The sequence below is a fragment of the Eleutherodactylus coqui genome, chromosome 4 (genome assembly GCF_035609145.1).
Source record: "Eleutherodactylus coqui strain aEleCoq1 chromosome 4, aEleCoq1.hap1, whole genome shotgun sequence".
Taxonomy (NCBI): domain Eukaryota; kingdom Metazoa; phylum Chordata; class Amphibia; order Anura; family Eleutherodactylidae; genus Eleutherodactylus; species Eleutherodactylus coqui.
In genome coordinates, this window is record NC_089840.1 from 232,772,050 (window position 1) to 233,035,293 (window position 263,244).

The window sequence follows — 263,244 nt, forward strand, 5'->3', positions numbered from 1 at the left end:
AATAAATCACAGAGCAGCTTTCCTTTTACCTCAGCACTAAGAAGATCAAATACTGTTGCCTATAGCAACCAATCACAGTGCAGCTTTCATTTTACCTCAGCAGAATAACAAATGAAAGTTGAGCTATGATTGGTTGTTATTGGCAACAAAAAATGCCAAATTTTACTCAAAGTGGACCAGAACCGGGGATTTGTATAGAATACAAATAAACAGATTTGGGGTTTTAGATATAAGATGCCAAGCAAGCGAGGGACCTGTTTGGGCAGAAGGACAACAGCCACACTTAAAGTAGCAGCCGCTCGAGTAGCTGCAGCACCGAAGCAAACTAACGCCTGACTCAAGAATCAACGCACTTGACAAGCCACCGCTCAACTAGCTGAGATGCCAGAACAAACTCACAGCCGACTCGAGAATCAACGCAAGGGTCATTGAATTTCTCTATTTTAAGTTAATACATTAACATAGCATTAATAAGCATAGGTGTCCTTCCACGTATTCATGCGTACATTCTGGTGTCATCTTTTGCTACTTACCATGTCACGTTTTGTATTGCACGTGCTCTGTATCGGGTACCCGGGCTAGTCCTTTATATACTTTAAAACTCTCTGGTTTGGATTCCATCACAATATTATTTAGACTCCATACGATATTTAGCAGTTTATTGTGGAATAAGAAATCTGCTAGAATTACATTGGAGACCTTTCAAAGCGATAAACGGTCTGGAGGGTTGGCAATTCCAAATGCTTGGATATATTTTCTGGCATCTCAATTGCAACAGTTGAAGGAGTGAGGAGAAAGAAATGGGGTGGGGTTGAATGGCAGATTTGTTTCTAAAATGACAGGTTGTAGGCCGGCTATAATGGCATCCGAGAGAGGGATGAAAGGAGATAAAAGGGGTTATATATAACAATTATTTTAATAATTAAATCATGGAATAAATCAAAGCAGATTTTACAATTAATAAGATTTACTAGATACGCCCTCTTTGGCAGGATTCTAAATTGACAGACTTTTTGTAAGTTGTAAGGATTTTCATCATGGGAGTAGAGAGAAGTATTCTTTTTGAAGCAGTTATATTCTGGTTTTTTTTAAATATTCTTGAACATTTTGTCGCAAAGATAAGAAGGGAAGGGGATCTATCAAAAAAGAGTCTGCTTGACTAAGTTTGAGGAAGATGATCTGTTATATATAATGGATAGTTCATATCAAGTGGTGGTTGCACTGAGGTATCATAGAAAAGTTGATGGGATTTTGAGAGAGTGAGGGAGAGAGGTGAGAAGGTGGAGAATAGATAGGTTTTTCATTTCTTTGCGTATGTGACTATATAATATAATTTCTTTTGGCGGGTGATTAGGATTTACTTAAATATGCTTATGATTGACAGTGTTGATTGGGGTAATGATATGTTCTGTGTGTATTATACATATATAAATGTCATGAAATTAAGGGGCAATTTATTTAAAAATATGATTTCAATAAAATGATCTGATTAATAAAAAAAAAAACCTTTGTGGGCTTTTCTTATTCAAAGGTGAAGAGAGTATACACAGAATGGTGTGATCAAGGAAAAACACCCAGTAAAAAGGGATCTTGTGGCCATATACAAAAGGGGTCAGAGAAAGGGTGTTAAAAATCGTTCTGATGAACAGGTGATGTATAGTCAAGCATATTTCTTAAGTCTGTTGCATCTAGTTCCTCCGTAAACTAGAGAGCAGCACACATGGAACACCAAAAGCAAGGGAATTGCGAACTGGACTCACGGGCAGACATAACACAAGGACTGACAAATGACCCAAAACAGTCACCTGGCATACCTACACATGCACATAGATGGAGTAGATTAGTCACAAGGTATTGGTTTGTGTTTTGGCCAAAACACCTAAACCCCCGAGCCCAGAACAAGGGTCCTCGTTGTCTTGTGGGTCCATACTTTAACGAGACAACTAACCTAAGGAAACCTGCCTGCAAGCAGGGCGATCATCCCAATAGGGACAGCCCCACTCTGGAACCTAGGGACCTACCTCACTGTAGATGGTAAACGTTCTAAGCAGCACAGGACGTAGTTCACACCCCACCAACTCACCAGGGATTGCATACCACACAGAACACCATTTACACTGAACAGGACTGTTCACTTCCCATTTCCGGTCACCTGCACAGACACTCAAAACATTTCACTATACACATCTAGACAAGAACATCCTTTAATGCAAACACTAGGGTATTAGGAAACCAGCCTCCTCTAGCCAGAGGGGCTGGTATATATGTGCAGCAGACCGGTGGTGATTGGCTGGCTGAAAAAAATCACACCCAGCCAGCTCAAACATCCCACACCTGTGAATGTGTGCTCCTGGAAACCCATAGAACTACAGGTTCCAGCAGCATAACCTGACACATATTGCAGCCAAATACAATGCTGGTTCTCTGGCTAACATGTACAAATGCAAAACTTGCCATTCCTTAGCACAGATGGGTTATAACAGCAGATGACCAGTTCAACTGTTATTGCTAAGAGAACCATAAAAAGCAAGGCTTCAGTGAGGAAGCGAGCACAAAATTTGCATCACTGCACAGCGGGAACACAAGCAGCATGAATCAATGAACCCTTCCCGTCCAGTGTCACCAGTCAAGGTTGGTGGAGGTGCAGTAACGGCGTGGGGAATGTTTTCTTTGCATCCTGAATCCTCTGATACCTGTGGATGGATGCCATAATTAATTTCTGCAGTTCTGAAGGCTGCAGCTAATTGCTGTCTGAAGGGAGCCGGTGATTGGCTTGTGGTCACATGGCCCTTTTCGGGGGAAGTCATTGACGGCTCCCTCAAATTGGTAGTGAAGACCAACGTGGACTGGATGAGCTGGTAGTGACGAGGGAGCGCAGAAGTGTATAGTACGGTATGTGATTTTGCTGCTGTAAGCTGAACAAGATTTTGTGTAACACTGTGTCCCTAGATAACCCCTTTAATAACTGCACGGCCATTTAGTCTAGATGCATGTAGTTTCAGTCAAAAATCCTAAGGATACATTCACATGGAATGAAAAGATTCCATGTGAATCCCACCTCCAAAATTAACATCAAAATCTGTGTCTTTTGATGTTTTTTTTTCACGCCGATTCACTTGTGGAATTTGCCCTGTCAACGGTCAAACTACGCATGCAGAATTTTAATGTGGAAAATCTAATTTCCCTGCATTTCCGCATCAAGAAATGACATGTATGTTCACACAACGGAATTCGCTGCTGAATTTCTACGGTGAATCCCACCTAAAAAACCACCTCAAAATCTGTGGCTTTTTAACATGGTTTTTAGTGCAGATCCGCATGGGGAATGTGTCTTGTCAACAGGCAGAATTTTGACTGGAAAATCATGTTTCCACATCAAAAAGTGACGCGCGGAAACAATTCTGTATGTGGATTTTGCTCATTGACAGTGCAAATTCTGCATGTGGATCCATGCCAAAACCTAGGACAAAAAGACATGGACTTTGACTTGGATTTTAGAGGTGGAATTCACGAAAAAGTTTTCCATGGTGAAACCCACTGTGTGAACATATCCTTAGAATAATAGGGCGTGAGTATTAGAAGGGGATTTCACTGAGGGAATTCTTACTACTGAAACATGATCATCTTTTCTGTAAGATAACTATAAGACACCAAGGAGGCCTCTGCCAGGCAGCAGTTCTTGTACTACTGGCTTCATAGTTTTTTGACATCTAATCTCCTCGTCTCTCAGACCCATCAGCTCCTCGGGGCAAGCTAAGTATTTTGTATACTTTTATGGCCTTATTTTATTGTTTTACACTCTTTTTATACTGCGATAAGTCTTTCACTTATCTAAGAAATGCCTAAGCTGGAAGCATTGATCTGTTCATTAGGATACTTAACTCTCCATGCTGCATTAAGGGATTCCATTGCATAACAGCTCTCATTTGCAGGTGGACAAAGTCATTAGGATTCACTGTATCATATATGGGACACTCAATTGATTTGAAATGATTATGCAATCATGAAACTATGGCATACTTTATAATAATGGTGCGTGTAAATGCATAAATAATGCAATTCAAAAATATATGCTAAATTAGCTAGTAATATTACATACAACTGCCTGATACATTCAGTGTTGCAAACAGAGGTTATCTGCAGCTCCAGTGAGCGCCACATAGTTTTTGGCCCTGGCTAATAACCTCTGGACTGTACTGGACTCGATGATGGACTGTACTTGCCTATGTAAGGGTGTTTTCACACCTGCATTGGGGATTCCACTTTCCTGCTCTGTTCGAGGAACAGGAAAGGGGAATCTCTGTGGCCAAACAGCTCTGTCTCAGGATAGAGCCGAACGGACACCATTGACTATAATGAGGTCTTTTCTATTTCTACTTGGCTGCTCACCCAGTATTTTCAGTCAAATCTGCAGCAGAAACTTCGACCTGATCAGAGCTTCCAACTAGAGATGAGCGAGTATACTCGCTAAGGCACATTACTCGAGCGAGTAGTGCCTTAGCCGAGTATCTCCCCGCTCATCTCTAAAGATTCAGGGGCCGGCGCGGGTGACAGGTGAGTTGCGGCGGGAAGCGGGTGGAGGGGGGGTGAGAGAGATCTCCCCTCCGTTCCTCCCCGCTCTCCCTCGCCGCTCCCCGCCCCCCGCCGGCCCCCGAATCTTTAGAGGTGAGCAGGGAGATACTCGACTAAGGCACTACTCGCTCGAGTAATGTGCCTTAGCGAGTATACTTGTTCATCTCTACTTCCAACGCAGATGTGAAACTGCCCTAATCTGCCGATAAACCGCTGGAGACTCACCAGTAACTGAACATGTTTTCTGCTTGTAGCATTTACTACAACATAGACCACATGCACACAGGTGTATTACAACTCTGTATAAGTTCTTAGTTGCAATGTGTCGTAATGTGGCTGTAAGGGACTCATCCTGTGTAGAGTTGCCATACAGATGTAATTAGAGAGATGCACCAAAATCATAATATGTACTGAAACTTGTGCCAAAATTTGGTGCAATGAACTGAGCATGCTCACAGAACACTAGTTGGTTGATGTTCTGGTATGAAAAAAGGGACGATTCTAACTGTGTGGTGCAAAAAGAAAGGTTGAGGAAGCTGGAAACGGTACTGCCTGGGACAGCGAGGAGCAGTCACTCCACGGGCCTGAATGTGTGGGGTGCAGCAGCTGCAACAAAAGCAGAATGGAAAGAGAGGAGCAGAAAGTAGCATTCTCAATCCCAAACAATGCTGTGGTTGAGATCAGGTACATAGATTCTGCAACTCTTACACATCAAATTGTAAGTGAGGACAGCCTCAGCAGAGACTCTAGATGTGCACACTGATGGGGATAGGTAATAATTACCCAGCAGGCCTGTTATAATGGTCACTGATTTCATTTGGAGAGAGACTGAACTGTAAGAGACAGTTGGTGTTGCTCAAGCTCTTAATAGTCGTTTGCGCCTGTGAGGAACATGGAAAACTTCTTATTTCAGAACTGAAATATTTCACAAAGGGGAAATAGAAAATGACTTTAGAGATAGAAAAAAATGCAAACCCCAAAGCGAAACTGTGTATTATGTTCTTTAATGTATAATTTTGTTAGACTGTATCAGTATCAGCAGCATCTTATTGTTATTGCTCAGGAGGTGTTATTATTAGAGATGAGCGAACGTACTCGGATAAGCACTACTCGTCCGAGTAATGTGCTTTATCCGAGTACCTCCCCGCTCGTCCTGAAAGATTCGGGGAGCGCCGCGGAGCGGGGAGCTGCAGGGGAGAGCGGGGAGGAACGGAAGGGAGATCTCTCTCTCCTTCTCTCCCGCCCGCTCTCCCCTGCTCCCCGCCGCAACTCACCTGTCAGCAGCGGCGCTCCCCGAATCTTTCAGGACGAGCGGGGAGGTACTCGGATAAAGCACATTACTCGGACGAGTAGTGCTTTACCGAGTACGTTCGCTCATCTCTAGTTATTATGTTACAGTTGATATTATATTTGCCTAGATTATCAAGGTAAAAATTTAATTGTTCACTCATTATTATTCCATTGTTTACTTGTATTTTGTGTGTTCTTAACTAAACCATTGTATGCTTTTGTTACTCCACCTACTGCATCGTATCCTAAGCCTTGTGCCACCATACCTTGACCTATTTCATATGGAGTCATACAGGGGTATAGGTAATCAGAGAGTAAAAATTCCTGGCATGTTCCATAGGATGCTGCAGGATAAAATAGATCTCCTCAAGAAAAAAGACAACTTCTATAATACAGTGCTGAAGAGAAGCACGATAGAACGGTATACAAAGTGTCAATGGCTCCATACCGCAACACCACAGCGATGGTACACAGGCTCTCTGCATACGGATATGTCTTGTGCATGATGCCTTAACTTGAAAGAATGTCAGTATTGATATTTTTCTTTAAACAACCTTGCTATAAAACATCAAGGAAAGACTTTACCTTGTGACAGTCATTTTCACTTTCCTTGCTCGATATCACCCTTATAATCATCTCTATTCGTAAGTGCTAAATCATCTGAAACCAGAATTTATAAGGACAATTACAAAGAGATGCCAAAGTTTATTAAACTAATGCATGCTTCAATACACCTAGTAACTGTCTGCTATCTTTAATAAGAAAATTAGGACAATCTGTCCGGGATAAATGTGAGTCTGCATTAACCGTTTGCTATATATTTGGGGTATACATTCAGTCATCACTTTATCACTTGTCCTGCAATTTAGTACAAATGTAGCCTGTCAAACCAATGTATGCAAACAAGCAGGTAGGTGAAAGTGTTTGGTTAACGTTCAGATTAAACATCAGGATTGGTAAGAAACGTAATCTTATTTGCTTTTAAGGGGTTGTCCAGTTGTAAGCTATTGATTGTCCATTCAAAGTATAGTCTATTAATAAATCAATGGGGGTCTGCCACCCAGGACCCCCACCGATCAGCTGTTTGTCAGGTTGGTACACTAGTGCACTGAGCTAATTTCTACAGAAAGCTCTGTTCCCACTGTAGTGGCCAGGTTTGGCATTATAGACAAAGTTCTGATTGAAGTGAATGAGAGAGAGAGTTGCAATGCCAAGCTTGACCACTGCAGAGAGAATAGAGCTGTCTGATTCCTGCAGATATTAGCTCTGTGCATGATCACATCAGCCCAATGCATAGCTGATTGGAAGGGGTTCCAGGCAGCAGACCCCTACCGATCTCTACTGATGGCCTGTCTCAAGGATAGACTATCTGCTTAGTATAACCTCTCTCCATATGCCTAATTGAACATAAGGATATAACAGAGGTAAAACTTTGGATACCCCTCTACTAAGCAAAGCAGAGAGATGCTGGAAAGTGTAGTACCTCAAAGTCGGGGTCCCATAGAATTACAATCTACTATCTCATGTAAATTGTGTATATATATCTGTAAATATGGAAAATGTGGGTAATCATGTGTTTATGACTGTAAATGGTTAATAATGGGTTAAAGTCTGGTGTTCCTACCACCTAAAACTGCATGACTATGTATAGAACACCCTAACCTGCTCGCACACTTGTCAGTCAACCCTAGCTAAGCCTGGGATTGGTTAGTTAGCTTCCTCATGGCTCAGGATTGATAGACAGGAAAGGTTTAAAAGGTAAAGAGGAGGCGAGGTTAGCCTGTCTATGCCAGACCTGGAGAGAGTCTAGTTCAGAGGAACCTGATATAGAGACCAGAGAAGAAGAATGCAGCCATTTACTATAGCCAGTGCAGTGGGGAGAAGAATATCAAGTGTGAGTACTAACAAACAAAGGTTATAGAGAGAAAGAGAGAGAACAAAGGAGAAAGGAAAATAAATGAAGGTTATTCTGGAGAATTGAGAAGAGAGAAAGAGAGGAATAGCAGCAGCCAGCAGTTACCCTTTCCAGTGACAGACCACTAACTGAGTCTATAGTGAATGATGCACGTGGAGTCTGTAATACTGACAACATAATGAAAGTGTATGATCTACCTCAAGTGAATATAATGCAAGTGATGTAACTACTGGAAACCAATTCAAGTACCCTCTCTCCCTGAAATAAAGAGTTACATTTTTTTCCTCTAAAGTCTGCTTCTTGAAGTGCTTCCCACCACCTACAACAACTGCACTGAGATGCAACACTACACTATAGGACTGTCAGGACTACTACCCCCATTTTTGTTTAGTTCTGCCCTTTTTTATATTTATTATTTTTGTCCTGAATGCGTTCCTACTAGAGATGAGCGAGCACCAAAATGCTCGGGTGCTCGTTACTCGAGTCGAACTTTCCGCGATGCTCGAGGGTTCGTTTTGAGTAACGAACCCCATTGAAGTCAATGGACGACTGGAGCATTTTTGTATATCGCCGATGCTCGCTAAGGTTTTCATTTGTGAAAATCTGGGAAATTCAAGAAAGTGATGGGAACGACACAGAAATGGATAGGGCAGGCGAGGGGCTACATGTTGGGCTGCATCTCAAGTTCCCAGGTCCCACTATTAAGCCACAATAGCGGCAAGAGTGGGCCCCCCCCCAACAATTTTAACTTCTGAAAAACACTCATTAGCAAGGCATACCTTAGCTAAGCACCACACTACCTCCAACAAAGCACAATCACTGCCTGCATAACACTCCGCTGCCACTTCTCCTGGGATACATGCTGCCCAACCACCCCGCATGACTCAGTGTCCACAGCGCACACCAAAGTGTCCCTGTGCAGCCTTCAACTGCTTTCATGCCACACGCTGGCCTCATATTTTTATAAATAGTTACAGGCAGGTACAACTCCGCAATGGGAATTCCGTGTGCACCCACAGCATGGGTGGCTCCCTGGAACCCACCGGCGGTACATAAATAATTCCCATTGCATTGGCCAGCACAGCTGAGGTAAAGTCACATTAAATGCAGGTGGGCTTCGGCCCACACTGCATGCCCCAGTCAGACCGGGGTTCTTTATAATTAGACACATGCAGTTACAACTCCGTGTGGACCGACAACATAGGTGGGTCCCAGGAAGCCACCAGCGGTACATAAATAATTACCATTGCATTGCCCAGAACAGCTGGGGTAACGTGAGATGAAATACAGCTGGGCTTCGGCCCACACTGCATGCCACAGTCTGCCCGGGGTTTTTAATACATAGACACTGGCAGGTACAAATCACTAATGTGAAGTCCCTGTGGACCCACAGCATGGGTGGCTCCCTGGAACTCACCAGAGGTACATAAACAAATCCCATTGCAGTGCCCTGCTCAGCAGAGCTAACGTCACATACAATACAAGTGGGTTTCGGCCCACAGTGCATGCCCCAGTCAGACTGGTAATATGTACCTTAACAGTAACCGCGTTGGAGGGAAATGGCCTTGCCACCATCATGTCTTTGGGAATCCTCCGTTTCCACACCACAGTGACATAGCATTAGCAGCGGTATAGTCAGAGCCCAGAATTAGTAACATTTCAGCGGTAGCATTAGGGACAGGCCCCAGTAACATATCACTAGCAGCAGTATAGGGGGAGCACAGTCTTAGTTCCATTTCAGTAGTAGTAGCAGTCAAGACAGGCCACAGTAACATTCCCGTTGCAGCAGTTTAGGGAGATAACAGTCTCTTTCACATTTCAGTAGTTGCAGTATAGACAAGGCCCCAGTTACATTTATGTAGCAAAAGTGTAGGCCAACCCCACACACCTTGCTGTACCATGAGTGCAGGCAAAGCTCATAAAAATTTGTAGGATTACACTGTAGGCGAGGGCCCAAAAAAATTGGTGTACCAACAGTACTAATGTACCTCAGAAAAATTGCCCATGCCCAACCAAGAGGGCAGGTGAAACCCATTAATCGCTTTGGTTAATGTGGCTTAATTGGTAACTAGGCCTGGAGGCAGCCCAGTTAAAATAAAAATTGGTTGAGGTGAAAGTTTCAACGCTTTAATGAGCATTGAAATGTATAAAAATTGTTTACAAAAATTATATGACTGAGCCTTGTGGGCCTAAGAAAAATTGCCCGTTCGGCGTGATTATGTGAGGTTTCAGGAGGAGGGGCAGGAGGAAGAGGAGGAATATTATACACAGATTGATGAAGCAAAAAGGTCCCTGTTTTTGATGGTGATAGAGAACGATGCTTCCATCCGCGGGTGCAGCCTACGTATTGCTTAGGTATCGCTGCTGTCCGCTGGTGAAGAAGAGAAGTCTGGGGAAATCCAGGCTTTGTTCATCTTAATGAGTGTAAGCCTGTCGGCACTGTCGGTTGACAGGTGGGTACGCTTATCCGTGATGATTCCCCCAGCCACACTAAACACACTCTCTGACAAGACGCTAGCTGCAGGACAAGCAAGCACCTCCCGGAGATACAGCACGAGTTCAGGCTACGTGTCCAGCTTTGACACCCAGTAGTTGTAGGGGGCAGAGGCGTCACGGAGGATGGTCGTGCGATCGGCTACGTACTCCCTCACCATCCTTTTACAGTGCTCCCGCCGACTCAGCCTTGACTGGGGAGCGGTGACACAGTCTTGCTGGGGAGCCATAAAGCTGTGAAAGGCCTTGGAGAGTGTTCCCCTGCCTGCGCTGTACATGCTGCCTGATCTCCGCGCCTCCCCTGCTACCTGGTCCACGCAACTGCGCCTTCTGCCACTAGCGCTGTCAGATGGGAATTTTACCATCAGTTTGTCCACCAGGGTCCTGTGGTATAGCATCACTCTCGAACCCCTTTCCTCTTCGGGTATGAGAGTGGAAAGGTTCTCCTTATACCGTGGGTCGAGCAGTGTGTACACCCAGTAATCTGTAGTGGCCAGAATGCGTGTAACGCGAGGGTCACGAGAAAGGCATCCTAACATGAAGTCAGCCATGTGTGCCAGGGTACCTGTACGCAACACATGGCTGTCCTCACTAGGAAGATCACTTTCAGGATCCTCCTCCTCCTCAGGCCATACACGCTGAAAAGATGACAGGCAAGCAGCATGGGTAACCTCAGCAGTGGGCCAAGCTGTCTCTTTCCCCTCCTCCTCATGCTCCTCCCCCTCCTCCTCCTCCTCAACGCGCTGAGATATAGACAGGAGGGTGCTCTGACTATCCAGCGACATACTGTCTTCCCCCGCCTCCGTTTCCGAGCGCAAAGCATCTGCCTTTATGCTTTGCAGGGAACTTCTCAAGAGGCATAGCAGAGGAATGGTGACGCTAATGATTGCAGCATCGCCGCTCACCATCTGGGTAGACTCCTCAAAGTTTCCAAGGACCTGGCAGATGTCTGCCAACCAGGCCCACTCTTCTGTAAAGAATTGAGGAGGCTGACTCCCACTACGCCGCCCATGTTGGAGTTGGTATTCCACTATAGCTCTACGCTGCTCATAGAGCCTGGCCAACATGTGGAGCGTAGAGTTCCACCGTGTGGGCACGTCGCACAGCAGTTGGTGCACTGGCAGCTTAAACCGATGTTGCAGGGTCCGCAGGGTGGCAGCGTCCGTGTTGGACTTGCGGAAATGTGCACTGAGCCGGCGCACCTTTCCGAGCAGGTCTGACAAGCGTGGGTAGCTTTTCAGAAACCGCTGAGCCACCAAATTAAAGACGTGGGCCAGGCATGGCACGTGCGTGAGGCTGCCGAGCTGCAGAGCCGCCACCAGGTTACGGCCGTTGTCACACACGACCATGCCCGGTTGGAGGCTCAGCGGCGAAAGCCAGCGGTCGGTCTGCTCTGTCAGACCCTGCAGCAGTTCATGGGCCGTGTGCCTCTTCTCTCCTAAGCTGAGTAGTTTCAGCACGGCCTGCTGGCGCTTGCCCACCGCTGTGCTGCCAGGCTGCGCGACACCGACTGCTGGCGACGTGCTGCTGCTGACACATCTTGATTGCGAGACAGAGGTTGCGTAGGAGGAGGAGGAGGAGGAGGAGGGTGGTTTAGTGGAGGAAGCATACACCGCCGCAGATACCAGCACCGAGCTGGGGCCCGCAATTCTGGGGGTGGGTAGGACGTGAGCGGTCCCAGGCTCTGACTCAGTCCCAGCCTCCACTAAATTCACCCAATGTGCTGTCAGGGAGATATAGTGGCCCTGCCCGCCTGTGCTTGTCCATGTGTCCGTTGTTAAGTGGACCTTGGCAGTAACCGCGTTGGTGAGGGCGCGTACAATGTTGCAGGAGACGTGGTCGTGCAGGGCTGGGACGGCACATTGGGAAAAGTAGTGGCGACTGGGAACCGAGTAGCGTGGGGCCGCCGCCGCCATCATGTTTTTGAAAGCCTCCGTTTCCACAAGCCTATACGGCAGCATCTCCAGGCTGATCAATTTGGCTATCTGCACGTTTAACGCTTGAGCGTGCGGGTGCGTGGCGGCGTACTTGCGCTTGCGCTCAAACAGTTATGCTAGCGACGGCTGGACGCTGCGCTGAGTGACATTGCTGGATGGGGCCGAGGACAGCGGAGGTGAGCGTGTGGGTGCAGGCCGGGAGACGGTCGTGCCTGTGTCCTGAGAGGGGGTTGGATCTCAGTGGCAGGTTGGGGCACAGGGGGAGAGTCAGTGGTGCAAACCGGAGGCGGTGAACGGCCTTCGTCCCACCTTGTGGGGTGCTTGGCCATAATATGCCTGCTCATGCTGGTGGTGGTGGCTCCCCGGCTGATCTTGGCGCGACAAACCTTGCACACCACAGTTTGTCGGTTGTCTGCACTCTCAGTGAAAAACTGCCTCGCCTTTGAGCACTTCGGCCTCTGCATGGTGGCATGGCGCGAGGGGGCGCTTTGGGAAACAGTTGGTGGATTATTCGGTCTGGCCCTGCCTCTACCCCTGGCCACCGCACTGCCACTTCCAACCTGCCCTGCTGCTGCACTTGCCTCCCCCTCTGAAGACCTGTCCTCAGTAGGCTTAGCAAACCAGTTGGGGTCAGTCACCTCATCGTCCAGCTGCTCTTCCTCCGAATCCTCTGTGCGCTCCTCCCTCGGACTTACTGCCCTTACTACTACTTCACTGATAGACAACTGTGTCTCATCGTCATCGTCCTCCTCACCCACTGAAAGCTCTTGAGACAGTTGCCGGAAGTCCCCAGCCTCATCCCCCGGACCCCGGGAACTTTCCAAAGGTTGGGCATCGGTCGCGACAAACTCCTCCGGTGGGAGAGGAACCATTGCTGCCCAATTTGGGCAGGGGCCCAAGAACAGTTCCTGGGAGTCTGCCTGCTCCTCAGAATGTGTCATTTTCATGGAGTGAGGAGGCTGGGAGGAAGGAGGAGCAGCAGACAGAGGATTCAGAGTTGCAGCTGTGGACGGCGTAGAAGACTGGGTGGTCGATAGATTGCTCGATGCACTTTCTGCCATCCACGACAGGACCTGCTCACACCGCTCAGTTTCTAATGAAGGTCTACCGCATGGACCCATTAATTGTGAGATGAATCTGGGGACCCCAGAAACTTGCCTCTCTCCTAATCCCGCAGCAGTCGGCTGCGATACACCTGGACCAGGAGCTCGGCCTGTGCCCACACCCTCACTTGGGCCTCCGCGTCCTCGCCCGCGTCCACGTCCTCTAGGCCTACCCCTACCCCTCAGCATGGTGTATTACGAGTAGAGCAGAAACAGAACGCTGTAATGAAATGTGCCGCTTATTGGCCTGTGGTTGGAGGCTGACTTCGCTTACGGAACGCACAGCGGAGCCAGGAAACAATTATGCGCAAGCCTGTAGTGAGACCTAGGTGCGTATGACTGAGCTGCTGCAATTCCCAGCGCAGAACCAGTGAAGTGGACAAAGCCCAGTGGTAGGCCTTCAGTATTTTGCCTCAATTTTTTTAAATGGTGAGGTGAAAAACCAGAGACACCGCATGCAGCGGATATAATGTGTACTGTTTCCCTGTGGCGGGATGACGACAATGATGTTACGGAACGCACAGCGGAGCCAGGAAACAATTATGCGCAAGCCTGCTGTAACGCTTAGCTGGGTATTAATTAGTGACTACTACCCCCAGCAGACACGCAGTAAACTGAAGACGGTCACAGGCAGCCCAAATATAGTATGTTTTTGAAAAAGCCCACTGCCTATATAGCCAGTATACCTCTTTCCCTGTACCACTGACCCTGCCTCACCAGTACTGCCCCTATACTCTGTAAAATGACTGCAGACTGAGGACGCTATGGTCTGCATGCCCGATATACAAAAAAAAAAAAAAAAAGTGCAACACTGCTAAAAGCAGCCTCAACAGTACTGCACACGGTCAGATGTGGCCCTAAGAAGGACCGTTGGGGTTCTTGAAAACGAATATAACACCTAACACTCTCCCTATAGCAGCTACAGCAAGACAGCACTTTCCCTGATCTCTGTCAGAATGCATCTGTGGCGAGCCGCGGGCGGGGCAGATTTAAATACTCGGGTGTCATCTGATCTCCCCAGCCACTCACTGCAGGGGGGTGGGATAGGGCTGGAATGTCACAGGAGGAAGTTGTAATGCCTTCCCTGTGCTTCTATTGGCCAGAAAAGCACACACATTTCTCAGCGTGGTGCTCATCTCGAGTAACGAGCATCTCGAACACCCTAATACTCGAACGAGCATCAAGCTCGGACGAGTACGCTCGCTAATCTTTAGTTCCTACCCATATACGGACTAGCGTCACGACAAATCAACATCCCACCCTACCCGACTCCATGGGTAGCAGGCTATAACACTGCCTACAATTTATTTTATTTTAGCTGTCTTTACCACTCTTGCATGTGGTCTACTGACATGGATCACTCGTCCCTGTGTGCAAGGGGAACAGCAGAGCCACCAATGACAACCATCTTATTCCCCCCTGCTTTACCCTTACTGTTGATCTGCGCTCGGTCTGGCTCACTGCAAAAGAAGAGTTCATCTTCTGGAGGACCTGGTTCTTCCTGTGCATTACATGGGTGGCTCATTGACTGGCATTACCAGATAAACAGGGTGGAGTCTCAGCAACAGAACCCTCATTTTTAAAATTGTCATTAATTGGACTGTCACGCCGAACGGGGTTGTGCAAACCAGAAACCCCCTTAAATGTTGGTGTCAGATGGTTAGCTTGAGTGTTTCTGGGATTGCTGATCTCTTGGTATGACTAGATATGACAGTTGGTTTCTTTCTGGTGTCCAGAGTGATTGCCCATAGAAGTGTTGATCAACAATATAACACGTCAATCTGTGGTCACTCAAAAGTACTTAAAACTGGACTGGGTTAGCTGTCTGCTCATTTTCCGGTTTGTCGGCAGCACAATTTCCTGTTTACATGGTAAGATGTGCTGCCAACAAACAAGGATTTTTATGCCAGCATAGAAGATCTGATCAACCGACAACCGTGTGTGCGTGATCTCAAGTCATGTATTACAAAGGCCAATGTTCGGGAACAAACTTCTCACAAACATTCATTAAGTAGATCATTGGTATACCAGCAGTTGTAGTTCACCACTTCTATAGTTATGATGCAGGCAAGAGAGAGTCAGGGTGGTATGCAGAAGGCCAGCCAGGTCACCAGAAGCGGGAGGGGAAGTGGTTTAAAAGCAGTCACATGATCAGGCAGGAAAGTTGTGTAAAATGCAAGCTTATTGTGGACTGGGTGCCGAGTATTGGGGCAAATATATAACCTGGCCCATTATTGCAGGTTTCTGTGTGCTTGTATTGAGCAGCTTCCATGTACAATGGGGTGGAAGGGCTAAAAAAACATTTTTGAGATTCTTGAAAAACCCAAGTTGCGGGGCACAGAAATGGCGAATGAATCAAATTAATTTGATTAATCGCCGAGCCCTAGTTCAATCTAATTCGGCTTAAACTTTTTGATGAAATTTGGTGAACCAGCCAAACCGAACTTTTGTCAAACTTGCTCAACTCTACTTACAGGGAACTAACTAAACATGTTCTCTATATGATATTCTGACCCTGTAAATGCTTCTACAGGTAATTGTAACAGAAGGGGGGCTTTGCGGTTTCCTTCTTTTCGGTTTTCCTTCTGCTACCTCTAAATATTTTCCACTCAAAAATGCTCATTAAACAAGAAGGCTTTCTTCTGAAGATAAAACCATGGTGGAAGTGGGTTTTCTTATACATACAGACATAATTTGCATGATTCATCCTCCATATACTAACACAATGGATTTCAAATGAAGCCATTAATATGTTATTGAACTGTACACTTCCAGCATTAATTCAAGGGCTTTAGCAAAAATATTGTGTTAACCATTTAGGAAATCCAGCTATTTTTCATAGTTTTTTAACATACTGTAGTTCCTGAATTTTTACAGGATCGAAAGTGATTAGAAAATTGACATATAAGGAATTCATGATTCCCTGTGGCCTGTTACCTCATCGTTTCATGACAAATTAAGGCAATAAAAGTTCTGGAGTTGATTCTACGTGTAGAATCTGCATTTGGTAACTGTTCATGGGAACTCTCAATATGTCCTTGAAAGAGGTGTCTGTGCAAGTGAGAAAGGGACCCTGGGGTGATGAAAGGGCCACAGAAAGGTCTTTAACTATGTGGCCTGCAATCGTCAGAGGCACTGGTTCACAGGACTGGACCAACCCGAACAGGTGGGCATGGGGAGCAGCATGGGAGCCAAAGTCCAGTCCTTTTCTGCTGGCTTCTCAGCAAACTGAGACAGCCCGACCTAGGTACTAGTCTCCAGATCATATCAAAGATAGTAGGCTTGGTCACAGGGCTGACACCAGGTCGGAAGTAGCCTTCTAAAGAGTACACATTGAGCATAGGCACACATGGTTGATGCTTCAAATGAACAGTTTTATTAACTGGTAACACACAATAATAGGCGTCCAAAAGCACAGCATGCAGATGTTCAAAGGTGGAAGCGGCAGGCATTGGGACCCTCATGGAGCACAACTTTGGCTATAGATTCGACCTCTGAAAGGGTATTTCCCATCAGAAACTGTCCAGATTTCCTACAGTTGTGTCCAGGATATCAGACCATCAAATACATGGGGTTTACAAGGCTACACCACACCCTCTTACAAGTGAAGGAGGCCATCATTGGGCAGAAAAAAACCAGAAATCTATGGAAGAGATAGCAGAAATTTTAGGAGCAGCCAAATTAATAATTTGGTACATCCTTAAAAAGAAAAAAGCCCCGGCAAGCTCAGTAACTTTAAAAGGCATGGAAAAGAACAAAAGACAACTCCAGTGGATGACTGTAGAATTTTCTCCTTGGTAATTAAACATCACTCCACAACATCTAGTCGAGTCAAGAACACTCTCAAAGAGGTAGACATATTGTCCAAGTCTACAATCAAGAGATGCCTTCATGCATATAAATACAGATGCTTTATCTCAAGATGCAGATGACCAATAATGATCAAGAACAGAAAGGCGCATTAAAACTTTGCTAGAAAACATTTTTAAAAGCTACCCACTTCTGGAAGAAGATTATTTGGACAGATAAAACAAAGAAGACCTTGTACCAGAATGACAGGAAGAGAACAGTATGACAAAAGGTTAGGGGCTCATGATCCAAAGCAAGCCACATTGATGGTGGGACTGCGGATAGATGGAGCAGAATGAATTCTGAAGTGTATAGAGCAAAACTTACTGCTCAGTTTCAATCAAATACTGCAAAAATGATAAGATAGTACTTCACAGCATAGATGGATAATGACTAGAGATGAGCGAGCATACTCGCTAAGGACAATTACTCGATCGAGCATTGTTCTTAGCGAGTATCTCCCCGCTTGGAAGAAAAGGTTCGGCTGCCGGTGCGGGTGAGTTGCGGCAGTGAGCAGGGGGGAGCGGGAGGGAGAGAGAGATCTCCCCTCCGTTCCTCCCCGCCACCCGCCGCCGGCAGCCGGATCTTTTCTTCCGAGCGGGCAGGTACTTGCTAAGTGCAATGCTCGATCGAGTAATTGCCCTTAGCAAGTATGCTCGCTCATCTCTAACAATGACCCAATATATACCACAAAAGCAACCCAAGAGCTTCTTAAGGTGATGAAATAATCGTCAATGGTTGGACCCAATTGAGTGAAAATATTTATAGCACCGTACAGTTAAATAAGTTTCCAGACACAGAATACTTTACGTTATAGCTACTGAGAAGCCATGGAAACCAGCGGGAAGCCAATGACTTATCTTAGAAGCTACTGTAAAGAATATAATAAGAAATTGTATAATAGAATCATTTTAATAACTTATGGGCCATACTTTGTTGCTAGACCTGTCGCCCTGCAGTCTACCAAAGGACAGGACAATACAGACATAAAAAGGTCTTTATTTCTCTGTCAAATCAAAAGGGCAAACACAACAGATTTGAAGTTCTCTAGAGACCATAATGTCATCAGTTCATATCTTCAACAGGAGAAATTCTAAGGCCCTTTTTGATCACTTGTCATATATGATGAGGATCTCTAACTGTGCCCTACTATCCTGGGAGTGAATGGAAAAATAATCTGAGCAGTGAGCAATTTGGACCCAAAGGATTCCTGTAATGTCTACAATCAAAAATCGTTATAGCTGCCAGTACAATGAGGCTTCAACAACATTGCATTAAAATGACTGTGTAAATTATTGCAGTGTTAATTACTTACCATTTGCAGTTTCTCAATACCCCCTGTTGTCCCCTTGACACATATCCCTGTATTTGTCGTGTATACAATCCTATCAAAGGTAATTGCACACCTAAGCAAGGATCAAAAGTAGTATTTATTTACGGGTTAACCCTTTCCAATCCAATTTGTATCCTGGTTTTCCTAGGGGGCTTACTCTTTCTGCCGTTATACAACGGCGCTATTTGCTGGCTAAAGGCAGTACTGCATGAGGTGACACGTTGGATAGGCTCCGACAGCAGAGAGGCTGGCAATATACAGTAAGAGAACCCTAATGGACATCTTCCAACATCGGAGCTGTACAGCCTTAATTCATAATGTCTTCAGAGGTCAGACAGTGGATTGGAAAGAGTTAATACTTAGTGGAGCTCCTTGGGCCCTAATGACATTGGATACTCTTCATGGCAAACTTTCTACTTATGTCTGATACATGTCAGCTGCACATTGTTGTCTAGAATGAAAAAGTATACCTCCGTGTTGATGGTTCTTGCCACTGCAACCACCAAACCAGTCAGCACCATGTCATGTGAAACATCTCTAGACCATAACACGCCCATGCATCCGCTACACTCAAGTATGTTCATCAGATGGAATAGCGTGATTCATCAGTCCATAGAACGTTCCATTGTTTAGCTGTCCAATTAGGACGATCCTCGCACCATGGTAAATAGGCCAATGCATCTTCTTTGAGAAAATTTGCCAGACATTTGCAGAAATACCAGCTAAACTGTACCAGACGTAAGTATGAAGTATCCAATGTCATTAGCTCACTGTTGCCCTCATCCACTCTCGCTCGATTATTACAACTCGTTGCTGATCGGCCTCCCCTGCATCAGACTCTACCCTCTCCAATCCATCCTGAATGCGGCAGCCAGGCTCATCTTCCTGTCCAGCCGCTACTCGAATGCCTCTGTCCTGTGCCGGTCACTGCACTGGCTGCCTGTTAAATACAGAATTCAATTTAAACTCGCTACCTTCATCCACAAAGCCCTCCACAGCGCAGCACCCCCCTATTTTGCCTCCCTCATCTCAATCCATCAACCAGCCCGGGCTCTCCGCTCTGCTAACGAAACTAGACTGCGTGCCCCTCTAATTCGAACTTCTCATTCCCGCCTCCAAGACCTCTCCAGAGCAGTAACAGTCCTCTGGAACGCACTACTAAAGGCTACCCGAGCAATCCAGGACTCGCAGAACTTCAGGGGTGCTCTAAAAACGCACCTCTTCAGGGAGGCATACCGCATTCCCTAAACAAACCCCTCTGTACTCCGCCTGATAACATGCTCTATACCCTAGTGACTGCAATCCCTGCTAGCCATCATAAACTACCCCTGCAGTCATACCGATTCTGCCGTCACACGGCTAAATGTCTGACCATTGTCTATGTGTATAGCATCCCTTACTCTCCACCTCACCATACCGTGCACATCTCCAGCCCCTTTACCTTCTGTATCACCCCATTACTTGTAGTCTGTAAGCTCGTTGGAGCAGGACCCGCACCCCTATTGTTTCCATCAACTGATTACTATGTAACCGTGGTTCTGTAATGTTTGTATTTTTTGTCTTTCTGTATTCCCCCTGTCTATGTAAGCGCTGCGGAATATATTGGCGCTATACAAATAAAGTTTATTATTAGAGATGAGCGAACGTGCTCGGCCCCGCCCCTTTTTCGCCCGAATACCGCGATTTTCGAGTACTTCCGTACTCGGGCGAAAAAATTCGTGGGGCGCCGTGGCGGCGCGGGGGGTTGCAGCGGGGAGTGGGGGGGAGAGGGAGAGAGAGAGGGCTCCCCCCTGTTCCCCGCTGCTACCCCCCGCACCGCCGCGCCTCTCCCCGCCCCCCGGCTCCCCCCAAATCTTTACGCGCGAGTACTGAAGTACTCGAAAATGGCGGTACTCGGGTGCGTAAGTACTCATTACGAGTACGTTCGCTCATCTCTATTTATTATTATTAGGGTCAATGCAGGTTCCATTAAATATTAACATACACTCATTGACAAAAAAAATAATTTTCCAAGAAGAAGTTTTTGGAATCAGATGACACTTTGCATGTGTTAAAGTAATGATAATATATGTAAGATCCTCTTACCTTCAAAGAGCCTTTTTATACATCAAGGTGGAAAGCACTTTTACGTCCTCTCATTGCAAGACCCAGTGTCTAATTGTAATGGGGTCCATGAGCTGGGCATTTGAGTATGTTTAGGTGCTCGTGTGACTATTTCTTCACACAACTGGACTTTTGAGTGAATATTCATTTGCCTGAGTAAAGCCCCCCACCTCTCAAGGGACTTTCCGATGGCCATCTTTGATTTTTAAAGAATTGTAGCTGCACCATGGGGGAATCAGAAGATGCAGCCAGAGTTGCCAGCATAGTCTGCATGCTGCTTGGCACAGAGTGCCCCAGGATTACAATAGTGAACAAAAGAAAGACCGGCTGAGAAGTGGCGGAGGCCATCGCCGAATTGTGTCCCCTTCCTGAGGCTGGATAGAGAGCATCAACCAGAGAGGTTGGACTTTGTTTTCTTGGGGCTGTCAGAGACTTGTTGCACTTGACACCTGGAGTCTGTAAAAGAGTATTAGAGACCGGTGAGCACTGCTGTGCAGTATCGGTAGGATGGCAGCTGTTGTCCTTTGGCAAAAACTAGAGGGGCATCTACATGGAACCGCTACCAGGAGAATCGAATGCGGTGGAGCATGGAGACAGCAGAGTGGGCCCTCCCAATAGTGAACTTTAAGTGGAGCCCCCCAACATACTAGTATGCACATTACAAAGACATTATAGACTGTAACTACTGGCTAATGCAACGCTGACACAGCGGGCTAATGCAACATCTATGTCCTGTTGTTCAGTTGTACTGTTTGTGTAGTTATGTCGAAACTGGGATGGGGTGCTAGATATGGGTAACCTGTAAGTGTGACATGAATAATGACTCACTTTACAATGGCGCTATGTGCCTGCAATGATGATGATGACAATGTTGTAAACTGAGTAACGCTCTATATAATGTACTGATGCTTGCACATATGGTGCTGTAGGCTTCAAGAGCGATGTGGACCTGAAAAGAATATTGACGCTGAGGAGCAACAGCAAATTTGAAGTGCCTCACTATCCTGATAGAATGCCAATGTGATTCATGACAATTTTCAAGTTAATGAAATGTTTGAAGTGTAATTACCCTCCCATAGAGTAACAAAAGTGACGAAATACCACATTTCTTTTGTTAGTAAAGTTCAGGTTTTTCTATAAAGTGTGCCTCCTTCTCTGCCATACATAACACCATCACCTGCTTCATAATCATACTGCAAGTGTAATCATTTGCATATCTGTCCGAGATATAACTGCATGCTGAGTTTTGCAGTAATCTGACAAGGTACATTATTTTTCTGTTAATGACTATATATAAGAAAATACTACTTTTGATTGTTGCTCAGGTATACAGTTACTTTTCACAGCATAGTGCAGTTATGTTAAACATTATATTGGGCTTTGAAGCCATCTATTTGTAGTGATGAGAAGAAGCCTGACTCCAAATTAGCTTGAAAAATCCCCTTAGGAGTTCTTGTTCGGTGCAGCTCCAAGGATCCAAAGTTTGATTTGACGAACATCATAAAGTTTAAACTTTTTTTGCTACTGCAATGGAATACATTTTTATATTCAGACAGAACGTTCATCTCAGCACCACAATCTTGGGTAATTAAACCTTACACTAGGTGCATATCAAATACCATGTTATAGGAAGTCTTCAAAACTAATTAATGAGATGCTATTTTTCTCCACAGTATGTCATAAGCAAATATAATTCCGTAATCTTATTAATACATGCACCTCACAGCAGAAATCACGTTGGAAAAAGATGTTGTGTTCAATGGAACCAACCAGACTTTCCAATCATCCACATGTCCTTCGGTGTTACTAAACTCGCTTTACAACATAGCATAAAATTTACATTGCCAATTTGCACTAAAATAGCACATAAAAGTCCAACAAGTCAGTTATTTGTTGCTCAGTGAGGCTGAAGGAAATACATCAGTGTGTGCAGCTTGGGTATCTCGGCAGTCCCATTGAAAGTGAATGGAGCACTAGCGACCAGCGCTTCATTCAGTCTCTTCCTACTGCATTCTTAGGGTCTCACCGATCAGCAAGTTATCCCCTATCCTGTGGTACAATATAATAGTACAATAGATACCAGTTTTATACATACACTGTGCAAACTGTATAAGTAATTACAGTTCCCTAACATCCAATGACTCACAAGTGATGCCCTTTCTAACTGAAGTAATTTACTTTCCCATTTCTTCTCCATCCAGCCCAAATCACCATAAGAACCTCTTCCAGCTGTGACTCATCTCTGCAAAATTTAATATACAGACATTTCTGGCTCTTTGCTTGTCCAGGACTCTACACAGCCACAACCTACCCAAACTCCCTATGTGTTGTGCCCCAGACATTAAAATATTACCCCTGGTTCTCTACACAGTAATACTTTTGTTGTACTCCCTACACAACCCACATAGTAGTAACATCCCCCCTCCCATTGCATGTTGAGTAACATGCTCGTCTGTCGAAGCCCTGATGATGGTGTTCAACTAATACGTTGTGAGTAGTAGGCCAATTTGCACAACACAAGTGAAAACACTAACACTGGGCGCACAAGCAATAGGTTTACCAGTCATGCCCTAGATTTTCTCCCAGCTTGCACAAAATCTGAACCATATTTCATGGAGGACCAGTCACCTGCACATATGGAAAATGGAGCCTATTACTTAAATAGGGTTTAGCTTCAGCAACAGATATATTTTTTCATTTCACAGAATGGACTCCTACCCTGCATATACTGTAGTTCCGCTTTAGTACTTTCAATTATATTTTATTTCACGGCTTTGCTCTATCTCTATGAGACCTTGCTTATTCTGTAAGGTTGGGTTATTACACATAACCTGACTGCCCATTTACCATCATTTTTTTATTACCATCAGCAGGTTAAAACATTATTATTTTAGCTTTATATGTTGTGCCTCACAGTTAACCATAACTACTTACTATATCAGCATGCTTGAAGGCCAGAAGCTTCATGTCTCGATCTAGAATTAGATGTGCTATTGCGAAAAAAACATACAGAAACACACATAGAAAACATGTAGTAGTGGATGGTATGATAATTCACTTTATACCCCAAAGTACATAATATCAGTAGGTTCTCTACCAATATTTTGTAGAATTGGGTACAAAAGTTGAAAACTGAACAGGGTCTTAAAGTCAACACATTTAAGGTTAGTTGAACTGAAAAAAATTGTACCATTAACTTTTTCTAAGGCTTCCTACACAAGAGCAAGCGCAATATCGTGCGATATCATGCGATGGTCCCCCATCACTTCTGTACAGTTGCTTTCAGCTGCACCGGAGGATTGGCAAATGTTCCCCATTGTTTTCAGTTGGAAACCTTGCATCGCACTTGCGTTTTCTGTGATGTGTTTTCCAGACCCATTAAAAACAATGGGCGATACGTTCCGAGGGAAAAAAAACAGGAAAAGAGAAGTTCACACAAAATTATTTGCTATGTAAGCCTGTTGCGGCGCTATAGGGATCTCCATGTGCTGTCATGCAATGTTCAGTTGGGTGCCATAAGTATAGAGCTATTCTCTGCAGATTTTCAGTTTCATCATATCCTACTGTATGTATACTAGCCATCTGCTCTGTTAGTTGCCTACAATATATTAGCCTGCGAAGATCAACATCTAAATATAAGAGAATTCCTCTTAGCTGTGAGGAGTATCAAGTCTGTATATGAGGGGGTGTTGATAAGTATTGAGCCTTACCCGGAAAAAAATTGAGCTAGGAAGCTGAAGCTGCCACAGTATTCTACATATTCCCTCCGGGATGTCAATGCACTTGCAACATCTCTCCTACAGCTTTTTAAGTCCCTGCAAATAGAATTCTTCCCACTATTGGTCAAACCACTCATTTGAAGCATTAGTTGCCTCCAAAACAATCCCAAACCATTGTCCCTTTAGATTGGAGAACAGATGGTAGTCAGATAGAGCCTGGTCAGGCAAATAGGGTGGATGGGGCATCAGTTAAAAGCCTAAGGAGGTCATTTTTGCAATACTGGCACCTGCAGTGTGTGATGGGACATTGTCATACAACAGGATGACACCTTTGGAGAGCTTTCCTCTATGTTTTTCCTTAATATTTTGCTCAGATTTGTCAATACTGATCAGTAATATGTTGCATTGATGGTTGAACCCTTTGGAAGGTAGTCTACGAGCAGAACTCCCTTCTTATCCCACCAAAAATAGATGCCATTTGCTTCTGCGCTGACCTTTGCACATGGAACTTCTTTGGCCTGGGAGAACCACTGTGCCTCCATTCCTTAGACTGTTCCTTTGTATCTGGTTCATAACAGTAGATCCATGTCTCATCACTAGTCACTGGTTTGTCCAGGAAATCTGACTCATTTCTTGCAAAATGCTCCAAAACAGCCACCAATTTCTCCACACGTCTCCTCTTCTTTTCGGTTGTCAAAGGTTTTGGGATCTACTTGGCTGTAAGCTTTCTCATTCCCAAGTCGTTGTGGATAATGGCACCAACTCTCTCACGTGATATCCCCAGATATGCAGCAATACTCCATGATCATGTTATGGATGGCTTTGACATTTGCAGGCAAGGAGACGGAGACAGGCCTTCCACCGGGTTTCTCACTTTCAACACAGAAATAGCCAGTTTTAAAACTTACAACCCAACGTCTAACTGTTGCATATGAAGAGCCACTGTCACCCAAAGTTTGTGACATTACATCATGGATCTGCTTTGCATCTTTATCTTGAAGAAACAGGAGCTTGATTATGGTTCTATGCTCTTCCACACTTAACGTCTTCGGAGATGCTGTCATGTTCGTTTTGGACCAGAAAAAAAAAAAGTTTAAATCATAGGTAGTTGATTTTTGTATCACTGAATATAGACAAATAGACAAGTACACCCTGCAATTTACAGCTTCCTAGCTCAATTTTCTCTGGGTAAGGCTCAATACTTATCAGTACCCCCTCATAGTTAAACCTCTGGTTGTGACCAAACGAGTTCTCATTCACTAAGATCTTGAAAACGTTGAGGAACTAAACCACAAAGTATATTAGAAAGTTGCATAACTTTTCATTATGTGGTGATCAACCCTTTAATGACCGCCTATATGCCTTTTGAAGGTGGCAGTTAAGGAGCTTTATTCTAATGCATACAGCTTTTTATGCTTCGGCATCAGAAGCCTGGCATGGGTCTCCTATACCAGGGAAAGCGGGTGCCCGGCTGTCGGACAACAGCCTGGGACTTACTCTACCAGTGGAGACTGAAGAAACCACTTTATCCCTGCTACTTAACCCTTTGCATGCTAAGGTCACCCATCAGACCTCCATGATGTGATCACGGGATCACAATGGGCTGCTATGACACCCGGAGGCTTGAAGATGCCCCCCAGGTCTGCCAGATGCAGTGGCCTATGAGGCTATATAATATACTGCTATACTGAAAAATGACGATCCATAAAGTGACCAAAAGTTAGCCTCGATTGAACAGATCATCATTAGAGATGAGCGAGCATCAAAATGCTCGGGTGCTCGTTACTCGAGTCGAACTTCCCGCGATGCTCGAGGGTTCGTTTCAAGTAACGAACCCCATTGAAGTCAATGGGCGGTCCGAGCTTTTTTGTATGGGACCTATGCTCCGCTAAGGTTTTCATTTGTGAAAATCTGGGAAATTCAAGAAAGTGATGGGAACGACACAGAAATGGATAGGGCAGGCAAGGGCCAACATGCTGGGCTGCATCTCAGGTTCCCAGGTCCCACTATTAAGCCACAATAGCGGCAACTGTGCCCCCCCCCCAACAACAATTTTTACTTCTGAAAAACCCTCATTAGCAAGGCATACCTTAGCTAAGCACCACACTACCTCCAACAAAGCACAATCACTGCCTGCATGACACTCCGCTGCCACTTCTCCTGGGTAACATGCTGCCCAACCGCCCATTTCAGTAATAGTAGCAGTCAAGACAGGCCCCGGTAACAATTCCGAAGCAGCAGTATAAGGGGAGCACAGTATTAGTTCCATTTTAGTAGTAGTAGCAGTCGCGACAGGCCCCAGTAACATATAACTAGCAGCAGTATCGGGGGAGCACAGTATTAGTTCCATTTGAGTAGTAGTAGCAGTCTGGACAGGCCCCAGTAACATATCACTAGCAGCAGTATAGGGGGAGCACCGTATAGGGGGATCATGTAACGGACACAGCAGAGCCAGGAAATAATTATGCGCAAGCCTGTAGTGAGACCTAGGTGCGTATGACTGAGCTACTGGAATTCACAGGGCAGAACCAGTCAAGTGGCCAAAGGCCAGTGGTAGACCTTAAAGGGGTTGTCCCGCGCCGAAACGTTTTTTTTTTTTTTTCAACCCCCCCCCTTCCCGTTCGGCGCGAGACAACCCCGATGCAGGGGTTAAAAAAGAACACCGGAGAGTGCTTACCTGAATCCCCGCGCTCCGGTGACTTCTTATTTACCTGCTGAAGATGGCAGCCGGGATCTTCACCCTCGGTGGACCGCAGGGCTTCTGTGCGGTCCATTGCCGATTCCAGCCTCCTGATTGGCTGGAATCGGCACGTGACGGGGCGGAGCTACACGGAGCTACACGGAGCCCCATTCAGAAAAGAAGAAGACCCGGACTGCGCAAGCGCGGCTAATTTGGCCATTAGATGGCGAAAATATGTCGGCTCCATGGAAACGAGGACGCTAGCAACGGAGCAGGTAAGTGAAAAACTTCTTATAACTTCTGTATGGCTCATAATTAATGCACAATGTACATTACAAAGTGCATTAATATGGCCATACAGAAGTGTATAGACCCACTTGCTGCCGCGGGACAACCCCTTTAAGTATTTTGCTTCAATTTTTTAAAATGGTGAGGTGAAAAACCAGACAGACACCGTATGCAACGTATATATGTATACTCTTTCCCTCTGGTGGGATGACGGCGATCATATAATGGACATAGTAGAACCAGGAAACAATTATGCGCAAGCCTGCTGTAACGCTTAGCTGGGTAATAATGAGCGACTACTACCCCCAGCAGACACGCAGTAAACTGTACACGGTCACAGGCTTGGCTGGGTAATAATGAGCGACTACTACCCCCAGCAGACACACAGTAAACTGAAGACAGTCACAGGCAGCCCAAATATAGTATTTTTTTCCAATTTTTGGGAAAAGCCCACTGCCTATATAGCCTGTATATGGATTTCCCTGTTGGAGGATGACTGTGGTTATTGAAAGCACAGTGCAGCCAGAAAAAATTATGTGCAAGGCTGCAGTAACACCTATCTGGGTAATAGAGAGCAACTACTACCCCCAGCAGACACGCAGTAAACTGAACACGGTCACAGGCAGCCTAAAGATTTTTTTTTCCAATTTTTTTGAAAAAGCCCACTGCCTATATAGCCAGTATATCTCTTTCCCTGTACCACTGTCCCTGCCTCACCAGTACTGCCCCTATACTCAGTAAAATGACTGCAGACTGAGGACGCTATGGTCTGCACGCCCGATATACAAAAAAAAAAAATGTGCACAACTGCTAAAAGCAGCCTCAACGGTACTGCACACAGTCAGATGTGGCCCTAAGAAGGACTGTTGGGGTTCTTGAAGACGAAGATAACACCCAACACTCTCCCTATAGCAGCTACAGCAGGACGGCACTTTCCCTAATGTCTCTCAGCGTGCATCTGTGGCGAGCCGTGGCCGGCCCCAGTTTATATACTCGGGTGGCACCTGATCTCCCCAGCCACTCACTGCAGGGGGGTGGGATAGGGCTGGAACTTCACAGGAGGAAGTTGTAATGCCTTCCCTGTGTTTCTATTGGCCAGAAAACGGCGCAAACTTTTCTGGGAAGAAAATGGAAGTGACTCGAACACCGCGTGGTGCTCGTCTCGAGTAACGAGCATCTCGAGTACCCTAATACTCGAACGAGCATCAAGCTCGGACGAGTACGCTCGCTCATCTCTAATCATCATCATACTGAAGTGTATTGGAAGAATAATGCAAAATGGTGAAATTGAAGTCCCCTAGTGGAACAAAGTTAAAAAGTTGAAAAGAAAATAGTAAAAATAAAAGTCAAAACCCTACCTTTTCCCCCTTAAGTATGTAAAAAAAACACACACACAAAAAATACCCATAAATTTGGTACCGCCATGTTCATAATGACCAAGGTTAGAAAGTAGATTTAACCCACACAGTGCAAGACGTGGAAAAAAATACAAACATGGAGAAAACAACTAATTTTGCCCATTTGCCTTACAAAAAAATGGAATAAAAAGCGATCGACAAGTCTTATGGAACAAAAAATGGTACCATTAAACAGTACAGCTCATCACACAAAAAAATATCTCACATTGAGGGCTTATTTACACGAGCGTATATCGGCCAGCGTTTTCATGGTCGGCCGATATACGCTTCCATCTGAGCAGTCCACCCCCCTTCCCTCCACCTCACCGACTTTCTGTCTCTCTCCTCCCCTCCGACTGTTTGCAATGGGAGTGGGCGGGGTGGGGGCAGAGCTAAGCTCCAGCTCCTTCCCGCCCCTTGTCCGCAGCCAGCAATGGGAGTGGGCAGGACAGAGAGGAGCTTAGCTCTGCCCCCTCCCATTGCAAACGACGGAGTGGAGGAGAGAGGCAGAGAGCCAGTAAGGGGGAGGGAAGGGGGGAACTGCTCAGATGGAAGTGTATATCGGCCCACTATGAAAATGCTGGCCGATATACGCTCGTGAAAATAAACCATGATGAAAAAAGAAAAATGTTACGGGTCTATGAATGCGATGATAGAAAAAAACAACACTTTTTTTAACAAGTGTGAAAAAGAAAAAAAATCTATATAAATTTGGTATAGATGTAATCGTACTGACCCGCAGAATCAACTGAACATATTATTCGTACCAGACAGAGTTTCAGATTTGTTTATCTCCCCCTCTAAAAGAAATGGAATAAAAAATTGATTAAAATGTTATATGTTCCCAGAAACTGGATAAATGAAGACTAGAGGTCATCACAAAAAAAACAAGCTCTCATAGGGCTCTGTTGACATTTGTATGGTTCTTGGAATGCGGCAACACAGAAGCACATCTTAAAAAACAGTGTTTTTAGTGTACGGAAAAGAGAAAAAGCATAATTTTAGTATCAATGGAATCGTGCTGACCCCGAGAATAATGTTACCATATTATTTATTCTGCATGCCAAATGCCATAAAATGAAATCCAAAGACAATGGCAACAATTTTATTTTCTAAGACCTCATGTCCACGGGGAAAATCAGACCCCCGCGGATTCTCCATGCAGAATCCCGCAGCGGGTCCCTCCTTTCCCGCGGACATGAGGCTAAAAAGAAGATTAAACTTACCTGTCCGGACGCTGCGGATCTTCCCTCCGTCGCGGCCGGATCTTCTTTCTTTGGCCCGGCGGATGTGCTCAGCACGCCGGCAGCGTGCCACGCGCATGCGCCGGGCACTCCATTTTTTTTTTAAACTCCTGCTCACCCGTGCTACCGCGCCGGAGAGCAGAAATTCAGGTACGGGTGTGCCGCGGATCCAGACGGCTTCCATAGGTTTCAATAGAAGTCTGCGGGAGCCGTCTCCGCAAGAGACCCGCACTAAAAATGGAGCATGCCGCGGGTGTTTTCCCGCAGACGCAATCTTAATTTTATTTTACCAGTGGACATGAGGCCTTAGTCCCCCTAGAAAAAGATTAATAAGAGTAATATAACACCTTATATGTGCCCCATAATAATGTAATTAAAAAATACAACTTGTCCCCCTAAAAACAAGTTCTCATATGGCTATGTCAATGGAAAAATTAAAAAGGTACGTCTCTTGGAATGCAACTATGAGAAAAAAATGAAAAATTAGTTGGTCATTCGGCCATAAAATGGGCCATCCCTAAGGTTCCCACAAGTTGATAACTCCCGTCCGGTTGGGGTATGTGGCAGGCTGTCCAACTGTCCAGAAATTTCTGGATAGTCTGTGAAAATAGGGCACTTTTTTCCAGCGTCCGTGAAAAAAATAGATGAGTCTGTGATTTTTAAGGATGGCGGTACTTGAGCAGGTTGTTATGACTGTAATTACCATTAATTTACGGCTTACAGTAGATGCTGGGAATGAGAACATATCAATATCTGACCTATAAACGGGGGGGACTGAATGTTCCGCTGGAGTGCTGGGACACTCATTCATTAATGTGTCCATTATACACTTGTGTGAAACCTGCCTTATCCTGAAATGCTGCAGCTTTTCCGTAAAAAAATATACTTTAACCCCTTAAGGCATGGCCTATTTTGCCATAAGGATGCAACGATTTTCATCTCCTCTTTTCAAAAGCCATAACTTTTTTAAAATTTTTCTATTGACGCGGCCATATTGGGTCTGTTTATTGCATGGCAAACTGTAGTGTACAGCGTTAATCAAGCAGCATAAATTAGATGATATATTTTTTCTGTGGGCTGGTACGATTACGACGATACCAAAATTATTAACAATTTGTTTAGGTTTTTCCACTTTTGCAGAATAAAAAGCTTTTTAATTAGTTTTTCTTTATTTACATCATTGCATTCCAAGTCCCATAACTTTTGAATTTTTTTTTATAGTTGGAACTCTATGAGAGCTTGCTTTTTGCGTGATGAGATGTATTTTTCATTGGTACCATTTTGGGAGTACATAGGGCTTTTTGACCACTTTTATTGCATTTTTCTTTGAGGCAAAATGAATAAAATAAGCATTTTGCCTCAGTTTTTTTAGAGTTCTTTTTGCCATGCAGGATAAATAGTGCGTTCAATCTATTGTACAGGTTGTTACGGATACAATGATGCCAAATATGTGTTTTGGTTTTTTATCTATACAAATGGGAAAGTCTGCAAAAAAGGGATTTCTTTTTGTTTTGTTGCACGGGAGGCCGGCTATCACTGCAGGATCGGCATGGGCTAACTTCTGAACCTGAGCTATTCATAGGGTGTAAGTTTATGTCCTTTCATGTTACCTACCATGAGCCCAGGATGTACATTTAAGTCCAATGAGAAGAGTCATCGGGGTGGCTCATCACCAGCTTCTATCCACATGGATATTTGCAGGTCCTTCACTATGCACAAAAAGCAAGAGAATTATAAATCTAGCTGAAGCTGGTGGGAGAAGCCCCATAACTCTTCTCCTAGTTCCTAGAGGCTTTTTAACCCTTTAAGGACTGGCCTATTTTGGCTATGAGGACTCAACGATTTTTGGTAGATTTTCATCTCCACTTTTCAAAAGCCATTACATTTTTTATTTTTTCGTCGACATGGCCGTATAAGGGCTTGTTTTTTTGTACATTTGTATATCGCAGCATTTTTTTCTCTGCAGGGGTCTATGGGACTTGTAATGTTAAAATCGCGATCGCGCAAAATCGCGATTTCGCGGTAAATTGCGATTTTGCGCAATCGCGATTTTAACATTACAAGTCCCATAGACCCCTGCATAGAAAAAAATGCTGCGAATTTCGCAGGGAAAAAAATCGCCAGTGGGTGGGCGCCCTTAGGCTTTATTCACACGATCGCATATCAGCTGCCGTTTTCACAGCCAGCCAATATACGCTACCATCTGATGCATTGGATTCCAATTCCCGGTCATTCTTATGACGCTTGTATAAAGAGTCTAACTTTAACTTGAAGGAATTGCTGCCATCCAATAGGTGGCACTGTGGAGGTATTATTCCATCTCCCTTATTTGCATATTACCCAGAGAAGCAAAAATGGCCTTTTGAGTCTCCTCACTCACCGTCTAGGTGCTCTCCCTAAGGAAAAAAGATAGTGTTTCTGATGCGCATTCTAGGCCTTTCACTGGCAAAGCCAGACTCCTGCTGACACTGATGAAGGGCTGATACTCTAAAACAGGTGTATGTACATGGAGTCTGGCTTTGGCTACAATTCCTGGTCATTGTTACAAGGCTTGCATAAAGAGTCTAACTTTGACTTGCAGATATTGCTGCCTTCCAATACTTGGCACTGTGGAAGTATTATTCCATCTCCTTTGCATCAGTTCACACGGGCATATTTCCGCGGTGTAAAAGCACCTGGCCGGCCAAGATGGCACATCCCAGACGGCCGCTTTTATACCGACCAGGAAAGATACCTTGGCCGCTGCATAGACTCTTATGGGAGCCAATGACAGCTGCCAGAGAACAGAGGTGGGAGGGAGTTTAGCAGCGTGACTGCTAAACTCCCTCCCCTCTCTTTCCTCCTCTCCACCCCTTGCCGGCTGTTTGCAATTAGAGGGGCGGAGCTACTTGCTAAGATTCGGGCCATCCCGCCCCCTCCCATTGCTGACTTAGCACACTAGATCCTGGCCCGTCCCGCCTCCTCCCCTTGCCGAGAGCTGGTGAAGAGGAGGGATGGGGGAGACAGTTTAGCAGAGCTAAACTATCTGCCCCCGCTCGATGGCATTGCAGGCTCGGTGTATATGTCCCGGACCGTCTGAACGGGTGTACAAACATTAGATTTGTGTGCCTGTTCAAGCGTTTTTACGTTGTTGGTGGGCAGGTGGAAAAAAACCGCTGACGCTCGTGTGAATAAGCCCTTAATCATATAGCATAAATGACATGAAACTTTTTTTCTGCGGGTTGGTACAATTATGATGATACCAAAAATATTATAATTCTTTTTGATTTTTCTGCGTTTGCACAATAAAACCCCTTTTTTAAAATAAATTATTATTATTTTTACATCACTGCATTTACAGTCCCATAACTTTTTTTTCCATGGTTGGAGCTCAGGAGCTCTGTGAAGGCTTGGCTTTTGTGTAACAAGCTGTGCTTTTTATTTGTACCATTTTGGACTACATACAGTTTTTTGGGACCCAAAACAAACAAAATAAGCATTTTGCCTCCGTTTTTTTGGGAGGAGGGTTATGGTTCTTGCTGTGCAGCATAAATAGTGTGTTTGAATTAATTGTACAGGTGTCAGGGTAATAAAATTCTAAGTACAGCACCAATCGGGCCCACCCCACTTGCCCCGTTGCCGGCGGTAAGAAGAGACACCACACAGGGAGGTCTGGTATAATTCCTCACACGGGGCATGGCTCTCAGCTGTTCTTTATTACAGATTACATGAGATCTTATACCCTTTGTCCCCTCACCATCAGGGGGTGATGGGCTTATAACCATATATGGGCAGTCCGGATTTCTGGCCTAAGACAGTGAAAATTATGTACATTTGAACATCTTGATATCTTGTTTCTGGGAAAACGGCCAAGTACACGCGGCCTTGTGTCTGGTTCCGTATCTTCTCTGAATTTCTAGAACATCTCTTGCAAAGCCTTGGAATATCTGATGTAAGGCGACATATAAGTTTTTTCTCATTTGGAATTGAATAAAACTTGCATATAGGTATAAAAGTATAAAGAAGCATATGGCAATATATATATATATCCTCACAAACCCCCCTAAAAAACTTAATATGGAGATCAAGCATCAGACCTTGCACTCTTCCTCGGTCGTCTCTCCCTTGCGTCAGGGTTTCTCCACTGCCCGTAAGTCCCTACTTCTAAAAGGGAGGGATCCCTACCTCACCTCAGAAGGAGGCCATGGATTCCCTGGGCTTATTTCCGGGCATCCATACCCTCTATCTGTACGAGTTAACACCCCGCAGGGTGTGCCCTCGCCGGAACCTAAGGTCTTCTGCATTTTCCCTAGGCAAATGGGAAGTCCACTGACAGTCCATCTTATGAGACTGAGGCAGGCGCAGTACTAGTCCATCTCTCCATTCTTCTGGTAACGTATCTGGTTGGCATTATCGGAACTGGCTCTTCATCTTTTTCAAACAAGGGAAACGTTGGTCACATTGAAGGGATAATACACAAACAGGAAATTACATACCCCACCTCTTTCTGCTAAAATCATATCCAGGGCCACTCTATTTTGGAACGACATGGATGCAGTGGGCCCTAACTGGTCAGCTAACCCTTGTAAAGCATCCCTGGTGTAGTTTACAAACCTCTGCTGATTGTAATAGATATAAATCATCCAATCTACATTATTAACAGTGACAATAGCAAATAAGGACTCAAAACCTGCTTTAACCTGATCACCAGAATTGAATTAATCTGGCACCCCCCTTGGCACTCCTATTACATCTATGTGTACATGTGGATCAAAGTTACCACCTGGAGTCTCAACTTCTCTCTTAGCACGATGCAGTGTTGGATTCTTACCCTCAGTGTAGTCTTCATACTGCACATTTGATTGTATTAATTTGTTCTGAAACAGGGGGCTAGTGTACAGTAGTCAAAGGTGTGTGTTAGAGGAATTGTACCACATTATAGCATGTAAAGGATATGCAGGATCATTAGTTTTTTTCAGTGCGAAGTGTGGATCCAAGTGGGCTTTCCTTCGAGCTTGACTGCAGTTGGGGTGGTGAACAACATCTGGTAGGGACATTCAAACAGGGTTTCTCGCTCAAACTTTTCCACATAGACCCTGTCACCTGGTTTCAGATTGTGACACTCATCTGTAGGACCTGGGAGAAAAGCAGAGACTACAGAATACATTATTGACAATTCCTTGGAGAGACCTATGACAACATTAACAAGAAAATCATTCCCCAAACTCTGATACTGTGGCATGTACCCTCCGGAGAAAAAGAAAAACTAATGGAAAACACTCAATTCAAAATTTGACTATTTTCTTCATTGCCTTTTCTATCTACTTTCCCACTACTGCGTGGACGGTAGGGTGTGTGAAAAGCCTGGAATATACCCAAAGCAGACATGATGTGTTGCATTATTTCACCTGTGAAGTGTGTACCTTTGTTTGACTCAATCACTTCCGGTACCCCATATCTGCAGATTACCTCATTCATGAGCTTCTGTGTGGTTACCTGCTTATTTACTTTGGTAACAGAGTAGGTCTCCAACCTGAAAAGAAATCAACAACAAGCACATATTCATGCTTCCCAACAAGTGGGAGCTGAGTGTAGCCAATTTGCAATCCCTGAAATGGGTAGAGTGGTCTAGGCAAGTGTGATGTGGCAAATTTACTTCTGCCCTGTTACTTTACGGCAAAGATCATGCAAAATTGGACAAATGATGCAGCAGCTACAGAAAACCAAGGAGCCACCTGTCCTCATTCAAGCACCGACATCATTGCTGCTATAAGAGGTGCGTCTTTTCGTGCGTCAGCTGGGCCATCATGGGGCACAGGGACTATGGTAGGCAAGTGCTGTTGACTGTTCACCATACGCCGTCCCTTTTTAGTCCATTTTTCCTTTTTCTTCCTTGCTGGCTTGTAACTGTAAAGTCATTAGCATATCAAAGTCCAAGTTCAAATCAAAGTCCAAGTTCAAATCAAAGTCCAAGTTCGAATCAAAGTCCAAGTGTAGTCAAAGTCCAAAGTTATTATCAAATTCTTCTTTTCTTCTTTCTTCCACGGCTTGAGGGCCGCTGCCTTTGCTGTGTGGCCTGTGATGGCGTTGCCTCTTGCTTCTCCGGTGTAGGAATTGGTGTGAGCTTTCCACCTTGTCAGGTAGAAGTAGGGTCTCCATGAGACTGCACCACTGCATCATTCTTAATTGGCTGTCCTGCTGAGGTAAAAAACTGTCTGGCCTTCCATGTTGGGCCTTAATCATGAGCTATGCCAAATGCATACCGGGAGTCAGTGTAAATGTTTGCCGTCTTACCTTCCTCCACTCTACACGCCTCAGCGAGGGCCTTTAGATCCGCTTCTTGTACTGCGACATGCGGAGACATTCTGCTTTTAGGACATCTTGTTGTGTAACCACTGTATATCCAGTGTGGAGTCGTCAATCACCCTGGGTACCATCTATAAAAAACAACTCAAAATATGCATTATTAACAAGGGCTTTCAGTAACTTTTTAAAACTTAAATTTTCTTGTTGCATCAATGCTAGACAATCAGGCTGGTATTCTATTTCAAATAGATCAGAATCTTGTTGCAAAAAATTAAAAAATTAAAAAATGGCTTGCAAAAAATTTAAAAATGGCTGACTTGCAATACCTAGATCACCTATGCCTTCTCCCCCCCCCTTTGAAACAGGGTACTCAATTGGAACAATAGTACCCGGTTTAAGGTAGTACAACATTGTAAAAAGATTTGATGGATGCAGATAAGGCCTGTAAGATGTTAGCATGTATAACAGAAACATGAGTTACACCGGGGCAGAATAATCTACAAAACATCTACTAATATTGGAAATGTGAGATCCCTTTAAGTGAATTCATTATTAGTCTGATCCTGCCTGCAATATCTTATCAAAATTTGAGACAGGAGAAAAAAAACAAAACAAAACAAAAACTTTTACTAGCTGCTCAAGCTCCTCACCCCCTCCCTTGTGGAGAAGAGGGATGAAACATTACGTACTATTACATCATCTAGCTCCACCCCTTCGATATTGGCTCCGTGCGTCCGTCTTCTCAACTCATTTCAGCTTAACAGTCCAAGCATCCACATCTCAACCAAGCAAAGTCCCATGCATGGGGAGGACTTTTATCCCTATTCATTACCTGCATCACACACTCACCAGAGCCCGAACACGGGTCACTAACTCTCATCCATCCATACTCTCAAGTCTGCTCCGTCATCCCCCTTGGAGGTGTATCAGTACACACAGATGCACGGACAAAAAAAGTTTGGCAAACATACATACATCAGTTGAAAAACATTGAGGTGAGTGCTATGATCTTATAAAGTACATGATTCTATTGAGATGAGATTGTGAATGAGCGCTATCTTTGACAAATTATGTGAAAAAGTTTGCTGAGTGACTGAAATATTCTATATTTCTTATCTACTGAAGCTATTATATGCTGTATTAAACACTGAAGTGTTTTAGAATCTCTGGGTATTTTTTCAGCCCCCCTTGTGACCCTGAGCTCAGAGTGAATCTGAAAGCCCCCACCTTTTTCAAAACAAACTGTTATCTCTCCGCGAATATGAAACACAGACTGCACAGCCCTGCATTTGAACTCATAATTAACACATATGCTGGGACCTTGCAACATTCATTTTCAACCCCTGTATAAGTAAGAATATATGTTTTAGAAATTGCTATATTTCCTGCCTACTAAGACAGTATAATTAATTAAATTCATTTCAAGCCTCCATTCCATTTACGCAAGCAGAGATATTATCCAGGGTTGTTATTGCATTCTTTCTCTCGCTTCGTTATCTCTTGACCTTGAAGACTAAACACAAGCTCGCAGCTACATGTCAACAAAACTCTTCTCCCCTAAAAGCAAGCTCAGTTAACTATTTGCACATACAGTATATACATATATACACATATATATCCACCTAGTATGGATTATACATATTATCTATTATCTATCTTGTATTATACACATTTTCCTCTTTCCTTCTACCAACAAATCACATGCATTGTAACTTTCTTATCGACTTGCTTGATCCCCTTATTTCTCTCCCTACCTAGCTGTCAATATAACCTTTAATAGACACTCTCCTGACGCCCTCTTGATCACTTACTGTACTTTTCAACATTTCACTTACGGACACTTTCTTAAACAAATAATGTGTACATACAACTTTCTCTGACTGTCTCTCTCTCTCTCCTCCTCCTCCAGCACTGTCTAGCAAAACCTGATCTTCCAAGGCACCTCTGGGTCCTAAACACCTCCCTCCCAGACACCATTTTGTAATCTGCCGTGCGGGTCGGTGTCACACATTTTCATTAGAGTTTTGTTACATTTTACAGATTCATCCACACGGCGGCAGCCCTTGAGGGGCTCTATCTTCTTTAATAAGGTCTTACGCATATTACAACAACAACAATAATAATAACACGCTCCATAGAATGCATCCCTCTTAATTATCAAATTGTCAGCCCCTTATATACCGGCAAGACAACCGAGGGTCCCTTCTCCTTATGGAACCAGCCCCATAAAATGCATCTCTCTGAAATCAAATCGTTAGCCCCATATATAAGGCAAAACGACCGAGAGTCTCTTCTCTTATGAAGCCTGTCTCACAAAATGCATCCCTCTCTGCTAAACCATTAACAACTAACTAAACTAAACCGAGGGTCCCTTCTCTTGTGAGACTAAATAAAAAGTAAGAGGAAAAAAAAATTCTGCAGATACAACAATCTCCACTATCGCTAAAACGCTACGGACTTCAACAACAAATAGACTACAGACTAGTTTCTGGGTGACCGATTGGTGCGCATATCACGGTCAGTGGTCCATGACGGCAAACCCGGAGCCCACACGAGTTACCGTGTAGAACTCTTAACCCAACCCGTCCGGTCACAAACCACAGATAGTCAGTCCCGCTGCAAGACTCACAGTGTAAAACACAACATAAATATATGCTGGCCTTACCTGGAGTTCTTGTGAGTTGATCAGGCTCGGTTTGCAGCAGGACGGCTTCTCAGTGGCGTGGATCCGGGTGGAATGCGTTGTAGGTTCTGGCTTTGTCGCCCCAGTTGGTTGCGCCATTTGTCAGGGTAATAAAATTCTAAGTACAGCACCAATCGGGCCCACCCCACTTGCCCCGTTGCCGGCGGTAAGAAGAGACACCACACAGGGAGGTCTGGTATAATTCCTCACACGGGGCATGGCTCTCAGCTGTTCTTTATTACAGATTACATGAGATCTTATACCCTTTGTCCCCTCACCATCAGGGGGTGATGGGCTTATAACCATATATGGGCAGTCTGGATTTCTGGCCTAAGACAGTGAAAATTATGTACATTTGAACATCTTGATATCTTGTTTCTGGGAAAACGGCCAAGTACACGCGGCCTTGTGTCTGGTTCCGTATCTTCTCTGAATTTCTAGAACATCTCTTGCAAAGCCTTGGAATATCTGATGTAAGGCGACATATAAGTTTTTTCTCATTTGGAATTGAACAAAACTTGCATATAGGTATAAAAGTATAAAGAAACATATGGCAATATATATATATATATATCCTCACACAGGTCATTACAGATATGATGATACAAAATGTGTTTTGTTATTTTTTTACTTCGCTTTTTATACAAGTAGAGAAAAATGCGCAAGAAAGTTTTTTTTTTTGTTTCTTTTTACATTTTTTTATTACACTATTACACTATTTTTTATATCCCTGTAGTGGACTTGAACCATAAGGCTAATTTCACAACGGCTACAAAATTATACAAGAAGCCGCAGTGGAGCCTCGGGCAGTGCTTCTAAGGTGATGTATACTTTCTTTTTTTCTGCAGCTAGGGCTTATTTTCGGGGAAGAACTTATATTTCAAGCCCCCCATCCTCTGCCCTGAAAATTTTTGCATGTGGTGCTACAAAGTTGCGCAACTTTGTTGCAACTTTGTAGTGCTACAAAATCGCGGTATCACCGCGAGAAACCGCAGTGATATCGCACGGACCAGCGATGCGATATCGCTGTGATTTTCACGTGGCGATGCCATGTCGCCCATGTGAACGAGGCCTTATTGCTCACAACAGTGATCATAAGCAATGGCAAGCCAGCACGGTAGTATCTGGTGTCCTGTTGCCATAGCAACTCATCTGCTGTCCGTGATTGCATCGTGGGGGTCCGATGAAGTCACAGAAGGAGTGCACATCCTCTCTAAACTCTTTACATGCTGTGATCTACACAGATCGCGTCATGCAGGGGGTTAACAGCGGGGATCGCTGTCCTTATGTACCCCTGCTGTTGTAGCTGGAGGCCAATTATGGGTAAGATCTGGTTGCTGCTGAGTGATGCCGTGGGCTCAGCTTCTAATCCCACGCCATCCACATGACGTGAGTTTACGTCCTGTTGCATTAAGTACCCTGCAGCCTGGACATAACCTTACATCCTGTGGCATTAAAGGGTTCAAGTATGTTTTTTTTTTCTCTGAAATACCACTGTGTTTGAGAATAAAATATACATCCCTGTAATGTAAGTGGATATCTTGACTTCAGTATGAACCTAGAGACAGGTTCCCTTCAAGCAGTAACTGCGGGATATAACTACAGTATGCCATATAAATATCATATATCATTAAACTTTAAATACACCTTCACCTCAGACAAATATTTGAAGAGAACCTGTCGTGATCCCTGATTAGTGGGGCTAGATACATGCCTCTACTGCCATGTCCACGCTGACTCCAACACTGGCTTTCTTTTTCTCTGCTCCACTGCCCACCATTCACGCCTGCACATGATCGTGTTATATACGAAGCCTGGCACTAGTATTCAATCATGTAGGAGGTCTACACTGTCCAGTGTTGGTTGACATTATGATTGACTGACACATAGCAGTGGAAACCATCTACTTGACAGAATACTATTGCATACTAGTCTTCGTATGTAACAGGAACCGATATGATCAACTTGGATGGTTGAAGAAGTGTCATGTACTGCATTCTCCCAGTATGTGATGTGGGTTTAACTGCAAATGGTTAATCTATCTCACTCAATTTTGTGGCTAGCTTCCACTGAGGTTGTAAACTAAGCACAGATCACACCCTAACACAATCCATACACCCCCAGATTTTTGCTGCCACCGCTCCTGGAAAGCAGGACCAGTATTCCCCATAACACACTTGCACACTACTTTCCAATAGTCAAAGGGTTAACACCATTGCAGGCTTATAAATTCAAAGCAACTGAGGACTGGCCTTATTAAAGTTTTATGTTTTAATACAAAAATACAGTGCTTAAAAAAAATTAAAAGAAGACAGAATAAAATGACATAAAAAATAATGCAAAATAGTTATAAAAATGAAATGGAGAAATACAGAGACCTACAACTTACAGGGTATTTTAAAGTATTTGCTTCCTGAAAGTGGATAGACAAAATGGGGCACATTAAAGCAGCAGAGCTGCCCTCTCCAAGTATGAGCCTGTCTCATTGTTCAGTGTCTGTTTTTCATATTTTCCATCCTGAACTCCAGGTTTATACCCACCCCTGGGTCTATTAAACAAATCCCTGGCCTAGGATTAGGCAGCCAGGTAGTAAGGAGCAAACCCAGTAAATATCTAACAGTCCATCATCTTGCACTTCCTCCTCCCGGCTGGTGATGCAGGTTGCTTGACTTGGAATATCTAGGGCAATCTGGAATAACAAAAGGGATATTGCTCTCCTAGGATAAGAGAAAGATTCCCTACCAAGTTCCTTCCTGCAATGAAAGACTTGTGCAGTTAAAAGAGCAAACCAAATTCACTGTCCTTACACCAAATGCATACACATAACAGATATGTTATATTTTCAACATAAATAAAAAATAAAAATGGTGTTGGAGTCAGTGAAGACAGGACTGTAAAGGTATGCAGCTGATCCTGCTGATGAAAGGATGTGACTTGACCCTGATCCATTTCTTAGTATCTACCCTATGTCATGTTCCCGTTTGATTATATCTTTAACATCTACGTTGTAAGGGGGAAGCACTGCTCTGCTCCCCCTTCCCGTGACAAGCGACTGGTGACCAGGCCATGGATCTGCCCCTCCAGCTTAAAGGGGTTGTCCCGCGCCGAAATCCAATTTTTTTTTTTCAATAGACCCCTGCATTATGCCCTGTTAAAAAGAATGCATTTGTTAGTTTTAAAAAAACAAAAACATTTCGCTTACCTGCATCCCCGTTCTGCAGCTTTGAAGATTTCTTCTTTTCTTCTTTTAAAGATGGCGCCGCTGGTCTTCTCCCACGGTGCACCGCGGGTCTTCTCCCATGGTGCACTGTGGATTTTCTTCTCCTTTCTTGCATTCCACTGCCGATACAGCCACCTCATTGGCTGATTGGTACCACGTGACGGAGGCGGAGCTACGATGACGACGCGCAGACCAGCTCTCCGGCGCGAGCGCGCCGGATCGGCCCCATTCACCAGGCAGAAGACCGGACAGCGCAAGCGCGTCTAAAGAAGCCAGAAGACACAGAAATTAGTCAGCGCCATGGAGACGGGGACGCCAGCAACGGAGTGGGTAAGTGAATAACTTCTGTATGGCTTATATTTAATGCACGATGTACATTACAAAGTGCATTAATATGGCCATACAGAAGTGTATAACCCCACTTGCTGCCGCGGGACAACCCCTTTAAGACTAAAGGGCAAAAGGGGGAGAGCTACAAGGAGACACATGCAGTTCTGTTTCCCAGCCCCAGAAAGTGCACCTGGTGGCATCAGTGAGGAGGCGCCACCCCCTCAGACGATGAAAGCAGTGACATGGATAATATGTCACCACCCTAAATCTGTCATGATGATAGGGACTGATGAGAGAAAACCCAGTCCTGATTCCAGAGAGCACGGGAACTTTCTGGGGGCTATATAAAGTAATTTTTCCTCTGTGTCACGAAAGAAAAAGGTGCAGAGACTTGTGCATTAGATGCTGCTGGAGGAGAGCCAGCAGGTAGGTATCTGTGGAGCAAGTAAAGGTATCGTGGGTCATGGAAGCCTGCAGCTGAGCTGTGTCTGAAGAGAGAACTAGTGATCTAAGGTCAAAAGCACCAGGATGAGTGAAGGAGCCTTTCCAGGGGGACCAAAGGCTGCAGAGATGCTATATACCCAGGCGTAACATTTGGCAAGAAGAAGAAAGAGAGAGGGACGGCCCAGAGACAATAAGCTACAAGAGGTTGTTTGAACAACTATCAAGATTTCCAAAAATTATGAGGAAAACTCCTGGTTTTGGATTAGCCAGAACTGATTGAAACCAATACCACCACTTAACTTGTGTAAGTGTGGCTGGCCTCATTAAAAGCTGAACAATGTGCACACCACTATTGACTTTTTAGTGACTAAGCAGGCTTGCTAGCAACATAGCAAGACAGACCCTATTTGTTAGGACACTAGTAATTGCAAGGCTTAAAAACTTAGCAGAGAACGGTGCTTGTGACTCCAGCCTGGAACTATTGATTAATAGTAATGGAATGTTTTTAGCCCATGAAAACAAGAGTCGGCTATTAGTGCAAAAGAGGGCATTACATTTTAATGAGTATTACTAGACAAACATCCAGGCATTGGCAACTTCTGCCAGCAATAGCAAGATAAAAACAAATACAAGAAGGTAACCGTAATGATTATGCTTTAACAATCATCTGAACCTACACTAATTCTAATCCTAACAAGGTATCTGTGTATGCCTAGTGTTATTATCAGATAGTTCTGATGAATATACAGTATCCTGGATTTGCTGTACTATAAATACTGCTTTTAAGTATTTATTGTAAAGACATACAGCAGTTAGCAATACAATCTCAGTGTAGTCATCCAAGGCATCTTCACAGCAAAAAGGGAGGCAGTGCCTGAGTGCATAGGAGGCTCTTCTGAAGTCATTCTTCACTTGAGGAGATCCTGTGCAGTTGCAGGAGGGGATTCCTAGCATGTGTGTGTCTAGAACAACCTGTATAGTAATAGTCTCACACACAGCCCTGATAGGTGGCTGCAGATAGCAAGTCTGTAGCAGTCTCTGGATCACACTGCAGCTCTGTCTCATCACAAGTAGGACTTCTCATTGCTGACCTCCTTCTCACTATCGTGACAGCAGCACAACTCTCTTTGGAGTGATCTCCCCAGATATCCCAGCTGTCTCTTCCTGAACCCTGATCCGACCTGGAGGCATCCGAATAACTGTGCAGGTTCCTTGCTTGCAGCTCTGCAGTCACATATATCCTGGACCCTTCACTTATTAGCAGTTTGTGCATTTTCCTGGGTGAGCTTTCTGCCTGTGCCCGGTGGAGGGTTCTGGTGCCAGTGCCTCTGATGCCGGTGGATGATGAGGGCACTATTAGAAGAGCTGGGGATCCGGGCATTGCTGTTCGGTGTCTTTGTGTAAGTACTGGGCTCAAGACCTTTCTTCTATTTGCAATGTTTAGTAAATACTAGTGTTGTATATCAACAATTAAACAAGTTGAATGCATCTCCCGCTATGACTATACATGTAGTTATTACATGTGCAATAAACATGTTCCATCTTTGCAGCAGTTGTTTCACATCCTGAAAAATGTAACAATTTCTTAGAAACAATTATCAATTCCGTATGTGCTGATCAGAGCATAATAGTTTTAGATTAACTCCTTGCTGGATGGGAACATATCATTTTACAGATTTATCACCCTTGTAAAAATCCACAGTCAGTATACAGCATTTTATATGCTTCACTGAAATGCCACCAATGCTTCACCAGGTTGTCAAACACATGTCACAATTATCCTTAAGGATCATACAGAATTTTTTAAGCATGTCCAAGTTCTCCTATTGGATTTCTGATGATTGTATCAAATCATTTTGGTACTATACATGTAATGATTATTACTATGAGGATTTATTATTGGTCATATTGTCATTACTGTGATTGGATTAAGGCTGTCCACATAGTAGTTAGGGTCCTGAACTTCTGTATTGATTGCAGTAAATCTAGTTTGAGGGTTTTCTGAGCACCCTTTGATTTGGTTTCCTATTGGAGTTGTGCTGTATCTTCAGATAATTGCATTCAGTTTGAACAGGTAATGTAATATGTAACAGTATACAGCATGCAGTCAAAAAGACTGATCTAGCGCTATATCTTAAAGCTGGTGTACTGTATTGAAATAATAGTAGCGTACTTGAGTAGGAAGGCATGGATGCGCTACATGATGGTAGGGGACATGGATTTTGTGTTGTGCCTCTGTAAGGGACCTTTCACAAGGGACAAAATATACCACAACAGCATTGCAGAATATGCCATCCCTGAATTCCGCACTAAAATCCGCACTGCTAACTGTGGATTTTGATGCGAAAATACCAACTGGATTTCAATTTCACACCAAAATCTACATGTTAGTAGTGCAGATTTTGGTGCTGAATACTCCACAAGAGGGCATATTCTGCAACACTGTTGAAAGGTCCATTTGGGGTAAAGAGTAAAGATGAGCGAACGTACTCGAATAAGCACTACTCGTCCAAGTAATGTGCTTTATCCGAGTATCTCTCCGCTCGTCCTGAAAGATTCCGGGAGCGCCGCGGAGCGGGGAGCTGCAGGGGAGAGCCGGGAGGAACGGAGGGGAGATCTTTCTCTCCTTCTCTCCCGCCCGCTCTCCCCTGCTCCCCGCCGCAACTCACCTGTCAGCAGCGGAGCGCCCCGAATCTTTGAGGACGAGCACAGCGGTACTCGGATAAGGCACATTACTCGGACGAGTAGTGCTTATCCGAGTACGTTCGCTCATCTCTAGTAAAGAGTAAAACCCAATTGCAACGTTAAAGAGTAGCGTATTAGAAGTAGAAATCCGCTTTCCGGGTCTATCTAAGCCCCATGGTACCGCTGCTATGACTTAAGTAAGGAAAGCATACTCGAAGTGGCCTCCTTCTGCTACTGTAGGGGCAGATCATCCAGGAAGTCATCCATTGTCGTCCGCGGAAAGTGGATTTCTGCTTCTCACATGCAATTGGGTTTTACTCTGACTCTTAGGGCTTCTTCACATGGACGTATGCGCAACTATGCTCGCTGCTATGGAGCATAGTTGGGTATGAACGAGGTAAACAATCTTTTTTTTTAATTTTGCACAAGTGTGAAAATAAAGGCAGGAAGATAGGTCCTGCCCTATCTTTCTCACATGTAGTATTAACTTGGTTCAAGAAAGATAGGGCAAGTCCTATCTTTTCTCACCCATACTATTAATGGGTGAGAATATCGCTAGTGGAAACAAAACCATTGAAATCAATGGTTTTGTTCCGTCCCGTTATGCAGCCGTGATAATCACGGACGAATAATGGGACTAAATCATACCTATCTGCTTAAGCCCTTACAGGGGCTACAACACAAAATTGAAATCCATGTTCCAGGGCCACAGGGATCCATGTGCATGGTGTAGCATATCCATGTCTTCCTATTCAAGTATGCTATTATTATTTCAATATATGACACCAGTAATGAGATATAGCATTGAATCCATATTTTTGATTACACCCTGTATGTAATTAAAACCAACATCACTAATAAGCTAAATCATGTTACACAATTTGCATCTGAGGAATATGACTAGTTCGATTGTCTGCAACTTGCTTCAAACTCTAGGTGCTGTATTCTAAAGCCTTCAATAAACCTCTTATCTCTTGTGTGTCAGCTTGGCATGATCAGCTGATAAGCTTCATCTTGTCTTTCTAATCATTGCATGCAGTTGCTGAGTTGAGAATCTTGTCTCTCCAGGCTATATGTGTATATATATAAAAATCTTTGCACATTTCACCATCCAATGATCTGACAGCTCAGCTTTGAGTCACATGTTCCACAGGTGTGGTGTTCGCTCTGTTTCATTAACTTCGATGTAATGGTAATAGGATTATGTATGGTACAGTGGAGCGAGGATGTTGTATATTTGCTGTCTGGCTACATAGATTGAAAAGCTACAACACTGTCAGCAATCCTCCTTTTTATTCTAAGGAGATTGTATTGGAATGTACCATGACAAGTGACTAGTGGTAAAATAAAACAATGCTAGTCACCCAGTAGTAATTAGTGACATTTTTCTAGCATTGGTTTTCAATTTCATGATTGTAGGAGCACTGAATGTAGGATCAGACTAAGGTATGTGCTGGTCTCTGGCCAAATGATTGTGCTTTGGACTTCAATCCACTTTACTTTGATGGACAAATAAGAGAAAAACTGATAAAAATGAACCTATTAATAACCATGTTTTGTATATTGGCCAAATAACACCGTTATACACTGCTCAAATAATAATAGATACATATAACGCTCAGGCATTAGGGCAATAAAGCCAAAATGTAGAGCCATATCAATGTCGATAAACTAATCAATTGAAACTGAGGTACTTACTGTAACACAATGCTGGGGGTATGACGGTTGGAGGAAGCTGAGGCAAGATGTGAGGTTTGGCATACTTGTATGGTTCACATGACATGACTAGGGCTTCAAAGGGGCACTGAAAATAATTAGCATGTAGGATTGAGGTTCAAGATTGTAAAAAGGAACTGTGGCTCTGGTGCAGACTGTTGGTAGGTAGTTGTTTTAAAATGGAGTGAAGCCAATGATATGTATCAAAGCAGAAACACTTTATTTGGAACCAGCAGATAACATTGCCTCCAATACCAGCATTGTGTTAAAGGAGTTATTCCCATCTCGGCTTTTCATAGCTGCTGTATTTACCAGCCACCCGGCCACTAACTACGAAAACAGCTGAGCGCATCAGTGCAGCACTTTTTGCATAGGTACCATTAAAGTGAATGGGAGCAATGCAAACAGTGCTACATGAAGTGCTTGGCTGTTTCCGACAGTTGGTCGGAAACAAAGGGTTAGGTTTGGCCATCTTGGCATGAAAAGCTGAGATGGGAACACCCGTTTAAGAGCTAATGCCCACGGACAGGTTATCACTGCGGAATTCGCGGTCAGACATCCGCTGCGAATTCCACAGCAATCTCCATACATAGACATGCTGTGGTAAACGATTCTCCCATGCCCGCCCACGAGCGGAAATCAACTGCAATTTTCCACTCTCGGGGAGAAGTGCAGCATGTTCTATTCTATGTGGAAAATTGCGCGGACGGCTTCTATTGCAGTCAATGGAAGCCGTCCGTCCCGCGATACTTCCACTGTGAGCACATCAGAGGTACTGCGAGAATCCATGTCACCGCTCAGCGCCGGCGTTTCATGCGCTGCACTGCTCATGTACGCCGGCTCTCCGAGCAAGACACTCACAGCGGATCCGGAGAGGTGAGTATAGGGTCTCTGGGGGGTGCCGGGTCAGATTCCGCTGCAAGATTTCACAGGCGGAATCCGACCCAGCTGTGGACATGAGCCCTTAGTGCCTTTATTCCAGAGTCATAGTTCCTTTTAACAACCTTACACTTCAATGTCTAACATGACCATTGGGTTGACCAGCATACTTGGCCGGGAGCACCTATTTGCACTGACTTCATAAGGTCTACTTCATACTGCGCTTTACTTCTGGGCTACATTTCTTTGGTGGTCTGCCCAGCTTTCACTTCTGTATTGATACTTGTATGAAGGAGGGTGAGATGCGGAAAAAGCTCAATTGGTTGGTCTTTAAAGCCATAAACCAAGAGATATACAACTGTTTGCGGAGCAGCTGAAAGCCGCAGAAACATTTGCCCCTTTTTGCTCTCTCTATTAGGGCTTATATACTGGGCACAAACGCAATACACTCGCCACTACAGAGTGATTTTTTTTTTTTTGACTATTCAAACTTTGCGCTATGGCACACAAGTTAAAAAAAATAGCAGGAAGATAGGTCCTGCCCTATAGAAAAACTACATGTGAGAAAGATAAGGAAAGCCCTATTTTTTCTAACACCTAGAATCCCGCCAGTCATCACTTTTTGCGGACGTGATTTTCACGGTCACAAAAAGCTGCAAAATCACAGCCATCTGAAGAAGCCCTAAAGCAGGCTTAGCTAAATATAAGCTAGAAATTTTATGACATTGTAGTTTATGTAAAAGACCTACTAATATCTTATAACAAGAGTCCTCTGCAACAAAGTGATGACTATGGATGTGTCAGCTGTGTTTGAGGTACTGATTCTTTGTCTTTAGCTGCCATGCACTGTTAAAGGAATTGTACCAGTTAGACAACATTAGTCCATAGGCCCTATTAGGGTATATGGATTTCACAGAGGCAGTTTCCCCATGTAGTGCTTCCTTCTAATATTGAGACCCATTCAATTGAAAAGAGATTTGTAGTTGCTTGCAGCTTTCCACGGTGGTACCAACTGATCACTTGGATTTCAGTGCCTGAAATTTGGCTTCACAGCCGCTGGGGGTTGTTTTCTACAGAAATGAGCAGCAGCACCATTTTTTCTATAAGCCCAGTAGAAGGGTAGTACTCAGAATGGCCTGTAGAGGGCTGTAGACAGGCATTCTGATACTTGAAAGGAGAAGAAACACCTCTGAGTGTGTCAGGAAGAAAGATAAAACAATCAGTTCCTGCTACACTCAGGGGAAAGTTGGCTGCCAGCCAGAGTGAGAGGCTGTAGCAGCAGCCATCAGGATTGAGAGCCTAAGGTCTGTGTGGACCAGTCTGGGCCTGCCACAAGTCTGACAGAGAAGGACACCCTCTAGACATCCCAGATTGGGGATGGTGACGGCGACCCTGTGGGTTGTGAACCCTGAGGCACTGTGTTTACCAGTGACTGCTGTATGTGAAATAAATACTGATAGGTGCCAGAACGTAAAGAAACTGCAAGTCTCCTGAGTAATTATGCACATGTGCCAACCATCCTGACGAAAAGATGGCGATGCGATAGGTGACTAACCCCAACTTGCCACAGCAGCCATAGCAGTGTCATCCACTGAGCCAACCAAAGTGCTCCCAGCTTATTCTATCCAGATTGACCCCCAAATACAGCCAGTATTCCCTAATGATATAAAATACTTTTCTCCAGGGTCTCTCATGTCTGTTACTTGCTAGGGTCCTTCAACATGGACCAGAATTTGCTGCTGCAGAGATCTCAGCTAAAACATAGACCTTTAACCCCTTAGTGACGGCCCCGTAGTGTTTTTACGTTCTGCCATTGCAGAACGTGTATGGAGGGAGATAGCGTCGCTATCTCGCTCCATACAGTGCAGGCGCCAGCTGTTTAATACAGCTGACACTCGCGGGCAATAGCTGCAATCGGCCGCGCGGCCAATCGCGGCTATTAACCCTTTAAATGCTGCTGTCAATTCTGACAGCAGCATTTAAATCCCCTGACCGATGTTCGGGGGTCCCGTACGCCCCCCCCCCCCGCCCCCGTGCGCGGTGAGATGGGGGGAGCCATGCAAGTGTCATGGCAGCTGGGGGCCTTTTCAAAGGCCCCATGGCTGTCTTGGCAGACTGCCCATCAAGCCATCCCCGTGGGGTGGCTTGGTAGGCTGCCTGTCAGAATGCAGTATGATGTAATGCTGTAGCATTACATCATACTGCAGAAGCGATCAAAGCATTGCTGGTTGTTTTAGTCTGTGGACTAAAAGAAAGTGTAAAAATAAAAACAAAGTTTTATCAACTATTAAAAAAAAAGAGTAATAAAAGTAAAAAAATAAACCTTTTCCATATTTGCAATAAAAGAATCTAAATAATAAAGCAAAAATACGTGTATGGTATTGCTGCGTCTATAAAAGTCTGATCTATCAATGTAATGCATTATTTACCCCACACGGTGAACGACGTCTGAAAAAAAAAAAAAGATTGATAGAAATGCACTTTTTTGGTCATCCTATCGCCAACAAAAAATGTAATAAAAAGCAATCAAAAAGTCATTTGTATTCAAAAATGCTACGAACGGAAATGACAGGATGTAGCGCACAAAATGAGCCCTCACATGTCAACGGAAAAGTAAAAAAGTTATTGTTCACAGAAAATGGACACAGAAAATAATTTTAAAAAATGAAATATCTTTGAAAAAAATACAAGTAGTACAGCAAAAAAAAAAACTATACAAGTTTGGTATCGTAGTAATTATACTGACCCATAGAATAACGTTATCAGGTCATTTGGGCTTCAGTTTGTGCGCCGTGGAAACAGGACGCACCGAAAGATGGCGGAATGTGGGTTTTTTTCTCCATTTCTCTCCACTTTGAATTTTTAAAAAGTTTTTCAGTACATTATATGGTACTTTAAATAGCACCATTGAAAAATACAACTCGTCCCGCAAAAAACAAGCCCTCATACAGCGACGTCGATGGATAAATAATAGAGATGAGCGAACACCAAAATGCTCGGGTGCTCGTTACTCGGCACGAAATTTTCGCAATGCTCGAGGGTTCGTTTCGAGTAACGAACCCCATTGAAGTCAATGGGCGACCCGAGCATTTTTGTATATCGCCGATGCTCGCTAAGGTTTTCATGTGTGAAAATCTGGGCAATTCAAGAAAGTGATGGGAACGACACAGCAACGGATAGGGCAGGCGAGGGGCAACATGTTGGGCTGCATCTCAAGTTCACAGGTCCCACTATTAAGCCACAATAGCGGCAAGAGTGCCCCCCCCCCCCCCCGCACTGTCAGCGTAAAGATCGTTCTCCTCTGCCATAGCTGTAACAGCTGTGGCAGAGAACGATGTTAGCCCATTGAATTCAATGGAACCAGCAATACAGCAGGTTCCACTGAATGCAATGGGCTGCCGGCGATCGCAGGATGAATGGTCGGGAAGGGGTTAAATATATAACCCCTTCCCTGCAATTCATCCAGAAATGTGATACACTAAAAATATATACCGGCGTATAAGGCGTCGGGGCGTATAAGACGACCCCCCAACTGTCACCTTATACGCCGGCAATACAGTGGAGCAAAGAATAAAAAGCATTACTTACTTCTTCAGACGATCTGCGCCGCTCCTGCAGACTGTCACTCCTTCCTGGTCCACGGACTAAAGCTTTCTCTATGAAAGGCTTGAAATCCCCGCCTCCAGAAACACAGCCAATCACAGCAATTCAATGACATCACTGTCATTGGCTGTGATTGGCTGAAGGCACGTGTGTTTCTGGAGGCGTGAATTTAAAGCCTTTCGTAGAGAAAGCAATGCTCTGCCGGGAACCATGAGGGAGCGACAGCCTGCAGGAGCACCGCAGAACACCAGGAAGGAGTGACAGTCTACAGGAGCGGCGCAGATCGTCTGAAGAAGTGAGTAATGCTTTTTATTCTTTGCTCCGCTGTATTCCCGGCGTATAAGGTGACAGTTGGGGGGTCGTCTTATACGCCCCGTCGCCTTATACGCCGGTATATATTTTTAGTGTATCACATTTCTGGATGAATTGTAGGGAAGGGGTTATATATTTAACCCCTTCCCGACCATTCATCCCGCGATCGCCGGCAGCCCATTGCATTCAGTGGAACCTGCTGTATTGCTGGTTCCATTGAATTCAATGGGCAAACATCGTTCTTCTCTGCTACAGCTGTTACAGCTGTGGCAGAAAAGAAGGATTTGTCTTCTATATGTTCTCAATGGGGTCAGCGCTGCTGCCGCCGGCCCCACTGAGCGCATATAGAGACGATTTATGGCCTTTAGAAGGACCGTTGGGGTTCTTGAAGCCTACAATACACCTAACACTCTCCCTATAGCAGCTCCAACACGATACCACTTTCCCTGAACTAATGTCAGAATACATCCGTAGCGAGCCGCGGGAAGGGCAGATTTCAATACTTATCTCCCCAGCCACTCACAGCAGGGGGGTGGTATAGGGCTTAAACGTTGCAGGGGGGAGTTGTAATGCCTTCCCTGCCTTTCAATTGGCCAGAAAAGCGCGCTAACGTCTCACAGAGGAAAGTAAAAGTAACCAGAACACCGCGTGGTACTCGTTAAGAGTAACGAGCATCCCGAACACCCTAATATTCGCACGAATATCAAGCTCGGACGAGTACGTTCGCTCATCTCTAATAAATAAAGGAGTTACGATTTTTTAAAAGGGAGAAGGAAAAAAAAGAAAAGGGGAAAAAAGAAAAAAAGCTCCGTCACTAAGGGGTTACATGTGGGTTTTGATGCAGAATTGCTGGTAGAATTAAACTATTTCCAATGTAAAATCCGTACATTAGACTTGCCTATTTTGTTGCAGATTTATTGGTACGGAGGCAAATCTTGCTGCAAATTCCGATACATGTGAAAGAGCCCCCACGTGTAAGCAGCCAGTCAGCAGGTTCAGAAAAATACATTCGTCTTCTGGCACCAGAGGTTAACATTGAAGGAGGAACTTTTGCATAAGAGATGTGTGATTTCTGGACAATACTGTATACTATGTGTCTGTATAACGAGCATGTTCTAATACCAGAAAAAGCTGATTAGCAAAATATTCAAACACTTCATTGACTTGTATGATAGACTGAACAACTGTGTTCTGTTAACACTTCCTATATGTGGTCCTAGTTCAGTTCTTCAAGGAAGATGGCCACCAGTCCCCATTACATGATAAAAAATAGGAATGGCTTGGATGGGCTGCAGTGGTCACCTGCACTTGTGTAACGTTAGCTGTCACAGCAATCACAGGGACCACAGTGGGGCTGCAGCGCTGGATCCCTGTGGTGGCGGACAGGTAAGTATTGCTCAGTTCATTATATTACCCCAGACAGCCCTATTGCCGTGGCTATTTTACCTTGCTGCTAGAGTCCTATATTAGGGCTTCTTCAGACAACCATATTTGCGCACTCTTTTGCTTGTGTAAAATATACGTGCATAATGCGCAGTGAATAGAACTCATTAATGCGTGCGCAAAAAAAAAAGGACCTACTATCTTTCTGTGTATTGCGCAGCACAGGTCCCCGTAAAGGTATATGGGAGGTACATAAATGTACAATATGCCGCACAATTGTGAACATGCCCTGCATGCGCAAAAAGTACAATACTATGCGCAAACACATGCGCAAATCAAACTTGTTGTGCTGAGGCAAGCGTACTTGCACATATAGTCTTATGAATAAGCCCTTAAACATGAAAATGTATATTGCTTTTGGTTTCAAGTTGTGCAATGTTAGAGAAACTTGGCATCTTTCTCCACAACAGCACCACACCTGCCTGCAGATTGTGTCTGGTATTGCATTTAAACTGCACTGTAAATTGGGCTGCAGTGGCGGATTCCACATGTGGGAACCCGCAGCAGATTTCGACCCATGGCCGAGGACAGTGCTGGTCTTCTATCGTCTTCATTGCGGATGTGTGTGGAAGCGCAGTCTGGCGCGCCACCCAACATGCACAGTGGAGTTTTTTTTTTTGTTTTTTTTAAACCCCTGCTTTCCCACAGAATCAATTCAATTGTGGACCGGCCGCGGATCGGACGTCTTCCATTGACTTCAATCGAAGCCATCCGTGCAGGATCCGCACTGAAATGGAGTGTGCTGCGATTTTATTTTTGGACCAGAAGGTTCGCAAATCAAATCCACATGCTTTATTTCACTTGCGGATGCCCATGTTTCCCTATAGGCGGCTTGATTCGTGGATCTTGTCCCGCCGTGGACATTGGGCCTAAATCTGATTTCTTTTTAATTGAACTGATGTACAACAGCCAGAATGACATAAAAAGTTAGAAGAACTCTTCAATGTTTTTAGGCACCTTACACATATTTGATGTGGGCACTGCAGGTGTCATGGTAGATGTTACGTCGGTAGTGTAGCTTTCCTGGCATATCCTCTGCTCTCGATTCCACTACACTGCAGATGCGTTGTTTTAGGTCATCCACCAAGTTTCCCTGAAAATAAGACATCCCAAAAATAAGACCTAGTAGAGGTTTTGCTGAATTGTTTAATATAAGACCTCCCCTGAAAGTAAGACCTATCTCTGTTCCTGCTGGGGGCCGGAAGCTGCAATACTGCCCCTGCTGTACAAGTGGTCCAGGAACTACTGTGGGTGATCGCTACAGTCTCCAGACAGTGCGTACATGGAAATAATAGTAGTAACAAGAAATGCTTGATAGAATTCACAGTTTGTCTGGTTCTGCTGGTTTGTGATGACAACTACTGTACATATATAATAAATGTGCATTTTTTTGTTCAACAATAAATGTGAATTCTTCTTCATGGAAAAATAAGACATCCCTTGAAAATAAGACCTAGCGTATATTTGGGAGCAAAAATGAATATAAGACACTGTCTTATTTTCGGGAAAACAGGGTAGTGTCACCAACAGCGCCCACATCAAACATCTGTAAGGTGCAATAAAAAGTTGAAGAGTTCTTGTCTATGCATTCATGTATAAAGAAATCAGCTCAACGTTTGCACCATTCTTTTTGAATCACCTTGTATTGTATCAGTTCACCATCTCTTATACTTTCACCCCTTCTTGCAGGACTTTCTCTTATCATTTTGATCTACGTTTCTGCTTTAAATCTGTAGCTTGAGGAACGCAGATACACTTGATCATGTTATTTTTTACCTTATAGGTATGTCTTTATATTGCAGCTCCGGACTCCAGCTTATTGAAGCTCTTTGCCTCTGGACATGTGTAGCAGTTACCTGTTATTTCCATAAACTTGTTTTGTTTTGTATTCTGTCCTTATTGAAATGGAAATCAGCTGTAAATGAACTGACTTTCTGGCGAACTCTCGTTGACTTTGTGCGCGGAGCAGTCTATCTGAATATGCAGAGTTGCAGCGTGTAGCATATGGAGAGAAAGAACTGCATCTTGAACTTTTGATGAGCCAGACGATGGATTCTAAACTACCTCATATTGACTCCACATCTCCAAACAATTACAGACTCCAGACCAACCCCCCTAAATAAATATAGTGCACAACCCATAGCCTGGAGGCAACATAAGTCCATTCTGTGTGGCCCCCCTATCATATAGACTATGTCTATATTCTCCAAGTTGGAGAGAAGAGGAGTAATGTGTAGCACAAGACCTGGGATGGGTAGGTACTGATGGTACATTGGGTGGTCATTCATGGGATCCCTGTATATTGGCCAAATGGGGATCTGTTTGGTATTTCAGAAAAGAATAGATGAGATGACCATGCATGTGTGCGGCTATCTTCATTGTAGTTGGGGGGGGGGGGGGGGCACACTGCCAGGGTCTTGATGCAGCCTCATATGGATAAAATGGCCCTGCATGTAGGATATGACTTGAAGGTGTCCCTATGAAGATCACTATCACCTTTTTCTCTTGAGGGTCTCCTGAGAACTGGTGTCCTGTGCTGAGGAATCTCTACTGTCATAAATCATTCCCACTCGTAACACACAAGCAAAACCTTAATGAATGGTCACACTAGTATTGAGCAAACTGAACCAGAAGAACCCTTTGCTAAAGGTTAAATTCAGAATGAAATCAAATGAAGCTTTTAGTAAAGTTCTACCTGAAACAGGGTGCTATTAGTCCAGTTCACTCAGCACTCTAAGGGGAGGGGGGTCTCACACGGATGGATGTAATTACAAAATCCACGACTGCTGTCCATTAGGAGGATCCGTGGCAAAACGCAGGCATTGAAAGGCAAGACCTTTTGCTTTTTCCTGCACACTCGCGGATGCGAATTGCATATTCCGCTAGCGTAAGAAAAATCTCAGCATGCCCTAATTTGCAGCAGACTCTGTGCAGATGGCCTCCATTGTCATTGGAGGCTGTCCGACCCGCAGTCCCGTCACAATTAAGATTGCGTATGGGCTGCGGCACCCACTTGATTGCTTAGTGATGGCGTGAGAAATACAAACAATGAGAAAAAAAACTACTGCGCTTGACCGATGGCTAGCCGCTGCGGTCATCCGCATACTGAAAAATCAGGGCTGCAGGGTGACCAGACGGGCTCACAGCCATAATTCGCTACTGGCCTCCTGCATGCGTAATCCGACTCATTTGTGTGAGCCCAGCCTAAGTGTTATACAGGGCTTTTATGGTTTTTAGAGTTTTAGGTGCTTTGGCGAACTTCTGGTTCAGTTCAAACTAATGCAGATCGAACCCAACTTTTCGTAAAAGTTTGGTAAACCAATCAAACCGAAATGTTCACTCATCACTAGTCGACACATACGAGTGTTATAGTTCCTGTATTGTTGTATAACAACATTGGGACAACTTTAGCACAGTGGGTCAGATTTACTAATATCCATACAGTGTAGACTTTCTGATGAAGATTGGTCCCAAGTATGGAATTCAACCAACAGCATTGCTTGTAACATTTTAATGTTGGAAACATCATACAAAATATTGCTTTGCTGGTATCTAGTTCCACCAGAATACACATGCAATTCCAGGTTACTCTCTAAATTGTTTCCATGGATGCTTAACCCCAGGTAACATGCTCCACATTTGGTGGTCTTATCCGTGAGGTGAAAGCCTGCATATTATCTGATCTACTCTGTAACAAATTACACGCAAAAATGAATGAGACGCATTTTTAACCCTTTCCAATCCAATTTTGCATTCAGCGTTTCCTAGGGGGCTTACTCTTTTTCTGCCATTATACAACAGTGCTATCTGCTGGCTAAAGCCAGTACTGCATGAGGCTCCAAAAGCAGAGAGGCTGACAATATACAGTAAGAGAACCCCGACAGATGTCTTCCAACATCCGAGCTGTACAGCCTTAAATCATAATATCTTAAGACGTCAGACAGTGGATTGGAAAGGGTAAAATAAACAGTTCGCAAATAATTCTGTAGGCTCACAAAAATGAATCTCCTTTTTATTTTGTTAGTTACTAAGCAAACTATCACTTACTCATGCCGAAAGCATCCCTAGACTTCTTGGAGGTTAAATGTTGAGTGAATTGGTATCTAATTAACAAAAAATTGACATCAATAATTACAGAAAGACAAGAAGGATTTCTAAAAATCAGGTCTCCATGGACTGACTAACACAATAAGCTCCGTAAAGTCTTAATAAACTGCCTTGTAGTTCCCAAATACCGACTCCACGAGAAATGTTCTCCCTCCCCCTCTGACCTTCCCACCCCCTCTTTTATCCGCTTCCCACCCCTTACCATTTTCTTACAGTTTGACCCTAGCCAGGCCACCATTTAACAGTTAAGAGACTTGTACTGTATCTAAAAGAACATTGGTATTTAGATAAGTATCTATAATATGCTACTGCTATTAATCTTGTAACACTCTGTCGTGCAGCACATCTACTGGGCGCTTCGTTTTCAGTTTATTACATTTTATTTTAAATTTAAATCACAAACAAAAATTAATGTTAAAAAAAGACTAGACAGTCTGAGAATGTGCCGGAGTTATCACAGTGGCTCATGCGGGATTATAAATGTGGAGCATATTTAGATATATTTTGTCTAACTTTATATCACATACCGGTTCACTTAGTTTCCAGCATTATTTTGTTGCATTTTAAGTCATGCCTCTTTCCCACCAAACCACACCCCATTTCTACTAAGCCACTCCCCTTCCCAATTTAGGCTCAAAAGTACTAAATAATAGCAAGTAACAAATAATAAATGTGATGCATAGCTTTAAATGAGCTGAAGATCATTTTTCTTCAATGAAAAGACTACCCAAAACACTCATTGGCAAACATCGTCATAGAGAGACACACATACATACACTATGAGTGAAAAGTTTCCATTATCGGCTCTTCGGATTGGCCACCCTTTGTCTTGATAAGAGCTTTGCGCGCTCTTGGCATGCACTCAGCCAGCTCCATGAGGTCAGGATATTTACACTATGAGTCCCTCATAAACTACACAGCGGCATCATGTTGTCAGTGTATTTACGACATAGGAGAATGCTCTGGGTTACGGCAAAATTTATATTCTAGTGTCACTTGTTCCTTGTACTTAGTAGAAACTAATGACACCATAGTGACATTGTGACTTCTATAGCCCCAGGTATTATACATTGCCGATCAGAATCATACATAGATGCTCTTCTTCATGCAGTGATACTTCCCTTCTACATAGCGACTGGTAGCATCATATTTATTACCTACTGGCATAGCTATAGGCATTGCCCATAGACATTTGTGATATACTGTACTGTATGATTTACCATGTAGAAATGTTAGCATTATATTGATGACCTCGGAATATTAGTTTTATGTATCAGATGTCAGCACACTGTGTATAGGGTGTTATAAATATAAGAGACTTCTCATCCCGTGTTACTGGCCTGTTTCCTATATAGATAAGCTGTAGTTGATTTTAGCCTCACATCCATTAGTAGGTTGGATTCCACATGTGGGAGCCCGCAGCGGAATCTGACCCTGCCCACAGCCGAGAACTGCGCTTACCTCTCCGGGTCTTCACTGCGGATGTGTGCGGAAACGCCGGACATGCGCAGTAGAGATTTTTTTTTTAAATCGTCTGCTTTCCTGCGGAATCCATGGCCCATCCGCAATTCAATTACGGACGATCGGACGGCTTCCACTGATTTTAATGAAAGCCGTTCATGTGGGAACTGCAGCAAAATGGAGCATTCTGTGATTTGTTTTCCAGAAGGTCTGCACAAAAATCTATCTGCATGCTTCCATTAAGCTGCATGTCTCCTTATGGGCAGCTTGAATTGCGGATTATACGCACGGCTGTCCCGTGCAGATTCCGCAATTCAAACTTGCCCATGTACATTGGGCCTTAGAATGAACGTTTTGATATAATTAATAGAAGTTGTGTTTTTTGGTGTTTTTTCCTACGTGTAGGGTAGCCTTCTTCCCTTGTCGTTTTGGGGGTGGAGTAGCCATTATTTTTGTTGATTATTTATTCAGGTTTTTTTATGGCTATTATGTAACATTGGTATTTAAAGGTGTTATCCAAAGTTAGAAAGCATGCTTGCTTCTTTTCTAACACAGCGCCACTCTGGTCCGTGGGTTGTGTCTGGTATTGCACCTCAGTTCCCATTTATTTCAATACCACACACAATCCTATGGACAAGAGTGGTGCTTTGTTTAGAAGAAACAAACCATGTTTTTCTAACCGTGGACAACTCCTTTAGAGATTCTATGCCCCTTATGCGCCGCAGCGCTGATTCCCGCACCAAGAAGGAGTCACATGGTAATAGATATACAGTGGGAGGAGCCTAAGGCAAGGAAGGCAGTCAGAGTACACTGCTTCTGGCTTGAGGGAATTGGTGCAATAAACGCAAAGCCTTCGTGGCTGTAAACCAGTCCTGCAGCATTTTTTGCAAAAAATTTTGGGGATACAGATAATCTGTGAAAGAACTCCCTTTTACTGCAAGAATAGGAAACTGTAGTGCCAAAGAGAACTACACTTTCATCACCTTCATTTTCAGTAAAGTTGACTTCAAGCACACAAGTCAGTGATTTGTCACACGAGTTCCGAATCATGAGGATACAGAGCAACCCCAGCCGCTACCTCCTTCAGTCGGTGAGTGCCTTGCCGTCCTATTATCAATCCTGCCTGTGCTACCTAATTGCTTACCCCTTCCCTGCCTCCTCGGCAGCAGGCCGCATCTCCGACCCTAGGGGTTCTCTTCACTGTCAAACTAAGTTCAATTTCATGAACCAGTTATATGGGATATATGTCTTATAGCCTGAGGACTATTTCTTTCATCTTATGGTTGTGCTCATTCAAAACCATCTCTTCTGAGTTTAGATGAACATGAAGGCAGAAGTCGACTGCCTAATGTTATGGAAGCTATAGAGGTCAAAGGAGTTATCCCAAGTTATGAACTTCTTTCCTACCCTGTTGAGTGGGGATAAGTGTCTGATCAGTGGGGGTCTAGCCTCCAGGTCCCCCATTCTAATCATGAAATATAGGTCCTACAAGTTCTATTCACTATTCACTCTATTCACTCCAACTTGTATGGACATACTCATCAAGCTTTTTTTTATGTCTTTTTTTAGTCAAAGTCAGACGTGGATCCAGTAGGAAGGAGAAGTAAAAAATCCTTTCTTAATATTCCCATTCTTTTTGCATTCACTTCTGGCTGAAACTCAAAAAACTGTCATAAAAACTAAAGCCTTTTCCCAAAGTGCTTGGTAAACTTCACATCTTAAAAGTAAGATACTTTATGGTTCACACGCCAAAGGGAGAAAAATCTATATATTGAGTACTTCATATAAGAGGAACTGTTACCGGATTAGGACAATAAAATTAGTTATATTACAATTTATGAAAAGCTTGCATACCGTGTCTATGGTCTTTTTCGTCATTTTGCTATCCTGTGCAAAAGTAATACCTACGTGAATATTGTTTAAGGGGGTTAATCTCATCAGAAATAACCCCCTTCAGATTAAAGTTCTCCGGATGAGTCATGGAAATAGCCTTGATTTAGGGCTCAGTCAGAAAGGCGTTTGTAACGGGCGTTTTTCCACACGTCAAAAAATTTGCACTGAATAGAACCAATGCTTGTCAATAGCAGCGGTCACATGTGCGAATTTTACATGCGGAAAAACGCCAGCTGCGAAAATTATGGGACACCGGTTCGCAGAATGTATGTAACTGTGGCAAACTGCTATTCTATGTATTCTTTCGCATCCAGGGGCTTCACCTTGCGCTCAATGGGCCGCCGACCCCATTGAGAACATATACTGAAGAAGATTGCTCTTCTCTGCCACAGCTGTGACACAGCTCTCACAGCTGTGGCAGAGGAACGCTGCCAACAAGTGCTGCAGTGATTTTCGGGGAAGGGCTTCAAATATAAGCCCTTCCCTGAAAATAAATCTAAAAATGTGTTAAGAAAAAAAAATCTATACTCACCTCTCTGCAGCTGCCGGGGCTCAGCCACGTCCAGCCGGCTCTTCTCCTGCAGTGCTCTGAGTAGTGCTGAATGGGCTGCCTCTGATTGGCTGGGCACTGTGACCAATCAGAGGCAGCTCTCAGCTATTGAATGACAGCTGAGATCTGCCTCTGATTGGTCCCTGCGCTCAGCCAATCAGAGGCAGCACTCACCCATTCATGAATTCATGATTTTTGAGTATAGATTTTTTTTTTTACACATTTTTGGATTGATTTTCAGGAAAGGGCTTATATTTGAAGCCCTTCCCCTGAAAATCACTGCAGCTCTTGTCGGCAGCCCATTGCTTTCAAGCCAAACAATGCACTGCTGAAACCCACACCAATCCTAAGATTGGAGCTCAATCAAGTGCATTCTCAAGTGAGGACAAGTTCTTGTGCAACCATCATTGCCCTATTTGCAGTACGCACTACAGCCTTGTTCTCATGATTAGTGGGGGTCTCAGAGGTCAGACCTCCTCATCTAAAAGTTATCCCCAATCCATTGGATAGGGAATAACTTTCAATCATGGCACAATGCATTGAAGTGGTGTTCAGGCAGACATTACTTTTTGGATTATAGACTCTGAACACAAAGAAAAATGTAGTATTATACGGCGGTAATTCAGATAAAAGGTTGGTAATGTAATTAAAGGGTGTCTTGAGCCTGCCAGAGCTGGAGATGCTGTTACTCTTTCTCTCCCTCCTGGCTCAGAGGAGTATCCTGAGTCAGAGATCCTTAGGGTCCTTTTAGATTAGCTCATTCTAGGTTGAATAAGCAAGGAGCGAATGACGTCACCGCTAACTCATTCGCACTCCTGCCACGTATTTAGACAGGCAAATGCATCATTGGCTCATTCAAACGAGTATCGGTCAGAATCGTTCAGTCCCTGTATAAGCGGAATAGCGGGACTGAACCATTCTGACCGATTCTCGTTTGCAAACAAGAAATACAAAGATTTTTCTGCCTGCATAAAATGAACGGCGAATGAAAAGCGAACGATTCCCGTTTGTCTTTCAGTCTTTGGTTCACGTATAGACCAAGCGATTACACATATCCAAGGTTTTGTTGTTTTGAAATGAAAAGGTGAATGGATTTTTTCCGCAGATTTAGAATATGACCTTCAAAATTCTGTATCAAGTCACGTTATTTCACAAATCACAAAAATGTGAAAATTACAAAAAAATGAATTTTTTAATGACATTCATAGATGACAATGTTTGTAACACGTGGAAACGTAAACATACCTAACATTTACCACTTGGCTACCCTTTAAATATCCCTATGAAAGCGCTTGCCATGTTCTTCTGTAAAATCACCAAGATTGTCAGGAAAGTCATTTAGATGAGCATGAAGAAAGTGATGCTCATGTTGCAACCAAGCAGTTTATAGGATTCCAACATCTCGTCGACTAAAATGGTGTAATTTGCAGCCTTCATGTTCCCCAAAAAGTTTTGAACCACATTTCTGAATACAGTCCATGCTTGCAATTCACACTCACTCCTGTTTTTTTTGAATATCTTGTCCACCATTAATTTTTGTATTTGTGGGCCTATAAAAATACCAGATTTGATTTTTTTCAGAAGTGATTGATGGAAACTTAACACCAAAGTACTGAAAGCATTTACTGTCCCTGCTTAAAGCTGTCACAAATTGCTGTGAATTACGGTGGCAACAGTATTTTTGAGGGATCAACCAGTGGAAATGAAACAATGTTTCTTTCGCCAGGTGTGAAGGTACTTCTGACGGGCCACTGCTTCCAAACCCAATGTTCAGTCCTTGCTCTGGAGTTCCATTAACACAAAAAGTAAGGAAATTGGGTGTAGCCTGCTTGTTGGCTGAGCAATATTGCAATCACCTTGAAATCCCTGCATACAGACCATTCATGAAGCTTGTAGTGCAAACTTTCCAGCAGAAATGTAAGGTTTTCGTATGCCTCTTTCATACTCACAGAATGTGCTACTGGAATGGATGGATGGATGTTAGTATTGTATAATAAAACACCTTTTAAACTGGATTTGCTGTGATCTATGAACAACCTCCATTTTCTTGAATTGTAATTAATGTTGAAGCATTTCATGACTGCCGGAATGTCTCGACAATATACCAAACCACCTTTCTTAGAAAAAAATGGGAGCAATTCTGCTTCTCAGTGTCTGTACCAGGAGAATCTCGTATTAGGACACAGTAAATTCTTTTCATGAAGTCATGATCCTAACAACTCTGATGCATCTTTGGGTAAATTCAGATCACGAACCAAATCATTCAGTTGATGCTGGGTAAATGGCAGTGGGGTTTCATCTTCTATTCTGTCTGCTGGGTACATCTCATCACTTGTATCACCGTCTGAATTGGTGTCTGTTGGGGGATTGACATTGGATGGGGATGGCACAGGGATGAATTCACTATGAGGCACTGGTCCCATGGCAGATAGTATATTGAAATACACAGTGTTACACTTACTGGTACTAGTATGGCCCACGATCTTCACTGTTCAGAAGTAGCAGTCATCACTGTGCTTTCTTGGCTCACTCAACACCATGGGTGCACCAAACGGCATTGATTCCCTTTGTCCACTTTTCTAGTTCCTCAACCCCTCCACACATGCTCGACACACTTTGTGAGGAGCCAATGCTTTGTTCTGATCTGCTAGTTTAATCCCGAAGTATTGAAAATAAGCATTTTTCACGAAAGGCGTAATATTTTGCCTGTTTTCCTGTCGTATAACCGCTACATATGTACCAAAATATGTCTGGATGATTGACACAACCATGTGAAGCCGTTGTAGACGATACGAAGAAACAACCAAAGGGGTACTATAAAGAAAGAAGGGAAAGGTGACGTGAGGTAGGGGTCATACTGGCGGGCCAAGATTACTTTCTCTCATATTTAGGCTTTGTGAGTGCGGCAAATCTTGATACGATACAGATAAATCAATTTCATTTTCATAATCAGCTATGTACTTATGTTTATCTGTTCCTTGCACATTCATTTCATCCCTCCAGAGAAGATTTTCACATGTTACAAACGTTGCAATATATCAATGTCATTAAAAAATTCCTTTTTTTTTTAATTCACATTTTCGGGATTTGTGAAAAAACATGGCGTGTTACAAGATTTTTAAGGTCATTTTTGAGATCTGCGGAAATAATCTATTCTGATACACCTTTTTATTTCAAAACAACAGATATAAAAGTTGCAAAATTGCAGATCACTGGAATTACTTTTTTTTTTCTTAAATCAGTTTTTATTGAAAAATGTTTTCATTCAACAATGTAGTTAAAAGCGAAATCATATGTTCACATAGATTTTAGTGTATCTTGACACCACCAAGACTGACAGGGAGGGTGACGCCTCCTGTACCTGATTGGCTGAATATCAGGCTTCCAAATAGGTCCTGGAAGCCCACTAAAATAAGTGGTAACATGGTTTCCTGCGGGCAAACGGTCAGGCTGCCTAACAGTTGGAGCACAGAGGCTAAATAGTGTTGAAGCGCTAACTACTGAGCCGGCATCGGCGCTTCACAATCGGCACCCTCACCCACACGTAATGTGAGTTGAACAGAGCGGTGGCAGCAGAGAGGCGACAGGACCGGAGGGAAAGAGATATTATGCGACGGCCGCAGAGTGCAGGAACACAACCCCCCCCTCCACCCCCACCTGATGCCGGTTTCCCGGCGGGGGACCACAAGCGCAGAGGGCCGCAGCTGTCAGCAATGGAGCGCACGGCACGGATGTCACAGTAATGCAGGCGGAGCACAGCCGCTGAGGAAGGCAGTACTGAGTGCGGAAGCGAGGCACACTGAGCTCAGACAGGGGGACATGAGCCTTTAAGCGCAGAGCTGTAGCCCGCAGCGCAGCTGGGGAAGGTGAGCATCGCGAGCGGGGAGCAGAGACTGAGGGGTGGGGGGAACAGAGCATAGCCTATTTCACTGAGCCCCGCTGCCTTCTGCCACTAATCGAGGGTACTAGCACCTTTAGCTCTTGAGCCAATCCGAAGCTAGGGGTGTGAGAGGGGCATTCCTCCTATCAAACCCCTAGCTTCAGGTGGCTACCGTTCACGTATTCATACATTAGTCCATATGAAATCTTGCATTTTCAATTTTAATGGTACAAAATCATAGGCAATATTTTAGCTCAATGAAGATTTGTGACCTTTTGAAGTACAATAAACTTCCAAACTTTAAAATCAGATTACTATGTTTAAGTTTGCAACCTTCCTATTGTTTTCATAGGAGGATACCGTTAGTAGTGGAATAACATACTTCCACATAGAACATATAGTGACAGGACAAACAGTTAACATAAAAAGGGAGGATCTTATAGGGGGTAAGGGAGGGGGGAGTATATCTACAGTTCCCGTGTAGCCCTCCAGAGGTCCTCAGGAGTCACTTATATAAGATGGTTCACTATCAAGGTAAGTATTTAGTACTTGAGCTGTTATGATTCGCATCCCCTTGAGATGGCGATTGTTTTTTAGTGCGAACCAGACAGCCCTTTTATTTATAAGGACTCGTATGATTTTTAGTATGGTATTCAAATCAGTGTCGTTTGGTGTATTGTTTACACTGTATCATTTCGTGCATTGTTTACACTGTATTCATATTATTTTTGACTCTCATTTGTTTTTGCTCTACGCGTTTCCCTATCGGGATAGCCGATAGTTCGTCAGGAGCTGGGCAACAATACGCCCCTAGAGAAGTAGGAGAGAGTTTTCTATCAGAAATGATCACCAAAACGATGGCTAAAATGTGCCTGTCACTTTTCAATAAAGAGATTCCTAGATTCCTCAAAATTGCCTCATTTATAAATTGCGCTTGGATTCTATCTGTAGAGTGAATCCTACGTATGCTTGAAACCTATAAGGTCCAGAAAGCTATTCAACTGGATCCTATTGCCTCGCAACTGAATGCCGTATTCGCATTAGATAGTGTAACTCTAAGATAGAGTAAAGTAACTGTGCATCGTGTATTATACACGGCGACGATGCATGTGCAAAATAGCCAGAATTTTGTCCACCTCCAATCGTGTCTCAAGATCCTTGGTGATTTTCGTAGGGTTAACACCAAGAGACCTTGGCTCTTGGAAAAATGACTGTCAGGTTAAACACCTATTAGCCCAGCACAATAATAGCATGCAGGATATACAGCCCCACTTCAGGCTAAGACCTACTAGTAACTGCCACAATGGCAAAAAGCATTTTAAACTGGCTATAAGGCTTGCATTCAGTAAGGCAGAATTAGCTGTAATAGCTTATAGAGCGAGACAGAAGGTATAGAGCAGGGCAAGAGGAGTGCCAGGAGTGATCTCCAGCAGCACCTGCAGCTCTGATGGTGAGCTGTAGGCTGCTGGAGATCACTCCTGGCACTCCTTTTGCCATTGTGGCAGTTACTAGTAGGTCTTAGCCTGAAGTGGGGCTGTATATCCTGCATGCTATTATTGTGCTGGGCTAATAGGTGTTTAACCTGACAGTCATTTTTCCAAGAGCCAAGGTCTCTTGGTGTTAACCCTACGAAAATCACCAAGGATCTTGAGACACGATTGGAGGTGGACAAAATTCTGGCTATTTTGCACATGCATCGTCGCCGTGTATAATACACGATGCACAGTTACTTTACTCTATCTTAGAGTTACACTATCTAATGCGAATACGGCATTCAGTTGCGAGGCAATAGGATCCAGTTGAATAGCTTTCTGGACCTTATAGGTTTCAAGCATACGTAGGATTCACTCTACAGATAGAATCCAAGCGCAATTTATAAATGAGGCAATTTTGAGGAATCTAGGAATCTCTTTATTGAAAAGTGACAGGCACATTTTAGCCATCGTTTTGGTGATCATTTCTGATAGAAAACTCTCTCCTACTTCTCTAGGGGCGTATTGTTGCCCAGCTCCTGACGAACTATCGGCTATCCCGATAGGGAAACGCGTAGAGCAAAAACAAATGAGAGTCAAAAATAATATGAATACAGTGTAAACAATGCACGAAATGATACAGTGTAAACAATACACCAAACGAGACTGATTTGAATACCATACTAAAAATCATACGAGTCCTTATAAATAAAAGGGCTGTCTGGTTCGCACTAAAAAACAATCGCCATCTCAAGGGGATGCGAATCATAACAGCTCAAGTACTAAATACTTACCTTGATAGTGAACCATCTTATATAAGTGACTCCTGAGGACCTCTGGAGGGCTACACGGGAACTGTAGATATACTTCCCCCTCCCTTACCCCCTATAAGATCCTCCCTTTTTATGTTAACTGTTTGTCCTGTCACTATATGTTCTATGTGACTGTTTTTTTGTTGGTAGGCTTTGACTTTTTAAATTAATTACTAATAAAATTTATTCTTTTTAACTCTATATCTGTGACGGCCTCAACCTATAAAAAATATAGATACTTCATACCACTGTGATTTGTGGAATAACATACTTCCAACTATTAAAATTTCACCAAACCTTCTCTGCACCTTCCAATCCTACAAATCAGGCAAGTTGTCTACTTAGTTTGTCTCCTAGCTTCAATTCCTGAACATCCAGTTCGTAAGTGGAGATCAGCTAAAAGAGGCACAGCATTGAAGCTTACCCAAACTGCAAGGGTAAAAAAAGAAAAACAGGAGAAGGCGCAGTACCATCTGTATGTTAAGTAAAAGAAAAAAGGAAAAGCGAACTAGGATAGAAAGGGTTTCCACAAGAGGGTAGGTGGGGTAGGGAGAAACGAGGGTAGGTGAGGTAGGGAGAAAGGAGGGGGGTGGCGTCTAAGAGAAAGCTACTGCCATTTATTCAAGAGGCTCACATAGAGCTATTTCAAGAAGATAATATCAGCCTTGGTCTATCTTTCATAAGTCACCGTAGTGGAATTACTTTTTGGAACGATAATAATTACATCTAAAAGCACCCTTAATTAAACCCATGGACTCGGATTTTCTACATAAGACAACCCCTCCAAAAGACCCCCAGAAAAGCTATGAGCAACAGCTTAGCATTATTTAACAGATATGGTTAGGATTGCTGAGACATAAATGGAGTTTAGGAAACAACTGATATTTCACTACATGGAATAAAGTAAGACAAATGCCAGCTGGACTCAACAAACTGGGCATGGGAACAGTGGAGCAGACCATGCATGAAGTCACGGACAAGCGTCTACAAGCTTGCCATGGCCCCTTCTGCGTCTTTTTACAGCATTGTGATTCTCTGCTCTTGTGTATGCTTCCACACTGCCATGGTTTAGGGCAATTCAGAGTCAAATTAATATTGTTATTCAAAAAAATTCAATTTCACCACTGCCTAAAGTAATTTAGGATGTCATTATAGTATTTTGTATTATTTCAGATATTGCAGTGTTTTGGTTTAATCGCGAGCACTTTATAACAAGCTTCCTCACCTAGTTTCACATAATCAGGTTATTTGGAATTGAAGTGCTTCTTGTCCCTTAGATTAATGTCCAGATTCACGGCTCATTGTTTCTGCAGGTTCGGTCATTCCTTATGTGCTTTTTTGCCATCGATTTCTGTAACGTAGACTCATTGGGCGAAAATAGACAGCACTATAGTCTATGGATCCAATCAATACATGTAGACGTTATGGCGTATGCAGCAACTGATAGTGGAATGGTAATGTGCTTCACTCTGAGCTTGCAAAGTTTTGACTAGCGACATTGTTAATGTATGTTGCAAGATCGGAAATTTTTTCACATCACATCCTACAGAAAATAAGACACAACAAATTGCATATTAAGATCTCACCCATTGTTACCAATCTGCAGCAAAAATACACAAATTCCCATGTGTTTAGAGAAGTTTATGCCGTTGTCTGGTTTAGAAGACTCATTTTAAGATACCCAATTACATAATTTAAGGTTATAGAGAGATCCTTTGTTCAGGACCCTCATATAGCCCAGTAAAGATTGACTGCCAAGAGCATTTCATCCTCTGGAGGACAGGCAATACAGGAAAAACATTGATTTCTATGGGTACTGTGTTATGCTTCACTTCTCCTGTGATGGCGCTGCAGGGAAATTTAACAGTTGCTGCCAGGTTACCTACAGGTTACAGAAGATTATTGCAAGTCCAGCAGCAGAACAGATTGTAATCAATTTATCATCTGGGAACCCTGCTAACAAAGGCAATTGTCCAAATCTCAAGATTCCATTAAAAAAAAGTTAACAGGAACACATTACCCAACAGGTTCAGTCCAGGTCCTTCCCAATGCTCTCCAGAGCCCCGCTGCAGTTCCCTGATCACTTCCTGGTTATAGGATACATAAATCCCACCTCCACAAAGCGATGGCTGTGATTGGTTCTGTGAGCACTACACTGGTTGACTGAGTAGTGCTTTAAGAACCAATCACAACCATAACTTTGAAGAGGCAGGATTTATGAATTGGCTAAATCGACGCTTACTCAATTCGCAAATCCCGCCTCTACTAAGTGATGGCTGTGATTGGCTGAGTTGCACTCAAAGAACCAATGGCAGCCAATTCATATATCCCACCTCCACAATGCGATGGCTGTGATTGGTTCTTTGAGCGCCACAGCTCAGCCAGTCAATGCAGCACTCAAAGAACCTTTGTAGAGGCAGGATTTATGAATTCCGTAACCAGGAAGTGATCTGGTGTGGGCAGCCGAGGACTGTTGAAAATGCGTTGGGACTCTGGAAAGCAACGGGAAGTACCTGGACTGAGCCTACTGTGTAAGAAAAATGAGACATTCCATGAAAATAAGCCCTAGCACCTCTAAGCACATACAGAGTGGTTGGAATTGGGCTAAGCAGCAGCACATGTCAAAAAGACTTGGGTATACTAATAGATCATAGACTGGACATGAGTCAACAATGTGATGCAGCATCCAAAAAGGCAAACACAATTCTGGGATTTATTAAGAGAAGCATAGAGTCAAGATCACGTGAGGTAATTATCCCCCACTACTTCTCCTTAGTCAGACTTCATCTGGAATACTGTGTCCAGTTCTGGGAACCCCACTTTAAATGAGACACAGACAAACTGCAGTAAGTTCAGAAAAGAGTTACCAAGATGGTGTGAGGAGACTTAATAGCTGTCAACAAATATCTGAAGGGTTGTCACAGTGTATAGGGATCAGCCCTACTCTCATTTGCACAAGGAAAGACTAGAAGCAATGGGATGAAACTGAAAAGGGGGAGGAGACACAGATTAGATATTAGAAAAAACTTTCTGACAGTGAGGGTGATCAATGAATGGAACTGGTTACCATGGGAAGTGGTGAGTTCTCCTTCAATGGAAGTGTTCAAACAAAGGCTCGACAAATATCAGTCTGGGATGATTTAGTGAATCCTGCACTGAGCAGGGGGTTGGACCCGGTGACCCTGGAGGTCCCTTCCAACTCTACCATTCTATGATTTTTTTTTTTTGGGGGGGGGGGGGGGGGTAAAAATTAATATAAGACCCTGTCTTATTTTCAGGGAAACACAGGTACCACATTAGTTGCTTAATTTCAGTTGCAAAATTTACAACAGAGTACAGTACAGTATTAATGACTGGGGCTTCAACCCCATTCACTCTCAGTGAAAAAAAAACACAGCGGATTCTTGGCATACTGAGGATTTCCCAATCCACATCATGTTTTGGCTGTTGGGGATATAATACAGACTTTCACTGGGAATTTCATTCCTTTCAATGTAATGAGTAAAATCGACAGCTACTCTATTTGTCCAATAAAATCCCCAACAAAATCTTGCACTGATTTAATTGCTGATTATGAGGTGGAATTTAAATGTGGCTTGACACCATAAATGTTATACCGTGTGCAAGTGGCTTTTGGACTTTGGCATGCTCCAGTCGGCAAGTGAGTGCATAGCCAGCACAAAAGGGTCTGAATGTTGCTTTCATTAAACAAAGGTTGATATTTAAACTAGTTTCCTGAATTTTTTTTCTCCAGACGTGTATCTACTAAGCCGTAGTTACCTTGTATAAGGACATAATATTGCATGCTGTTGATGCCATTATGGACGCAACATCATAGCATAGCCAACACAAGGGACTTGTGTTAAGATGAATGGAACGGCAGTGCAGATGCATGATTGACCACCACTCCAATTACACAAGGAGACTCGGGACTCATGTTCTCATGATCAGTGGGGTTCATATTGGTCTGATTTATCCTTTACGGCAGGAGATTACTCTTCTGTGACATGGCTGAATAGATTTCAATTTTAAAGAAAATTTCCAGATAACACCTTGATATTTCCATATAATCTGTACTGTGGATGGACCCGGTGGCTCGGCATTGCACATGCACAGTACAGATTTTTTTTTCACATTTTTTCCCCCCGAGCCAAGGCTATGCAACGACACATAATCCACAACCTGTCCACAATGTTCATTTTGGACGGGAAGCGGATCGGACAGCTTCCATTGACTTCAATGGAAGCTATCTGTGCGGAAGCCGCACAAAAATAGAGCATGCTGCAATTTTTCCTCCGCGGGTGGAAATCACAAGTAGCTGATGGGCGGTATTTGCTGCAGATTCATTGTGCGGACGCCGACCGTGGATTCCGCAGCAAATATCCCCTTGTGAGCAGAAGTCCTTATGCAGCTATCCATTTGACACAAATTAATAAACTACTCCTGCTATAAGCTAGCATAGATTTGTTCTATTATTTGTGCCACTTTATAGCGTAAATTATAGTAAATATCTAATTCCATAGAAGTCCCTCCCTTTGGTAAATCTACTTACTTTTAAGTGTAAAAAAGCAAAAAGTCACAAATTATTGTGTAAATGTGATGGCCAATCTATGTATTGTAAGATAGGCATTTATTTCAGTGGCTACCATGTAATGCTGCATTGATTTATGGGCAGGCATGGCACCCCCTCCACAATCACCGTTGCCATAATACCTGTTTGCTGGGCGTGTTTGGAGCTCTTGACAATACCTTTAAGTTTCAAAAATGGCTGTGATGGTAAAGTTAAATGATGACTAAACTTTGGCTGCTGCTCCACCTTACGAATTACTGCTATATGGACACTTCTATGTTTTGGGCACAAATCTTTCAATTTTATTGTACTTCAGTGACGGATCTGAATTGGGCGACCTGGAACAGAAACAATTATGTAATCGATGATAATGCAGTTCTATATTATATGGTATTACTAAAGAGTCTCCAAGGTGGAGCTTCATTCATTATGTAAATGCCAGATGTTCCTTTCCATTAGGCCTCTTACCTCATGTTTCAGGATGCACAGATACTGCGAAGGTATTTAGACAACTTCTTTTTATTAGAAGTGACTCCTAACTGTAAGCTTTGACCCCCGGTAATCAACTGTAAAGGGCTTGTGAGCAGAAGGCAGGTTTATTGGATGGGGCAGGGAACTCAAGACTGGCTGCAGCTGCAATATCTTGAGCAGAGATGAAAAAGTCTAGTGTGAACCGAGAGCAAGGTAGGTGGTTTGGTCTCCGCAACCAGAAAGGACACACACGGGGTGGTCAAGTTAAGAAAAATGTATTTACTACAGGTTAATAAAGGCACGTTAATGGTAAAAGAACAGGAATAAGGACAAGCAAAATACACAGTATAGTTTGAACAATTCAAGTTAGATTTCACAATATATTCCACGTTTACTATGTCCACCTCCACAGCACGGACACTGAAAGAACAATAGTCCCAAAACTATCCCTAACTGACCCTAACTTCACATTTGGGTGCGCACCCCTCTTACCAGTGGTCCGGGTGGACTGCTTACAGTTTGTAGAAGGGCGCGTTGGGGCCCGATGTCGTCCCTTTCTAGTATAGTGAAGTGTCCTCTCCTCACGGTTATCACAACATCCGAGGCAATAAGATTCTTCTCAGCAGGCAGAAAACAAAATGGAGGCAATGAAATCCAACAGCCAGTAGCTCAGCACACTAACAGTTCTGCAGAATCCATACACCCCGGTGTGATATAAGCCAGGGTTGTGCAGTTACCGTCCAGTACTCAACAGCACTGCCAGTCTTTAGCTTTGGTGGCAATGTCCACAGCCACAATGTCAGTATTACTGGTTAGCCACTGGGCACAGTCCTTTCAGCATGGCTCCACTGAACATTCTGTCTCTTTATACTCTGTCTGCCTCTGGGCTGAATTACACACAGGTTAGCTGCACAGGAAAGTCCTCTAAGATCTCCACACACTCTCAATGCAGCACAGACACTTGGTTCTCTCTCTGCAAAGATGGCTGCTGCTCTCTCTGTGTCGTCACATCCTGCTTCCTTCTCATACTGTGTCTGCAGACAGGCAGGCTGACCTCATAGGGGTGTGTCCCTCCAGCATCACATTCCCATTGCAGGGGCTGCTGACCAGAATCACAGAAACACATATACACTCAACTTTAACACAGTTTAAACAAATGAAACTTGGCACATCATTGGGCTGTATATTAGGACAAGTATATGCACAGAAGCAGCACTCCTATTGCCATAAGGCTGGGACACAGTCTGTATATTACACTAGTAAATGGGGAAACGTCCTGTTAAAGAAATGCCCAGAGATAAGGAACATTATTTCTCTTCTCATTGACCCAGCAATACAGACGCGTTTCATGGCATTGGAGCCCCTTCCTCAGTTATGCTGGGAAGACATACAAGCCCTAGAAGAGACAAGCACTTGAAACTGTGTCTCAAAAGAAAGAAGTTGTAACTAATGTTCTTGTTTTCTGAGCATTTCTTCAACCGGATGTTGCACCATACATCAGATTTTTTCCGGGATTGACTGCACTTTTACGAACATTTTTACAGCCGTTCTGTTTCTAGTCATGGCTTTGCCCATCTAGTACTAAAGGTAGCTCTACCAACTATATTTTGCACCACTACTGCAATATCATGGCACTTGGCACACTCGAAGACAGTGTAGCTTTGTGGAACCATATATGGCTGATGTCTTGAGGGCTCCAAGTGGCGCAGTTTTATATAAGTAGTGCCGCATGTTGCTCAAACAGTTCTTTACTGAAGATGAACTTGAACAGTTCTACGGCAGCATTGACTGTCTAACAGAAACGGTTGGCACTTGTTTGGCACTTACTCTAATCAGGTCACACAGCACTCACTCCTTGAGCAGCCTCTGCTCCCAGGGCATATAACACTTCCAGCAAACATGAGCGGCACTCAGATAATGGTGAGTAGCAAATTCCACACTGCTAGATGCATTTCCTTTCACCCACTGCTACTGTTCTGTTCCTCCCTCCGTGAAAGCTCATAGACTCAATTCCACTCCTTTCATAACACAACTGCATGCTTGCTTTGCGCCATGTCATCACATTTTGCACGGAAACCCAAATTCTATTATCTTATACAAATACACAAATCATGCCTCTCGTATACACAGCTATGCTTGCCTAAAACGCTGTTTGCACATCATCCATGACGGTACATGCCAAAAACCATGTGACTGCTATGGGGCCCTTGGAGATAGGGAACCCCAGCTCTGATTGAACTATTCCTTTTGCTACTGTGTCATGAAAGGATATATGTAGGACCTTCATCCAAAGAACTGCATTGCTAGCAAACAAAGAGGTGGAAAATTGGCCCAAGGGTCATTTTAAAGGGCATGGAATGGAAAACAGGCATCAAGCTCTCCTGTCCTGGATGGCAAAACTGGACACCATAATGAGGGGCCAATTTATGTTTTTGTTACAGGGCTGCATCTCTTCTATGTATGCCACTGACACCATCACAAATATGCATAGTCATTACTTTTATGAAAGTGACAGCCTACCACAAGCATCATCAGCATTAACTTTTTAACAATTTAAAGGGGTTGTGCCAAGTTATAAAGTTATCTATTAAATATGGGATAACTTGATAATCGTAGGGGGTCCAACCACTGGAACCCCCACCTATCCTTAGAATGGGGTTCCTGAAGGTCCCTACATGAATGGAGTAGAGGCTGCAGTGCACATGCATGCCTCTGATTAGTTTCAATGGGAGCGCCGGAGATTGTGAAGCATTTGTACTTAAAAGGAACCTGTCACTTTCCTACAGCAATAGCCATATTGGGACGGAATGCCAAGAAGAATTGCGCTTTTTTTTCTGTTACCCTGGCTCCCAAAAAATTTGAATAAAAAGTATTCGAAAATATGGTTCCCAAAATGGTAATAAAAACTACAGCCCACCCCAGAAAAAAACAAGCCTTCACACAGCCTTAAGTACCCCCCAGCCGAGGACATACACTTACGTCCTGTAGCATCAAGGGGTCAAAAAATATATAAATTTGGTATCACCGTAATCATACTGACCCATAGAACAAAGTGCATATATTATTTTTACTGCACTGTGAGTGCTATAAAAACTGAACCCACCACGAATGACTCCATTGCAATTTTTTTTCATTCCCCCCCTACTTAAAAGTTTTTAAAAGTTTTTCAGTACATTAAATGGTAACATTACAAAATACAACTCTTCCCGTAAAAAAAAAATCCTTATACGACTTTGGCAGTGGAAAAATTTAAAACTTATGGCTCTTCCAACATGAGCACAAAAAGGCAAAGTATAAAAATGAGAATCTCAGGTCCTCAAGCGGTAAGGGGGTTGACACCTCGCACCTGGTTGACCTGCCAGTAAGGGCTTCTACGGGCTGTCTGTGTAATGCATGAATGTGCTGGCTCCCTGTAACTCAAATTTAATACATGTGGGTTCTCAATATCTAATAGGGTATTTGAAAAGCCCTTTAAGCTTAGACAGGCTTCTCTCCTGTCTGTATCATAAACCACATTATACTACCTGACAGCAATGCAACTGTCTGTAACAGGGAAGAAAGAGGATCTTCTGTTTTGCAGATTTTGAGGAGGGCATCAGAATAAAATATCAGGAGAGTTGAGATTCTTTTATTTAATAATTTTCTTTGGAATGAATAAATTATCTGAATTAAATATGGAAATTGATTCTTTTTGTGCGCTGGATATGAATTGCAAATAAACGTCTTTTGTAACTCTACATGGCTGACATAATCTACAAAAATTGGGGATGCGGAATATTGCTGCATCTAAGGCTTCAGATGGAATTTACAAGCAGTGAGTCTGTCTTATGGCTTTTGAACTTTTGTGCCTCGGCTTTAGATTCTGCTGTGCATTCTGTGAATCTTGATTTCCCTCTTTTCCTCCCTAGGAATACTGGCGCTATGTAAATACTGAGGTGAGGAGGTTAGGGAAATATGGTAGATTTACAGCTGAATCTAGGAAAGCGTGAAATAATATTCCAGTGCACATTGTGAATAATAGTGTAGTCTTAATTTGGCGTCTAACTATACCTAAGGCCAGTTTCATAAATTCCAGGCTCAACCATGGGCCACATGACTGAAAGCCTGCATAATTAATGTAGACCGCTTATCCGAACCCACAATTAATACAGGACCCATTATTAATACAGACCCCCAGATCAGATCTCATAATTAATGCAAACCCAAAATCGCATGCCATAATGAATACAGCCCCAGTTCCTTGAATTCAGACAGCTGACCGTACCATTAAAAAAAATCACCACTCCACACTCCTTGTGTCCAGGCACTGCTCCCAACCCCCTGTGCCTCCTTTTGGGTGATGCTGATTCTACTGCTGCTGTTCTAGCCTTCTAGGTCCTCCTCTGCTATGGGTGCTGTGCATATCCTGTCTTGGTGCTCAATGCATTTTAGTTGCCCAGAGCAGAGGAGGGCCAGCCGGAAGAGAAGATCAATGAGAGATACAAAAGATGCTCACTGATGGAAGCGCTCATTGTATACAACATTTTTACAAGGAAATTTTTTTCTTTATGGGGGATTCCTGTCAGAATATTTTTTTTTCGAAAGGGATTTCCCAGTGTGCAAACATAATAAAGAGCTCACAGAGCTCATACCTTTCCCTGCTCCCCACCAGTTGTTCCGCGTCTCCCTGCTGACGTTATCTTTGCAGACTGCAATCCGCCTGAGCCCTCTCATAAACAGGCTACCACAGCCAGTGTCAGAGCTCAGTGATTACGGTTCAGCTGTGTTATTGGCTGCAGCAGCAGGTTTACGGGATGTCACAGCCTGACGGCAGCCTGTAGACAGATAAGACAGCGGAGAGCTGTGGAAGATGAGCTGGGAGCAGGGAGAGGTGAGTATGAGCTCTGTGAGCTCTTTATTATGTTTCCAGGCTGGGGAATCCCTTTGGAAAAATGTTTCTTTTTTTTGTCTTCAACAGCCCATTTAACCAATAAAATTTTGCCTGCCTCACCTGTTACAAGGTGTCATGCTTCCCCTCCCCCTGACACTTACCTGTATGTTGTTGTGCGTACTGTACATTGGACTTCAATCATACTTGTTCTAGGGTTTTCTGTTTGGCTCCATTATAGGAACTGAATGACAATACTGGAACCAGAATATGACGGGCACTAACAATGCCCGCCAGACCCCATTAAATATAATAGGGTCTATCGGGTTTTCATCATGTACCCCAGCATGTAGCCAATCAAAATAGCGCAGAATGCTGCACTATTTTAGAGGCTCTGAATGCAGCTTTCAAAACTTCCACTTGTGTGAAACTGGCCTACTGGAAACATCACTCCCTATTGCTTCCTCTCACAAAGTTATTGGTGGCGCACTATAAAATTTCATAAAACTCAAGCTTCTTGTTTTATAATAGTGGTTTTCGTCAGGACATTCAGGTCACCCGGGCTGCATGGCTTTCGGTGCGTCATTTGGCTGGGTTGAGGGACGGCTAGGGTCAGGTAATCCTTTTACTATGTAATAATGTGGTCTGCTGTAGCCTAATACACAGAACCAGCGAATGTGTAATTAGGTTTGCGTGACACAGAACAGTTCCCTCTGGACTCAAGCAATTGGCATTTTACATCTGAAATACTAGCTGCTTGGAGGCCGGGAGATCAAATGGGCAATTATAGATTTAAGGTCTACTTTTTATTATTTTCATACATTGTAGTATTTCACATTTTATGTTACAAGGTTTAAATAGCAATTCCAAGAAGTCCCCACAGATTACGGTCATTGATGCAGCATTGCCACTTGAATTCTGTTTTATTTGTCTTTTTACAATCCTATACTCTACAGCCAGAAGGAGGGGGGGGGGGGGATGAGGAACCTTTTTAGGACTGAGGGCTGCATTGTCATACTGTTCTAAATCAACAGGTCACAATAAAATATTTGCCCATTTAAATACACATTTTATGACTTGTTTTCTGCAGGATGAGTTGTTTGATTTAATTGCACCATTTGGGTTTACAGATATCTTAGCATTAAGTTTTATCAATTGTTTTAGGGGTAATGCAATAAAGAATGTCAAAATTGCTTTTTTTTTCATTTTTCTTTTATCTTGTTTTTTACTCTTGGGGGGTCAGGGGGCAATGGGAGGCCATAAGGTTACAGGAGACTTTGGAACTCACAAGGTGGCAGGGGCTATATGTGAGGATAGGAGGGCAATGCAAAGAGGCAGGGGCTCTATTAAAAAAGTGGCTGAGAGAGCACAAGGTGGTAGGGGCTTTTGTGTGTGGGGGGAGGTCCACATACAAGATGGTTAAAGCTTTGTGGTGTAGTCGGGGGACTAGATGATAGCAAGTTTTCTGTGCAGGGACATAAGGTGACAGTAGCCCATTTAGTGGGGGCACGGGAGACACAAAGAGTCAGGGTTCCATGGACAGATGGAATATGAGAGCATAAGGTGGTAGGGACTCTTTGAGGATAAGAAAAGACTGGGGGACAGAAAGTGGCAGGGAACCTGTGGGGGTATGGAGGACAGAAGTGAGGATTATAAAAACACAAAAAGTATTTAACTGAACTTCCGGCTTTCTTTCAGGTAAAGTCTGGTGATGGACACTCTGTTCTTCACCAAGGTATGGCAAGGCTGTTAGACAGTGATAGGCACAGGAAAGGCTTGACTATGCTCACTTATCACTGGGTCAGGTTATGCTGAGTCTGAGGGTCCTGCTGCAGGCAGGACAGATGGTTCATCTGCTGCCTTCTCCATACCTGATGCAGGTTTGGCCTTCTCTGACGGTGTGATTGGCTTACATTACTGTCGGATCATAGTGCCTCCTTGAATCTTATGAAAAAATTCTGGGTTGAGCTAGGCGAGACACTGGCAAACACATTTTCCACCTGCACATGGTTTGAAGCAAAACTTTTATTATGAACTGAACAATATAGTCTGTTACCGATGAACCAAATGGATGGTGATCGGTGGGGAGTCTGTAAGAACTGGTTAGTGATGAGCCTAAATTTTCAATCCGGTTGCAGAACCAGACTTCTTTCAATCCTCTGTCTCTTTCGTCAATTTTGCCCCTTTTCTCGACATCCTGTTCACATATGGGAACCCTTTTCAGCATGTCTCTCCATGTCTAGTGCTCAGCTGAAGTGTGCCACAAAAATGGCACCATGCCACTTTCTGTTCTGGGCCTACCAGACTCACCTACCACAACTTTTTAATAAAAAACAATTAAACAGAGACAAACTCATAAAAGAATAGTGTCAACTTTTATTCTTTACACTTACATAAGTCTTTTTGGTAATATAGAGCTTTATTCCTTTGTTTTTTACTGTAATAGTTGCATTCTATCCGTGAACCACTATGATCAGGATTTACAATCGTATAATTGCCATCCATAAGCAATGCTGGCTATCTGACCCAAGTCATTGGGTCTTCTGGAATAGCTCTTAATTACTTACTTACCAAATCGAAGTGTGTATTAATGGGTAAGTGCCATTATGTCTGTTTTTAGAGCATGACTGAGACGATTACTGTAATAAAGACAAATGTTCTTTATTAGAGACCTCTTTATGACTGGAATACTAGAGACAAGATACATTTATAACCGGCAATACGCATACATCACTGTTCTTTCGGTAGTGGTACAAAAGCTGCTGTTAGTCATGGGTGGAATTTCCTTCTCTGCCACGCTGATTCCTCACGCAGCCTGGAGCATCGCCGGATACCTTATCTCGGAGGTGAAATGATATTCATATTTAATTGCGTTTCCCTTGTCGGTGAGAGAAGAGATATGACTCTGACACATTCATTCTAGCCTTTTGTTCAGTTTCATTAGGAGCTGCTAGCGATCCATTTCTTGTGCATGACAAACTCTTCTTAACAGATTGATAATACTTTTTCTGAAATCCATCTAGATATTCTGTAACCAAACAAATACATTTTGCTCGGAACAGAAATGCAATGTAGTGTAAGAGATGGATTAAATTTAAAGATTGCAATTCCAATGGCTTGGTAGAGATATCTAAGATTTGCCCCAGGATGTAGCACTTCTTCATGTTTTGTTTTTAGTGATACTATTCACAGAGAAGATATAATCCAGTTGGCTTGAATTTATGTAGATCACTATAACATAACCTGGGTTAATAGAAACAGATACTTACATTGAAGCTCCCGGGCCCCAATGTAAAATCTGTTACAGGGCCCTACTTGCCACGTGCCATTTATAATACTGGTGTCTTATGTGGTAGAGGAGCCTTTGGCGCTCGCTCAAGAATCAGGTTTGTGTGCAACCAGGGGTGTAGTTATAGGGGTTGCAGAGGTAGCAGTCACTACGGGGCCCAGAAGCCCCTCTATCATATACGAAAATATTAATATTATGCATAGCACATGGATGGTTGGGGGGCCATGTTACAGATTTTGCATTAGGGCCCCCTACATTTAGCCTTTACCTAATCGATTAAGATTCAAGCAATGTCTTTGCATACTAGTGTTGCATCGATGAGCTTCATAAGAGACCCAACGATGCGGAGAAAGGTTGTGGAAGGGCCCACATGCTAAACTTTTGCATCCAGGCCCGCGAGCCTTTAGCTTTGCCTCTTAGTGCAACTACTACTTCTGTACTCCCTATAGCTATGAAACAGACTGTAGGTGCGGAATATGGGTGATGGAGAGGCTTTACACTGGTTCAGTTGAACATACAATGCTCTACGGAATGTACAATAAAGAATAATATGTCAATAAAATATAACAGCATTATTTGGAGGGGAAGCACTGCCTGTCGTCCCCCTTACAGAAGCTTAGCCTCACCTCCACCTGAACAGGAGGGGGAGCGGGGATGAAGAGACTGGCGCTGGTCTAAGGAGCGCTGACAAATAATGTAGCTGTGACTCGGCTAGTGCGTAACCAGTATTGAGACTTGGCCATCCAGCAGGAAATAGTGCTAGCTTCCTGCCTCCTACCTGAGGCATGGGAGATTTTGGCACCACAGGCACCTGCTATATATGACAAAGAGCTGTCTCAACAATCTAGATTAGTGTATCGAGAGACCCTGAGGTAGAGACAGCAGTGGGCCGAGCCAGAGCATCATGGTGGGCCCATTTCACGGGCAAAAGAACGGCTGCATCTCCATGTTGGAGAACAGCCATAGAGACAGTGACCACCATAAACCCTAAAGATCCAGAGGCAAAGATGGAGAGACAGCTGCATCCTTATGGTGAAGTGCCCCACAGCGCATAGGAAAAGAGATTCACCATGGATTAGAGATGAGCGAGCATGCTCGGTTAAGGCAGTTACTGGAGTGAGCATCTCTCTTCTCGAGTAACTGCATACTGGTTCGAGCACATTTGTAGGGGTGGCGGGGTGTAACAGGGGGGAGAGAGAGATCTCTCTCACTCCCCCCCCCCCCCCGCCGCCCCCCCGAATCTGCTCGGACCAGTATGCAGTTACTCAAGAAGAGCGATGCTCACTCGAGTAACTGCCTTAACCGAGCGTGCTCGCTCATCTTTACCATGGATACATCCAACAAACAAAGTGAGAGTGAATGGTCTGTGAATGTGTGAAATCTACTGCATAATGATGAGGGGCAAAACCCCCGAAACAGCTGTCTGTGTATGGCTTTCTGGCTTGTGGTCAATTCCCAATCATTGTTATAAAGATTTGATTAAAGGGTCTGACATTGATTTGCAGGAATGCTGCCATCCAATAGGTGGCGCTGCAGAGGTATAGTTCTATCTTCCCTTTTTGCATGGCGTAATTTAGTAATGGCGACATGGTTATCAGGTTAACGATGGGGTTAATGATGTTATGTGCAGTGGTTATGCTAAGTGTAATGTACCTGATATGATATAGTGGAGTGTCTGTGACGCAGTAAGTGTAATGGTGCAGTAAGGCACAGGCCAGAGCAGCAGTATGTGATACAGATTTATTCTAGTGTAACCTGGGAGTTAAACTACTTGTAATGATGCATGATGGCCTCTGGATTTATGTGACGTCAAAGATGTGTTTTTGCATTTATGAGAGGGAACGCTGCTCCTATGAGGTTGGGGTCTATAGCAATGAGAAGAGACAAAAGATGCTTAAAATATTAAAATTAAATATTTGTTTACTGTCGCTTTAAGAGTACTATCACCTTAAGTGAGAGAGTTTATGCTACCCATTTATTACGTAGTGTGAAAATACACAAATGGAGCGCAATACTGTTTATTATGCAACAGTTCAGTGAAGTCATCTCTATAAAATTTTTTAAAAAGTTACCACCTCTGTCTCGGTTTGTCATTGCCGCGCCACCGCCCGCGACCGCTTCCACAGCTGCATGTTTCTGGGGGAGGTCTCAGCATAGGCCATGAAGTAAAAGTCCATCGGACAGCTAAGGAAGTCACGTTTCCCCTAATCTGTGGGCGATCGCTGCTAATGACTTCCAATTAGCAGTAAGCAGCTACGAACTGTCGCCTGGCCAGTTAACGGCCTCATCATTAACGACACGCAGTTTCTGGGAATTTAAGCTTTCGTGAACTGTGACATTGCTGATATGGCTGTTCTGGCCATTTTGCTTGGAGCATCTGTGGCCAGCGGGAGTTGCGGATGTCAGCTTAGGTTCACGGTGGTTAAATATTCTGATTCCCATCCACTCTGCTACAAGGGAGGGATGAACCAGTGGATGATGGTGGTTGAGGCGTTCAGTGCCGCACAAACAAGGCAGAGGAATTGTGAAAACGGAAACTAGAAATTTACTGAACATTTGGTAACGGGTCACACCTAGTCTTTACCACAAATCACAGTAAAATCCACCGTATCTCCTGTATGTGTATCTCCGCAAAAGCCCAGCGAGCTGCTCTGTATATATCTGCCAACAGCTTAAACAGACTGACTATCTTTAACCCCTCAAGGACCAGGCTGTTTTGCACCTTAAGGACCAGACACCTTTTAGGGATTTTACCCCTGTGGCGGTTTAACTGTCCTATTTTTTTCCTTCAGCTACCAAAATTATTTTTGCTGCTTTTTTTTTCCGTGACATATAGGGCTATTTTTTAAATATCTTTTTCACTGACTTTTTTTTTTCCTGTTTTTATGTTTTATTGGAGGTAAAAAGCTAAAAAAAATTTTTTTAACATTTATAGTTTTTTTTTTTTCTAAATTAGTATATTTACCCTAAAATAAAGTATGGGAACGGTTTCCTCTATTTGTTTCAGACGTTTTGATATATAATATGTATGGTTTTGGATTACAGGGCACATACGGTGACGGTTTTGGTTGGCGTCGGCTTTGGGTTATTTTCTTTCTTATGTATATATTGTTATTTTATTCTGTAATTTTTATTTACTGATGTATGTAATTATGTTTTTCACTATCTATGTCCTCTATGACGTCATATAAGACCTCTTGGGGACATTCACATGTTTTTTGGTTTTTTTTATTTGACACTTTCCCACTGTAGCTGGGGCATCCATAGGAGCCTTAGTTACAGGGTAAAACATCCTCTGATGATATTAGTCACTGGCAGAGCTGGTCAGGGTCTTCTTGGACCCTGTAGCTCTGCTGTAGCAGGGAATCCTGGCGGTCATATGACCCCTGTAGTGGAAGTTACACTTCTACTTTCACTTTTCAGTACACAATGCTTATTGAGCACTGTGTTCTTAAAGAAGGAGAAGAAAGAAAGGGTTAAAACCCCCTCCTACCTTCTCCTTTGGGTTTTCAGCTGTGACTAACAGCTGACAACCCATCCTGCCTCTGATTGATTGCAGAGCCGAAGGCTTAAAACCCCGCAGTAATTTTACATACGGCTGGGTTTTAAGCCTGGGACTAGGTGCTGTAAATTTTACAGTGCCTGATCCTAGACGGGTTAAATGGTCCCAGCTTTTCTCCTATACTATCACTGGCCTATATCCCCTCACAATAGCGCTTATACCTTATCCAAGCCTTGGGGTCCACTTCAGGTCCAGTCCAGGTGTGCTTCACTCCTGCTGGTCTCCACACTCAAAGGCTGTTGATAATCCTGCAGTTATCAGGTGTCTACTGCTGCACCAGCGGAGTAGGGACAGATAGATCATTGCCCCCTCTACTCTGCTCCTTCTCCACACTCTCTCTCATCTTTTCTGTGATCTCTCCTAATATCTCTCTGTAAACTCTACTGTGAACTGAGCTAAACAGGAGATGCAGGGTCTATATTATCTCCCCTTTCAAAAGCTTCTAGCACCTTCCAGCTCCGTCAAATTTCAAAGTTTATTTATCCTAAAACACTGCAGAGTTTCCGAGTAAAACACCAGCTGGAGCAACAGACATCCCTGTCCTGAGGTCATCATGGGCAGCATAAACCTTATTACAGAATCCCTTTAAGCTTTTATTTGCGAGTCGCTTAGGCAGCTGCATGGCTGAGATGCTGGCGCAGACACGATGCTGTGAACACTGTGAAGCAGACCTGATTTTCAGTAACTATATAATTATACAAATGGCAAGATGGAACAATACCTCTGAAGCGCCACCTATTGGAAGGCAACATTCCTACAAGTCACTGTTAGACCTTTTAAAAAAGTTTTGTAACAATGACTGGGAATTGTAAGCCAAAGCCAAAATAACCATACACAGACAGCTGTTCCGAGGTTGATTGCCCCTCATCAGTGTGCAGTAGGTTTTTGGCTTGGCTAGTAAGAGGCCTATAGACGTGGGTCAGGAAGGGTATCATTTCTCCTTAAAGGGGTTCTGACATGAATAATGTTTTTATGCTTTACCAGCCATTGTTCCCTGCTCTGCCTAATGGACACAGGGAACCCACGATTTAATGGCCGTTAAAGCATAAAAACATGATACTTACCTTGTCTCCTGTTGTTGTTGACATCGGGGGATCATCTCCCGGCAGGCGCTGTTTTTCTGCTTCTTCCTCCACAAGCCGCGGCGCTCTGGGATCGCGCGCATGCGCATTGGAGAGGTGCCCTCTGACAGGAGTCAGGATGGGCCGCGTCTCCACTGCGCATGCGCAGAATCTCGGAGTTCAGCCAGGACGGACGGGCTGCCCACAGCAAGCACTGCTTGTGACGTGCTTGCTGTGGGCGGCCCGTCCGTTCACCTCGGAAGTGGCTGACGGACGGAGCAGAGCAGGAAGCGGTCATTTTGACCGCTCCTGCTCTGCTTCTACAAGCCACAGAAGAAGATGCCTGACGGAGGGGACATGCCTGGCGATCGGTGCTGACCAGGCAAGGTGAGTACAATTTTTTTGTGTGTGTGTCAGAACCCCTTTAAGGAGACACCTAGGTGGTGTGTGAGGAGACTCATAAGGCCATGCATACTCCTCTGGGAAATATATGCAAATGGAAAGATGGAACAATAATAGCATGGCTGGTCACTGTACTATGCAGCATTTGTGTGTGGGCCGTCATTCTGCGCTGTATGTGTCTTTGTTTGAAACTGATTATATTATACGGTATTTAATTTTGGCAATCTTGATTCAGCCTCAAATAAAGTAATTCAATTTGTGATTTCATTTCTCATGAAAGTCATTACTAATATCAGGAAATTGTATCTATTTTTAATGCAGAGTATTCATTGTAGTAGAACATTATGTTATTTCTTGTGACAAAGCAAATATCTAATTAAAAGGCTGAGGCAGCATGTACAATGTAGCTCAGTACCGGGGCCCTTGATTCCATCCTAGGGCCACACACTACATGCAATGCCAGGTTTTCTCCAGTTTACAGTTAAAGTTGGCCTGGTGGAATACAATATTATGTGCATGTAAGGATTTGCACGGGTAGACTGAGTCTAGTTTGCATTGCCGAACATATGCTTATCTTTTTGGGATGCTGAAGGAGTGCCTGGACACTAAATGGAGACATAATAAAGCCTCAGCATTTTGGATCTTCAAATTTAGCTGTTTTGGGTAAAGCTGTAAGATTTTGGAGGGATTTGAAATGTGCACTAGATTTAATGTGTACCGTCACTTTAAGATGCCTAGATATATTGTAACAGTGCACAGCAGTATGTGGCAGAGGCTTCACATGCATGTATAGGAGCAATCTTTAAACAGAGATTTTCCCGTGCAGAGAAGCTGCCGACCTAAGCTTCCGTGAGTGACACAGCCAGCACCGTGGTGTAAACCCTAGAGCCAAGCAGATCAGCCAAGCCGTGACCGCTGCGAAGATATTTCAGCAAAGCAGTCTGTGTCATTTGCTACAAACCGCTGCTGCCAAAGAAAACCGCCTGCATTGCTGTACAGCCTTAGGGCTCATCCACACAAGTGCTTCTAAACAGCTATTGGAGCTGCGCTGAAAAATCACGACCTTGTAAAGCAATGGATTCCAATTAGAGATGAGCGAACACTCTCGGATAAGTCAGTTACTCGAGTGAGCCTCGCTCTTCTTGAGTAACTGCATTCTTGTCTGAGCGGGAAGGGGGGGGGGGGGGCGGGGGTGAGCGGTAAGGGGGGGGGAGAGAGAGAGATCTCTCACTCTCTCCCCGCTTACCCTCCCCCCCCCCCCCCCCCCCCCGAGCACGTTTGGACAAGAATGCAGTTACTCGAGAAGAGCGAGGCTCACTTGAGTAACTGACTTATCCGAGCATTCTCGTTCATCTCTAATTCCAATGCATTCATTCACGTAAGTGATTTTTGGTCGCGTAAAAAAATTGCGCTGTCAAAACGGCGACTGTTTTCGATCGCCAATTTTTCTTGCTGTGTGACAAAATAGGTCTTGACCTATTTTTTGACAAAACACAAAAGGAAGCTCCCATAGACTCCTATGGGAGCTGGAAATAAAAGGGAGGAGGGGGGAGTTTACCTCCGTCCAGCTCTCGGAAAGTATGACAGCTGTTGTTGTTTAAGCTATTGAAGCTATTAGAAGTCATTCCGAGGATTTTTGTCTACTAAAGAATATCCGTGCTGGCGCATATTTTTCCCACAATACACAAGTTTGAATGGACGAGAAAATCTCTAATTAAGCTCAGGTCTTGATTGCGGCTACTCTTCATTGATGCGATTTTCGGTCACAATGCGGCCAACGTGAACACACATACACTCGTGTGAATGTGCCCTTAAAGAGACTGTTTCTGTTATTGTCATTCCAACTTCTGCAAGTAGACATTGTTTTAAAGGCATCACAATGTGTGCCTATAAATATTCTTCACCGCCAAACTTGTATACCGTTGTGGCACCAGTGACTGGATTGCCTAGTGAGCCTGACCCCTCAGCTAGACCGGTGGTCAACAAGGTTTGACAAAAGTTGTGTTACTGAAACAAAATTAGTATCAATTTTTATGTGCTCAACACGAATATGACAGTCAAAATACAAAATTGGCTCTTTTTGTAATCTGCAATAACTGTTTACATCACAAAATGCATGCCAATAGTAATAGGCCTATTGGTAATACCTGTAAAACATCAAGTCATAGACTATGTCTTAGATCTCTTTGCCCGTCTCTTGTCCAGCTGGTTGGGAGCATCTCTGTGGAGTGTCCAGCAGTAGTCAGCCAGGATGGTAGTGGACCATTTTACCTGCTAGCTTTGTTTCACTGTTGCGATATCTTGATGAAAACGTTGGCCATGTTCATCACAAACCATACCACAGTTGTCTGGAAAGAAAGCCAGATGGGAATGAAGGAAGTGGATCTTTAGAGACATATTGCAGCCAAGTTTTTGATACGGCATCAGCATGTCTTGTACTAAACCTTGTAGTTTTCTGTCCTAACATTCCCGAGAAAGATTGTAGACACTAGACACAAAGCATTCCATGCTTGTTTCGCATCACCCTGCAGCAAGTTGTTGAACCGGTCATCTTTGAAGAGCTCTCGAATCTGAAGACCCAAAAAAACTCTCTCTTCAAACTTTGCCTCTTGAACCGAGGGAATTTTTCATGAAGGTATCGGAAAGCTGGTCCATGGCTTTCACAAAGTTCTTCATCAAACCTAGCAGGATTTTGTGAGCCTCGACCAGAGCTGGGTGCTGGATATTCTTCTATCCAACTGCTACATTTTGTTTGCAAGTCTCTTCCTTCCGCAAGTAGTGCAATTCCCTTGCTTCGCTATTCCACTCACATAAGAAACACATGTATTTGGTATATCCCTGCTGCAGTCCCATTAAAAGGGCACTGCACTACTTCAAATCACCACAGAGGTGCCACCTGTACTTGTTATACTCAATGGAATTCAGTAGCTGCTTTAAGTTTTCGTATGTCTCTTCCATGTGGACAACATGTGCTACTGAAATAGATGGAAGACAGTTTCCACTGTGCAAAAGCACAGCCTAAGGGCGCCTACCCACTTGCGTTGCCAATTTTCGCGCGTGAAAAACGCGGCGTTTTCGCACGTTTTTCGCGGCGTTTTTTGCAGCCCTCCATTGACAATCATGGGTGCATTAAGAGAAAAATAAGGACACATATGCAACTGACAGTTCCTATGTGAAAAAACCCCACGAAACGGAAAAAAAAACCCAGATGGACAAGAACACATTCTATACTAATTGCTCTTGAGAAAAAACGCAAAATATCGCAGGAAAAAAAAATCGCCAGTGGGTAGGCGCCCTTAGGGTGGACACCCACTGGCGTTTTTTTCTCCACTGCGCTGCGAGAGTAAAGGTAAAGTCTTGCAGTGCGGTGCGAGAAAAAAAACGGCATCACGCCGGGATATCGCCAGTCTTTTCAATGGGGCAAGCGGCAGCAGCGCTAGCCCCATTGAAAAGAGATTGAGAATGCAGCGGACTTTTGCCACAGCTGTGACAGCTGTCACAGCTGTGGCAGAAGTCCACGGCATTCTATCCCATTGCTTTCAATGGGATCGGCACTGCTGCTGATCCTATTGAAAGCAATGCTTTCTGCCAAGCCCCACAGTATGATTATCGGAGAAGGGCTTGAAATATAAGCCCTTTCCTGATAATCAGCAATAAGTGTTAAATTTTATTTTTTTTATTACTGACCTCTCCAGCGCTCAGACGTGTCCTCCGGTTGTTTCCCCTGCACTGCTGTTAAGCTCTTTCAGCAGGCGGGGATTTAAAAATCCCTGCCTCCTGAAAGGGCTGTGCTGATTGGCTGAGGGCTCAGCCAATAGCAGCTAGTGCTTAGCTATTGGCTGAGTGCTCAGCCAATGACACATAGCCCTTAGCTATTCATTCATTCATTCAAAACGCTGGAATTTTTCTGTTGATCACTTTTTATTTCTTCTGGGTCATGAGTGATTTCTAAGGCATTCATGAGGTCCTCAATATCAGAACAGAACACCAGATTACCGTCCTTTCTGAAGAAAGGCTCAAACTGTAACTATAAGGATTTTGTTACAGTCCTGCTGGAACATTTACACAGTGAAACACAGAAAATGAACTATATGAAATATCGTCAAAACGAGAGCCAATAAAAAATTTTCATGGTCATATTCGTGTTCAGCACACCAAGATACTACAGATTAGGACCTTTTTAAAGGGGTTGTCTCGTGCCGAAACGGGTTTTTTTTTTCCATAAGCCCCCCGTTCACGCAGGACAACCCCAAAGGATGTGTTAAAAAAAAAAATTTTATTACTTACCCGAATCCCCGCTCTGCGACGTCTTCCTTCTTCCTTCTTCTTCCTTCACCAAGATGGCCGCCGGGATCTTCACCCACGATGCACCGTGGGTCTTCTCCCATGGTGCACCGTGGGCTCTGTGCGGTCCATTGCCGATTCCAGCCTCCTGATTGGCTGGAATCGGCACACGTGACGGGGCGGAGATACGAGGACCAGCTCTCCGGCATGAGCGGCCGCATTCACCAGGAAGAAGACCACACAGCGCAAGCACGTCTAAAAAAGCAAGAAGACATCAGAATTAGACTGATCCATGGCGACGGGGATGCTAGCAACGGAGCAGGTAAGTGAATAACTTCTGTATGGCTCATATTTAATGCACGATGTACATTACAAAGTGCATTAATATGGCCATACAGAAGTGTATAACCCCACTTGCTGCCACGAGACAACCCCTTTAAGTTAGTAACAATTTCAGTGTTGACCGGTGGAGTGAAGCTGAACGAAGCAAATGCAGTGATAGAAAGAACTGCTTGCTTGATTATTATAATGAGCCGACAGCCCATCCCTCACCTATGATGTCATTGGAGGTCAGCAATACAACATTACTCCTTGTCAGATAGCAACTGGAAGGAGCTGCTCCAACTCAGCAGATGCCGGGAAGGAATTTCCAGATGCTTTAAGAGCATGGCTCATTTGCACTTTACTGGTGTTGACTGGTAGTTTACTTCAGCTCTACTGTCTCAGACCCACTATGGTCACAGTCCCATGAATCCTTCTGTTCTCTCGACGTTTCAAACCTTCTGTTGGCCACAGAATTAGTCTGACCTTCCACACCAGCAATTTTTGAGGGGTTGATGCACATAGCAGCACTGTATACCTAGAATGTCTTCTGCAACTGCTATCACTCTCCTGGGTTACTTCACCTACAAATCCAGAGCAACAGGTCCTAATTAGAGATGAGCGAGCACCAAAATGCTCGGGTGCTCGTTACTCGAGTCGAACTTTCAGTGATGCTCGAGAGTTCGTTTCGAGTAACGAACCCCATTGAAGTCAATGGGCGACTCGAGCATTTTTGTATATGACTGGTGCTCCGCTAAGGTTTTCATTTGTGAAAATCTAAGCAAATCACCAAAGTCATGTAAAAAAACACAGAAATGGATAGGGCAGGCGAGGAGCAACATGCAGGGCTGCATTTCGGGCTCCGAGGTCTCACAATAGTGACAAGAGTGAGACCCCCCCTTCCCCCCGCACTGTCAGCATAAAGATCGTTCTCCTCTGCCATAGCTGTAACAGCTGTGGCAGAGAAGAACGATGTTAGCCCATTGAATTCAATGGAGCCGGCAATACAGCCGGCTCCATTGAAAGCAATGGGCTGCCGGCGAGCGCGGGATGAATTTTCGGGAAGGGCTTAAAAATATAAGCCCTTACCTGAAAAAGAAAGATTTTAGTGTAAAAAAGAATAAAAATGCAGGCATTCTCTTCAATGGAGCCGCTGCTGCTGCTGCCGGCGACTCCATTGAAGACAATGGTCCACTGGCACACCTGAATTCTTTTTCAGGGAAGGACTTTACATATAAGCCTTTCCCTGGAAATGAATTAAAAGTGATTTAAAAAACAAAAAAAAATACATACTCACCTCCCTTCAGCTGCTGGGGCACAGCCACCTGTTCTCCTGCTGTCCCCTGCACTGTGGTGCTGAACTGCTGTCATTCAGCTGAGAGCTGCCCTGAGCCAATCAGAGGCAACACTCACTCACCCATTCATGAATTCATGAATGGGTGTGAGTGAGATCTGCCTCTGATTGGCTCAGCGCTGAGCCAATCAGGGGCATGCCTGACTCACACCCCCTTCACACCCACTGCAGGCCAGCCGCGCTGAACTCCGTCTGCCGGGACAAGGTGAGTATATATATATTTTTTATTTTTACACATTTCTGGATGAATTGCAGGGAAGGGCTTATATATTTAAAGGGGTTGTCCCGCGGCAGCAAGTGGGTCTATACACTTCTGTATGGCCATATTAATGCACTTTGTAATATACATTGTGCATTAATTATGAGCCATACAGAAGTTATAAAAAGTTTTTTACTTACCTGCTCCGTTGCTGGCGTCCTCGTCTCCATGGTGCCGACTAATTTTCGCCCTCCGATGGCCAAATTAGCCGCGCTTGCGCAGTCCGGGTCTTCTGCTTTTTTTCTATGGAGCCTTTCGTGCAGGATGCCGGCTCCGTGTAGCTCCGCCCCGTCACGTGCCGATTCCAGCCAATCAGGAGGCTGGAATCGGCAATGGACCGCACAGAAGAGCTGCGGTCCACGGAAGAAGAGGATTCCGGCGGCCATCTTCACAGGTGAGTAGAGAAGTCACCGGAGCGCGGGGATTAAGGTAAGCGCTCCGGTAAGCTTTCTGTACGTCCCTGCATCGGGGTTGTCTCGCGCCGAACGGGGGGGGGGGGGGGGGTTGAAAAAAAAAAAAAACGTTTCGGCGCAGGACAACCCCTTTAAGCCCTTCCCGACAATTCATCCCGCGATCGCCGGCAGCCCATTGCTTTCAATGGAGTCGGCTGTATTGCCGGCTCCATTGAATTCAATGGTCAGTGCTCGTTTAATCAAGATGAGTACCGCCTGGTGCTCGTCTCGAGTAACGAGCATCTCGAGCACCCTAATACTCGAACGAGCATCAAGCTCAGACGAGTGTGCTCGCTCATCTCTAGTCCTAATCAAACAAAGGTACCATGCGAGGAATATACATGATTCAAAGCAGAAACGTTGCCATATAAACAAAGATTGAATAACACAACATGACAATACATTAACCCTTTCCTGACATGTTCTGTATATGTACAATGCACGATGGGTGTCTGTGTATGGAGCGGGCTGAGTTTGGGAGCCAAGCCTGCTATATATATGGTAAATGTCAGCCATCTTTAACAGCTTACACCAACCTGCAACGGTATTTAAATGAGATTGCAAGGGGTTGCCTAGGTGTTATAGATTTTAAGACCCCCATTTATTGTGCAAAAACCTAAAAAAATGTATATATATATATAAAGTGTTCTTTAGATTCCATCCATCTGATACCCGGTATCATGTCTCGCTCATGCCTAAGGGCACAAGCACACAGCAGAGCCTGTACAGCAGTAAACAGAGGCCACAAGGTTCCCTAGTACAGAGCCTCATAGTTTTCGTATGTTGACATACAAGGTCCATTGGACTGTGGGTTGTTGTTAGCCGTTTAGTTGTTCATCATGACCCTTGGCGACTCTAAAGGCGAGCTCCCTCCATGTTTTTCGGTTTTACACTGCTTCTTTCACTTGTGTGATATCTATGCCAGTATCAGCTATGACAGTATCTTGGTTCTATCGTGTCCTTTGGCAGCCGGGTCTTTTTTTGCCACTGATCTGTCCAAGCATTATAGATTTTTCAAGCGACTTTGCTCGCATTACATGGCCAAGATACGTGAGTCTTAGTCCGGCCATTTGCCTGCAATGGCCGACCCTAGCACGCCAAAGTGAGAGAGACGAGGAGGTTTGCAGAAGAGTTGTCACAGGTAGCTCTCTGGTTCCTCCCGACTGTGGCGCCTAAAGTACTCTGCTCGGGAGTTGTGCAGCGAGCCAGAGAATGTACCGTGCTACACTCAACAGGAAGGCCTGTTTTGTCACGCATGATGCCAGTACTCCAACAGGACTCTCGGGATTGAATGCCGATGAAATAACTGAGACGAGTCCAGTAGCTTGTGATACTAATCTGCGAGTACGCAGATTTACAAAGCTGATATTTTGCAAAACAATTGAATTTACAATCTCCACATTGGTTCTTGGAATTGGTACAAGAGGATACAGCAATATGCAGTAGAGTAAACACAGTGTAAAATACAGCAATATTGACTTGATTAAGAACCAACTTCAACGCTCTCTCCTTATCTTCCTCTGAACTGATTTGAAAGACAATTTTCCCCACTATTTGTTCTAACTGAAGGGATGATTAAAGTTTAGTAAAGTGTAGATAAGCAGAGTGAAAAGTGGCCCTTAGACTATTCCTGGCTTTGAGTTCGCCGGGTAGTTTTAGACTCACTGTTTTGTAGAAGACCGACCTTGGAAAGGTTCTCCTCCTCTCTGCTGTGGAACACCAAGGGAGCAGAATGAGACTTCGCTTAACCTTGGGAAGAACATGCTGCTACTGTCTGCTCTGTCTCTCTCTTGTACCCACATATCCTCCTCTGACATGACCTGGCAGCAACCACTTCTCTCTCATTCCTGGCTGCATCACCCTAACTGCTCACTGACTCCTCCTTTTATCTTCTCTTCTCCTTCCTGCACTTTCTCAACTCCTCCCCCTCTGCATAGGGACTTGTATTATTGTTTTCCTGCCCTTGGCCTCTGCACCAGTGAATTTGAAGCTGACTATCAACCGATAGGACACCAGCTGACATCAGGGGTAAGCTCTAGGCTTAGTGGAGAGAAATGGGAGAAACAGGGTCTCTCCTACGGACGGCACCTTCTATGTCCAAGGACGGCACATAGACAGGTGTGACAGGACAAGTGTTGCTGTGAATGTTCTTTAGGAGCCGCTGGGCCACTACATTCCCAATGCTTCGCCCCAATGCTATCCTACGTTTTATCTCTGGCATAAATTCTGCAGCCTGGTAAATTTTTGAGCCAAGGAAGATGAAGTCTCGCACACATTTTATGACTTCATTTTGATTTGAATTTGGCCCTTTTTTGCAGTTGTAATAATTTTAGTCTTCTTTAAATTCAGGTAAAAGCCCATTTTTTCACTTTCAGCTTTAATCTTACGTATCAGCTGCTTTAGACCAGCTTGTGTTTCTGCAAGCAGAGTTGTGTAATCCGCATATTGGAGATTGTTGATGTTTCTTCCACCTATTTTCACCCCGCTTTCCAATTCGTCTAGGGCCATTTTACGCATGATCACTTCTGCATACAGGTTAAACAAGAAGGGTGAGAGGATGCAGCCCTGTCGGACGCCTTTGCCGATCCCAAACCAATCTGTGTTTCCATACTGTGTTCTCACAGTGGCTTCTTGATTGGTAGTAAGGGATTTTATTAGCTTGACTAGATGTGCTGATACGCTGTGCTCTTGTAGGGCCTGCCATAGCTTGTCATGGTCGACGCAGTCAAAGACCTTGATGTAGTCGAAGAAGCACATGTGGATATTCTTTTGGTATTCTCAAGCTTTTTTCATGGTCCATCGCAGGTTTACAATATGGTTGCGGGCGCCGTGTCCTCGCCGGAATCCTGTCTGCGCATCAGGCAGTGCCGCTTGAACTACTGATCTCAGTCTTTCCTGTATAATTTTGAGAAGGATCTTGCTTGCATGCGGAATGAGGGCTATTTTTCAGTAGTTGGGGCAATTCTGGGAGTCGCCTTTCTTTGGACTGTGGGTACATAGCAGTAATACTCCTAGGGAAGAGTACCTCAATACATAAGATTAAGCATGTCATGATTTTTATTTTGTTGGATTCATATGACATCTGCCAAAAAAAAAGAACCCCAAATGCCTCTTTATGAAATTGGAGGTATACTCAACTACAGTAGACACCCCAGACACATCTATGGGAGCCCTATTGTGGCTCTGTACAAAACAGAGCCTTAATGCGGCGGCATGCATGAAGCCTAATCGTTAGTAGTGCTGCTTTATAGACTGGCTATTATTAACCCCTCAGGTGCCTAGCAGGTGTTGAATGACCCTATAGTGTACAACCATTCTTTTCATTCCGTTAAAAGAATGGCGGTAAAAGACATTTTCCCGTGTCCGATGCCTCCCACTTAATGTAGATAGCTCACCTGGATTTTGTGCTGAGCGAATCCATAAAAGCTGCAATTCATAAACTGGCAGAGCAAAACTCGGAAGCATACATCTTTTATGACAAGTGTTCAGTGGAGATGCGGTCTACTCACTTGAAATGCTCAACTCCAAAAATGTGATTTCTTTGGGCGGTATATGGAATGACATGCAAGTGCATTGGGGATGGGCGACATTCTGTGCACTCTAGAATACCTGCTGTCCAAAAACCATTTAGCTGGTGCTTTTGATTTATTCAGATGCATTGATTTGCCATTCATATAAAAGCTACTGCAGTTTGATATGGGGGCCTCTGAACCCGCTTCATCCATCTTACTAGTTTCAACATTTCGCTTAACCATTTCAGTATTTTATTCTAAACTGCATAGCCATCATTTATAATGAAGGCGTTTTAGGTCAAAAATTCTGTGCTGCTTAATTGCTTAAATTATGCTTTTAGTGACTCGAACTCTGTTTTTCTGATTCAGAAATATAAATCTCCTGTTAAAATACAAAATCCTGTCTTCAGCTACCAATAAGAGGTGCTTGGGGTGTAACTGCAACAGTTTTATTGAGGAGCTCAATCAATGCATTACAGTATACCATAAGCTCCCTCTAGTGGTGGCTGAAGGTAACCTGAACTTTATCATTTAAAAGAGGCGGTAAATTTTTTTTTTGCACTTATTTTGTAACTAGCCCCCCAGTGTATATAATTCAGCTAGTATTACCTTGGTTAGTTATTTTTTTTCTATCTGAAACTACTGGCTTCCTTCTCCTTAGGTGGTCATGTGATCTCAATTCTGACTACCTGATATTTACTTAGGTTTATGTATTGTGAAATTAATCAGATTTGCAGTCAGCATAATTCCTGTGTGATGGACTCTTCCACACAGTCTCTTTAGAGGGGGACACAGACATTCCTATCGCAGTTACTGCTGATGGTCACACAGTTGTAATAGAGGAGACCACAGCTCACCCTCCTGACTTATGGTAGTTTGTTTCGAAGAATGCAGAATACAAAAATTAAAGGCATCGTCTTCCCTGCAGGCAGAGATGGTACAGGCTGTAACTGGTTATATTGATGTGCTGATGCATCATGGGATTCTCAGCCCAGAATAGTGAAAGAAAAAGCAAGAATGTAACTCTTCATCACAATGGTGCCTCATAAGTATCAGACAGGAGGTTACATTGCATGGAAGTAAGTGTAATATACATAGGAGATGTCTAGGGTGTGACAGACACCCTGGACATCTCCTATGTATATTACACACGTGATCACTTGAAGAAGGGGGGGGGGGGGGCAGGCATGGAAAATTGTGTTTTCACCTGAGTAGCCCTTTAACTCTATGCAGTAGATTGGATGTTCTGTACATGAACAATGCTCAAACCACTATAAAATGTATTATAATAATAAGCATACATGTTGTGCCTATTCACATACAAAAGTGTTCAAGGGTGCCATTAATGTTAATGTAAATCTTTGCCTTTTTACTAATATTCATTCTACAAACAGACAAGAAAAAAGTCGCTTTTCCATGATTCATCACTTAAATATTCACTGTGCTTTGAACAAACGTGTGCTTATGTTATAGTGAATGTGACAATTAGCTAAAGTATAAATTTTGCTTAAAGTGGTGTCTTAGTGCTAAAAAACACTCTAATGTGCTGGCCATTAGGACTATCACTTTCTTCTAATTTGCTCTCCACTGCATATTATCAAGTGAAGTCCATCTGTAGAAATAGAGACACAGAAATGGATAATAGAAAGTGAGGGTGAGTGTTATCTCATGCTGCTCATGGAAGTCTATGGAGAGGCGAGGGAGAGGAAGAAGCTGCAGGAGCAAGACAGAGAGACTCACACGGACACTGCTGTGGCTAATAATAAGTGATTTATCTCAGCTTTCTGCTGGTTTCACATCAACACTGCTTAGTATTGCTCTTCATTGTCCTTTATGATGCTGTTACTTGTGAGAGTGTGCAAAACAGAAATAAAGAGGAAATCCTGCTCTCCTATGTGTGGAGGCATTATAGCAGCTAGTCTATATCCATAGGGACAACCTGAGAATCAGAGATGGAGTCTGCAAAGGGAAAAACTGGCGAAAGTGCCACAGTTCATCCTCATATAATTGTCAGACAGGCGGATGTGGATCTGCCTTGCCAAACACTGGTTTGGCTGCGGGCTAATTGAGGAGGCAGTACCTGGGAAATCTCGTTTTTTAGGCTTTACCCCTCCAAGTGGGATGCTGGCTCTGCTGTGGAGTCCCCAGGCTGTTACACTCACAGATAGTGCCAGTTGTGTTGCTGCGGATGCTGCAATGGACCATGGTGTACTACATGGAGGTATGAATTGATACATAACAAATAGACAGGCTTGAGTCAGAGTTGGCAGCACAAGTGCATAAAAGAGGTCCAAGCTATTAGTCAGGGCAGGCAGCAGACAAAGCATACTCCAGTATACAGAGCCAAGGTCTGATATATAGGCTGATATATAAAATGAGACAGCTCGGATTGGGTGAAAACGTGTATATCTGGGTAAAGAACTGGCTCAGAGATAGAAAGCAGAGGGGGGGAATAAATGGTTCGTACTCTGATTGGGCCACCGTCACTAGCAGGGTGCCACAGGGTTCAGTATTAGGCCCCACTCTGTTCAATATATTTATCAACGACCTGATAGAGGGACTGCATAGTAAAATATCAATATTTGCAGATGGCACAAAATTATATAATATAATCAATGCAATGGAGGACAATGTACGGCTACAAATGGACCTGGATAAGCTGTGGGCTGGGAGAGAAAAATGGCAAATGAAGTTCAATGTTGATAAATGTAAGATTATGGACATGGGCAGCAAGAATGGATGTTACCAATATTCACTTAATGGGGTACTGCTAGGAAAAAGTGAGATGGAAAAAGACCTGGGGGTACTAGTGGATTGTAGACTAAACTGGAGTAACCAATGCCAGTCAGCTGCTGCAAAGGCAAATAAAGTCTTGGGGTGCATTAAAAGAGGTATAGGGGCGAAGGATGAGAACATTATCCTCCCACTATATAAGGCACTTGTCAGGCCTCACATGGAATACTGCGTACAGTTCTGGACACCGGTGCTCAGGAAAGATGTCACAGTGCTTGAGGAGGTTCAGAGATGGACAACTAAACTAATACATGGAATGACGGGACTGGAATACCCAGAGAGGCTATCCAAATTGGGATTATTCACCCTGGAAAAAAGACAGCTAAGGGGTGATCAAATAACTATGTATAAATACAGGAGGGGACAATACAAGGATCTCTCCCAGGATCTGTTTATACCCAGGACTGCGAAAGTAACAAGAGGGTATCTACAACGTCTAGAAGAAAGCAGGTTTCATCGCCAGCACAGAAAAGGGTTCTTTACTGTAAGAGCAGTTAGACTGTGGAACTCTCTGCCTGAGGAAGTGGTGATGGCAAAATCCATAAAGTTTAAAAGGGGACTTGATGTCTTTCTGGAGGGGAAGGATATTACAGGATATAAATCTTAGGTCAATAGTTAATCCGGGTATACAGGCAGGTAGGAACTATTAGGGGTTGATCCAGGGATTAGTCTGATTGCCATTAGGGAGTCGGGAAGGAATTTTCCCCCAAATGGGCTAATTGGCTCCTGCATCTTTGGGTTTTTTGCCTTCCTCTGGATCAAAAACATAGGAGGATAAACAGGCTGAATTAGATGGACATTGTCTTCATTCAGCCTTACATACTATGTTACTATGTAAGGTCAGGTAGTATAGAAATTAGGATAGTCAGCACATAGGCAAAGATCAAAACCAGAACACATGAATCGGAGCTTTATCACAAACGGCAGGATGAGACCAAATTGCTTAGGCACCCACCCTAGGGAATGGATGCCTAATATGGTAAGTACAGGAACCGGATTGGAAAGGGTAGAGTAATTGGAGCGCACACTAGCTCACTAGTAAGCTTTGCAGGAGTGTGCATGAGCCCTATGAGCAGAAGTGTGTGAGCGAGCAGTGGAGAGGCATTCAGAGTGCGAATAACAGCAATGCCAGACATCAGCCCCAGCAGCAAGTGAGCGAAATGAGCAGTGGTGGCGCACTATGACAATAATGACGAGAAACAATGCTATTTCTCATGTACATGCACAACTGCTTATTTGGAAAAGTCACCTGAAAGTGTGGATACATTTTAAAGTGACTCTCTGGTCCTGGGACAAAATTTTATCCTGGGACCAGATGAGTTATATTACTTGGTGTCCTCCTATAATCCCATATAACTGATGATGGGTCAATTCCTGTAACTGCACTGCATGGATCCAAGATGGACATACCACTTCTTAGAATACCTTAGGGCACATCAGTAGTCTAAGACAAATTGGTTTGATTAGCCAGGACTGCTCACATGGGCAACCCTGACCAATCAGAGAGCAACATGTGGCAGCTAATTACCCATGTACAATGTGGGTAATTAAGTGATTCATTTACTATTTCGCCCTGCATTGTGGATGTTGGTGTGCCCAATAAAAGACAAGAATGGTAGAAATGTTTGTGTGTTATTAGATTAGTGCAATTGTGTTTATAACTAAGATAACTGTGGCTAAGATAACAATCAGACCACATTTTATTAGTGATCAATGCAGAAATCCAGGGATATAAAGGGTTCCCTTACTTTTTCTTGGAAAATTGTGTACAATGTGAATCATTCACTGTATTGTAAGACATCTTATGTTGCATGCAGTTAAGTAGCTCTTTACGTAAAGCACAATAAACAGACTTCTACTGGACAATGTCGTATGTGCCCTACAGGGGGTAGAGTTTCCGCATTGCGTTTGTTCAGAATCCACCTCTTATAAAAGATGCTTGTAAAAAATGCAAAGAACAAGAGCTGTAAGAAAGCCAAAGAACAGATTCAATATGTCTGCGCACCCAAAATTAAAAATCAGGTCAAAAACTTTGTGATAATCCATAGAGTAGAAATAAGAGATAAAAACAAATACAAGATAGGGATTCCTTATGAATAAATGCTCCTACCGCAGTACACATTCTTGGTAAAGTGTACAAAAAAGCAGGACGTACATGAACCAATAAAATTATGGCAATGAATGAAGTTAAAAAAAGCGATGAAGGAATCACAAGTTCAAGTTCCCCATGGGGAATAAAATGTAGAAAAAAGACTTTATAATTATTGCAATTTTTTTTTTACAAAGTTTGCAACCCCCCCCCCCCCCCCCTTTGTCTAGTTGTTACATAAAAAAAAAAAGAAAAATTGGTATAGCTGTTTCCATTAGGCTTTATCCACACATGTGTATATCGGCCGCGCTTTCACGGCCGGCGGATATACACTGCCCATTTGAACAGTTCAGATGGGTGTATTCCCGTAGCGTAAAAGTGCCTGGCCAGCCAAGATAGCGCATACCGTGAACATTTCTGCCGGGCACTTTTAGGAACTATCTTCTGGACGGAATATGGCGGTGGCTCCCATAGACTCCTATCGGAGACTATAGTGGCTGCCGGAGAAGGGAGGTGGAAGGGAGTTTAGCAGCGTGACTGCTAAACTCCCACCCCCTTCCCTCCTCCCCTCCACCCCATACTGTCTGTTTGCAATCAGAGGGGGCGGGCGGGGTACTTCATCCTGCCCCGTCCCATTGCTGGCAGATGACAGGGGGAAGAGAGAGGGTGGGAGCTTTGCACACTGGCTCCTGCCCCATCCCCTTGCCGAGAGACGGTGAGGGGGTGGAAAGGGGGAGGTAGTATAGCAGAGCTAAACTGTCTCCTCCTGCCCGATGGCGATCCAGGCTTGGCGTATATGCGCCAGACCCAGGACATCTGAAAGGGCGCACAAAGGCAGATTTATGCGCCTGCTCATGCGATTTTTGGAATGGGGCAGACAGTTTAGCTCTGCAAGGGGGAAGGGTGGGATGGGGCAAGAGCTAGTGTAAAGCTCGCGCCCTCTCTCCGCCCCTTGCTGGCTGTTTGCAATGGGAAGGGGCGGGATGAGGTGGGAGCTTAGCATTTAGCTCCCGCCCATCCCGCCTCCTCCCATTGCAAACAGTGGCAGAGAGAAGGAGGGAAGGAGGTGGGAGTTTATCAGTCACTCTGCTAAACTCCCTCCCTTTTCCGACAGCTACCATAGGCTTCCATATGAGTCTATGGGAGCCACCGCCATAATCTGGCCAGAAGATAGTTCCTGAACTATTTTTTCTGGCCAACATAAAAGCGCCTGGCAGAAATGCACACCATATGTGCTATCTTGACCGCGGGAATACGTCCACCTGAACTGATGTATTGTAAATAGAGATGAGCGAGTATACTCGTTTCAAGTAATTGCTCGATCGAGCACTGCGATTTTCGAGTACTTCCGTACTAGGGTAAAAAGATTCGGGGGGCGCCGGGGGGCGGGGGAGGCGTGGCAGAGGGGGGGGTAGCAGCGGGGAACAGGGGGGAGCCCTCTCTCTCTCCCTCTCCCCCCCACTCCCCGCTGCAACCCCCCACTCCACCATGGCGCCCCCCGAATCTTTTCCCCCGACTACGGAAGTACTCGAAAATCGCGGTGCTCGGGCGAAAAAGGGGCGTGGCCGAGTAGGTTCGCTCATCTCTAATTGTAAACCAATGCATCAGATGGGCAGCGTATATATCGGCACGCCGTGAAAGCACGTCCGATATATGCTCGTGGGAATGAAGCCTGAAGGCCATCAGGAAAAATACACAATGCCAGAATTGCACTTTTTTAGTCACCCCTTCCCTAAGAAAAATTGAAATAAAAATTAATAAAGTAATATACACCCTTAAACTATCCCAATAAATATGTCTGGGCACCCTGTAAAAAAATGAACGCTCACACAACCCCATCAACGGAAAAATTATGAAGGTCAAAAGATGGCAACAGAAAGAAAATAGTAGCAAGTAGTACATAAAAAACTATATAGATTTGGTATAGCCATAATCGTACTGACCTACGAAATAAAGGACCACCATGAATGCCATAAAAACAAACACACTCCCCAAAAGGCGCAAATATATATATTTTTTCATTTTGCCCCACTTAGAAAATCTTTTACATTTTCTAATTTATTATACAGTACGTTGAATGATACCATTGAAAGATACAACTCATCCCGCAGAAAGAAAAACCCCAATTAGCTATGTCACTGGGAAAATAAAAAGTTATGATTTTTTTTTTTAAGTTGGGAGCAAAAAATTATGAAAATAACAAGGGCTGAAGCAATATAATAGATACTGATGGTCTGCAGAATGTGTGAGTGAATGGAAGTATTTATGTAACTTGCTATTATCATTCAGAAATGGCACACGTACATAGGAATATATGCAGAGATCGAAATCTGCTCTCTACCTCTACTGCACTGCACGTTACCTGTGATAAATGTGCTATACGGCTATCTACTTCCACTACTGTATATGTGCTGTACTAGTCTTTACCTATACTACTTTTACTGTACTGTTCTTTACCTGTATGAGACGTACTATGCTACTCTCTACCTGTAATATGTGTTTTATGCTGCTATCTACCTGTACTACATGTGCCATACTGCCATTTACTTGTACTGTACTGCTCTCTATCTGTAGTGTATGTACTGTACTGCCATCTAACTGTACTACACGTACTGTACTGCTCTCTTCTTGTGTTGTATGTCCTGCACTGCTCTATACCTGGGACTCTGAGGGAAATACCAAAATGCAACTACATAGGGATACAGATGGTAGCCAGCAACCCCCACACAAAATGTGTCAACCAACTATCTCTATAGCTTCCGCATTATGGTTAACGTACCATGACACCGTCACGATCGACAATACGTGACATTCATGTACTATACTGCTATCTACTTGTACTACATGTACTGTACTGCCCTATACCTGTAAGACATGTACTATACTTCTCTCTATTTGCACTACATGTGCTGTTCTGCCCCCCACCTGTAATACATATATACTGCTTTCTACCTGTGTAAGGGACTCAGATGATATTTTCTTTGGATAGTATAAGGGCGATCTCTACTGGCCATTATATATCACTGCATTTTGTGTATTTCTCAGTAGAGTGTTGTGTCTTACTTCTGATTGGCTGCAGAGATCAGGTGGGATGCCTGCAGGACTAGGTATGATAGAGAGGTGCACCAACTGACTGAGTGTGCTTGGGTGGGAATCATAGAAACCTGACACTGGGTGAGAAAGTGGTACGCTGGAGTGTGATCTGAGTGATGCTTAGCTTTGAGAGGCTGCATTGCAGGCAGAGAGAACTGCAAGAGAAGTGAAGAATCAGCCAAGGGAGCCATGCAAGACGAGTCCTGGAAATTTTGCGCCTGCTAGAGAGGACCAGTGGCACAAGAAAGAAATTAGCCATATTAGCCATCTCATAATGTATTAGAACTGACATCACTGAGAGAGCAGAGCTGCAGGGGCTACAGCTAGAGAGACTGCTAGAGAGTCCACAGCATCCTGTAGCACTGTGCATCAGGGTACCCCCAACAGATGTCCAAAGACGCTTCTCCTACACTACGGTACCAAACACAAGATATGTAAGTCGTAAGTAAGGTGGGCCCTCAGAAAAAAAAAAACAACTTCTGCACATGGTTAGTGACTAAAGGACTGGCCTACCAGTTAAAATACGCGAGCTCGAGCCAAAACTAGAGAAATATATATTCATCTGCCAGTTTCGGACAAAAGTTTGGACAACATTTGTGTTACCTTTGGACTGTGTGGGCGACCACCACTGCTGGGTTGAAACATTCGGTGTTACAACCACATATTTCATAGCTGAGGTGTGTCAAATTTTTGTGATTTGTAAAAGATTGTTATAATATTCTGTGCATGTTAGAGTTGCGCATATCCTTAGGTAAAGTTAGTGAGGTTATTCAAAGGTTCTGTAATAACTGCATACCGATTATCTATTAACGAAAACTTCTATTGCCAACCTACTCCCCAAGATTGTTATAATAAATGTGTGTCTGTATATCGGATTGCTGTCTTTGCCTTTAAACAGGGATACACACCACATGCATAAAGGCTCCAGGAGACCTGCAATTCTTTAAGTTCCTGCACCTGTCACCATTTCTTTCATGTACAGCACACAACGTGTGGACTATACAACAGTCCAGGGTTCACAACTCAGAGGGACTCCGTCTAGAGGGTGTCCTCTGTCAGACTACTGGTGATGGGTTTAAACTGATCCACACAGACCCCAGGCTCTAAGTGCCTGATGACTGCTCCTACAGCCTCTCTCTCTGAGTGTGGCAGTAACTGACATTTTTATGCCACAAGTGTTACCTCTTGTTTCTGCAGCCTGAATGCCTGTCTACCACCCTCTGCAGGCCATTTGTGTACTGCATTCATAATGTTTGTAAGCCCGGTGTCTGCATCGTACTCTGGTTCCTGTGTCGCCTGTCCCTATCCACGACACCTGTACTACATGTACTGAACTCTCTGCTCATGCTACACTTTGCTACTTCTGGTACACCCCCATATGTATTAGCTTTCAGCAGATCATTTGAAATCTCCATTAAAAAGTATAAAAATCCCTAAAAAAATGTCTTTAAAACAGAACACCAATTAATACAATTTCCTTAAAGACAGTTATTACATGATCCATCTGTGCTTAAGAAAAACTGTGAAGACAATCCAACACTTTAAGCATCAAGATCACCCAGCCATGGGAAAGGAAAATCAAATTGGTATAGAGAAAGTGAGAATGGTCCATAAACTGTATGTGCTTCATTCCTGTAGCTTTATGTCCCTGTCACCAGCACCTCTCTCTGTGATTATCACCTTTTTAAATCTCTGCCATACAGGTCATTATAATAACCCATAAATACGGCACAGTGTGCACTCCAGACCGCATGGAAATGTAATTTGCATCCTCTTCCTAATGAAGTTTATAGTCTTAAAATAATTTATACTTGTATTAATGTGATTAAGAAGCCATATTTCCCAGTAAAAACACGCATTTCCAACAATGCTTCACTGCATAGAAAAATTAAACAGTGAATAAATCAAACATTTTTCCTCAAGCGAATATAAAAAAACCTGCAAAGCGATTCTCTTGTTCCCAAGTATGCATATAAAAACGAATCCAGCAACGGTTTTACTGGTTCTAGAATATTATTAAAGGCGAAGGGAGGAGGTTGTGAAATATATGTAAATGTGTCTTGTGGATAATTTAATAGTGGTAGTTAATTGTTAGAGCCATACACACAATGTGAAATGTTTCACTGCCTGCTATGATCAGGAAAACCCCTCCCATTGTCAGACACCCCACCGCCCCGGAGGCTCTGTCAAGACATTGTAAAAGTTTGATTCTAGGAAACCAGAACTTTTTACTATCTGAAGACTGCTTAGACATAAATCTAGTTCTAGTGCCACACGGTGACATTGATGGAATGATCCTGGCAAGTTGTTGTTGCCCTAAAGCTCTTTCTTAAAAGGAGTTTTCAAGGATTAGAAAAAAGAAAGGTGTCCTTCAAAACAGCGCCACTCTTGTCTATGGGTTGTGCCTGGTATTGCAACTTAGTTTGATGGACTCAAATGGGGGTAAGCTGTAATACCAAACCAAACCTTGAGCACGAGTGGTGCCGTTTCTGGAAAGAAAAAAGCACACCCTTTTCTAATCCGGGACAAAGTGTTTAAAGTAACTTAACTTTTATGAGCTTTTACTATTGATGATCTATCAACAAGATACAGTAAGTCTTCAATAGTTTATCACCAGGGATCTGTCGCTCAGGATCCCTGCCAATCAGCTGGGGCTGCTGAAAGCAGATAGCGCTGTCAATATTGTAGTAATTCGGTTTAGTATTGCAGGCATAGTACCCATTGAATACCAAACTAGGCCACCGCAATAATGACAGCACTATCTGCTTCCAGCACTGGCTGATCGACACTTATCTCAAATAGTGGATCACTGTCTATCAACGATTGATAACCTATCCCGAGGATAGGTTATCAATAGTTAAAGTCCTGGAAAATCCCTTCAAGCCAGCAAATTCTATAATGCCAGCATCAGCACATATACTGATATAAGGACAACTCCCAATCACTTAGTTCACATTACTACTTTAGTGATAATATGATGCATTTAGTTGTTTCTGTATTTTCCATAGAACTAGACCAGGGTGTCCCAAAGAGTGCTCCGCGAGTGATTAGGGCTCCGATGGAGGATCTAGGTCCCCACTCTACTCACCCCTGTAGCAGTGACCAGACAGCCTGTAATGGGGAAATGAACATACAGTACCTGCGGTCGGCATAGTGTCGTGGATCACATGAGTCAGCAATGATGGACCCTATTAATAGTGGGGCAGCAATGAGGTACACTCTTACTACTGGGGTGGCAATGGGGGGGTGCTATCACTACTGGGGCTACAATAGGGGAGCATAATACTACTTGGTCATCAATAGGGGTCACTATTACTACTGGGGCCAATATAAGGGTCGTTATTACTATTATGACCAAAATAGGGGTCACTGTTACTATTTGGGCCAATATAGGGGATACTATTACTACTTTGGCCACCAATATTGGGGGTCACTATTACTACTGAGACCACCAATATAGGAGGTCACTATTACTACCACTCTGTGGGACACTATTACTACTGGAACTGATACAGGGGACACTATTACTGCTGAGGCCACTGTGGGGGTCAGTGTTACTACTGGGGCCACTGTGGGGGTCACTGTTACTACTGAGGCCATTGTGGGGGACACTATTAGTACTGAGGCTACAGTGGGGGACACTAATACTATTGGGGCCAATATAGGGGACACTATTACTACTGAGGCCACCAATTTGGGAGGTAACTATTACTACTGAGGCAACTGTAGGGGACAACATTACTACTGGGGACAATATAGGGGAAACTATTACTACTGAAATATATCTATATTTCTCAGTATAGTGTGAGTAAATGTAAAACAATAGACAAAACCAGTCTAAGAGAAACAATATCCTGCCTTGTTGATTATGCACAAATATCAGGGTCACAACTGTAAGGCCTCCTGTCCACGGTCGATATTCCATTGCGTTATCCATGGCGATAATCCGCACACGGGTAAAGCAATGAACGCTTTCCATAGGATAACTATAGAAAGCGCAGCCCGATGTACATGAGTGGAAAATCGCTGCGGTTTTCCGGTCGCATATAAAAATTGTGGCATTTGGACGCGATTTTCCGCGATGAACCTATCATTAATGGTAGGTTCATCGCGGAAAATCGCAGTGACTTTAGTGTTATCCCGCGGCGGCTCCTGCAGCGGAAATCCGCTGTGGGAAAACGCTATGCCCGTGGGCAGCTGGCCTAACACTTGCTGCAAATGGTGCATGCTACTATGTTGCAGTACACTGCTATGTACTAAAGATATGGCAAGTGATTGGATCCCTGCATGAAATTCCAGCATGTGTGATAAATGCTGTCAGATAAACTGAGTCTGAGTTGAGCTTTTGCAGGATAGACAACATGAGGCTCTGTGCTAAAAGACCAGCTAACCAGACTAGTTTCACCAGACCTCTGGTGTCATCAGGGGTATAGGAGCTACAGTTCACTTTTTATAATGACTGTGGTAAAAATCATATGTTGTGATAAGCCACGCCCCTAACCCCCTACTCTGATACACACATCGTGGGGCTCCACGAGAAACCTTTGCTTCAAAAAGGACTCCATAGCTGAAAAAGTTTGGGAACCGCTGAACTAGACATTTAAGACGTTTCCATATTCAGCACCAGGTCCATAAATTCCCTTCCAGGCTGATTATAAAACAGGAATCCAAGGGTGCCCTTATAATGCAAAATCTTGCTCTTATTGATCTAATTTTTGCTTCTTATGGCTAAATGATGAATGTTCCAGATGGGAAAATCATTTTCCAAAATGTTTGTATTAGACAATCAATATAGTCCATGTTGTTCCAGGACTGAATAAGTACAGGAACTATAATAATAGTACTATTTTAATACCGTGTCTCCCCAAAAATAAGACACTGCCTTTAATTTTTTCCCCAAAAAGGGACACAGTGTCTTATTTTTTGGGGGGGAAGGGGCTTGTACTTACCTGGTTCGCATCGTCCTGATGGTGCCCTGGTGTCCTGCAGCGGCGTGGCGTCCTCCTCGTCTCACAGATGCCTTCTGCTGGCGACAGGGCTTTGAATTCCCCGCCTCCAGCAGAAGCGAGCGCTGTGATTGGCTATTCGAGCGCTGGCAGCCAATCACAGCCGGCACTCGATGAGCTAATCACAGCCATTCAGTGATGTCATTCACCATGGGGATGCCGCAGAGCAGGTGAGTATTAATTTTTTTTGGAGGGGGGAGGGCACCCGAAATAGGTCCTATTTTCGGGTGAGGCCCTATATTTCAAGCCTCCCCCGAAAACACGGTACATACACTTTTTAAGTACTCAATATTAATCAGCAACAAGGTCATACTGTAGGCCTTGTCCTTCCATCACACCCAAAAAGTGCTCTGCGAGGATGATTTGTGGTATCTACTTTTTAGAGGGATCTGGGATCTGTAAACAGGGGCTGACTGGTCTGGGGTATGTATATATAGTGATATATGTAAGTGATTACATTGTTACAGGATAGGTTTATTGGGGAAAACTCTACAATACTAAGAAGCCTCTAATACTTTGTCGACAGGGGCGTAACTATAGGGGATGCAGGAGATGTAGTTGCACCCTGGCCCAGGAGTCTTAGGGGGACCATAAGGCCTCTCTTTCCCCTATAGGGAGCCCAGTACTACCGGTATGAATAAAGCATTAGATTTGGGGGCCCTGTTACAGGTTTTGCATTGGGGCCCAGGATCTTCAATTTATGCCTCTGCTTGTTGGGGTTCCTCTTGTTGGATACATGATGAGATACGGTCAGCTATGGAGGCATACAGAATATCAGCTATGGAGGCAAACAATCCTCTCCACTGGTGGGCTGGCTGGAGCCTGTTTCCTGCATGCGTGCCTTCACATGACCACTGCACTTTACACCTCCTAACATCTGGGTAAGAACGGCCTAGATGGCAGGCAATTTGTCAAAATGACCATCCTACTTCTCTCATTCTAGTGATAAGCCTCCTATCAAAGACTGCTTACTGGGCAAAATGTCTTTGAGTGCATCATATAGGCATGTCTACTCAAAAGTAACCTCTCAGAGCCTTTTTATAGGACAACAAGGAGGCACTTTTATGGTCTCCGATGGCAAGACCCAGTGTCTAATCAGACCACAAATGTAATAATTTACATGACTGCCTGAGACATAACTGCATGCTGAGTTTTGCTGCAATCTGACATTTCTACGTGGGTGTATTCTGTTTTTTGTCAATCAGTGTATATAGCGGCTCTGTAGACAGAGGGGCAATGGCTTAGGGTGTACATAAAAGAGGCTGGCCTGGGGTCTATATCTTTATTTGGGAAGTCCTGCACTTCGTATTGTCATTTCTGAACAGAAACAATAACACTAAATATCTGAAGGGCTGTCACAGTGCAGAGGGATCAGCCCTATTCTCATTTGCACACGGAAAGACTAGAAGCAATGGGATGAAACTGAAAGGGAGGAGACACAGATTAGATATTAGAAAAAACTTTCTGACAGTGAGGGTGATCAATGAGTGGAACAGGTTACCACAGGAGGTGGTGAGCTCTCCTTCAATGGAAGTGTTCAAACAAAGGCTGGACAAATATCTGTCTGGGATAATTTAGTGATCCTGCACAGAGCAGGGGGTTGGACCCGATGACCCTGGAGGCCCCTTCCAACCCTACCATTCTAGGATTCTACACTGTACCAGATTCATCACAGAACAGACACCAATGGTACTTTCCACTGGTCCCTTTGACGTATAATGGAATGAAGGGGGGGAGGCTTACACGGTTTTGTCTTGGTATCTGTCAGATAAAGAATAGCTCTGCATGTTATGGAGTTCTTCCCGACAATTCTGACAGAATCTGTGATGGAGGCTTCAAATAGAGCTTCTAATGATAATGTGGACAGAACTTTATAACAGATCACTTCCTTGGGGGTACTTAGTTAGAACTTCTTGTCACTATGGGATACTTGGCTTGAAAAGGTTGAATAACGCTACTATAAAATATGAGTATAAAATGTCAAATCCCTTTATGTAACTACAATAGTCAAAGAATTATTGTCACAAAGTATATCTGGCCAATAACATGATCAAGTGTCCTGTTTAATTTTGCTAATTAGTATTATTCTTTAACTCCACGTGCAATCAATAGCGTAAACAACAGAGAAACATAATTAATATACAGTATGAGTCACAGTCTGTGTTCCGCAAATTAGGTGACATATTTCAAGTCTTGCTAGCAATTTCCAAGAAGCATGGGAGGACTTTACAAGGTATTACTAGCAATTCGGTACTAATAAAAAGAACATTGGCATTTTACATTCATATTTGTCACTGATTATCACGGTTTTATGGAGTTTCCTTTTAACTTTTCTACTTTGTTTCAATCTCCTAACTTTTCTTCCATTTTTTCAAGGTCTTTCCATCCTCTTCTCTTGGGAGTGGCCTGACATCTGCATCATCCGTAAATCAGGCCGCACTGGCAGTTTGATTTCAAGAGGATGTGATTGATAAAATGTGTTAGTGCAGTTAAGGTCTCCGTACAGCCTAGTTGGTTCTCCAAAAGAAAATCAAGCGTACTTTATTCATACGTAGAAGCCCTTCCCTAATGTGACACCGCAATCATTTGGGTGCACAATCATCTACTAGGCTGTATAAATCAACCATAAAACTGTCCACATGGATCCCGTCTACCTTCTGCTACAGTATTACATACACAGATTTTCCGCTTCGACTCTTTAGGCTTTCTCAAAGTTTTCTACCTTTTTGGTAAACGTTATAAATTGTTTTTGTTTTGTTCAGCTTGTTTGTGTTTACGCTTCAGATCAATATATGTAACCTGGCCAATGCTAGAGTAATAAAAGAATATAAAAAATTCAGGCTGTGACCGACCTTCACCCTTGAAGAAAAATGCTTACGTTATTTGCAGCTTCACTTATTCCAACTTTTACTGGAGAAGAAAGAGCTTCTGGGTTAAAATAAGGTGACGATTATATATACTCTTTGTACTCTGGATGCCATTGGAGCAGGATGATTGAGTGCCAATGGCTGTAGAGGCACTTAACACTTCTTCCTTAACAGCCTACTACTTTCTTTTCTTTTGGTCTTTGGTTTGATTGGTCTTTAGATGTCTGGAATTAGTTATTGTGGCATGCGGTGACTCTGCCTTTCCATGTCTCCTTACATATTGGTTCAGCCCCAACTTCTCCTCATTTTCCCATGTACGATACCTGCCCTCATACACTATACTTACTGGAGTGTTTTAGTTGTTTTTTGTTATTAGTTGCTTTTCCTATTGATTGGTGATGTAAAAGTTGGAGAGTTCATGATAGTAGGTGGTATATGCGCCTTCCAAAATTAAGGTGGCCACCATATTGTGGTAGTTCTAAAGAACTCATTGAGGTGGTGTTTCTTACTATGATTTTGTAACTTGTTAAAGATGTTACCAAGGATTTTAAGGGTAGGTTACCAATATTAGAAGTTTGAAGGGGCCACGGCACTCGGGCAGGCGCTATAGCCTTTTCTTTGTCCTGTAGTGCTATGTTCATTGGTCACATGGCCTTTCTGAAACTCTAACCCATTCAAGTGAGCAGGACAGAGTTGCAATAGCAGGTACCGCTGCTTCGCAGTGCTCTGTAGGTGCCTGGTATACAATGAAGAGGCCGCAGCAAGCTTTCAAAATAGCTGATCGGAGGGGATATGAGAATCAAACCTCCACCAAACTTATATTGATGACCTATCGTAAGGGTAAATGCATGTGGTCAACTCAGGATGCAGTTGTGATACAGCCACGAGTTGCAGCAAGTCTATTATTCATTGCTTCTATGGTAATTTTAATGGGCAGCACAGATGGCATTCGGCTAATGTATTGATTCATCAGATGTGGATTAATCGTTTGGCTTCAGGCTTCTCTTTGCGTATCTTCATGATTCTGTTGAAGTGATCATCTGCCACATGTAAGGATCAGCAACGAGCGTCAACCGACATGCTAAATTGTTGATCAGCATTTGTTAACAAACAGAATAGCCGCTCATGTAAAAGGCCATTTAACTGCAAAACTGTGGGTCCATTAACAATGTAATTGGCTTTAGCTGTATTCCGATTGAAGACCATATTGGCATTGTTTCAGCCATATCATGGGCACAGCTTGGTTGAATCATGGCTGCAACATGTGGACCCAGCTTAAAACCAGCAAGAAAAAAGTCCTTGAAATGATTTAGTTAGAACACTTGTTTACTTCCCTCATTCTTCGCAAATCTTTTGTAAGCACTTGTTGTGCAAATGTATTTCAGTAGAGGAAAAAAAATCCTGTATCTCATCTTTCACTTCGGATGACTTGCAAGAAGGGACTATTGCCGAATCTGAATAAATTTCAATATTTTAATGACCCGGTTCTCATAAATAAGTGATGCTTCGTGCGAGCTGTCATTTCCCAACACAGTTTTACAGCCTCTTGGTTTATGCATAGCCATTTTATCAAGATCTAAGTTGTCATAGTGTAGTTTTACCTTTAGTGGAACTATACATAAATGTATATTATAGGATTGCATTATCAACAATATATAGCTATTACCAGAATTGCTTCCTTTATAAGCAGCAACTTTCCAATTATAGAGCAGGAACGCCACAGGGAATTTGAGTTTTTTACTGCTTACCTGTCCGCGGATGCTTGCTTTTATATCACTAATGTCCGCTTTATATTGCATATTCAACTGTGGACTTATAGGACAATAGGGAAGACATAAAAGACTTTGAAAGTTATATATTGGGGAATCGCTACTTATGGAAATTCGCCAAACTGACTGCGGAAGGGAAGGGGGGGGATACCATTTCTCGTTGTGGAGAGAAAGCTGGTAAAGAGAGTCTTATAGGCCATGTAATGCACGCCAAGAGAAAAAAAAGGATGCAAAGAAGATCTCCTTCCAGGAATATGGAAAACTGCCTCTTTAGTGTCACCAATTGGAAGGTAAGTAGCCTGTAAGTCAATCCACCCAAATCCATATTAAAGGACTCCCACTCTGCTAATCAATCATTATCCTGCTTTGTATTGATAAGAGCAGGAATCCTAAACAGCTGTTTGCAGATGCTTATCTTTTCCTTATGTTGCAAGGCCTGTTAAAGGGTTGGGCATTGACTTGTAGGATGGCTACCTTCCAATAGGTGGTGCTGGAGAGACAGTTTTCCTTCTTCCTGTAATGAGAGCTTTTTTTTGCATACCAGATTTCTGATTTTGTTCTTTTGCCATTATGTTGTAAAAGTGTTGTCCAAGAGTTAAAAGAATGCAAAAAAGTTCTAAAGTAAACAAAACAAATAGTACATCTCGTCCATCTTACTCCAATCCAGCATGGATGCTGTAGTGATCTCCCAAGTTGCCAGTATTTAGTCCCATGCCGTACTTACGTACCCAGAGATCGCTAAGTATAATATACGAGCACCATGCACTTAAGAAAAATACCAAGAATGCAATGTAAACAGGCACTTGTGTAAGCTAAATTACTTATACAAGGGTGAGTCAAAAATTATCCACACTCTGGCTGTAGAATTTATTGTAGCTTTCAGACAAATACATAATTTTTTCAACATAATCTCCCTGCTTTTCAATGCACTTTGTCCACGGAATAAGACAATTACATGTTCAAGTCCCATAGCAGAACTAAAAAAAAGTTAGATTGAATTTTTTAAAATATATTACAAAAATTTAAACTCTTAAGTTAAAAAACTTTTCCCCCAGTTTTCAAATAAATAAATAAACATAATTGGTATCCCCAGATCCGTAAAAGTCTGAAAGATGGAAATATTACATTATCTATCCTGCACAGAGAATGACGCAAAACACATGACCTCACACAACGCCATCAACAGGAAACAAAGTTTTGGGCATCGGAATGTGATGATCAAAAGATTTTTTTAAATTATTTTTTTAACAGTTAAACATTAAATACTACAGAAATGTGATGTCACTGTAACCATACTGACCCACAGAATAAAGTTATCATTTTTACCACACCGTAAATGCAACCAACCACTACCCAATGGTGCAATTCCTTTTTTCCCACTTTTTTTTACAAATTTTCAGTACATTGAATGGTACCATTAGAAAATACATGCTGTTCTGGTACAAAAAAATAGCTCTCATGTGACTATATTGACAGAAAAATAAAAAAGTAATGATTCTGAAAAGTCAGGATGAAAAAGTGAAAGTGTTGAAATAAAAAAAATTACTTGCGTCTCTAAGGGGTTAGTATTACATTACAGGGAACCTATCAAGAGGTTCATGCTACTCTAACCACAGCCAGCCTGGGGCAGGTATGTACAATGCCCCATGTATGTGCTGCAGCGTTTCAGAATAAACATACTTTGAAATTTGACTTGGAAATGCATTCTGAGTCACAGACGTGGGCCACGTCAGCCTCCATCATGGAATGACAACTTCCTGCTTGTGTACAGGAAGAGAGCTGTCATCTTAGATGATCTGGGTGTGGAGAGGCCAGAGCAGCCTGCCCTCATGGCTCAAGCACCCTTCCAAGTCAAAATTCTGCAGCATTTCAGAATAAATCATACCCAGAGAGGCTATAAAAATTGGGATTATTCACCCTGGAAAAAAGACGATTAAGGGGCGACCAGATTACTATGTATAAATATATTGGGGGACAATGCAAGGATCTCTCCCATGATCTGCTTATACCCAGGACTGCGTCGGTAATGAGAGGGCATCCACTACGTCTAGAGGAAAGCAGTTTTCATCACTAACACAGAAAGGGGTTCTTTACTGTAAGAGCAGTGAGACCGTGGAACTCTCCCTGAGGATGGTAAAATCGATATAGACATTTAAGAGGGGACTAGATGGCTTGATAGAGTGCTATGTTACAGGATATAGACATTAAATAACCAACAGGGTTGTTAATCCGGGTCTTGGAGAAAGATAGGAACTTTCAAAACGTTGATTCAGGGATTATTCTGACTACCATTATGGAGTTGGGAAGGATTTTTTTCCCCAAATGGGCTAAATTAGCTTCTGCCACATTGGGTTTTTTTTTTTTGCCTTCCTCTGGATCAACAGTGGAGGTGGAAACAGACTGATCTAGATGGACATTGTCTCCCTTCAGCCTAACATGCTATGTTACTATGTTACATAGGCGGCATGAAGGCAAGGATGCCTATTGCCTTTGTAACATAGTGACAGAGAAACAAGGCATTATTGGGACATTCGATGACCACTTCAAAGAAGTGAGAAGCGCGATTGAAAAGTATTGGGTTATCCTCTTGAAGGATAACAATTTGACCACTGCCCACTTACATGACCCATGATTACTTATAGAAGGGGTCGAAATCTACGAGATCACTTTGTACACAACCACTTTTAACAAGAACCAGGGATACCAACATGGCTAACACCTGATCGTGTCAAGGGCTGTTTCCCTTGTGCACACTGTAAGGCCTGTAAATATATCAAAAAGGGTCAGAATTTTAAGAGCTCGGCAACAGGCGTGTGTTACAAGATAAGAGATTTCATGAACTTGCCCATGCCCCCTTGACTACATCGGGAAGACAAGACAGCAGTTGAGACGGAGGGTCCTTGCCTATATTGGCATTATAAACATAAATGAACATACAAGCCTGGCAACCCATGTACGTGAATTCCATAATAACGACCCAGACACTATCAAATTTCAGAGTGTAGAAATTTTGAGACTGGATGGGCACCGTGGCGATGTCAACCAGAAGCTACTTAGGAAGGAGAGTGCATGGATTTTCCGTATGGGATCAGTTTCACCAAAAGGCTTAAATGAGCAGCTTTCCTTCACGCCCTTCATCAAAAATTAAGTACTAACCTACTTTTTGTCCTCCTCTAGTCTAGGGATGCTCAGACAACAACATAGTTGTGTCATTTTGTAATAGACACTCTTCCGTATCCCTTGTTTGTCAATAATAATACCTCTTGGCTCGCTAATACTGCTTTTTGATTTACATTTTCATTCTTAATCTTAAATCTAATGCCTGATTTATACTGCGTTATTGTTGGTCTTATCCAATGTTTATGTCATATCACTGAAATAATACTGATCATAGCGGGAATAATTTATCCCTCCCCTCTGGCGGATGATATGTCTCTGTTTCAAGATAGGGGTAGTTGCTACAAAGTTTAAATAGAATTATTGGTACCATCTTTACCATAATACTAGATATATATATATATATATATATATATATATATATATATATATATATATACCAGATACATACCTCATACCTTTTCCTCTCAATTGATTCAAAGACGATGATATTGTTTTGAATAACTTCCTTGGTAAATTCCCAGGGATATTGTGTGAAATTCACTCATGGTATTTCATAATGACAAGCCTGGGATTGTTGTTATTTGAGATTTACATCACACAAATCAATAAAAGGATTTATTATTTATTCCTTATTGCATCAGTGATATGGATATTTCAGGTTTATGTGATGTGTGTATTGTGGTTTAAAAATTGTTTTGCTCTAATGAGACTTCCGACCATATGTGACATTTCTCTATACATTCTATGGATAAGTGTCTCCTAATGATCGCTTTGTCTGTAATGAATACCTATAGACAAGCACCTGCTTTGCCTTCGCTAGTAATATGCCAGATTATAAATAGGGTTCTGTCTATAGCCTGGCAAAATATTATATAGGTGCTATTAATGCTCAGCGATTTAACGTAAGATGTATGGACTAAGTACCAGGAGATATACTAAGTACCGGGAGATATTTTCTTCTATGAGTCCACGGAGGGGTATTATTGTATCTTGACGCCACCAGGAAGTACTGGTGGAGTCAAGATTGACAGGGGTGTGACGCCCCCTGTACGTGATTGGCTGGAGAGCTGGCTGAGCCCAGACAGCCGCCCCCACTGTAGCTGCAGGTGCAAGGGGCTTCCCCGCCGGTGCACCTGAAGGCGGCACCCCCCCCCCCCCCCGTCTCTGCTAACGTGCAGAACACGGTCGGCAGCAGGGAGGTCACACTGCGGGAGCGGCAGCGCCACAGCTACCAGAGGAGAGCAGTAAGCCTGACAGCGCCACCCTCTACAATGCCCCAAGTGCCATTGGGACACAGCAACAGGACCGGCAAACAGTGGGACCAGCACCGCCGTCAGAGGCGCCGGAAACAGCTGGAGCCGCACCGCCAGCAGAGGGACAGCGGACCCCATGAGTGATGAAGTGGGGCCACAGGGAGAACAGCCGCGGGTGAGAACAGCCAGGTGGGGTGGGGAGGTAGTGGTACACTACTCACAGCAGCCAGGGGACCAAGGCCAAGGCAAGCATCCAAGGAATGCTCAGTGAAACAAACAAGGAGGGGAAATCATGGGCTTACAGGACCTGCAGCTATTCAGCCAATCGTGAGCTAGGGCTGTGGGCTGTGACAGGGGCGTTCCTCCATGGAAGTCCTGTCAAACCCCTAGCTTTCGGTGGTGTCAAGAAACAATATTACCTCGCGGAGGTACTGGCGCATGTGCAGAGCATCTAGTATAGACTGTCCGTGGATGCCCTAATGCTGGTCTGTTCTGTGCATGCGCAGCCTCTCAAGATACCGCAATGCTACGGCTATGAAAACAAAGCACACTTAATGATAATCTGCACTTGCGTGAGATCCACAAAATATCGTGGGGCTACGGAGGTCAGAGTTGATTTCGATTTCTCTATGCTGATTGGTTTGATGGAGACATATTTCTGGATAGAGATTGTCGGGGAGGTGGAGACACGGGTATATCAAGCCTGTACCTTACCTTGTCCTACCATCTCTGTACAAAGCAAGCTGACAGCCAGACAGGCTGTTTCATTAGGTAGCTCAGAAAATAACTACTCTTAGATAGCTTAGCCGTCTTGATGTATCAGCCACAACCATTAGGTGGCTGGGGAAACGCGTCGATAGGCGGCTTATAAAGGAATCTAAAAAGAAAATAAGATCAAAAATAGAGATGCTGCCCCAAACAAACAATAAATAAAATGTTATCAGTACTCTGACAAACAGCAATAAGGCATAAGGAATTTTAGGTTGTCATTAGAGTTGAGCGAACATACTTTGTCGAGCTTGATGCTTGTTCGAGTATTAGCGTACTCGATGGTGCTCGTTACTCGAACGAGCATCAAGCCGTGTTCGACCCCGCCCCAGCTTTTGGCTCCTCCCCGCTGTGACGTGCCTGTTTTGGCCCCTCCTCACCGTGACGCAGCACACGTTATTGGCAAGTTTTTTGTCAGGTAGGTAGGCAGCCAGGCGAGAGAGAGAGAGAAAGAGAGAGAGAGAGAGAGAGAGAGGAACCTAGGGAAAAAAAAAAAGCTCGGCACCCGGCGTCCTACATACAAAAATGCTCAAGTCTCCAATTGTAGTCAATGGGGTTCATTACTCAAGTAGTATATATATACAGTGGATCAGACAGCGCCAACGGATACTACACCGACTTCAGACGTGCTTTATCTCCTATCCTCCGTGCAGGAGGAGAGCTGCAAAGACAATAAGGGGGGACTCTCACCAGGAGAGTGAGCCCCCAATAAAAACAAACAGCAGGGTTTCAGTAAAAAAAGCTATGCGCTCGTGAAGATTACAACAAGTCAAGCGGAGTTTAAACAATCTCCGTCCTGTGGAGGACGGAAAAAAGGAAATGAAATAGAATAGAAAGGCACTTACTCAAAAGGAGGGGGGTGTATAAAACAAGAAGCCCCCTCCTCTAAGTGCTGACTCCTCTGGGTCCTCTTAGTCGCCGATGGAATTGGCAGGAAGCAAGATGGTTTCTTCGGTTTTATTTGTATAAAAGCAAATTTACAAAGTGGCCTCTTTGTAAATTTGCTTTTATACAAATAAAACCGAAGAAACCATCTTGCTTCCTGCCAATTCCATCGGCGACTAAGAGGACCCAGAGGAGTCAGCACTTAGAGGAGGGGGCTTCTTGTTTTATACACCCCCCTCCTTTTGAGTAAGTGCCTTTCTATTCTATTTCATTTCCTTTTTTCCGTCCTCCACAGGACGGAGATTGTTTAAACTCCGCTTGACTTGTTGTAATCTTCACGAGCGCATAGCTTTTTTTACTGAAACCCTGCCATTACTCAAGTAGAGCTCTTGAATTTTACGAAAAGCTCGACTCGAATAACGCGGACTCGAGCATTTGGGTGCTCACTCATCTCTAGTTGTCATGCATTAGTCCTAGATCTGCCTTGGTATATCATTTGGCAGCCTAGTGATAGACTTTAGAGTGCCTAGCACTGTCAATCAATAAACAAACGGGGGACAGTGCTATATACACTTTGGTGTCCTGTGTCTAGATAATTGGCACTATAGGTGTGTGGTCATTCAATGTCTGTTGAAAATCAATACAGACAATTCAGGGCATGAATTGCCTTTGGGTGACTACATATCGATATCTGTACCTAATTTATGCCATGATAAAATAGGCTGATTAAAGCCAGTGAACATACAATATCGCAAAGAATTGAGTTATCTCCTGTTATGCATATACTGTTTCATGTGTACAGTGCTTCACGGATATGATTGTAGACCTGTGGGATTTTTGTTCTTCTTCCAAAAAACCTTGAGATAAGGAAATAGATCTCTAGATTTACGAGGATAACTAATTAGATCTCTGGATATATCAGGTGACATGTCTGGATAACCTTCTCTAGGATGGATTGGGTGTTTAATAAAATTTAATACAATTTCTTTCACCCCATTATTAGAAGACTATAACTAGAGATGAGCGAACGTACTAGTTTAGGGTGTTTTCGCAAACGAGCACTGCTTTTTTCAAGTAACTGACTACTCGAGCGAAAAGATTTTGGGGGCGCCGGGGGTGAGCGGGGGGTTGCAGAGGGGAGTAGGGGGGGGGAGAGAGACAGCTCCCACCTGTTCCCCACTGCTACCCCCCGCTCCACCACGCCGTCCCCCGAATCTTTTCGCTCGAGTAGTCAGTTACTCAAAAAAAGCGATGCTCAATTGCGAAATCGCCCTAAACGAGTACGTTCGCTCATCTCTAACTATAACCCTATGTGCATACATTTATGGACAAGTATACAAATTAGTAATTTTATGTTCCCTTCGGGTCATATTGGCTATTAGAGATGAGCGAGCTAACTCGCTAAGGCAAACTACTCGAGCGAGTAGTGCCTTATGCGAGTACCTGCCCGCTTGTCTCTAAAGATTCGGGTGCCGGCGAGGGAGAACGGTGAGTTGCGGGAGTGAGCGGGGAGGAGCGTAGGGCAGAGAGAGAGAAAGAGATCTCCCCCCCCCCCCCCCTGTTCCTCCTCGCTCTCCCCCGCCGCTCTCCACTCCCCACCGGTAACCGAATCTTTAGAGACGAGCGGGCAGGTACTCGCATAAGGCACTACTCACTCGACTAGTTTGCCTTAGCGAGTACGCTCGCTCATCTCTATTGGCTATCACTCCACACTGGGTGTGATCCTGGTTGGATAATATATACATGTCGATCAATTTTTATTGTATGAGGTGTATTTAATAAAAGTTAAGTTTTAGTCCTTTTCTGTGACCTTTTGTAAATTTAAGGATTTATTCTGGGCATGGTGACAATGGGTTACTATTTAGTGCATGGTCAAGTGCATTACTCATTGAAGCAACCTAATAGAAGGGAGTCCTTAGAGGGAACCCGTCTCTGTGATGTCCCTAAGCTCTCAAAGTCCATAAAAAAGTTCCCCTTTAAGGAAAAGTTAGAATTCTGGAATAGATTATACAGTGAATTTCCTCGTATTTCATTTCTGAATGCTCCACTGTTCATTGTTCTCTTTATTGAAAATGTCTGTATATAGGCGAAGTTTCTTTTACGTTTATGAACACATTAATCATATGGATAGTGATATAGATAGTGAAGCTCCCTTCTAGGCTTCTTTGCATTATTTTGGCAGTTTGTTACTGAACTCCTTCCTTGATAAGGTAAAGTATCATCTGTATCCATCACTAAAATTTTGAAAGATGCAGCAGGGCACGTAGCGCTACAGATAGAGAAGAGGAATATATTTATTTCCCCCCAAAATCGAAATATTAACTAGAAATAGACATCTGAATTATTCACAGCTTCAGCAGTTTGCGAGTTGTTTTACAATTCCTCTAAGGGTTGTCTACACACCCTGCATGGGATATAAATCCTAGATCTGTGCGTTACATTTCATAATCATGCTATTCGGGGTCTGTCAATCACTGGGGGGGATCGTCTATAGACTCGACAATGTAATGGAAAATGTGATGTTTGACATCCAGCATCGGTAAGCTGACTAAATTACATTGGAGAAGTAAGTAAATCTATCCATTCAGGTGACTTTTCAGAAAAAGCTGTCATGCGTGTGCATGTTGAGTAGTACTGCTCTATATGTGGGCATTATGTGACTTGTAGCCTGCATTAATCACTAGTTTTCCCCTTTGCAGGCTCCATTTTTAATTCATAGTTTTCCCTGAGTGTAGATTTAACCATAGGCCAAAAAGTACATCTGTACCGGAGCTCTTGGTGGCACGAGGCACCTTGGCAGGGGACCACTTTCAAAAGTATCTCCGTCCTCAGGACACGGGTACAGTTGAAAACTTTTGAGGAGTGTAAAAAACAACAAAGGGACTTGTTATTTGTATAGCGCCAACTTATTCCGTAGCGCTTTCAGGTAATTTTTATTATTTATTGCCCCCAGCAAGCTAGATACTCAACTTATCCAATAGGCTGTGCTCCTCTGCTCGTCTTTCCCTTAGTCTCTTTTAACTCCTGGTTCTGGCGATCTCAAAGCACATGAACGCTGCAGCTAATCACCAGTCTCATTTGGTACTGAGACCTGTGATTAGCTACAGTGGTCACTCATTTTACTGACCTTGGAAGAATGGAAGGCTGAGTCAACCTTGAGCTGACTACCTGAACCAGGCGGGGATTGAACTCACAACCTTCAGGTCGTGAGAGAGCGCTTAGAACTGCATTCTGCTGTCTTAACACTCTGCGCCAATTGAGGCCCCTGGCCAGTTAATACTCGCCATTTGTGTGGTGCCCATGTCCCCACCGCTACAGTCCTCACAGTCTCTGATCATTTCCGGGTTCAACAGTCACATACCTGTCGAGGCACGTGACCACTGCAGCTAATCACAAGTCTCAGTACCAAATGAGATCGGTGATTAGCTGCAGCGTTCATGTGCTTAGTGATCGCCGGAACCAGGAGTTAAAGAGACTAAGGGAAAGACGAGCAGAGGAGCACAGCCTATTTAATAAGTTGAGTATTAGTGGAAGGGGGGTTGCAAAAAAAGGTTTGGTGATGATGAGGGGCAGTGCGATGATGGAGGGGGTCTGTATTAACCCTTCAGACGTCTTCAGACATTCTGATTGAAGGCTGTACAGCTCCGATCTCGGAAGACGTCCGGCAGGATATTCTTACTGTATATTGCTGGCCGTTCAGTTTTCGGGAGGTCTCTCCAGCATGTCCCATACCACAGTACTGGCTCTAGTCAGCAGATGGCGCCATTGTATAATGGCAGAAAGAGGAAACCCCCTAGGAAACCCTGAATTCAAAATTGGATTCCAAAGAGTTAATACTTGTGCACTAGGCCCACCTGTGTTGTAAAAGAACAGCCCTACTAACACTGCTATATCTTTAATACACAGTTCATAGAAAGCGGAGAAAATTCTGTCCCCATCTCTCATATACAGAGCGGCAGCGGCACTATGGAGGACATTATAACCCCTTAATGACGCAGTGCTTTTGTTTTTTTCATTTAGTTTTTTCCTCCCCTCTTTAAAAAAATCGTAACGCCTTTACTTATCCATCAACGTAGCTGTATGAGGGCTTGTTTTTTTCAGTGGTACTATTTAATGTACCATATAATTTACTGAAAAACTATTTTAAAAAATTATACGGCGCACAAACTGCCGCCATCTTTTGCGCGCAGTAGCTTTTTTATTTTTCTGTCAACAAAGTTGTGCAAGAGCTCATTTTTCGCCGGATGTCCTGTAGTTTGCGTTGGTACCATTTTTAAATACATACAACTTTCTTATCGCTTTTTATTGCATGGGTGACATGCAGAGTGACCAAAAAAGCGTATTTCTGGCGTTCTTTATTTTTTTTTCTGACAACGTTCATCGTGCAGGATAAATAATGCATTACTTTGATAGATCGGACATTTACGGACACAGCGACACCAAATATGTTTTTTTGTTTTATTATTTAGATTCTTTTATTATAAACATGGTAAAAGGGATTTTTTGGGGGGAGAGGTTAGTACTTTTTTTTGTAATAATTAGTATAACTTTATTGATCTTACTTTCACTTTTTTTTTTAGTGCTCAGAGGGGACAACAACTTACGATGCTTTGATTACTCCTGCAGTATGATTTAATTCCCCATGAGGATGGCTTGATAGTAGAGATGAGCGAGCATACTCGATAAGGCAAACTACTCGAGCGAGTAGTGCCTTATTCGAGTACCTAAAGATTCGGCTGCTGGCGCGGGTGAGAGGTGAGTTGCGGCGGTGAGCAGGGGGGGCGCGGGGGGGGGGGAGAAAGAGGGAGAGAGAGATCTCCCCTCCGTTCCTCCCCGCTCTCCCCCGCCGCTCCCTGCCCCCTGCCACCACCCGAATCTTTAGAGACGAGCGGGCAGGTACTCAAATAAGGCACTACTCACTCGAGTAGTTTGCCTTATCGAGTATGCTCGCTCATCTCTACTTGACAGTCATTCTGCCATGACACCCACACGGCTTCCTGCAATCTCTTCGCGGTGGGGGGTGTAAGAGAGCTGAGATTTAATTGCCACTGTCAGAATTCGAGGTCACCGCATGATTCCCCTTCATACATACGTAAAAACACTATAGGCTGGTCACTAAGGGGATAAAGAAGTAAAGATGCCAATCTAGTACTGGTGATACAGTAAAATATTAAGGCTGTGTTCATGTTGGTGCTTTTCACTTCCATTCTATTGTTCTGTTATAAGAGCATAACAATAAAAGTGACAGTGGTATCGGATTTATATATGTCAAGCACTAAGGATGACCAACAGATCCCAATGATTATAATGGGATCACTGGGCTATCATCATGGTGTCTGACATTTTGCAAGAAAAAAAAAGAAGCGCTCCAAGCTCTTCAATTTTTTCTGGTAAATTATAGAAATCTGCAACGGAGACTCCGAACAGAACTTCTGACGCAGATCAGATGTGAAGGGGGCTTACTAGTAGTTACAGCAGCACGGGGACATTGTAAAGAAGTACTGAGCAGTGTAGATGTGATTCCAGTAACTGTGAGACAGTAAACACTTTTAACTGCTGCAGCATATATGTGAGAGTCTCTTTTTATCTTTCTCACTTTGCTCCTCCATTTCCTCTCTATAGACTTCTATGGTATGCATGTAATTTGATCCATCAGTGAACCGTTAGTCCGTCTTATCTACCAAGATGAATTTTACCAGTCTTTAGGAGTAAGTCTACAGGGATAGAGTATCCTAGTGGGGTAGTACAAAATTAAAAAATACTTTTTTTCAAAAAACACTGACAGATCTACATGCTGTGCGTGGATTTTGGTGATGAACAAATTGAGCATTGATCAAATGGTGGGTAAAATGATCTGATATCTAATGTATATTGGATTGTTTGCTTGAATCCTACTTATACAGCTACATTAATATTCTGTATTGTGTATTTCATACCTTTTTTTAGTATCCAGGTATACAATAAAAATCCATTGCGAGCTTAAATTCTAATTACCGTCACATGCAATATTAATGTATTTTATTATACCTTGCTCATTGAAACACCATTAATTATATCACGGATGAATATGTCCGTAGTGACAGTTTCAATGCACAGACTTTTTTTTTTTTTACTTTTTAAGCCTGTAGTCAGAGAGATATTTCATTCTGGACCTGTCATCTGAATATTCACAGCTATTTATAATTCCCTTTCGGTGCCTGTATATCACACTAAGCCAGGTTCCATTCTACGCTTCACTTGTAACAAGACTAACATCTGTTTCTAAAGGGTTTTGTAAAACCGAGACAAGTGCTGAAACTGAAGGCTGAAGCTGGAAAGTGAAAATCTGACAAGGATATAATAAGATGATTTATATTAACCTGAAATACACGATTTGCAGTACTAGACGTGGCCACACATGTAAAATACTACATGGAGGATTGCAGTGAAATTACTAACAACTACTCCGTTTCCCTGAAAATAAGACATACCCTGAAAATAAGACATAGCAGGATTTTTCTGGATTTTTGCGGATGCAGAATGCTTTTTAAGTATTTTTGAGGATGCTTGAAGTATAAGCCCTACTTCAAAATTGAGCCCTATTTACAGTTAATAAAAAGGACAATATAAATAGTCTCCAGACAGCTGTACATGAAAAAAGTACAATCTATTGGAGCAAAAATTAATATAAGACACTGTCTTATTTTCGGGGAAACAGGGTAGGAACAAGGCTGGCTCCAGTTTTATGGGCACCCTTTGGCAGTATACCCTCAATTAGCCCTTTTGCTGTATGTCATGGCAGTAAAACTGCATGGTGTATTCCATTGGTGTCATTCTTTTTTACATCGTCTACCATGTGGTTAAAATAATGTTTACGTTATTACAGAGGTTATAATTATGATTATGGCAATACAATATATGTGGATATCACTAAAATATTGCTTAGGTATGCTTAATATACTAAAGCATTATTGGCAACCTATCGGCAGGCCATGATTGCATTCACGATCGGCCAATGCATGACAGAGGAAGGCCCCACTCAGTCCAATCATTTACAAAGCTGCCACGGTCACCGATAGCCTCCTGCTTGTGCGATCACAGTGTTATTCATATATTTAAGCGATAACTGACCCCTACTTGTGTACAAATTGTAAGCTTAACTGGAGCAACCAGTGTCAGGTAGCTGTTGCCAAAGCGAATAGGATCATGAAGTGCATCAAAAGAGGTCTGGGGCACATGACGTGAACATTGTTCTTCCTCTTTCCAAGTCATTAGTCAGACCACACAGGGAATATTGTATACAGATTTTGGCACCGCTACTCAAGAAGGACATATCAGAGCTTGAGCAGGTACAAGGGCGGACAACTATAGCGTCACGGATGGGAGAGAGGAGGCCCCGACCGATCCCGCCTCTATCACCAATTTGCCACAGATTGACTGTTCCGAGCCTTCTCGATGCTATGACCGCTTGTCATGGCAAAGCCTTGATCAATTGCTCTAGCAGGAGTGCAAGCATGGGGTCGTTAGAATACAGGTGGATGTGTACCAAGCTTTCCCTGGCTTTTGCATGCATGCAGACCAGAAGCTCAGGTCACCCCTCCTCTATTCCAATGGGCCCAGCACCCTGCAATACCCACACAAATACACACTGCCACCACCAGCTGTTAAGGGAAGCTGGGACCTAGACTATGAATTATGAACACAATCTTTGGAGTTATGGTTTGTTTTAAAACAGACAAGGCTGACTAATAAATTGTGGATTTATTGGAGAAAAAGACAAGCAATGCAGATATATATATATATATATATATATATATATATATATATATATATATATATATGTGTGTGTGTGTGTGTGTACAAAAGATATACAAAAAGGTTGTTACACTGCATTATAAGGGTATACAGGTATACAGTCTTTAAAAATAACAGGTAGAAAATAAAGATACATGGCCCAAGGTTCTGATTGCCGGAGTTCCTGGAAACACAGAGAAAGTCCTTACATTGGTCATATCTCCAAAGGTCTGATAATAAGAGCTTGTAGAGCCCTGAGTTATATAGGGTTCCCCAGAACACACCTTCTCTCTGCCCCCTCTGAAGTAATTTGGAGAGAGGTGGGTTGGATTAGTACGAGCTCTGAAAAAATCATAATTCCCCATTTCAGTCATATCTTTGCACGAGTTCCTCCGACCAGTAATATATGCCTGTCATATTTTTGGTAATGATTTTATCTATTCATATCACACGTCCCGGAAATTGTAACCAGGTATAGGGATACAAAATCTGAAGGTTTTCCGGGGCCCATACTGAAACAGGTGTGGGTGCGTTTTATTTAGCTGGCCAGCCTAATTCTAAAAATATAATCGGACTAGCACCACGACCAAATATCGTTTATTAAAATATTCTCCCAATAATCTGCCCTGTATTCAGGTGGTCCATGGAAAAGGGCAGAGGCATCGATCATCATTGGCAGGGCGTTAATTAGCATCCCCCTGTCACTAGCTAGTTTTATTGCCATTGAAAAAAGGATTTCTTGGTCTCTTGTACATCAAAAGACCTGAGAAGATGCAAAGGAGGGGGAGAGAAATATTGATTAAGTCCACTTAACTTTCCTGCTATCCTGAGTCAAGTTGCTATGGATAGTTGGGGAACATTTTATCAATATCGCTATATCACATAAAGTAATAAATGGAATGGGTGGACTACAATACCCAGAGAGGTTATCAGAATTGGGAATATTTAGTTGGGAAAAATGACGACTGAAGAGTGAACTAATAACTATTAGAGATGAGCGAGTATAGTCGCTAAAGGCAATTGCTCGAGCGAGCATTGCATTTAGCGAGTACCTGCCCGCTCGAGACGAAAGGTTCGGGTGCCGACGCGGGGGAGCGGTGAGTAGCGGCAGTCCGCAGGAGGGAGCGGGATGGGAGAGAGGGAGAGATCTCCCCTCCGTTCCGCCCCGCTCTCCCTCACAGCTCCCTGCCCGCTGCCGCCACCCGAACCTTTTGTCTCAAGCGGGCAGGTACTCACTAAAGGCAATGCTTGCTCGAGCAATTGCCTTTAGCGAGTATACTTGCTTATCTCTAATAACTATGTATAAATACATCAGGGGACAATACAGAGATCTCTCCCATGATCTGTTTATACCCTAGACTGTGACTGTAACAAGGGGGCATCCTCTGCGTCTAGATGAAAGAAGGGGCTCTTTACTGTAAGAGCAGTGAGACTGTGGGACTCTCTGCCTGAGGACGTGGTGATGGAAAACTCAAGAGAAAGGTACAAGAGATGCCAGGACGCCTTTCTTGACCGATACAATATTATATGTTATAATTATTAATAACTTCAGTAGGGTCGGTCATCCAGGAATTATTCTGATTGCCAGGTTGGAGTCATGGAGGAATTTTTTCACTTAAATGGGGAAAATTGGCTACTACCTCCTTGTTTTTTTTGCCTTCCTCTGGATCAACATTTGGGGGGGGGGGGTTATAGGCTGAACTGGATTGACATTTGTTTTTTTTTGGCCTTACATAGTATGTTACTATACTGCCTACTATGTAAATATTTCAGACTGCAGGCTAGGTTAGTCTTGTATGATAATATGAAATATCTCCTGATATTTATTAGAACATACACAGTGCCCCCTTAACTGAAATGGCCACCCCAGTAAAAAACACTTTTTGCATCTCTGTACCCCTCATCTCTGTCACACTTTGTAGGTCTCCTGTGTATATTGCAGTCACTTCTATGCAGTGCAGCTTTCTGTCTAATGCTTAGCACCATCTTGGTGCAGAGATTTCTCCCTGCTTTTTCTTCATCTACACCGCATGTATCAAACAACCAAATATCATTTCCTCTCTTCCACCTGTGCATGGTACGACTGCTTCTTGAGTCATAAACAAAGGTTATTACTATATTATAGACTCCATAATATAGCAATAACCTCAGTCCATGACTCAAGGAGCAGTTGTGGAGCAGTCATGCCTACACGATGACAGTGACTAACAGTGACAGCTTTGTAGATTATTGGACTGAGTGGGGTCTTCTCTGTTACCCATTGGCAGGTTGGGAATGCAATCATGGTACATGGAAGAAAATAAATGATATTTGGTTCATGGGGCATGAGTTTGACACTCCTTCTTTCCACTGTTCTAGCAATCCTGTGATCCGTCAACAGAGCATCACATGACCAACTAGAGCCAATGCCATCTCTGACTGCTGGGAGGACAATGGGATTATCATTACGTTTTTTATTGACCTAAATAAACTAAAGACCATAAGTATATAGTCAGCAAAAACGAACTGTCATCTTAAATATAACTGTGATTGTTCTCAGCAAGAGAAACCAAGTAATCTTGTAGATATAATACCGTTTAATGGCTAACAAAAAACATGATGTTATAGCGAGCTTTCAAACCTACTCAGGATTCCTCCTCAGGCATAATGGAATAGATCCGAAGAGGCATGCATATATATACACACATACATATGGCAAGGCACAGACATGATATAATTAATTTGCACTTTAAAAAAAAACAGAACAGAATGAGTAGAGAAATAAATAAATACTTAAATGGTCTACTGATAAAGATGTGAAAGTTTTATGGTCTCTGAATTGGTGTTAGGGGGTCACCAGGCCAGATTGTTATCTGTGCTTTAAATGTCTCATACTTCCCAGTGATGCATGAATTCTCTTGAAGAATTTAGACCTGTGTTGAAAGTGTCAAAAGTAATTATAAATTTGTACTCACAAATTCTTCTGTGGCTTTGTGATTTGAAATTGCCTTTTAATATGGTGACTTTCATGTGTTCTATGTTGTGTCCGTGAGTAGAAAAGGACTCCGCCACAGGGAATTCCGTCTTTCTCTTTTTAACTGTGTGGCAATGGGACCTCATCCTCGCTTTCAGTTTTGGTCCAGTTTCTCCAAAATAAAAGCCTCCAACAGGACACTTACTGCAAAGGATCAGATACACAACATCGGACGTCCCCGGGATCTTATAGTCATGCTATGTGTTGGGGATTCATATCCTGCCCACGGTCAGTATATGTGAGCAGGTCTTACAGCTCTTTACATTACAGGGATAAGTTCCTTTTTGTGTGTCAGAGGACAATGCACTCCTGATTATAAAGTCCCTCAAATTTGGGGGTTGCCTGTAACACAGAAGGGGAGGGTCCGGGAATATGGTTTTCAGATGGTCATCCTTGTGTAGAGTATGATGGATTTTTTTGTAGTTTTTCTTATTACCTCTAGCTGTGAGTTGTAGGTCACTACTAGAGGTACACGACAGTTTTCTTCCTTCTCTGTGTATTGAAGTAGTTGATTCCTGGGTATCCTGGTGGCTCTGGTGATTTGATCATCAACTGAGGTTGGATGGTAGCCCTGATTTAAAAATGTTCTTTTAAGATGGTATAGATGTTCTTCTCTGTCTGTTGGGTTGCAGCAGATCCGGTTGTATCTGATGGCTTAGCTGTAGACATTGGACTTTTTGATGTGTTTAGGATGGAAACTGTCGCATCTGAGGTATGTGAGCTGATCAGTCAGTTTCTGATATAGGGTTGTCTGTATTGAGTTGTTTGAAAATTTTATGGTGGTGTCCAAAAAGTTGATTTGAGTATATGAGTAGTTGAATGTCAGGTTTATGGTGGGGTGGAATGCATTGAATCGCTCCTGGAATTTTATTAGTTCTTGTTCGGTATTGGTCCAGATGATTATGACGTCGTAAATGTAGCAGAAGTAGGCCAATGGTTTGCTGGAGCAGGAGGCCAGAAAGTCACTCTCCAGCTCTGCCATGAAAAGGTTGGTATATTGCGGTGCCATTTTACTGTGTAACAAGAGCCTCTAATCATCATCAGTAACTGTGATAGAGGCCTTGTCCCCCTGTGAAGAGCCCGTGTGGTATAGTTCTTGTAATTCAGGAATTCTGGTGACTGAAATAGTGACTTCTTGAGAGAATATAAAGCCAAGTAATTATCAGGTAGTCATAATGAGATCAAATGACCCACCTGAAAAGGCATCCAGGAATTTTCAAATAAAAAGGAATAACTAAACACATGGATAATAACTGATTTATACAATCCCAATTCCAAAAAAATTTGGTCACTGTGTAAAATATAAATAAATGTAAAGAATAAAAAATAAATTAAGATTTGTAAATCTTGTATAACCATATTTTATTCACAATAGAGCATAGAACACATATCAGAAGTTGATGGCAGCAACACATCTCACAAAAGTCGGGCTATGGCTATGTCTACCAATGTGTAGCATCCCCTCTTCTTTTTACAACAGTCTGTAAATATCTAGGAACTGAGGAGACCGATTGCTTGAGTTTTGAGAGAGGAATGTTGTCCTATTCCTGTCTGATGTAGGATTCTAGCTGCTCAACGGTTCGGGGGTCGCCTTTGCCAGATTTTGTGTTTCCTAATGTGCCAAATGTTTTCTATTGGTGAAAGGTATAGACTGCAGGCGGACGATTCAGCACAAGGAGTCTTTATGAAGCCATGCTGTTGTGATGGGTGCAGTATGTGGTTTAGCATGGACTTGCTGAAATATACATGGCCTTTCCTAAAAAGTCGATGCCTGGATGGGAGCATATGTTGTTCTAAAACCTCTATATACTGCTCAGCATTGATAGTACCTTTCAGAGAAACAGACTTTTAAAATGTGCACTGATAAGCTAGATCGTCCCTCTCCTCTTGAGTCCACAGGACACGGCATCCATAATTTCCAAATTTCAAATTCTGATTCATCTGACCACACAACGGTTTTCCATTTTTCCAGAGTCCATTTTAACCTCTTAATGCCACAGGACGTTCTATCCTGGCAGGGTAGTAGTTAACATAACAGGATGTGTCTGACAGCCGGCCTCCTGCTGCAACAGCAGGAATCATTGAGAACACCGATCTCCAATGTTAGCCCCTTACATGCTGTGATCAATGTAGGTATGCATTTGTGAGTGTAATCGCTGAGGGCCAATGTGTTGCCATTGGTGTCTGGGACTGCCATAACCTTTAAAACTATTGTGAGCATTGCAGTACAGCAAAAAAAATAATAATAAAAAAATATATATATATATTAATTTGGTACAGTCAGGATCATTCTGACTCAAGGAATAAGTTGTCATGTCACTTTGCCTATTGCAATAGCTCGGCACTCCCCCTGCTGGGCTGTGAACTGTACCTCAGAGAAAGCAGAGGAATCAGCCAGCTGGAGGTGAGGTGATCCCCGGGACTGCGGGAGACAGGAGAAGATAGGGGAGGTGAAGATCTGGTAGGTAGACTGACGGGGGAGGAATAGGTGAGTATAGATTTTTTTTTAATGACAGAACCCCTTTAAGGGGTTAAATTAATTAGAACATACACTGTGTATCTACCTCCATTGATCACAAGTGGTATTATTTTGACTCACAGAAGTCTTTGGCTCCTTACTTTTCCATCACCCTTCCTTCCTATTTCACACTTCTACAATCCAAGTGCCCCAGATATTAATTATGCCCCATGCAGTAATTGCTGCTATTAGTGCCCTCCAGACAGTAAACGTGCCCCCTTTTCTGCCAATTCAGTGATAATGCTGCCTCTTCTTCACCCATTATTACAAATTCCTCTTTTCCTTCCCCCATAAGTAATAGTGCCTAATTTATGCCCTCAATAAATAATGCTGCCTTTGCTGCTCCTTAGGTAAAAACACCATCTTCTTTGCTCCTTTAATTAAACTGCCCTTGTAAATAATAATGCCAGTAATTCTGCTCCTCTAATTAAATGGGTTGTCTCGCGCCGAAACGGTTTTTTTTTTTCCATAGGCCCCCCGTTCGGCGCAGGACAACCCCAATGGATGTGTAAAAAAAAAAAAAAACATATTACTTACCCGAATCCCCGCTCTGCGACGTCTTCCTACTTCCTACTTCTTCCTTCACCAAGATGGCCACCGGGATCTTCACCCACGATGCACCGCGGGTCCTTTCCCATGGTGCACCGTGGGCTCTGTGCGGTCCATTGCCGATTCCAGCCTCCTGATTGGCTGGAATTGGCACACGTGACAGGGCGGAGCTACGATGACCAGCTCTCCGGCACGAGCGGCCCCATTCACCAGGAAGAAGACAGCACAGCGCAAGCGCGTCTAAAAACGCCAGAAGAAAGCGAAATTAGACGGATCCATGGCGACGGGGACGCTAGCAAAGGAGCAGATAAGTGAATAACTTCTGTATGGCTCATATTTAATGCACGATGTATATTACAAAGTGCATTAATATGGCCATACAGAAGTGTATAACCCCACTTGCTTTCGTGAGACAACCCCTTTAATACTGACACCTTTTCTAGTCCTGTAATTAATATTGCCACTCTTCAGCTCCCATAATAAATAATACCGCTCTTTCTGTCCCTGTAATATATAAGGCCCCGTAGGTAAAAATGCCACTTTTTATGCACCTGCAGGTAAACGGCCTACTGTAGGTAATGCCACCTTTGTTGGCCCCGTCATTAGTTATGGAAATTTCAATATTCTGCATCAAAAACAGATACACGATGGACTCTACAATCGACAATGTTGTGGCTGTTATTGACTAGCTTCTACATGTAAACAGGAGTGGGAGGCCTGTTCTTCCAGAGCTAGGACCTTCACCTATGAAATATCTAGGGATATCCTATTGATATATCATAAGTACCTCTTGTTGAAATACCAAGAAGCATTTCCCTAAAGTAAAAATCCTCTTTAGAAATGCATTTTCTTCTGTTATAGGTGTTGTACCAAGTCATAACTTTATGTTCCGTGGGGGTCTGACTGCTAGGACCCCCATCAATCCCAAGAACAGGGCCACACTCTATTCACTTCAATGACAGCACAGATTTCTGGGTTCAGGCGCTTTGGCACGCCTGCATGACCTGCACTCCATTCACTTGGCGACTGAACAGACCCCTGTTCTCGGGATCGGTGGGGATCCCAGCGCTCGGACCGCCACTGATCATAAAGTTATCCCCTATCCTATAGATAGGGAAGAACTTTGTAACTTGACACATGCCCTTTAAGCTTTTGAAAGACTTTTGAAGGGCAAAACAAGACATTTACCATAAGATGACAAACCCTATGTGAGCTGCAAAGGTGGTCATATTCGTTGGCAGTAATATATACTAAAAATGGCTGCTCTGGTGTGTGCTATACAGGATCTCTCTATCCAACTTACACATGGTATAGCATTTGGTAATAAGGATTTGCATCAGAGAAAAATAAGTAACCACTGAGTCAGGCCTGATGTCCACAGGGGGATTTTTGCTGCAGAATCCGGAGGTGGACGCCCACTCCATAGCATGCTATGGAAAAATGATTCTTCCTGTCAGGGCGACGGTTGGCACATCCGCACACATGCGCAGTACAAAAGAAAGAAGACACGGACAGGTACACAGGGTTGCCAGCCGCGGGCATGGGCAGATTCCGTGCAGGATTCCCCATGCGTGCTGTGGACATGAGGCCTAATATATAGCCTGAGTACACTGCAAAACTTTTCTCAGTATAACCTCTGATTACTTTTCTAGATGAATGCCATTATGCTTCATGCAGAATATCCAAAAGATACTCATTATATTTAGGATTCTTTTCATTACAACTAAAGATTCCCTATTAATGTGTTCTTAATGTCAAACCTCAGTGACTATTACACTTGATAATAGTTTAAAGGCCACGGAGCTATATTCAGAGACTTTTAAAGTTTAATTAAACTTTCAGATGACTTTTCAGCGTAAGCTGCCATGTGTGTGCATGAGGAGTAGCACTATTTCTGGCCATTATATGACTTTTAGGGCTCGGTCAGACGAGCGTGTGTCTTGCGTATTCATACTGCACGCTTCTAAAAGAACCTATTGGTTCCTATAGAAGCGTTCATATGCGTGGAATTTGAAGCACAAAACAGCGTGCACCTAAAAAAAGATAGGACATAGGTGCGCGTTTTGCAGGAGTTTCCATCAACTCCTATGGGAGCAGGAGTTAATGAAAACTCCAGCACACTGAATAACTTGCCGGCTGCTTACAGCAGGGCATATGAAAGGTGCTTCTGGCCAGAAGAACCTTTTAAATATCTTGCTGTTAACCTCTCAGTCCCTGCAGGGATGAGGGGATTCCCCGAGGATTCTGTTAATCCTCACAGGGAGTCCCCTCATTACTGAACATTGCGACAGCACTGAATGAATGGCTGAGTGCTGCCTCTGATTAGTCACAGCGCTCAGCCAATCAGAGGCAGTGCTTTTAGGAGGCGGGGATTTTTAAATTCCCAGCTGAAGAAAATGCTTAAGAACAGTGCAGGGGAGAAGATGCGCCGGAGCTGTCACAGTGTTCATCGATGAGGGGACCTTCGCGAAGCAGCTGAGCTTCTCCAAGCGCAGCTACTCCAGTGAAGGGCAAAGTCTCATGCGCTGCGCATATGAAACTTTGCCCGTTCACGTGTTTTGCACTAATGCATGGAGCGCATTTTTTTCGCACACATAGGCACACAAAAAAGCACGCTCATCTGACCATGGCCTTATCATGCATTTGTAGCAATTTTCTCCTTTGTGTGCTCAGTTTCTAATTATTAGTTTTTCCTCAGCTGGTGTAGGTGTAGACTAGCTGCTTTGATATCTCCCATATTCAGCATACATAGTGAAGATGTGATCCTGCTCCCCCCATCTGTCTGTAGCACACCCTTAGGAGCAGCAGCAGCATGGAGGACATTATACAACAGCACTGATCAGCTTTACTATGAATTCAGCACTTGAGTGAGATAGAAAACTGACTATAGTGATCAGCAATGTTTTTCTGCCTCTCTCCCAATCTGCAGCAGCTACTTCCTCCTGATGCATAAACTTCTATTGGCTGCAGCTGTAACCTGATCCCTCAGTGCACAGACTTCTGTTGGCAAATTTTATCAGTAAGTTCGAAGAAAGTCATCAGTGCAGGAGGTGGTGGTGGTGGTGGTGAGCTGGGAATTGGAGAAAAAAAGCATTTTACTCCCATAGGATATACTAGTCGGTTTACATCAGCATTCAGGAGTTCCTTTTTCCTGCTCCATTTGGGGAGCAGAAAAATGGCACCCCCTGGCCAACTGGCGGCACCTTATGATGGAACCATGCAGCGCCAAACAGACCAATTGACCACAATGGAGTCCGATTACTTTCTGTCCAGGATTCCGGCCAGAAGATGACGCTGCATGTTGCATTATTTCATCCTGTTTTCAAATGGAATTCAGCAATGGAGCTGATCTGAACGAGCCCTTGAGAAGCTTCTTATCTTTGCTTGTACTCTTGATCTCTACAATATTTGTTGACATGACAGTGCCTGTTAATAAACATCTGTGCATGCAACGTATATCTATTTCATCTACAATATACCTCCAATATAACACTTATTTCCAAGCCCAGTACAGTAATACTACTTGAGAAACAGCATCCTAAGATATCACCGTAATGGTTTCAGCCTCTGTCAGAGAGGGCAGATGTATCTTCTTCTACTATCCCAGGTTCTCTACTGCTATGTCACATCTTATTACAGACAGGCCAACACTCCTGTATTGTCTCATTAGCAGATTTCCTATTGCGCTTTGGTTCTATTCTGTCTTCCGCCGCTGCCACTCATCCTGCACATCTCTAGTTAACATGAGACAAGGTGAGAAGGATTTGTTTTAAGAAGATTTATATCAACAAAGAACATTGTTTTAGTCTTCATCTGCTGCTTCTTTTTTGTGTCTTGCTTGTTGTTTCCCAACTCACTTGTTTAACCCCTTAAAGAGCACCCGTACTTATTTTTTAATGTAGAGAATAGGCTCAGTGCATCCGGTGTACACTACTATATGTTACAGCCGGATGCACTAAGAGCCCCAGTCAGTACATCGGCTCAGGTAGTGAACAGGTGCGCTGTGAGGGAAGAAGCCGTCTGTAGAATAGAACAGCTTCTCTTCACAGCACCTGGGGACGGCAGCTGTATATGAGCAGGGAAAGCAGTACAACATGCGGGGGTGGTGAGACAGAGTCAGGGGCAAAGAGTTATTTAAAAAAGTATATCTAATGGAGACCCTTCATAGACAACAGTACAGTAGTGTCTGCATCTCTTCTGTAGAGAACAGCTGCAGACACATCTGGATGCAGCGCCCCCTACTGTTATACAACTAGGCAAAGATGGATTTATTAACCCCATTTTCACCTCCCTCCATAGCAGAAGAGGGTGTTTTAAGTAAAATGTACAGAAAAGGCTGATAAAATCCATTGAAAAAATGCTTACAATTTCGTATTCTGTACATTTAAAGAAAAAAAGCGCAGGTGCTCTTTAAGGATGCTGCAATCTTATATTCTTTTCATCACTATTGTTCCAAAAGCCATAACTTTTTTATTTGCCCATCTACTTAGTCATGTAAGAGCTTGGTCATTGCGTGCATTAGTTTTTATTGATACCCTTTTGGGGTACTTGTAATGTATTGTATAACTTTTATCACTTTGCAATATAAATACCATGATACCTTTTTTTCTTCGGATGGGTTTGATTTCGGTGGTGTTTTGTGTTTATCCACTTTTGCACAAAAATACCCTTTTTTATTAGACATTATTTATGGCATTGCTGCCTTCAAAACTTTTTTTTACATTTTTCCATCAACTGAGTTGTGTGGAGGCTTGGTTTTTGCACTGTAGTGTTTTTGCTACCATTTTGGGGTACATATGACTTTTCTGATTGCTATATAGCTATTTCTATAGTGTTTTTGAGAGGCAAAATGAACAAAAAGGCAAAAAAGGGAGTTCTTATGCACCCTTGTAGTGCATTTCTATGTATTAAATTTATTTAAAGGAAACCTGTCACCAACTATAAGCCGCATAAACTAAGTTATGGTGCCTATAGGTTAGGTGACATGGAGGCCAGGGAGCTTCTTTTCATACTGACCATGCCCTCTGTTCCTGTGGTGCCCCCCGGCGAAGTCAACGTGCACACAACAAGCGTGACTCTATTCAGACGGCTGTGCGCACACATTCCCATAGAGACAAGTGGGAATGGATGTGTAGCCTCATGTATGGTAGGGAAAATCACTAGGTTATAGTACTAAAAAATATTGATTAAATATGATTAGAGATGAGCGAACGTACTCGTCCGAGCTTGATGCTCGGGCGAATATTAGGGTGTTCGGGATGTTCGTTATTCGTAACGAACACCACACGATGTTCGGATGTTCGGGTTACTTTAACTTTCTTCCCTGAGAAATCTTTTCTATATGCGCTCAATGGGGCCGGCGGCAGCAGCGCCAACCCCATTGAGAACATATAGAAGACAAATCCTTCTTCTCTGCCACAGCTGTAACAGCTGTGACAGAGAAGAACGATGTTTGCCCATTGAATTCAATGGAACCGGCAATACAGCCGACTCCACTGAATGCAATGGGCTGCCGGCGATCGCGGGATGAATTGTCGGAAAGGGGTTAAATATATAAGCCCTTTCCTGCAATTCATCCAGAAATGTGTAAAAATAAAAAATATATATATACTCACCTGGTGCCGGCAGACGGAGTTCAGCGCGGCAGGTTGCAGTTCTCCTGAACTGCTCTGAACAGCTGTGAGTAGTATTCAGCAGCCGGGGATTTAAAATCCCCGCCTGCTGAATAAGATGCCTCTGAATGGTCACAGCCTGACCAATCAGAGGCCAGCCCTCACTCACACCCATTCATGAATTCTTGAATGGGTGAGTGAGGGCTGGCCTCTGATTGGTCAGGCTGTGACCATTCAGAGGCATCTTATTCAGCAGGCGGGGATTTTAAATCCCCGGCTGCTGAATACTACTCACAGCTGTTCAGAGCAGTTCAGGAGAACTGCAACCTGCCGCGCTGAACTCCGTCTGCCGGCACCAGGTGAGTATATATATATTTTTTATTTTTACACATTTCTGGATGAATTGCAGGAAAGGGCTTATATATTTAACCCCTTTCCGACAATTCATCCCGCGATCGCCGGCAGCCCATTGCATTCAGTGGAGTCGGCTGTATTGACGGCTCCATTGAATTCAATGGGCTAACATCGTTCTTCTCTGCCACAGCTGTTACAGCTGTGGCAGAGGAGAACTTGCTGTGTCGTTCCCATCATTTTCTTGAATTGCCAAGATTTTCACTAGAGATGAGCGAACACGTTCGGCCCCGCCCCTTTTTCGCCCGAACACCGAACTTTGCGAACACTTCAGTGTTCGGGCGAAAAAGTTCGGGGGCCGCCGTGGCAGCGCGGGGGGGTGCGGCGGGGAGTGGGGGGGAGAGGGAGAGAGAGAGGGCTCCCCCCTGTTCCCCGCTACTGCCGCCCGCGCCGCCGCGCATCTCCCCGCCCCCCGGCGGCACCCGGACCTTTACGCGCGAACACTGCAGTGTTCGGCAAAGCCGGTGTCCGGGTGCGGATGTGTCCGTAACGGACATGTTCGCTCATCTTTAATTTTCACACATGAAAACCTTAGCGAGCATCCGCGAAATACAAAAATGTTCTGGTCGCCCATTGACTTCAATGGGGTTCGTTATTCGAAACGAACACCCGAACATCGCTGGAAGTTCGTTTCGAATAACGCGAACCCGAACATTTTGGTGTTCGCTCATCTTTAAATATGATTAGAGATGAGCGAACGTGTTCGGCTCCGCCCCTTTTCGCCCGAGCACCGAACTTTGCGAGCAATTCCGTGCTCGGGCGAAAAAAGTTCGGGGGTCGCCGTGGCAGCGCGGGGGGGTGCGGCGGGGAGTGGGGGGGAGAGGGAGAGAGAGAGGGCTCCCCCCTGTTCCCCGCTGCTGCCGCCCGCGCCGCCGCGCCTCTCCCCGCCCCCGGCGCCGGCCGAATCTTTACGCGCGGACACTGAAGTCCTCGGTAAAGCCGGTGTCTGGGTGCGTAAGTGTTCGTTTAGAACACGTTCGCTCATCTCTAAATATGATCCATTGGTCATAATAGTTATTCTATTTTTTTACATGATAATGGGGGAAATAATCTTGCATGAGCTGCTGCAATAGCAGTTAGTGATAAGCTTTACAGCAGCCACCTAGACAAAGAAGCTAAGTCAGAAAATGACCCATTGACTTGTATGGGGAAGTGTTGTCAACTTGCTCTTCAGCTTGCAGAGGTCACTATGGAGGGAGGGGAGTGGGGCTGAAATGTGTCCATCACCGATTGTAATCCTGTCCTTTGATGATAATGATATATGACCATTGGCCCTGCCCCCAGTATACATAATACAGTGAAAACTGCAATATGGATGGTAGCACGGAAAATTAAAGAGCCACCCTGGTGATTTTTTAAAATTCATTATATAACTAGTCCCCTAGTACATATCAGTCAGCTATTGGTATTACCTTGTTTAGTTATTTATTTTTATCTGAAAATTCCTGGATTCCTTCTCTTCAGATGGGTTCTGTGATCTGACTGTGCCCATCTAGGAATTACTTGCCTCTTTACAATCTCGATCACCACAATGTCCTATATGATAAAATTACACAGACTGTACCGCAGAGGCTCTTCACAGGGGTAGAAGGCAAATATTTATATAACAGTTGCTGTCACACAGTTATAATGAAGGAGATCACGGCTCATCCTCCTCTTTAATTATGGTATATTTCCTTACTTAAGTGAACACAGATGGTTATGATAAATGTTCCACCCAGCATACAGAGATATTACTGGCTCTGGCTAGTCATGTGATGCTATGCTGATGCATTATGAGATTGATAGCACAGCATAGAGCAGAAGAAAGTAGGGAGAAGTCTATAAATCAGCGTTGTGCTTGATAAGCATCATACAGGAGGTTGCACTGCATGGAGGTGCCACAATATACATAGGAGATGTCCAGAGGGTGACAGACAATCAGGTGAAGGGGCAGTTTTTGGAAAAAAATATATATTGAATGCAAAAGCATAAATTAAACAATAGGTTATTTTCTCCCAATAGACCCCCTTTAAATGACAGAAATAGTCCCTAAAGTATAAAATATGTGCTCTCAACAGTTTTGAACATCAAACCAATTTATATAAGTGACAGTATAGATACATGTATCTAATATGTACATGTATCATAGAGACCATAGAATTATGTTGTACAGTTGGAAGGGACCTCCAGGGTCATCGGGTCCAACCCCCTGCTCAATGCAGGATCACTAAATCATCCCAGACAGATGTCTGTCCAACCTTTGTTTGAACACTTCCATTGAAGGAAAACTCACCACCTCCTATGGTAACCTGTTGCACTCATTGATCACCCTCACTATCAGGATGTTTTTTCTAATACCTAATTTGTGTCTCCTCCCTTTCCGTTTCAAAAGGCTACATTCACATACGTTCCAAAACCTTTTTGGTCGCTCCATTTCTAGGACTCCGCCTGGATGGCCGAAAACATTGTCCAGACAGAACTCTGGATAACCCTATAAGTTGCTGTTGGTAATAGAGAATCGATTCCATTATTTTGTTCTGCCAAAATGCCATAATCAAATGAAAACCTTTTAAAATGGGGATCAAATCTTGCAGCTTGGTCTCCTTTTTACTATTAGCAGCTTATGGAGCCATCCAGGGTTTCGTCTGGATGCTGTTTTTGAGCGATCTAGATGGGGCCTTGAACGGAGCCCCCTAATGAAGCTCTTAACACTATGCGACCGCAGCCTTAAATATTCCTTTTTTTGTGTTTGTCTACTAAACCAACAATCTTGTTTATCTTGTTATTAGGTTTACAGAGTTTTTGGATCCCTTCCAGCGTGTCATTCAACCAGAAGAGATCTGGCTGTATAAAAATCCCCTGGTGCAATCAGACAACATACCTACCCGACTGATGTTTGTAAGTTAACCACTGATACAAATGAAACACCATTTAAACATCACTTAATCTTTAGGTCAAGAATTCTATGCTGATTTCTCTGCGTTCAGTGATAAAATACTTAGGGATGATGGGACTTGCTGAAGGCGGACTTGTACATCAAGTCTATAATAATTTCTGTAAGGCTGTATACACGCTGGCCAGTTGTAGTGCAGTTAAAAAAAAACAAAAAAAACATATGTGCTTTTTCAGGAGTCAGGAAGGGTCTCATTTCTCCTTAACCCCTTAAGGACCAAGCTGTTTTGTACCTTAAGGACCAGACACTTTTTAGGGATTTTACCCATGTGGCGGTATTACTGCTCCATTTTTTTTCCTTTAGCTACCAAAATTATTTTTGCTGCGTTTTTTTTTCCGTGACATATAGGACTATTTTTTTAATATCTTTTTCACTGACTTTTTTTTCCGTTTTTTAGTTTTATTGGGGCTAAAATACTAACAAAATGATTTTTTTTAACATTTATAGTTTTTTTTTAAATTATTTTTATATTTACACTAAAATAAAGTATGGAAACGGGTTCCTCTATTTATTTCGGACGTTTTGATATATAGTATGTATGGGTTTGGTTTACAGGGCGCATACGGCGATGGTTTTTGTTGGCGTCTGCTTTGTGTTATTCTCTTTCTTTTGTATGTATTGTTGTTTTATTCTGTTATTTTGTTTTACTTATGTTTGTAATTGTGTTTTTTTACTATCTGTGTCCCCAATGACGTCATATAAGACCTCTGTGGGACATTCACATATTTTTTTTTTTACTTTATTTGACACTTTTCCACCGTAGCTAGGGCGTCAATAGGAGCCCTAGTTACAGGGGAAAGCAACCCCTGTGGTGACATTAGTCACCTGCAGAGCTGCCAGGGTCTAGTCTGAGCCCCCAACTCTGCAGTAGCAGGGAATCCCGGGAGGTCACATGACCACCTGCTTACTTTCACTTTGCCCATACAGTGCTCATTGAGCACTGTATATCAGGGAAGCAGAAGGCAGGAAGGGTTAAAAACCCCACCTGCCTTCTGCTCCGGGTTATCAGCTGTCACTAACAGCTGATAACCCGTTCCTGCCTCTGACTGATTGCAGAGGCAGGAGACTTAGAGCACCGCAGTAATTTTACTATCGGCGGTGCTCTAAGCCCAGGACCAGCCGCCGTAAATTTACAGTGGCTGGTCCTAAACGGGTTAAGGAGGGCACCTAGAAGGTGTGAGGAAACTTATAAGGCTGTGCGTGCTCCTCTAAGAAATATGCAAATGAAAAGATAGAACAATACCTGTGCAGTGCCACCTATTGGAAGGCAAAACAAAAATGCAAACCATGGCAAAAACATGCAAGTTTTGTCTATGCAGTTTTTTTGTGGGGTTTTTACTGTACCCCCAACTACCCTGTGTAAATACAGCGTTAGACCCTTAAGCCCTTCTAGGTGTTGTAGTAAACCATCATTTTAGCATTTCCCATGTCAGACATTCATGGCATTTTCACCGGATGTGGCATAAATATTTAAAAGTAGGGTCTCACCTCTAGAGGCCTCCACCATATTGAGTTCCTTAACCTATGATTCCTCTGAGTTGAGCATGCTAGCTGCTTCTTTTATTCTATAAATGCTTGAGATGAGAATATTCCTTAATGGCTTATTCACATGGGTCATACCGGGTGCTGTACATATTTGCAATGGACTGTGGATAGCCAGCATGCCGCCGGCTGCAAGACATCCTCTGCCAGACCGCATGTGGCCCATTGACCATATGTTTTTTAGGTCTGTGCTGGTGTGAACAGTGTCTAAAAACTATGTACATTTACAGTATTTATTAAAGTATTTTTATTTTACTTTTGTCTTTTTCCATGATTTTCATTTATGTCTGCTTCCCACTTGTTCTGTTTTGTGCAGGCCATTTCGTTTCTGACACCCCTGGCTGTCATTTTTGTCGTGAAAATCATCCAGAGGACAGACAGAACAGAGATCAAAGAAGCCTGTTTGGGTAAGCAACATTTAAAGCCAATGTACTGTAGCTTCATATAAGGGTAAGAGTCACATGTCTCAGCAGTGGTGCATCCGGAACACTGAAAACTTGCATCGGATCTCAATGATCTCCATGGTCTCCGGACTCTTTTACATCTCTTACACGTGCTCAGTGTGACCCTCCTCTTATCGTGATGAGAATGGAGCACCAATGGCAGACCTACCATTTCCAATCGAGCTGCATGATGCTCGACGATGACCACATGTCCCATTATAGGACTTTGGGTCCTCATGCCACCCTCATGGAGTCTGTTTCTAACACTATGGTCACAATGATCTCCAGTAGCCCACTGGTGGTCATTTTGTAGGGCTCTGGCAGTGTTCTTCCTGTTGCTACACAAAAGAACACATACCAGTCCTGATGATGGGTCTACGGCCCTGTTCACCTCTCCTTGTATAATGGCCCATGTCCTGGTTTCTGTTCCATGCTCTTAAGATTGTGCTGGGAAACACAGCCATCCAGCTTGCAAAAGCCCATATGGATGTGCCATCCTGGAGGAGTAGGACTACTTGTGCAAACTGACTGGCCTGCAGGCACCATCTCATGTACCGCTAGTGACAAGGACTCTAGCAAGACGCAAAACTAGAGAACAATCAGTAAGGAAGGATTGGGATAGAGTAAAAGTCTGTGGCCACCTTTAAACCATTCCCTTTTGGAGGATTATCTTGCTGTTGTCCCTCCGGTGTATCCGTTGTAACTTTCATTTGCACCAGAGATGATGAAATTAATTAAAAACGCTTATACTTCTCACCAGGACAGGCTGATATCCCTGAAGTTTAAGTTTCTTGGAGTTATACTAGAGTTGTACTGTGATGCTTAAAGGTTCCTGTATAGAGATGAGCGAGCGTACTCGGATAAGCACTACTCGCTCGAGTAATTGGCTTTATCCGAGTATCGCTGTGCTCGGGGCTAAAGATTCGGGTGCCGGCACGGAGCGGGGAGCTGCAGGGGAGAGCGGGGAGGAACGGAGGTAAGATCTTTCTCTCCTTCTCTCCCGCCCGCTCTCCCCTGCTCCCCGCTGCGACTCACCTGTCAGCCGCAGCGGCACCCGAATCTTTAGCCCCGAGCACAGCGATACTCGGATAAAGCCAACTACTCGAGCGAGTAGTGCTTATCCGAGTACGCTCGCTCATCTCTATTCCTGTACTTTTTTGAGCACTTTACATCACCTCTAGGGTGCGTTCACATGTAGCGGATTTTGGTGCAGATTGTGATGCATTTTTGCCGCGGGTCTACAGCAGATTTCACGATTTCGATTTAAGGGCTGAAGTCTGCTGTTTATCTACTGCAAATTCCATACAAATGTTGCATAATTTGACGTGCTTTTTGCTGACGAATTTACTGTGGATTTTGCAGAAAATCCGCACCGTTTCTGCTACATGTGAAGAAGTCCACTTTTTCTAGCCTTTCATTATTAAATCTTTCCTCATTCCAGAGTCAAATAAATGTTAGTACATAACCCCACCATCTCCAATCTAGACTATTGCAACATTCTTTTTTGCGGCCTCCCATCCAATGCTCTTCCACCACTTTAATCAATCCTCATCTCTGCTACCCAACTAATCCACCTTTCTCGCTGTTACTTCCCTGCTGCTATGCTTTCCCAATCCCTCCACTGGCTACCCATTATCCAAAGAATCCAGTTCATATTCTTATTAATGACATACAAGGCCATCCACAGCCTGTCTTCTCCATGCATCTTTGACCTAATCTCCCAATACCTCCCGAGTCCCCACACATGATCTCCTGTCCTCAGAAGACCTCCTTGCCTTGAGATTTCTCCCGTGTGTCACCTATACTCTGGAATTCACTACACCAACACATCAGACGCTCTACCTACTGGTAAAACATCAAAAGAACCTGAAAAACCTGCAACTTACAGTAGACCTGCCACCACCAGAGGTGTAACTTGAAGCTCCTGGGTCCCAATGCAAAACCTGTAACAAGGCGCCCAACTAGAATGCTTAATTCATAGTACTGGGCTCCCTATATGGAGAAGAAAGGCCTTATGGGCCCCCTAATGCTCCTGGGCCCGGGTGCAATGGCATCCCCTATAGTTACGCCAGTGACCACTACTATGAGAGCAGCCACCACCGTCACCCACTGTCCCCTACATCCATCCCTTGTAAACTGTAAGCCCTCACAGGCAGGGTCTTCTCTCTCTTTGAATCAGTTTGCTCTTAATTTAGTCCATGTTTATTGTTCTCATATGTAACATATTTATACCCCTGTTTTCCTATGTAAGGTGACATGTAAGTGACCACCTATCTCATTTAATAACCTAGACATGCCGCTGAACCCTCTACCGCTCTCCTATGTCCTTTTCACAATGCGGAATGCCAAGTTTCTGCATGACAGTCGCTCTTAAATTTTGTTTCCCGCATTGAATTCAATAAGAGAAAATGTGACAAAACATTTTGTCAACTAAAAAAAAAAACCTATAAAAATTCTGCAGTTCCTAACTACTACACAAAACTGAGATTTTAATAAATCCTAATCATTAATTTTAGACTGTATGGTAAAAAATAACCTGGAACTTATCTTCTCCAGAGACCCAGTTTATGTCTGTGGATGAGGTTTAAGGCTTCAGCAATATCAGGTCTGTCATTCTTGATAGAATTAGACCTTTATAACTACTTTTCTCTTATTTCTCATTCAGCTGTCTCCTTGGCATTGGCACTGAATGGCGTTTGTACTAATACCATTAAACTCATAGTGGGAAGGTAGGTGCAATGAAAATGATAATAAATGTTTGCAATAGAAACATTTCTATAATTCAGTATCATTTGTCATATAGTCCAATACAAATAATGTTTCCCGGAGAATGTCTGATCATTAAAGTATCATTTTCGGGAAGTGAGAGGAGTGTTCTTATCATGGTGTAATAGATGTGAATGTGAAATGCTTCCTACATCTCAGTAGAATGCCTTCATTATTCTTTGTTGCTTTTCTTGGAAAACTTTAAAACTAAGTTAGTTAGTCTACTCGGGGTAAAAGTAATAACATGGAGAAGTTACATTTGGTATTGATTGGGAAGTATTGCTTAAAGGGGCTGTGCAAAACATGGTTTTCTTCAAAAAACAACTGCACATTTGGGTTGTGCCTGGTATTGTGGTTCTGCTCCATTGAAGTGAATTGGGTTGAGCCACTATAGGACACACAACCTGTAAACATGTGTGACACTGATTGCCAATAACACAGAATGCAGACCCTTTAGGCTGGGGTCACACTAGGCGGATTCCGCGATTTGGCCGCAGCAAAAACCGCAAGATTTCCGCCGGGAGAACCGCCGCGGAAAAACCTGCGGCGGCTTTGAAGCGGCCTGGCCGCTCGCTTTTCCGCTGCGGCCGGCGCTCCCATAGAGGAGAGCGCGCCCACAGCGGAAAGAAAAAATAAATAGACATGCTGCATATTCTAAAGCCGCGGTTGCGGTCGCCACAGCCGCGGTTCCAGCCTGACTTACCGCAGCGGATTGGCTGTCCCGTGTGGACGAGATTTCTGAGAAATCTTGTCCACATGGCTGGCTAATCCTGAGATTAGCGGCCGCAGGCGGATTTGCCGCGGCGAAATTCTGCGCGGAATTTCCACGGTAAATCCGCCCTGTGTGAACCCAGCCTTAGTGTTGGATTCCTCCCTTGCCCGCCATTCCTCTTTTTATTAGGACCGCTGGGGGGCTGCATAGTTTTGCACAGTCAACTACAAAAGCCCCCATGACAAAACTTCACACAACAGGAGCAAAGAAGAGGGTTGCTTACAGAAGGTAGTCAGGAAACTATCCAAGCAGGAACGTTGGTCGCCAACTAGTGACTCGGGAGCCACATGTGGCTCGCAAACCCCATTGTGTGGCAATCCTAAGTTGTAACCACTTGCACTGGCAACCAACATTATTACAGACATATTCTAACCACCAACAGTGCCAATTCGGATGTTATAATAGTAAATGTAATAGTTCCACACTAAGTACACTACGTCTACATGGTGGCTTTCATGTCATGTGGTCGAAGATTACACTATAGCCCTGATTACATCTAAATGCAAGTGAATACAGTCATCAGGTTTGAACTTTTTGCGATTGTCGGATTGTGGCAACTTGCTAGTCATGATCGACCTATATTAGGTTGCGATGTAGACTGGCCATGGTGCTATCTTTGGCTGCATAAAAAGTTTCACACCCTAGCCTAAAAGTTTCTCTCCAACTTTAAGTGGATTGTGGCTCCCAACCATCACTCGAAGTTGAATGTGGCTTACAAGGTATAAAAGGTTGGGGATCTCTACAACACAGGTGGTCTTGGCACACAAGTAAAGGATTAAAGCATTATTTAGCATTGGATACATATAAAGTGCTGTGAAAAGGTATCTGCACATCCTTAATTTCGGCTATTTGTACATATTTGTCACACTTAAAGGTTTCAGATCATCAATTTACTTGTTATAACAGTCAAAGATAACCCTATGTGGAAAGTAATTGCCCCCTTAGCTACTAAATCAACCATCTAACCAAATGCAATTGACAGTTACGTTTAATTTCACTAGCCATACCTAGACATGATTACTTCCAGACTTGTTAAATCTAAAGATCACCTACAAGTGTCTTCCCGGTAGTACTGGGCAGTCAGGCTACATCGGGGTTCAAGTGGACGCTGCTGCTCCGACCCCTGTGTAGAGGTTGGTGCTCGTAATTGCAGGCACAGCTCTCATTGAAATCAGTGGGAGCTGCACCTGCAATTTCAAGCTAAGCTCCCGTTGATTTCAATGAGAGTTGCGCCGGCTGCTACACAGGGATCAGAGCAGCCGGCTTCCGCTCCAACCCTGGTGTTTCCCGGCTGTGACAACGGGTGCTGCTTGGAAAACCCCTTTAAATCGAACCTGTCTTGTAATGTGAAGCAGACTTGAAGGTCTCAGAAAGCAGCCCATGATGCCACTTCTAAAGACATTGAAATTATGATGCAAAACATAGTCATCGAAATCTACCAAACGAAACTGTAAATGTATTCAGGCCACACAACTCTCAGAATGGGGTATGTAGGGACAGGTTATAAATGGGTAGATCACTTTCCTATTAAATATGTATAGGAGAAGATCAGAATAGCAAATCAGGTAAATATGCTTGCAATTAAATTGTATTTATTCCAATTGATTCAAAACTGCTGGTAAACAGATTCAAATTTGTATGCAACGTTTCGGGTAAAGATGACCTTCATGAAGCGTGAACTGCACTTGAAGGCATGAAGACAGAAGCCTTCAACCGCTGATGACATGTACAAGACCCCCTCCTGTTCACAGTTATTTTGGTATTCTTTGAGCCTGGGCCAGTCTTCCATCTTCTTGCCTGGCCCAGCACACACACAAGCATAATTACCTGGTGTGCTGTTCTTCTCTTTTCCCATTGAAGTCTACCACTCTGGAAATACCACAATAATGGGACACTGGGCGAAAATGGCATCCATGGGAGAACTGCAAGATGCAAACCACTGTCCAAATAGAATTAAAAGGCTTGACTCACATTTGCCAAAAACATCTAGGTAACCCCCAAGACTTTACTTTTGGATAATATTCAGAGGAGCTATGAGTCAAAGGTAGAACATCGTAAAAGCTATGGGACTGTGGTTACATTTGGTCTAAAGCTAACACCTCATTCCACAATAAGCACATCATATCAACAGTCAATCATGGCAGTGGTAGTATGATGGTGTGGGACTGCTGTGCTTCTGCAGGACCTGGATGACTTGTCATAATGGATGGAACCATGAATTCTGCTCTTTATGAGAAAATCCTGAAGGAGAATGTCCACCACTCAGTTCGTAGCCTAAACCCCGAGCACAGAAGGGTTTTGCAGCAGTGCAATGAGCTGATGTACACAAGTAAGTCCAACTCTGAATAGCTCAAAAGAAACTAAATTAAGGTTTTGAACGGGCCAAGTCAAAGTTGTAACTTGAATCTCATTGAGGGAAACAGAAGATGAGGACAGCGCCTTGGGATGAAGAGTGCAGTAAACAAAAACACAGTCTGGGTCGCGAGGAGATCCACTCCAATCCACATGTAATCTACTTTAGTGGAGAGACGCATATATATGGAGGAAAATAAACCCCCCATCAAAAGATGGTGGGGGTAAGAACTATTAGGAAAAAAACTACCAAATGCGCTCAAAACATATAGCCCAAAAGGGTTAGACAATACTCACTCGGTAGAGGGGAGAATGCCAAGTGTTCACTGGGTGGATGTCTCCCCCCTCTGGGTCCTGGATAGTCTTAAAAATACAATTACGATGGATCCCATGTCCGCTTCAGATGGTAGAGGTCCAAACCAAATCCACATATACTTCAGATATTAGAGATCAAATTTATTTCAAACACGATGAATCTTCAAGACGGAAAGTTCAGACAAATTCAACGTGTTTCGGCTCTGTATTGAAGCCTTTTTCAAGTATAAAACATACAGACATTTAGAGAGCTTTAAATAATGTTTAGCCTAAACATGTCAGTCTGCTGTCGGGTGTGCACTATAGGCACGCATGTCCTGTCTTTTGCGCCTCTTAAAAATGGACACGTGAACATTTCATAGGAAACCAATGGTTCTAATAGGCACGATTTTTTTGGCGCACATAGACGTGCAAAAAAAACCATCGCTTGTCTGTCCACAGCCTAAAGGCTCAGTCACACAAGTGTTTTTTATTTGCGCTTAAAAAACAGCGCTTCTAAAAGAACCAATGAGTTCCTATAGAAGCGGTCACATGAGAGAATGTAGGTGCGCTAAACGGAGCGCACCTAACAAAGATAGGACAGCGTTTTGGCTACAATGCCAAAACGCAGGTCCGTGCTGCGTGCCGTGCAGGAGTTTCCATTGACTCCTATGGCAGAAGGAGTTAATGGAAAATCCTGTGCAGGAAATAGATTCCCCACAGCTTACAGCAGGGCATTTAAAACGTGCTGCCCAGAAAGTACATTTTAAATGCCCCACTGTAAACTCCTGTTAGTCCACGCGGGGATGAGGGGACTTCCTGAGGGTTTTGTTAATCCCCGCAGGGACTAACAGGAGTTTACAACGGGACATTTAAAAAGTGCTTCTGGGCAGCACCTTTTAAATACCTTGCTGTAGACAGCAGGGTATTCCTCCTGACCCGCTGCTGGGCAATTGTCCAGAAGCATGGACAGACAGTAGGGAACCCCCTACCCCTCTCTCCCCACGTGAATTCCCTATATTCAGAAGAGAGAAGGAGTGGAATTACACGGTATCCCCCAAGAGCTCGGGAGGAGGGGTCGCGCTAGAGGGATCCACCCTAGCTCCATCCCTGTAGTTCTGCACCCTCTATGGTTTGCTAGAGGGAATCTCTGTGAGATCCCTATAGCCCCGTCCACTCTCTCTGTGCTATGGGGATATCCCTCGGGATTTCACCATAGCAGGGAGATCGATGGGAGCTATGGTGGATTTCCCCATAGCAGTGAGATGGAGCGTATTTATTGGGGACTTCTCCATAGCAAGGGAGGGAGAGCAGAGCTATGGGGGATTATCTCTCCCTGCTATGGGGAAATCCCAAACCCCTGTGGGGCTTCTTCTCTCTCTGTCCTCCTGGAGCAGCTGCGCTTCTCCAAGGAATTTGACGATGAAAAAAACTGCAAAATTATTTGGTCATAAAGGCAGAAACAGGCTTTGTCGCTAAGGGCTTAAAACTGGTTGGATGATCTGAAACATTTAAATTGTACAAATGATCAAAAATAGAAGAAAGTTGCCCCATCCTTCAATTAAATAAAATCTGTACTGCTTGGCACTGCACTTTCAGCATCCACGCCACACAGTGATGTCATGGTACCATGGAAGAAACCTTATAATGCTGTGATGTGTGTTTTCAGAAAGACTGAAGTGTTTATTAATTTTTTAGGCCCCGTCCAGATTTTTTTTACCGGTGCTTTCCTGATGGGATATCGAATGAAGAGATGCACTGCACTGGAGATGCCAGTCTGGTGTCGGAGGGCAGGAAGAGCTTCCCCAGTATCCACTCTTCCTGTGAGTAATTTGCTCCTCTGAGAAGATAATTGAAAGGTCCTTCTTGCAGGATAACTAACAGCATCTAATAGTAATTATACCACATATAAACTACTCGCACTACATGAATAACATGGCAGCAGTCTATTACATTTGTTCATTCAACTGTTAAATTGGAATAAGTAATCTTGGATTGATGCCATTCATTATTTCACCTAGATTGGGCTGTTTAGTGAGGAGTATGCTCTATTTGAGGAGCATTTCTGCAATATGGTATATTACTGGGAAAATCTGTTACACTTGCTTAGAAACTGCTAAATGTCATCCTATATATTGTGGCAGGATGACACGTGCTTAAAGGGATAGTACGGGAATTTAAAAAAAGGCTAATTTTTTTCCAGAAACAGTGCCACACATGTCTGAGGGCTGTATTTGGTATTGCAGCTCGACTTCATTCAAGTGAATACTGCAATATTAGACACAGCCTATGTGCAAGCATGGCACTGTTTAAAAAAAACAGCAGACTCGTATTATCACCCTTAACAACCCCTTTAAATTTTCACTTTGAAGAGGTCATGTGCGTGGCTATATTGTGAAGTGCATGTAGAGGGCCAGAACCGGAAAATGTAGTGCAACACCCACGCATTTAATAAATATACATGCAAGGATTGAAGCGAGCAGATACAGGGTGCCCTATTCTGGGGTAAGAGATTTTTTCCAGCATTGCATGAGGGTATATGTGTGTGGAGCTGCTTGTTGCAGAGCTAAAGTAACCCAGGGAATCATTTTAAGATGAATTAGCATAATGATGCGATTTGACTGGTACAACACAATGTTGCTGTTGTACCAGTGGAGATTTGGCACTGGAGCAGTCAGGACTGACATGTAGGCTTGCTACACAGGTGGCTAGATGCAGGCGCAGACAGGCAAAAGAAGTAGCAATCAGAATGGGGCATTCAGAACCTCTCCGACAGAACCCACCTTGTAGCGAAGCACCCGTCCTGAAAGGGACGACCCCACTACTTCCACGATGACAGGTCTACGGTCAGAGGGAAACCAGAGGACAGAAAACAAGGGACAAACAGAGACTGCAGGACTAATTAACCTTAACTAGCCAGGAGAGAAGATGTTAACCCTAACTAGTCAGGATAGAACCCACAGAAGTGAATGTGTGCTGGCAGTGACGTGACAGTTGAATGTACAACATGACGAACCATTACTCCAGCACTTCTTATGGACTGATGAGGCTTTTTATTTACCTGGTATGGAGTATGGAACCATCACAAGGTGCACCACTAGGCAGAGCATGCTCCACGATACATGCAACAAGTGCAACTCCAAAGGCATTGTGCCCTAAACAACTGGTGTGAGCAGCTCCTTCGTCCTGTTTTCATTGATGGCACCCTGAATGGTGACCGATATCTGAGCATATTGAACATGACAGTGGACGAATTGGTTTTCTCATCCCACGCTGGGCAGAAACACCATACTGTTTTTTCTCTGTATATGAGTCACTCTGACTCTTCAGTTCTCTTTTTGGATGAATAATCTTAATTATCTGCATTTATATTTCTCTGCTCTTCAGCTTGAAGAAGGACAAAAGTCTGACAAGTTATTACTATTTGTGCATCTTGGAAATCCTGATGAATTAATAAAACTTACCTCCTTTTAAGTGCATCTAAAATCCTAATGCTTTAGCTTCTTATTGGATATATATTGGTGACTTCAAGACAGTAGGGGTCCGAAATCACACATAACATCTCAGTATTTCCAGACAGAAAGATGCATCCTATGTTCTGATTTGGATGATTGACTCAATGACTTGCCATTGACACAGTGTGGTACCTGAACAAAGACGTTCCAACTCATTCCTGAAGAAACACACAACAGTGGCTTGCAGCTCAGTTTGGAACTCACTTGATTGGACTACATAGCCCTGTTCCTTGGTCATATTCCCCAGTCTTGACTCCTCTAGATTGGACTACACAGCCCTGTTCCTTGGTCATGTTCCCCAGTCTTGACTCCTCTAGATCGGACTACACAGCCCTGTTCCTTGGTCATATTGCCAAGTCTTGACTCCTCTAGATTGGACTACACAGCTCTGTTCCTTGGTCATATTCCCCAGTCTTGACTCCTCTAGATTGGACTACACAGCCCTGTTCCTTGGTCATGTTCCCCAGTCTTGACCCCTATGGATTTCTTCCTGCGGGGTCACCTTAAGGCAGCTATCTACAACAGATACCCAACTGCCAAACAGGAGACAAATATGAGCGGCCTGTGAAACAGTGGCCCCAGAAATGCTGTGTGCTGTCCATCTCGCCATGTTCAACCATGTACATCTCTCTATAGCTGCTGACAGCAGTTGCTTTAAACATTTTTTGTAAGACAGTAAAGCTCACTTCTTTCTTTCAAGCCCTTCGTTTATCTTTATTTTTTACAATCAGAAATTATTTGTTATGCTAATTTATCTTAAATTGATTTCTTTCTCTTTTGCCCATGGATATGTATTTCCGTAGACATAGTCTATGCATAGGGACTGGAGGTACTCAACTCATTTCCCCCAACCAGCTCCCCTTCTTACTCCAAATGAAAACTCCACACGGATTGGCTTTTTAAGTGGGGTAGGCCACAGCTTTATTAACTTCCAAACAATACTTAAAATTCTATAAAAAACTTTTAACACTTTCCATGCTTGAAAACTCCCGATTTTCCTTGAGTCCAAAAGGCGTTAGAAAGCCCCGATGTAACTCGGGCTTGAAAACCACCCTTCTTCTACTACAACTGCTGGCATGGAAAGAACTTTCCGCCTATACCACAGCTGTGATGACTTTCAAGAACTCTGAATCCTATATTCCGCGACTCTGACATGAACCTTCCTGTGCTCCTCTCCCGGGAGGCTGGGCGGGTGTCTTCCACCCGACTCCCGGCTCCAAACTCCTGCTTTCGTCTTTCTCCTACTTCCTCTTCTTCTCTCCCTACCTCCACCTCTCCTAATACTTCTCTCCACCTCTTCCAGCTGCGGGTCGCTACCCCCTGTAGTCTAATTGCGCCCTCCAGTCCATGGCAGCTGCATTAAGCATTCTGCTGCCTTGGAAGACCAAGAGATGGTCCTTAGTGATATCATGACTAGAGATATAATATGGTCTCAAAATGTGTAGGATGTATGTTTGGATCATTGCATGCATATTAAAAAGTTACACATTTTATAATATATTTTCAACAGCTGGACTCTATCTGCACTTCTGGATTTCTTAGTATGGCAAAACACCTTGTGCACGCTTTTTAGATTTTGGTCATTTGGAATCATTTTTTTTCTTCTTGGCCATATTATGGTTTTGTTCAAGCTCAGACAGCCATAATAACTTCATATGCCTACAACTTCATACTCAGCATAGGGAGTATTTCTCTGTCAGAGTTAATATAAATCGTGCTCTTTTCTTTCTTTGCCGTATCATCAGAATTGCTTTTAAGTGGAATACCTCCAAAATATGGGGTTGCACTTCATTTCTTACATAGAAGCAGTTTTGTATGTTCTCAACAATGTGCGAGTGGCATGAACCTTCAATTTTGTTAGCACTCCCCATCAGTTACGCATTGCTGCATGAGGCAGCAGAATTTCATTTAGGGAGCGGGGCCGTTGGAAGAAAAGCTGCTGGCAGGTAAGATGAAATATTAGTTTTTAAAGGTGTTATCTGAGACCTTATCAGATGACAATAACCACTGGCATACAGTACCCATTTTCAGAAGCAGAATGGATCCCGTGGTGTGTAAAATGTAATTTACTCTGAATTTGAAAACCAATGTTCCTTGTATGCCAGTGTAGCAAGCGAGTTTGGCAGAAAGGGAATTGGGCATTGTTAATTTAAGCTGAATAGTCCAAAACAGTGTAAAATAAATTTTGCCATATAGAGCCCAAATTAGCCTTACGTCAGCCAGATACATGATACTGAAACTGTGCAGACTAGAGATGAGCGAGCATACTCGCTAAGGTAAACTACTCGAGCGAGTAGTGCTTTGTTCGAGTACCTGCCCGCTCATCTCTAAAGATTCGGCTTCCGGCGCGGGTGAGTGGTGAGTTGCAGGAGTGAGCAGGGGGGATTGGGGGGAAGAGAGTGAGAGAGAGATATCTCCCCTCCGTTCCTCAACGCTCTTACCCGCCGTTCCCCGCCCCTTGTCCCCCGCCAGCAGCGGAATCTTTAGAGACGAGCGGGCAGGTACTCAAATAAGGCACTACTCGCTCGAGTAGTTTGCCTTAGCGAGTATACTCGCTCATCTCTAGTGCAGACAAATAATTTTATACAAATTCTGAAAAATCACGTAATAGTATCTATGCAACAAATCTGGTAGTGACAGGCAGGGAATGGGCCAATTTCCATATCATCGGTGGTCTAGGGTAGTAAAGAAATTTATATCAAGATTCTTGATGGTCTAGGGTAGTGAAAGGGGCTCATGTGAGCACCTATGTTGGTCTAGGGCAAAAAAGGGTTTAGGGTTTAACAACTACAGCCCTGATGGTGTTAGAAAGAAATGAGGTAATGTCAGCAACTTCTGTTGGTTTAGAGCAGAGGTTAATGACTGTATGTCTAGTGGTCTGGTCCCTCCAGGGTCATCGGGTCCAACCCCCTGCTCAGTGCAGGATTCACTAACTCATCCCAGTGAGATATTTATCCAGCCTTTGTTTGAACACTTCCATTGAAGGAAAACTCACCGCCTCCAGTGGCAACCTTTTCCACTCATTGATCACCCTCACTGCCTAATATCTAATCTGTGTTTCCTCCCTTTTAGTTTCATCCCATTGCTTCTAGTTTTTCCTTGTACAAATGAGAATAGGGCTGATCTCTCTGCAGTGTGACAGCTATTACATTTCCTATCAGCCTTCTTTTTTGCAAGCTAAACCTTCCCAGATCCTTTAACCATTCTTCATAGAACATGATTTGCAGACCACTCACCATCTTGGTAACACTTCTCCGAACTTGCTCCAGTTTGTCAATGTCTCTTTTAAATTGAGATGCCCAGCACTGGACACAGTATTTCAGATCAGGTCTAACTAAGGAAGAATAGTGGGGGATAATTACCTCACGTGATCTTGAGTCTATGCTTCTCTTAATACATCTCATAATTGTTTTTGCCTTTTTTGCTGTTGCATCACACTGTTGACTCATGCTCAGTCTGTGATCTATAAGTATACCCAAGGCTTTTTCACATGTGCTGCTGCTTAGCCCAATTCCTCCCATTCTGTATGTGCTTTTTTCATTTTTCTTGCCCAGATGTAGGACTTTAAATTTCTATTTGTTAAATACCATTCTGTTAGAAGTAGTCCACTGTTCAAGCTCCTCTAGATATTTTTGCAAGCATTGCAGGAATAGAAAGGAGCTGCACAGTTCTCCGTATGATCAACCGAAACATTTATTAAGCCCTCTGCTCTATCATTAATGGTAGAGTTCGTGGAGTCTTCACTAAGGTATCTTTCCCTTAGGAACCTTTCAAACTGGCAGAATTTGGCCTCAACACACATTGCAGCTTGCAAAAAAATTCTGCTCAAACTCTGCATTCCTCCATAGCTTAATTCTACATGCAGGTCTTGGTGCAAATTTCTGTGGAGGCAGATTCAATTGCATGCTGTGGTGTATGTTGCGGCCAAATTGAGGCCCATGTGAAAAGCCCCTTGGAGACTATTTTTACATGCCTCCTCAGCTTATCTTTAAAGGGAACATGTCATCGCTTTCAAACATATTATATTGCTACAGCAACAGGATACATAAGTACCGCTCTTTCCAAAACATATTTTGTTATGTGTTCTGAAGAAATCCTACCTGGAGAAATAGCATTTTAACCCACGCTGCATGCAATGGATGCAGACCAGTCCAGAGGGCAGGTCGGACTATCTATACTGGACCGAGCAGATCATTTGTCCATTTTGTAGGCAGATTTGGTGCAGTCACCTGCGCATATGTGGACTCTCAATGTATGAATGAGATTTGGATCGCTTCGTGGATGACGTCTCCAACATCATACATGTAACTCCAGAAGAGATGGGTGTGTTAATGAGAAAAGCTCTGGCCTGCAGAGACGTCCACAGCCCACCCACCAGGCCAGTATGCTTCTATTTGCATGTAGCACAGAACTAATTTAAAATGCAATTTCTCCTGGTATGATTTCTTCATGAAACATAACAAAATACGTTTTGGAAACAGCACTACTTAAGTATTGCATCACTGTAGGTGCTTAATATGTTTAAAAGTGGACCCATTTAAGCTCTACGTAGACTGAGCAAGACTCTTGTTTCGGCAGTGTGGAGGGACACCTGCTTGTGATATTATTACTGTTTGTTAGATAGCAACACATTATTAGAACAGCTAGAATACCATGCAGGTTGATTTATAATGATACATATGCTACATCATGTACCATATACAGTCTAGCAGAGTCTAAAAAAGCTGTGGCATACCTGATGTTATTGGAATAATATCATATTCCAGCTGAGTTCACTGTCCTGCTCCAAATTGGTTATAATGAGAAGTAGCATGCATGCAATGTAACTGACTCTGACACTTTTGGTCAACCATCAGTATACTTCTGGTTTATTAACACCATACCAGTACAGATATAGTGGAAATGACGCATCAATACAAATGTACGCCCCCAACATCATAACAACTCATGATTGGCTTAGTATGTAATGACTCTAATGATTAACACATGTTAACAACCCAAGGTGTATGCCGCTACCAAACATGTCACCTCTAACTAAGTAAGAACAAACCAAACTTCGGGCTTATTTACACAAGCGTATTGTTGCAGCCGTTCTGAGGTTCCCACCTTGCTTTCAGGCCAGACCAGGGTTTAGCAGCATTCCTACCTCTCCTGGAGCTGAGAGGTGTGGTGGTTGCAAGATTTATGTCAGTCAGCACCTGGTGCTAAGTAGCTCTGCTCCTATTTAAGCAGTGCTAACTGTTACTCCTGTGCTGGTCAATGATTCACTTCAGTTCTATGTTGGACAGCGACTGAGCAACACAGAGTGGTGGAAGCTCTGCTGGATAAGCTAAGTTCTTTGCTGTTTGGTTTGGTTTTGTTTCTCTTTTTGTTTTGTGCTAGGGCTCCCAGCTAGGGACTGGTCAGAGGCCCAGGCACGATTGCCAACTCGCACTTATCAGCGCGGTCGGTCTGCTAAGCAGGCAGGGTCCCCTCCCGGGATAGGGGATTATAGGGAGAGTATTCCCCCATTTATTTTGTATTTTCTTTGCACAGTTGTGCCTTTGATTTATGTTATTGAGGTTGCATGTTCTTAGGACGCAACACGTATATCGCCTGGCATTTTCACGGCAGGCTGATATACACTTTCATCTAAGCATTTTCCCCCTTCCCTCCCTCTCATCGGCTCTCTGCTTCTCTCCTCCACTTTGGAGTTTGCAATGGGAGAGGGTGGGGCAGGGGTTGGGTTAAGCCCTGCTCTGTCCCGCCCACTCCCATTGCTGGCTATGGACAAGGGGCAGGAGCTTAGCTGCACCCCTGTCCCACCCACTCCCATTGCAAACCGCTTGGAGGGGAGGAGAAAGTCAGAGAGCCAGAGCGTGGGAGGGAATGGGGGAACTGCTCAGATGGAAGCGTATATCGGCCAGCCGTGAAAACGCTGGACAATATACGCTCGTGTAAATAAATCCCTATACTCTGTTTATTATCCAAGTAGCTTTTCCTTATCAGTGGTGGTGGCCCCAGAGTACTCTCAAGATAGGTTTTCTGTGGGAAAAATGTGAAGGAGTGTATTACAACATGCTGCTTGTACATACCAGTGTATAATATTGAGCATGTTAACCACTAAGCTGCCAGCTACTTACTAAGAATGTATATGTGTATGTATATATATATATATATATATACCTAGGCTGATGGAAGAAACGTATATTATTACTATTGCACTACCATGAAGACAAAGTGCACCAGTTATATGGGACCTGTGGCATGTAAGGCCCTGGTGCTTAGCTGAATATGTAAGGAGCTGCAAGTGAAATGTTTTGGGAGTCAAAGCGCTCTGCCCCATGCATCATTGCTTCAGAAAAGTGCTGCAATGAGATCACACTGCACAATTCCTGTACTGGCAAAGAGCTGAATCCTATCCTTGTGTCGCTAAATAAGCTGCTTTTTGATAGTATTGGAGGAACCAATCGGCACCGTTTTTCTAATGGAAGTTAATCAAGAGCCGTTCTTTAAGTTGTTCTACTTCTGACACCTAAAAGATCACAGAATGGCAGTCTCTCCACAGCTTTACATGCTGTCTCAAGATTTAGGAAATGATCAAAGTAAGAGCTGCAAGTTATGACAGTTCCCCAACTCCATAAAAGTCTTCAGAGTTCTTTCTTTTATCCACATCAGTGAGCCCCCCCACAGTGACCAACGCTAGGAGGTATATGAGGCAGATGGATTGTCTGCACAACAAAAGAGAAGGCAGCACAGGAGGTCCAGGATTGAGCTATTTAATTGTATTAACTACAAAGTATACTTTAACTCTTTCAGTATCACTATTTACTTAGCAATTGTTTCGGAAATTTTATATGCACAGTATATAGCTGTATTATGTTAGCACTATTTTGAACAAACAGTGGATTAGGAACACCTACTCAATAACAGGTTGCTCGACCTTTTTGGCAAGGCACGGATTTCAGACCTAAAGAAACAGATTCCATAAGGTGGCCAACATCTTCCATACTCAATTCAATCTACCTCAGCTCAGTTGGTGCACATTTTGTGGATAAGTGGGAGCAGATCTCACAGCCCTTTCTAGCATATCCCAAACATGTTCAAAGGGGTTACACTCTGGTGAGTTTGGGGACCAAGGCAGTGTGGATAATTTATTGTCATGTTCCTACAACAACTTCCTAGTGATCTGCACTTGACACGGTGTGCTGTTCTGTTGAAAGATGGCACTGTGGTCGGGGAAGACTTCCTGAAGATATGGGTGCAGATAGTCAGCTAACAGGCTGCCGTAGCGTTCACCATTCAAGGACTGTGGTATGATGACCAACAGTCTTAGACCATTCCAGGAAAACGCTCCCCAGACCACGACACCTCCACTACAAGCCTATTCAACCTTAAAGGTCCATGAGATACAGCTTCATGCTGTTTACACCAGATGTAGACCTAGCCATCCATTTGGTTCAGCAGGAAATGGGACCTGACACACCAGACAACCTTCTGTCATGTGTTCAAGGACTACAGATGTCTTTCCTGGGCATATGCAAGGTATTGTTGGCGATGATGCAAGATCATCTATTGCACCCTAGTCGGTCTTAGGCTATTGAACCCCAATCAATGCAAGGTACACCGCATAGTCAATGAGGGAATTTGTTTAACTTCCCTGCTGTTGTACTGCTATGTTGGATGCTGGATGTGCCAACCGATGCTTGCCTCTAGGGTCAAGCACATGTGGCTTGCTGCTGTGTGATCTTCTGTCAGATGTCTGTCCATGGTTCAACCAGTCTTAGTACACTCTTGATTATATGGTTCAGGAACAGCCAGCAAGTGCTTCAGAAATACTAGCACCACACCTTGGGGCACCAGTAAGCTTCCTGCAGTCAAAATCACTCGTCACCATGTTTAAGACCACTGCACACGGGCGGATTCCCATTGCGGAATCTGGAGCGGGTGTTTGGCTCCGGATTCAGCAGCAAATACTGCCCACAGCATGCTATGGAAAAGTGATTTTTCATGCACATGTTGGCACTGAAAGTACAGTAAAATACGCCAAAGCATGCTTAAGGCCCTCTTCACACGAGTGTATGCGTATTTTTGTGTGCCCGAGCGCTGCGTTATTTGTGAAATGAACTATGCTTTTTTTGCGCGCATTGGCGTATATTACTCTACTTTTAGTGCCCACAAGGCATGTGTATTTGTGCATGTGAACAAACCCATTGAAATCAATGTGTTCTATTCACTGTGTATTGCGTGCGCCAATACGCTCGTGTGAAGGCGCCTAAGTGTGAATAATCCCAGTGAATGTACATTGTGAGGTATATAACCGAAGACTATGAGGGAAGCTTTATTGTGTTCCGTAAGTTCTGAATTTCGGAACCGTGCTATATATTCCTACACTTACGACACTAGTTGAAGGCGCATCCTGTCTGGACCTGTAAACATTTCCCGCGGGCTCTAAGTAGACGCCTGGGAGCGCTAAGATGAATGACTAAGCTGTATTGCCGGCTGCAACGGATGTCTGGGGAAATGGAACAGCTAAATTCTTAGTAGATTACTCCAAGAATGAAGCAGAAGATAAATGGGGTCTTCTTTCCACCTCCTTCATGTTCTAATTGAAGCTGAACCTGAGCATCTCCTCCGGGAGGGGCTGTGCGCACTTTATCTGACATCGGTGTTTGCTAATATTCACCAAGACAGACATTTCCCTCAGGGTGAAAGAGAAGCGAACTTTGTCTTATCAGGAAAACACTTGTCAAATTAGCGGAAACATTGCCAAGTCATAGACCTGAGCCAGTTTGTGGAGTTCCTGCATTTTGCTAATGAAAATGTAATAGACGAAAAAAGACATTAATGGATTTTATCTTCTTTTTTATCAACAAATTTAAGGTGTTTCAATAGCTTTTACTTGACTTTTTTAACTTTGGACCAACAAATGTTTTCGGCTGGACTGGAATCCCATCTACCTTGCTGATGCTGTTCTGCATATCACCCTCTTAGGGTATAGTCACATGCTGTAGAAGTGTCTGCGACCGTCTCATTTACCTGAATGGGGCATGCAGAAATCACACGTAATACAGAAATAGCTTCAGATGTATGGAATGGGTTAGCAGTCGCAAACATTTCTGCAAGAAGTCTGCTGCTTGTGAATATACCCTTCAGACATGGCGGAAATACTGCAGAATATCTGTGCCGGAATCAAAGTAGAAATTCCGCAGCAAGTGGTGGTGATTGCCTTCACATGGCGCAGAAAACTCCCGCAATGAATCTGCAGCATGTCTACTTATGCTATGAATTTATGCTGCGGAATTCAACCCTTAAAATGCAAGGGTTAAATTCAAAAACCGCGGCCAAATCCACACCATTTAGTTGAGGATTTGGCCACTGTGGATTTCCAGTGTAATTGCTGTGGGTTTTCCATTGCAGAAGGCCTGCGCTGAACTTTTTTGCTGCACTGAAAGATAGGACGTGTCCTATCTTTTGACGGACTAGCGCAGGAGGCTCCATAGACTCCCTATGGGAGTGTATGGGAGCCATCCGAAAAAGAGAGGGGGAGGGAGTTTAGCAGCGACAAGCACTGCTAAACACTGACAGATGCCTCTAGTGAGGCATTTAAAAGTCATTTAAGTGATTCTGGCGACCGAGGAATTTGGGGGCTGCGGCGTTACTTCACCACAGCCAGCTGTGTGAACGGACGATAAAATCACGAAAAATAGCCACAACTTGGTCGCAGCTATTCTTTGTAATCTGATTTTTGGGTGAGTTAGTCGCAATTTTTTAGCAGGGGGGACATGTGCCCCAAGGCACTTACAATGGAGCCACAACGGATGGGGGGGCAGGGGCAAACTTAGCATGATTGCTAACCTCCCTCCCTATTCTCTCCTCCTCTCCACCCCTTGCCGTCTGTTTGGGAGGGTGGCGAGACTAGTTGCTATGGCCGTATGAATGAGCCCCAATGTCAGACTTTTTAAAGAAGCCTTATAACAATGATTGGGTATTGTAAGCCAAAGCCAGAATAACCATACACGGACAGCCGCTTCAGGGTGATTACCCCTCAGTTTGCAGTAGGTTTCTGGCCTGGCTAGAGAGTGACTTTTAGATGTGGATCAGAAAAGGTATGGTTTCTCCTTAAGGAGAGCGCCTAATAGGTGTGAAGAGACTTATAATGCCATCTGTGCTCCTCTGGGAAATATGCAAATGAAAAGATGGAAGGATAGCTCTGCAGCCCCACCTATTGGAAGGTAGCATTCCTACAAGTTAATGTCAGACTTTTTAAAGAAGCCTTATAACAATGACTGGGTATTGTAAGCCAAAGCCAGAATAACCATACACAGACAGCTGTTTCGGATGATTGCCCCTCATCAGTATAAGGAGAGCACCTAGAATTAAAGTCATTGTTATAAGGCTTGTTTAAAAAACCTTACATTGACTTGCAGGAATGCTGCCGTCCAATAGGTGGCACTGCATACATATTGTTCTATCTTCCTATTGGCTGAGCAGGAGACACCCGAACTTGGAAAAGAGGGGATCTGAGTGGTAAATGCTCATCAGCAGGATGTCCGATTCACTATTCTACTTTTATTAGATTTCAGAAAAGTCGTTTTGCTAGTAGAATCCTGTTTTAAAGTGTATTTTCTCCCGTGATTCCCTAATTAATTCTGGTTAATCAATGGTGAATGCACAGCAAACTTTACATTTGCGGTATGATTATGTTAATTGATTAAGCATTCATGGTTTAGTGATTGTGTACTCTCCATTGTTTTTTTGTGGAGGAGAAAAGTAAAATTAATTGAGTCTAATTTTCAATGTTCTGTAACACCCACATAAGAGCTTCATTACATTAGTGCGAGAACATGATCAATGAATAGAGTTCACCTGGTTCAGTATAATGACCTTGTATTCATTTAGTGTTATATACAGTGTAGTCATGAACTGAAATTAACTATTTACTCCCAAAATATAGAAAACTGGACTGTTGTGTGCTGCTGATTGTTATCCAAGATGAGTAGTGGAACCATCCTTGGTACTGTGTGGTCTAGTGAACTGTAGGAAAGCTGGTAATAGGGTTGGAAACTGATGTGAACTGTCAGGACGCCCAACCGCTGAACACTGTATCCATGATCTGTGTATACATTGTGAGACACTGAAGGGGATAATAATGGATGGTCGGTATGTTCCACCTCAGGTCAGATGTTTCGCCCAGTGGGCGTGAAGGGAGTTCATGTCTCACGTGAGACACGGGAAAAAAAGTTAGTTGCTGGAGATGTGTTTATAAAACATATTTGGGCCTGTTTTTTTGGAATGGATGGTAGGCTTGGTAGTGGAGCTGTCCATTCCACCCACTCCACTCCAGGTTTTATTAGGGGGAGGCAAGCTCCCCAGGTGTAGAGGCTGGGTAATTAACCCAGTCCATAAAGTCTGCAGCTATGCAGACAGGGAAGAGGCCAGGTGTTGCAGCCATTCTGAGGCCTGCTCCTTGCTTGCAAGCCAGACCAGGTTTTGGGTGTGCCCTTGCTTCTCCTGGAGCTGAGGGGTGTGGTAGTTGCAGGAGTGATGTCAGTCAGCACCTGGTGCTGACTAGCTCAGCTCCTATTTAAACTGTGCTAGCATTGACCCCTATGCTAGTCAATGCTTCAGTTGCCGCTGGACAGCGACGAAGGAACACATCCTGGCTGGAGCTCCTCTATTCCAGCTAAGTCCTTTTCTGCTTTATTTGGTTATTTGTTTTCCCTTTCTTTGGTGCTAGGGCTCCCAGGTAGGGACTTGTCAGTGGCCCAGGCACGAGTGCGGGCTTGCACCTATCGGAGCGATCGGCCCGACGAGTAGGCAGGGCCCCCTTCTGGGTTAGGGGTTTATAGGGAGAGAACTCCCCTTAGTTTTATGTTCCTTTGCACAGTTTTGCCTTTTTTCTTTGTTTTGGAGGTTGCACTCCTAGTGGGACGCAACACCAGGTGCACCTAGATGCTGGAAGCTGCTGGTCTCAAGGGACGCTCTATCCCTAACCCAGGAAGAAACTGGACTGTGTGGCTTTTCGTGCGGCTGCAGCAAGCCGTATGTATAGACGGGGAACAGCTCTGTATAGTTAGTGCTGGATAAGCAGGATTTTTGTTTATGCCTGAAGTTAAGGCTTTATTTTGTTTATTTTATGCTTTCTAACAAACACAGGCCAAGCCTGTATGGACTTTATCTGCAGTTGTGGTCTCTGACTGCCGCTCACTCTGCAACCCCGCGCTCTACCTGAGCTGACTCTCCCACAACATATGGTTGACCTGTTGCATTACGGTATATGTTGCACTAGTATTACACTGAGGTTAATGTTCTTATTACTGTTATTATGTACACTCTGTTCACAGGATGTCGGCAGGGAAATGTATATTAATGTTTACTGTTAATGATAATGGTACACAGTAATGTTAAGACATTGGGCAAGCTTTCTGGGTGGGTATTTCATCACATGTGGGGAAGTATTAAAGGGGTATTCTTATCTCAGGAATCTTATTTCAATGTGTTTGAAATCCCAAAACAATGTAGTCACTCATAAGATGTTTGTTTCTCTAGATATTGATTCCTCTGACCTCTGGTTGTTTAATGCTCATTGCGGAAACGGCCATACAGCACAGAAATTAAAGATGCAGCATGTCAAATTTGTTTTTCTGCAGTGCCCTTTCTCCTCTCTATGGGGAGCGATGGCCACAGCGGAAATGTAGGTGCCACAGCTGCAGTTTTCCAGCGGAATTCTCGCGCATTTTTGGAGCGACCTATCCACGAGAATTCCGCTGGAAATCAGTCCCGTGTGAACCCAGCCCTAAACACTGAAGATAAAACAGACATTGAGCGAGAAAAATGCATATAATAGTAATGTTTTCCTTTCACTAAGCATGGTAACACACAGCATACAGGGCTCAAACCGGCAGGCAGATCAGCTGGAATGTCTTTCTTAGGGCTCCTGCACACTTGTGTTTTTCTTGCACATTTTTTTTTCACGTGATATCGCTGTGTTCTTTTTACGCAAATGTCAATGGGACTTTCTAATGTTAAAAACGCATCGCAAGTTGGTGCTTTGCTATTTTTGTGCGATGCGTTTTTAACATTAGAAAATCCTATTGACAATTGCGTGAAAAGATCGCAGCGATATCACGTGAAAAAAAAAAATGCAAGTGTGCAGGAGCCCTTACTTTGTAATCTGAGGTTGAATGCAGCTTTCAAAGATGGCGCCGTTGTGCTGCCTTCCCACAATGCCCTGCTCTCTCCCCCCTGTGTGTGCGCGCTCCCGATGACAGCAGAACAAAAAAAGCAGTCTCTCCTGGCCCCACCCACCTCCGGCCCAAGCCCTGCCCACCTCCATTGAACTCCTCGTCTGTCTCTCCTGGCCCCGCCCATTGCATTAGCAGCAGTAAGGCTGGGTTCACACGGGACAGATTTGCTGCGGAATTTCCGTGCGGCTCCTAATCCCGGGATTAGCCAGCAAAGTGGACAAGATTTAGCAAAAATCTTGTCCACACGCTGATGTCAAGCTATGCGGAAACGGCCATGTGGCGCGGAAAACAGTCGCAGCATGTCAATTCTTTTTTTTTTTCTGCAGTGCCCTCTCTCCTCTCTATGGGGAGAGATGACCGTAGCGGAAATGCAGGCGGCGAAGCCGCTTCAAAGTCCACGACCGCACTTTTTCAAAGGAATTCACGTGGATTTTCGGTGCGGCCAATTCGCGAGAATTATGCTGGAAATCCGTCCCGTGTGAAGCCAGCCTAAAGGGAAAAAAATTAAAAGCCCATGAATCCATCCATCCATCTTTGCATTCATCATCCATCCTTACATGCATGCATCCATCATCCATCCTTGCACCCGAACCGCACCCAAAACAGCATCTGAACTGCACCCAAACTGAACAGTGACAGCCCAACAGTGAACCCCCCCGTGCAACAAGTTTTAGTGATAGCACCCCCCCACCCCCACCCCGGCGTGGCAAGTTAAATTGCCAGGTTTTTTTCCTGTGATCCAGTGTAATCGTTAATTTTCACTTATTTGAACAATTATTTTTGAACGATAATCGTTTCTGCTAAAAGCACATTTAGGCCTCATTCACACAGCCGTATATACGCAGCTATTTAACTGCATCCAAAAATAGGGCAAAAACTGTAACCATCTGAAGCATTGGATTCCAATGTATTCATTCAAATGAGTGATTCTTGGCTGCGTAAAAAAATCCCACCAGCAAAAATAGAACATCAGCGTCTGTTTTCGGTTACCGATTTTATACACTGCGTCTGGTCTTGTCCTAACTTTGGCTGAGATGCGCTGGAAGCTCCCAAAGACTCCTACGGGAGCTGAAAAAAAAGAGGGGGGGGGGGAGGGAGTTACCTGCGTCAAACGCTGGGAAAAGAACACAGCTGTAACATTAGCAGTTATTCCAAAGATTTCTGGCGATCGAGGGATTTCCGCGCTGCAGCGTATTTTTTTGATACACTGCAGACGCCCATGTGAATAGCAGAGAATATGCAGCTAAAGATCGGAATGTGATTGTGGCAATTCTTCATTCATGCGTTTTGTTTTTTTTTTGTTTTTTTTTTATATTGCGTATGGATGACCATAAAAAATGCATGCGGTCGTCTGAAAGAGGCCTGAGGCTTTATTCACACTGGCGTTTTATCACAACTATTTTGCCACCATAAAACATCGGCCGAAAATGGCGGCCATCTGAAGCATTGGATTTCGATGCATTTATTCAGATGGATGATGATGTAAAACTGTCCGTCCAGAAAAGAAATTTCATACGCTGCCAATTTACACGTGGCTGGAAAAGATAGGTCTTGCCCTATCTTTTGGCCACGATCAGCTCTTTTTGCCGTCAGCTCTCATAGGCTTCTATGGGAGCTTATATTGCCGCAATCAGCAGGCAAAGGGAGGGGTAGGGAGGGAGTTGAGCATCGCTAAAGCATCTTTCCCTGGGCATATTAGCCTATTACTCCTCACTTCTACACGAACCAACCTAAACAACCAATCACCATGAACCAGCCAAACCAAATAACCAATCACAGTGAATCAGGCAACTCAAATAACCAATCCCCGGGAAAGAGTAAATTCAAACAACCGATCAGGTTGTGAATATTGTGCATTTGCGGAGTAATGTAGATATATGCTTCCCCCGGTCGTGTGAATTGGCGAGAAAACACGAGATTTAGCCGTGACTTGATCACAGTTTTCTCTCATCATGCAATTTTCGGACACGATGCGAAATTCGCAACGTCCGTGTCCATAAAGCCTTACACTGAACAGAAAAAGGATGACTGTCAAGGCTTCTTTGTTCCAATTACGTCTAGATGCTAATAGCTCGTTAACGGGTCTGACCTGGCAATTATATATACTAGCGTATACCTTGATAGTCGATTTACACATAGCAGTAGATGCTACAATCCATCAATCTTTAGCAGATCGGAGCTAAAGTCGTTCTGCACAAATACACCGTAACCATCATTTTATTTAATAGCACTAATCGGTATTGTTGCCTGTGGCTACTGCATTGTTTAGGTCATCTCTGTTGTGTTTCTGCACATTTGTAGATGTATATACTACCCAGATTGCATGTAAAACAGAATTACTATTCATGACTTGCACCGGCGCACACCATGTTCCCTCTGAATAGCTACCGGAGGGCAGGGATTTCTCGCATTATTACATTATGCTGTCAGAGCTCCACATGAGGAAGACATTAATTATTAACATGCTTTCTCCACTTGCCTTATATCTTTGAAGCTCACAATAGGTGTAATAATAAAGAATGTGCTCAGTGATACATTGATAGCATGGGGAGCATATATCAAAGCAAGGACTGTCCAACCTTGTATAAATCATACATAATAGTGCAGAATAGGCTTCACAAAACATTATGCAATAACAACTTTGTTCCGAGCTCGTGGTCTGAGACTGACTTTTGGGGTTAGTGATCATAAAAGGAGTCTTATATGTTACAGATACTTCTAGCACAACCTTTATTGAAAGATCAGGTATTTAGAGGTTGTCAATGAGCAAATTAAAATCACTTGTATTGGTTATAAACTTCTTGTCAAAAAACAATCCCTCCCCAATAGGGAGGTGTCGGAATGGAATGAAACTTTGTGTGATTGTAACACTGATATAAGTGATTACACTATCAGAGAAGAAGGAGAATTTATTGTGGAGAACTGACCCCTTGTAGGGAGACTCTAGTACCCTGTTGTACCGCCTCTAGCTTGGATACAAGATGTGATATGCATGGGCATGGAGGCTCTAGTACCCTACTGTATCGCCTCTAGCTTGGATACAAGATGTGGTGCAGGCATGGATACTCTAGTACCCTGTTGTACTGCCTCTAGCTTGGATACAAGATGTGATGCAGGTGGCATGGAGGCTCTAGTACCCTGTTGTACTGCCTCTAGCTTGGATACAAGATGTGATACAGGTGGCATGGAGGCTCTAGTACCCTGTTATACCGCCTCTAGCTTGGATACAAGATGTGATATGCATGGGCATGGAGGCTCTAGTACCCTACTGTATCGCCTCTAGCTTGGATACAAGATGTGGTGCAGGCATGGATACTCTAGTACCCTGTTGTACTGCCTCTAGCTTGGATACAAGATGTGATACAGGTGGCATGGAGGCTCTAGTACCCTGTTATACCGCCTCTAGCTTGGATACAAGATGTGATACTTTCAGGCATGGAGGCTCTAGTACCCTGTTGTACTGCCTCTAGCTTGGATACAAGATGTGATACTTTCAGGCATGGAGGCTCTAGTACCCTGTTGTACTGCCTCTAGCTTGGATACAAGATGTGATACAGGTGGCATGGAGGCTCTAGTACCCTGTTATACCGCCTCTAGCTTGGATACAAGATGTGATACTTTCAGGCATGGAGGCTCTAGTACTCTGTTGTACTGCCTCTAGCTTGGATACAAGATGTGATACTTTCAGGCATGGAGGCTCTAGTACCCTGTTGTACTGCCTCTAGCTTGGATACAAGATGTGATACTGCAGACATGGAGACTCTAGTACCCTGTTGTACCGCTTCTAGCTTGGATAAAAGATGTGATACGGATGGGCATAGAGGCTGTAGTGCCCTGTTGTACCGCCTCTAGCTTGGATACAAGATGTGATACGGGTGGGCATGGAGGCTCTAGTACTCTGTTGGGTCAGCTCTAGCTTGGAGGCATCCAGGTTCTGTATGGTATCCTGCAGCATATCAGTCCATGTTTGCCGTAACCGAACCTCCAACTTCGACAGTCTACTAGTTGGCATGATCTAGAGTCCCAGATGGTCCCATACATGTTCTACTGGCGATAAATCTGGCAAACCACGGAAGTGTGACAAAGTTGTGAAAACATTCCTGTGACCCCGTTGTATGTGCGGCCGAGCATTATCCTGCTGGAAAATTCGTATTGGGAAGCCTTGGAAGAAGAGGTGCACTTTACACAAGTAACCTCTGACATCCTTTTTGTAGGCCAAGGGTGGAACCACTTTAAAGGCCTCAAGTTGTATGACCGTTCATCACACCACAACTCTACTGGCTGAGATGTAACTGCATGCTGAGGTTTTGCAGCAAAATGTCAACTCTCTCTAGGTGCTTCATTTTTGTGTGTTGAGCCTGGACGATTATGGACTGTAATATTCTTTGAGTATAATATGACCCTCGTATTATCAAAGCAATCAGACCACAAAACAAGGTTATTTGGTTAGTTCTGTTGATTCCTTTTATGTTATGTTTTTGCAAACTGATTGGCGCTCATTCCACTCCATTTACATGGAGCATTCAGCATTACTGCGTGTGCCTGAAAGATTGTTAGGCCATTTTCACACGAGTGATGCGTTCTTTCACGCTGGCCCCACCGCGGACGAAAATCACGAGAACGAAGAGCAGCCGCTATCAAGTCATGGCCAAAATTTGTGTTTTCTTGTCTATTTTCACAAGTGGCTGTGGCGTATTAGTGAAAATATACGCCGCAGCCCGGAAAACGCTTAGTCAGTATAAATCCTTGGAATGATTTCTAATGCCTAAATAGAGGCACCTGTATGCTTTGGGGGGACCTTGGTTGGGGGTGAAGTGAATCTGGGGTACCATTAGGAACCCTCCCCTATATGTGTAATAAGATTAGGAGCTCATTCAAATCCCAGCATACCTGGGGTATACACTACATATACGCTGTGGTCTCTAGTATTTTATAATGTGGTTGTCTTTAGCGTTTTTACAGTTTCTCCATTAATTTGTTGTATTACTACTGACACCACTGTGTGTTTATACCGGGTGGGACGCTGATGTCTGCGCCATTTTGCTCCCTCTTTGTAGGTATGCAATCACATGCTCTCTAGCTGCTTTATGATTGGATATATATGTTGGGGAGGTGGTTCATTGTGATTGGTTAAGCACTTTATCTGTTTGCTGTAAATGTTTCCATATGGTCATTTTATGTTATGTTTGAGAAAGACCTTATGGGTCGAAACTTTGCTGTTAGGCCGGCTTCACGCGGCCATATTTGCGTGTGTAATATGCAGAGAATAGAACTCATTGATTTCAATATATTTGTTCACATTTCCATATTTTGCTTGCATTTCAGTCGCGCAAAAAATAGAAATGCTCGATTTTCTACGTATTTTTTTCACCAAAGGTGTCATGGAAGTCAATGGGGGTGCGCAAATGTGCGCACAATATGCAAGGACATTGCGCAGGGAAAAAATATATCTGCAACTCATTAAGACTACTTGGCCATTTCAATGAACTTACCTTGCAGACGTAAAAAGTACAATAAAGTACCGATGCCCGTGCAAAACAACATAGTTAATTTTGCAAAGATACAGCGCTCAGACGTGCGCAACGCTGCATATGCTTAGTGCAGCCGGCTTCACACAGGCGAGAAAATCGTGCGAGATTTGTGCATTACGGGACGTACACATTTTGCATGAATATGAATCCCATCCTTTTAATGGGGTCATAAACATGAGCGATTTTTCTTCTCTTTTCCTGCATCACACTGTGATGCAGGAAACAAATTGCGGCATGTCCCATATTTGTGCGTGCTCTCGCATTGTTCTCAATGGGGCCAGAGGCAGCATTCCACCACGTGCTAGGTGCATGTGATGTAGTACAAGGGATCGCGACTTCCTGATGTGTGGTTTTAATATAAAAACGCCTCGCATCCGCAGGGAAAATGCATGTTGGCGAGCGCGAAATCGGGCCGTGACAGATCCATCAGCAGCGCATCTCTGTTTACGCAGAACAATATCCTGCAGACAACTGAGGATTTTTGGTGCTGCATAAGACCTCTTTCACACAGGCGACAGCGATATCGCAGCTTTGACCCCGCGATTTTGTAGCGACAGTGATACGTTTTCCTGTGGAAAATCACGCATTGCATCACTACTGCCTGCGATAAAATTGGCCCGTAAACTTGTGTGATTTTATAACAAGAAGGTTAAGACCTACCCCGAAACTAAGCCCTAGCTGCACTCCAAAAAAAAAAGGGAATACTTACCAAGCAGACTCGGTCAAGGTCTTCAGACTGCGCTCTGGAGCTCTGCCAGGATTGTTCACCTACAGAGGATCACTTTCTGGGTACTGGATTCATAAATCCCGCCTCCAGAAGGCAATGGCTTTGATTGGATCATCCAGCGCTGCATTCATTGGCTGAGCCACGGCACTTGAGAACCAGTCAGAGCCAGTGCTTCCTGGAGGCGGGATTTATGACCCCCTAAACAGAAAGTGGCTGCTGGAGACTGCAAACAAGTGTAGCAGAGCTTTGGGAGGTGAAGTGTGGCGAAGCTGACAGCGCCTGTTAGATAATGTATTGGGGTTTTTTTTTTTGGTTTTTTTTAATGCAGCTAGGGCTTATTTTAGAGGTAGGGCTTATATTTCAAGCCCCCCTAAAAATCCCGGCAAACAAGCGCTACAAAGTCATACGAGAAAACAGCTGCACTATCGCTGCTATATCATTATCGCCCTTGTGAAAGCGGCCTTAGTGGATAACTACTAGGCTATACAACTGATCTGTGACTGATGACCATCTGACCACAGGGACCTCCAACAATCGTGAGCAGGAAGGTGTATGGTGGAAGGCCTCAAACCATTCAGCTCTTACCAAACACATTTCTACCTTCATCCATGCGATATTGCAACTCATTTGCTAAATTTTCACCAATGTAACTTTTCTTTTTCTGATTTTTTTTATTTTTTTATTACAAGATCTGCCTGTCCATAGGAGCATTCACTAGGTCTCACACCAAACTGCTCCTCTGTATATTAGCGGCAATACACTTTTCTGGAATCAAACAATTTTCTCTTTTTCCATGACCTTTTTTCCAGAATTATGGATCCCAGCCTGCGCAACAGTACAGAATGATTTCCGTCTGTCTGGGAACCACGGGACACATTCTGGACAGTATAGACTGATATTTATCCCGCCATCTGCCATTGTATTGACCTTCTAATTCTTTATTAGGTTGGTCTCTCCTCCCATTCCTTTCCCACCATATTTCCGTTATGTTATACTTCTTTTTTTATGTTCCTCAGTCTCTGATATTGGCCAGTGTTCTTGCACCACTCTATATAGTGTTAGTGATTATGATAATAACTTCATTAATTTGAGGGAAAATCTTGTGTAATTAAGAGGGGGTGCTGATGAGTCTTTGGAGTTGGGCCCCCAAAAATTGAAGCACAACAAGTAAATTTATTCTACATAGTCCCCTCAGATATCATTGCACTTCTTACTGTGGTGTTGCAACTTCTTCAACTCATCCAGATGGAATTCCCTTGGTTAGGCAACAAATTAATCATTGGGCGCTGCAATTGCATCAGAAATGGAGGCAAATTTGGCTCCTTTGAGGTGCTTCTTTATATTATAAAACAGATGATAGTCTGAGGGTGTCAGATCAGGTGAATAAGAAGGATGATCCAGGACCTCGAAATCCAGGTCAGCCAGTTTGCTCTGGGTGGTGGCCGCTGTGTGAGGAGAAGCGTTGTCGTGTAGAAACATTACATATTACGTCAACTTTCCGCACCTTTTATAATTCAATGTCTTCAGTTTATCCAGAAGTGCTGTGTAATGCACAGTCATCATATTAGACTCCTTTGGAAGATAGTCCCCAAGCAGTATCCCATGTTTATCCCAGAAGATAGACGCTATCGCCTTGGATGATGACTTCTGCACTCTGAATTTCTTTGGATGTGGGGAACCATTATGTGTTCATTCTTCTGACTACTCTTTTAACTCAGGATCATACATAAAAATCCACGTCTCATCCATCATCACCAGTTGAGACAAGAACGCATCGGCATCCTGCCAGAAATGCTGCAAAATTCCCTGGGAGACTTGCACTTGGGCACACTTTTAATCTGCTGACAAGCATTTTGGGACCCACTTGACAGACATCTTCCTCGTGTTCAGATAATTGTAAATTCTGAACTCTTTCTCTGGAAATTTTCAGAGGTCCGGCTGTTGTCTTAGCAGAAACTCGGTAATCATTCAGAATCATGTCATGGATGGCATCAATGGTTTTTGGAATGGTCACCAGTGGTCTTCATCGTCAATGTTGAAATGGCCAGTTCTGAAGTTGGCTATCCAATTTTTGACTGTAGAGTGTGAAGGGCACTTGTCACCTGATGTTTCTACTGTGTCACCATGAATGTCTTTGGCCAACATCTCTTTCAGGAACAGGAACTTCATCACTGCTCTTCTCTCCTTTAACAGTGAAATCTGCAGCAGATTCCTCCATGTTGTCTCCAAACCAGCATAACATAAGAATGGCACATGACATCATGCCGAAACTTGTTCACAAAGTATTGTAGAGATGGAGCTTTCAAATGATAAAACATTCATTGATGTGAAAACAAATGAAGATCGCAGAGCCAAGGACTTATTAGCACGCCCTCATAGGTCCCAATGGCCTTGTGAGTTTTCCACTTGTGGACATTAGTAAAGGTTCTCTTGCATTTCAGATTATGACAGGATCTGATCCCATTTTTGGAGCTATAGATACAGCCAACAAACCCTCATGGACACAGAGCAGTTATACAGTAGTACCCATAAACAGCAGAGAACAGTAGAAACTGTTATTTGGGTTTCTCCAATACCCAACATATAATACCCTACCATACTGTACTGTTTGATGACCGCTATACACAAATGTTTTTGTATCCCGTTATGTATTTGCAAGCAGCAAGGTATGAGAGTGACGTGATTAGGGGAAAAAGGGACCGATTTCAAAAACCATTGCTCTGAGAGGGCAGGATGTGGAGTTGTAGTGGTTAACCTTTGGGACCAAAACAGCCTGGTCCTTAAGGGGTTAAGGAATAGAGAAAAAGAAAGAACTCCATGATAGAGAGAGAGGTTGAGTGAAAAGCGGAGAGCAGGGAAGTGCTCCCACAATCCTAGAAAGATGCATGTCTGCTTATTAGGATTCTGCAGAGGTTCTGTGTGTGGTCATCTGCAGAAGGAGAGACGGTAAGCTGTTGGAGTGAGAGGAGAAGAAAACCGAGTTTGAGTTACATTGAAGTGTCCACCCTGGTGTACCCGTCTGCCGTCAAAAAGCAGAGAACTGTAAGAGACTGCGCAATTATTCAAGTAAGGTTCATTTTCAAAATGCAATGTGGTATCAGAAGCAGTCTGTACCGGTCTCCTGTATGATCCCGGGAGACCGATGGTTCCATGCAAGGTATGCAGCTGTAAGGGCTTCTTCACGTGGGCGTATTTTAGTCCCGCGATTATCACGGCCACATAACGGAACAAAACGAAACCACTGATTTAAATGGTTTCGTTTTCATTAGTGGTATTCTCACCCATTAACAGTACGGGCAAGAAAGGATAAGACTTGCCCTATCTTTTCCGTGCATAGTTAATGCTACGTGTGAGAAAGATAGGGCAGGACCTATCTACCCGCTGTTTTTTCAAACTTGCGTGTACTAGCGTGGAGTTTGAAAAATCAAACCCTGTTCATGTGAATGATCTCCGCCCCGCTCCACCTCCATTCACTGTGTAAAAGCACAGGAACGATTATCGCTAGGACAACCTACTGGGTGCTCAACAGGTTGCCCCGCGTAAAAGTGCCTTTTGAGAGTGAGGTCTAATGCCACCGGTACCCACCAGTATCCTTACATTCATCATTAATCCACTAGACAGTAGAAAACCGCTAATGAGTTTGTACAGCATTGAAAAACTTGGCTGCTTTATTACAAAAAAAACAGCACCACACCTGTTCACAGGTAGTATTGCAGTCCTTTGTACAGAATTGTAATACAGTTGCATGGGCCCTCAGGCTCTCTGAATTAAATATACAGCGGTGTGGTCTCAGCTTTTACAACACAAGTATGGTTCTTAAGCCGGGGTCATTAATTTTTGTCTTTAGGGGTCATGTGGTGCAGAGTGTTAAGACAGCAGAATGCAGTCATAAGCTCTTACTCATAACCTGAAGGTTGTGGGTTCAACCCCCACTTGGTTTAGGTAGCTGGCTCAAGGTTGACTTAGTCTTCCAAGGTTGGTAAAATGAGTTGCTGGGAGGTAATAAATAAATTACCTGAAGGCAATACGAAATAATTTGGCACTATACACTTACGTGTTCATCAGAAACCCTGTATCTATTTTATATCCATACATGGACAGTTCTTTGCCACTTAATGGATTGCTTTGTGGGTTCCTAAATGTTGCAGTTCACAGTGTGCGATAAATTGTCCTATTTTCCTTTTACACCACGTAATATCTGCTAATATGTTTTTTTTCTTACCCCTTTTGGGGCTTGTAAGGTTTCTCTTCGTATAAGTGTATTGCTCATTACTGTACACACATGGCTGGGAGTGCACAGCGTTCGCCTAGCGTAAATCTCTGCAGGCTAAAATTGATCAGAGATGCTCAATGCCTCGGCATCCATTCTGACATTTAATTCAATGTTTCCCTTCAGCAATGAGCGCAGCATCAGCACACAGATTGCTGCAGGGCAGATGTGAATTGGATGGATGTGTTGTAGCAGTACAGCAGCAGGAGCGCCAAGTATGAAGGGCCGTACGTGCCCTCCATGGAGGTGGTTGGACTTTGAAGACTAATATTTCATATCCACATGTGATTCACCTTTAACGGGTATCAAAGATGATTCCGGTGACAACTAAGTTTCCTCCATCGCATGAATTATTTTGCTATGTTGAAAGGTTGACCACAATTTATTGAAGATTGCATCTTTAATATGCATTTTCATCTAAGCTGGAGGCAGTAGCTCCCTTGCTTGGGGTAGGGATTGTAATGTCAGGTGTTGGCAGCTATTTCCAATATTAATTTGCACTGGTACAGCTACTGCAATAAAGGTGATAGCATAATAAACACCGAGGAAAGAAAAGAAGGGAAGTGCTAAAATCAGTAAAAAATGTTGCTGCATTATAAAACTATGGATTCAAGACACATTTAGAGATATTGGTGATGTATCATGGCCTGAAAGACAGAAAAACAATAGTTTAATGATAAAAATTAAATTCATCTTTTACCGACCTCGGAAAAATGGAAGGCTGAGTCAAGCTTGAGCCGCCTACCTGAACCAAGTGGGTCCACAACCTTCAGGTCGTGAGTGGGAGCTTAGGACTGCATTTCTGCTGCCTTAACCCCCTTAACCCCATAGACTTTTTACATCCTAGCTAAGTGGGCTTTAATCCCTGGGAACATAAAAACATGCTTCCTCTAGGGATTAAAGCCACGTGGGCTATGGACATGACAGCTCCATGTTGTCAGATCCCAGAGGTAGTCGACAACATGAAACAGTCATGGGGAGCCACGGGGAGTCCCCATTCCCCAGCAATACGATCCGAGCTATCTAGCAGGTAGCTCCGATTACATTAAAGTGTAAAGTTTTTTTTAAAGTTTAAGATTCAGCTGCCATCATGGATTGGATCCATGGGGGAAGCTGAGGGTACTCCCTCCTGTCTGTGTGATGTCCCGCGGCGATCTAGTCCTTCAGGACCTGATGCCAGTCTTCAGCATATGCGCGCCAGGCGGCATTATGTCAGCTGCACGCTCAGAAGGCCTGGAGCCCTGGCAAATTTGAAATCTCCTGGCTCTTGGCTCCTGAAGGTAGCCGGGAGGCAGGAGATGTCACCAGGGACCGCAGTGACTGGTCCCCGGGCCAGTGATTGCTGTTATCCAACAGATCCATGAGGGGAGGTGAAAATACTAACCCCTGTTCTCCGTGATGTCCCACGGCAATCCGCACCTGCCGCGGGCTTCTGCGCTAAATTTAAAATTGGCTAACAGTGATCATGTAAAGTTAAAAAGTGTAAGAAAAAAAAGTTTAAAATGCTAAAGTTTCATCTCCCCTTACGGATCGTATCCATGAGGGGAGATGAAATTACATACCCAAGGTCTCCGGATTTGTCCCCGGATGGGATCTTTATCCGCGGACCTTAACCCGGCTTCAGCACATGCGCCTGTCAGCATAATGGCAAACGCATACGCAAAAGTCAAGGATTTTTAAAATCTCCCTGCTCCTGGCTACCAAAGGTAGCCGAGAGCCTGGAGATGCCCCAGGGGGGCAGCGGTATGCGATTACTGGTCTCTTGGTCACCGTTATCCAATGGATAATGGTGATCACGTAAAAGTTTTAAAAAAAGGTTGAAGTTTCATCTCCCCTCACCAATGCGATCGGTAAGAGGAGATGAAACTTCTTACCGGAGGTCTCCGTATTTGAACCCGGACGCGATGTTCCTCCACAGACCTTACCCGGCTCCTGCGCATGCGCCTGTTGGCAAAATGCTGGACACATGCGCAGGAGACAGGGAGCCACTAGTCGCCAAGAGCCTGGAGGGGTGACCAGTGGCCTCGTTGAGCGGTCCCTGGTCACATGATAAAAAGGTAGCGATCTACCTTAGGCCGATCTCACACGACCAGATAGAAATTGCGGATTCCGCATGTATTTGGTGCCTGGTAATATGCAGTTCAATCAAATGCATTGGATTACACAATTCCGCTCTCATTAGCGAGTTGGAATTATGCAATCCACTTGCAGAAAACAGAACGCAGCATGTTCTATTTTACCGCGGATATCTATGATCACAGATATTCCCGCAGCCCATACACATGGACATTGTGTATGGGCTGTGGGTAATACAAACAAAAATAGGTGTACTGCGCATGACTGCCTGTGTGAGTACACAGTTATGTGCAGTACATTACGCGGCCGGGCTCACAGATGGGATCCGCTGCGGGCCTCCGCAAGTAGATTCCACCTACGGCCGTGTGAGCCCAGTGTTATTCAGATCGCTACCTGTAATACGTAATTTACAAGAAGCCCCGGGAACGCTCGCCTTCCTGCAGTTCCAGCAGCAGCTTGTTGAGCGCCTTCTGTGCGAGACCGCCGCACCTCATCAAGCTGACGAAGACTCAGAGTGCCACTTTTTACACCTCATCCCTGCCACTGAGGTCAAGAAATACCCCCCAAAAAGCATGCGAGGGGGGAGGGATACCCAATTTTATTGCCCCATGTGCCCATCCCAACCAGGCCCCCGTAATTACAACTGTCTTCGGACATATGACACAGTTTACAATTCTTTTTCTGCACAAGTGAGCAATGGGGCCTGGAATTTATTCAGTTGTGCCCTGAAATCCAATGGGTGTTTCCTCGATTATAGGCCTAGCCATGTGTAAGTAGATTATGGCCACAATGGGTATGTTTCTGAGCACGGGACAAACAGGGGTATCCATTTTGGGGTGTAAATCCTCATTCTCATGTGCACTATAGAAAAAAAAACCTGCCTTTAAAATGACATATTTTCAAAAATATGAAATTTTATTTTTTCTCCTCTAAATTGCATTAACTTCTGAAAGCAAACTTCTGTGTCAAAATACTCCTGACACCCCTCAGTGAATATATTATGGGGTGTAGTTTTTAAAATGGGGTCATTTGTGGGGGTATCTATCATTCTGACACCTATGAGCCTTTGCAGTCTTGGCTCAGTGTAGGAAAACAAAGTGTTCCTCAAAATGTTGATAATCAATGTTAAATTTGTACGTCTCCTAAATGGGTAAAAAAAAAAGAATGTTTTTCAAATGTGCATCCAGAATAAAGTAAACAGATGGAAATATATATCTTAGCAAAAATTTGTACAGTATGTTTGCACACATTTGAGATATTGCAATTGAAAATGTGAAAAAATGACAATTTTTTTTAAATTTTTTTCCAATGTTGGCGCTTTAATAAATATACACAAATTCTATCAGACTATTTTTACCACCTAAATGAAGTACAATATGTGGCAAAAAAAACAATGTCAGAATCACTTGGATATTCAAAACCTTTACGGAGTTATTCTATGTTAAAGTGACACATGTCAGATTTCCAAAATTTGGCTTGGTCATTAAGGCGCAAACAGGCTTGGTTACTAAAAGGTTAATTAATACTCTGCGCCATACGAAGCCCCTGATATATGAATGCTTGTCAAGCATATTGATTACTTTGTCTAAGAACTGACTAAAATAAACTACACATCAAAGATTTTTAATGGTCATATATAAGGTAATAGCCAATATGTGGCTTTTTGATTTTCAACTTACCATATTGGGTTCTTAAAGTGGCGCTTGACTTTATTCGACATTCAGTGTCTAAAGTCCGTTGTTTGCAGTGGCTGGGCAGGCACATGTAACGGTTGTGGAATTTGATGCCAGGGATGGAGAGGCTTTACACCGGTTTATTTGAACAAACAATGCTTTACTGAATGTACAATAAAGAATAATATGGAAACAGCACACAATGATATTATTTGGACACAATGCAGACAGTTTATTGATGTTTGATTAACACTATAGATCGGTCAGTAACTTATGAATAGGGTGTCCATATTATTGTGGCCGCAGTATAAAACTGTCAATAAATGCTACCCTGGTCAAGGCTAAATGGCTCCAAAGATGCTGGTTGAAAATAGGAGTTTCTTCTGAAGTAACTTAGACTTGCAGGAAATTCAGTTAACCAAATGGCTAAATCCGGTAACTGAAATATGCAGTCACTGTCCTCTGAACAATATATTAGCACAGGACCTTTGGGGAGGCTGAACAACAATCAAGTCAAAATAATCTCCTTTACCGATGATGAGCCTTGGTGATGGTACTCATGATTACACACCACCAAAACTTGAATATCTGGATACTGGCTTTCAGTCTATCTGCTCTCACTAGTGATCCCTCTACCAAAGACAACTCTGTACTTGTGGTCATTACCTGCAGCTGACATTTACTTGGATGTTCAGAACATATCCGTCTGGCACTCATGTTGCAACAACTGGGTAGTTCTACACCAGGAATCTGAGCTGCTCTTTCTTTATCTCTGGTACAGGAAAAACCAGCTCTCCAGTAGCACTGGGGCAGCTCACTCCTCACAAGGCTCTCTGCACTCTGTAAAATCTGCTGAGTCACACCAGAGCCATGGAACAGGACCTGCCTTTTATACCAAACTCATCAGTCAATCAATGGGCAGCTCAGGTCCTATTAATCCACATCAGCAAAGTTAAAAAAGTAAAAAAGCACAGTCATGTGACATCCCCGAGTGATCTATCAGGAACCTATACAAGTCCATGTATAGAGACTCGTAAAAAGTCCATCAATAATATACATATATATGCCTGTGTATTAAACCCCTTACATACAGTCACTCTAAGTTACAGCCAAGGGAAAATAAGGAGCAGCCAAGTAAGTGCACTTAACTGTTTCGTTATCTTCTGTTCACTATAGCGGATTGCTGTCACCTGACTTACAAACTAGAGATACTGAACCCATTCTAAGGATTGATGGCAGTCCATTTAGTTTGATTCCAAACAATCAAATATTTATGCCAAGATGCCAATATCTGATATAGGCCAGCTGCACACGAACGGGTCTGGATGCAGGATCCTGCACCGGAATACGACCCTACGCCTGGCCGGTGACCCCGCACATTTGTTGTTTTCTTCTTTCTTCTGTGCTGCATATGGTCTGAACAGCTCACCATCAGACATACGCAGTACAGATTTTCCTGCGCCGTCACTAGGCGATGACTCAGAATCCGCAACCTTTCCGCAATGTTAATTGAGGAAGGGCCGCAGGTTGGATGGCTTCCATTGATTTCAATGGAAGCCGTCCAAGCGGAATGCACTCAAAAATAGAGCATGGTGCGTTTTTTGTTTGTTTTTTTCCCCCTCCACGGCAGAAAATCGTTATTGATTTCCACTCATGTGCAGGAAAAAGCGCTTTTCAATTACATGCTATGGGCGGTATTTGCTGCAGAACCCGGAGGCGGACGCCCATTCTGGATTCCGCAACGCAAATATGCCCATTAGCAGCTGGACATAGACAGCTAATTTTGTGTTCATAGGTTTCACCATAAGTGTCTGATTGTGAACACCTAACTGCTGAGCCCAGTAATTGTTGGCCAATCAGCAATGCCACAGGCGAAAAGAAATGTTAAACTCATTCACATTAAAATTAATGAGCCATCCATTGACTTCAGTAAATGCATTAGGGCCTTTATAGGGGGCCAAAATGTATGTGATAGGAGGACAGCTTCAACAGCTTTAAATCTTCTTTATTGTTTTAACCCGCTTAGGACTAGGCACAGTAAATTTACATTCTGCATTTTCCGTCCCCGAGTACACAGCGCTCAAAGAGCACCACAGGAGTCGGGGGGTCATGTGACTGCTGGGATTCCCTGCTACAGCAGAGCTGCATGGCTGTACTAGACCCTGACTCGCTCTGCCAGTGACTAATATCACTACAGGGGATGTTTCTCCCTGTAACTGGGGCTCCTATGGATGCCCCAGCTACAGTGGGAAAGTGTCAAATAAAAAAAATATTGAATGTCCCCCAGGAGGTCTTATATGACGTCATGGAGGACACAGATAGTAAAAAACATAATTACATTCATAATTAAAACAAAATTAGAGAATAAAACAACAATGCATACATAAGAAAGAAAATCACCCAAAGCAGTCGCTATAAGCGCCCTGTAATCCAAAACCATACATATTATATATCAATACGTCCAAAAGAATATGAGGAACCCAGTCCCATACTTTATTTTAGCGTAAATATACTAAATTAAAAAAAATAACTAGAAATGTTAATTTATTTTTTTTTACTTTTTACCCCCAATAAAACTAAAAAACGGAAAAAGGCAGTGAAAAAGATATTTAAAAAATAGCCCTATATGCTGTGGGAAAAAAAACACAGCAAAAATAATTTTGATAGCTAAAGGAAAAAAAAATAGGGCAGCAAAACCACCACATGGGTAAAATACCTAAAAAGTGTCTGGTCCTTAAGCTACAAAACAGCCTGGTCCTTAAGGGGTTAAAAAAGCATATAGCTCACAAACCCCTGCATACCCCATCACACTGCCATACAAGCTTTACATTTTCATTTAAACATGCACAGCAATTATGGTAATGTGATTTAAGAGAATTTATCCCTATTTGTACAGAATCTATGCTCAAGCATAATTTTTGTATGTTCAATAATTGTTGTTATTTGCAGTTGGTCGGACCCCGATGGGCTCTAAATTTTCCCCCACCTTAGCAAATTTATATATGGCCTGATGGGAGAGGAACAATATTTGTTGGCAGTGTGGTGTGGTATGCCAGGTATATAGACGATATCATCCTAATGTGGAATCATAATGTTCAATCAGACATTTCCAGTAACATCACTCGCTATGCAGATTTTTTCAGTACTTCAAGATTTTTTGAGTTACATCAATAATAATGATTGCAATTTAACATTTACACTCAATTAGGACTTCAAGCATATTGCCTTTTGGGATCTATTTGTAGAGGTCAATCTGTCGAAAAACACCATTGATATTTAATTATTTCGCAAACCTGGGTCAGGCAATACCATTCTACAAGCTTCTAGCTGCCACCCGACACGCACTATTCATGTTATACCCACAGGGGAATTAATCAGGGCTAAGGGAATCTGCACTGATCCAAACAGCTATAATACAATGGAAAAAGAAAGCTGCATAAGACTAAAACACATATTCTAAAGTAAATAAAACTTACAGAAATTCTGGAGGATGCAGCCCTGTTGGACACCTTTGGACCCCCTGTTCACGGGCGTTGCAGTATCCCATGGCGGATCTCCACCGCCCGGGAGCAGGAGCCGGCAGACGGATCTCCGCTGTCAGCCTATCCGACAAATAGGCTGACCGCGGAGAATCACGGCAATTCGTAGCATGCTGCGAATTGCCAGCCGCGAGCGGAGAATCGCAATGATTCTCCGCTCGTAGACAAGGGGCCGCTGCTTTCCATAGCAACGCCATGGAAAGCTTCAGATGGCGTGATTCGCCGGCGGAATCACGCCCGTGGACAGGGGGCCTTGCTGATTCCAAACCAATCTGTGTCCCCATACTGTGTTCTCATAGTGGCTTCTTGATTAGTATAAAATGATTTCACAATTACAATCTTCATTTTCACTAGAGTTTTGGGACATGTAGGTTCACATAAATCCCATTGTTTTCAGTGGAAAGCTGGTTAAACAGGCAGTGCCACCTCTAAACTGAGAGTAGAAACTAGAACATTGTTCCTGATAACAGTGCTGGTCCCACCTGTCAGATCTCCACCAGTAGTGTTGAGCGAGCCAAACCAGTAGAATCTTCTTTCAGGTTGAACTTTGTTAAAAGTTTGGTTAAACATAAACCTGAACCGAGCTTTTAGCAATGTTCTACCTCAGTGTTCCCCAACTCCAGTCCTCAGGGACCACCAACAGGTCATGTTTTCAGGATTTCCTCAGTGTTACACAGGTGATGTAATTATTGTCAGTGCCTCGGACATTGCCACAGGTGTTCTCACCATAGGATATCCTGAAAACATTTGGGGACCCCTGTTCTACCCGAACCAGGGCTCTACTGGTTAGGGTTCACTCAACACTAGTCCTGAACACTAGTGTATAATACTGTCTAAGAGCAATAAAAGCCCTGCATAACACCCTCAGAAATTTCCTTTAGGGTATGTTCACACAGGGTGGAAATGCTGCGGAATTTCTACAGTGGAAAATTCCGTGGCTAATTCCGCCAAATTTCCATATCCAAAACTAGAAATCAGCTGTTTATACGAAGCAGATTATAGCATCTATGGTACTCCACTCACCTCCCAATTCTTTGCTGTCGGTGCAACCCGTACCTGGCGACCACTAATGAGCACAGCGCTGATGGTCAGGTGATGCCACTACCGTTAATAATACATTCTGACTGAACATTGAAGTAGACGGTGTAGATAGATACTTTAACCCTTTGCAATCCAATTTTGGATTCAGGGTTTACTAGGGGTTTTTCTCTTTCTGCCATTATACAATGGCACCACCTGCTGGCTAGAGCCAGTACTGTGGTATGGGACATGCTGGAGAGGCCCCTAACAATAGAGTGGCCAGTAATATACAGTAAGAATACCCTGCCGGACGTTTTCCAACATCGGAAACTGTACAGCCTTCAATCAGAATATCTTTAGACGTCAGACAGTGGATTGGAAAGGGTTAATGCAAGTGCTTTGGTGAAAATGTTCTCCATCTGTGATTCTACTCAATACCAAAAAATCTTTGAACAAAATCAAATTTTGCTCTTATTTTTTTGGAGATCTAAATCATTGGCCACCGTTTTACCATTCCACTAAAGTCAAGCAAGAGAGTTCAATGTTCCATCCCCAGGATCAGTAGCACCATGACAGCGGCACACGGTCTGAGATTGGGTATTAGAAAGATTTCAGCTTGACTGCCTGAGCCGAACCTGTTGCTTGGATGAATGGGAACCTGAGCAGCAGCAACTATCAGCAGCACATTTATCATCCCATGGCATCACAATGCTAAGTGTTATGAAAATATGACTAATTTCCCGGAGGTGACAAGACAATTTATGTCATTCTGTAGCTTCCGGAGCTTTGTAATCAAGGCCAGTCTTCGGATTGAAATTGTTCATTATCTGCAGCTGATAATTACTCGGAGGTTGTTTTGATCTCCTTTCCTAATGATTAAAGAGTTTCATTTTATCTGAGGCGTCGGTGCTAGACCAGTTTGTCTTTTATGCAGGGAACATGATGACGGTGCCGCAATTTTGGGGGAACTTTGCAGGGTGTAACGCTTGCAGCATACTTTGCTTCCCAAGGAAAACCAAGAAAGTTTCAGCTGATGAAATTCATGTCCCCCTTTCAGTTTTTTGATACAATAAGCAAGGTATAAGCCACGGGGCTTTATGGAAGATTACATTTAACCCTTTAAAAACCATTTTGGTTTTTCTTTTTTAATAGCTTCAAAAGTTTGTGCTGATACATTTCGTAATACAGTAAATCTTTCTAGTGGCTAGAGCTTCAGTTTTCTGATATAGCACTCCTAAATCCCCTGTATACAATGAGATTGTCCTTATATTACATGGTCTTCCACTGCAGGAGAAATGTACAAGTGGCCTCTCCTTCCTCCAGCAATAACAGCAGAACGATGGGGAGGGGGGGGGGGGGGGAATCTGAAGATAGACATAGCTGATCCCCAGGTCGGCTTCAACTTAAAAACCGTCCCTTGAGCTAACCCCTGTAAGATTACACAGTTGCAAGAAAAAGTAAGTGAACCCCTTTGAATTATCCAAATTTTCTGTACAAATTACTAATAGACTATAGTCTGATTGTTATTTAAGTCACAATTATTGACAAGTTTATTCTAAGTTAATAATATACAAACATTTGTACAATTCATGATTTTTTTTTTATTGAGTAAACATTTGCAGTTTAGGAAGAAAAAGTAAGTGATCCCTAAAATTTAATAACCTGCAGATCCCCCTTTAGCAGTAATCACCTCCACCAAATGCTTCCTGTAGCTGCAAATCAGATTTGTACAACACTGAGGAGGAATTTTGGGCCATTACTCCCTGTAAATGTGCTGCAGCTCATCAATATTTCTGGGATGCCCTTTTGTGTACGGCTTTCTGCAGGTCATACCACAGCATCTAGTTATGGTTAAGATTAGGACTCTGAAGAAGGATATTTGTGTTTCGGATGGCCAGGTCAGCCATTCTTTAGTTGATTTGTGTACTTTGGGTCATTGTCGTCTTGCATCACCCAACATCTCTTCAGCTTGAAGTCTTGGACTACTAAACTTACATTCTGTTTTGATCCATCTTAGATAATAATTTTCCTTCAATGATTGCAAGGCATCCAGGCCCTGAGGCAGCAAAGCAGCTCCAAACCATGATGTTCTCTCCACCATGCTTTACAGTTGGGATGATGTTTTGGTGTGCAATGTTCTTTTTTTATAAATAAAATGTTGTGCATTCGAACTATGGGCAACAGAAACTTCTGTCTTGGTATCCTTGCATGAAGACCATACTTGGTTGGTGCCTTTCTAATAGTGCACCTATAAAGAGGTTTTTTTGCAGCTTGTAGCCCCATTGAGCACAAGGTGAAACCCCTGGATGTGACAGCATCCAGGTGTTCCACATCCAAAAAAGCCGGAATGCCGCTCTTACTTGCTCTTTTAAATCCACTGCCCTACATTTACCGCTGCGCATTTTTGTGCGCAGTTAAATATAGGGCATGTGACCGCTGCCATTGAAAAGCATTCAATAATTCTAACAGATGCGGATCGCAAACGCAAGTAACATGCGCAGCGCGAAAACTCCCGTGTGACTGAGCCCTTACAGTACATTTAGCTGTCTTTCTTGTTGAATTTGTGTCTTTTATTCTTTTTTTTTTTCTACATTTTCCATTTCTGTTTTCATTAAAACATGTCAGAATAAAAAAATGACAGTATCAATTATCCGTAGTCTTTCTTAAACTAATAATTATACTATAAGTACATCAGGGATTTCTGAGACAAAATTAATCTTGAGAATAGGACATTTTAGTCATAAGAAAAGGCTTAGAAGCTAGCGCTACAGATAAAAATATTATTCTTTGTTATATCATAGGCATTAAAAATTTATATGTGGATATGTTTTATCTCAGATAAAGGACAGCTGAAGCTGGCAGCATTATGGGCAAAAAAAATTCTTTGCAGTAAAAGCACTAAAGTTTTATTGAGCGCGAAGAATATGTAGGCTTCTATCACCAAGAAGCAACATAGAAATAAAGGTATAACAAAGTTAATATACATGTATCAACCTGAGTTGGCTGTTAGATTATTAATAGAGATGAGCGAACGTGTTCTTCCGAGCTTGATATTCGTGCGAATATTAGGGTGTTCGGGATGTTCGTTATTCGTAACGAACACCATGCGGTGTTCTGGTTACTTTCACTTCCTTCCCTGAGACGTTAGCGCGCTTTTCTGGCCAATTGAAAGACAGGGAAGGCATTACAACTTCCCCCTGCGTCGTTTAAGCCCTATACCACCCCCCTGCTGTGAGTGGCTGGCGAGATCAGGTGTTCGCCTAATATAAAAGTCGGCCCCTCCCGCGGCTCGCCTCAGATGCCTGGTGAGTTAGATGAGGGACAGTGCTGTTTGTACCGGAGCTGCTGTAGGGAAAGAATTGGTAGTTAGTGTAGGCTTCAAGACCCCCCAAAGGTCCTTATTAGGGCCACTGATAGCTGTGTGTTGGCTGCTGTTAGCAGTGGCAAATTTTTTTTTTCTCAAAATCGGCTCTGCAGAGCGTTGCACCCGGCATTAGGGACAGAAGTGCTGCATAGGCAGGGAGAGTGTTAGGAGTGAGTGTAGCCTTCAAGAACCTCAACGGTCCTTTCTAGGGCCATATTTAACCGTGTGCAGTACTGTCCAGGCTGCTGTTAGCTGTGCTGCATTTTTTTTTGCTTCTCAAAATCGCCTCTGCAGAGCATTGCACCCTCCATTGATACTGCAGGGAAAGAATTGTATAGGCAGGGCCACAACACAGTTATTATTCATTGAATATACGCAGTGCTGCCTTTTGGTGCCAAAAAACGGAAAATAATTCTATTTGTCCTGCCTCTGTCCGTCCTAACGCCGCTGGACACGTGTCGGCTGCGTGTGCAACCTGTAAAAATCAGACGCACCCAGCTACGTTTTACTGCTGGCTTTGCCATTTGCTTTCCTTAATTGGGAAAAAAAATACCTGCTCTGCCACAGTTAATAACTCTGCTACCCTCACGTTCTGTGACACATTAGCAGGAAAACAGCACAGTTATTAAACTTCTCATGTTCATAGAATATACGCAGTGCTGCCTTTTGGTGCCAAAAAACGGAAAATAATTCTATTTGTCCTGCCTCTGTCGGTCCTAAGGGCTGTGGACACGTGTGAGCTGCGTGAACAACGTTGAAAAATCAGACGCACCCAGCTACGCTTTACTGCTGGCTTCGCCATTTGCTTTCCTTAATTGGGAAAAAAATACCTGCTCTGCCAGAGTTATAATAACTCTGCTACCCTCACGTTCTGTGACACATTAGCAGGGACACAGCACAGTTATTAAACTTAGATTATTCATTCACTAGAGGCAGTGGGGCCTTTCGTTTTCCAAAAAGGGAAAAAATTATATTTGGCCTGCAGTCTTGCGCCAATTTATTTCCTGCCTGTGAAATCAAATCACTGGTAATACAGTATGCTGAGGGGTAGGGGTAGGCCTAGAGGACGTGGACGCGGCCGAGGACGCGGAGGGCCAAGTCAGGGTGTGGGCACAGGCCGAGCTCCTGATCCCGGTGTGTCGCAGCCGACTGCTGCGCGATTAGGAGAGAGGCACGTTTCTGGCGTCCACGCGGGAGACGGTTATTAGAAAATGAGCAGTGTGAGCAGGTCCTGTCCTGGATGGCAGAAAGTGCTTCGAGCAACCTATCGTCAACACGCAGTTCTGCGCCGTCCACTGCTGCAAATCCGAATCCTCTGTCTGCTGCTCCTCCTTCCTCCCAGCCTCCTCACTCCACTACAATGACACCTGCTCAGGAGCGGGAACACTCCCAGGAACTGTTCTCGGGCCACTGCTCAGATTGGGCAGCAGCGGTTCCTCTCCCACCAGAGGAGTTTATAGTCACTGATGCCCAACCATTCGAAAGTTCCCGGGGTCCGGGGGATGAGGCTGGGGACTTCCGCCAACTGTCTCAAGAACTTTCTGTGGGTGAGGAGGACGATGACGATCAGACACAGTTGTCTTGCAGTGAGGTAGTAGTAAGGGCAGTAAGTCCGAGGGAGCAGCGCACAGAGGATTCGGAGGAAAAGCAGCAGGACGATGAGGTGACTGACCCCACCTGGTGTGCAACGCTTACTCAGGAGGACAGGTCTTCAGAGGGGGAGTCAAGGGCATCAGCAGGGCAGGTTGCAAGAGGCAGTGCGGTGGCCAGGGGTAGAGGCAGGGCCAGACCGAATAATCCACCAAGTGTTTCCCAAAGCGCCCCCTCGCGCCATGCCACCCTGCAGAGGCCGAGGTGCTCTAAGGTCTGGCAGTTTTTCACAGAGACGCCTGACGACCGACGAACAGTGGTGTGCAACCTTTGTTGCGCAAAGCTCAGCCGGGGAGCCAACACCAACAGCCTCACCACCACCACCATGCGCAGGCATATGATGGCTAAGCACCCCACAAGGTGGGACGAAGGCCGTTCAGCGCCTCCGGTTTGCACCCCTGCCTCTCCCCCTGTGCCCCAACCTGCCACTGAGATGCAACCCCCCTCTCAGGACACAGGCACTACCGCCTCATGGCCTGCACCCACACCCTCATCTCCGCTGTCCTCGGCCCCATCCAGCAGTGTAGTTCAGCGCCCCGTCCAGCCGTCGCTTGCGCAAGTGTTCGAGCGCAAGCGCAAGTACGCCGCCACGCACCCGCACGCTCAAACGTTAACCGTCCGCATCGCAAAATTCATCAGCCTTGAGATGCTGCCGTATAGGGTTGTGGAAACGGAGTCCTTCAAAACTATCATGGAGGCGGCGGCCCCGCGCTACTCAGTTCCCAGTCGCCACTACTTTTCCCGATGTGCCGTCCCAGCCCTGCACGACCACGTCTCCCGCAACATTGTACGCGCCCTCACCAACGCGGTTACTGCCACGGTCCACTTAACTACGGACACGTGGACAAGCACAGGCGGGCAGGGCCACTACATCTCCCTGACGGCACATTGGGTGAATTTAGTGGAGGCTGGGACAGAGTCAGAGCCTGGGACCGCTCACGTCCTACCCACCCCCAGAATTGCGGGCCCCAGCTCGGTGCTGGTATCTGCGGAGGTGTATGCTTCCTCCACTAAAGCACCCTCCTCCTCCTCCTCCTCTGTCTCGCAATCAAGATGTGCTAGCAGCAGCATGTCGCCAGCAGTCGGTGTCGCGCGGTGTGGCAGCACAGCGGTGGGCAAGCGTCAGCAGGCCGTGCTGAAACTACTCAGCTTAGGCGATAAGAGGCACACGGCCCACGAACTGCTGCAGGGTCTGACACAGCAGACCGACCGCTGGCTTGCGCCGCTGAGCCTCCAACCGGGCATGGTCGTGTGTGACAACGGCCGTAACCTGGTGGCGGCTCTGCAGCTCGGCAGCCTCACGCACGTGCCATGCCTGGCCCACGTCTTTAATTTGGTGGTTCAGCGCTTTCTGAAAAGCTACCCACGCTTGTCAGACCTGCTCGTAAAGGCGCGCCGGCTCTGCGCACATTTCCGCAAGTCCCACATGGACGCTGCCACCCTGCGCACCCTGCAACATCACTTTAAGCTGCCAGTGCACCGACTGCTGTGCGACGTGCCCACACGGTGGAACTCTACGCTCCACATGTTGGCCAGGCTCTATGAACAACGGAGAGCTATAGTCGAATACCAACTCCAACATGGGCGGCGCAGTGGGAGTCAGCCTCCTCAATTCCTTTCAGAAGAGTGGGCCTGGTTGGCAGACATCTGCCATGTCCTTGGTAATTTTGAGGAGTCTACCCAGGTGGTGAGCGGCGATGCTACAATCATTAGCGTCACCATTCCTCTGCTATGCATCTTGAGAAATTCCCTGCAAACCATAAAGGCAGCTGCTTTGCGCTCGGAAACGGGGGCGGGGGAAGACAGTATGCCGCTGGATAGTCAGGGCACCCTCCTGTCTATTTCTCAGCGCGTACAGGAGGAGGAGGAGGAGCATGAGGAGGATGAGGAGGAGGGGGAAGAGACAGCTTGGGCCGCTGCTGACGGTACACCGGCTGATTGCCTGTCATCCTTTCAGCGTGTATGGCCTGAGGAGGAGGAGGAGGAGGAGGAGGATCCTGAAAGTGATCTTCCTAGTGAGGACAGCCATGTGTTGCGTACTGGTACCCTGGCACACATGGCTGACTTCATGTTAGGATGCCTTTCTCGTGACCCTCGCGTTGCACGCATTCTGGCCACGACGGATTACTGGGTGTACACACTGCTCGATCCACGGTATAAGGAGAACCTGCCCACTCTGATTCCCGAAGAGGAAAGGGGTTCGAGAGTGTTGCTATACCACAGGACCCTTGCAGACAAGCTGATGGTAAAATTCCCAGCCGACAGCGCTAGTGGCAGAAGGCGCAGTACCGAGGGCAAGGTAGCAGGGGATGTGCGTAGATCGAGCAGCATGTACATCCCAGGCAGTGCAACAGTCTTTAAGGGCCTGGCAAGCTTTATGGCTCCCCACCAAGACTGTGTCACCGCTCCCCAGTCACGGCTGAGTCGGCGGGAGCACTGTAAAAGGATGGTGAGGGAGTACGTAGCGGATCGCACGACCATCCTTGGTGACGCCTCTGCCCCCTACAACTACTGGGTGTCGAAGCTGGACACGTGGCCTGAACTAGCGCTGTATGCCCTTGAGGTGCTTGCTTGTCCTGCGGCTAGCGTCTTGTCGGAAAGGGTGTTTAGTGCGGCTGGGGGAATCATCACAGATAAGCGTAGCCGCTTGTCAACCGACAGTGCCGACAGGCTAACACTCATCAAGATGAACAAAGGCTGGATTTCCCCAGACTTCTGTTCTCCACCAGCGGACAGCAGCGATACGTAAGCAATACGTAGGCTGCACCCGCGGATGGAAGCTACGTTCTCTCTCACCATCCAAAACGGGGACATTTCTGCTTCATCAATCTGTGTCTAATATTCCTCCTCCTCCTCCTGCTCCTCCTCCTGAAACCTCACGTAATCACGCTGAACGGGCAATTTTTCTTAGGGCCACAAGGCTCACTCAAATAATTTTTCTGAACAATTTTTATAAGTTTCAATGCGCTTAAAAGCGTTGGAACTTTAACTTGAACCAATTTTTCGTTACACTGGGCTGCCTCCAGGCCTAGTTAGCACTTAAGCCACATTAACCAAAGCGATTAATGGGTTTCACCTGCCCTCTTGGCTGGCCATGGCCAATTTTTGGGATGTACATTAGTACTGTTGATACAGCAATTTTTGTGGGCCCTCGCCTACAGTGTAATCAAATTAATTTTTAGCCCACCTGCATTACAGCTGACGTTACCTCAGCTGTGTTGGGCAATGCAATGGGATATTTTTGTGTACCGCCGGTGGGTTCCAGGGAGCCACCCATGCTGTAGGTGCACACGGAGTTTTTGATACATCTGTCCACTTGTAAAGAACCCCAGTCTGACTGGGGCATGCAGTGTGGGCCGAAGCCCACCTGTATTACGCACGACATTACTACCTCAGCTGTGTTGGGCAATGCAATGGGATATTTCTATGTACCGCCGGTGGCTTCCTGGCACCCACCCAGGCAGTGGGTCCACAGGGAGTGTAACCTACATGTGTCCACTTGTAAAGAACCCCAGTCAGACTGGGGCATGCAGTGTGGGCCGAAGCCCACCTCTATTACGCACGACATTACTACCTCAGCTGTGTTGGGCAATGCAATGGGATATTTCTATGTACCGCCGGTGGGTTCCAGGGAGCCACCCATGCTGTAGGTGCACACGGAGTGTAACCTACATGTGTCCACTTGTAAAGAACCCCAGTCAGACTGGGGCATGCAGTGTGGGCCGAAGCCCACCTGTATTACGCACGACATTACTACCTCAGCTGTGTTGGGCAATGCAATGGGATATTTCTATGTACCGCTGGTGGCTTCCTGGCACCCACCCAGGCAGTGGGTCCACAGGGAGTGTAACCTACATGTGTCCACTTGTAAAGAACCCCAGTCAGACTGAGGCATGCAGTGTGGGCCGAAGCCCACCTCTATTACGCACGACATTACTACCTCAGCTGTGTTGGGCAATGCAATGGGATATTTCTATGTACCGCCGGTGGGTTCCAGGGAGCCACCCATGCTGTAGGTGCACACGGAGTTTTTAATACATCTGTACACTTCTAAAGAACCCCAGTCTGACTGGGGCATGCAGTGTGGGCCGAAGCCCACCTGTATTACGCACGACATTACTACCTCAGCTGTGTTGGGCAATGCAATGGGATATTTCTATGTACCGCTGGTGGCTTCCTGGCACCCACCCAGGCAGTGGGTCCACAGGGAGTGTAACCTACATGTGTCCACTTGTAAAGAACCCCAGTCAGACTGGGGCATGCAGTGTGGGCCGAAGCCCACCTCTATTACGCACGACATTACTACCTCAGCTGTGTTGGGCAATGCAATGGGATATTTCTATGTACCGCCGGTGGGTTCCAGGGAGCCACCCATGCTGTAGGTGCACACGGAGTGTAACCTACATGTGTCCACTTGTAAAGAACCCCAGTCAGACTGGGGCATGCAGTGTGGGCCGAAGCCCACCTGTATTACGCACGACATTACTACCTCAGCTGTGTTGGGCAATGCAATGGGATATTTCTATGTACCGCCGGTGGGTTCCAGGGAGCCACCCATGCTGTAGGTGCACACGGAGTGTAACCTACATGTGTCCACTTGTAAAGAACCCCAGTCAGACTGGGGCATGCAGTGTGGGCCGAAGCCCACCTGTATTACGCACGACATTACTACCTCAGCTGTGATGGGCAATGCAATGGGATATTTCTATGTACCGCCGGTGGCTTCCTGGCACCCACCCAGGCAGTGGGTCCACAGGGAGTGTAACCTACATGTGTCCACTTGTAAAGAACCCCAGTCAGACTGGGGCATGCAGTGTGGGCCGAAGCCCACCTCTATTACGCACGACATTACTACCTCAGCTGTGTTGGGCAATGCAATGGGATATTTCTATGTACCGCCGGTGGGTTCCAGGGAGCCACCCATGCTGTAGGTGCACACGGAGTTTTTAATACATCTGTACACTTCTAAAGAACCCCAGTCTGACTGGGGCATGCAGTGTGGGCCGAAGCCCACCTGTATTACGCACGACATTACTACCTCAGCTGTGTTGGGCAATGCAATGGGATATTTCTATGTACCGCCGGTGGCTTCCTGGCACCCACCCAGGCAGTGGGTCCACAGGGAGTGTAACCTACATGTGTCCACTTGTAAAGAACCCCAGTCTGACTGGGGCATGCAGTGTGGGCCGAAGCCCACCTCTATTACGCACGACATTACTACCTCAGCTGTGTTGGGCAATGCAATGGGATATTTCTATGTACCGCCGGTGGGTTCCAGGGAGCCACCCATGCTGTAGGTGCACACGGAGTGTAACCTACATGTGTCCACTTGTAAAGAACCCCAGTCAGACTGGGGCATGCAGTGTGGGCCGAAGCCCACCTGTATTACGCACGACATTACTACCTCAGCTGTGTTGGGCAATGCAATGGGATATTTCTATGTACCGCCGGTGGGTTCCAGGGAGCCACCCATACTGTAGGTGCACACGGAGTGTAACCTACATGTGTCCACTTGTAAAGAACCCCAGTCAGACTGGGGCATGCAGTGTGGGCCGAAGCCCACCTGTATTACGCACGACATTACTACCTCAGCTGTGTTGGGCAATGCAATGGGATATTTCTATGTACCGCCGGTGGCTTCCTGGCACCCACCCAGGCAGTGGGTCCACAGGGAGTGTAACCTACATGTGTCCACTTGTAAAGAACCCCAGTCAGACTGGGGCATGCAGTGTGGGCCGAAGCCCACCTCTATTACGCACGACATTACTACCTCAGCTGTGTTGGGCAATGCAATGGGATATTTCTATGTACCGCCGGTGGGTTCCAGGGAGCCACCCATGCTGTAGGTGCACACGGAGTTTTTAATACATCTGTACACTTCTAAAGAACCCCAGTCTGACTGGGGCATGCAGTGTCGGCCGAAGCCCACCCTGTATTACGCACGACATTACTACCTCAGCTGTGTTGGGCAATGCAATGGGATATTTTTATGTACCGCCGGTGGGTTCCAGGGAGCCACCCATGCTGTCAGTCCACAGGGACTTCACAATAGGGAGTTGTACCTGCCTGTGTCTATGAATTAAAAAACGCGGTCTGACTGGGGCATGCAGACACCTTGACAGAATGAATAGTGTGTGGCACATAGGTTCCCCATTGCTATGCCTACGTGTGCAGCTCCTGATGGCGGTGGCACAGGATTCTATTTCTCATTGCTTCTGTACAGCATTGTGGGCTATCGCCCCGCCCCTTTTAAAGAGGGTCGCTGCCTAGCCGTGCCAACCCTCTGCAGTGTGTGCCTGCGGTTCCTCCTCATGGCAGACGCACTTCTAAATAGACATGAGTGTGGCGTGGCATGAGGGCAGCTGAAGGCTGCGCAGGGACACTTTGGTGTGCGCTGTGGGGGGGAGGGGGGGCGGTTGGTCAGCATGTAACCCAGGAGAAGTGGCAGCGGAGTGTCATGCAGGCAGTGATTGTGCTTTGTTGTAGCTAGTGTGGTGCTTAGCAAAGGTATGCCATGCTAATGAGGGCTTTTCAGAAGTAAAAGTTGTTGGGAGGGGGGGGGGGGGGCCCACTCTTGCCGGTATTGTGGCTTAATAGTGGGACCTGTGAACTTGAGATGCAGCCCAACATGTAGCCCCTCGCCTGCCCTATCCGTTTCTGTGTCATTCCCATCACTTTCTTGAATTGCCCAGATTTTCACACATGAAAACCTTAGCGAGCATCGGCGAAATACAAAAATGCTCTGGTCGCCCATTGACTTCAATGGGGTTCGTTGTTCGAAACGAACCCTCGAACATCGCGGGAAGTTCGTTCCGAATAACGAACACCCGAACATTTTGGTGTTCGCTCATCTCTAATTATTAAGCTTTGTACTGAAAACTGGCATAGAAGAAAAACTGGGTGGTATTTATGGGAGACTTCACAGCCGGATTGGTAAAAGAAAGCATCTGAGCTCTTCCACAAGCGCTTGGTGTTTCATGGCAGTCACGATGTTGCATGAATGTGTGAAGTTACGCTAATACCATGTTCATAATTAGAATTTTCATGAAAAACCATGACAAAAAACAACACAAGAAGAACGGGAAAAAAATACAGCAAAATCACAAAAATAGGACAATAGCGCCTAATAAGTGCCAAAATGTGGTTTTGCCTTGCGGTATATAATGTTCTATCTGGATGTGGCTTTATAGGGGTATCCCTCCTTCAGAAATCTGTGGCACATCCACAGCATTTTTTTGCAAATGCTTGATATGCGGGGGGTTCCGCATCTAAAGCCTCCACTTATCGAAAGAATAGGGTACCCCAACCTAATGTGGTCAAGTCTATTTTGGTAAATCCCAAAGACTCGCAATAAGTGGTACTCTTAACTATCACATTGTAGATTTATGGCGAAGGTAAAAAGTGGGCAAATCACCTTCAGGTGAGTATAGTGAGATTAACATATGTGTAGCCTGGTCTAACCGGTTCGTACCCTTTAAACGGGTTTTTCCACTTTTTACTATTAACGACCTCTCCACAGAATAGGTAATCAATAGCAGATCTGCCACTTGGGATCCCCGCTGATCGTCTGGCCCACAGTCAGACATCCACATTGGTGGTCAGGGCCACAAGTGTAATAAACAGTTTTATTCTCACTGTAATCAATGGGAGTGAAGCTATCTTTTAAACTTCCAGCCCTGACCACCGATGTGGACGCCTAGCACTGACAGCAGGCTGGAGAATCAGCAGATCGGTGGGGATGCCGGACTCCCGACGACCAGCTATTCATGACCTGTCCTGAGAATAGGTTATCGATAGTAAAGTGTTAAAACTTTTTTAATGGCCAACCAAATATTCTCATTTTAGCCTTATCGATGATAACATTTTTATCTTTTCATTTACGCGGCCGTACGAGGCATTGTTTTATATGGGAGAAATTGTACTATTTTTTTAGAGCTGCTTTGGGTTATACAATATATAATTTACTGTCTAATTTTACATAATTGTTTTTGCATGAATATAGGAAAAAGAAGATTTCAGCATTTACTTAGTATACCCTACATGTTTCACGGTGAATAACCTGTTAGATTAATTCTTCAGGTTATTATGGTTGTGCACATACTTAATATGTGTTTATATAATGTGCACACAAAGTATTTTATACCAAATTATCATGTTTTGAGGACTTTTTAATTATCTTTTTTGATTAAAATGTTTCATTATATTTTTTAATCCCTTTGAGGAATTCCTCTTTTACATATTTATTTTAAACTTATAATGTACCAGCATACTCCTGTATGGTAATACAATGTGATGTGTGTCTCTATGACAGAGGTTGGGTTTAGCGTAACACTTAGGGACATTTATCGGTCCCAAGGGCTGATAGCAAATGGGTCCCCAATCTAATTGGGTCGCCGGAGATTGAAGGGGGACATAGCTTTTGATAATGCTGCAGTCATGGACCACAATGATCAAAGGCGTAATGATGGTGATTAGAGCCTCTACCGATACCGTTTCAGAGCAGTTGGTTGCTCTAAGTACTTGAGCTGTTATTAAGAGCTTGTTCTTAGAGCATGTAACAGAAAAAAAGTAGTCTTCATGTGTAGACTACTGTACAAAGATACATTTCTGCTAAGTATGCTCACCTCCAAGGTTGTGTTAATGCACAGTACTCTATGCACCATTCAGTCCTGCCCCAGACTGCTGCTGGCTCCTGGCTATATATACCTGTGGGCTGGGGTAGAACTCACAAGATGCTGCAAGTTCTAGGGGTTTTAACTGTGCCGAATAAAACTCCTACAACTTGTATCACGTTCTCAGAGCAGACATGCTCAGGGAATCATTAAAGGGTTTCTGTCATTAGAAAAAAAAATCAATACTTACCTATTCCTCCCCCATCAGTCTGCTTACCGCATATTCTCCCTGCTGAATCCAATGCTAGACTATTGCCGTGACTGCGCATGCCTTACAGTAATAGTATATGATCATTCATGGCGAGACAGCACGCATGCGCAGCCTCCACAATAGCCCGACCTAGATCAGTAAGGTGAAGATTTGGTAAGGAGACTGCCTGGGGAAGAATAGGCAAGTATAGAATTTTCTTTTTTTAATGGCAGAACGCTTTTAACCTTCTTGTACGACGCCAAAATATTGCTACAGATTGAGGACATGCATCACCCATTGTTAAAAGACAGTGGCCAGTGGTGAAAGGCTTACATTATGTGGCTTATGGGAGGTCTATTCAGTGCAACACAGTCTAAAATCATAGTCTTCTTATTTCTTTGTCTGCTGGGCAGATGGGAAGCAATGGTAAGCTATGCAATGTCTAGACATGTAAGAGATGCAAGGCTTTGTTTTGGATATGATCCGAAAGACAATGAAACTTGTACTTTACCCACTTTTGGATCCAATCATGATCTTGGCAGAAGATTGCACAAAATCTTCATGGTGTAAAGAGATCCTTATAACAAAGAATACTTTAAAACATTGTCTTAAGACTGATGTATGGAATGGGAATTGGAGGTGAAGAAGATCATTTCATTTGGAACAGAAGGGGACAATATATGGCTGTGTAGAACGGGGATGAGTCTTGAATGTCCTTTGTGATTTATTTCTACATTAGGAACCAAGCAATATTGGTGTAGAGTTTGTGGATGTACCCAGGCCCTGGAACCTAAGAGAAGCCAAACAGGCCCCTCTGCCTCATATAAATAGACAAAGAATACAAAAAACGTGTGATATTTGGGGTATGCTGTAATGGATTTTGCTTAAAGGCCCATTTAGACACAACGATTATCGCTCAAAATTCACTCAAAAGCCATCTTTTGAGCGATAATCCTTGTGTGTAACTGCACTGACATCATGCCGTTTTCGTTAAGCCATCGCTGATCTTTCAGCCTGCTGAAAGACAACGATGAGCCTCATCAGGGATTCACAGCAGGATACAGCTAATACTTTTGTTTCAGCTGTATCCTGCTCCCTGATGACAAGCTGGGTATGAAGAACAGAGCGGTCCAGGTCTGTTCTTTATACCCAGCTCGGAGCGCCCAGCTGTATAACAGCTGGGTGCTCCGTGCAGAGAACAGCTGGATGCAGAAGACAAGCGGGGACACCCCGCTTGTCTTCTGCATCCTCCACTCAGAGCGCTCAGCTGTAACAGCTGAGTGCTCGGAGTGGGGAACAGCTGGATGCAGAAGACAAGCGATCCCGCTTGTCTTCTGCATCCTCCGCTCCGAGCTCCCGGCTGTTATACAGCCGGGCGCTCGGAGCGGGGAGCAGCTGGAGCGCAAGGTGATCACTCAACGGTTGAGCGATCATCTTGCGCTGTAAATGACAACGATTATCGCTCAAAAGTCGCTCAAAAGACATCTTTTGAGCAATAATCGTGGTGTCAAAAGGGGCCTTTAGGCCCAAGAGCTTCAAGTTACATCTCTTTTCTACATTTGAACTTGTTGCATACCTGGCAGGACATATTAATTTCTTATTTGCTAGTTTAGAGTTAATGCAGGCAATGACAAGGACCGGAGTCTAACAGGCCTACTCCTGTAGGTTGTAGCCCTGCCCCCTTAATCTGGCTAAAAGGTGATGGGTATAGGTACAAACCTTGGAGCTAGGATGGGACTTAATACTCTGCCAAACTGTTGTGCTGACTGTAAAATATGTTTTTATAGGCACTTCTATTGAACCAAGTGATGTCACAGGGAGGTCTTTTAAAATGACAGTAGTACAACATACTGGTCACTAGAAAGAGCTCTGAAGTGTAATACCACATGTCAACCATTAGAGGGAGCCAATGTGTAGTGGCCAGTATGTGTTGATGGAGCGTCAGAGTTGGAAACAGGTGAAAGATGACACCAGAAAGAGGAACAAAGTTGACCAAGTGTTGAAAGCATTGAACATGTTGGTAGGACCTTGGCAGCTTTTTGTTACAGATCTGTGCAAAAAGACTGATGGTATGGAGCCTGTGGAATTGGAAAAAAATGGTCTGTAGATGAAAGATGAAACTGTGTGGCAGTGCTTAAAGTGACCCAGCAGTCCTGGACAAACAAAGATAGCCTCGCCAATTCTCAAACTACCTGATGCACAATGTGTATTAGTAGCATCATTAGACTAAGACCCTACATGCTATTTTGATTGGCTAATGCTGATCTCATGGACAGCAATGATCAATTAAAGCAGCATTTAGTATCTTAAACTAGGTTGCTTTAAGCCCTGGGTAGGTTTCACGTTTTTGCTGTAATGATTTCTGTTTTGTTCCTATAGTTAGGTAATCATGATGGTATAAGGGCGATCTCTACTGGCTGTCCTACATTACTGCAGTTTGTGTATTTCTCTATAGAGTGTTGTATGTAAGAGCATTGGCTGCAGAGGTCACGTGGGAGATCTGGGGGACTTGAGATCATTGAGAGCTGCAAGCTGTAGAGTAATTCCAGTGGTACTGAGCCTTAAGACAGACTGTAATGTTGGGAGAGAGCTGCCAAAGTAGGTGAGGAGTTAGCTTGGGGAGCTGCGGAGGACATGTCCTGGAGAACCTGTGTATGTTAGAGAGGGACGGTGGCAAAAGAAAGGAGGCTGCTGGTGTTTGAGACGCAAAGTTCCATAATGCACCAAAATCAACATTGCTGAGAAAACAAAGCTGTAGGGACTACAGCTAGGGAGACTGCTACATAGGATTTACATTGTCCTGCAGCTCTGCGAAATAGGGCACCCCAACAGACGTCCAAAGAAGTCACCTGCATTATGATACTGAACATGCTGGAGATACGTAAGTGAGGGAGGCCCTCAGGAAAAGGCCCAACGTGTGCACCTTAACACAGGCCTGCCAGTTAAAATATGTGAGCTATAGCCAACAGCAGAGGAACATATATCGTTCATCTATTAACAGGAACTTCTACGGCCAACTTAACCCTTTCCAATCCACTGTCTGACCTCTGAAGACATTATGATTTAAGGCTGTACAGCTCTGATGTTGGAAGACGTCCGTCTGGGTTCTCTTACTGTATATTGCCAACCTCTCTGCTGTCGGAGCCTATCAAACGTGTCACCTCATGCAGAACTGGCTTTAGCCAGCATATAGCGCTGTTGTATAACGGCAGAAATAGAGTAAGCCCCCTAGGAAAACCAGGATACATATTGGATTGGAAAGGGTTAATCTGCAAGCTCATTTGTCAAAATAAAAAAAATATATATTTTTGTAAGCCTGGTGTCCGCATTGTACCCTGATCCCCTGTGCCGCCTGCCCCTATCGCCATATAGGTGCACTACAGACATAACTCTTACAAGGTGCGGCATGTCATACCATAAAAAAGCCCTTTTTTAAAATTGTTCTTCCTGCTGGAGAATCATTGCTGTGTGACGGCAGCGGTTTAGAAGCTATATGATGTGTGGAGGGAATGTAATATATCTTTCAAGACTATCTTCATGAGCTACTTGTCTAAAACAAAATATGGCCATCGATGATTAATAGTCCAGAGATAAGCACATCGCAAGTTCAGGAAATAAGTTTGAACTCTCAGCATACTGTTGTCAGAGGGTGATAGTATAACTACGGTGACCACAGACCATGCAAGAGCTACAGAATGGGGCAAACAAAGCAATTGTGCCTCTAACTCTCTTTACTTATTCAGCTAGTCGCATATGGTTCGGACTAACTGGAAACCATATGCCACACATTACTGACTTGGAACCTTAGAAGATGAGTCCTGCTTCCGAGAAGGGCCCAATCATTTCTGAATGAGTTTCTGTAATTGACATCAAATTAAATTGCTTTTGTGCACTGAGACCAGATTGTAATGTGTAGGCCTGCTGACGCCCTCAGTCATGTCTAAAACTTATTAGAAGTATACACTTAAAAGGGTGTTCCCTGCATTATTGATGCCCTGAGTGTTCCTGGAAAACCGGTACATAGTTGTTATGTTACGGTGCACGGGGGGGACAGAGGGAATTCCAAGGAATTAGAGTAGAGGTCATGCACCCATTACCAACCAATATAGGCCAATTACTCTTCATCTGGGTCAATAAATTGCCTTGCAATAACATCTATCACTTAGGGTTCACTCACCAGGGCGTATGTGTCCCGTGTATTATGCGTGTATTTATATATGCAGTGCTAGAAGCACATTGATTTCTATTGGGCCACTCAATCCTGCGTATTCTTTCATGTGCGTATTACATAGGAGCATGTTCTATTTTGGCGTATATTACATACCATTATTGGCTATTAGGATTTAACATATGCAGCCAATACAAATATACATGCCTATTTGCTGGGTGCTGCGTATTTTAGGTATTTTACGCAGGACACATACTCCCGTGAGAGCGAGCCCTTATCGTATCAATCTAGAAACGAATGACTTAAGTAAAGAGTAAGGGCGGCTTCACAGGGTCATATGAAATTTTTGTGTGCAACTCAGCACAACGTATTTGCACTATGAACAATTCTTTTTTGCGAGCGTTTCAGCATATTATACTGTACTTTTTGTGCACACTCGTCATCTTCATAACTGTGCGGGAGACTAACACAACCCTCTGGTTTTGGGAGAAATTCTATCTTGGGATGTAACTTAACGCCTTACTCAAGCTCATAAGGTAGTAATCACATGCCATCCATATCTATCTATATATAATATATTTATACACATACTTGAGTTACATTGTGCCAGGACTGACCACCCTGGGTGCCAGCCCCCTCACGCCCTGACCACAACCGGTGTGCATACTGGGACTGTAATCAGTCTTTAAAAGTCACCCATCTGTATGTTTTTAAGACCAGTTGTTGTCCCCAGTGAGGAGTGCAAAGGTAGTGCAGGCAGCATGTGATTAATACCATATATGCTAGAGAAAGGGGTGAAGTTACATCCCGAAACGCGTTGCCTGTATATTGACTCCGTGTTTTACCATGAATAAACACCATAGACCCGATAATTGTTTGCCATTTTGTTGTCCGGGGATGTCTATATTTAACTTATGGATCTTGGTTGAACAACAAATATTCCACTTACAGGGTGATATATAACACATTGACTTAGCAAAGGGGTTAGATTTACCCCCGTCACAGTAGTTAGTGGCTATTTTGATTTTTCACTTCATGATATATCCACCACGGACACCTGAGTGCTAATTCTGTATCCGTTCTCTGTAAATTATAGTTTGATGCACCCTCCGATGTCCGGATGTCTGTTTATGGTTGGGGTTCTGGCGACCTGAGTTGTGGTAGAAGAGTCTACCTGGCTTTACGGTGTTGGGGTTGCACCTGAGTTCTGGGTCCATCCCCAACACCTTAGTGAGTGCATATCTGGTATTTTGCTCTGCATATTTTTATTGAGGCACTGTACTCCTGCTTTTACTCCTGATTTTTGGACTGGAGAGGGTAGAGGGTATATAACCTGCAGTTGTTCTTCTCTGCTGCTCCTCTGATGCTCCAGTTTCAGGCCCTGTTTTTGTCTCTCCTACATAGCTGCAATTATTTTGTAACTACCTAATGCACAACGTGCACTGCTCTCTGATTAGCTAGTGTTGATCACATGAACAGCTCTGGCCAATTGCAGAGCACATTGTATTAGTAGTCCAACACTACCAATGTACTATAAGTGATTAGGTTGTGTGAAGATTGTGTTGGTCATTTGGATGGCCAAAAACAGATTTTTGGACCAGCTGAACAACAGAGAAAAACAACTGCAAGTAATATACACCTCCCTCTCCAATCCCAGGAGAGAATTTTGTTGTGAAACTGGAGGATTGCTTAAATAAGCAATGTATACCACTATATGTCTATACCGGTGTGACACCCCTGGCTCCCTCAGCATCTATAGTAGACTGCATGCAAAAAAAACAAATAAATGCGGGTGTTAGTTATCATTTTGGCCAAAACACATAAGCTGACGGGCCGCGACAAGGCCACCACGCATACGTTAGAATCTACATTATCTCATTATTAACTAGATTAAAATCACAGAGGTGAGAGAAAAAATGTACAAAGACATAACTTACAGAAAAGGAAGCCAAGTATGCATCCCCTGATACGTTGCAGGGCAGGCTCGATCACCATGTTCCCTGATAGCATGCGGAGAGCCAGATTGCAATATGACGGAGCAATTGTTCAGTGCAAACTAAAAGGCAGCCACATTGGATTGTAGAAACTAGTTGTAATAATTTAGGAGAGATGACAATCTTAATAAAGTTGTCAAAAGTATATGACTAGTCATAACAACTTTGTGCAATAACTATATTTATTAAAGGTGTAATCCCATTATATAATGTTATGTCCTATTGAACATTATGATCAGTGGGGTCCAACCTATGGGACCCCTGCTGATCCTGAGAATGAAGCGCCAACCGGAATTTGGTTTAGCGACAGTCCCTAGTAGAATGCATGGATGGGAGACATGACTGTGCACCGTGAAAAATAGTAAAGGAGTCACAGCATTTACCCAGCACTGTGCCCCTTCATTCTAAGACTTGATGGGGGTCCCAGCAGTTAGATCCTATTGATCATCAACTATAAAAATTCAAGCTATTACTTGTAACAGGAGACAAACCCCTTCTAAACTTTTTACTGTTTTTTTGACAGATGTTCACTCCGTTCTCAAGTTTGGATGTGTGTCAGTATTTATGTCTTCCTGTGCATAAATGTATGCCTCTACATTATATATTTTCCCTGGACAGTCTATTGTATGCCCCACATTTATGTAGCCGAGATGCCAAATTGATCTTAACCCAGATTCCTGACTATGATTAATTTCCCTTTCTCGTCTCCTGGGGACCTTCTTATTCTCATAAACTGTGTCCTCTAGCATCATGAAATGAGCAAATGATCTACAGTACTACCATAGGAAGAACAGCCCTCGGGCACCTCCAGGAACTTATTATCATGTACCTGAGCAGCAATGACATTTGGACAGAGATTAAAAATACCATAACCCCTACATTATTAATACAGTACTTTGATGATACTGATGCGTCCACCCTTACCTTTTCTTGAATTGTATTAAAGGGAATGTATCACCTATATTTTTTTGCTAATTAAATGCAAAGGGCGAAACATTTTCCATTTTTCTAATGTTTTTTTTATTTTTTGATTGCAGATTTTTGCATTCTGTTCTCTGTCCATAACTATGCAGGTGACCATCTTGCCTGAGCTGTAGTTAATAGCACTCAGAGATAAGCTTTACAGCAGCCTCATGGGCCATAGATACAGTGGGCAGAAGTGGACCTATTGCCTTCTATGCAATAGTGTTGTAGGCATGCTCTGTGATATGTGCTGAGGTCTTTGTGCAGGGAAGGGGAGGAGGTGAGCTGTGACCATCTTGTATTGTGAATGATGGATCTCATGTTGTCTATAAATAAATGTGTCATTTTTCATTGTAATCCTGCCTGGGATGATAATGAGATGACTGCTGAAAAGTTTTCTCTACAGAACAAAGTGTCAGCCTATTAGTAGGCTTTGTAGCCAGAGTGAAAACTGCAAGATATTATGATTTTGTCAAGATACAGATCAAATATTTTTTTAAAATCACCAAAAATTCATACAACATATGTTTAGCATTAATTCTTGTTCCAGTAAACAAAGTTTACGTTTTTTTAAAAGGGACCCTATGGTGTCAATGGCTGACAGATGGCATCTGTTGGACTTATACATTTGTTTCATGCTTGTTTAATGGAGTATTCCCCTGAATAGGTCATCAGTAGTTCATGGATGGGGGCCTGCCGCTCAAGACCCCTGTCCATCAGCTGATCATCTAGTCCACTACTGTGCAGCAGGACCAGACAATGTCATCAATGGTCAGAAATCAATAGTAGGGCAGCGCTGCCTCCTTCTCCTTTCATGGTCAGGATGTAGTGTTTTAAATGTAATGTTATTTAAATCGGAGTGAAGGCGGCGCTCACCCGGCTTCCTCTGACCATTGACAACAACGTATGGCCCACTGCAGAGGGCATCGGACCAGACGATGAGCTGATGGACAGGAGTCCCGAGCGACAAACCCCTATCCATCAACTACTGATGACCTATCCAGGGGATAGGTCAGCAGTTAGGAAAGAGTGGATTACCCCTTTAACACTCGCACCATACATCTCAGGATCAAGGTAGTAAAAAAACTCCAGCACTCCGCCGGAAATACAGATAAAACGAATTTCTTATTCACCACGGCAGAGTAAAAGCATCCTCTCGGAGAAATCCCTTATGTGTTTTGACAGATAGTCTTAATCATAGCTACATCCCAGGATACATCAGGTTAGAGACAAGTTAGAAGAGGACACATCTGTACACACAAAGTCATACAAATATCTTAAAAATGGCCCTCTGATAAAAAGTTGAAAATGCTTCTTTTGACTGAAGAGAAAATTCGCACTTCATCTGCTTGAAACCTCAAAGTGCGGCCATGCTGAAGGTCAACTCTGCAGAGATACCCATGTATCTCTGGGATGGCAGAAACCAGTGTCACTTTCTGGAACGATCAACATTCCAGTGCGAGGGCCCAACTAATTGGACCTTGTGAGCATGAAATGGGGGTGTGGGGTGGGCATAACTGCAAACTAATCAGACTTTTTAGGTTTGCAGTAGTGTTAAGTATCTCATATACATCAATAGTGATGAGCGAACTTTAGAAAACTTTGAATCGGCCGATTACGATTAACCAAACTTTTGCAAAAGAAAACAAACTGGTCTATAGCACTGCTTAACAGCCATAAAAGCCCCATATGGCACTCTAAGGGTATCATTTAGGGCTTTAATTGCTCTTAGATGGTGTTCTATACCAGTGTTTAGGAATAGTGTTGAGCAAGCTGAACCGGTAGAACTCTTTTTCAGGTAGAACTTGGCTAAAAGATCAGTTCAGTGTTGTGCCAAACTTAACTTTTATCAAAGTTTAACTCAAAGCAAAGTTCTACAGGCCCATTTACACGGAGCGATGATCGCTCAAAGATCGCTCAAACGACAGTTTGAGTGACAGCTTTGAGCGATAATTTTGCATAAACTATTAAGTAGCCACTCAGCTACTTAATAGCAATTTAGTGTACAAATCAAGCCTTAGCTGAAAGCAGTTAATAGCCCGAGGGCTCTTATCTGCTTTCAGTTCCTTTGTTCTCCGACGGGAAACAATGCTATTAGCACTACCCACAGAGAACTGCTGATAAGGCCGCACAACGATTTTTAGGTTGGCCTGAATTTAATGATCAGCTAGCAGTGCACGAAAAGTGCACGATGGCCGCGCATTTAGATGCAATGATGATCGCCCACAAACGATCGCTTTTTAGCAATTTTTGAGCGATCAATGCTCTGTGTAAATGGGCCTTACTGGCTCAGTTCACTCAACACTACAAATCAGTAAGCATTTCTACCAACTTAGGTAAATGTCCAACCTTATGAATTCAAATTTACTATTAATGTGGCCCAGGCATATTTTGTTTGGTTCCTTGTTGAGTCTGTTATCTTTTGACATGTTGTTTTTTCTTCATTGATCTTATGCTAATTAGTTTATATGAATGTATGCTATCCCCACATTTGCCTTCAAAGACTTCTTTCTTTGTGTGGATGTACTGTTTCTTTTGTATCCATGTACTGTATGCATTCTATCTCTTATTCTTCCTCTATCCTTTTACTACAGTTGCATTTTCCGGCCTTGGATTCACTTCCTTCTATCTGGCAGGGAAATTACATTGTTTCACAGAATTGGGACAAGGGAAAAGTTGGCGCCTCTGCGCAACAGTCCTGCCCCTGTATTGTGCTATGATGATTGCCCTTTCACGTATGTGTGATTACAAACATCACTGGCAAGGTAAGGACCTACAAGTGCTATCGTGCCGTTTTGCTACAATTGCCTTACTCTGGATCAACATTGGGGGAATAATAGGTTGAACTGGATGGAGATATGTCTTTTTTCGGCCTTACATACTATGTTACTATATAAGAAATTGCTTCCGTATTTTAGTGTGGTCAAATCATGAATGACTAAACTGAGCATGTACCATGACATCATCACATTTTTAAAATCATCGGTCAGACATACAAAGCTACCAATGGCTATGTCATTCGGACTACACCAAGAAGACCATATCCGCCTTTAAAAGAGTAAAGATGGAACAATTTTTTATGGTTTCTATGTATCTAGAATAGAAAAAAAGCAATTTTGCAAATAGCTTTGCTTAAAAATATGCTACTGTTTTCTGTCGGCAGCTCCCCTGCAGACCTATAGGTCTCCATAGTTATGGACTACAAACTCTGTACAGTCTGATCCTGCAATCGTACCCCTTTCCATCTGTCCCATAGTTCTTCCTCACATACATTTGGCAGATTAGCAAGGAGACAGATGAAGGGAAGCATGATTGCAAAAACAGACTACACCGAGGTTGTATATTTTTAACTTTCACTAAGATTATTTGCAAAATTGCCAAATTTTTTAACTTTTAGCTGTGGTTCCTCCATGAAGATGATGTATTTGTGTTTTATGGGCGTTAGAGGGCTTTTATGTTAAAATGTAATATTCTTTTTAGGCTTACTTTACACGGGCAGCAAAGCCGCATTGCTACAATGCTACAAATCGCATGTATGTGAAGCCCAAGCTTTCCTATGGGTTCTTACACGCATGCAATGTTTTATAGAATGCAGCAACCTGACACAAAAACCTCATGGGTCCGGCAATATACACGCGAGGTTTTGTAGCCTGTGTTTCCCTATGGAGCCTTCCTCTCTGTTGCATCGCATCTCACAAAAACGCGATTTTCGTGCGGTGCAATGCAACTTTGACAGTAGGTAATCCTACTATCAAAGCTATAATCTAAGCCCTAGCTGCAGAAAAAAAAAAAAAAAAACATACATCACGTTAGAAGCACTCTCCGACATCGGAGCTTCTCCCCAGGTCCCGACGCTGCTTCTCTTCTTCATCTTCTGGATGGGGATTGAAAAATCCACGCCTCCTGCAAGCGCTGGCTGTGATTAGCTGACGCTCAGCCAATCACAGCAAGTGCTCGCTGAATGGCAGTGATTGAACCAATCGCAGCCATTCATCGAGCACTTGCTGTGATTGGCTAAGCGACAGCCATTACATCTAGCGCTTCCAGCAGCCGGGGATTTTTAAATCCCTGGCCAGAAGATGAAGAAGATGATCAGTGCCAGGACCCGGGAAGAAGCTGCTTCGGTGCCCGGACAGCGCGGGAGAGGTGATGTATACTTCTTTTTTTTTTCTTTAGCTACAGCTTATTTTTGGGGTAGGGCTTTTATTTCAAGCACCCCCCCAGCCCCAAAAAATCCTCGCATGTGATGCTACACGACTTCGTAGCGTCACATGCGACTTTGTCGCATTATAAAATCGTGGTATTGCCGCGAGAAGACGCAGCGATATCGCACTGTGCAGTGATGGGATATTGCTGCGATTTTCTTGCGATGTTGCCATGTCGCCCATGTGAAGGAGGCCTTTCTGTACGGTGCGGTGGTATCCAATACAGATAGATCTGCTGGTGGGAAGATGCGGCCCAATCTGTCATACTTGGGGAGGAAGAGCACGGAAAATGTTGGGATGGCATGAGTATGCAGCAATCATGCATATCTAATATATTCTGAAACAAACAGATAATAGGGGTCCTGTTCCTTCCCCCGGGTGGATGGGTGTAGTGGTAGTGAAGCCTTTCTATAGTGCTTGGAGGAAGTGTCCGGAGGGTGTGATGCAGTAAAATGTGGAAGACTATGCCTGGGCTATGGGCACGAGACTTAGGACTGCTGCTACAAAACCTGAGTCTGATGTGCAAGTGCAGAGAGATGGGTACAGGTGGTTATGCAGTGTTCTCCACAAGTCGAAAGGGGCTGTGAGAAGTGACCGTCCTAATTGACGATGTAAGAAAAGATACCACTGCTGCCGTTTGAGCCTACCAACATTTGTAACGTAGTTCAAGAGATTGTGCCTTACTGTATCATACCTGTGGCAGTTTTCCAAATGCAGTAAATACTTTCTTGCACTTGCCAGGCCTCTGTCCTTCTTTTGCGACCACCCTTTTCTTCTACATCCTTGACTTCTACCTGCACCACTGTCCATAATTTACAGGACAAGACTGAGTATAGTAATACTAGTATGATCGATCCCCGTAATTTTGATTCATCCTCCCTTTCATATAGATCCACGTTCCCTATTGTTAATCCCAGATCTTCTGCAACTTTACTTCTAATTTTTGATCTCCTTTTTCAGATGCCTTCGTAGGTGGTGTGCTTGGTCTGATTTTAGCCTATATCTGCTACCGGCAACATTACCCAGCGCTGACACATTCTTCCTGCCACCGCCCCTATGTATGTCTTCGTCAGGTCAACATCCCAAAGAAAGAAGAACCAACGCCTACTGAAAACAGTGAAAGCTTAATGCATGAAGGAATGACAGAGGGTCCTGTATGACCAGCAAGTGGTCCCATTTGACTTGTAGCCACACATAGCCTCATTTAAGAGGTTTCCTGCACTGTGTGTATAGTACCAGACATTGTCTCTATGTGACCAGCAGTACTACAATGAATGCAACGACAATGTCTAGAATGTCACCTACATTCAAGAGGTATACCATCATCTACAGGCATCAACATCTCCATACAGAATATGTGCTACAGTTTTATGGCGGTGCTGTGTGTTACTTTTCAATGTCCACATTCATTCTTCTTTCTATTGGTATTTTCGGACGTCCACCAAGTGTCTCATTTCTGTAGTCTTGGTAGAAGATCATTCCACCAGTTTGTGGTTGAAGGTTTGTGTTCTCTGTCTAAACACGGTGCAGGAATCTTCACTTCAACCACTGAAGCACTAATACAGACTCATGAGATGTTCTGTACCACACTTGTTCTAGAAGGTGCTGGCATTCATGTAGCTTCATTGTATCCATATGATGTCTCCTGTTGTGTTGCTGTGTAACACAGATTTTTCTAAATTTCAGCATTTCCATTTTGATGTATTGCACTGATGAAAAAGACATGATCGAAATATCTAAATCTCCATGCATGTAGTTTATTATGATGTCCTGTGTAACTTTGGGATTGAGCAGAAGAATTCTTTGATGCATGTTGAGCTTCTAGTCATGACTCCTATCATATCCTGTGAGCGCAATAATCAGATGTCGGATGGGGACGTTCCATCACCGATTAGAAGGAAGAGGGGTCTTATTGCTACGTAATGCATAGAGCAACGTAGTTTAGAAGTTTGATCAAAATGATTGAATCACATGTCTATTCCATGCAGTTTATATTTCATTGCACTAGACTCTTCTTAACCCTATCTAGGTTGGGCTACTTAGCAGGTTCCATTCATAGCAATTTGCATTTTTGACTTTCCTTTTATCGAACCCCATGACTTCAGCAATTTGCCTAATAAAGGGTATTACGGGTTTCCTACTTACTGCTAATAAAAAAACTTCTAGAATTTTTGTAGAAAATTGACTTGTTCAGGCTCATCATTGGAGGATATTGCAACTTCTTAAGTTCCTCCTGCAGTGAGCTTCACATAAATTTATATAATTGGAGAATTCTCTGGGTTAAAGATTGATCGAGTATAGCTACTATTGAAAATGTAGTAAACCTACCCTTTCCAAGCAGACCCTGAGGAGGTAAGAAGATGTCAAGAAATACCTGTTGTACTGGAGTTGTTGGCCTGCCTCCCGACATTTTGGACGGTCAAAGAGGGACACTTATGGTTCATTGTGTGAAAGATCCATTATGCATGCATGTCTATAAACTCAACTATATTTTTATTTATACATCACCACAAAAAATCATCTAAAAATGTCCAAATTGCATCACATTATGTAGCTGGGGTCTAATAGCCAACTAGGAGTAAATGTATTAATACAAATATGTTCATCAGTTCAAAAAAAGAACAGTTTTGGAAGAAAAAGGGACAAAGATTTTAGTAAAAAAAAATGTAGGGAGCTGGAAGATTGTCTACTACTATTCCATCTTCGGCCTGCTCTTCGCCTTAAGTTTCCGACTCACATGCCGAAAATGGCACTGAAACAGAAGCGTGGATTAAACCATAGCCTTTAATGTGAGAAGCAGAGGCAACTTCAGTTTCAGTTTTATAAGTTTTCTGCCCCTGTCAGTACTTTTAACTAAATAGAAAAGCATGGTCCACTGCTCTGTTCTATCCTTCTTAGCTATCTTCCCATTAACGTGAAGGGAGTGGCACTGTAAATGTGCAACCACCACTGCCCTCTCTTCGGGATACACCGGAACCCCATTCTCAGGGTAGGTGGAGGTCCAAGTGTCCAGATCTGAAAGTTATCCCCTATCCTTTTTTAACATGGCAAAACCCTTTCAAAGAGCAAAAAGGGACAGAGTTTTTGGTTAAAATATGGGCAGTCAATCCATAACAGGGACACGTAGGCACTGTGCTGTCAGCACTGACCGGAGATGATATGACATGGTGAGTAGGGCATTGCCTTATTGTCTACGACTACAGTAATGATTGTCACCTTTTTAAGATGACCACCATTATTTTTACTGGACAGTAGAGATGAGCGAGTATACTCGCTAAGGCTAACTACTCGAGCGAGTAGTACCTTAGCCGAGTATCCTCCCGCTCATCTGTAAAGATTCGAGGGCCGGCGCGGGTGACAGGTGAGTTGCGGCGGTGAGCAGGGGTGAGGGGGGGGGAGAGAGAGATCTCCCCTCCATTCCTCCCCGCTCTCCCCCGCCGGCCCCCGAATCTTTAGAGACGAGCGGGGAGATACTCGGCTAAGGCACTACTCGCTCGAGTAGTTAGCCTTAGCGAGTATACTCGCTCATCTCTACTGGACAGGCCTTTACTGTTGAAAATGCTTTCGGGCTGCACGCCTCTGTGATATGAGCGATTCCGTCCGCGCTCTGATTGCTCCTGCAGATCCTTCCCAGGTGACATTTTCATCAATTAAACTGCATGAACTTCAACTCTACCATAAAATTTCTGTAAGACATGAAAAACAAATCAGAGTTTTAGTTTTCCTCTGATGTTGATGGGTTAAAAATGGTCGTATTGATTTTGATATTATTAAACGAAAAGTACATTTTCTCGCTCACAAACTACGCTACGGGGTTTTCTGAAACCAATGTCTTGTTTATTAGCAGATATTGCTTGGCTCATAAACAGTTGGTATACATGCAGGTGAAGATTGCGAGATTAAGTGCCCAGGAGGAAACATGTGCTGTGAGTGAAAATGAAGCTGTCTTGATCAACTTTGCCCAGCAGTGGGCACCTACAATTACAAAGGTGTTTTTTTTCCCTAAGCCCTGGATTTATTGCAAAATAAGAAAACAATCCATTATACCGCATGGGGCGATTTAACAATTCTCTATTTAATGACAACACAGCAAAATCTCGCTTAAGCCGTAAACTTAAAGGAGATTTCATTATAACACAATCACTGAGGCACAAGCCACAATGTTGACAGCATTCAAGCCAGGATGTGCTCAAAGTGTATTTTCACCCTTGAACACGTTTTTTGCTATTTTATAGAGTAAATAACTAAAATTCTAATTCTTCATATATATTTGTTGCAGTTTTAGCCATGTTTTTCTGACACAGAGTTTCAAATCCCCTGCATAAATCTAAATGATAAATGTCTGGTTAACTGGTCACCACTAGAGGGAGCTGCTTAACAACTTGCTGCATACAGTTATATCATGCAATTCAGTATATGAACTGTAAGCTCCTAGGCTCCCCCTAGGGGCAGAAATAGACAGTCAGGACTTTCTTTTTTACCTATGTCTCTACAGTGGATTTGGGGTTTGACTACTACCATGTTTTTCAGAAAATAAGACACTGTCTTATATGAATTTTTGCCCCAAAAGAGCCACTAGGTCTTATTTTTGGGAATGTCTTATTTAACTTACTCAGCAGGCTCAGTCGAAGTCCCTCCCGCTGCTCCCCAGAGCCCTGCCGAAGCTTCCAGAGTCCGCAGCCGGCCACACAGGATCACTTCATAGTTACACAGCTCAGCCAATTTATAAATCCTGCATCCTTAAAGTGATGGCTGTGATTGGTTCTTCGAGCGCTGCTCAGCCCATCAATGCAGCGCTCAAATAACCAACCACAGCTATTGCTTTGTGAAGGCGGAATTTATGAATCCCGTAACCAGGAAGTGATCTTGTGTGGCGGGCTAAGGTCTGTGGGAACCATGTCGGGGCTCTGGGGACCAGCAGGAAGGACCTGGACTGAGCCTGCTAGTTAATGTATTCAATTTTTCTTAATGTAATCTAGCTAGGGCTTATTTTTGGGGTAGGTCTTATTTTGAGGGAAGCAGGGTATTATATGTTAAGAAATTAAGGCAGCTTTCTGAGACTAAAAGATCATGCTCCGCCATTTCAGTGGCTCATCATCCAATGCTGGAGCCCTGGTCTCCGCCACTCTGACCCCGAAAAAAGCAAGCTGGGCTCAAATGCCGTTGATTGAGTACATGACCATTTATGCAATCACAGGCTTCATCAGTCATGGCAGAATTCATTATGTTACTTGGGATTGGCTGAGTGGTCAAATACAGAGTGAATGGCACATGGCCACAACCGGCTCCTTCCGGGTTCAGGGCTTCAACGCTGGACAGGGAACCACTGAAAGAGATGAGCATTACTTTTTTCTTTATTTCACAAAATTCCACAGCTCTAAAATTTCTTTAGCCCCGAAAACCCCTTTAATTTAATATACTAAAAAGCAACACGGTTTTAAAAGTGGGACATTCACTTTAAGGGGAACCTGTCACCAAGTTTATGCTGCTGGAACCTTAGGCAGCGTGAACCAGGGACAGGTATTCACTGTGCCCCCATATAAGTGGTATTTTGAAACGCTGCAAATAGTGGGAAAAAGCCCCCTATTTTTACAGACTGTGCATGAATTTATGGCGGGACATTTAAATTTCCTACAATATCCCTATTTTTAATCAGATTTCTGTTAATGAACCAATTTCATTAATACATGTTTTTTATAAAGACATTGCGGTACATCAAGTTAACCAACCCTTAAAAACGTCCGGGTAATAAATCCAAAAACATCTGCATGCTACTACAGTAACATTATCGCCGCTGTAAGTTCCAGCCCAACCTCAAGTCTAATGACACAACAGCAGCACAGATCTCTATCATACTGTTAGTCTGGGTCATTAGACCCTTGGTCGGGCCAGGGCTTATGGCCATAGGGTGGACACTAAATGTGGCTGCATTACAGTAACCTTGATTGAGGCCTTAGGGCGCCTTCACATTGTGCATACCTGCTACTGGTTTACGCAGCAGAAAACCTGTAGCAAATATGCACCAAATTCATAGCATGGGAAGGAAATTTTAGAAATCTCCTCCATATTCCTTGTATTGTAATCTTGTAGTTTTGATACCTTTTTAATGGCTAACAAAAATACATGATGTTATATGAGACATCGAACCTACTCCAGGTTCTTCCTCAGGATTATTATGCCTGAGGAAGAACCTTGAGTAGGTTTGAAAGCTCGCTTTAACATCATGTATTTTTGTTAGCCATTAAAAGGTATCATATCTACAAGATTACTTGGTTTCTGTTCCTGAAAACAATCAAACTTTACTCTACTGGCTTACACCGGACCAAACTTTTTTTGTACTGTGATTCCGCAGCATTTTCGCCATGTGTGAAGACTGCCTTACAGTATCTGGTTGTGTTACATATATACCCGGGAAATTAAGAGCTTTACCCATATAGTGCTGTTTATTAAAGGGATCGTATCATGTTTTAAAGTTGTCCCCTATTCAGAGGCCTACTGGAACCCCACCAAACTTGATAACAGAGATCCGAAAGGTACCCGCATGAATAAAGCAGCGGTTGCACATGTGCACTGTGTCTCCATTCATTGCAATATCAGCACCGGAGATTGTACTTGGCAATTTCCAGAGCTCCGATTGAATTAAAAGATTGCACCTGTGCAATCTCCACTCCATTCACGCGGGAACCTTTGAGGCCCCCATTTTCCGCATCAATGGGTGTCCCAGCAGTTGGACCCTCACCAATCATAAAGTTATCCCTATCCTGTGGATAGGGGACAACTTTAAAACTTGTCACAACCCCATTAATGTGGTAGGGCTTAGTTTGCCCAACTTATCATTATATTATAATGTGTTATCAGTCGTTTTTGCCGGATATCTCCTGTATCATTTTAAAGCCGCGTTCCCCATCCTGCGGCTCCGGAGCCGCGTGTGGTACTAGGGCTCCCTGCATGTGACTCCACAGCTATTGGCAGTTCTAAATACTAATGTGCCCTAGTAGATGTCATAGAATTACTCAACGTGGCGCTAGAGTGAAAAATATGCCATTAGCAGTAAGGCACTTAATATTTTCCCTTCTTTAATACCCAAAGTGACTCAACCCAACGATATAGCCTGAGGTACACATCCTGAAGTTTTCTTGTTAGTATAGGCTTCTCGCTTCATCTACTGTTTGAAGCCTCGTTTCTGTTGTCTGGATGCCTACAACTTGTAATATATTTGTTTCACCAAATTAATATTCCACTAACAGGGAAAGTTTCTTCTAGCCTAATGTTCTGTAATCCAGTGGAGGAATATTTTAGTCATGGATCCTGATCTTTCCATTAAGATGCATTTTAAACAGGAGAAGTCTTAGTGGCTACACACTTGGCTTGTTCCTTGTCTCATTGTTTTCGGTTCCTTCCTATGCTTGGTGGTGTGCTGTAATAGAAACACAACATGAGGATAAATGATTTAAGTTGACTTCACGGTTGACGTATGCTCAAGTCTTGCAGTATATGAATTAATCCTGACGCATGTGTTTAGCTGTTAGTGCTTGTCTGTGTTGATGATTTATGATATTCATTAATATCTGTTAGCATGTGCATGATGTACTGTATGTGTCCATGGTGCAGCTACCCCAGATGAAGTATCTGCCCACTTTTCTCATTATTTATTTCGCATCTTTAGGCCTTTGTGGAGGATTTTTTAATAATCATGACATGAGGTTCCCAAAACTCAAGTTTTCCGCCTCTGATATTGAATGTATAAAGAGCTGATTGAAGCAGAAATCAACTTTATCATTATAGTCAATGGGATCAAGATGTTGACCATGTTTTGTGATCTGTCAATGGTCCTAGCACACATATTCCCATTAAGGCGCATATTGACAGTAGTAGACCTCTACAATCGCAATATCTAGCAATATCAATATAATATATGAGCTATTAAAGGGGTTTTCCATGACTTACACACTGATGACCTATTCTTATGATAGGCCATCCATATCAGATTATGAAAGACCGACTCTCATACATCTACTAGTCTTCCATGTCCTGTGATGCCACATGTATTGGGCGTATGGCCTAAATGAATCTTAGTCGCTTTCAAGTGAATGGTGTAGAGCTGTTATACCAGGCACAGCCACTATGCAATGTATGGCGCTGTGCCTGGTTTACACCGCAGAGATCACAGAAGTCACCAGAGTGCTACTACCTCTTCATAACTGGTTGATGAAGGAACCATAAGTTAGCCACCTACCAATATGATATTGATGACCTAAGTCTTGAACAACTCCTTGAAGTCATAAAGCTGTTCTTTAGGGCAATCCCTTGAAATTTAAGGAACAATAAAAAGTTTAGTTATTTTTCTTTTAAGATGGCAACACATTTTTTTACCCACAGGACAGAAACGGACAACTCTTGCGCTGACTGAGATGTCCACCTCAGTCAGTGCAACATATCTAAATGAGAAGTAGAGAACTCCTTTATTCTTGCCTTAAATAACAGTGGCTGTTAGGCCCCATGCATCTCTCCATAACTGTAATGGTATGGGCCCATACTGTAACATTGATCTTACACAGAGTCACATGGATGTTTTTTCCTCCAAGAGGTATTCTTTTCTGGTAATATTATATGTGGTGAAAAAAAGGGCGCCATGTGGTAGCATTCACGTATGTGCCATATTATACCGCGCACAGGCAAAAATCCTTGAATTGAGGCTTTTCATACAACCATGCTAATAAATGACAGCAAAGAAAACAATAAGAGCTGCCAAGGATGGGTTATATTTGTAACCTAAAAGAAAATGGTGTAGACTGTGCTATAGTCTAGTGGTTGTAGAGCTCCAATACAATCCCAATAAGCAATGTAGGCTCATCGATGGGCAATTATCAAATGATGCCTTGTTTATGTTGGTAGAAAATACTGAAAAATGTTATTCAAATCTGAGATTTGAGACTTGGTTTGTCGCATAACATAAGATTCTGGCCCTGCTTACCACAGAATGACTGACATCTTCCCTAGAGTATTATGCTAAAGAAGGGATAATGCCATTATTTCGGCTGTAGGACCCAGAACCAATAAAATCTTGTCCTTAAAGGGAATCTGTTACCAACATTCGCACCATAAACTAAGTTATGCTGCTTATAGTTCAGGTGATAAGGAATCTCATACTCACTCGGTCCAGCATTACTGTGCCGCCCCCAGTGAAATCAGCACATGCACAGCAAACATGACCCCTTTAGTAGGTTGTGCGCCCGCACTCTGATTGGGATGAATGTGAATGCACAGCCTTCAGAAAAGAGTCACACTTGCTGTATGGGTAATGCCTTCACTGGGGGAGACAGCAAGAATGAATGAATGGGTAAGTATTAGAGATGAGCGAGCATACTTGTCCGAGCTTGATACCCGTTCGAGTATTAGGGTGTTCGAGATGCTCGTTACTCGAGACGAGTACCAAGCGATGTTCGGTTACTTTCATTTTCTTCCCTGAGAAATTTGCGAGCTTTTCTGGCCAATAGAAAGACAGGGAAGGCACTACAACTTCCCCCTGCGACGTTCAAGCCCTATACCACCCCCCTGCAGTGAGTGGCTGGCGAGATTAGGTGTCACCCGAGTATTAAAATCTGCCCCTCCCGCGGCTCGCCACAGATGCATTCTGACATAGTTCAGGGAAAGTGCTATCTTGGTGGAGCTGCTATAGGGAGAGTGTTAGGAGTGATTTTAGGCTTCAAGAACCCCAACGGTCCTTCTTAGGCCATAGAAATCGCAGATCGCACCTATGTGCGATCTGCGATTTCTGTTCTCTTCTCTATATGCGCTCAATGGGGCCGGCGGCAGCAGCGCCGACCCCCTTGAGGACATATAGAAGACAAATCATTCTTCTCTGCCACAGCTGTAACAGCTGTGGCAGAGAAGAACGATGTTTGCCCATTGAATTCAATGGAGCCGGCAATACAGCAGGTTCCACGGAAAGCAATGGGCTGCCGGCGATCGCGGGATGAATTGTCGGGAAGGGCTTAAATATATAAGCCCTTCCCTGCAATTCATCCAGAAATGTGTTACAATAAAAATATATACCAGCGTATAAGGCGACGGGGCGTATAAGACGACCCCCCAACTGTCACCTTATACTCCGGCAATACAGTGGAGCAAAGAATAAAAATCATTACTCACTTCTCCTGGCGTTCTGCGCCGCTGCTGCAGGCTGTCGCTCCCTCCTGGTTCCCGGCAGAGCATTGCTTTCAGTACGAAGGGCTTTAAATCCCCGCCTCCAGAAACACAGGTGCCTTCAGCCAATCACAGCCAATGACAATGATGTCATTGAATGGCTGTGATTGGCTGAAGGCACGTGTGTTTCTGGAGGCGGGGATTTCAACCACTTGAATTGCCCAGATTTTCACAAATGAAAACCTTAGCGAGCATCAGCGATATACAAAAATGCTCGGGTCGCCCATTGACTTCAATGGGGTTCGTTACTCGAAACGAACCCTCGAGCATCGCGAAAAGTTTGTCCCGAGTAACGAGCACCCGAGCATTTTGGTGCTCGTTCATCTCTAGTAAGTATGAAAAGATGCTCCACGTAATTCACATCACTTAAACTAGTAAGACCATGACTTATAGCTGATGACAGATTCAGTTTAAAGGGCATGTGACATCAGGAAATAACATATTGTATAAATGAAGTTTTTATATTGGACATATTTTTAAGAATGTTTGGTTGTTTTATTTTAATTTTTGATGCATTGATCTATATTTGTGAAAAAAACTGAAATCCTGCAGTCTTCACACTGATCACTAAGCCTCATAGTAGTCTGAAGCTTAGGACTCATGTCCACGGGGAAAATCAGGCCCGCTACGGATTCTCCATGTAGAATCCGTAGCGGGTCCCTCCTGCCCCGCGGACATGAGGCATAAAAATAAGAATTAACTCACCTCTCGCCCGCTCCGGATCTTCCCTTCGCCGCAGCTTCATCTTCTCTCCGTCGCGGCCGGATCTTCTTTCTTCGGCCCGGCGGATGCGCAGGGCACGTCGGTTGCGTGCCCCGCGCATGCGCTGGCCCGAAGAAAAAAGATCCGGCCGCAACGGAGAGAAGATGAAGCCGCGACGAAGGGAAGATCCGGAGCAGGTGAGTAAATTCCAATTTTGGTCTCCCATGGATCCGGACGGCTTCCATAGGCTTCAATAGAAGCCTGCGGGAGCCGTCCCTGCGGGAGACCCGCACGAAAATGGAGCATGGTCCAGATTTTTTCATGCTCCATTTTTAAAAAAATCACTTTTATTGACCATCCGCGGGTATTTATCTACCCGTGGGTGGTCAATGCATCCCTATGGGATGCGGATCCGCGGGCAGGAGAAGAGTTAAAATCCGCTGCGGATTTTAATTCTTCTTTTGCCCGTGGACATGAGGCCTAAGTGTTCTGTAGAGAAAAACATTTAGCAGTTATCTCATTATGATCACAGGCAGAATTAATAAAAGGACAAATCTATGTATAGAATAGAAAATAGAATGGTAGAGTTGGAAGGGACCTCCAAGCTCAGTGCAGGATCACTAAATCATCCCAGACAGATGTCTGTCCCGCCTCTATTTGATGACTTCTATTAAAGGAGAACTCACCACCTCCCGTGGTAACCTGTTCCACTCATTCATCCCCCTTAGTGTTAGAAAGTTTTTTCTAATATCTAATCAGGATCAAACCTTCACAATAGGTGATGATCACAGCCCACCTCCTCCCCCCTCTCTGCACAATGGCCTCTGAACAGAACAGAGAGCATGCAACAACACTCTCCCATAGAAGTCAATGCATTATTTCCAATATATAGCTTCCTATTGTCCATACGGCTGCTATAAAGTAACGCTCTAACTGTTAGCAGCTCAGCAAGATAGTCATGTACAGAAAATTTAAAAAAATCTACAATCAGAAAATAAAGCAGAAAATAGTCTGTAAATCCCCGAAGACGTCAGAAAATAAAGTAAAAAATAGTCTGTAAATTCCCCTAGGATGTATGCTCTTGTTTAGCACACATACTATACACATATGTGATTCAATTTCACAGGAAGCCAACTAGACTATGAATATGTGTCTAATGTGTGGAAAGAAAGTGAGGTATCCAGAAGAAACCCAAACTGAAAGAACATGCAAACTCCATGCATATGTTGCGTTTGGCTGGATTCGAACCTGCGTCTACAGGTTTCCATTACCACCATTGATTTCAGTGAATAGATGGCTATCCATCCTTATTAAAAATGACATTAAATTAATGCAACAAATGCTTGAAAACAAATATCAAAACTACATAAATTATTCAGCCAATGTAGTAGTGAAGCATTTCCTACTCTCCGCTAATATAATACGTTGTTGGTTCTGGTTAATATTTTATTACGGGCTGTAACTTAGTAATTATCTTTTAGTTATGTGTGCTGGATGGAGAGGGAGTTAATGAGGCTCTTCATATTTGTTCCCCGGGGTACTAGCTGAAAAATCCAGAGCGGGATTTGTGGGCTTACAAGAACCTTGTGGAGTGATTTAGCCTTTGTGTCCGTGTATCCGTGCTGCTCTTTTAGGAGTGGTGAGGGATTTTACCTCTCAGACACATTATTAACTCCTGTCCGCAGCAATATATCTAGCAGAAAAAGGCCAGTGCAAGCCTTCAGTGTTGGCAGGCATTAGATGTAGCTCTATTTCATGCAGTATTCAGCAGTAAGATAGTTAAGCTCCCCATCGCAGATCCTCCGAACAGTTTTTTTTTCCAACAGAGATGGAGAAGAAATAGATAGAATCCATTTCAGCTGCCATATGGTTCATAAGAGGCTCTTGCTAGGAATAAAGCATTTAGAGCCTGCTTCTTAATCTCACAGTGATTGAATCTAAGCAATGCATGCAGTGCATTGTGTCTATGCCACCATTTGTTACCACCATTCTCCAGAGACTGATATTGTCTACCTAATTTAACGGAACGATTGCAAGCAAGTGGGTTCCAACTAAATGATGTAGCCTCTCGGTACGGCATTCCTGGAGTTCACATTATGTCTTTTAAGTTTATTATCACACAATTGGCTTCATATATAAAAAGTTCTCAAAGTCTCTTGGGATCTATTAAAATCCTTGTCCTGGTATAAACTCGCCAATGTCAGGGATATACACTTTTTATTTGGAGCGATGCTTAAAACATATTACACGGGTCCTGTAAGGTAGGAAGGAGTTCTGGAGTAAGTGGAGAACTAATATGGATTTGTAGTTGCAAAGTAAGCAAAGAAAACAACTGCTGAGAAGTAAATTTGATTTTCTATCATTACATTAGATGTGAGCACTGAGAAAAAATGCAGTGGCGGAATAATGGAGGCAGTAAGTCATTTACACCTACAGATATGTAAAAGTTTAAGTTGACTTTTATTGCATTATGATTAGTTTCTGCGCCGCCATTTATTTGCTAGGCTTTCTAGTGTCACCTATTGGATAGTATTCCTATAAGTCAATGCCCTATGCTTTCATGGGCCTGTTAAGGGTTCAGATATTAATTTATGGGTTGCTATTAAGGATAAGTGAGTATACTCGCTAAGGCACTACTCGTCCCAGTAATGTGCCTTAGACGAGTATCTCCCTGCTCGTCCTTAAAGATTCGGATGCCGGCACAGAGCGGGGAGCTGCGGGGGAGAGCGGGGAGGAACGGAGGGGAGATCTCTCTCTCCCTCTCTCCCGCCCGCACTCCCCTGCTCCCCGCCGCAACTCACCTGTCAGCCGCGGCGGTCCCCGAATCTTTAAGGACGAGCAGGGAGATACTCGTTTAAGGCACATTACTCGAACGAGTAGTGCCTTAGCGAGTATACTCGCTCATCCTTAGTTGCTATCCAAAAGGTGGAACTAGAAAACCTGATTTTTTTTCCGCCAGGATGAGAGTGTATTTGCATACCTTTTTTTCCCAGGGAGCATTGCTTGGCCTATAAGACTCCCTTGGCAGCCTCTACAAGAAAACATCTTATTCCCCTAGATCTCTATGCTGCAGAATTACTGTTGTGGATTTTGTGGTGTATCTTTTGTGCTACATGTGAACCCACCCCTACTGTTCCCCTTTAAACCCTTTAGTGGCACGCCCGGAGAATCTCCTAAAAATATGTGTTGAAATGTGCTGAAGACTACTTAAACCTGACACTGAAGGGGCTAAATGTGAGTGGATGAGGTTACACTATAAAGGGGTGCTCTCACTTATAGTCATCATTAGCAGAGAGGCAGGGATCAAACCCCTTCCCCTCCCTCCTCCTGTTACCCCAAACGATCAGCTGTTCCCTGGGCCAGCGATGGTATGTTTTTCTGTAGAATCAGACAGCTCCATACATTGTGCAGTGGCCCCAGCTGAGTCCGACTGTAGTGAATATGACTCAGCATGCAATACCAGCTGCTGCCACTGTGGAATGTATGGCGTTGACTTCAGAAAAACAGCTCTGTACACACAGATACTGGCGCAGGAAAACAGCTGAGCGCCAGATGTCACGGGGGGGGGGGGGGGGAAGACTCATGCTGATCTACTACTGATGACTTATCCTGAGGATAGGTGAGAGAACCCCTTTAACTGCTCACAGATTCTGCCTCTACAGAACATTATTGCTAAGATGGACGGGGAAGGGGGACATTTTTGTACTCTGATGAGTGGGGTATTTTGATACAATCCTCCTGTTCTTTGTGAAAAATTTCTAATGAAAAGGAATATGTATTTATGACTTGTTTTTGAAAGTTTACTTTTGTTGAAAAGCACAAATGTTCATTTACAGCTCTGGAAGACCCCACAACAACCATTGAGTAAAAAATAGAAATCCCAGGAGCCGGTTGCCCTTTTCCTTTTTTTTCCATTTTCTGCAGTCTGTTTTCTATTGTGCTCATCATTGTGATTTTCCTAGAACGGCTTCTAAAAAGAGTAACGGCTGGACATGTATGGTAACTTACAATCAATGTCAGAAAGTACTCATGCAAGTGTCCCACAGGAGAACTCCAGAGGCAGTTTAGTAGCAATCTTCTGGACTGAGAACGACTCGTACTGAGCTTTTGTTTAATTATTGAGCCTCTTGCTTGGCAGTTCAGACGTCTGTCTCTGAGGGCAAGAAAGTTCTGGCGGAAGACAAATTATGTTTAGCTTACTTTGTGTTGCCTGTCCTTGTAAATGAATGTATGTGAGAGAACTGAAGTGCTGTGTGGCATGATGCACCGGTCATACGCGTTGTCTGCATGTGTGTGTCGGGACGTTCAGCCTGTACACATATTGAGTAAATATACCGTTTTGGCTGTTTAACTGTTTGATATTTATGTGTCACAATGTAAAAGATTGTGTTTTATATCTTTTATATTCTTTGCAATAAAAAGTCTTTACTTTATTATGTGTCTGATTCAAGAATGGTTCCCTATGCTTGAACCTTGATGGTTAGGACTCCCGATGTACTACGACTTTGGACAACCTTGAGAGCATACACTACTATGGGGCCCAGTTGTACGCCTCCAATTTCTTGGACAACCTTGAGAGCATACACTACTATGGGGCCCTGTTGTACGTCTGTATGCCTCCAATTTCTTGTTGGGTTTCCTATGAATCTGACAGAACATAAATTGTGCCATGTTCCTTTAGGTATATTGCTTCTACGTAATACTGTAAATATGTGGGGGGATAGCAGATTACAGGATGGAACTGAAATAATGGCATGCGTAGGCACGTCAAGTTCTTTTGTAGCACAACAACTTTACTGTACATATTCACATATTAACCCATTGAAAGCAATGGGATGAAAGCAATCCCCACCTCCAGAAAGCACTGCCTCTGACTGGCCGAGCGCTGTGACCAATCAGAGGCAGCACTCACCCATTCATTGAATACAGCTGGGCGCTGTCTCCGATTGGCTAAGCGCTGTGACCAATGAGAGGCATTCAATGGCTGAGCGCTGTCTCTAAATGGTCACAGCACTCAGTTAATCAGAGGCAGTGCTTTCTGGAGCTAATCAGAGGCAGTGCTTTTTCAATCCCCAGCTACCAGAATACAGAAAAAGACTGCTAGGGATGGGGAGAAGAGCTGGATAGTGCTTCTAGGTGAGTTAATGTTTTTTTTTCTACAGCTAGGGATGATTTTCGGGGTAGGGCTTATATTTCAAGCCTTCCCCCCAAAAAAGGGGAAGCTATTCCATGCGCAGGAGTTTCCATTAACTCCTACTCCCATACGAGTCAATGGAAACACCTGCAAAATGCGCACCTATGTCCTCTTTTTTCAGGTGCGCGCTGTTTTAAGCTTCAAATTCCGCACATGTGAACGCTTCTATAGAAACCCATTCGTGCATTATGTGCGCGCAAAACATGAGGCCTCAGTGTTTTTAGATATTTTAGATGTTTCTTTGGAATACTTAAGTTCAATTATCAGCATTTCATAAGTTTTTAAACTTTTATTGATAAATACATCAAGTTTAACCCATTAAGGACCAAGCACAGTAAATTTACAATGCTTGGTCCTGGACTTTAATCCCAGCCGATAGTAAAAATATGGCGGGGGATGAAAGCCTCTGCTTCTTAAATCAATCAGGAGCAGGACGGCTTGTCAGCTGTTAGTCACAGCTGATAACCTGGAGGAGGAGGAGGAGGAGGGGAAAAGTGGTTTTTAACCCCTTCTGCCTCCTCCTTTCTCTAGTACACAGTGCTCAATAAGTGTTATGTACTTAAGAGTGAAAGTGCAAGTGTTTCTTCCACTAGGTGAGATGGCAATCATGTGACCGCCAGGATCCCCTGGCACAGCAGAGCTACAGGGTCCTATCAGACCCTGATCAGCTCTGCCAGTGGCTGCTGTCACTACAGGGGGATGTTTTCCCTGTAACTGGGGCACCCATGGATGCCCCAGCTACAGTGGAAAAATGTCAAATAAGAAAAAGACCATGTGAATGTCCCCCAGAGGTCTTATATGACGTCATCGGGGACATAGATATGAAAAAATTAATTGCATAAATAAGTAAAACAAAATTACAAAATAAAAAATATATATATATACATAAGAAAGAAAATAACCCAAAACTGTCGCCGTATGCACCCTGTAATCCAAAACCATACATAATATATATCAAAACATCTGAAACAAAAAGAGGAACCCATTCACATACTTTCTTTTAGCATATATATCCTAATTAAAAAAAATAACTATGAATGTTAAAAAGAATCATTTTTTTAGCGTTTTACCCCCAATAAAACTAAAAAACGGGAAGAAAAGTCAGTGAATAAGATATTTAAAAATTAACCCTATATGTCACGGAGAAAAAAATGCAACAAAAATAATTTTGGTAGCCGAAGGAAAAAAAATAGGGCAGTAAAACCACCACATGGGTAAAATGCCTAAAAAGTGTCTGGTCCTTAGGTACAAAACAGCCTGGTCCTTAAGGGGTTAAGCAAAGACTCAATATTTACAGTGCTGACCCTTTTTTTTCAAGTCTTCTGCAGTTCGCCCTGACATGCTGGATATCAGCTTCTGGGCCAAATCCTGACTGATGGCAACCCATTCTTGTCTAATCAGTGCTTGGACTTTATCGCAACTTCTGTGTTTTGGTTTCTCCACCCATTTTTTGAGGATTGACCACTGGGATTGAGATCTGGGGTGTTTTCTGCTCATGGATCCAAATTTTCAATGTTTTCTTCACCAAGCCACTTAGTTATCATTCTTGCCTTGTGACAGGATGCTCATCATGCTGGAAAGAGCATTGTTTATCACCAAATTGCTCCTGGATGGTTGGGAGACGTTGCTCTTGTATTTCATAAAATACATTTACATGAGAACTCAAAATCTACAATAAAAAATTGATATTTTCGAGAGTTTTTTTCCAACTTTAGGCTGCCTGCAGACGGCCGGGTCGGATCCGGCTGCGGGAATTCTCGCAGCGGGACCTGATCCGAGCCCCTGCAGGGACCAGTGTGGCGCTCACCTCTCCCGCGGCTCCGGCTCTTTGATGTGCCGGCTGCCGCCCAGCCGGCGCATGCTCAGAGCGGAGCCGGGCACCGGGGGAGACATTTCTGTACAGGCCTCTGCGAGACCCACACAGAAATAGAGCATGCCATGATCACAGCCATCTACATAGGATTGTGTTTTGCAATGCACTCCTATGCAGGCATCCAGGGGCAGAAATTCTGCGAGAAATCCCGCCACAGAATTTCCGCCCGTGTGCAGGGGGCCTTAATGTTAGTGTTGGGGAATGAATCAGTAATTCCCTTGTGGACATTAAGATAAGTAATACATTTTACTTTTTTAGTACCTTTCACTTTGAACTAAGTGAATCCACGGGATCGGCTTGTGTCTGAATGAGTCAATCATGTTCTGATCGATCAGATTCAATGCAGCCCAGTCTTGTATGTGAGGTATATAATCAACTAATCAGCTATTAAGTCCTTCTAAAAGGGCTGAACAAGAGCCAAGCGCCTAGAGAATATTCTTTCTTCTCCAGATACATAGATAGCATTAAATAAATCTACAGCGTAACTTACCGAAAGAAATTCAGTCACATAGTGCAGAATAAATGTAAAATAAGGTAGTGAGCAAATTGCTAATCGTAACCAAGGACTTATTCATCTCCTAACTTGATGCCTTGGCCTAACTGTTAACTTTATAGATGACCGAACCGCTATCATTTGCTCGGTCTACTGCAACCATTTGAAGAAATTGCTGCAAGGCAACACCAGCGATTAGATTGCAGTGAGCCTCCTACAAGGTAAAATGAAATTTTATATGGCAGTCTATAACCCTATAAACTATACTTTGTAAATCAGTGATTAGCAAGGTGCTACTATATCTAGAATTGTCTTTTAAATCATTGAGTTTCTTTTTATCAGCATCTTTCCTGCTACCATAATTTTCAATAATGAACTCCACTTTGGACATCCATCTATAATACTTCACAGTTAACATGTACATACAGCGCTCTGACAACTTATGTTAATTTAGTCAAGGTTGACCATTGTAGCTTGAAATTATTTAAAGGGGTTTAGCCATAAAAGATATTTTTTAACCTAACCACAGATGTAAATGGTTGCTCACTGGGGGGTTCAACTGCTGGGACTACCATGAATCATGAGAACTAGTCCCCCTAGTGAATGGAGCAGCAGTGAGCATGTGTGATTACTCCATTCACTTCTATGGGACTAAGAGAAATAGGCAAGCGATGTCTATCTTCGTGGCCAGTGAATGGAGTAGTAGACAGGCAAACACATTGCCGCTCCATTCCCTTAGGATACTTGGGTGCACCATTCTTGTGATCCATAGAGGTTCCAGCGGTTGCACCCCCAGTGATCATACATTTATTACCTTTCCTTTAAATAGATGATAAATGTCTTTATTGGGAAAAAAAACCTCCTTGGAGCGACCCTCCGGGCCTAGAGAAACAAAGATGGCTGAACTGCTTCTCTGATTACCCGATGCATGTTGTGCATAACATGCATTACACTACGTGCTGATCTGCAGCACTGCTCATGTGGACAGCACTGGTTAATCAGAGCAGGTGTAATGTCTTAGACTAATGGTGTAAACTAATACACAATGTGCATCAGGCAATTAGAGAAGATGGTTTGCCCATCTTTATTTCTCCAGGCCTGGAGGGTCGCTTTATGATCATAAATCTATGGAAACCTAGTAGGTTCTAAAGACTCTAGTGTCAATACAAAGTATGAAAAAAGAGAAAATTATAGAAAAATAGGACAGATAACTAATACAACTAAAGCATCAGGTTTCCGAGAAGCTTATTCAATGATGACACTCAATATGACTTCCGAAACAGAAAAATGGCTCAGGACAGTAATGCATAGTTCCTTGCACGTTTGGGGCTGCATTTCAGCAAACAGAGTTGGGATTTGGTCAGGATTAGTCTCCTCAATGCTGAGAAATACAGGCAGATATTATCTATCATGCAATACCATCAGGGAGGCATCTGATTGGATCCGAATGTATTCTGCAGCAGGACAACAACCCCAAAAACACAGCCAATGGCATTAACAACTGTCCTCTGTGAAAAGAAGAACAGGGAGTCCAGGATGTGATGATACGACCCCTACAGATCCCCGATCTCAACATCATCCAATCTTTCTGGGATTACATGAAGAGACAGAAGGAACTGAGCAAACCTACATCCATAGACGATCTGTGGTTACTTCTCCAAGATGTCTGTAACAACCTCCCTGCCTAGTTACTTCAAAAATGGTGTGCAAGTGTACCTAGAAGAAAGTAAAGAGTGCTCACACTAAATATTGATTTGATTTAGATTTCTCTTTTGTTCATTCACTTTGCTAATCAGCAAACATAAACTATTAACGCTTCTATTTTTGGAAGCATTCTTAGGCCTCCGTCAGACGACCGTTTTTTGCCGCGATTTGCGGATGCGCATGTGATCTGCGCATATATAGAACCATTGCTTCGCAATGGGATCGGTCACATGTCCGCTTTTTATGCAGATGTCCGATAAATTATAGGACACGACGAATCGCAGATCGCGCCTATCTGCGTTCTGCGATTCCTTGTGTTCTATATATGCGCTCAATGGGGCCGGCGGCAGCAGCGCCGACCCCTTTGAGAACATATAGAAGACAAATCATTCTTCTCTGCCACAGCTGTAACAGCTGTGGCAGAGAAGAACGATGTTTGCCCATTGAATTCAATGGAGCCGGCAATACAGCAGGTTCCACTGAAAGCAATGGGCTGCCGGCGAGCGCAGGATGAATTTTCGGGAAGGGCTTAAACATATAAGCCCTTCCCTGAAAACCATCCAAAAATGTGTAAAAATAAAAAAATATATATACTCACCTTGTCCCTGCAGCCGGAGTTCAGCCGCGGCCGGCCGGCAGTTCTCCTGAACTTCTCTGTGTAGTATTCAGCAGGCGGGGATTTAAAATGGTCTGCCTCTGATTGATCACAGCCCTCACCAATTAGAGGCAGCTCTCACTTACCCATTCATGAATTCATGAATGGGTGAGTGCTGCCTCTGATTGGCTCAGCGCAAGGACCAATCAGGGGCAGTTCTCAGCTATTGAATGACAGCTGAGAGCTGCCCCTGATTGATCCCTGCGCTAAAGCATAGGTAAGAGTTTGGCACATTTTATGGTGCATCCAAGCAATTTTTGCACATCTCTCGTAACTTTTCGAACTCGCATTGCTCTTACTTGCATAAACTCTTCAAACACTTTTATTATTTTAGTGGAATAACATCCTTTATATGGCTCCAAATCTGCCACTCTGTGCAAAAATTACCTCAACAAGAACTCTGAAGTAGACAAAGTCAAACAAACTCCCACTGTGATGCATCTGCATGATTTTTGGCACATCTACAAGATTTTTGGTGCATTTAGCCAAAATTATAGCGCCTCTCAGATTCTCATGCCTCATCTATTGACCATTTCCTAGCCTGCTTGAATCTCTTTCATAGACTACCCGAATTCTTGGCACATTTGGTAAATTTTTGGTACATCTACTAGCTTTCCAGTGCTTCTAATTATTCACCACTTTTACAAGCACCAGTCATCTCTTTGATAAATATGGCGCAGATTATACCCGTCGGGAACTTGGATAAAATCTGTGAAACTTACGCTTTTATTGCTAAATAAGTCCAATTCTTTCAAGGAAAGATTGTTCTTGAGTGAAAGATGCTTTTATTCAGTTACTGGCCAAAAATTGCAGACATGGCTGACTTCACCCAATGAATTATTCATTTTCAGCAACTTTATTCTAATGCGTACGGTCACCAAGACTTCTAAGACTCGCATATAGAGATTTCTACAAAAGCAATTGAAGCTAATTTTATGTATTTTCTGGGTTTACCAATACGACAGGTATGTTTGGCTGTCAGTAAATCTGGTTTCGGACAATGCAGTGCCAAACATCCAAAACTAATATGGCCGTTCATTCCCCACACAATGTCAGAAATGAAAAATTGTTTTATAGAACTATACTGCTATCGGAGGTGGACAGGACATGTATTGGAGCCACTAACCATTGAGAGATCCGACAATCATCAAATGAGAATTTTTTATTAGTTTCTGCTAATATCCACTTTAGGAATAGAGCGGCATTTTTTAGTTTTAGAGCTCTAAAGAGTTATCTATCAATGGCTTCCCTCAGGGGCGTAACTATAGAGGGTGCAGGGGATGCGGTTGCACCCGGGCCCAGGAGCCTTAGGGGGCCCATAAGGCCTCTCTTCTCCATATAGGGAGCCCAGTACTATGAATAAAGCATTATAGTTGGGGGCCCTGTTACAGGTTTTGCATTGGGGCCCAGAAGCTTCAAGTTATGTCTCTGTGCAGCATGGTTTAGGTATGGGTACGGGTACAGATACAGATAGGGGGGGGCCCAGCTCACGTTTTGCATCAGGGCCCCTGAGCCTTTACTTACGCCCCTGGCTTCCCTTCATGATTGAAGATATATGATAAAACTATTGTATGGAGCCAGCAATAGGGAGAGCTCATTGCATATGGATTTAAGGTACCTTTACACGGGCCGAGAGTCGCCCAAATAATCGCTCAAAGGAGTGATTCCAGGCAACTGTCAGCCCGTGTACACACGTCCCCTGACAGGGCAGTAAGCGAAAAGTCGTTCAGTTGCTACTAGTTGTTCCGTATCAGCTGACTGAAAAGAAACTGCTGACCCCGATGAAGAGGAAATATGAAAAAATGGAGATATGAAGCTGAATCACTGTCGTAAGATGGAGAAACTTGTATTTGAAAGGTGCTGCCCACCCATACCTGACATGTGAACATGTGGAATAATTGAAAATAGATATATTAGCCAAAAACATCTTAGTTTATTATTAAAACCATACACGTTTCGAGGTGTTAGAACCTCTTCCTCAGTGCTTTCTGGGGTTGTACATCCAAAGATGCTAACTACGTTTATGAAAACAGGTCTTTTTGGCATTGAATGCATAAGACATTCCTTTCGGACCCCGTTTTCATAAACATAGTTAGCATCTTTGGATGTACAACCCCAGCAAGTACTGAAGAAGAGGTGCTAACACCTCGAAACGCATATACAAGTTGGTTTTAATAATAAATTGAGATCTTTTTGGCTAATATATCTATTTTCAATTATTATTATTTTTTATCACATTAAAAGCTTGTGCCAATTTCAACTTTCTACAAAAAACACATATATATTTTTCTCTTCCCTCCCTTGTTGTTTCCAGAACAAGGACTGTTACACAAACAGTGTAGCGCGCTGTGCTGGTTCCGTAATGCTCATTCACTTCAATAGGAGTTACGGAAACAAGGTAAGGCTGACATGCTTGACTGTTTCCACAAAGTGGCTCGGAAGCCAGCCTCGGGTTTCTATTCTCAGCCAGGAAGTGCTGAGATGGGAATATCCCTTTAAGCTCCTGCTCCCCTGTTGTGACATAAATGGCAGACATATTCTAGTTTCTGCGTTATAAGTTTCATGCTACAACTGCTTAAATGTGTTTATGCTGCTCTGCAAGGGAAGTTAAACCATGTCTTAAACGATCTAACATTACCGCTTAATAATAAAACATTTTTATGTTTTAAGCAAAACAGCTTAATGCGTCCTATGCAGAAGATTAAAAAACAACAATTAGCACATTGTTACCGAGCAGCTGTGAATAAATAACGGAGCGGAATAGTTATTATCTAGTGCAGGCTGCAAGATAATTTTCTCCTGCATCCCAACTATTGCTTTTAAGTACCAGTAACATAAATTACCAGTTTTTGCATTTAAGAGTCTGTGGGAAAGCATTTCTGCTCTCGCTAAATGAACATTTGACATCACATTTCTAGAGACTTTCTATGACTATAGGTGTGTTTGGGGTACAATGTTCATTATGAAAACAGTATTTTCAGCTATTCCTGCTGTGCTTAGGCTGTAAATACATTCCAGCATACATGTTAAAACGATACAGTTGCAAGGAAAAGTAAGTGAACCCTTTGGACTTGAAGTTTTACATCAATTACTAATTAAATATTGTCTTATAGTGGCTCAGAACACCATCCTCGTCCCCTCTATAAATGTCATACATATTTGTCCTATGTGGATGCACTGTGCAAAGATTGTCAATTCCTGTGTGTGTGCTGCAGAACTGCGGCTCTTGAGAGGTTAACCTCACTAAAATCATTGCCTGCATGTAAATGTATCCGTCTGTCATGTCATGTGGTATGAGTTAAGGTATAAATAGGAGTGCTTGAGAGCGGGAAAGGAGTTCTGTCTTCAATCCCATTGCTAGTTTCTGACCTAACACAGAGTCACATGGGAGCACCTTCAGCTTCCATGTAGGTGAAGATGGAGGAAAAGAAGAGATATCCAGTAGCGAATGAAATCTGGATGTGAGTGGAGTGAGTCCCAAAACCGTAAGAGAGAGCATTCCTCAGTAATTATGTATAGAGAGACACAGCGTAAAGGTACTAATTTAATTATAAGTTGTTCCTGCGTGGCCGTCCAAAGTTAGGATTACTGCGCAGAAGTACGCTACCAGTCACACCCATGTGTCTCCCGTGCGGGGAGTCAGAGCTAATCCTTTAACTAAATAATTGCTGCCAGAGTTTCTGTGGAGTGACTCTACCCCCTTCCTCCTCCGGAGTGCTTCCAGTCCAGGAGCGGTACCGTACAGATAACGTGGACTGTAGGACCGGATTCATCCTGTGTATCCTCCCTGATCTCTGAGCTCTGGTTTTGCTTTCTCTGTGAAGAATTGCACCTGCATTTCTGTGAATAATTGTTTATTAAAGTTTATCAAGTAAAGTTATACCGGGCCCTAACCGTTCCTGGGGACCCAAGGTACTATGCACAAGTGTCTGTGATTATTCTTCGCCGTGTAGCATACCAGTGTGAGGGAATGGTGGTGTCACGCGTGATAACTACTACCCCCATCATCCCGTTTATTGGCATACCCTATCCTAGGGGTATCGAATGTAGCCTGCAATCCAAATCTTGCCTTGGTTACGTGTCATCCCTCTGGGAAGAGAGCATGGTAAGTGCCGCCGTGACAAGCCAACACTTATTCCTCCCAGCTCTCCACATTAGTCAAGTGTCTGGGGTATCCCTCTGGGGTGTTGCAGTCTCTTGTCTAAGTCACAGTTTTTTACAAAAGCAATCAAACTAAACTTATAACACACAAAAGGTTGTATTGTTTATGTCTTTTATTCAGTACAAGGTGTAAACATACAGGGGGAAAAAGTAAGTGAATCTTCATGTTTAAAACTTCTCCAAGATCTAATAAGCTAATTAATAAAATGATATTAGAAGTGTGGGTTTCATGCCTGTTTGCCCATTAAACAAAGACACACAAAGCTTGGTTACTGCCAAATCTGTTCTTCTTAAAAAAGACTGGTTAGTGTAAACTATGCCTTAATACAAATAACTGCCTGCATTTTTAGATATGTATCTTATCAAAATGGTAAATAATGAATACTAGTATTAATGAGGGGTTCCCTCTTGTCCAACTTCCTTAGGCCTCATGTCCACAGGGAAAATCAGGCCCGCTGCGGATTCTCCATGGAGAAACCGCAGCGGGTCCCTCCTGCCCCGCGGACATGAGCACTGAAAATAGCATTTACTCACCTCTCGCATGCTCCAGATCTTCCCTGCTTTGCGGCTTCATCTTCTCTCCGTCGCGGCCGGATCTTCTTTCTTCGGCCCGGCGGATGTGCACGGCACGTCGGTTGCGTGCCGCGCACATGCGCTAGCCCGAAGAAAAAAGATCCGGCCGCGACAGAGAGAAGATGAAGCCGCGAAGCAGGGAAGATCCGGAGCAGGTGAGTATATTCTTATTTTGGTTTCCCGCGGATCCGGACGGCTTCCATAGGCTTCAATAGAAGCCTGCGGGAGCCGTCCCCACGGGAGACCCGCACGAAAATGGAGCATGATCCAGATTTTTTCATGCTCCATTTTTTTAAACTTCCCTTTTATTGACCATCCGCGGGTATTTATCTACCCGCGGGTGGTCAATGCATCCCTATGGGGTGCGGATCCGCATGCGGGTGATCCGCTGCGGATCCTAAATCATATTTAGCTAGTGGACACGAAGCCTTAGAGTACAGGATTTAGCAGCTGTTTGGTCAATCATGTGATCTCCCATACTGTGTTTAGCTACACTGAATCTCATTAGTCAGAACCTTACATGCAACTCCTGGTTTTAGACTCCTTCAGTCACATGCTGGCCCTTTAGACGCATTCAATCTAAAGTAAAAGGTACTGAAAATGGCTCAGAGAGGTACAGAAAAATAAAAAGGATCTCAATAACCTCATTATCCACAGGGGGATATATCATAGACTAATACTAACGGCACTACCAAAATTGGTGGCAGATGCACATTAATGTACACATGTCGTGGGTTTACCCAATGCAATAGCCTATGTGCATTATGTTTTCAAGGGTGCAAAGCATTTGGAGGCTGAATACAAAGTTTAAACATCCCATCAAGGTCAATTTTTATGCAAGATTAGAATAATTTGTTAGATTGAATAAACCTATTTAGTTTTTGACCCCAAAAGGCTGCTTGGTTTATCCATGTGTCTGTCATCATGTACAAAGATGAGTGATAAAGTTTTTCTTATATTTTACTTCTATCCTGAGTTCTTCTATCCACATAAGTGATATGTAAGAAGTTTTGATCATTGTAAGTCCGGGTACAGAGCCCCTCACCGACTGCTTAAACAAAAGGGTTGAAGAACTCAACTGAGCGCTTTGCCTCTTCAGCTTTGATTGGTTGAGCCTGTACACTGCTATGAGTAGAGCTAAAAAGAACTGCGCTCACAAGAATGCTTCTGCCACTTTATTTTAGCGATCGGTGGCATTCTCAGCTCTTAGGCACCTACTAATCTAAACTTCTGATATGTCACTATGATATGTCAGATAGTTTCTAAGAGTTTAGTTGCCCTATAAATATGTGTATGAAATTTCTTACCAGCAGGCACTACAATATGCAATTTCTTTTTTCAAATTTCCGCTTTTCGATATAAATTCAAATCACCATCTACTTCCAAATCTACTATCAGAGATAGGCCGCCTGCACACGAGTGGGTCGGATCCGGCAGCGAGAAATCTCGCCGCGCGATCCGACCCCAGAGCCTGCAGGGACGAGCGCGTACTCACCCGCGCCTGGCGGCCCCGGCTCTTTCATGTGCCGGCTGCCGCGCAGCCGGCGCATGCGCAGACCGGAGCCGGCGGCCAGGTGAGTGCGTGCCCCGCAGAAAATTAGAACATGCCGCGGTTTGTTTGCCGCGCGAGATTTCGCGCGGCCAAACAGCGGCCGTCTGCATAGGAGTGCGTATTGTAATGCACTCCTATGCAGACTTTCAGCGGTGGAAATCCCGCGGGAAATCCCGCGGCGGGATTTCCGCTCGTCTGCAGGCGGCCATATACATACCTAGCAGAATTTCAAGCGCGTGATTTTAGGCACATAATCCGCCCCAGACCGCAGCCAATATACTCCTATGAGGATCCGCAGTTGTCCCCAGACGGACGGATGTGTATCGTGTTTTTTCACGCGCGTGAAAAAATCTGCGACCTGTTCTAATTTTGGTCGGATCATGCGCGTGAAGCCTCCAATACAAGTGATGGGTGCGTTTTTTCACGCAGTACATCCGCAGTGCAGCTGCGGATGGAGTCACTGGTTGCTATGGCTACAGGAAGTAGGCATGGTAGGAGGCGTCCCAACACACAGCACAGAGCTTCACAGGCACATTTCAACTGCAGATCTGTCCTTTCAGTCCCCTCATCTACCAGAGAGCAGCCAGCAGACACCAGCCTGCCACAAGCCATAATGATCGACATGGGGAAACTTGTGGCAATCATGCAGGACTTCCCCAGCCTATGGGACAGTAACTCCCCAGAATACCTCGACAAGAACAGAAAGGAACAATCCTGGCGTCTACTGTCCGCGCAGGTTTATGGGGATGCGTGGACGAACGCAGTAGAAGCAGAACAGAAGAACTTGTGTGAGTATTATTCGCTATTGCGTCAAATGTACTTTTTTTTTTCATTTTAACCCCTTAGTGGCCAAGCAGTTTTACTTTTGTTTTTATTGTGCTTTTTTCCATCCCCATTTTTAACCCCTTAGTGACGGAGCTTTTTTGCTTTTTTCCTTTTTTTCCCCCTACTCCCTAAAAAATCGTAGTTCCTTTATTTATCCATCGACGTCGCTGTATGAGGGCTTGTTATTTTTTTGCGGGACGAGTTGTATTTTGCAATGGCACTATTTATTGTACCATATAATTTACTGAAAAACCTTTAAAAATTGTAATCGGAGAGAAAAAAAAAGACTTTCCACCATCTTTCGGTGCGTCCTGTTTCTGCAGCGCGCAAAGTGCAACAAAAACGACCCGATATTTTTATTCTATGGGTCAGTACGATTACTACATTACCACACTTAGGCCGCCTGCAGACGAGCGGGTCGGATCCGGCAGCGAGAATTCTCGCCGCGCGATCCGACCCGAGCGCCTGCAGGGACGAGCGCGTACTCACCCGCGCCTGGCGGCCCCAGCTCTTTCATGTGCCGGCTGCCGCGCAGCCGGCGCATGCGCAGACCGGAGCCGGCGGCCAGGTGAGTGCGTGCCCCGCAGAAAATTAGAACATGCCGCGGTTTGTTTGCCGCGCGAGATTTCGCGCGGCCAAACCGCGGCCGTCTGCATAGGAGTGCGTATTTTAATGCACTCCTATGCAAACTTTCAGCTGCGGAAATCCCGCGGGAAATCCCGCGGCGGGATTTCCGCTCGTGTGCAGGCGGCCTTATATAGTATTTTTATAGTACGTCCGAAAAAAGTTACATGGATCAACCATGCCCACAAAGACATCTGCTCACCGGGTGAAAGCATGTTGCCAGAATAATTTAACGGTGCTCGCACAAGCAAGAGGGACAAAACGGAGTCTGGATGTTGGTTTTTAAGCTGTTTTCCAGGGAATGGGCAGTTCTCTAGGGGTTGGGTTTACAATAAGGGTGTCTTCCGGATTTTTCAGCGCATTTTTTTCCGCAACACATCCGCGTATATCCGCGCGTGATTTTTCACGCATCCACACCTATCCACAAGCACATTTAGGTACCATACGCGCGTGAAAATCCGCTAGTGGAATCCGGAACGCTCGTGTGCAGGCGGCCTAACCACATTAGATAATGCAGGGTTCTTGCTATATAATTTGATCGAATTACATTGGCCCATCTACCAACGTCCAGGTGACCAAGCTCTCAGATGGGTCCTAACTAGAGATGAGCGAGCACCCAAATGCTCGGGTCCGCGTTATTCGAGTCGAGCTTTTTGTAAAATTTGAGAGCTCTACTCGAGTAACGAACCCCATTAACTACAATGGGACACTCGAGCATTTTTATATGTGGGACGCCGGGTGCCGAGTTTTTTTTTTTTTTTCCTAGGTTCGTCTCTCTCTCTCTCTCTCTCTTTCTTTCTCCCCTGCCTGCCAGATAAAAAATTTGCCAATGACGCACGCTGCGTCGTGGCGGGGAGGGGCCAAAACAGGCACATCACAGCGGGGAGGAGCCAAAAACTGGGGCGGGGTCGAAGATGGCTTGATGCTCGTTCGAGTAATGAGCACCATCGAGTACACTAATACTCGAGCGAGCATCAAGCTCGGCAAAGTATGTTCGCCCAACTCTAGTCCTAACACTAATATCAGGTAGTAAATCTCAACCAGGGAAAGCTGAGTTCCTACCTCTCAGAATGCTCCTCTCTTGGGACTAAGCCTACAAATAAAACCAGGGAAGGTAGTATACTATTTGTATGCTCCAGTAGGAGGGACAGAAGGCAAATGGGCAGCAGGTGTGCACAACCATAGTTTAGTCCCAGAAGAGTAGCATTCTGAGAGGTAGGTATTCAGCTTTCCCAGGTTGCGATTTACTACCTAATATTAATGTTAGGACCCATCTGAGAGCTTGGTCACCTGGACGTTTTAAGATGGACCAATGTAATTCGATCAAATTATATACCAAGAACCTTGCATTATTTAATGTGGTTGGAGTATTGATTATAGGTATGTAAATTTGTTTTGCGTGCTGTTGCCATTTTTGGTTTCTGCTTCTACTGTATGTTGCAGCCATGGTTTAATGTGCACCTATAGATTTCTATTGAGATATATTTCCATTGGGTAGTGCTGACCTATTTTATCTTTTTTTGTACTTCCAAATCTGCATCCTAACTGTTTTACATTGTGTCAAATATGTGTGTTTTTGTGTGAACATTAATATAGATGGTGATTAGAGATGAGCGAGCATACTCGCTAAGGACAATTACTCGAGCGAGCATTGTCCTTAGCGAGTACCTGCCCGCTCGGAAGAAAAGATTCGAGTGCCGGCGCGGGTGAGTTGCGGGAGTGAGCAGGGGGGAGCTGGGGGGGAGAGAGGGAGAGAGAGATCTCCCCTCCGTTCCCCCCCCCCACCACTCTCTCCCGCCGCTCCCCGCCCACCGCCGGCAGCCGAATCTTTTCTTCCGAGCGGGCAGGTACTCGCTAAGGACAATGCTCACTCGAGTAATTGCCCTTAGCGAGTATGCTCGCTCATCTCTAATGGTGATCTAAGTCCACACAAGGCTTCTAAGACAACACTGACAATAATCAGAATGGGAAATGGTGTCAGAATCCCTAAGTATTGTAGCCTTAACCTTTGGGCCTATAATTATAATTGATCACATAGGAACATAGCAGTAAGATATTAAAGTATTATTTTCATATATTTTCAGTATAAAAACAATTATTGTTTTACCCTTGTACTAGGTCACATTTATAATTTACGTTGAACACTATGGACAACATTTTATAGTCCTCACATAGAATTAGTTTGCAGCAATGCTGCATTGTGGCGTGTGCTATTGTCTAAATCTACATTCTTAATTCTGCTGGTTGCTACTGGAGATATTTCAAAAGCTGCATGCTTGGAACAAGACACAAGGCATATTTTAAATCTGAGAGTATCTTTAATGTCTGATGTGACATCGAAACGTCACAACTAGGGACAAGCAGATATAGCAATCATTAACACGACTAGCACATTGTGATAACTATTTACATCATTGTTGTACACTGTAGTTATCATAACATGTTAAATGTCAAGTTATTGTTTGCTTATTTTGTAAAATTGATGGGACCTTATAGCAAAGATTATGGCCCCCCTCTAGAAGTGCCATGTTTTGCCACCCAGGGCAGAAAAGGTTGTATCTATTTCCCTTTCTATACTGTGGTATGAGTGGTACTTAGGGATGAGCGAGCATGCTCGTTTAGAGCAATTACTCGAACGAGCATCGCTTTTTTCCGAGTAACTGCCTACTCGGGCGAAAAGATTCAGGGGGCGGCGGCGTGGAGCGGTGGGTAGCGGGTGGAATTAGGGGGGAGATCACTCTCTCTCTTAACCCACTGCTCACCCCTGCTGCCCCCCGAATCTTTTCGCCCGAGTAGGCAGTTACTCGAAAAAAGCGATGCTCGTTCGAGTAATTGCTCTAAATGAGCATGCTCGCTCATCTCTAGTGGTACTGTGTCCAGTTGTGGAAACCCCAATTTAAAAAAGACATTGCCAAAGTGGAGAAAGTTCAGAGAAGAACTACCAGGATGGTGAGTGGTCTACAAACCATGTCCTATGAGGAACGGTTAAAGGATCTGGGAATGTTTAGCTTACAAAAGAAGGCTGATAGAAGACTTAATAGCGGTCTACAAGTATCAGCCCTATTCTCATATGTACAAGGAAAGACTAGAAGCAATGGGATGAACCTGAAAGGGAGGAGACACAGATCAGATATTAGAAAAATCTTTTTGACAGTGAGGGTGATCAATGAGTGGAACAGGTTGCCACGGAAGGTGGTAAGTTCTCCTTCAATGGAAGTCTTCAAACAGAGGCTGAACAAATATCTGGAATTATTTAGTGATCAATGCATTGAGCAGGGGGTTGGACCCGATGACCCTGGAGGACCCTTCCAACTCTACCATTCTATGATTCTCTTTCCATGACACTTTGGCCAATTCTCAAACCAATATGCTTGTTAACAGCTCAGTTATGATGGAGATATAGTAGAAGCCTGGCACTTGGTTGTTGCCACACAACAGCAAATGGAATAGGACCATCCAGAGCTGTCCAAAGCTCCAATATTAGCTGCATGCTCTGCCTCTGCTCTCTTAATGCCTATGCAATATCTGTTTCTGGTCTTCAGGCATTCTACAATTGAATGGAAGATGAAAGTGGTATGAGTGGTACTGTTTGAGCTGAAAAGTTTAAACCAAATCGGTAGAGTAACATCATTTTGTAAATGAATTTCTATTAGTTGAACATAAGGGCTTGGCTCATGTGCACAAAACCTCACAATGGGTATTATTGTATTACCTCTATTGTTCTTTTAAATGAAGAGTTAATGTTTGAGGCAATTGTGTTGGGATAAGACCCGGATCAAGCTGTATTAATATCATAGTTAATATTAATATCCTGTAGAACTAACACAAACATTTCAGCAAGTGACGGCTGATTCATTGGCGGAATAACATTATCCTTGTTTTCATATTTTGTATGTTTGTTTGTTCGGGCAACGGAACAGTTTAACTTTAAGCTTGGCGGGATTATAAATAATAAATCTGGTCTAAAAATGAAGCAAACAAAGACAATACACAAATGCTACTCCATCGTTAAACATTTACATAAACATATCTCATTCGCCTTTTTTCTAAATCTTCCATTTTATGCATTGCCTAAAACAAAGCACATGTTATTTCTCTTATTAATTAAAACCAAATAGTGAATTTTCATTTTTCTAATCTGTTTTTATTTTCTGATTGTAGATGTTTTTATATCTTGACTGAGCTGCAGTTAGTAGCATTTAGAGCAGCCTCATGGGCCATAGACACAACGGACAGGCGAGGACTTATGGGATTCTATGGGAGGCTGTTCTGGGCATGTGCAGAAGTCATTATTTGGGAAAAGGGAGGAGGTGAGCTGTGATCATTACATATTGTGTTTGGTGGTTCCTGTGTAATCTATGTATATATGTTACCTCTTATTGTGATCTTGACGGAAAATGAGATGACTGCTGAAAAGTTTTCACTACCAAACAGGAAGTTACAGACTATTATTAGGCTTGGTGGTCAGTGTGAAAACTGCTGGATTTTAGGATTTTTTTTAAAAAAACCTGTAATTGTGATATTGAAAATGTAAAAAAAATCACCCAAAATTATTTAACAATATGCTAAATGTAAAAATTTGATTTATACAATGGTTCATTTTCTGATGACACATTCCTTTAAAGGGAACGAACACCTTTTATCATCATGCCATTTCTAGGGTCCAACATTATATGCTAATTAAGGTTTTCATAAATTATATAGTAGTTAGATCTCTGGATTCTGGCAGCCCCAACTACAAGGAGATTAGGAACTTACGTAAGCTGTATTATTAATGAGTTTAATATATAACCAGTATGCAGAACGAGTAGTATGGTAGCTTCCTCTACAGTTGGCTTCAGTCAGCAGAACATGTATAATTTAATTTTAAGGCTATGTGGGGCTCTCTATAAAAAAATTATCCGCAAAATTTGGGTCGATTATGATTAAAAACACTAAATTGTTTGGGCCTGCACTTGAAATCATTTGTGAAATCACAGTGAATCATTTCATGGCAGGATATTCCTTTTCAGCACATGTTAAGGTTAATTGCAACTGGTAATAACCATAATTTTCTATGTATCAGGCCAAGTTTTTTACTTTTTATCATATAGCATTGAAGAGACACCAGCAAAGCCAATGTCAACCTGTGCTGGTGCTGGGGCAGGACAACTCGCATCTCAGGTTTATACACTATAGGGCAGTGGTGACAACCTGCCAGGGTCATGCCCTGGTACTTTTCCTTAGAGATAAGGGTCTTTAAAAAAAAAGGCATGAGCCAATAGATGTATGTATTGGATGTTCATAGGCACACCCTAATGAGGAGTATGACTATTTTTAATAGTATCTAGATGAATCCCATTTGTTTCTCTTATGAACAAAGTTGTAACACAGCCTAAAAATTATGCAATACCAGCATGTGCAATAAATAAGGTGAACCTTTCCCATGAGATGCTGAAAGGCCTATGTAAATGTGACAACTAGAGATGAGCGAGCATACTCGCTAAGGGCAATTGCTCGATCGAGCATTGCCCTTAGCGAGTACCTGCCCGCTCGGGAGCAAAGATTCGGCTGCCGGAGACGGGCGGGGAGCGGCGGGGGAGATCTCTCTCTCCCTCTCTCCCCCCTGCTGACTGCAACTCACCTGTCACCCGCACCGGCACCCGAACCTTTGCTCCCAAGGGGAGATACTCGCTAAGGACAATGCTCGATCGAGCAATTGTCCTTAGCGAGTATGCTCGCTCATCTCTAGTGACAACCAATATGGCTGCACTTCCTGATGTCACATTCGAAATGGAATAAAAAGGATGACGGCTTCTATGTAAGTAAAGCAAACATAATTACCACATTTTGGTGATAGCCTTACTGATTCATTAAAGGGCCACTCCTGTGATTTTTTTTTTCATTCATGATGTAGCTATCCCCAAGTGTATATAAGTGAGCCAGTACTATCTTGGTGTGGTGACGTATCATGGGATTGATTTGAAAGTGAAAGCCACATTCCCACTATCGAGATGTGCCTGATAAGTATCAGACAGGAGGTTGCACTGCATAGAAGTGGCTGCAATATCCAGAGCATGACAGGCAATGAGGTGACTGGTGCAGGGATGGAAAACTTTGTTTTCATTAGAGTGGCTTTTTAATATATGGCCATTTTATTGGAAATTCATGTTAATTCAAAAGGACCTTTCCTAGCGACAAGCAGCCTTTTAAATTAACTCTCATGCCGTTTTCAGAAGGTATTACCCTTTCCAATCCAATTTGTATCCTGGTTTTCCTAGGGGGCTTACTCTTTTTCTGCCGTTATACAACGGCGCTATCTGCTGGCTAAGGCCAGTACTGCATGAGGTGACACATTGGATAGGCTCCAACAGCAGGGAGGCTGGCAATATACAGTAAGAGAACCCCGACGGGCGTTTTCCAACATCGGAGCTGTACAGCCTTGAATCATAATGTCTTTAGACGTCAGACAGTGGATTGGAAAATGTTAATGCAGACATTTTTTTCTTTAATATTACAGCTGCATTGCTTGAATGTTTTTTTACCATGAAAACAGTGGAAATCCCGATGGGCTCCATTATAAGTCAATGGGGTCGATCAGGCGCTATTTTAACATCACATCCGACACAGTGTTCTGATTTGTGTTAAAAACCAACACAACACTGCAGATGTGAAGAGAACCCTCAATTGGGACCATAATATAGATTCTAAAATGTAGCTTCCTTACGGCCATCAGAAGGTGGCCTGGAAATGAAATATGTACAACTGTTATTTATTTCTGTCTAGACATAAGTAGATAGATAACAATTGAACCGGTATCTGTTGGGAGTCGTTGACCGCTCTACATAGCCCACCAATGTACAGGTTCAAAGGCTCCTTCCTGCACGTAAAAGTTCTAATCTAAATCCAAAGCTTTAAGACATTATCACTTTGATAAGGCTCTCCGGTTATTTACCACCTGGCCTGCTTCGGTGTCTGGAGGATTGCCGCTTGATATTGTAGATAGCAGGTATAAAGGGAGAACATTTCAGTTTCATTATTTTCAGCTATCACAGTGATTAAAATCAGAACACATCGATCGGCACAGGAACGGCTTCCATGACAACCACTTCTTTACTGCCTCCCACATATTTTGACCAAACAGCATTTAAGATAAAAAAGAAAATCGTAGGTAAGCGGCAAAAAATGTGTATTGCACCGAGGTTCACGGAAAGATGTGTCCACTCTTCATTATTCTCCCTGTATTGCAGCTTTTTCCAGCTGCTGACAAAAGAACTTTAGCAAACGGGCTCCTCATCATATGTCAGACTTATGTTTTAGAACGTAATGCCATTTTTCATTGTAGAAGTGCTGGTGCAAAACTGTCAAGAGATTTATTACAGCACTGGAAGGAGAACCACAGCTGAAATACAACTCATTTATACCAAGAGATGGGCATTCTTACAGTTATTAACCCTTTCCAATCCAATTTGTATCCTGGTTTTCCTAGGGGGCTTACTCTTTTTCTGTCATTATATAATGGCGCTATCTGCAGGCTAAAGCCAGTACTGCAGGAGGTGACATATTGGATAGGCTCCGACAGTAGAGAGGCTGGCAATATACAGTAAGAGAACCCCAACGGACGTCTTCCAACATCGGAGCTGTACAGCCTTGAATCATAATGTCTTCAGAGGTCAGACAGTGGATTGGAAAGGGTTAATATGTATTTCTCGCTTTAGACATGAAAAATATATTAAGGAAAAAAAGGACAAAATGAGTCGGCTGGCATGGAACGAATAGAAAATATTTTAATTAGTTCTAGAACATTTTCCTCCAAGGCAAACATATTACTTGTAAATGGAAATCACTGTGCAAAATTCTCAAGAATTTCTTACATATGTAATGGGGTGTCCTCATTAATATGGGTGCTTTTATGTTGGTCCGAAAAAAAAAATCGCTCGAATGGGCAATCTTGACCGATAGTTGTCCTGCGTATAAGTGAGAAAGAACAGAGTGCTGAGCAAAAAAAAAGCGCTCAGTAGTTGCTAGTCATATAGTTTTAGCTCACTGAAGCGAAGCGACTGGTGAATGACTTCTTACTGAGTGTAAACAAGCATTTGTTCAACTTTGAATGACTGCCTCTTCACAAGGAATGAAGGTAGACAGCTGAGAGAGATCTCCAACGCGCTTCACACTCCATTCACTGCATGACAGTCATCCTGTGGAAAAGTACCCGCACTTTATAAATGCCTGGAGGTGGTGGCAGCCAACTCTCTAAGAGTAATTTTACATGGGCCGATAGTTGCCCGAGTAGTCTTTCAAGCAAGCGATTATGGGCAACTGTTGGCCAATGTAAACACAGGACCTGACGGGGCAAGAATTGCTCCCTTGCCAAAGTAAAAATCAAGCGAATGTTAGCACATGTAAACAGGCGGTCGTTCAACTATGAACCACTGCCTTTTCACAGTGAATGGAGGTGAGATTTCTTGCACGCTCCGTTAGTATTCTGAGTGATAATCACTGAGATGACTGTTGGGAGCTTAATTGCCCGAGAGCTGTCCCATGTAAAAGTACCCTAAGATCCTTCAATAAGTAGGATACAACAAATATGGAGACACTTCATAGAGTATCATCTAACAAAAAATCTGGTTGTTTGTAGGCAAATAAGTAGCTGGCTGTGCCCATCTGCTGTAGCTGTGATTGGAGCACAACATCTCTTGTAGTCTGTCCAGTAACTAATTGAAGCTGTTGCCTTTGATTAGTCCCAGGTATCTAGAGGATTTAAAGAAGTTAAAATCCAGTCGTAGGGAAAATTTTAGATATTCTAGGTGCTACCCCCGACTTGACTCTTAGTTAAGAATGTATAGTTTCTTCTGTATGTGCCAGTTCAAATGTACCATCTCCAGGCCATGGAGGTGAAAAATAAGATTGGGCTGTGGCAATCCATGAGCAACAGAATGAAAATCCAAATGTTCTCCAAAACAAATTTCAGTACCCTTTCATGGCCCATCTACCTAGTTATGAATTACCATTGAGCGTATTATTGCTTAACTTGGAAAAGAGCAACAACATAACAAGGTTCATGAACCTCTCTTTTAGGAGTCATGCATCGCCTATAGACACTTTGTGTGCCACCATATGGTGTTCCATACTACTGCATTATTCTTTTAATAGAAGCAATGTTTCTATAGAGAAAAGCTTCGTAATATGGAATCCGTAGGATCATGACAAGTCTCACATGTGGGAAAAAATGGATTTAAAGGGATTGCCTATAATTATGTTTTGTTATTGCCCAAAATGGTCCATATCCAAGAAATACACTATCCTAAAATGCAATACCTTATTATTTTATATATTGTGACTAAAGCTCAGCCTGCACATGATCCCCCATTTTTCTTGTACAGCCAACTACTAATAGTAATTGATCTACTAATGGTAACAGATCTAGTGGGTGAGCATGGATAGACTCAGCCGAGGCGCCAGTGTTGATATGCAGTTGTGGCTAGCCAAAACGCAGAGGAAAAAAATCCCAAGGCACAAGGTCCGGAGAACATGGAAGCCAAGGAAGAGGTTCACTATTGTCACCACCTGCATGGTCAATCCTTCTGTTTAGTAGTCGCCGATTGAGTTCACTGCTGACATAATTGTGCAAATGGTGGTTGTTCTATCTTGTTGGAAGATGAAACCTGGGATTTTCTCTTCCAGCTGCAGCAGAAGTCATATCTGTAACATGTCCAGGTACAAAATACCCATGATTGTTTGCTTCAGATTATAGTGCAAAGCACATTCCCCTTGGGGGAGTTGAGCATACGCTCTACGTAGGCATGTGAGTTTTCCCTCCCTCAGATTCTGACTTTATGTTTGTTAACTGTGCCTCAAAGGTGAAAGTAAGCTTCACTACTAAACACTAAACCATTGGTTTCCATTAGTTTACAAAGTCTTGCAGCAAGAATGTTGCCTTGGTTTGTCATCTGGTTTCAGGGCCGGTAACAATTATAATTGTTAGGGGTAACACCACAAACATTTTCTCAGAATCTTCCACACAGTCGGCTGCAGAATGTCTAATTCTCTGCTTGCTCTGATGGTGGATTTCTGAGGACTCATGTGAAACTTGCAGAGACACGTTCCACTGTTTCTGTTTACTGGTGGACGGACGGATGATTTTCACTTACAAATGTATCCTTTTTCTTTAAAATTGGAGTACTGCTTACAAATTGTAGCGCACTAGGTGGATGGTCCCTAAACTTTGTTTAAAAATGACGTTTCACACTAATAGCAGACTGGTAGACATGAAAACCAAGGACACAAAACACTCTTCTGTCTTTGTTGGGAGCCATTTTGTCTGATATCATAAAACTTTTTTTGTCTCATTTAGCAAAACTGTCTAACAGTTAGACTGTCCTTGTTGCCCATAGCAGCTAATCAGAGCTCAGCTTTCATTTTACATCAGCAGCTTGAGAAATGAAATTTGCGCAGTGATTGGACAGTCTTGGGCAACAAACATAGTCTTAAGGCCCATTTAGACACAACGATTCCCTCTCAAAATTCGCTTAAAGCCGTCTTTTGAGCGATAACCGTTGTGTTTAAATGCATGGACATTGTGTAGTTTTCGTGCACGATTCGTTCCTCGCTCAATTCTAGTTTTCTAGAATTGAGCGATGAACTCCTATCTGCGGTGCAGGCTGTTATCACAGTCGGCAGTGCTGATAAGATTCTTTCAGCTCGTGTGCCGCTGGTAGTTCACAGCGTCACGCGAGCTGTAAGCGTGGAGAACAATGCAGCTGTTTGCTTATACAAAACAGCTGTATTGTTTGCCAAGCGATAGCAGTGGTGTCCCGCTCTGCCTGCATAGCTCTTTAGTAGCTAATTAGCTACTATAGACTATACAAAGATGATCGCCCAAAACTGTCACTCAAACTGTTGTTTGAGCAACTTTTGAGCAATCATGTATCAGTGTAAATGGGGTCATACTGTTAGACAATTTTGCTAAATTAAAATTAGCCTCTTATGTGCATGGGCATCTTTAAGGGTTTGTGGTGGTTCTTAGTAACCTGATATACCCCCTCTAAGCAGATCAGCATAAAATTCTGTGTTTAATGGAAAAATTATGTTACCATTAAAAAGAGTTCATGATATAATTCTTTATTATTGAGCTCAAAAGGAGCTATATGAATCCCTAAGCAGTGAGCAACCTCTAAACATAGCAGCAGAAATCTATCATTTAAGGTTTTTTTCTTGATTTTCAATGAATGACCCATCTTTAGGATATGCATCAATAGGAGTCTTACCAATCACAACAAAGGAACAATAACGGACTCCATGTAAAAGATAGGCATGCAGTACATATAGAAATATGGGAATAGGCAGTAACACACTTGGAAACCCCCCTTTAAAAACTCCATGTTTGCTCATGGGTATAATATTGAACTGAATCTGTGCATACTACACTTGACATCATGCCAGACTTTATATATTCGACTTGGTATATGATACAATTTAGCATATTAAACTTGCCAAACCTATTCTTGCCCTGCCCTTGAGATGGGCAATGGACCATATGGTCAACTTTTCCAGCAATCATTTACCAAAACTGATTTTCGCAATTTTAATAGGATGATAAAGCTACTCTGTTGCTGGAATCAAACGGCAGGACATAATCTCATTTTCCCCACACTGGCTTCACGGAACTATTTTTCATGTTGCATCTTCAGCCCTTACATCATCAATCAACAGATTAAAGGTCGCTCTGGAGGACAGGGCATGTTTTGCTCATGAACACATTTATGAGTTTGATTAAGTGAATATAGTCATTTGCATCCAGATGTTTTGTAGAGCAATAAAATTAAGGAAAATGAGTAGAGTATATAGTTTTGCAGCCAACATGTCCAATTAGAGTCAGCCAATCTGTGTACTTTACGGGAAAGGTTGGCTCTAGGATTAACTCTAATGGGTTAATGTGGGCCAGAAAATAAAGCGTGGGTTTAACAACTATTTGTTATGCATCTTTGGCATGGGAATTATTATATCTCCTTTTCACCTTCAATGTCATAAAGCATTCTGACAAAAGCTAAGAAGAATCGCTTTCATAGCAGTTTGGCAGCATCCAAGCGGAAGATATATCAGCTTTTGTAGGCTGTTATGCAGCGGCTGGGATAATTTAATGCCGAGTCTTTAATAAGAGCGAAAAAAAGCTTAGTGTTCTATTGGGAAATTATTATTTCTCGTTGCTTGAAAAACAGAAAGTGAGAATAATTAATGGAAGCAGAGATGGATGTTGTGAAATATCCTCATAGCAGACTGAACAGGAACGTGCTGCCCAGTGCAAGTGATCGCTTAATCCTTGAACACCGGTTTGTCATTTCTAATTGAACCAGTTGGGACTGAATAAGACATTGTAGTGTAATAATTTTGCCAAACTGGTCTTAACCCACTAACTACTTGAAATAAAAATTAATTGGTTAGGCCATAATGATGAAGGCTGAAGATAGAGTCCAGAACTTTTTAGAATAGAAGTCGATAGAGAAATCATAGAGAACTAAATTTAAAGTGAGCGCATAGAATACACAAAATTATTATATTCTTCAATTCGTTCTACAATGCTAATTTTTCATGACTGAAAGCACCTCGGGTGATCCTAGACGGCAAAGATGAAGGTCTTAAGACATTTCTCTCAACTCTCAATTTCTAAAATGAAGCCGACTTCTCTTCTCTTATGCTTAATGTTATTGATCGGCTGTTACACAAATGAAAGAACGGGCAACTTTCACCAGAAGAGGAGCTCATAGATGGGACCCATATTATGATATAGAGACTGCTTCAAAATAAAGGGCCTTGTAGACACAACGATTTTCGCTCAAAAATCGCCCAAAGCCATCTTTTGAGCGATAATCGTTGTGTCTAACTGCACTGACATCGTGCAGTTTTCGTAAGCCGTTGATGATCGTTGTCTTTCAGCATGCTGAAAGATCAGCGATCAGTTATTAGGAACTCACAGCGGGATACAGCTGATACTATCGTTTCAGCTGTATCGTGCTCACTGAAGACAGGCGGGATATGAAGAACAGAGCGGTCCAGCTGTATTCTTCATACCCTGCTCAGAGCGCTCGGCTGTATAACAGCCGGGCACTCCGAGCAGAGAACAGCTGGATGCAGAAGACAAGCGGCCCCGCTTGTCTTCTGCATCCTCCGCTCGGAGTGCTCGAAAGTATAGTAACCAGGCACTCCGAGCAGAGAACAGCTGGATGCAGAAGACAAGCGGCCCCGCTTGTCTGCTGCATCCCCCGCTTGGAGCGCAAGGTGATCACTCAACATTTGAGGGATCACCTTGCAAAATGCACACAGCAATTATCGCTCAAAAGATTCTTTGAGCGATGATCGTTGTGTCTAAACCAGCCTTAAAGGCCCTTTTAGACACAAGGGTTTTTGCTCAAAAATCGCTCAAAGCCATCTTTTGAGTGATAATCGCTGTGTCTAGCTGCACTAACATCGTGCAGTTTTCGTTAAGCAGTATCCCACTCCCTGAAGACAGGTGGGGTATGAAGAAAAGAGAGGTCCAGCTGTGTTCTTCATACCCCGCTCAGAGTGCTCGGCTGTAAAACAGCTGGGCATTCCAAGTGGGGAACAGCTGGATGCAGAAGATAAGCGGCCCCGCTTGTCTTCTGCATTCCCTGCTCGGAGCGCAAAGTGATCACTCAACGTTTGCAAAAAGCACACAATGATTATTGCTCAAAAGATTTTTTGAACAATAATCATTGTGTCTAAACCAGCCTTAAAGGAGATGTCTCGAGGAAGCAGTGAATTTTTTTTTTTCCCAGTCCCCCCCATTAAGTACACATTACTAAGCCCCCCTGTAAATGACATTTCTAGCTGGTTTGTACTTACCGTTCCAGCGTTTCAGCAACTTATAAAAGTTTCCCCAAGATGGCCGCCGGCTCTTTTCCCGTCGCTCGCTGCAGCCCGACGTGCGCGCTCCCGAGACGCTGCCAGCTGTGTCTCCATGACAACACGACGCCCCGCAGCCGCCGACCGGACCCCTGGAGTGAACACGGCCGACCAGTCACCCACCGCCAGGCAGAAGGTAACCGGCGCAGCCCCCCCGGCCCAGCGACAGCCCCCCCCCCCCCCCGGCCCAGCGCTAGTTCCCCGGCGCAGCGACAGCCCCCCCCCCCGGCCCGGCGCTAGTTCCCCCGGCGCAGTGACAGCCCCCCCCGGCCCAGCGCTAGTTCCCCCGGCGCAGTGACAGCCCCCCCCCGGCCCAGCGATAGTTTCCCCGACGCAGCGACAGCCCTCCCCCCGGCCCAGTGATAGTTCCCCCGGCGCAGCGACAGCCCCCCCGGCCCAGCGATAGTTCTCCCGGCGCAGCGACAGCCCCCCCCCCATCGCAGCGACAGCCCCCCCCGGCCCAGCGATAGTTCCCCCGGCGCAGCGACAGCCCCCCCCCATCGCAGTGACAGCCCCCCCCCCCCCCGGCCCATCACTTACCAGGACAGCTGGACGGCGGGACAGCTGGGCGGCTTCTCCGGACAGCTCGGCAGCTCTGCACCTTCCTCTAACAGAGGAAGGTACAGAATGGCCGCTCCAGCGCGCTCCCGAGCAGTGACAGCTCGTCTGTGCATGCGCAGAAGAGCTGTAGCGGGGAGCACACTGAAGCGGCTCGTGCTGAAAGGAAGACCGGACTGCGCAAGCGCGTCTAAAAAAGCAAGCTGCCAGCGAATTTAGACGGAACCATGGAGACGAGGACGCTAGCAACGGAGCAGGTAAGTGAATAACTTCTGTATGGCTCATATTTAATGCACGATGTATATTACAAAGTGCATTAATATGGCCATACGGAAGTGTATAACCCCACTTGGTTTCGCGAGACCACCCCTTTAAGACATGTCTTCTGAACCAGAACTTCAGATTTAGAGTGGACTTGCTTAGTTATCCTATTAGCAAAAGTTTTGCTTACTTGGGTGTCGTGCATTGACAGTTGACAGCTCTACTGACTCAAACAATGGGTGTGATAAAAAGTGTTTTCAATGTAAATACCACGAAAAGGCTGATACCAGACTTAGAGGGGTATTTCTAAGATGACGGTGGCACAGTGGATTTTGTGTGTGAAATCAATAAATGTTTGCCACTAAAAACCATTTTCAATAAAATACTGTTCACGACTTTTCTTCCCCCTCGCAATCTTCTATTTACCTTCCACTGTTACTAGAGACGTCCCCCAGTAGTTCTTCGCTTGGTGGTAAAACGTGCACTTCTCTTTGCATTCTCCACTATGTGTTTTCTGGCTCTCCCTGTTCAGGGAAACCACACTTGCAAATACAGATGGTAGGTGAACAGGAAGATTCCCGGAGTCCAGTGCAGATGCAGTGTGCTGCTGGGACACTTGATTTTCCAGTGGTCACATGGTAGCAGAAGAAAGCCCGCCTAATCTGTTTAGTGAAGGAGGATGCACACACAGAGAAGAAAAGGGTCCAAAATACATGGAAGGGGAGAAGTAAGTAAGTTGATTTATGCAAAGTGAGGGTACTGTGCTTTTTTAAAAAAACCTATTGATTCTGGGATAATTTAAATGTAATACAACCAATCTACAGAAATCAATAGAAAGAGAAACAATCACGGTGTACTTCTATTGACTTTAAGAAAAGTTGTGCAGCTCAATTTACAGTTAAGTCTCATATGTGTATGTGTGCATATAACCTTCAATTGGGGTGTGTGCAAGTGATAAAAACGCTGATATTGCGTGTACCTCAGATACTGACATGTGAAATGTGAAACACAAGAGGTTGTTGACGGACAAAAATCAAGCCCCTAGAAGAAGTTGTTATTTTTTTTTCTTGCAAAACCCAGCATGCAGTTACATCTCAGGCAGATATGCAAATGATTAGAGTATCTGGGCTGCAAAATGCCCATATTTTTTCAAGCAAGAGAGAACTTGTTATTTACTAGTTTTAGGGGTTTTGGTGAATTTCCGGTTGGGTTAAAACTAACTCAGACAGAACTGAACTTTTTGCAAAAGTTTGCTCATCACTAATCTAGAGGATATACTATGAATGTGTAGTTACTGCAGTCCAACCCTGCAACTTTAATTGATCAGCAGAAGAAAAGGGCCAAGGTGCTCCAGCTTCTTCACTTCAGTACCATCACAATGATACTCCCATCCATGTGGTTGTGTCTGGTACCACATCTGAACTATAATTCAGCCCGCTGTAACAGAGTCTCCCGGGAGCCCTTGGATCTCCGTTGCATTCGCTGCCTTGTCTCTGCTGTCACTACCGCCACCCCGTACAATGATGATGCCCCGGGCACACCGCAGCTTTCTTCTTTTGCTTGTTATCAGGCCAGGCTGCTCGGCCCTGCGGGGCACACCCCGGTACAGATGGAGCAGGGAGGGCGAGGGGAAGGAGCTGCCAGTGGCCACAGCAGAAGAGAGCCACTGGCCATGACGAGGCAGTGAGGCGAAACACAGAGACACGGATGCGCGGCGTGGACGACAGAGCTGTAAGGCCCAAGTAGCGGCAGTGTGACCGGAGCAGTGAGGGAGCAGATCGGCAAGGGAGAATCAAGGCCGGTGGCCGCGAAGAATCACTGAGGTGGAACACAGAGACACGGGGACACGGGCTGGACAACGGAGCTGTGAGGCGCAAGTAGCTGCAGTGTCAGAGGAACTGTGAGGAAGCGGATCGCCAGGGGAGATGGTGGCCACCTTGGTAACTTACAACGCGGCTCGGCTTCCTCAGGGGACATGGGAGGGCAGGGATTGAGAGCAGGGGGATTCGTAGTGTGGCAGCCCCACAGTAAGCTACATGTTCCAGGGACACTGAGCAGCCACATCAGCCAATCACATAATGGGGGCACTACCAGACTGTCAAGCAGCCTACATCTTGTCATCACCCCGCTGTTTCCGGTGGTGACAAGATACAATAATGCCCACGGTGAAGGAGCTGTAGTTCTCCAGCTACAACCAATTTTTTCAGTTACATAATCATGGGGGCTTGATACATACTCACCATACATCAATGATCTATCCTAAAAAAGTCTTAAAAAGCTTAACAGGGTGAGGAAGTCTTGTTTTTGTCTCAGGAAACCAGATATACATTCACCTATTGCAAACCTAATGTTTAGTTTGGACAGAAAACTATGTAAACTAAATGCAAAAGAAAATAGATTACAAATGAAATGTGTCTGAGGTTGGAGACAAATGAGAATTTATCTTCAAGTGACTCAGTGCTAGTTTATAGTTACGCTTGCCGCCTCCGTTTTCTATTACCAGAATGTCACCTTTATGTGCTTGTAGACACCTCTATGCACTCGTTCTTATCTGCAGAACACAATGAACATCATGCTTGTCACAACTAGAGGGACGACTAATGCACACAGACACAGGTACAGTATGCAGTGAAATGCCACTGTTTCCATACACTGCAAGCCTTCTCTGGTATCCAGGGACAGAAACATACTTTTAATTATAAATTGGCCATGGAGAATATGTTACATGTCTTTTTACTTTCCTTTATTGCAATTTTAATAGAAAATTTAAAAAAAAATCAGGGACAGACTTGAAAATCTCAGCCTGCCAGTAACATCAGGATGGAAATTTGATGTTTGTGTGACAAATTCAGTTTGACACAAATAGCACAGAATCCAAATGACATATTTCAATACCAAAGTGCAAAGTTTAATGCATCTGGATTAGATGAAATTGTTCTTTGTCTTTCTTAGGGGCATATGTTATTAGATATGGGAGTGTAGGTGGAAAGGATTTTCAGAGTAGCCTGCAAAGGGAAGATAAAGAGATGGAAAAAGAGAGAAAGTAGTAGACATAGTAGCTGTTGGAGATATATTTCATTATGCCTCAATTACAAACGAAGACATGTTACATTGACAATCCCAAAAAAGGATAAAAGTGGTGAAAATTAATCTGCAATAATGAAGGGATATAACAGGCATTTTGTATCTGTGAACTATGGAACAACAAAGCACAAGGACAGATTACATTTAGGCCCCCTGCACACGGGCGGAAATTTTGCGGCAGGATTTCCCGCAGAATTTCCGCACGTGGAAGCTGCCATAGGATTGTAATAAAAAACGCAATCCTAGGCAGACGGCCACGATTTGTCAGCGTGAAATCACACGCGGAAAACAAATCGCGGTATGTTCTATTTCTGTGTGGGTCTTGCAGAGGCCCGCACAGAAATGTCACTCCCAGGCCGCCGGCTCTACTCTGCGCATGCGCCGGCACATCAGAGAGCTAGAGCCGCAAGGTGAGACCCGCACTGGTCCCTGCAGGAGCGTGGGTCGGGTCCCGGTGCGAGAATTCTCACAGCAGGATCCGACCTGGCCGTCTGCAGGCGGCCTTAAAGCGACCCTCTGGGACTACCTGATGCACACTGTGCATTAATATGCATCAGGGGCGTAACTAAAGGCTCAGGGGCCAGGGTACAAATGTTCAGCTTGGGGCCCCCTTCCCCTGTACCTATACCTTAATCATGCTGCATACAGCTGCAAGGCAAATTTCCATATCTGATCTAGCCGCTTGGTGTAATCTTTCCAAACATGACTAATTTCCTGCACTAAATTAAAATTTGTTTCTAGTCCCTTAAAGGGGTTGTCTCGCGGCAGCAAGTGGGGTTATACACTTCTGTATGGCCATATTAATGCACTTTGTAATGTACATTGTGCATTAAATATGAGCCAAACAGAAGTTATTCACTTACCTGCTCTGTTGCTGGCGTCCCCGTCTCCATGGATCCGTCTAATTCTGATGTCTTCTGGCATTTTTAGACGCGCTTGCGCAGTCCGTGCTTCTGCCTGGTGAATGGGGCCGCTCGTGCCGGAGATCTGGTCACCACGTCCAATCAGGAGGCTGGAATCGGCAATGGACCGCACAGAGCCCAGGGTGCACCATGGGAGAATACCCGCGGTGCACCATGGGAGAAAACCGCAGTGCATCCCTGGGAAAGGACCGGCGGACATCTTAGGGAGAAGATTTTTATAACTTCATATTTCGTCAGATCGGTGAGTAGCAAGCGGTTTAAAAAACGCTTTAAATTGTTATTTTATGCCAGGGGGGTGACAGGGGGAATGGGCTAATGTAAAATTTTGATGTTTGCCGCGAGACAACCCCTTTAAGCCACTCTCACACGCACACCGCTTTTTACCACTATTACAAGTGTGCCTTGCTAACTGCGGTACAACGCTCTCATTGATTTTAATGGGATTACTCAGATCTGCCCTTATGATGTCTCTACTTTACAGACTGCATATAGAAGAAGATGGAAACACTACTTCTGCAGCACCACCTATTGGATGGCAACATTCGTACAATCAATTTCTGAATTTTTATGAAAAAAAACAAACAATGATTGGGAAGAGGACACCTATCTTGACCTCCTTCAGACCTTTCATATTCTCCACTTATGCAAGAATCCCGGGCTGAAGTTCATTCCATTCTTGAGGGTATCAAACATGGCCATAAACTTATACTCCCAAATTCTTCTGTGACGCTGTGATTTGAAGTTGCTCTTCAGTATGATAACTCTCATCTGCTCTATGCTGTGCCCCTGACCACAAAAATGTTTTGTCACAAGTAATTCTGTCTTTTCCTCTCCAATTTAGTGGTGATGAGATCTCATCAGGCTCTCAGTTTTTGTCCTGTTTCCCTGATATAAAGCCCCTAAACAGGACATTTACTGCAACGAATCAGGTACACAACATTGGACATGAAACATGTGAATGTCCAAGGGATCTTACAGTCCTGTGTGTTGGGGATCCGCATCATGTCCTCAGTCAGTAGATGTGAGCAGGTCTTGCAGCTCCTTACATTACACGGGATACGGCCTGTACCCACACACCGATCAGGAACACCCCGAGTCCAGCATGATGGAACAAAACCCCCAACAGGACACGGACAAAGGTAGAACCAGCTGAGTTATCAATCTGTCATCTCACAACCCCATTCATGTGGAGTTCAGTGTCCTCTCCAGGGGACTTTCATTCTGTCCTACTAAATGCGTGACAAAACAGAACTCTGCAGAGACATGGAAGACATTTTCAGGACTAAGGGCCCATTTACACCAGCCGGTGATCGCAAAAAAAAATCGCTAATCGGCGATCGTTTTAGCGATAATCAGTGCGTCTAAATGTGCGCGCATAGTGCGCTTTTCAGGCACTGCTAGCCGATCGTTAAATTCAGTCTAACCTAAAAATCGTCATTCAGCCTTATCAGCAGTTCTCCACGGGGAGTGCTGATAGCATTGTTTCCCCATCGAGAACAAAGGATCTGAGCGCTGATAATAGCCCTCAGGCTATTAACTGCATTCAGCTAAGGCTTCATTTGCACACTGAATTGCTATTAAGTAGTTGAGTAGCTACTTAATAGTTTATGCAAAATGATCGCTCAAAGCTGTCACTTAAACTGTCGTTTGAGCGATCTTTTAGCGATCATCGCTCCGTGTAAATGGGCATTAAGACTGAAAGATTTTTTTCCATGACAAAGAGGACACAATAAGAACTGACCACCAGGGGGGGGGGGTTACTATTCTGATCATGTATTCGTAAGGGAGTGTCCGTATAATCATGTGACCTAATCAGCTGCTATTGAAGAACAACCATTTCATTTATGAATTGTACCTCCTGAGGAAGCTTGGGGCGAAACACATGTCGGGCTGCAAGTGGTAAGGTCAGCTATATATACTATGTAACTGCTGCGTATATGATAATATGCAATTCTTGGTATGCTTAATGTGTCATTTTATATGATTGCATTATTGTTGATATATATTTTTGCATACATGCATTTAGAGCATATATATAATTCTATGAACATGATATGCTGAATGCCTTTCTTTCACCCGTCTGCTGCACATTGGAGACTCATCTCTGTTGTATTGGAACATCTTTTTAATTGTAATCAATAAAATATAGAAACATTGTTTTATGGAAGCTTTGCGTGCTGACCTATTTTTTGAATGAAGTAAAGCAAACAACAAGCAATGCTCTTTTGTAAATGTTTGTGGGAAAAGATACCAGTTAGAGATGAGCGAGCATACTTGCTAAGGACAATTGCTCGAGCGAGCATTGTCCTTAGCGAGTACCTGCCCACTCGGTGGAAAAGGTTCAGGGGGTGGCGGGGGAGAGCAGGGGGGAACGGAGGGGAGATCTCTCTCACTCTCCTCCCCCCCCCCCCCCAGCTCACTCACGCAACTCGCCGCTAACCCCGCTGGCACCCGAACCTTTTCTTCCGAGCGGGCAGGTACTCGCTAAGGACAATGCTCGCTCGAGTAATTGCCCTTAGCGAGTATGCTCGCTCATCTCTAATGCCAGTCAATACAGCCTAGAATCCAGCATCGACAAAGTCGAAAAGTTGCATAATGGAGGAATAAAGTAGATTTTTTAATGCACCCAGGATGCTGTCTTTGAAATTTTTCATGTTATAGTGACATGTCAGAAGTTTTTATTAGTGAAATCTCAGTGCTAAGACCCCCACGATAGCTAGAACAAATGGGCAGAAGTGCTTATTTGAGTGCTGTGCCCGTTCGACTGTTTCCATTACTGCTGAGAGTGGTGTAAGGGCATTATAAAAAGTCTATGGAGAGCATACGCTTCTCACAATGACCGCCGAACAGGCATTACACTCAGATAAGTGCTTTTGCCTGTTAATTTTAGCGAACGGTGAGGGTCTCAGCACTCAGACCCCTTATAATAATAATAATAATGACTAGAGTTGAGCAAACATACTCTGCCGAGCTTGATGCTCGTTCGAGTGTTAGCGTACTCGATGGTGCTCGTTACTCGAACGAACATCAAGCTGTGTTCGATCCCGCCACAGTTTTTGGCTCCTCCCCGCTGTGAGAGACACAGAGAGAGAGAGAGAGAGAGGCAAGAAAAAAAAAGATCAGCATCCGGCATCCCACATACGAAAATGCTCGAGTCTCCCATTGTAGTCAATGGGGTTCGTTACTCGAATAGAGCTCTCGAATTTTCCGAAAAGCTTGACTCGAATAACGCGGACCCGAGCATTTGGGTGCTCGCTCATCTCTAATATTGACCTTTATTTATATAGCGCATGCATTACTCAGCACTTTACATAACTTGATATTGTGTTTTGTCCTCATTGGGACTCAAAATTAATGTTCACCTATTTACTGTATATGTTTTTGGAGTGTTGGAGGGAACAGGAATACCCAAAGGAAACCCACGCAAACATGGGGGGCACATACAAACTCCATGAGATGTAGTCCTTAGTAGGATTTGAACAGAAGACCCGTGCGCTGCAAGGCAACAGTGCTAACCACTGAGCAAAACTTTGTTGGAACATGGAAGAGGTTTTTAAAAAGTTTTTTTTTAATTGATTAGAACATCTTACTCAAATTACGCTCTTTAAAAATGAGCACTATCCTACAGGTTTGTATCTAACATCACTGACTCTCTAGAACCATTGGTAAAGCTGTAGTCATGTAAATATGCCCCATGGGCTGTTTATTAAATTACACCATATTTATTATTTAGCTTTAGATGAAATGCAGTCACATTTTCGGATCTGTTAATGTAGATCTCCAACCAATCTCATTATGCACAGCCTTAAAAGGCTTTCTAACAACTGTATATTAAGCGACATATAGTAATGATTAATTTAGTAAGTCGGAAGGTTAAAGAAGAGTCAAACAATAAAAAGTTAACATTTGAAAATGAGATTAGCAGGAAAATATTATAGTGGTTTGGGATATACGTAAATGAGAGCTACATTTTTGGAAAGTTCACTCTATTAAAAATTACAGCTATGTAATATATGTTTTTATTATCAGTATAAATGATGAACTTTTTGGGCACTAACATGTGCTAGCAGAAGTACAAAGCTTGGGAAGCACATTGTTTTTTACATTTTTTACAAGTTACATTTTTTTCATGATACCATTTAACCCTTTCCCACTCCTGGGCGTAAGTTTACGGCCTTGCTCGGGGTACTTCCCGCAACAGGGCGTAAATTTATATCCCGGGGATAGCGCGAGATCATAAGTGATCTTGCGCTATCCGGCAGTGGGAACTGGCTGTCACTCATAGCCGGCCTCCCGCTGCAACAGCGGGGGTGCATCGGAGATGTGCCCCCCCCGCTGTTAACCCCTTCCCTGCCGCGATCTATGTAGATCGCGGCATGGGAAGGGTTCACAGAGGGAGCGCGCTCCCTCTGTGAACTTGCTGGGCTCTCGCGATATAATCGCAGA

At 43.7% G+C, this 263,244-nt stretch overlaps 1 protein-coding gene across 1 annotated transcript; it reads left to right on the plus strand.

The window, feature by feature from the left end:
- Positions 1-43,867: 43,867 nt before the first annotated feature.
- Positions 43,868-213,653, plus strand: PLPP4 (phospholipid phosphatase 4). The gene is made up of 7 exons (XM_066598817.1): positions 43,868-44,285; positions 142,393-142,501; positions 144,415-144,505; positions 147,207-147,270; positions 152,424-152,548; positions 209,901-210,071; positions 212,472-213,653. Exons 1-7 carry the CDS (start codon positions 44,227-44,229, stop codon positions 212,669-212,671), a joined length of 819 nt encoding a protein of 272 aa, XP_066454914.1. The 5' UTR covers positions 43,868-44,226; the 3' UTR covers positions 212,672-213,653.
- Positions 213,654-263,244: the final 49,591 nt, after the last annotated feature.

Excerpts from the sequence above, each read along its gene's own strand:
- PLPP4 (XM_066598817.1), top strand. The coding sequence starts at position 44,227 with ATGATGAGGGCACTATTAGAAGAGCTGGGGATCCGGGCATTGCTGTTC. Across the intron at positions 147,271-152,423 it reads ATTAAACTCATAGTGGGAAG|GCCCCGTCCAGATTTTTTTT; the intron begins GTAGGTGCAATG and ends TTAATTTTTTAG. Across the intron at positions 152,549-209,900 it reads CCCCAGTATCCACTCTTCCT|TTGCATTTTCCGGCCTTGGA; the intron begins GTGAGTAATTTG and ends CTTTTACTACAG.